The sequence below is a fragment of the Myxocyprinus asiaticus genome, chromosome 3, assembly GCF_019703515.2.
Source record: "Myxocyprinus asiaticus isolate MX2 ecotype Aquarium Trade chromosome 3, UBuf_Myxa_2, whole genome shotgun sequence".
Lineage (NCBI taxonomy): Eukaryota > Metazoa > Chordata > Actinopteri > Cypriniformes > Catostomidae > Myxocyprinus > Myxocyprinus asiaticus.
Genome location: NC_059346.1, coordinates 45700148 through 45975605, shown reverse-complemented (window position 1 = coordinate 45975605; position 275458 = coordinate 45700148). Strand labels below are relative to the sequence as shown.

Sequence of the window (275458 nt, the reverse complement as noted above, 5' to 3'; positions counted from 1 at the left end):
CTTTTGGCAAAAACCGAACAGATATGATTCCAAATCTCTTCTCTTACATAGCAGACAGAACTTCTGGTTTATTTTTGCACATTGTTTCCAGCAAGATAATTTGTTTGCAGAGCAAATCAGCTGGGAGTTTTGCACTTGTAAACCAGTAATCAGTTGTAACATTTTCTGCAGGGTTTGGAATTTGCTCAACCAATTTCTTCACTACATTGTCTGCCAATCCTTTTCATCGCAGATTGCCTTCATGACCAATGTAGGGTAGCCCGTTGAAAGTGTACGCTGTTGCAAAATGACACATCATAAACAGTTTCATGTTGTATTTGTTTGTTTTTTGGACTGCTGAAAGATCCTCTGAATGGGGTGAGCTGCTCACCAATAGTTACATATGCAACAATGATGTAGTTTTTCCTGCAATTTTCAATGAAGGTTTTCCAGAGAGATCTCAATGGAGCAAATTTGTTATTGGTTTTTCTCATCTGACATGTGTCACAATCATCAAATCTCATGAATGCTACAATCTGCTCAAACCAATTGATACTGAATGCAGCTATGAAAATTGGCCTCTCACTGTGACCGCTGGACCAGAGAGATCTCAGAGACTCATCCTGAGAGTGATAGACACCAAGGAGATAGAGTACTCCTATCACAGCTTTCATCTCAGTTTCATCAACTCATTGCCATGTGCTTGGGACACCATATACTGTACATTCTAGCATACTTGTTGGTATTTTCTATCACCATGTGCTGGATATTATCAATGAAACATGGGAATGCATCACTTTCAGTCTTCACCAGTTTCACCTTGCCACAAGGCCCTTCTTTAGTGTAATGAATATTTCAAGCTCTTGTCTTGCTTGAAAGAGGATGGGCTGATAACCAGACAAGTCCATTTTTGCTCGTGTATGACACTGTTTCAACCGTTGATATTGGGAAGGGCTTGTTTTGAGCCCTTCCCCACCACCTTCACCATCAACACTGTCATGGTCAGGGCTCATTTCTCCGGTACTTTCAGCTTATGGCTAATATAGGGATCTGAACTGTCCGATGCATCACTCTGAAACATATAATTTTCATCGTTGTCAATATTTTGTTAGTTGCTGTCAACTTCGTTATCAGATCTACTTAAGCAAAGCTAATATATGATAAAGCACTTGCTCTGCAATAAATTGGTGAGCCATGCCATGTTTTGCAGATGATACTTTTACTCTTTTGCTTTATGGGTGTGGTATTGGTTGTTACTTATCCATCACTTCCTCATTGTATATCTGGCAGTGCCACCATGAGGAACAAAGACGAATAACACTTATTGAGTGGGTTTCTAACACATAAGAGATTCAACATTGTTGTGCAGAAAATCTACTTACATTATTTCATACCTTGGTTCGCCAGCGAACCTATAACCTTATTACAATAAAGTAATTAGAAAACAGTTTTTAAAAAAAAAAACTTTTTTATTTTATTTTTATTATTAATAACAAATAGAGTAAGGAAAAAGATGTTGTGGATTTTATGGCAAAAAAATAATGAAGGGGAGGGTAGTGAATAAGGTCTGGGGTGGCTAACAACCCGAGGTATGACTTTAAGTGTTAAATTAATAGCTTGACTTGTTAAATAAGCTCAGGGCTTTATTGGTCCAGATACACACTGTAAGTCAGGTCACTAGTTGTTTTAGCCATTCGGTCAAGCTGTAGTGTTGGGTTCGAGCCCGAGTCAAGTCTGAGTCTTTAAACAATCGAGTCTGGGTTAAGTCCGAGTCTATAACAGGCCGAGTCCAAGTAGAGTCCTAGTCCGAATTAATCTAAAACTCAACATCAATATTTTAAGCTTATTTTAACCTTCACCTCTAAGAACAATTTGTCAATATAAATGCAAAAAACAAATGATTAGCATCCTGCAGAACAAATTTCAAAGTGGTTTCAGAATGAAAGCATATGCTTTATGTGTATGAAGACAAAACTGTCCTTCAACACACTTCTTATTGTGTTCTGTTGACATTTCAATTATTTGTTGTTTTTCCCCTCCACTCAGACATACACCAAAGAAAGTGAAAGCTGCATTAGTCATTACAGTTGAGTTATTATCATTTCTACTTCATTTTCAATTTGTCCATTCAATTTTGTTTAGTTTGATCTAAAATTATGTGTGAAATACATTTAATTTAATTAATTAAATACATTTAATGTGTTTAATACATTTAATAAATGGTAATATTAAAACATTTAATAATGTCCACGAAATTAAATACAACAACATAAAATAAAAACAGAAAAGATCAGATACCATTAAAAAATATTTATATACTACAGTACTACACTTCACACTTTTCAGTCCTCCTGCTGTGTCCAGGTGTAGCCAACTCCCCTAAAGTCAAGATCAAATTTTTGTCAAACTCACCTTGGGCTGACATTCCTTTTCACATTATATTTAGTATGGATAATAGGTGAATAGAGACTCACTTGTGTTCTTCATTGTATTTTCTGACTTTTTTGGCATTGAAATGCAAGTGCCAGCTTTACAGGTATCACACAGAGGTTGCGCTTCAAATATGTGACGGACTGAGTTGTACAATTTACATCATGGTCATCCGTCATATTAGTTAAAATTTCCCTGATACATAGTAAATTTGGCATTTGTCTGTGTTCCTCAATTGACAAATTGGGTCCTTGAACAATATAAAACATGCGAGGATGGGCAGCCTGTGGAGTTTCTGGTGCCCTCCTAGGGTAAGATGAAGACATTATTCTGTCACTCAAATATTTTTCCAGTTAATTGAGCTGTCTGGGGCTAATTGGAATTCATTGCCAGGAAATTGCAGATTAATTCACTTTTACCTGGAAAAGAAATTAAGCCACTTCATTTAAAAGTCAGATATATTTCTAGAAAACAGGTCAGTATAGCACTTTCTATTTCAGATAACTGAGTTAGCAGCCACTTGAACCTGTGCCAGTAACACCACACCAATAAATCTCACAGATAAACAGCCCATCTTCACCCAAGCCCATCTTGAACCCTGTCTGAGAGGTGTGTCTGTCAATAATTGTCTAATGTCATATTCTCTCTAGTGCTTCCAGAGAAATATTTGATACACAATGTTACCCATATAATGAGTTTAAAGAACAGACAATGATAAATTGCTATAAAATTAAATGCTTCTTTTTTTTCTTAATCTATTTTTTCATCATCCACATAACAATTTAAATGAAAAACTGAACTGAAAACATAACATGAATTTAACAGTTTCTTAGTGTTTGGTATTTCAGTACTGAAATCAGGGACAAAAAATTTCATTTCCGTTTGTTCTGAGCAGAAACGTAATTTTATTTGTTACAGTTCCAGTGTTCTGCAGCCACCTTTGCAAATGGTAACCGGTTAGAACAAAATCAAATAAAAGTTAAAAACATTCTTTTTAAAAATGACAGTGCTATGCCACTTGCAGTGTTGCAAGATCTCGCAATAAAACAATGGACAATCTAGAAAAGCAAGCTCAAAATAAGCAACTTGCCTCGCACAATTTTTTCTCATGTTGAAATTATCAACCTAGAAATCATAACAAGCATAGTATACAGTAGCCTATATAAATACATGTATTCTTAATTTTAAATATATTAAATATGATATATTTCAATATCAGAGTTTTGAATATAGCTACTTTAGATGCACTTGCCCCTGAACAAAAACACAGTTTATCAAATAGGCATTCCTCTGAGGTTTCAACTTGTTAAACAGTACTTCCTGGCTTGTTTGGACATATGTTAAGTCTTGCCCCAAATAACAAGTGTTTTGTTTGGATTTGGCTGCAGTCAACCCTGTTAACCACATACTTTAAAAATAAAGAATTGCAAAAAATTCACTTGCTTCAGTCAGTAGACTGGCCTGTGCATTTTAGCAAAGGGTTGCCACCCATCCCGTAAAATATGGGATCATCCTGTTTTTTAAGATTAAATGGTGCATCCCATATCGAATCAATACGGGATGCGATTTGTCCCATATTTAAACTGATCAGATGGTGCCACCGTGAAATCGTTCCAGATTGCTAATTTAACATTGATATAAATTGGAAAATGTGCCTATGGTGGGTAAAGGACCGTCCTTAATGTCCACACATTTTGCTAAAATGTGCTAATACTGTGGAGGGTGTGGTAAGGGACTGCCTGAAAAGTCCACAAATGGTGTTGAAACTGTGGAGTTTTTTTCTATAGAAATGTTCGATAAGACCAAACAATGTATGAATACAATCACTGAGTCATAAAGACAAGTAGAGGTGAAGGGAAAAAATATATATGTATATATAAATTATTTAAAATAAAATTTATAAACCAACCAAAATGTATACATAAATAAGATAAAAAATAAATAAAAAGAAATATATTTTTTACCATATAAAATATTTTTTTTTTTTATAAGTCATGGGTCAGGAAAGTTCTAATTTTTGCATATAAGAAAGGATATACAATTTTTATAAATAACGCATATTAACTCTTAATGCATTTATTGCGAATCCCCTTCCCATTTAAGTGTCCCTTATTTTAAAACTTCAAAAGTGGCAACCCTCGCAACATTTTCAAGAGTGAAAATGCTTAAAATAGCATTTAGACAGTGAGGAAATGCATGCTACTTGATACAGACCCTGAAGGACTGTGGCAGATGTTTGCAGTCAAAACATTTCAGAATATTGTGCATTTAAGAGACCAAACACCTATGGCAATAAGTTTGAATGAATGAATGAGTGAATGAATGAATAATTGTTACATTTATATAGCACTTTTTCTGACACTACACTCACAGCAATTTACACAGTGAACAGAGGACTCTCCTCAACCACCACCACCAGTGTGCAGCATCCACCTAGATGATGCAACAGTGGCTAAAGTGCACCAGTATGCTCACCACACACCAGCAATTGGTGGAGAGGAGAGTGATAGAGCCAATTCATGGATGGAGATTATTAGGAGACCATGATCGATAAGGGCCAATGGAATATAGCCAGGAAACAGGGGTTACACCCCTACTCTTTTCAAGAGGTGTTAGATAGACCACAGAAAGTCAGGACCTCAGTTTAACATCTTATCCAAAGGACTGTACCTTTTTACAGTTCAGTGTCCCCATCACTGTACTGGGGCAATAGGACCCACAAAGACCACAGGGTGAGCACCCCCTGCTGGCCTCCCTAATACCTCTTCCAGCAGCAACCTTAGTTTTCCCCAGGAGGTCTTCCATTCAGGTACTGACCAGGCCCAGGCACAGCCCCACTTAGCTTCAGTGGGTAACCAATCTTGAGCTACAGCGTGATATGGCTGCTGGTTGCAGGCAGTGCTGAATGTCCATCTGGTTAGGTTTCCTTTTTAATTTGGAAAAGTTTAACAATCACCCCTATGGCAGTAATCAAATGTTATTGTAAATACTGTAATAGATATTATTTATGTAATATGTCATTATTCCACACAAGTAATGCCAGAAAATAATGCCATATGCTTTTGCTGGAGATCTTCAATCTATTTTATTTTCTTTGCCAGCTCATTTCAGTAATACTTTAAAGTTTCTGAATTCTTGACAACCTTGTGTTCATTAAATGCTTTTATACAACAGATAGTTCCTGTTACTACTACTATAACTTATTAACAAATTAATCCCTAAATAGGGACCTTCTGTACATAGTTTATCACACATGCAAGACATTTATTTAAAGTTAAAAATAAGCACTGAATGACCTTTCAGAGCAAACGTCTGGCAGTGTGGTTAACAATTATCAGATAAAAGCAAATGAGAAAAACAGAGACTCTGATGTCTTGCACCTGACCCTTGTCTGAGCAAACAAAAACACACTGCCAGACTAAACTATACACAAACACACTCTTCTACACCACCTTGTTGCACTGTCACGATCCTGTCACTCTGTCAGTCTGGGTTTTTGTCTGTCTTGTGTTTTGTACTCTGTCTTTGTGTGAGCGAATGGTTTCAGTTGTATTCCCTACCGTTCGCTCTTCGGTCTGTCTTGTTTCATGTCTGGAGTATGGTGTCTGGGTCCATCCCTTTCCCACTGCCTTCTGCCCCAGCCCTGGATTACCTTTGTTTTTCAACTCTGTGCTTGGGTCCTGAGCCTCTGTCATTCTCTGCATTCCTGACATGCGTCCTATCATCTGATCACTGTTGTCTGCTACCATCCCAGAAATGTATTAATACTAGTCAGTTCACCTTGCTTTTCAGACAACTGTCCATTGACAGAAGTGGTGGATACATTATTTCCGTGTGCTCACACATAAAAAAAAATAAAAATAAAATAAAAACATTGGTTGACACTAATTTAAGTTGCAGAAAACAGAAAGACTTCTGTGCCATGTTGGACTTCCACCCAATTTATTCATAGATCCAAGAGAAGAAAAAAAAAAAGAAAAAAAAAAAATTGTTTTCAGAGAATGTGCTTCCCATATGTTTTGTTTTTGCTGTCAAAGGTTGTGTCTAATTTAAAAAAAAATATTTTGGGCAGCCTGGTTATCTCAGCAAGCAAAGGAGTCACGAGTTTAAATTCAGGGTGTGCTGAGTGACTCCAGGCAGGCTTTCAAAGCAAACAATTGGCCGGTTGCTAGGGTAGAGTCACGTGGGTTACCTTCCTCGTGATCGCTATCCACCTTTTTCCTGAGGGTCTTACTGGGGAAACGAATGTGGGTGGGACTTCCGCCGGAAGCCGTTCTATTGCATTCCCTAACTCTGACTGCAGTCATTTTAGACCCTGTTTACAGCTGGTAATAATACACGTTTCGGGTGATCCGATCACAAATGGTCAGTGCTAAATAAAGTTTAAAAAAAAAAAAAAAAAAGGTCAAAGGCGCCGGTGCACAGTTTCTCCCAGATGCAGTTGAGATTTAATCTAAGCACAAATGCAGTTGAGATTTAATCTAAACACATTTAGATTAATGTGCTTGATTAAATCTCAACTGCATCTGGGAGAAACAGCGCGCCGGTTTTGTTCACACTTTCTTTGTCTTTATGACTTTTTGCAGTTTTTGTCTTTATAACTTTTTGCAGTTTATTATCTTTCAGTAACACACTGATATAGTGATTGATGTATGTCCTCATGAAATCATACATGCTGTCCTCAAAATCTCAACACTGCAATGAAAGAATGAATGGTGGAATGCCGCAACAACAGCTGTGTTTACTTGACAACGGAAGTAATGCCCACATTTTGCGCTAAGCATCACGGGACGTAGGAAAAAGGTGGATAAGGTGGTTCTCCCTCTCAGTGGGGCGCATGGTGAGTTGTGCATGAATGCTGCGGTGAACAGCGTGAAGCCTCCACACGTGCTAATTCTCTGCGGTAAAGCACTCAGCAAGCCACGTGATAAGATGCATGGGCTGGCTGTCTCAGAAGGACGCAACAGTGATTTGTCCTCTGTCACCTGGATCGAGTTGAGTCACTGCCCCATCATGAGGAATTAGAGTGCATTGGGAATTGGGCATGCCAAATTGAGGAGAAAATGATTGAAAATGAAACAAAAAAATTTATTTTGGTAAGAAATGATCTCTATCACCTAATAAAACCTGCTAAATTAGGCAGATGTCAACAAGGAAAACCTCTGATCTAGAGGTCAGTTCTATGAATTTTTAAACAATCTTGAAACAATCTTTTGAAACAATGGAAAAAAGGAAAATTAGGTTTTGCATGATGGAACATAATAGAAATAACAGACTTGGACTCCACTGCAACACATTTAAAAGAGATCACGATGATCATAGACAAATGTTGATCAAGATATATTTCTGCTCTCCTGGTACAAATAATTTTACAAATCACACAATAAATTGTGTCTCAGACTCTCAACTATACCCTGAACTAAAATTAAAATCTCACCTTTCATTAGATGCACGGGCAATTTATTAACTTCAAAGACATGAGTGGGAGAATCTATTGGCTTGTGGTTTAAAGACTGCCCAAGCAAATATTTATCTGAAGTTTTGCCTCCACTGTTTAAAGTTATGCTGAACTCCCAAATAGATGGATCACTGAAAAAAGCAATTCTTTTGAAATTATTGGAAGCCACCCACATTCAGACCACAAAGTTTCTCTCCACCTTATAGTGCTGAAGACACAAAATGCCAGGCTCATTTACATTCTGCCAACTGTCAATGGGTTGTAAAGTACAAGCTAAAGGTGAAGTGTGTCATTTCAGCACCACTAGTGTCACCAAATGGAATGGCACAAATAATTACTGTTTTCAAAAAGGTTTCCCGAACACTCCCCCTGATTTCCATTGGTTTGCCAAACAGATAGTCCAATAGTCCTGCCCCAAACTCATGCTATTGATTGAGCTAATGTTGCAACCTGGTCTCACAGAATCATGTTACTATACCTATATTTTTGCTAAAAGATGTTTACGTGGCTTGCTGTACACATTGCACCAGTTTCCTGGTAATGTAAACACTAGATACGCCACAACTACAATGACTTTTATTCACTTTCACACAAATCATAAGTAAAACGACAGATTATCAGTTCATAGACACTTACTTTTCCCCTTGTTCCTCACACAATGCTCTCTTCTGACACTGAAACACATTTACTACAGCACATGCCTTGTAAGGTGATACATTTTAACATTTGCATTACATTTGCTTTTATGACACTATTGGTTAGGTTTAGGTTTAAGGTTTAGGGTAGGGAGGTAGGTTTTGTTGATCGGTTTGTGGGAGCATTTAGTTCAATTTTAGGCTCACACAGTGGACTTTTCACCTCAGAACTGATGTAATTACCCACATAATGTCGTTTTGAAAAAATGTTGCAGCAGTTATATAATTTTCATAAGATCAGGCTGCAATGCTTGTCAGGATGCTCAAAAAACAAAGTCATGTTTTGATAGTGCCACAGAGCTTAAAGGTGTCTCTGCATTAAACTGGAATAGCAGAACATATTTTAGAGTCCCTGTGAATAAGCTTCATTAGCGCAATTTTCTTTCCTGTGTTGACATACTTTCTATTGAAACAGGAAGTTGGGATGGGACATATCGAAGGACTCGTCCCCTTCTTTTCAATTAGTCAATAGACTTAAGTTTATGTCAAAGCCATGAACGATTATGTAGGTGGCATTAGGGAGAAGGACATTCTTGTTCTAGAGAGATTTTTTATTTTGATTGGACAAAATGAGTGAGCGCAGTCATAAATATTTTAAGTCCATATTTCTGAAAGAGAGAGACTGTACTGTAAATTTTAAGTGTGTTTACTGCTAAAAGTGAATTTTTGTCAACTTATACAGCAACTTGATGACCTCAAAGCTAACAGACAGGGATTAAAAGCTACAAGACTTGATTATATTTTGTGGAATTAAAATGAAAGAATTGTCACACTTAACCTTTGATTGTCAATGCATCTGAGTTTACATAGGAGCTGGTTTGTTAGATTCAACCTCCTGCTGTATTTTGGACATCAGAGCAGTGCTGATGTAGTTCCCCTCCAGGCTGAGATGCTCAATGGAACACTTTGTTCCAGAACTCAGAGTGTCCAGGAGATAATTTCCTCCAACCTAACCGAAACCATTATTGTCCAACTCCACCATCCTCAGGGTCTCATTTGATCTCAGTGCCTCAGCAAACAGTTTGATATCATTGTCCCCAAGGTTGTTTTCATCTGATTATGTGTGTCAATTTAGTGTTCACTTTCAGGCTTTCAAACAAGACCGTCCAAGCCTCCATGACTAAGCATGATGTCTGAGCCAGACCCAGATATTGAAGGTGGGAATGATACCTCAAGAAAATAGCCAGCACCCTCAGGCCATCACTGTCAACGCCATTTCCACCTAAATCTAACTCTTTGATCACAATGCTAACTGGAGAGAAGTGGAGCTGTTTAGAGTTTCCAAGCAGTGCTGCTGTTTTGTCTTGAAGTTCAGCCAATCCACTAAACAGGGTCTGCTCTCCAAGATCACCAAGCTGGTTTCCAAATAATCTAAAGAAGAAAGAAATTGACCACTATCATTCATAATTATTCATAGCAACCTCCAAGAGTTTCTTTACCAGAAGAGCAGTACTGTGAAGTCAGCTTGTTTTGAGACATATTTAGAATGTCCGATCCTTGGCATGAAATTTACAGTAGTCCTTTGATGTGTGGTTTGGCCTGTAGAAGGTCCAGTAAAACATGGACTCCAGGAGGTCTGATGTGGTTCAGATTAAGGTTAATTACCATGACCTCAGATGGGCTTTTCTTGAGTGCTGTTGCCAAACTCTCAAGCAGTTCATCAGTCAAAGCTATGTTTCTCAGTATTAATTGCTCCACCTTATCAGAATTGTTAAGTACCTCCATCATGTCATCCATCTGAAGCAGTCAGTCTTTGTAAACACTCAAAGTCAACAAATTCTCCTAATAATACATTCTCAAATTACAGAATAACTTTTGCGCAAGTTGTTTAGTGTTCCCACACTTTTTGTCCAATGACCTTTCTACGAACTTTACAGTTATTTATTGTTATAAGCATTTTTTTTAAATAATCTTTCAGAGATTGCTGGGGTGGATTTCCATTTGTATTTCAGATACCAGTATTTTGAATTAATCAATTTAAAGGTACACTCAGTAGTATTTCCCTCATTAAAAATGTTTTACCCCAAAAAGAATTAATTGAACTTTTGAAAAATATGTTTAAAATGATCTACACTCACACGAGATGAAGACTCTAGAGAAAAAGCTGCTTTATTATACATGGTGCTGGATGCACATTTATGTGCACTGCCATGTTAAGATTAAATGACCAGCCAAATCTGAATATTACTTGCTTTATCTCAAAAATCCCTTGTAATTGGATGCTTTCACTTGTGAAATAAATTATGAATCATGGCTGACTACGAATAGTGCATTGCTACAATGGCATCAGTACCTGAATTTTTACTTTTGTGTGAAGCTACATCTGTGCCACTAGGTGCCTGAGCAACATACCAATTACCGAGTACACCTTTAAACAATTCCACTTATTAGTGCACCAATCTCTTTTCAATATTTATCATGCTGGCTTACAGGCAATTTTACTCTACATAAGCACTTCCAAAAAACAATATCTAGCAAATGAAATATTTTAGCACAAGGTAAAACTAGAAAAATGTATATTTACTTTTTAAGATTTTACACTTTTCCATGACTTTTTCAGGGCTTGAAATGACCATTTTAAACTCCCTGACAATTCCAGGTGTTTCATGACTGTGGGAACACTGGCTGTTAGGCTTTTCTTTGAAAAAAATAAAATAAATAAATAAATAAATAGGTTGGTGAATGTGGTTCGGATGAGTATCTGCATAACAGCTCTGCAGTAATGTATACTTTAATTTGGGGCTTTGTAATATTTATAAAAAATACAGTATATGCTATTACATTTGTTGTGGCTATCTAATCATTAAGACACATTCAGTTTCACTCACAATGTCTAGATTTCTAAAATATGATGACAATTATTGAAATATAAATTTTATAACATAATCTTTTATTAAATCATCTTGGAATTTACTGACTATGAAGATATGATGTCTTATAGAAACACTCTAGGATACTGTTTAGCTATAGGAATGTTTTCAATCGTGAGTGAAGCCGGACTGTTGTAGTGTGACCGCATAAAATCATGGACTTCCTTTGCTAAACTGTGCAGAACAGAAGCAGAGGCCAGTAAGTGACGGCTTATGATATACAGTATTAGACCTGCAGCTGGTTACCTGAGATATATTTAGGATTATATGGTTTTCAAATGGTCTGAAACATTTTTAGCATTTATTTTTGTAGTTAAGCTTACCTGTATATGTAAGTCTTGTTCTTTCTCAGATGTGTCATTCTCTGGATAATAACTATATTACTATAATGACTTACATTTGAAAGAACTTTACATGAAACCAACATAATAATGTAGAGGATATTGATCGTAAAACTTTTCCACAGATTGTAGACTGGTTTTCTCGGTTGTGCCAACCTTGCCTGTTATTCATTTTTGGTTTCCTTGTGTCTGCATGAAGAACACTGCTGTCACTGTCCTCGCTAAGTTCCACCTCTGATGCCAAGTCATTTGCAGGGGGTCCTGAAGTAAGTTGCTCTTTGATTTTGTTTCTCTCAAGCTCTAGCAGATAACACACAACATACATCACATAGTGTATATGTTTCTTTTCATCTTAAAGGAATATTCCGGGTTCAATACAAGTTAAGCTCAATCGACAGCATTTGTGGCATAATACTGATTACCACAACAATTAATTTTGACTCGCCCCTCCTTTTCTTTAAAAAGCAAAAATCTGGGTTACAGTGAGGCACTTACAATGGAAGTCAATGGAGCCAATACGTAAATGTTAAAATACTCACTGTTTCAAAAGTATAGCCACAAGACATAAACAATATGTGTGTCAACATGATTTTAGTGAGAAAAAATCGCTTAGAAACCTTTTCTGTGTAAAGTTTATCCAATTTTACAACTTTGTTGCCATGGAGATGTAGTCAACAAACCCTAAAACCCTAAAATGACTAAAAATTGTGATTTAACAACTTTACAGCTCAAATAATACATACATTTAAACTGAAGAATTAATGTAAGCTTTTAGAACATTAAAAGCTTCACATTTCTGCCTTTAAACCCTCAAAAAAATCGGCCCCATTCACTTCTATTGTAAGTGCCTCAGGGATTTTTTTTATTTTTTATTTTTTTTTAAGAAAAGTAGGGACAAGTTGAAATTATTTTTTGTGGTAATCAACATTATGACACAAATGCTGTCATTTGAGCTTAACTTGTATTGAATCCAGAATATTCCTTTAAAAAGTAGCATCTAACCATGACATCACAAATCAGGTTTTGAGGACAATATAACTTCATGTCATTTTTTATTAAAAACTCAGAGGTACCATTTAAGTAAGTAAACTTTACTTCAGATGTATGCTGTAAAAGAATGGACAGTCACTTACAATTCTACACTTGCCTTTGTATATCTTAGCATTAGAAACTACTTTTTGTCATAAACTTTATGGTAAAATGATTGACTCCATCCAAATCAAGCTAAAAGACCCCGGGGAAACCCTGTCTGTGAGCAATGAGCCACAGTTCTTGACTCAATGTTTACTTTGAACCACCTCTGTTGGTCTAGGCCTGATTCCAGACCAGTGCTCATTTCAACACATTTTTCATAGAAGTCCCTCAGTTTTCCCTGGTTTCTGCTTTTCCCATTCAATTTTGAAGGATCCATCGTTTTCTCTGCATTGTGCTTACTCAGAGTTTTTCCTTCTTGCAATGAATCTTGAGTCTTGATAGTGCTCCTGTCTATAAAATAAAATAAAACCTAGTGATTTATAACCTTTCCATGGAGAAACTTCAAAGTGTTACACCGCTCACAGGCACGATAAAGAGTGATGAACCAAATTGCTGGAAAGATTTGCACTTACCTGGCACATTAGTTTCATTTTTAGTCACTGAATTCTCTTTGCCTTGTGCTTGTTCATATACTGATTTTTGCAGTTGTTGTCTAGGGATGTTGGAAGGCAAAAGGTTTGGCTTCAATTTCATTTGCTTTATGTGATTGTGATTCCTCCGAGCCTTTGCCCTCTACTCGCTGGCTGCATTGTTCTTTTTGGTGTTTGTGACGTCTTCTCTCTTTCACACTGCCATTCATGTCTTCACTGTCTATTGACAAAACACCTGCATCTTTAGAGAGCTTTCTAGTCCTTTGCACCGATCTTTCCATCCCAAGAGGGATGAACAATGGGGAAGAGGAGCACGACTCCACCACACCTGCACAGAATACTGTACATGATTATCATGAGGCAATCTGAATTCTGGAAAGAATTTGCCCTGTCCATTTCGTGGATCATCACTAGAATGAGGACAGGACTGTCTAAATGCAATAGAATTAACACCAACCTTCATTGGATTTGATGGCTCGTTGAAAGGTTGGAGCTGGACTAACGATCACTGGAGTGCCAATACCATGCCTTGAATTCACATATCTGTAAAAGGAGAAAAAGTATGTAAAGGAATCTCAGTTGGTCATGGTGAAAATTATTGCTTAAAATTAGTATTGCGTGTCATCATATCTCACTTAAAGCAGGGTTTCCCTCCATTCAGGCCATCTGAAGCAGCTACTATGACCTTGCTGAAATCCTGGGGCATATCTGTACTCACAGCAGGAACTGATTCTGGCTGCCATGATTCCATTCACAAAGATAGTAGCACTGAACGGGTAACCCAGATGTCTCTGTGATGTGAACTGAAACGGCTCTTTTAGGCAAAGTAAAAAATACTGATAATAATAAAACACATTTTTATATTTTTTTGCTTTATAATTCCTTATATATTTGTATTTATTTTATTATATCATTGTATTATGTGATGTCAAGACAGTTCTATTTGTAATGATTTTCACAGTACATATTGTTTTAAAGCAGCTTTACAAAAATAGTGCCTTAATTCCCAGAGTCCAGAGAGATTCTCAGTTCTGGGAACCCACCTCTTCTGACAAATAAATGTACACTTACCAAATATTAATTAATTAAATAATGCAATATCAGATCATCTGCTCTGTTGGCAAAGTGAAAATACAAATTATTTTAAGAAAGATTTATGGAAAAAAAAGTGGTTATTTAAAATGGGCATATAATATGATCTCCATTTTCTTAGCATACAATCTCAAGCTGTGTATTCAGTGTGGCAACAGGATCATGAGCTCTACCTCCAGGTTGGACAAATCCTTTAAACACACAGATGTTTTCTCCTCCACAGATCCGCTGAAGCACTTTAATCTCATCCTTAGAGTTCCCAGGGAGCCCTTGCCCCAAGTACATCAACATCACAATAACATTTGACTTCTTGGACTCCTTTTGTGCTTTGAGGTAACTCTGGAAACCATAATTCAAATTTGCTTGACATGTAACTAGTTCACATACCAACATTTTCCCTCCAATAAATGAATCTCAGAATTGTACTTTTTGTCTTCCCTTTCTTGAAAACTTGGTTTCATCCTTGTATTCACTTGACAGAAATCTAAAATCTGCCACAAAATGCATTAAGGCAGAGAGACTGTGAAAAGGCCCTTTCCCATTGCAGGAACTAAAGCCCGTTTTATGTACACGTATGATGCAAAAAGCAACGAGAAACGTGAAGAGTCGGTAGCCGCCATGAGTAAACAAACTTGTGGCTACTAGCCTGCTGCTCAAAGGATTGTGTTAATTTTCCAATTCCCTTAACAGAAATAACATAAAACCAACAAAGTATCCAAAGAGTATTGCCCGTTTCACATATTATGGGTGTGCGAAGGGTGAGCAGAGCTGTTGCGTGACTTTAACGGGAGAAGCGCTTTGAGTGTCATCTCATCTGTACTGTGACTGTGTATTGTGTGACTATACAGAAAATTAAGTGAATTATAGAGTAGGCTACAAATTTGAATTTTCTCTGGGATAACAAACATAAATAATAAGATGTTCAGGAGTGGGTCATTTAAATCTTTTATAAACTTAACCGTCATAAAATCTAATGTACATGAGGAAAGGGTTGTGTTCCTGTTACTGTATGGTTAATTTGCATCAAGATGTCTTTTTATAAGTCAATGGGTGAGTGGTTCAGTACAGTATTTTATGTTGAGTCATAAAAGCCTTTATTGTAAAAGATTGTGTTGATTAATATGTCCATTTTCAACAGGTTTTCTGCTGAGTTAAGTGTACAGTATGCTGCATGGTTAAAATAAGCTGAGTGCCTCATCACTACTCTCACTGCGGCTTAAGGGACACAGCACCATGCGGCTCACGCTACCAGTTTTAAGACTGTAACCTACTCCAGCCAGGTCTCCTAAGCAACCAAATTGGCCCGGTTGCTAGGGAGGGTAGAGTCACATGGGGTAACCTCCTCGTGGTCACGATTATTGGTTCTCGCTCTCAATGGGGAGCTTGGTAATTTGTGCATGGATCGTGGAGAGTAGCATGAGCCTCCACATGTGGAGTCTCCACGGTGTTATGCACAATGAGCCACGTGATAAGATGCGCAGATTGATTGTCTCAGAAGCTGAGGCAACTGAGACTTGTACTCCGCCACCTGGATTGAGGTGAGTAACCGCGCCACCATGGGGACCTACAAAGTAGTGGGAATTGGGCATTCCAAATTGGGAGAAAAGGGGATAAAAAAAAAAATTTAATAATAAAAAAAAGATGTAACCCAAAGACACAGTATGTGTAAAACAGCCCTAACAAAAGAGAAGCTCTGATCCTGGCATCCTCCAACTGTGTTTTTGATTTTGTTGTTGTTGTTGCTATTGAATTGCATGTGCAAACAAGAAGCAGGATATCTTTCATTGTTATCAATAGATATACACACAAAACAAGAAGATGTTCTCATCAAGAAATTTTCTAAGGGGAAAGTACCGGGACTGTATGTGGGAAAGGGGCTAATCAGACAGACTAACAGAAGCATGTAACTCATCACTGGTTCTTCAACAAAGCTCCTGGATAATCTCTGAACAGAGTCAAAGCCGACTGTCAGGCAGCTCACCTGCTTGCTGTTGAAGTCAGAAGCTCTTTGTGAGTTGATGGAGGAGGTGGAGCCGTGCCATCTGCTTGTGTAGAGATAAGGACATGAGTGACTCAGTTTGGCCCTTGCTGCCTGTGATTGCAGGAAGGTACATGTCACTCAACCGGTCTCTGATAGCTTTCTGGCTTGGCTTGGTAGGCTGCATGGATCAGCGCAAAGAATTTCACCAGTTACAGGAATATGGGAGAAAAAAGAAAGAATTCTTTTGTTTCAATTACTTACACGTTACTTGTCAAATGTAACCCTAACCCTAATTTCACCGCTGGTATGAATCAAAACATGAAAGCTGTTGTTGTACCTTGTATATTTCCACAGCATAGTTTCCATCCAGGAGAATGAGGCTGCCTTTACGGGTGATTATATTATACAGAGAGTGATGGCATGTGGGTGTCAGAGCTCTCTCACCTCTACGACCTGGAGTCTGCTATCAAATATTAGTAGTACAGTTTTAAAATGATATCCTGCTAAAAAAAACAAAAACAAAAACAAACAAACAATCAAGAAAAAACAAACAAACAAACAAACAAATAAACAAACAGCTAAAAACCAGCCTAAGGTAGTTTGTTAGTTTTAGTTAGTCTCCCTGGCCAGTCTGGCCCATTAAGTGCTTATAGACTGGTTCAGGGCACTTTTCAACTGATTAGGCTGCGAGACCAGCTAAGACCAACAAACCAGTGTAGGGAGGTTGATAAGCCTCAAACTCGTTTTCAGTTTTATGAATGCAAAAGAAAATAAATAAATAAAAAATAAACAAATCTTCCACAATAACTTATTTCCCTACTTGAAAAACAACAAAAAAAAACAAACAAAAAAAAAAACACTTAAACCATCCTAAGCTAGTTCGTTGGTCTTAGCTGGACTTACAGTCTGGCCAAGCTGGTGTTAAGCTAATTTAACTGGTCTGATCAGCTAACAAGTGGCTAAAACTCCTCTAAAACCATCAGAAAAGACCAGGCCAGGCTGCGAGACCAGCAAAAACAGTTTAGGCTTGTTTAAGCTATAGGTTTTCTTTTATTTTTTTATTTATTTATTTTTTCTCTCAGCAAGTTTGTTAACTGAAGTTTTCTTGATACTTACATTTAAGTCCTTGCTTTCATCTTTGAATCCTTTGTAGATCAGATCTTGAAGTACACTGTGACTGTGTGGATGTGTTTCATGGACTCTTTTTCATACGTCTCCATCATTGCTCTGTTATTAATGTAAATAATGCCAATTTTATATTAAATTAGCATTTTTATCATCCACGTTCTACAGTTGATCAGAAAGTAGAACATTTTAGAGGTTCAACTCCTGTTCTAAAATAAGACGATGTAATGCAATAGTACTCAGAATCTTGAGACATGCCATCTGGTGCTCACAGAGCATCAGCAGCAGAAGGTAGGAAAACAGCCAAAGTTCAGAGAAGTGCTTCAATTATGCATAAACCACTGGAATGCCCTGATGATAACTGTACATGTGTTTTGGAGAGATGACCGTAATCCACCAAGAAGGATGTTAAAATCTGTAGTCTGTGACTGTTGAATTAGGGTTAGCACCTGAGATTGCACAACTTTAAGCTTTTATTTCCAATGGTTGAATACTCAGAAATATATGTTGAAAATCACATTATGTTGCTCTTAAGACATTTGCATAAGATTTGTTTGGAAAACTAAGTCACTCATCCATCTCAAGTTAGCAAAGAACAAAACCAAGTACAAAGTACACCAGTCAACTGCCATCATATTGACATTGTGATTACCCATTAATCAGAATGAACTGAATTTGAAAGTTAGGTCAGTAAACTTACTTACAAGATATTTAACTTAAGTCAGCACAGCATCATCAGGGTAGAGGAGTGATATTGTAGTTTTTCATTTACTTGTTAATTCTTTGTTCCTCTCTCTTCTCTGTCATCAAGTAGAAATATGAAACACGGATGGCTTTGACGCCCAACCTTTACACTCTACACTAGTATCTCATGCATTTTTAATGGACTGTGACTTGCTGTCTTCGACTTGCTACAAGGGCCATGTGAATGACACAGAGGAAAGAATGCTATGCCTCATGTGTCTCACAACCTCTGAAAGGTTTACAACTTTGAGAGAAATTGTATTGCTCAAATGTTGCTCTTTCAAAGCTCTGGAAATTTGGAATAGAGTTCTCTGTTATATTTCATTTAAGTAGCAACTTTGTCTCACATAGTTCTCCTAAAATTCCTTGGGGAAAATAAAAGGTGCTGCAGTTTAGACAATTGTTAACAAAGAGGAAAAGTATAAATAATGTAGATAGCTCAAGTTGGTCTTGGAAGAATTTGATGAGAAATGCTTTTCATGACTTTTCATTGCAGACTTTGGTACTTTACCATGGCAGACCTACAGTAAGCATAGTTTGAGACATTGTTGAGATCCCATCTGAAATTCCAGTGGAGACACATGTGAGATTACTGGGGTCTTTTTCTCAATAGAAAAATCTATAGAAATGTAAGTAAAAGTCTCAATTTTCTCTCTTTTTAATCTCAATGCTGTTAGGATAATAAACTGGAGATATTAACAAGATCTCATTTTTGAATTTCACCATTTCAAAAATCATTATTGTGACTTTTGATCCCATGGGAGAGAAAGAAGATAAATTCTGATTTACACACTTAAAAAAAAAAAAAAAAAAAAAAAAACACAAAGCTTGACAGTTACCCACAAAATGACCTTTCACCTTGCAAATGGCCTTGAAAAAATTGGGGTGACAAAACAACAGGTGCTTGTTTTTAGCTATGGTTTCAACCCACAATATATGCCTCTCTTCTTTTCATGGTCCAGAATAAAGCAGCTTTATGGCCTGCTCCTTTAGATTCATTCATCTCTTCTCTTCCTTTACAGAAAGGAAGCTCTTTCACTGCAATGCTTCAGTTAAATATTGTTACTGTACACTGACCCCGGGCCCTCATATGCACTCTCTGTTTTTGTGGATGGATTGAATGGATATGCTCTATTACCTTCAGAGAGCCTCTGGAGCAGGCAGCTGCTGCCTGCCTGCTGTGCTCGTTATGTCCATAAACAGGCCTAGGTTTCTTATTATGCTTGGCAGGGCTTGTCTTGCTTTCTGCAAATCCCACTAAAGCAGCTTGTCAGTCACTGAAAGGAACTGTAAAGTCCTTTCTTACCATGAAAAGTTATGTATTTTGGTAATTAGTTTTAGAGTTGTGGGCATCTGATTTGCCCTGGAAGATTTAGGGAAAGAAATGTGCTGGAACTGTCAAAGGTTTCACTGTTATCAGTAGATATACACACAAACATTAGGGTGATCATATATGGAAGTCATTTTTTTTTAGAGTAGGGTGACCAGACATCCCCGTTTTCTGGGGACAGTCCCTGGTTTTTGACAGTCTGTCCCCGACTGGAGCTGTCCCCAGAAATGGCCCTGTTTTTACTGCACGTTCAAAAGAGTACGCAAAGTGAAAATACATGACAAGAAAGCCACTATTGAAGCCTACTGGCAACAAGGTTTACCATGTGCTGTTTATTTTGACCAACAGAGGGGGCAGCTTGCTATAGCAGCTTTAAGTCATTCCTCTTCCTTTACTGATTACTTGTTTGCACCAGTTTTGCCATTAAGAACTGGATCAGGGGGCAAGCACACTTGAAATGAATCATCATCATTATCATTATCAGCTTCGAGGTGAGGCACATACTAGCTATGTTATAAAAAAGTTATATTGTTATGTATTATATCAAATTAATGCATTTAAAATAAGAATACAACATTAATAACATGGAAATATAGTATCTTCAAAGAACAACAATAAATGTAAGTCAGCACATTACAGCATAGATTACATTGCGCTTTGCTGGGAAACAAGTGACTGAAAAGAAGCATCATAATGCATAAGAGTTGATCAAAATAAAAGGTATAATTAAGAAAAACAGGTTCATATAAGATAACTGATAGAAACAGTTATAATAATAATAGTGTAATAGTGTAATATAATAATAATTATTATTATTATACAATATTGAATATCTTTGTGTCATGACTACAAAGTGGAAAAAATCCTCAACAATATGAGGCATCTAAGGGGGGCAATCAGCCCTTCAGAAATGAATTTCAGGCCCTGATATAATACATAGTGTAAGTGCTTCATATGATTTCAGCTGAAATGCTGAGGGAAATGGTAGTCAAGTCAAATTATTTCTTTTGAAATTCCTCTGCCAGTTTGCCAGCATGCAAGTTAGCAGCCTACCGTCTTACTTTTAGGAAAGTGCCAGGTAAAGGTGATGTAAAAGAGGAGAAGAGAGGAATTTTAGAAGAGAGTAAGAAGAGTGATGTAAAGAGTGTGACCAAGGGCAAGGGACCCTGTTCTGTGGAGTCAGCTGCAATAGTTCCCATATTCAATCATTGTTTATATATGTTTGTTTAGTTCACTTTAATGCCACAATGTCATCTACTGTATACACTGTAGATAAGAATAGTCTTATGTAACAGAAGACAATTAAAAATGACCAGCTTTACCTCCGTAACAGAATTTCATTGAGACCTATTCAACAGAGTATGATATACTATAGTTCATGACATTACTACATTCACCATGGTCAAAATACACAACATCCGAATTGTCCCCCTTTTTTAATTAATAGATAAGTAACATGTGAAATTTCAATGACATATTTACCACTGAACTAGAAATGTCCCCGTTTTTCATTTCAGAAATCTGGTCACCTTATTTTATTGTGCCATCGGATAGGAAGAGGTGTTGGCCAGGATGGACCAGTGAGGAAGTCCTGCTTCTTATTTGTTTGGAATTATAGCAATAAGAAATTCAACCACTAGAGTCTGCTAGAGATTTGACATTTTATGGTCAAGATGGCTATTCCTCGCTCTTTTTGCTCATTTTTCTGGCCTAATAAGGGTGTATGAAATGTTTGTTTTTGTCAATGAATAAACTTTTACTACTGGGAACATCCCTTTCAAAACAGGAAGAGCTAAAAGGCTAAAAGGACATGCAATCCAGTCCTTTTCCCAACAACAGCTGCTGTTTTTTTAATTACTTTTCTTTCTGCCACTTTCATACTTTTCTTACTACCTTTCATTTTCTCTCTGTTGTCTCACAGTGTCTCACTTACATTTCTAGCTTGTACTATTCTGAGCTGTTTTGGAAATTCTTATGTTACTGTAAACCTACGAATAATCGCTTATGTTGTACTATTCCTCATATGTAAGTCGCTTTAATTAAAAGCACTTGCTAAAAGACTAAATGTGAATGTAAATATTTTCTATATTGACATAGAGAATCTTTTCATAAACCATCATAATGCAAAGCAGCTTGTACAGCTTACATATCTGACTAATGCAGCTCATTATGTGAATTGCCAGTGTACGTATGACGGAGATGGACCCCAGTAGAGAGTGCATTCAGAACAGGGATGAACCTGGCCGGCCTTCAGGCTCGCATATCTCCTGCTGCTTCGAACACATGGCACATAGCTTACCTTTCTCACTTACTGCACAGAGAAAGGTTGTAATGAATTATCCACATGTACATCCTGAGCTGAAATACTGGATTAGTTTCCCAGATTTTTTCCTGATGTAGCTCTTAATGTCATTACATAATGTTAAAGACCCTATAAAATTGCTTGACAAGCACAGCTTTCTGCACTCTGTGTGTTGACATATTCCTATTGAAACAGGAACATAGAACATTGACTTAAGGACTCGTCCCTTTTTTAAATAGCCAATAGGCTTTAGTTTGTCACAGCCACAAACTATGATTTACCAATTGATTAGACGAAAATATGTGTTGTGCAACATGAATCATCAATAGTTTTTAGTCATTTTCCCAGAACACTGTACATTCTGAATGCCTATTTCTGCTAAAAGGTGATCTTTTATGAGAATACTAGATGGCCTGAAAGCAAATATGGAGTAAATAACAACAAAACTCTAAAATTGATTTTTATGTGGTCTTAAATATCTGACGGCAAATAACTTGAAATGCAATAATCTGCTTCACTGACAACCACCATAATAGCACAGGTGGTACAATGGAAAGTCACGTTACAGTTTATCAAATGTGACCTTTCCAGCAGCCGTGGAGAATAATAGCATTTTGGAGATACTACATAGACATACAAAAGACAAAAACAGGGTTACACACAACATTTAAAGTATACACTCAGTAATTTTTTCCTCATTAAAAAGTTTAATTCCTATAGAAATTAATTGCAATTTTGAAACATACTGTATTTATAAAATCACGAGCCTGAGATGAAGACTCAGTTACCTTATAAAAGATGCTTTATTCTATATGAAGAGGGTCCCTTTCATGGGGACCGCCATATTATGGTCAATTGACCAGCCACACAACTTAATCAGGGTATATCTCCCTATGTCGTGAATCAGTATACCGCGAACACGAATTCAGGCACTGGCAAGGGTGCTGATCCACTGAGCTTTGAGATCACGCTTTTAAAAGCAGCTGGTATTAATCAGCAACATAGCTGTATAAATTACGGTGTACATATGAAAATGTACAATGTTTTTTATGAAGTTAAATGACATAAATGACTAAATAAATATACAAAGAGTGTATTTTTAATGTTTTTCTAAGAACTCTAATATTTTTTTTTTAAATTCCCTTTCATGAACATTATGGATGAAAGAGCATTCTCTTTTAAAGGGAAAATAAGGCTTTGACATTGTATATTTACACTTGCATTCATCGTCTAACAACTTGAGAGACTTCAGAAGACAAGTAGACGTTCCCGGTAAGGGAATATACTGTAGTGACCAATGATGGTTTTTATGGTGCATTGTGGGATTTTTTAGGTAGCGAAAGTTTCAGTGCACTGGAACGATTTTGCAATTTAAGACAGCCCAAAAAATGGCCACCTCCCTGACCAGTGCCCTGAATACTTAACTAGGGAGCAGATTAAGACACACCCAAAAAAGTTTTTATTTTAAAATGTATTTATTTTAAAGTATTTTACAATAAAATACTACATATATATATATATATATATATATATATATATATATATATATATATATATATATATATATATATATATATACAGTACTGTGTAAAAATCTTAGGCACATAAGATGTTTCACAAAAACATTTGTCTTAAGATGGTTATTTATATCTGCTACTTGAGTGTGTCAATAGGAAATATACATTTTATACTCCCAAATATTACTTTTGCAAATAAAATAGAATAGAATAGAAGAACAGGGAGCCCTGCAACAGATGGCATGGCCCTAACAGAGTCCCCCACTGAACATCAGGTCATTCTGGTATTACACAAAGAGACAGAAGCAATTGAGACAGCCTAAATAAATAAAAGAACTGTGATCCTATCTGCCAACAACCAAGAAAAACTGTGTCCAGGTGTAAGTAGGAGAATTGGGGCTGTTTTGAAGGCAAAAGTGTTCACACCAAATATTGATTTAGATATTTTTCTGTTTACTGGACTTTGTATGACGTTAATTGATTAATAAAAACTATTTATGTCATTATTTTTTTAAGAAATCCTCACTTTGAAAGTTTTTCACAAGTGCCTAAAACTTTTGCACAGTATTGTATGTATATGCACTGCCATTCAAAAGTTTGGGGTCACTTGACTGAAATGTTTCTCATGATCTTAAAAACCTTTTGATTTGGGGGCCTGGGTAGCTCAGTGGTAAAATACGCTGGCTACCACCCCTGGAGTTTGCTAGTTCACTAGTTTGAATCCCAGGGTGTGTTGAGTGACTCCAGCCAGGTCTCCTAAGCAACCAAATTGGCCCGGTTGCTAGGGAGTGTAGAGTCACAGGGGGTAACCTCCTCATGGTCGCTATAATGTGGTTCGTCCTCAGTGGGGCATGTGGTGAGTTGAGCGTGGATGCACGGTGGATGGCATGAAGCCGCCACATGCGCTATGTCTCCGTGGCAACACGTTCAACAAGCCACGTGATAAGATGCACGGGATTCGTCCTCCGCCACCTGGACTGAGGCAAATCACTACACGACCACGAGGACTTAAATAGCACATTGGGAATTGGGCATTCCAAATTGGGAGAAAATCACCTTTTGATTTGAAGGTGTATGCTTAAATGTTTGAAATTAGTTTTGTAGACATAAATATATTTGTGCCAGCATATTAATTTATTTCATTACAAAACTAAAATTTTATAAAAAAATAAGTAAATGGATGACTTGGACAGAAAAAATAAAATAAAAGCAGCTAATAAGTGTCCAGTATTCATGGGAACTCCTTCAATACTGTTTAAAAAGCATCCCATGGTGATACCTCAAGAAGTTGGTTGAGAAAATGTCAAGAGTACATGTCTGCAAAGTCTATGCAAAGGGTGACTACTTTGAAGATGCTAAAATATAACATAGTTTTGATTTATTTTTAATTTTTTTTAGTCACAACACAATTCCTATAGTCCCATTTCTGTTCTGTTTTGATGACTTTACTATTATTCTAAAATGTGAAAAATCATAATAATAAAGAATGAGTAAGTGACCCTAAACTTTTGACCGGTATTATATATATAAAACCAGTTTGTCTGTTTGACAGACCCTGGCAGAAATTGTGAAATTTTGGCATTGATTTTGAAAATATGACTGATCATGCAAAAAAACTGTCCTATATTTAAGGATAGTGATCATATGAAGTCATTTATTATCACATAGTTGTTTGGCTCCTTTTTAAATCATAATGATAACAGAAATCACCCAAATGGCCATGATCAAAAGTTTACATACCCTTGAATGTTTGGCCTTGTTACAGACACACAAGGTAACACGCATAGGCTTAAATGGCAATTAAAGGTTAATTTCCCACACCTGTGGCTTTTTAAATTGCAATTAGTGCCTGTGTATAAATAGTCATTGAGTTTGTTAGCTCTCATGTGAATGCACTGAGCAGGCTAGATACTGAGCCATGGGGAGCAGAAAAGAACTGTCAAAAGACCTGCGTAACAAGGTAATGGAAATTTATAAAGATGGAAAAGGATATAAAAAGATATCCAAAGCCTTGAAAATGCCAGTCAGTACTGTTCAATCACTTATTAAGAAGTGGAAAATTTGGGGATCTCTTGATACCAAGCCAAGGTCAGGTAGACCAAGAAAGATTTCAGCCACAACTACCAGAAGAATTGTTTGGGATACAAAGAAAAACCCACAGGTAACCTCAGGAGAAATACAGGCTGCTCTGGAAAAAGACAGTGTGGTTGTTTCAAGGAGCACAATATGACGATACTTGAACAAAAATGAGCTGCATGGTCGAGTTGCCAGAAAGAAGCCTTTACTGCGCCAATGCCACAAAAAAGCCCAGTTATAATATGCCCGACAACACCTTGACACGCTTCACAGCTTCTGGCACACTGTAATTTGGAATGACGAGACCAAAATAGAGCTTTATGGTCACAACCATAAGCGCTATGTTTGGAGAGGGGTCAACAAGGCCTATAGTGAAAAGAATACCATCCCCACTGTGAAGCATGGTGGTGGCTCACTGATGTTTTGGGGGTGTGTGAGCTCTAAAGGCATTGGGAATCATGTGAAAATTAATGGCAAGATGAATGCAGCATGTTATCAGAAAATACTGGCAGACAATTTGTATTCTTCTGCATGAAAGCTGCGCATGGGATGCTCTTGGACTTTCCAGCACGACAATGACCGTAAGCACAAGGCCAAGCTGACCCTCCAGTGGTTACAGCAGAAAAAGGTGAAGGTTCTGGAGTGGCTAGGGGGTCAGAGTAAAAGATTTGAGGAAAATAAAAAAAGGTACGAAAAACAAAAAGTACAAAAATTAACATTAAATGTTACATGTAAAAGGTATAATTTACCAGATCTGACATTTATTAGGGTTTCATTCTGTTTTAAAAGACATCATGAGAAATCATGAGATTAATCCTAATTGTTTTATTCTAATGCCACTGTTGGTATTTAGCTTGCTCATTGCTCATTGGGGTTGTCCGGTAATGTTTTTTTCAGTAAAAAAGGAATTGAAACAATATTTAATGTAACATTTTATGCTTCTGGCAGACACTTTTATCCAAAATAATTTAGAATACATTCAAGGTATACATTTTATCAATTTGTACCATGGGAAACAAACCCATGATTTTGGCATTGCTAGCATTATGCTTTACCAGTTAAGCTACAAGAACCTTATTTATTGCCCAAAACACTATACAAAAACATTTGTAAAAAAAAGCAAAAAAACAAAAAAAACAAAACAAAAAAACACTGTAAACTCAGTACAAAGTAAATATTTTCCATCTAATATTTTAATAATTTCTTTTATCTTTAGTACAGTGACAATATAAAAGGCCAATTATTTATATTGCAAACAAAATGTTGTCTTTATATCATGTTAACTGTACTATTTTTCTCACAGAATATAAATGGGTTTTTACACATGAAAATATATAGCTGCCTTTTACAGCAGAGGGTCCTCAAAAGGGGATCATCATATTTGGGGGTCCTTGGCATCAAAATCTCTGCTCTAGACCGTGTTACCAGTGATTGATTTCATCCACTAGCAGTAAAAAATTTTACATTTTCACTAGCTACTTTATTAGATGAACATCCAACTAATAGCACAAGAGTTAGGGGCCGATAACTGCTGCTCAGGGGCCCGGAATCCTATGCAGGGACTTTTGGTGCCTCTTGTGGCTTTCTCACATCTTCCTGAGCTATAAGAGTTGGAGACAGCTTTGCCTGCAATGCTTTGGTGCCTTATTATGTATGGGGCCGTGTCTGTGCAGCAAAGATAAAATGTATGAGCTGTACAAGCAGAATGCACAGTATCTCTCATGGTGATGCAGTTCACAGCAGTGGTTCTCAACAGGTGGATTATAACAATGCTGAATGCAAAACAATAAAATGCAAATAACCATATATAACAGTGCTTAAATAGCAAAATAAAGAAGCTTGTCAACTTTTTAAAACAGATGACAAAATAGTTCCCATATCTTTTGTTGTTAAATTCAAAGGCCTCAAAGTGACAAATTCGTTGGTCACTTGGTAGATGCTTGCCAAATTAGACGGACGCCAACATGGACAGGTTGCATAATATGCCCTTATTCTTAAAAATGGGCACCGCAAGGTTAAAGAAAATACAGCTCAGACTACATTTATAACGAGTTACATTTGGTATTATGTGGGTTTCCACTTGATGTCCAATTGGTTTTGCATCTGGGTTCCGATGCAAAACCAGTTGAGAACTAGACCTGCTTCACAATTTTGAACCACTTTGACCCAAAAAAATGTTTTTGCACTACAGCCATAAAAAACTATTTATTATTATGTTTCTACTCCAAACCATTTTCGAGATATAATCTTCTAAATATTGGAGAATATAGAGCTGTTCAGCCATGACGTCAATTTGTAGGTGAACCCTGAAGGATAATTCACCATGGGTTCCTTCTGGCTTTTCCAATGTTTTTTTTTTTTTTTTTTTTTTTTTTAATGAGTCAAATAAGGTCTGTGGTAAATATTACATGATGATACATGGCCAAGTAAAGTTTACCACAGACCTTATTTTACTTATAAGTAAAAACACAAAGGAAAATCCTAAGGGAAGCCATGGTGTAATTCTCTTCTGGGTTTTTGGACTACAACCTGAACAGCATTTAAATGCTTTCCTTTCTACTTTAGTGCATTAAGCTCATAATGTGTCTCTGGGACAAAGGGACTCAAAATTATAGAGCAAATCACTTACTGTACAAGACAAGGTCTCTGTGTAATGGATCTGCCTTAAGCAATATCAGCAAATCACCACAAAAAAGTCCACAGCCACAAAACAAGGGGCAAAGCGAGGGTGTATCGTGATTTTTTAGAACTTGCTTAGGCAAGTAAAAACGTGATCTCAAACATCACCATTGGTGAGAAGGTGGCAAAAACTGTAAAAACAAAAACAAAATATCAGCAAAATGCAGTTCAGCTCACATCATATAATTTGTGAAGAGAACAAAAAAAGTTTCAAATAACATACAGCTGCTCTGGCGTCTTACTCTCTCAGAGGACAAATCACAGCAAAACCTAACCACTACTAGACACTTCAAATAAATAACAAACTGACTGACTCACTAGACAAGACACTGAGGTGGCCAGCACCATATACATACAGAAGGGGGAATTAACAAACACAATATTACACAAACACTGAAAACACATGAAAACACTGGAAACAACCTTATATAAATTAACCAAAATCATAGCCAAGGATATAATTTTGGTTAACATAAACAACATTCTGCTATATTAAATCACATTTACTCAAGATCCCAACATCCCCAATGTTTCCTTCAGAAATTCACAGTTGGTCTATCCATCTACCCTTACAATTTCCAATAAAACAGTTCCATTTCCTGTTTGAAACTATTTGCTGCTAGACCAGTCCATCTGAACATAATGAAACAACCACAGCAGGTACCAAACATTAGTTATTTTAGTCAATATAAGTTAAAGTGTGTTAATCGGGTTTTAGTAACATTTTAGTCTAAAGAAAAAGCCCATGCACTGACTCAGTATAATGGCAAATAAAGATGGTAAACCAAACTAATGGTGTAGTGTCCTTTCATTTACTGACAAGTCCAGATATAAAAGTATAGATTCTATGTGTGGCCTAAATCATGGCCATCACACTCTGTGCTATTAATAAATTCTTAAAGGCTGAACAAAATATGAAAGGCAACATCATCATGATGGCGCCCCAGATGGCTGCCTCGGTGTGGAGCGCTTCTATTGTTTTGTTATTTTTGTTTGTTTGTTCTGTGTTTAGTAATCTTTTTTCAGTCCGTTTTACCAGAGACGAACTGCTGAACATTTGACAGCATACACCAGTCAATATTTTCCCGGATTTTGAATATTCAGACGTTTTGTTTGACATTCTAGTCGGAGATGTGGCTGTGTTGTTTAAACACGGTAGGAGACGCAGACGAGGGAGACGAGCAGGCACGCTGGTCAGGCTCCGTCAGCATGGCTTTCGAACAACGCTGCCGAGCATTCATCTAGCCCACAGATCTTCAATAGATCACTGGAGCAGTGTGAAGTCTCATGCTGCTTCAAACGTTCCACTATCATCCCCATCCCAAAGAAACCAAAAATCACAGGACTTAATGACCACAGACCTGTCGCCCCTGACGTCTGTGGTCATGAAATCATCTGAGAGACTGGTGTTGGCCCACCTGAAGAACATCACTGGACCCTTTCTTGATCCCCTTCAATTTGCTTATCGAGCAAACAGGTCTGTGGATGATGCAGTCAACATGGGATTGCATCATATCCTGCAGCATCTGGACAGACCAGGGACGTATGCAAGGATCCTTTTTGTGGACTTCAGTTCGGCTTTCAACACCATCACCCAGCTATACTCCAGAATAAATTACACCAACTCTCTGTTTCCTTGTCTATCTGTCAGTGGATTACCAGCTTGCTGACGGACAGGCAGCAGCTTGTGAGACAGGGGAAACTCACTTCCAGCACCTGTACAATCAGCACTGGTGCCCCCCAGGGTGTGTACTCTCCCCACTACTCTTCTCCCGCTACACCAATGACTGCATCGCCAAGGACCCCTCTGTCAAGCTCCTGAAGTTTGCAGATGACACCACTGTCATCGGCCTCATCCAAGATGATGATGAATCTGCATACAGAAGGGAGGTTGAAAAGCTGGCTGTCTGGTGCAGTCAAAACAACTTTGAGCTGAACACACTCAAAACGGTGGAGATGATTGTGGACACCCCAACACTGACCCCCCTCACCATTCTAAACAGCACTGTGGCAGCAGTGGAGTCATTCAGGTTCCTGGGCACTACCATCTCACAGGACCTGAAGTGGGAGACCCACACTGACTCCATTGTGAAAAAGGCCCAGCAGAGGTTGTACTTCCTTCGCCAGCTGAGGAAATTCAACCTGCCACAGGCACTGCTGATACAGTTCTACTCAGCAGTCATTGAGTCTGTCCTCTGCACTTCAATAACTGTCTGGTTTGGTTCAGCTATGAAATCAGACATCAGAAGACTACAAAGGACAGTTCGGACTACTGAGAGAATTATTGGTTGCCCCCTGCCTCCCCTTCAAGAACTATACACTTCCAGAGTGAGGAAAAAGGCTGGAAAAATCACTCTGGACCCCAGTCACCCTGCCCACTACCTTTTTGAACTGTTGCCTTCTGGCCGACGCTTCAGAGCTCTGAGCACCAGAACCATCAGGCACAGGAACAGTTTTTTCCCTCAGACTATCCATTTCATCAACAGTTAAATTGCCCCATTGAGCAATAACTATGTGCAATACACAGTTTAGTCTTTCTTATATTTATCCTACACATCCAACCTCTTCTGCCATTTCATTCCTCTGAAAAAAAAAAAAAAAAAAAAAAGAATTGCACTGTACATAACGGATTTGTATTTACACTGTACATAACAGATTGTATTAGATTTGCACTGGCCATGTGCATGTGTGTATGTATGTATGTGTGTGTCTGTACGTATGTGTATAATTCGTTTTTATTTTGTTATTATTATTATCTATGTCTTGCTGCTGTTTTGTATTGTTTTTGTATTGTTTGTACACTGGAGGCTCCTGTCACCAAGACAAATTCCTTGTATGTGTAAGCATATTTGGCAATAAAGCTCATTCTGATTCTGATTCTGATCTACTGTGGTCAGAGAAGGATAAGCCGCAGTAAAATTTAGAAACTCACATGAACACATTGCAGAAGGATTACCCAATAAATGCTGAGTCACATAATCTAACTAGCACATTATATATATGGCTGTCAACCCCTTGCTCTCTATAAATATGGCCTTCAGAAAATATCAGTTTCTCAAAAGTGAACATTTCTGCTGATTTGTTTTTTTTTTTTTGGCCTTTTGTAATTTTTATCTTAAAAAAAGGACCAAAAAAAAAAAAAATAATAAAATAAAATAAAAAAATCTCAAACCTATTACTAAAACTTGAAAGCTTCCTGCTGTGTACACAATATGGAAGATAACACATATTCCTTGGAAGATTTACTTAAAATTCTCCTTTGTCCCCTTTACACTGATTTTGGTTATCTCAGACTCAAACCAATAGTCCTTGTGAATCTTGATACACTTCTGATGTCCCCAAAACAGACATCAAACAAAAATTGACATGCTAGTGTACACTACATGTATTTGCAAGTAAAGCATTTATTGTATAAATCTCTTAAGAAAACCCCCACACAACAACAGAAGTGAGCTTGACAGAGATAATCGAAATTGCAGGTCACACTTCTCTTTATCTGCAGTCTTGTAAGAAAATGTAAAGCTTGATTTTAATTCATTTTTGGACATGATTTGTAATTATTTTGGCATTACAGTATTTCTGGTATATAAACACAATTAACATTACAGTATTTTATATGCAGCCCTTTTGGCCCAGTAGGCAGTGTTGGGCAAGTTACTCAAAGTAATCCACTATGAATTACCACTGTAATTACTTCTCTAAAAATTAGAATCAGATTACTTCTTTGAGAAAGTAATCACATTGCTAATTACCATACTTTTACATTACTTTCTAAAACACTTTTCTGTTCAACCAATTCAAAATTGTCTATACAGCATTTCCTCCTAGTTCATTGTTGCACACAAGTCATACACTCAGCACCACATATTTCTCCCTTACAAGAACTTGTTTGTGACTGCACACCCTTTAAATATCACAAACGCAAATACAGTAGATCTATGTATGAACAATTCATGTTTAAATGTATTTAACATAAATAATATTGTTTTAGAAATGCATTTCCCTTAGTACTGTTGTAACATTTGCAAGACAGAGGCTAGAGGAGGATCTATGTGCAGGCTTTTAATTAAAACTCAGAAATAAACATAAAATAACTCAAAACATGACAACAGAATAAACCGTTACATCCATGAAAGGTTAACAACTGACCAAGACAGAGAAGACGACACACACACACACACACACACACACACACACCAAGGGTTCAGGTGGGGGACCTGCCTAAGCTCAGGAGGTGGAGACTCCGGGGGCGGAGTCACTGGACAGGGGTCAGCAGACTGGACGATGTCCACTGGACAGGGGTCATACTGGAAGTGGGTGGCCACTGGACACTGAACAGACTCGTAACTTGTGTCTGACAGGTGCTGACTACTGAACTGAGCATGAGACTGGTCGACGGCTGCTGGGGACTGGACAGGATTGTTGACAGTCACAGGGGACTGAACAGGCTTGAAAGTCACTGGGAGTGGGATGGACTTGTCGACTGCCTCAGGGAACTGGACAGGCTCAAGGGGTACAGAGAACTGGACAGGCTCGTCAACAGCCTCAGGGAACTGGACAGGCTCGTCGACAGCTTCAGTGGCCGGGAATGCTGGCAGCGACTGGGGAACGGCCTCCGTGGCCAAGGGCGCTGACTCTGGGTCGGACGAGGCTTCAGGCACTGGCTCGTTGACCGTGGCAGGCATTGGCGCTGGCAGTGGCACGGGATTACTGCCATACCACACAGTGTAAGGGGAGAATGTGAGCCTCGAAGCATAGTCAATGAATTCGACCAAAGAAAGTTCACATCTGCCACATGGGAGACAGGATTTCACAGCCTCATTAAGTCCGAACCGATAGCAGTCTTCGAGACAAATATTTCCCCAATTGAAATCCTGGGCGAGACTGCAGAACTGCTCTGTATATTGCTCGATGGTATCACTTCCTTGTCTGAGAGACAAGCCGCTAGATCCATAGTCTGGTCAGTTGTTCTGCAACGTTTGCAGGAAAGAGGCGAGAGAAAGAGGATCTATGTGCATTCTTTTTAATTAAAACTCAGAGAAATAAACATAAAAGAATGCAAAACACAACAACAGAACAAACCACTACATCCATTAAAGGTTAACAACTGACCAAGGCAGAGAGAACACCAGGGCAATATATACACAAGAAATAACAAGGTTAACAAGACACAGCTGGGATCAATCAAGGGGAACACAGAGAACAGAGACACAACAAAAACCAAAACCAATCTTTAAACTAAGGGGGCTTTCACACTGGGTATGTTTGCTGCGGTCCGATTCCGAGTGCGATTGTTCCCGGTGCCCCCCACAGCATTGGTCTGGTTTCACACTCACTGCACCCCGGTCAATTTGCATTGATCTTACGCCATCACAAACACGCTTGGAGAACACATTGCGACTCATCATACTTTTTGTTTTTCCATTATTTTGGTGCCATTATGCACAGCAGAGTGAACGACAACTGCGTATATGTGCGCTTCATGGCGTAACTCATCAGATGTCATGGGGAAGGCTGCTTGCTGCTTCTTGCAAACTGTGTTTTTTGAGGAGACAGCTGATTGCAAGGAATTCATTTGCATCTTTGTTTACACTGCACGATTACTCACGCTCGTGTCCAAGGTGAAGTTATCACCACTGTCATCTCCTATTATACCCTATATTTATAACCTATAATAGTATTTATATATAGTATTTATAAGATAGATAGATAGACAGATAAATAGACAGACAGACAGTATTTATAGTATTGATTGTACTTGTATGTCATTGTGGTGTCATTACTTTTTTGGGACTTTCGGGAATGAAAAACGCATGCACAGGTTACTTTACTTCCTGAACGAGTGCACACCCGAGTCCGAGTTGCTTTCGCATTCACGCGCTACAGTTCCATTGCAACTGAACTCAGACCACCTCCTACAGGTAGTCTCAGGTTCGGTACTGTGGTGCGCTCCCCGGTCCGCACGACAGCTTTCACATTGCCAATTTTTCATGCAAACCGTGCTCTGTTTCAAACTAAACTGCCAGTGTGAAAGCACCCTGAAAGTCTTTATCCTTCTAGTGACCGCTAGGGAGAATGTCCCAAGTGTTACAACTGTAATGTACTTAGAAATAATTACATTTATTAAGAAGAAGCATTTATTTTTGTCTCACATTATACATTTGCACATATACAGTGAAATTCTTTTTTTTTTTCTTTTTTTTTGCATATCCCAGCTAAGCTGGGGTCAGAGCGCAGGGTCAGCCATGATATGGCACTGCTGGAGCAGATAGGGTCAAGGGCCTTGCTCAAGGGCCCAACAGTGGCATCTTGGCAGTGCTGGGGCATGAACCCCGACCTTCTGGTCAGTAACCCAGAGTCTTAACTGCTTAACCACCACTTTTTGTGTTTCCACTTTTAAAAGTAATTAGATTACAGTAACTAATTACATTGTAATTTACACCCAACACTGCCAATAGTCATGTGCCCAGTTTATAGGCAATCAAACATCCAAAGCAGGCCTACTAAATGTAGCACACAGGACAACATTAAAGTTAATAATGGCCATTTGGAGTATATACTCTGAAGACACACTTGCTAGCTAGTGAAGGCACAGAGTACAGATTAGTTTTGGAGGCCAAAATTTTCATAATCATATTCCTTTTCTCTCTCTCTCTCTCTCTCTCTCTCTCTCTCTTTTTTTTTTTTTTTTTGTGAATTTGGCAACATTGGGTGGAAATTTCTTAAGCTAAAATTGGTCTATGCTTACATAAATTCAAACCACTGCCCTCAGTGGCCGAAGATGGAAGTGTTAATGAACGTACATTATGAGAACATGTGAACTCCAGTTTCTGGGTGAAATGTCCACAGAGGGGCACCAAAAGGGAGTTGTAAAGTGAGCTTCTATTTAATCGTAAATTATGAATTTATTTTTAAGTCAACAGGGATGTATATTTTATTAACCATACACCCTAACCCAAACCCTAGTCTCAGCCTCAGACAGCACACCCACAGTCCATGCTCTAACCATCTGATGTACATACCACAAATCTTACTGGCTAGTTTGATGGAACTTCCACAAGTTGAAGCACACAGGAATTTTTTAAGTCCAACTGGAAACATAGTCGTGATCACAAAGTTCCACGTGAAAAAATGAATGCTTTTGAGGATGAAAAAAATTGCTGGATTTGTCCAAGTTTGCCAGGTTAGTCACATCGAATCTTTTAAATATATTCTGTTTCGTTGAAGGCATGTAGCAGAAAGTAAAGTGGAAATCCACAAGTAGAACTTTATATTCTGCTTTGTTTATTTAGCTATGTATGTGAAATTCACTGTGATTAGGTTTTCTGGGCTGTATTCTATACACATTGTCCCCAATTTTCCCATGTGTTTTCTGTGCAATCCATGGGACCAGAACCAATGCCTCTGTGGCTGCTTGTGCAGCACACTATCAGTAGCACCACAGGGAAAGGTAAACACGTGAACTGATGAAAAGATTTCTGATGGGAGATGCTGCTTGTCAGTAACTCGGCAGAATGGGGTAAATGTCAGAGGAAAATTCGTTAGCAACATGTCAATTTCCTGTGTAATCATGTTGGTTATATTGCCTCTACCTTTGGGATTTTGGGAACATCTCTTCTCTCTTAGCAATCTTCTAACAAACTGCATCCATCCAAGAAATAAACAATATTCTCTAAATAGAAAAATGTAAAAGCTGTCCAGTGTATTAAGGTGCAGTATGGCTTGGGAATCCAATCCAAATGCAATCCAAAGGCCATGAATTTTGAATACTACAGGCCATGATATTCTACTGTAAATCCTAGTAGTTCATCAGAAGAGTTACACTAGCAATATCATTAATGAGCAACGTCATAAGGGGTTTTCTAATGTTATTTCTCAGTGCATGGTGTGTCTTGCCTGACATGCCTGCATTGCTTATAGCTAACCCCTTATTTTTCTGACACAAGAAGCAGTAAATTGAATCTTATTAATGCAATTTTTGAGCAGACACATTGAGACAATGTTCAGGGTCTTGAAAATACAGCTCTAAGAAAAACTAGAAAGTTTAGTTTTTTAACTATATATACATACAGTAACCCAACGGAAAGAAGCATGTTCAAAAACACTCAAGGAAGATGTACAGAATGTGATGTAAACATGTGGTACTGCTCTCCGAAAAGAATAAATAAATAAATAAATAAATAAACCAGCAAATGGCCCAAGGCAAAACAAAACAATAACAACAAAAGTCAGCACAATGTGTGCCGTCACACATCATTTATTCATAGAAAGATACCATAAATGTTCTTTGGATTTGCAGGTAATGCCATAATACAGAAAAATAGTTTCCCCAAAAAGTATTTGGTCACACTTAAGTGAATGAAACATCATTGCATTAGATAACAAATTATAAAACCAAATGACATGTATTTAAAAGAAAAACAGTACAAGCAAACTTTTCCAGCAAATCATTTCACGAAACTGTAAAATTAAGGCACTTTCAGGTTAAGGGGAACTGACTTCATATACTGCATCTTCCAAAAATCATATTGAGATCAGTTGGTTAAAACTAATTCCAAAACAGCTAAAAAAAGTGAACTTAGTTTAGAGAAAAGTTCTAGCATCATTTATTTGCAGATGTGCCTTTTGATATATACATGTAATGCAAAGAAATTAGACTATTTTTGCACACAGTGTGCAATTACAATGTGTGCATACAGTGGCTTCATTTTTAGGGCATCTCTATCTAACTGAAAGGGCAAAACTTTCTTCTGTGGGGGATAAGAAAAGGACACCCCATCTTATCAGGATAACCACATACATGTATACACACCACGCTATAGAGACTGTAGCCAAATGTACTACTGCACAGATTACTCAGTCAAACATTCAGTGTTCATCAGTAAAATAGAAACACAGCAGATACACTACAGTGCTGTGGAAAAGTATTTGCCCCCATCCTGATTTCTTCTTATTTTGTGTATATCTCGTACAAAATTGTTCAAAAATTCAAACAAAATCTAACATAAAACAAAGGCAATCAGAGTAAACACAAAATACAGTTTTTAAATGATAATGTTATTTATTGAAGTAAAAAAGTTATCCAGTACCAACTGGGCCTGTGTGAGTTACTAAATCCCCAATTCTATTAAACTGCATTCATAATGGTGTTCAGCTGGACTCGACACACCCAGGCCTGATTACTGCCAGCCCTGTTCAATCAAATCAACACCTAAATAGAACTTTTTCAGCAGCATGAAATTTGCTAAAAGGTCTTGTCCAGTAGCACACAATCCCAAGGTCGTAAGAAATTCCAGAAATGATGAGGGAAAAGGTGATTGAAATACATCTGTCTGGGAAAGGTTACAAAGCTATTTCAATGGCTCTGGGACTCCAAAGAACCACAGTGAGAGCCATTATCTCAAAATGGAGAAAACTTGGCACAGTAGTGATTCTTCCCAGAAATGACCGACCTTCCAATATTCCTCCAAGAGCACAGCAATGATTCATCCAGGAAATCCCAAAAAATCCAAGGACAACATCCAAGGAACTGCAGGCCTCTCTCACATCAATAAAGGTTCCTGTTCATAACCCAACTATCAGAAAGACACAGGCCAAAAATGCCATCCATGGAGGCGAAAACCACTGTTAACCCAGAAGAACATTAAGGGTCATCTGAATTATGCTAAAACACACCTTGATGATCCTCAAACCTTTTGGGAGAATGTTCTGTGGACTGAGGAGTCAAACGTGGAACTGTTTGGAAGACAAGGGTCCTGTTACATCTGGCATTAACACAGAATTCTACAAAAAGAACATCATACCTACGATCAAGCATGGAAGTGGTAGTGTGATGTGTAGGGATGCTTTGCTGCTTCAGGGCCCGGACGACTTGCAATAATTGAGGGAAACATGAATTCTGCTCTCTACCAGAAAATTCTAAAGGAGAACGTCCGATCATCAGTCTGTGAGTTGAAGCTCAAGCGCAACTGGATTATGCAGCAAAACAATGATCCAAAGCATAGGAGTAAGTCCACCTCTGAATGGCTCAAAAGAAGCAAAATTATAGTTTTGGAGTAGCCTAGTCAAAGTCCTGACTTGAGCCCGATTGAGATGTTGTGGCAGGACTTTAAACAGGCAGTTCATGCTCGAAAACCCTCCAATGTGGCTGAACTAAAGCAGTTCTGCAAAGAAGATGGGCCGAAATTCCACCACAGTGTTGTGAAAGACTGATCTCCATTTATAGGAAGTGTTTGTGTAACGTCTGAATGAAGTCACGAGAGCAGGATCTAGATGCAGCTAATATTTAATAAGAATTATCCAAAGTACAAAACAGGGTAAACACTGGAACATGGCAAGACTAGGAAACTGGGAACTAAAACAAACGTTACATCAAACAGGAGCAAAACACACAACAACTGACAAAGACAGAGCAGACATCAGGGGGTTATATACACAAGGATAAATGAGGTAATGTTAGTTACTTTTTCACATGGGTGATATGAGTGTTTGATAACTTTTTTTGCTTTAATAAAAACAAAAAAATTAAAAATAAAAAATTATATATATATATATATATATATATATATATATATATATATATATATATATATATATATATATATATATATATATTTGAAAACTGTATTTTGCATTTACTCAGGTTGCCTTTGTTTTATGTTATATCTCGTTTGAAGATCTAAAACAATTTAGTATGAAATATACACAAAAACCGAAGAAATCAAGAGGGGGCAAATACATTTCCACAGCACTGTATGAACAAGGGTAAGTAAGTACTTCTGTTTATAAAAGCTGTGGTTGGTTATATAAAGGGACAACAATGATATTTCTCATGTGGTTGCCTTGAAAGTACCATCAATATTGTTTAATAATTATGCTGAATTGCTGCTAATGAGGAACAGAGATTCCTCTGACAATAATTGAAAAGATGATGTTATTAAAGGGAAATATTTTTATGGCTATGGATTATATTGTTATATAATTATATTGTTGTGGTAGTAAATTCTAATGACAAACTCAACTGGGGCTCATTTCCAGCATCAAAATATGATCTATATTACATAAGCTTTATTTAAATTTATACGAGAACTCTAATTATCAAAGTGCATCATGGTGGGGTTTTCTTTCAGGGCGGCTCACAGCGAGAATAGATCAGGTCAGAAAAGCCCCCAGCATTTAGGTCGCACCCTCAGCCCACATATTACCAGCAGCCTTTTCACCAGAAGGAAACGATGTTCATTGGTTTACAGTCAGACTTTCATTATAATTAGATTTGAGTCACTTATTTCGATATAGTACGACATCATGGAGGTGCCATGTGAAGGACTGAAATGTGTGAATGCAACTGGTTATTATGCATCTACAAACAGTTATTATTAGAAATTCAGCTATTTCGAAATCCAGGACAGTATTTTGTGAGCAGTCAGTGTTTGGTCCTAAATAGTGTTCATGTTATATAGCAGGTAACACTGATTAGCTGCATCTACTGTGCATTTATTTTACGGAGCTGCTGGTAAATAGTACTACGAATGTAATCAGTAATATTTGCATGTAATATGTGTAACAACATTGGCATTGTATAATAATGTGTTCTCCTAAATTATAACTTCAGTGGCACTGCATTGAGCCTTTTCTGTCTTAACAGCTGAACAATGCACCATTTTAAACTCAGTGGCTCTACTTGTTTATTATCTTTGAAGAAAATTTGAAGCAAACACTTTTTGAAGTAGCAATATATTCATTTGGGAGGTTGCTTATGCATTTAATTCACAGCATAGTTCTGAGCAAAGTATTTCTGAGTGCATAAGAAAATCTTCATTTCTATATTCAACTACAGATCAGTCACGACAGGTGGTGAAAAAATTACTCAATCGAAAGTTGCACTTTTTATTCAGAGAGTTGGCAAAGATTATTTTTCCACATAAACATTGATCCTTCCTGTGAAGAGAGTAAAGGACCAAAGCAAATTAAAATCCAGACCTCAACTCACACACCCAAGAGTCTCAATAAATAAACTTTTGTTTTTGCAATGAAATTATTTATACTGTAGTGTTTTATCTGATGTTTATTTCAACCAACCTCTAACAATAAGTATTTTTTGGCATTAAACTTGTCCTGCACCGCTTGTGCTATGGAAATTAAATAAATAAAAAATGAAAATTATGTCATAATTTACTCACCCTCATGTTGTTCCTGTATGACTTTCTCTATTCCTTAAAAATAGAGAAAGTGGGGGAAACTTTGGGGGTGTGGTGAAGCGGGATTTGCCCAAGGCACCATACAACCCAAAGTCAACAACTTTGGGGGCGTGTTGAAGCGGGTTTCGCCCAGGGCGCCATACAAGCTAGAACTGCCACTGAGTTAGAGACACGCATCTGAACACTAGTGGAGATCAGTGAGAAAGAGAAGCCGGTAGATACAGTTTCAGATGCGGGTAGTACAACGAGCAACACGCACACTTTGGTTCTGGCTGAAGAGCCCCTGCAGCAGGGTGTTTGGGTGCCGTCTCGGCGGCATACTCGCTCAACAAAGTGACACCACTCTCCCATTCCTGTTAGGGTTTCCAATCGATCGATTCCAATTAATCTTACAGTTCTTACAAAATCTTTGTTTAAACACTGACCCTTAACACTTACTTAGTTTAATCATTTTAAACCATGACTTGCACCTGTGGTGGGAGAGGTAGAGCGGTAAGGATCATCACCTGGTTTATGATTACTCTAACACCTGTCTCTAATTATAGTGATGGCAGAGGGTGACCTGAAAAGGCATGCCAGAGTGTCAGAGCGGGGAGAGAGCATCAGGTACGAGCCGAGATAAAAGACCGGCAAAACAAAGAGCCCTGATTTTTTAGTTGGCTATAAGCCGTAACTGTGAGCATAAAAATAATGACTAACCTTAACTGTTCACTGTCTCCTGACTCCTCCATTGCCCACAACCTTAGAACCTTTTTACAGTGGTGCCAAAAGCCCAGCTTTGGAGGAGAACGCTGTTATGGAGTCCTCACCGCTGGGCGAAGTCTTCAAGACCCTCACCAGAATCCAGCAGAGTCAACACCAGGCCCTCATGGACACACACCTGGAAGTCCTGCTCCAGGCACAAGTGGAGGACCGGCAGGTGCTTCGGAGCCTGATCGTCAGAGAGGGGGCTGGCACTGCAACCACCCCAGAACCTACCCCACCCACGGCCCTAATGAAGATGGGGCCAGATGATGACCTGGAGGCCTTCCTGGACCTCTTTGAAAAGACACCGGAGGTATGGAAGTGGCCTCCCGACCAGCATGCAGCCTGCCTATGGTTTCCGGGGAGGCGCAGCTTGCAGCACAACAACTTCCCACTGCCAGCCTCCTTAATTGCCAACACCTGAAGAAGGCCATCCAGCAATGGGTCGGTTGTAGCCCCGAACAGAGCCGTCAGCTCTTTAGGTCCTTGAGTTTCAGGAAGCACGGCCGCCCGTTCGCTTTTGCCCAAAAGCTCCAGGATGCCTGCCAGAAATGGTTGCTGGCGGAGGGAACCCGCGGTGCCGTGGATGTCGTCGACCTGGTGGTACTGGAGCAGTTCATCACCCAGCTTCCTCGAGGTATGTCTGAGTGGGTCCAGTGACACTGCCCGGCATTGCTGGAGGAGGCCATCTAGCTGGCAGAGGACTACATGGCGGTGTTTCCAGGAGGCAGCGATCCATTTTTTTTCTCTGTACTCTCTCCAACCCCTGTGTCTCATTTTCCTCCCCCTCCCCCCCCACCACTTCCCTCCCAGTCCCGCCCAGTTCCGGCTCCCCGGAAGTGGGGAGGAGACCCACCCAAACTCCATCCCCAGTCCAGGGGTCCCCTCCCCTTGTCTGTCCCTCCTACTCCCCCTGTCTCCCTCCGCTATCCCCCCCAGGTTGGCAAGACCGCCCCCACAAGTGCAGAAGGAAGGCCTGGGCTGGTCTGCTGGAGCTGTGGGGAAGCCGGATATAGTCAGGATTGTTGTTCAGTGATGGAGGTATGGACACTGGTCTGGATCCCTGACACTCCACAGGCCGCCCCCAGTCGGGAGGGGCATATCGGATACCGGTAAGGATAAAAGGGTATACACATCAAACTTTGGTGGATTCAGGTTGTTCTCAAACCTCTATCCACCAATGCTTGGTGCAAGGCGGGGCATTGGATAGGAATAAATGGGTGAGGGTGAGGTGTGTGCATGGTGATATTCACAAGTATCCAGTGGTTACCATTGAGATACGATTCAGGGGAAAAAGGCATAGAGTCGAGGCCATGGTTAATTCCCGCCTGACCCATTCGCGGACATGTTTTCACCCCTTCCCGGTCGCATGAACCTTATAGATCACCATATTGAGACCACCCCGGTGGTGGTGATGGTTCATAGCCACCCCTATCGTCTTCCTAAACACAAGAAAAAATTGTTCAGGAAGAATTAGAGGCAATGCTTTAAATGGTTGTAATACAGGAGTTACACAGCGATTGGGCCAGCCTGGTAGTTCTGGTACCGAAGAGTGACGGCTCAGTCCGGTTCTGTGTTGACTACCAGAAAGTGAATGCTGTGTCCAAATTTGACGCTTATCCAATGCCACAAATTAATGTGTTACTCAATCGGTTGGGCGCGGCTCAATTTTACTCAACACTGGACTTAAAAAAGGGTTATTGGCAGATCCCTTTAACTCCAGTATCCCGAGAAAAAAAATGTTTTCCCACACCGTTCGGATTACACCAATTCGTGATGCTTCCGTTCAGTTTGTTCGGAGCCCCGGCCATGTTTCAGTGCCTTATGGACAAGATCCTCAGACCGCACACGGCATATGCTGCCACATATCTAGATGATATAATCATTTATAGTAATGACTGGTGGAATTTAGGTATCTGGTCCACGTCCACAGGTTAACAAAACCGCAGCGATCGCAGCCTGCCCGGCGCCCAAGACCAAAAAGGAGGTAAGGCAGTTTTTGGGGTTGGCTGGCTACTACCGGAAGTTTGTGCCTAGTTATTCTGATGTCACCAGCCTGCTGACTGACCTTACTAAAAAGGGGGCTCCCAATTCTGTCCAGTGGACAGAGTCGTGCCAACAGGCTTTCCTGAAGGAAAAGTCTGCACTTTGTGGGAGGCCGCTTTTACATGCACCTGAATTCTCTCTCCCCTTTATTTTGCAGACTGATGCATCTGACAGGGGGCTGGGGGCGATGCTCTCGCAGGAGGTGGGAGGGGAGGAATGGCCAGTGCTATTTATAAGTCGCAAGCTCTCCTTCAGGGAGACAAAATACAGTACCATCGAGAAGGAGTGTCTTGCGATTAAGTGGGCTGTCCTTACCCTCTGCTACTACCTGCTGGGGCGGGCCTTCACCCTCTGTTCGATCACACTCCTCTGCAGTGGCTCCACCGCATGAAGGATACTAATGTGCAGATCACCCGTTGGTATCTGGATCCTTCAGCCCTATAAATTCGAGGTGGTCTACAGACCAGGGCGCAGATGGTTGTGGCTGACTTTCTCTCCAGAAATGGGATTATTATTTAATTACTTATTTTTAAACACAATTCAAAATCGTATTTTATCAAACTACATAATGATAACTCTAAGACATTATAGATATTACAGTTTCATTTTCTCTTAATGCATGATTTTCTGTAAAGCTGCTTTGAAACGATGTGTGTTGTGAAAGGCACTATACAAATAAAAATGACTTGACGACTTGAAAAGAAAAGAAAAAATGAGATATGATGTTTGAACAGAATGTTATTTGCTTTGGATTAAGTGTAGTGATAATCACACGACCACCCAATTATGCAGTGGACCTCACACAAGACACCAAAGTATGTGGTGATTTTTGATCACACATCACTTAAGATGTAAGTGTGTGTATGTGTGTGAATGTCAGATGGGCCCCTCCTTCCATTTACCTCAGGGCACCAGCTAAGGTATTTCACCTAACCATTCAAATGGACCATTCAATAAATGTTAAATATGTACATTGGATTGAGTTGGTCATTTGAATAATCTGAAGGATTTTGTGAAATCCCTAACCTTTGGAGCCTCCAAATGTATCATCAACACAAGAAAGACAAGGTTGTAATAAAATGTATTTTTTTTCCAAAAAGAAACAAGAATAACTAACAAGAAAAATGGTACTAATATGCTAAAGAATGCTACGCATGTATTAGAAAATAAAGTGCATAGGATGGGAAGATATTAGTGGTTGAGTTGGATGTAGCTGTGGTAGAGTACTGTATGTCTATTTTTATCCTCTGGAAAGTACTTTAATCCCTTTCTCATGAGGAGGAGATTGCAATTTGGCACCTTTCTGTTCCAGTGTTTTGATTGGCTTTTGCAATCAGATGGGACATACACTGTGTGGCCCACCCTCCCTTCTCAGTAGCCGCTTTTCCACTATCGGGCCAGTGCGAGCCAGGGCTATCAACTGGCCAGCCAGGGCCAATAGCCTCGGACCTCGAGCCGCAAGACCAAAATCGATCTGTGTTCTCACCATCAGGCCATTAACTCCGCAACATTGCCCGAAAACCCGCTCTCAATACGCCGCTGCGGTGCCAACGTCACACACCCCGCCCATTTCACACGAAAGAGGGAAGCTCAAGCTGAGGTGTTATTTTATCTAGTTATCTAGAATATCGAGTTTATATCAAATGTAAACAGCAGGATAAGTTAGCGTTCACAACTCACTGACTGTAACTGCCATGGTGTCCAGAGTGGTCTCTCTAATAACAGCGGGACGATGTCCCAGCACACCGTCTATGAAAGTTCACCGAACCACGGAAAGTAATTTTTTTTTGGGCACCGCTTTGTCCATTGGGCATTTTAAATTATTTGTTCTTTGTCCACATTTTTTTTATTAATTATTTTCCCGAACCTGTACCGTTGTGTGCTGACTACACAACCTGTGATGTTGGAAACTCCGCCTTTGACACTGAACCCGCCTCAATCATCGGTTGACTTTGTTTGGCCCAAGGCCGAGAGAGCCTGAGCAGGCACGATGAAGCCCCGGAATCGACAGTGGGAACACAACTGGCCCTGGCACGCACTAGCACGCCCTCATTTGGCCCGATAGTGGAAATGCGGCTAGTATGGAACTCATATGCATAGTCTAAAGTTCACAGTTAGAATATTGCATTTAAGGTTATACCAAATGCATAAATGCATTCCTCTGACTTGGGTTCATCCAAACCTCACTGTAAAGGGCAAAAGAATTGTGAATGCTGGGATTATGTAAATAAGGGCAGTCACCACACTTTAGGAATTAATTTCCATAAATGTTCCTCCATCATTTTAAGGATGGCAAAAAGCTGAATGTGCTGGTCATTATGCACTGTAACTAGGGTGTGTAAGTAAGGAATTTTTGCACTTTGATGCACCCATTTTGGTTGGTCTTGTCCTCAATCTAATTTAGTAGTGCTATTTAATTTAGTTTGAACTTAAACAGCAGTCTGCAAATCAACCTTCGCAGAGTATTGTCTTCACTGTGCTGCTTGAACTACTTTAATAATAGTTTCTAGAAGCATTTGTTTTGCTTTGAAATATTTGTTTTCAGTGACAAATTAGATTAATCTTCTATTAAGGACACAATGGACCATTGCTAAATATGCAAAATGATTGACGGTCTGTTATTTTAATCCAAAATAGATTTGTTTTCTTAAAAAACGCACACTTTCTGATTTCCATCAGCTTTAAGCATGATTTTGAACCACCACTGACAAAAAATAAAATAATAATAATAATAACAATTTAAAGACCCAATGAAATCAAAATAGAAGTTTTGTGGATTTTGGTCCATATTTGGTAGCTTTAAGGCCATTAAAATTATGTGACCATGGTGACATTTTTGCAAAATAATGTTACATGGATCATTACATGTACTGCAGTATTTCCAAGGTGAAATGTCCACTTTCTGGTGCTAAAAATGAGTCAAATTTTCTCCCAAAAAGAGGAGGTTTTAAGGTTAATGATCTATCAAGTTTTAAATCAACAAAACCAACTCCTTACTCTAAACCTTAAACCTAAATCAGACCAATAGTGTAATAAAAGGCAAATGTGACATAGAAAATTCATTTTCTGAAGCAACCATATCATATTTTTAGCTGGACTCCTACTCGAGATGCTGCACACCGGTTAAAGAGGTCCACCAAGAGCAGCGGTTACCAATTAGTGGATGGGTTCCATCCGGCCTACAGGACATCATGACAGCGGTTGCCCCATCTCACCATTTCTGAACTTTAAGTGAGCAGCATGACAAAACAACGGAGGGCTCAGGGGCGTATTGATCTTTTTGCACTGTATTCTTGAATATTTTTCTGTAGTTCCGAACACTCTTCATTTATACCCTTTCCTGCTCTGCGCACGTAGCCTCTCTCTTCCCTCGCCCCTCATGTGAGTAGACATGAGGCGCTGTGTAGAGCTGCAGACATGGTTATTTTAATGACAGTAGACTGTAGCAGAGTAATACAGTCAGCAGCAATATGGATGGATACCAGCATCTTTCGCTAAAACACACTGCAGAAAATGAGATTGAAGCAAAGTAAATGAATCTTTGTGTGTATGATATGACTCCATTGGTTCAACTGAGCCAAGTTTGTGACAGGACAATGTGCTTCTAGAGCACCTTTAGACTATAAAGTTTTTTTTTCCATCTACAGTTAGCTTTATTAATCTGCATGTTTCGAGCCTTTCATAATAAACAAACAGTTCCCTATCTGTCACTCACTCGACGTTGTGTCAATGTAGTGACGCTAGGGGTCACTCTTGGGAGCCCCAAACACCTCTGCTTTTTTGAAAAAAGGCCAATGAGAATTGGCGAGTGGAATTTGCATGCCACTCCCCCAGACATATGGGTATAAAAGGAGCTGGTATGCAACCACTCATTCAGATTTTCTCTTCGGAGCCGAGCGGTTCTATTCATTGAAGCTGAATTCATCCGCGAAGTTCATTCACCTCATCTGCTGAATTCTACGGTGCATTTCAGTGGCTTCTCCCCCTCTGCACCCGTGGAGAGCAGAGAACGCCCCTGGGCGCTTCGGCAGAAACAACTAAAAGAGTATATTCTAAAAAAAAAAAGGGTATATTTTCTTTCTAATAGAACGGCACACACGGAACGTCTTTTTAAAGATGCCTTTCCGTCTGTGTGTTATTCCTGGTTGCGGTCGATATCTCTATGCTTCTGACGGCCACGATCACCATCTTACGTGTCTGGGTGCTGCCCATGCGGAGACATCATTCGTGGATGGGTCTTGTCCTCATTGCGAGAACATGACCATGGCAATGTTGTGGTCGCGGCTTGCATTCGTAAGAAAGCAAGCCACCCCAGTGGCTCCCCGCCTCGGTCCTTCTACCTACGGGTATGAGGCCGTGCCGGTTAGCACTGGGGCCGATTTGGGGACCTCAATGGGACCACCTTCACCGGGTATCCCCCCACGGATCTCCCGTTCCCCAGCACGCTTGTTCTGCTTGTCGGGCGCTCAGACAAGATCGCGGCTCGTCTCAGGGCGAGTTTGACATCTCGTTCAGAGCCCAGGAAGAAGACGAGTTATCGAGCACAGCATCGGAGAGCGGGCTCGTCCGGATGCAGAGGCTTCGACTGGGCTTCCTCCTTCGGGAGTGGTCGCCCAGTCCCAGGCCGATGCGGAAATGACAGACATGCTTTCCCGGGGGCCGTGAGCGTCAGGCTAGAGTGGCACCCTCCGCTCTCCCCTGAACCCTCGTGACTCGACGATTGGTTCCTGGGCTCGGGGTGCCGCCCACGGCCACAGCCACGGCCATGCCCCGCCCCCGTTCCTTTCTTCCCGGAAGTGCATGAGGAGCTGACAAGATCATGAGAGACGCCTTTTACTGCCCGGTCTTTCAGCTCCCCCACGCTCGCTACCCTCGATGTCAGAGCGGCCAGGGGCTATTCGGTGATCCCCCAGGTGGATAAGGCGCTCGCGGTGCACTTGTGTCTGCAGAGTGCCACCACCTGGCGTGGGCACCTGAAACTCCCGTCCAGGACCTGTAGGTTTACATCGTCCCTGACGGCTAGAGGCTACGGTGCCGCTGGACAAGCCGCCTCCACCCTGCACGCCATGGCTCTCCTGCAAGTACACCAAGCCAAGGTGCTAAAAGAACTGCACGAGGGTAGTTCTGACCCGGGATTGATGCAGGAACTGCGCTCGGCGACTGACCTTGCTCTCCGGGCAACGGAGGTCACGGCGCGGTCTTTTGGGAAGGCGATGTCCACCCTAGTGGTCCAGGAGTGCCACCTTTGGCTCAACTTGGTTGAGATGCGCGAGGCTGACAAGGCACGGTTCCTTGACGCACCCATCTCCCAGGTTGGCCTATTCGGCGACACCGTTGAGGATTTTGCCCAGCAGTTCTCGGCGGTGAAGCAGCAGATGAAGGCCATACAGCACATCCTGCCCCGGTGCAGCTCAAGACTCCACACCCCGTCTGCTCATCGCCAAGGGCATCCTCCTGCAACTACAACATTGGCTCTGCTGCAGCCCACCCCCCTAGCACGGCCCCGGCGTGGAGCCCAGCGCAGGAAGCAGACGCCACCTGTCTCACGGCCAGCGGCCAAGAACCCGAGGAAGGCTTCAAAGCGCCCCTGAGATGGGCGACCCAGGGTCAAGGAGGCCCGCTTCTCCGGAGCTGGTGAGCAGACCACTCCATCCCCTGGTGGAGGGCTGGGAGGAGAATCTTTTGTTTCATTTTCATTTAATTTCGCCGCATGTCCAAGAGGCTGCGTTACCCCAAAATTAAATAAAAGAGCGGTTTTCTTGTTCCCTGGGTCTCATGATCGTGTGCACGGCTGTTGTCATGACCACCATCCACCATCCCATCTTTGCAGGTATGGTGCCCCAGCGGTGGTCCCCCTGCCCCTGTGCGCCCAGCTGTGGCACAAACACGCCCACATGAGATTGGGTCCAGTGGACTACAGGGATGAGACTCCTCCTCCCCCCTCCTCGGCCAATCTTATGGTGGGTGGCAGAAGCCAGGTAAGTGCTTCGATGTCCCTGGACTCAGCATGGCCACGGGGCTCGAATCCCCTCGATGTGGCACCTCGAGCTCTGGCCCGCCACGAGGCCCCACCCGCCAGTACGTCTGACGTGATCATTCCCTTGGTCCCACTTGCCCGGTGTTTGGATGCGTGGCTCGTGCTTTCCAACCCGTCGTGGTGGCTGACCCGGACCGTCCGACTCGGCTATTCGATTCAGTTCACCAGGTGCCCACCCAGGTTCAGCGGCATCTGCTTCACCTCGGTGAAGGGCGAGAACGGCGCTACCTTGCGTGCGGAGATCGCTACCCTTCTGCGCAAGGGCGCGATAGAGCCTGTCCCGCCAGCCGAGATGAAGAAAGGGTTCTATAGCCCTTTTAGGGTTGCGACCAATCGGACCTGCGAGTACTGAACCGGGCTTTGCACAGACTCCTGTTCAAGATGCTGAAGCAAAAACGCATTCTAGCGAGCATCCGGCATCAAGATTGGTTTGCGGCGGTAGACCTGAAGGAAGCGTACTTTCACGTCTCGGTCTTACCATGACACAGACCCTTCCTGCGGTTTGCCTTCGAAGGCAAGGCGTACCAGTACAAGGTCACAGAGGCTGCCCTTGCCCCGCTAAGGGAAGTGGGTGTCAGTATCCTCAACTATCTCGATGACTGGCTAATCCTAGCTCACTCTCGAGAGTTGCTGTGCGCACACAGGGACCTCGTGCTCCGGCACCTCAGCCAACTGGGGCTTTGGGTCAACTGGGAAAAGAGCAAGCTCTCCTCAGCTCAGAGCATCTCTTTTCTCGGTCTGGAGTTGGACTCAGTCTAATGACAGCGCGCCTCACGAACGAGCACACACAGTCAGTGCTGAACTGTCTGAATGCGTTCAGATGGAGAGCAGCGGTTCCACTGAAAACTTTTCAGAGGCTCCTGGGGCATATGGCATCCTCAGCGGTGGCCATACCGCTCGGGTTGATGCATATGAGACCGCTTCAGCACTGGCTTCAGACTTGAGTCCCGAGATGGGCATGGCACCGCGGGACACATCACGTGGCCATCACGCCAATCTGTCATCGCCTCTTCAGCCCTTGGACCGACCTTGCATTTCTACGGGCAGAGGTTCCCCTAGAGCAGGTCTCCAGACGTGTCGTGGTTACAACAGACACCTCCAAGACAGGCTGAGGCGCTGTATGCAACGGGCAAACAGCCACCGGCTCCTGGACTGACCCGCAGTTGCATTGGCACATCAACTGCCTAGAGTTGTTGGCAGTACTGCTCGCCCTGCGAAGGTTTCGGCCATTGATCCAGGACAAGCACGTGTTGGTCTGGGAGGACAACACAGCACTGGTAGCGTACATCAACCGCCAAGGCGGTCTACACTCCCATTGCATGTCACAATTCGCCCGCCATTTCCTCCTCTGGAGTCAGCAGCGCCTCAAGTCGCTACGAGCCACTCACATCCCGGGCGACCTCAACACCGCAGCGGAAGCACTGTCATGTCAGGTTACCCTCAGGGTAGAGTGGAGACTCCACCCTCAAGTGATCCAGCTAATTTGGAGTCGAATCGGTCGAGCACAGGTAGACCTGTTTGCTTCCTGGGAATCCTCCCACTTCCCGCTTTGGTACGCCCTGACCGAGGCACCCCTCTGTATAGATGCACTAGCACACAGCTGGCCCCCTGGACTATGCAAATACGTGTTTCCCCTAGTGAGCCTACTTGCACAGACCCTGTGCAAGGTCAGGTAGGACGAGGAGCAGATCATCCTAGAAGCACCCTACTGGCCCACCCAGACGTCTCGGATCTCACACTCCTCACGACAGCCCCCCGGTGAATTCCCCTGAGGAAGGACCTTCTTTCTCAGGGACGGGGCACCATCTGGCACCCGCAACCAGACCTCTGGAATCTCCATGTCTGGCCCCTGGACGGGACATGGAAGACCTAAGTGGCCAACCATCAGCGGTGGTAGACACGATCACTCAGGCTAGGGCTCCCTCTACGAGGCGCCTGTATGCCTTGAAGTGGTGTCTGTTCGCTAAGTGGTGTTCTTCCCAACGCGAAGACCCCCAGAGATGCGCAGTCAGATCAGTGCTTTCCACCCTGCAGGAGAGGCTGGTGGGGCAGCTGTCCCCCTCTACCCTGAAGATGTATGTAGCCGCTATTTCGGCGCATCACGATGCAGTAGATGGTAAGTATTTGGGGAAGCATGACTTGATCATCAGGTTCCTGAGAGGTGCTAGGAGGTTTAATCCCTCCAAACCGCACCTCGTCCCCTCATGGGACCTCTCCGTAGTCCTTCGGGGTCTACAAGGAGCTCCCTTTGAGCCCTTGGAGTCAGCTGAGCTTAAGGCAATCTCTTTGAAGACTGCCCTCCTGACTGCGCTCACTTCCATCAAAAGGGTAGGGGACTTGCAGGTGTTCTCTGTCAGCGAATCGTGCCTGGAGTTCGGTCCGGGTTACTTTCATGTGATTCTGAGACCCCGACCGGGCTATGTGCCCAAGGTTCCCACGACTCCTTTTAGGGTTCAGGTGGTGAACCTGCAAGCACTGCCCCAGGAGGAGGCAGACCCAGCCTTGGTGTTGCTGTGTCTGGCTTTATGCATCTATTTGGATTGCACACAGAGCCTTAGAAGCTCCAAGCAGCTCTTTGTTTGCTTTGGTGGATAGCGGAAAGGAAGCGCTGTCTCCAAACAGAGGATTTCCCACTGGGTCATCGACGCCATCACAATGGCATATCAGGCTCAGGACGTGCCACCCCCTGCGGGGTTACGAGCACACTCCACCAGGAATGTGGCGGCCTCCTGGGCCCTGGCCAGTGGCGCCTCTTTGGCAGACATCTGCAGAGCAGCGGGCTGGGCAACACCCAACAACTTTGTGAGGTTCTACAATCTCTGAGTTGAGCCGGTCTCGTCCCATGTATTGGCAGGCACGAGCAGGTAAGTTACGGGACAACTGGCTGGGTGTACCGCTTGTGCATAGTGATTTTCCCCACCACTGAGGTGAAAACGTGCACTCTTGACTCCCAGTCGTGTTCACAGACTGTGATCCCTGGATGACTTTCCTCCTTAGCCCTCTGGCAGCTGAGTTTACGGATAAACTCGCTGACCGGCCCAGTACTGAGGTAGGTGCTCCACATATGCTGGTTCCCCGAAGGCGACCCCATGTGATATCTTCCACAAAATTGTTTCCCTGATGGCAAACTGCGTCTTCCTAGGGCAGAGGCCCCCTGCCCCCGGTCGCCATGCTCTGTAGAAATTCCTCCTCCTTCGGGTAGGACCTACCATGGGACCTCTCCACATGACATACTTCCGACAAGACTCTGTAAGACCATGTGACGTATTCCACCCTTTTTGGGTGGGGTGTGGTCTCCACAGTGTCTTCCTCTTGGGAGGGACACCCCCCGACGCAGACACTTATGGCTCCCAGTCAGTTAGTCAGTTAACAAATTCCACTCTTTTTGGGGAGAAAAGAGAGGGAAAAGAGGCCTCGGCTGGGCAAGCCTGTCCCTATAGTTGAGAAGTTCGACGCTCATAAGACATTGTGTTCCTCTTGCCACATTGCTTAACTACCCGCTGAAATGGCCGGGACCTGGTCTCGGCTCCTCAGCACAAAACCTGAATGAGTGGTTGCATACCAGCTCCTTTTATACCCGTATGTCTGGGGGAGTGGCATGCAAATTCCACTCGCCAATTCTCATTGGCCTTTTTTCAAAAAAGCAGAGGTGTTTGGGGCTCCCAAGAGTGACCACTAGTGTCATCTACATCGACAAAATATCTCGTTCCCTCCATCAGGGAATGGAGGTTATGAAAGTAACCAGGACGATTTCATTTTGTGAAAATTAATCAAAGATTTAATCATCTCTGGCATGGATGGCAAGGAAAAACAACTAAAACATTTAAATTAATAGTTAGTAGCACTGTGGAGTTCTCATGAGAACGTTTTCATTATTTGATAGTCAGACCATTAGGCCTACTTAACTATAGCAGGCCTAAATTAGGTCTACTTACTTAACTGTAGGCCTACTTCACTATAGCAAATAGATTTTCACTTTAAGGAAAATATAAAAATGGTCCATCTAGACTTTTACAAAGTAATATCCGTATGTCCAGCTTTCAGCACAGCTGTGATTCAGGCCAAATGCCGCAGGTAATCATAACCATGCTGATAGAGGGAAAATACAGCATGATTTCGAGTGTGATATTGCTTTCATTCAACAGTTCAACAAACAAGTAAATAAGTAGGAAAAAACTGAAAAGGACTGTCCAAAAAAAAAAAAACGCTCTTCTATGTTTAACTACTTTCTAATGCCACAGGATCCGATTGGATATTTGCTAACCAATCATATTTTCCATTTCAGTAAGGGGTGGGATATTTCCAGCATCTAATGCTAATGCACAAGCATCCCTGGAGTAACCATAATTTGCACTGTACATTTATTTCTCTGCTAAACATGAATATAAACATTATATACATTTAAATTTAACTTATGCAATTTAAGTTTACTGCATGTTATCGTACTGTGCTAGTTTTTGATGCTCTTTGCAGATGCTGGACAGCTGTCCCGTAATTATATCAAATGTTTTTGTGTGTGTGTGTGCGTGTGTGTGTGTGTGTGCGTGCGTGCCTTTTATTGCTGTCAGTGGTGCCTTTTTCTTGTGATATCAAATCATTTAAATGTATATTTCTAAGTAGGAAATCAATTTCACTGTAGACAGAAAAGCACATTATAGTACACGAATAAAACAAATAACTATAAATTCTTACGTATGCTATACTGTATATGGTAATACAAGATAACGGGTTAATGTGAACATTACTACCCTCATATAAGCTATGCAATGCTTAACAGTTTATTGCATTTTATGTATGTATTAGTTTATTAATTTAAGTAATTTTTATATTAGCATAATGAAAGGAACATTATTAAGACCTATACATTTAAATACATATTTAACATTAAGTTACCAAACCATGGTTCTTATTTCTTCTGTACACCATGCCAGCAAGAAACGTATCATTGCAATCATTTTGCACGTTCTCACAGTATTGTAGTTTCAGCGAATTATTGAGGCATAATGCCTCTTTTATGCCATGCTGCTCATAACAGTTGTCAGTTGAGGCTGCAGTTTTGCTGCTGTTGTTTCCAGGGCCACTTTCTTTGTTAAAGTCCTAGTAATGTTTTAAGCAACCATTCATTAAAATGGATTTGGAGAGAAAATGCTTCACATGAAAATATGTATTTGTCCTTGGATCACAGTATCATTGTTTTGGCAGTACTGTACTGTTTATCACAAGGGGAATGTAAGAAAATCACATTACACATTTTAACTAAACCTGTACTGTACTAATCCTTAATACTAAAAGTTCTGCAGTTTTTCTCACCGTCTCTTTTCCAGAATGAACACTGACATGCAATTCAATGTAATGTCATGTCATGTCATGAACAGGTGTTTGGAAAATTAAAATTCTCTTGCTTCTGACAGAAAACACTGGTGTCCATGTATCGTATAACCGTATTTTATACGGAACACAATTTTGTGCCCTTAAATATGGGACAGTTCTATATTATATGGGACGGTTGGCAACCCTAAGTGCTTCTATGACACTTTTGGCTCATGTGTTGACTTGCATGCTCTTCAGGACTTTTTCCTTTGTCCTTTGCAACACAAGTGCAAAGCTCTGTCAGTTGAGCAACTCTGCAATTTAATTGCTTTACAAGAAGCTATGTAATGCAAACATTAAAATGTATTGCCTTGTAAATCATGCGCTATAGCATAAGATAGCATTGTGTGAGGTACAGTGCAAAAAGTAAGTGTTTATGAACTGATAGTCTGCCGTTTTGATAATCTGCAGTAACAAATCATGGTTCATGACTTTGACATATACTAAAGCCTATTAGCTATTTTTATTTTTTTTTTCATTGATAAGCCATACAAAATGTCCCTCACAAACTTCCTTTTAATGGGACATACATCACTTCAGGAAATTTGTTGTTAACCCCATTTTGTAAACCACTGCATCATTGAGCCCATTTACATGCACACCAATACGCTGATTACTCTCTAATATCAGCTTATTTAAAAAATCAGACATGGCAAGAAATTTGCATTTACATGACACATTTATGATGTTATTCTCTAGTTTTAACTAGATCTGAAGGCGTATGCTTAAATGATTGAAATTAGTTTTGTAGACAAAAATATAATTGTGCCACCATATTAATTTATTTCATTATAAAACTAAAATTTTACTTAAAAAAAAAAAAAAAGTTTTTGAAATTGATGACTTGGACCAAATAATAAAGAAAAGCAGCCAATAAGTGCCCAACATAGATGGGAACTCCTTCAATACTGTTTAAAAATCATCCCAGGGTGATACCTCAAGAAGTTGTTTGAGAAAATGTCAAGAGCACATGTCTGCAAATTCTAGGCAAAGGGTGACTACTTTGAAGATGCTAAAATATAACACAGTTTTGATTTATTTTGGATTTTGTTTAGTCACAACATAATTCCCAAAGTTCCATTTATGTTATTCCATAGTTTTGATGACTTTACTATTATTCTAAAATGTGAAGAAAAAAAAAATTATAATAAAGAATGAGTAAGTGTTTCAAAACTTTTGACCGGTAGTGTATATCCATCCAAAAGATCCATATAATTTGTACACAAATGATGATTATTCAGACAGCCACAGACACACACTCACACTCACACTCAGCAAGTGGTCTTCCCCACTGTGCAATTGGCTTGATGAGTAAGTGATCAAATTATGTGATAATGACATCCTGCACTGTTCCTGTATGAAGATCAGCTTCCTTTCTCTCTCACAGCATGGCAGATTCAACAGTTACAGCTTAATTTGGGAGATACAGCTTTTACGGTTAATTTGTATCATTATTGGAATCATTATTTCAGTGATGTCATTCAATCCATTTAGGATGCCTTGTTCTTTTTAATTAATGGGATTTTGCCTTTTAAAATAAATTAAAGTGTAGAGAGACAGAAAACAGGAAACAGAGAGGGACAGGGATCAAGACATGACACAGGCTGGATTCAAACCCATACTCACATAATCACAACTGACTTTGAGTATTTCTATTACTATTATTATTGCTTATACTTTAGAGTTAGAGATTTGAACAAACCTCAAACTAGGAATGTGCCCGAAGCCGAATACCTTATTCGGAAAGGCACAAATTATGACTTTAAAACAAATAGCGAATTCTTATGAATAGTAGAAAAAAATATTCGATTTTTATAACAGATTATCAAACGAGCACAGGGATAGAGCGGTATTTTAAATAAACATATCAAAAACGACAACGCAATGGTGAGTCTGTGAAGCCAGTATGACTAACGTATAAACGTTATGATTGAAAATGCGTAAGGTATGTGATTTGAAGTTTAAATCGGATGGCCAAGTTGCAGTCTCTGATTTTTCTGATTCAAACAGAATATTTTTGTATGACATTTTAAGCTTTGTTTGTTTGTTTGTTTGTTTGACAATATGGATGATGTGGGAGAGCAATCCATGGTAAACAACACATAATCAGCTTTACCTTGTCAGAAAAAAGAATACAAATATTATAATTAAATATAATAATAATAATAATAATAATAAGAAGAAGAAGAAGAAGAAGAAGAAGAAGAAGAAGAAGAAGAAAAAGAAGAAGAAGAAGAAGAAATAATTGTATAAATTATATAAGGCATGTTTGTTATATTGAAACTATAAATTGAATAGTCACATTTAAAATGGGCTTTTCATTTAGTTTTGATGCACTTCTGGATTAGACACGCCCACATCTGGTTATATCAGAAGATACAGATACAAATATAGATAATTTTGCCATTGTAACAGATACAGACAATGGCTTTACTGCACACCCCTACCCCAAACCCTAAGTATTAAACTTCAGGCTATAACTCGTTCTGCATTTTTTTGCTATGTGCATGAATGATAGCTCAGATCGTGGGGTTTGTTGAGGAGTAGTGCTCTATTACTATTACTTCTATCACGAACGATAGTGGAGAAAATAAATCTCATATATAGGAGCCATATATAGGAACTATAATATTATAGAGACTAGAAGTGGACTTTTAGCTTTGGCTGATAGGGCACAACAGTCAGGTTCCGAAAGTAAAAATCCCATTCATATTTCCCATAGGGGAATTCATTTTTAATGATAATTACTAAACCTTTAAAGACAGACTTACTGTGATTTCCGAGGTTGTTAATCAATGGAATATGCTTCTGTTGAAGCCATAAGCCAGCAAGATTTCAACGTATTTTTTTAGAAATCATGTTTAATCAAGAACTAAGCTACCCATTATTCTGAGGAGAAATGCTCCACCAATCAGAGAACTGCGGCCAACAAAGCACGCTAAACAAGCTCTTCAGCAGCTGCCTACTCGAATGACTTTCTGTGATGGATGCCATTGAGGTCTTCCTACACACTAAAGCTACTTATATATTTGTAAATCGCTGAATATTTTGCAATGTGTTTCTGTACTTATAATCAACTACTTTAAATCAACAAATTATTTTTCTACCATTTTTGATCTGATTACGTTATGCGCAATGTTTCATTGGATTGTACTTCATGCTCTCATGAAAAACAGTAAGTACAAAGTCTTTAATCTTTTTGTTCTTGTTCGATTTTCAAATAATTTTTTGCTTCAAATCAAATCTTTTAATGTTGTGATTCATCTCAACGCTGGTTGGTTTGGTTCATGGCTTAAAACTCTTATATAAAGAATTTTATGAAAACCCTATGAAAAAAATAAGGGGAAAAATATTTCTGGAACCAAGGCAACTGAAAAAGTGAGTGGGCACTGTTGCGCTTTATTAGCATCCATCCTTAACAACCATTAAGCAACATCCTGGCCACCACCCACAACATCCTAGCACTGTGGCAGTGATTTTTTTTTTTGTTTGTTTACAGACAAGCACCAAATATGTCACTTTCTTCAGAAAAAGTAAAAATCTAGTTTTTCACAAAGTTGTTTTCTTACTTCTTTCCAGCTTTAAAGACTATGAATAATAATAATGTACCTGTTAAGCTAAGACTTGAGGTCTTTACAAAACATCTACATAACGTCCCTTCCTTTTTTTTCTACAGTCTGACTCACCACACTCTCAGCAACAATAGAAACATTAAAATACAGGGAATTCAACTACATTATTGCATTCCAACCCTTTGCCAGGTATGTTCCAAACACAAACCTATGGAGCAGCGAAGTAACATCTCTCAGCAGCCCCCGCATTGGTGAGTGTGTTGAGGAGATTCCTGTGGGAATTTGTTGGAATGACCTGCGCCACCATGGTAGAGAGTTACTTTGCAGCTGCTACATGTAGACACCTGTCAGTAAGGTTCTGAATTGTTGTATATTATGTATTATCCAACATAATTACTGACCAGATTAATTGATAAGGACCTCGGGTTGGTGAATTGTGCATTATGAACTGTTTACAGACTAAATATTTTAGATAATAGAGAAACTGTATAATTGGCATTCAAAAAAGGCACTAATACTATCTTTTGTGTATAAGATCACCATATGGAACATGTGTATATTTCCCTAAGAAAATGTCAACCTCTCTATGCCAAGGTTAGGGGTTTGATTACCAGGGAACATACATACTAATAAATATGTATACATTGAATCCACTATAATTTTCTTTGGACAAAAGATTCTGCCAAATAAATCAATGCTACTAATGTCTGTAGACTAAAGACATTCAGCAATTATTTTATTTTGATTATGTCATGCTGCACTTATTTACTGGCTAGAGTACTTCAGCATGTTGATGTTTTTACATCAGAGGTGACATGAATGCCTCTCAAGCTCACCGACACACACACCATTATACAAAGACACAAACACTGGCCATAGCTATAAAAATATTGTCAGAGAACAGGGACAAATATGAGTACTATGCTCGGATGTATTATTGTCTATTTTTGTCTGTGAGAAATGAGGGTCGGAATAACTCCCACAACCTTTCACATTTATTTACTTATCAGTGTACATGCAGCAATGCTTACAAGAAGGCTTTTCAGAGATAAAAACGAAAAGGGTAAAAATAAAAAGGTCAGTCCTGTACAGAACAGACATAACATCAGCAAATGAACAAATTGAGGGTAAAAATGTTCATGTTGCACTATTAAATATACACTACATAAAATGAAATTTGAATAAATACTGGTTATTTTGCTTCACCTTCTTTAAAGTTTCAGTACGTTTTAAATAAAAGAAATATATATAGTGGGGCACAAACTAACACTTCTCTTTCCCTCAAGTTTGTGTAAATGCAGTTGGGGTTCAAAGTATTTCTTCTTTTTTTCACATTAACTTTACACATGTCTGGTACAAATATGTATACAGTGTATACTTTTATTTTGGGTTTTCAACCTGGAAAGAAGAGTTAAAAATCCCCCTTTAATGCCCCAATCCCCCCAATTTGATCTGATCTAGCACTCATTTAAAAAAAAAAAAAAAAAAAAAATACACTAAACTAAAAAGTAAAACTAAACTAAAACTAAACTAAAATATTATGTCAATAAAAGCCATGTATTAACTCTGTCATATAAAATAATGCCAATTTACATTCATTAACTGATTTTGGTGTTTGACAATGAAAACACAACAAAGCATAGTCAGCATAGGCCTAAACATTGCAGGCTAATAGGGATAGGTCTTTAGGGACTCTGGACCACATTCCACCCCCTGCACCTCATACATTTTTTGGAGCTGTGCCCAAACCTCTTTAGTATTTCTCAATCTATCTCTTATAAATAGCGTAACTCTAAAAAAAAGTCAAAATTGCAACCAATTTTTTTATAATGGTTTAAGTACCAAAAGTGTATAGGGTCTTTAGAGACCCGAGGTATGTAAGAGTGTCATTTTTCTTTTTTTCTTTTTTTTTTTTTGCATTTCCATAAATATTTTTTATGATTATTTAATATCTATTTAAGTTTACTATCATAGGATATCTGTTTCTTTGTTTATTACAAGAGAAATGAGTACTATATTCATACAGATAAACACTATATCACATTGATTTTCTGTGCAACAATGAATTATCAACAGTGGTGAATTATCAGTATCCCATATGCATGTACACATACATGGTATACTTATTTCTTACTGTAGGTGGCGCTGATGTTTCAGTGATTGATTTGATTTACATTTGACATTGCTAGCTGACGTAGAAACAACATTGAAGTAATCTATAGCAAGTATAACACATGAACAGTAGGATATGACTATTGCCATTTGGGTGTACTAGTGAAAAAAATTAAGTTGTTCATCTATTTAGACTCAATAAGTGCCTGAAAAAATAATTATGTGTAGCGTATGTGTAACTTAGGTGTAGCTGATGTGTATCTTATGTGTAGATTATGTGTTATGTGTAGCTCAATATGTGTTTGACAGTCAGTTGCATCTCTTGAAATTTCAGAGTGAAAATAATGAATCCTGTTCTTGATTTGTCCTGATTTGTTGCATTATCTCTTTGATTTATAGAAAATAAAACATCAAAATATACACTGGCAGCCAAAGGTTGGAATAATGTATAGATTTAGCTGTATCTGGAAGGAAATTGGTACTTTAATTCACCAAAGTGGCATTCATCTGATCACAAAGTATAGTCAGGACATTACTGATGTAAAAAACAGCACCATCACTATATGAAAAAAGTCATTTTTGATCAAATATAGACAGGCCCCATTTCCAGCAGCCATCACTCCAACACCTCATCCTTTTTGGGGGGGGGGGGGGTGAATCCCAGTTGCCTCTGCGTCTGAGACCATCAACCTGTGCATCTTATCACGTGGCTTGTTGAGTGCGTTGCCACGGAGACATAGTGTGTGTGGAGGCTTCATGCCATCCACTGCGGCATCTGTGCTCAACTCACCATGCACCCCACCGTGAATGAACCACATTATGGCGACCACGAGGAGGTTACCCCATGTGACTGTACCCTCCTTAGCAACCGGGCCAATTTGGTTGCTTAGGAGACCTGGCTGGAGTCACTCAGCATGCCCTGGGATTTGAACTAGCGAACTCCAGGGGTGGTAGACAGTGTCTTTTACCAGTGAGCTACACAGGCCCCCCAACACCTCATCCTTGAGTAATCATGATAAATTGCTAATTTGGTACAAGAAAATCACTTGCCACTACATCAAACACTGCTGAAAGCTATTTGGTTCGTAAAATGAAGCTTAACATTGTCTTTGTGTTTGTTTTTGAGTTGCCACAGAATGCAATAGACTGGCATGTCTTAAGGTCAATATTAGGTCAAAAATGGCTAAAAAAAGAAACCGCTTTCTCTAGAAACTCATCAGTCAATCATTGTTTTGAGGTATGAAGGCTATACAATGCTTGGAAGATTTCATACAAAGGTGTACACTACAGTCTTCAAAGACAAAGGACAACTGGCTCTAACAAGGACAGAAAGAGATGTAGAAGGCCCAGATGTACAACTAAACAAGAGGATAAGTACATCAGAGTCTCTAGTTTGAGAAATATACACCTCACATGTCCTCAGCTGACAGCTTCATTGAATTCTACCCGCTCAACACCAGTTTCATGTACAACAGTAAAGAGAAGACTCAGGGGTGCAGGCCTTATGGGAAGAATTGCAAAGAAAAAGCCACTTCTGAAACAGAAAAACAAAGAGTAAAGGTTAGAGTGGACAAAGAAACAGACATTGGACAACAGATAATTGGAAAAGAGTGTTATGGATCTTAACCCCATTGAGCTTTTGTGGGATCAGCTAGATTGTAAGGTGCATGAGAAGTGCCCGACAAGGCAGCCACATCTATGGCAAGTGCTACAGGAAGCGTGGGGTGAAATGTCACCTGAGTATCTGGACAAACTGACAGCTAGAATTCCAAGGATCTGCAAAGCTGTCATTGCTGCACGTGGAGGATTTTTGGATGAGAACTCTTTGAAGTAGTTTAAGTAGTAGTTTAGTTCAAATTGTAATAGTAATTTTTCATGTTATTAATGTCCTGACTACACATTGTGATCAGTTGAATGCCACTTTGGTGAATAAAAGTACCAATTTCATTCCATAAGAGCAATATCTGTACATTATTCCAAACGTTTGGCCACCAGTGTATCAAAATATATTTGATTATTTTCTAATCATCTTAAAATTGAACATTTGACACTATCTGGGCATTTTGTACATCCATTTTTGATAGATAAATGTGTGGGTCTCTAAAGACCAGAATATGTTAGAGTGTTTGGGAAAATTACCATGCATTTAAGGGTTAAACCTTCACCTTCCACAATATTACACGTGGCTATCAACTTTGCTACATCAGTCGTGAAGCCACATTTACATGATTCACACCACTTTGAACTCCACATGAAAAGCACTTGCAGAGAACATCTTGTTTGGCTTTTAGTGCTGGCACTGTCCATGCAATGATACTTCATCTGAATTGTCCGTTAAGACAGAAGCGCAATGTGACGCATGTAACAAATCAAGCGGAGGCCATTAAGTGCAGAGTTAAGACTTTACTTGAGAATTCAGGCAGTAATTAGGGGTATTTCAGAATCGTTGTCAGAAAACAGGCAAAAGTTCAAAACAAGTATACAAACAAGTCCAAACTTCTAGTCCAAAACAGCAGACAGGAACAAAGTTCCAAAAATACAGGCAAGGATCAAAAACATGAATAGCAACTCTATGAAAACAAGTAGAATACTGGCTCAGTAAAGAAAACATTCACTCAATACCTCACAAAGTAACCAACTGAACCCACAGTTCTTTATACTAATATTAATGGGCACTGTGATGAGCTACAGGTGCTGTCAATAAGCCGGGGATGGTGACTGTTGATTGGCTGGTTGGTAGGCTGGCGTCACAATGCAGAGGAAACGCTTTTTTATTATTTTTTTTTATTATTATTATTTTGTGATAAACATTTTTTATTGATTCACTCATCAATCAAAGAAAAGCAAAACATATATACACAGAATCAACATTTAAACCCCACTACCACCCCTCACAATCCCCAACCCCACCCCGACCCTCAATAAACACCCCTGTGGTCACACATGAGCACATACACACACACACACACACACACACACACACACACACAAATATATATATAATAATCACACACATTAATAACTACATCTCTCTCTCCAGTGCCCCACCCTGAGAGCCCTTCAAGAACACCAAATATTTGGCCCATTTCCCAACAAACAAAGCCAGATTCCACAGTCATCTAGATGACCCTCCCCATCTCCGAGCACCACTCTTGAAATGGGGGTACTCCAGCCAACTTCCATCCCCTTAAAACAACTTGTCTGGCAATCATGACACTGGTTAGGACCCAATTTTTTATGTGTTTATTCCCTATATTGATGACCGCCCCATCACCTAAAATACAGAGTCCAGGGCACAATTAAATTCGAGAACCCAGTACGACACACATAAAACTCTGAACCTTCAACCAAAATTCTTGGATCTTAACACACCACCAAAAAACATGGGTTATATTGACATCACCTGTAGGTGGGTGTGTCTTTAAGACCAAGCCTATACAATCTAGAGGGGGTCCAATAGAATTTTGAATTGCATAAGGCGCACCCTTGCATCTCTAGATGCAGACTTTAAGTTTTTTATAATCCTAGCCCACACTCCTTTCTCCAATATCAAGTTTAAATCTTTCTCCCATAATCTCTTGATAGAAGTTAAAACTCCATCCCCCAGACTCTGAATTAGCAATTAGTAATACACTGATGCCTCATGACCTTTTCCAAAAGCAGTAATCACCACTCCCAGAGTATCTTCCGCTTTAGGGGGGTGTATGCTACTCCCAAAAATAGTACAGAGCAGGTAGCGCAGCTGTAAATACCTAAAGAACTGAGATCTGGGAATCCCAAAATGTTGAACCAAATTTTCATAGGATCTCAACACTCCAATCTCATATAGGTCACCGAGTGTATTAACCTGCCTCACAATCCACTCTGACCAGCAGAAAAGGGACTTATTAATACATAATTTTGGGTTCAGCCATATGCTCGAGGCAACATTTAAATAAATGTCCGAATTAAACACTCTGGACACTTTTGTCCATATCGAGTGCAAATGCAAGATAATGGGGTGTAACTTAACTTCTCCGATTAGTTTGATAGAAAGGCTTTGCAATGGCGAAATATGGGCAAGAACTTCCTGTTCAATATAAAACCAGGGAGGGGCTCTCTCAAATGTCAGAGACCGAATGCATAATAATAAAACAAAATCTTGGGTAGGCCTAGCCCACCTTTGTTAATCGGCCTATGCAGCTTATTGAAATGCAATCTGGGATGTTTACCATTCTAAATGAAGGACTTCGCTATGCTATCAAATTTCTTGAAATAAGAGAGGGGGACATCTATATGGAGAGACTATAGCAGATAGTTGAATTTTGGAATACAATTCATTTTAATAACATTAACCTTCCCAATCATAGATAAATGAAATGAAGCCCACCTGCCCACATTGCTCAAAAATAATGAACTCTAACTAAATCACACAAATTTGCTGGGAATAAAATACCCAAATACTTAATGCCCTGTTTGGGCCACTGGAAGGCGCCCGGCTGAAAAGCCGTTACCGGGCAGTATGCTGTCAGAGCTTCGGATTTAGACCAATTCACATTGTATCCCAAGAATTTAGAAAAGGAATTAATAATACTGTGGAGGCAAGGCATAGATCTAATAGGGTCGGAGATGAATAATAAAACATCATCTGCGTAAAGCAAAAGCTTATGCACCACACCTCCCGCCACCACCCCTGGAAAATCATCCTCCTTCCTTATCGCGGCTGCTAGAGTTTCCAGGGCAAGACAGAACAATAATGGGGAAAGAGGGCAACCCTGACGGGTGCCCTTATCCAGAGTAAAATAATCAGAAATTAATCCATTCGTTTGTACCGCAGCTAAAGGGTGTATATAAAGTAACTTAATCCAACCAGTAAAAGTATTCCCGAACCTGTACATTTCCAAAATCTTAAAAAGATAATCCCATTCTACCATATCAAATGCCTTTTTGGCATCAAGTGAGATGGCAGTGACCGGAGTCTGATCATTCGCCACTGACCACACGATATTGATGAAACGCCTAATGTTATCAGAAGAGCTACGCCCCGAATAAACCCCACCTGTTCTATATGTATAAGAGATGTCATAACTTTACTTAATTTGTTAGCCAAAATTTTTGACAATATTTTAATGTTTAGCTGGATCAGGGAAATTGGATGGTAACTCTTAGACTCGTTTGGATCTTTGTTCTTTTTAAGAATCAGACTGATCAGGGCTTGTGTCACAGTTGGCGGAAGCTTTCCATTCTTTAATGATTCTGTATAAATTCTAGCAAAAGTGGAGCCAGTTCTGTAGCATAAGATCTAAAAAAACTCTGCGGCAAAGCCATCTGGCCCCGGAGCCTTGCCTGTAGGCAAGGCCTTATTTACCTTGCCAAACACCTCCAAGGTTATCTCAGAATCAAGAGAATTTTTTTGCTCAGCTGTCAGTTTAGAAAGTTGTAATAGTTCCACAAAGTTTCTAATACCCTCATCAGTAGACGAAGACATGGAACTATAGAGATCAAGATAGAATTCTTTAAAAGAATTATTAATATCGATGGCTGAGGTAAATATTTCACCACCAGCAGATTTCACTGAGGGAATGGTAGAAAAAAACACTCTCTGTTTTATATATCTAGCCAGAATTTTCCTGCTTTGTCCCCCGACTCAAAGTATGACTGTCTTGCCCTGAATAGGCAAAACTCCACCTTCCGCAACAAAATAGTATTACATCTGTATTTCAATTGGGTTAATTCTCTGAGGCCATCAGACGACATTCGGCGCTTCAGCTCTGTCTCTGCACTTTTAATATTCCCTTCCAACTCCAATAGTTCTCGTGCTTTGGATTTTTTGGTGAATGAGGCATACTGTATGATCTGGCCCCTAAGAACTGCCTTAAGTGCCTCCCAAGCCATGCCCACAGAGGATACTGAGGACCAGTTGGTCTCCAAATAAACATTGATTTCAGCCTTTAACATTTGTTGGAATTCAGGATTTTGCAAAAGGTATACATTAAAGCACCAACTATATGAATTCTTTTTCTCCATATATGGCAACGCCTCTAAACTCACCAGGGCATGATCTGAGACTAAAATGTTTCCAACTGAGCAATCAACAACAGATGAAATTAGGGACTTTTATATATATATATATAAAAATCTATTCTAGAACAAATCTTATGGACTGATGAATAAAATGTATAGTCCCTACAAGATGGGTTCCAAAGTCTCCAAATATCTGTAAGACCAAGATTTTTACATATCCTGTGAAGTGTCAGTGTTGCTCTAGGGGGCTTACACACTTTTGCTTTACTATGATCAAGGACTGAGTCAATTAAAGTCTAAAGGTTCAAAAGATTAAAGTCTCCTCCCAATATTATATCATGAGGGGTGCCAGCACCTTGCAACATCCCTTCAAGATCTATAAAAAAGCCCTGATCATCAACGTTAGGTGCATAAATATTAGCCAAAATAAGACTTTGCCCCTGAATTTCTTCTAAAACAATAATGACTCTTCCTAATTTATTTGAATTGTAGATGCTTACTTATCCATGTAATGACTCCCCTGCTCTTATTTGAGCCAGCACTAAAGAAAATATATCCACCCCAATTTGTCAGCTTCCTGCAGGGAAAGATGCATTTCTTGAAGAAACACTATATCATATTTCTTCAGCTTAAGAAGAGAAATAACCTTCCTTCTTTTTATGGGGTGCCCCAACCCATGCACATTCCACATGGAGAGAGACAATCCACTCATATTAACATTTGACATTTTGACATAATAGAAAAAATTGATTGTGTGTCAAAAGCAAAATTATAAAGACCACATTCCAACATAGTGCATCAGTCAAACCCCAAACTTCCTCCCAAACCAACCAAAAAAAAAGAAAAAAGAACCAACTGGCTTCCATCCCTCTAAACTCAAATAGTCCATGTATGCCTACGAGAGCCCCCGCAACAGCTTTGCCTTTGGATTGCTCAAGTCCGGTGTTTCTATACAAATTTGTGAGACAGAATTACACAACAAAAGTTGTTGCTAAAACAAACTCCAGCCAATAGGCGGAATAAAAACAAAGAACGTGTAGATTCATCCACATAACTGTCCCAAAGGTGTGTTCCTCCACAAAACATACTCCAGCCACTAGGCAGAACCAGCACAAAAACAATTAATAAAAAAAGGCACTGATTTTCCTCGGAGTGTCAAATGATTGTTTAGTGAGCCGGCCTATTTGGCTGCTACATGAGTGCAGCAAATGACCTAATCACTCCAATGACTTGCAAAAAATACTCCACAAAACAAACTCCAGCCAATAGGAGGTATAAGCACAAAGAATGTGCAGATTCACCCGCAAAACTGTCCCAAAAGAGTGTTACTTCACAAAACAAACTCCAGCTGCTAGGCGGAACCAGCACAAAAATAAACAAAATTTTGGACAATCAAGTGAATGTTCAGTGAGTACCACAAAATAACTTACTCCACTGACTTTATGAAGGACATCGCTTGCTGGGGACACGTAAATGTTTTACGGCCATCCTTAACATCTATTCTCAATTTGGCCGAGAACATCATTGCAAAAGTGATCTTCCGTTGATGTAAGAGTTTCTTGGATTCCTTGAATCAATCATGTTTCTCTCTTGTCGAATTCGCAAAGTCTGGGAACAAGAAAATGCTGTGGTTCTTCCAAGAAAGCCTTCCTTTATTCCTCGCCTCACGTAACACGATATCTTTATCGGATGATCTCAGAAATTTGGCCAGAATTGATCGGGGCCTGTCTCCTTGTGAGCTCGCTCAATTTCCATCTTATGGCCTGTTATGTGAGCAGACTCAGAGAGAGCCCGTCAAGGAATTTCACCATATCTTGACCCTCTTCGGCCTCAGGAATTCCAACAATTTGGACGTTATTCCGCTGGCTACGGTTCTCCAAGTCCTCCAACTTCTCCCAGACATGCTCCAAATCCACCGTGGTCGCTAGCGTATTAGCAGATAATTCCCTCTCCGATAACTCCAGATAATCGATCCGTTCTAGACATCCCTCACTCTTGTAACCACGTCAGTGAATTTCATCTCCATGGCAGTGATCGATCGACGTATTACAGCAAGATCCTCCAACTCAGCAACGACCTTCGTCAGCATTGCCGATTTGTTCAACATTTCTCGCCGCAATTCCCGCACTTCTACGACCAAATCGACTGGTGGGGGGGATCAGCTTGAGCACGTGAATGTCTTTTAATGTCTCCAGAGCCCGAGGATTTTGAATTCTTTGACATATTGTCCTAGAACAGTTATGGAACAGAGTGTATCGAATCTCACTGGTTTATGACATTAACAGTGTTAAAACTAGCAAAGTGTGCAGAGCTCGCCATTCACACGTCCGAACCTTGCATGACGCCACGCAACTCCGGAAATGCTTTTTTTAAATAAACACTAAAAAGAAAGATCATAATTAATTTCCATGTGAAATTGAATGGTAACACTTTACAATTAGTTAACATTAGTTAACAACATTAGTTAACATGAACTAACAATGAACAATACTTATTAAGCATGTACTAATATTAGTTAATGTTGATTTCAACATTTACTAATTCATTTTTAAAATCAAATGTTGTTTTAGTTAACATTAGTTAATGCACTATGAACTAACATGAACTAACAATGAACAATTGTATTTTTATTAACTAACATTAACAAAGATTAATAAATGATGTAACAAATATATTGTTAACTGTTTGTTCCTGATACCTAATGCATTAACTTATGTTAACAAATGGAATCTTATTGTAAAGTGTTACCAGTTTAAAAATTGCTATCATTAAATTACCTTTCTGCAATATATTCCAAAGGTTGTTGTTATTTTTTTTTTTTTTTTTTGCTATACACTGTGTTCGCTACACATTGTTGATATGGCAATGAGTAAACAAATGAAGTTTTGTCATACCAGTGGGTGTTGAAACTTTTAAATCATGTGTGTTACAACTAACCAACAAATACAGTATGTTGCAGTGTACAGTATGATTTGTACTCATCATCAGTGGCCTAAATAAATCTATTTTACTCAACATAATGTGGGTCACCCCTCATGGGGGCTGTCATGTTGAGATCCCATGACCAGCTGAATACTATACTAATTTTATCTTGGTAGCCTCATGGGTGACAAAACACCTGCAAATCAGGTATTTCTACAGTGGCATCTGATAACCAAAAATGTTTGTGTGATTCTACATTGATGCTGACAGAGGTGTGTTACAGTCCAAGATCATTGTTGTACTGTATATCAGCCAGAAAACAACAATTACTTGGTTCACCTTTAAATGTCTAGTATGCATAACAAACTGTATTTTTTCCTGACCAGTTGAGCACTTTAACACACTGGAAGCTACACTGCAGCTGTGCCCTCCAAAGCGCACTGCAAGTGAGAAGCCAGGGTGAGTGTTATATTTAAGATGGATATACATGGCAGGTGGCAGAGATGAATAGAGTTCAGGACTGCAAAGAAGTTTGACCCTGACACTCTCCAATGGACCACTGTCAAACGCTTAACACACAAACACTATCAAGTGACACCAATTTCCGCACACTGGTCTATCTGTTTTTCATTCTTGCAAAGCAAGTGTCATGGTACACACCTGTTGCCATATTTGACTTTCATCAAAGCAGTACACGCTCAGCAAAAACTCAAACGCTTGCAGTTTGTCTTCTATGATTTTGCCTCCTGGCAATAATGAGGTGAAATGAGGTAGTAGTTCTTAGTGCCTTTGCTTTGGCTGTTGTGTTGAGGTTTTACTGACTGTGTTTGTTGGGATGCTGTTGGCAGTGTGAGGCTCAGATGGGACATAGACTCTTAAAACAATGGAAGCTTATAAATCCCAACTCAAACACCTTAAAAACTTGCTGCTTTAAATTTACTTTCTGTCTATCAAGGCATCCATCCATTGTTCTGTTCAAAGCATTAGTACATTTATTACATGTCTCTTTTAAATACTTTTTAAATTCTGATTGGTCTATCACAGAATGTTGCAGTCAAATATTTTTGTATGAAGACCGTTAACTGTTTAATTAAACATTGTTGCAGGCAACCAGTTTCCATTATACAGTAGCTGTACTAGTTTTATGTCTCACTCCACACTCTCTTTCTTGTCACAAAATATAAAGTCCAGATTAGGGTGGCATGGTGGCTCAGTGGGTAGCACTGTTGGCTTACAGCAAGAAAGTCCTTGGTTCAAGTCCTGCCTCACCCAGGGACATTCTGTGTGGAGTTTCCATGTTCTTGTTTCCCTGTGTTTGTGTGGGTTTCCTCCAGGGGTCTGGTTTTCCCCATAGTCCAAGAACATGCAGGTTAAGTGAATTGGAAACTCTAAATTGCCCATAGGTGTGAATGTGTATGTCTGTGTGTTTGCTAGCCCTGTGGTGGACTGGCCTTCTGTCCTTCAGCCTGAGACAGCTGGGATAGGTGCTACCTGCTACCAGAACTACCTGTGACCCTACATAGGACAAGCAGCTATAGAAGATGGATGAATGGAAAGTCCAAATTCAGAATCAACTTAGCTGCTTTAAAAAAAAAATACTGGGGCTAGTTGGGATTTAATTTTCCATAAGACTTTACATATAGACTGCACTGTGGAGAAGCATTGAGAAATTCCCACTTTTATCGTTAATATTTTAAGTTGTACCTGTTCATGTGGTCATTATTGGTGTAAACGACTCACACAATTGTCAAAGTGGGCAAATGTACTGGTATGCTTTGGGATAGTTGTTCCACCCAACAAACAAGGTTGGGATGAAAAGCACAAATTCACACATAATCACGAGTGCCGAATGTCACATGTAATTCAGCTTTAAGATGCGAGCTACAATATCATAATAATATCATAGATCATCGTAAAAAAAAAAAAAGTTAACAGATACCATAAAACAACTTACATTACTTGATGCCACAGTAAAAACACGAGGGGGGTTGGGGTTATTTTTCCCGTGCTCAGTTCAGGTCATGTGTGAGTGTTGGGCCTCATGTATTCAGATAGAAGACAAAGGCAGGCCTAACACAGTCGTAAAAACATAACTTAAACCCCCACCTTCTAAGTCGTAAATCTTACTGATAAAAATCGCGCCAAAATCAAACAAAGGGAGTCCAAAACAGACTACAGATCCATGAAGCCTTGCCCTCTAAAGGATCGAGCTCTCAACTCCTATTGGATGAGGCACACAACAGAACGTCCCTCAAACATGACATCATCAGGACTTCAAATAATTCTGAAATGCTTCCAAAGTGGCTTCCGGCTACTTCGTTCACCGAATACGGACGTAGCTTTTTGCTGCTCTCCGGTGTAACCTCGTGGCATAAGGAAGTAATGTCCGACTTGAAACTGTAGCCATACAATCTCCATCTCACTGGACGAGTTGAGATTACTCTGTGTTCAACCGAACACTCTAACGGATCCGAAGGAGACCGCCGAGCAATTCGCATCTTGATCCATTGGCCTACAGAAGTGAAGAGATTAAAGATTTCTCTTCCATCTTCAATCAAGTCGACATTTCTGAGTTCTCCGCCAGCCCGCCGAGAATCAACAGCCGTACCGCCTTCTGAGAATCAACAGCCGTACCGGCCGCCGACAGCGCGAGGAAACGGCTCTCGTCATCACACGAGCCTCAAGAAACCGGGTCAGAGTTAAAGGACGGAGGAAAACACATTCTACATGTGTCCTCATGCGATTCAAGTAAGAGGTTACGTCTGGGCAGATATAGAATATTATAGCATGTTATTCTTGTGTTTCAAGGTTTTTGCTTGTACAGTTTATGGACCGCCATGTCCGCTCATTATTAATACTCAGGGTATTAATTATCACGAATTTGTTTTGCTGTATTGTGGTCCAACCAAATTGGACTGTTGTGCATTTTTGCCATCGCGGGTGAGACAGCAACTGAGTTCATCCATTAAAGAGTCAAATAACAAGGGACTTTTACGAGCCCCGCTCGTAAAACCGCGTCTCTGAGTGATGAACGCGGCTGCTTTATCTCCAGCTATCGCGAAATCAGCTTTCGTGCTGTCACTTAATAATCTCTCTCTCTCTCTCACTAACCACACTGACACACACACACACACACACACACACACACACACACACACCTTATGTGTTATAGGATTATTTTATTTCCATATCTAATCATATCACTGTTTAGTTTGTAGTTGTAAGTCGGAAGTTTATTGACTGCATTGTATTAATTATTAATTGATATTACTGCATAAATAAACTTTGTTTATATTACAAAGAGAAGTGTTTTGGTTTGTTTTGCATACGCCTGTGTCGTGCTGACGGGATGTCAGTGCTCGGATTCAAACCTTCATTCATTGTTTTTTTATTCGAAAATCGATATTCTTCGGATGTCGATTTTCCTAAGAAAACAATCTAATATTGAGACTGTTTTAATATTCGGTTATTAGTCCCTGATTTCAGGGTGGTGCCCCGTCAATGTTAATCCTTATTAATATTCTATTGATTTTTGATAATTGATAATTATCTTTGATTCAATTAGAATGATCAATAAGCTAGTGTTAATTTTAATGTTTCATCGATGTTAACAATTGATAAGTGTTGATTTTAAAGGATTAAAAAAAGCTAACATTGATTCTCATCAATGTTCTATTGATTTTAATAATGAATAATTATCTTTGATAATTATTAATTATTGCTAATAACCAAACTTGCTCCAAAACGTAGCACACTACATTTACTGGAGTCCCATATGAGGTTTTAATGAGTTAGATCCAATTAATTAATTTAAATATTGATTAATAACTACAGAAATAATTACCAATTATTTCTGATAGTAACACTGATCTAAACAACCAGTAAAGCCCTACAGTGAGTGACAGGTTCGCTATGGAAACGATGGTACATCATGAGCTACGTGGTTGAGCAGCTAATTTTCTCTTAAGAGATAGACCCATTGAATTTTAAAGTCTGCATAATACACTTTTGCTGTATGAAATACACACTGTGAACACATTTGCTCTGTGAAAAAGTGCAGACTTCGGTTTTATTGAAAGTGAGGGGGACACGTCCCCAACGTCCCCTGCATATTATACACCCTTGAGCAGGATACCCTCCACAGGGTGATCATGACACCAATATGAAGCGGACAGATATTGACTGTACATTTTATTACAAATAAATAACCCAATTTCTTTCTTTGGTAAATTGTTCTCTTTGTATGTCTGAAGATCCACACTGTAAGAATTGGTAACCTAATATTGTCACCTTAAGAAACTACAGTATTTCTTCCTGATACAATTCTTAAAAACTAGTTTTTGGTGTAATCTAATGTATTCAGTTTGATTCAGTGATGTTAAATAATATATAATTTTAGACTATTATGTTAACATTTTTTCATTGCAGAAAAGTGCAGAACGTTTTCTTAACCCCGAGAAGGAGATTTTTTACTGCATATAGCTGACAAGAAAGTGGGTGAAATACAGTATGCATGTTCGTCCCATTTGACATTTCTAATAATGTAGGCTACTGCTTTTACTGTAAACATATGACTTTTCTCTTTCAGAATTTGCAGTGAAATAAATATTCTATCCGTTGTCTTGATTTGTATTGCTCATTTTATGTGAATGCATTCTCAATGAGATCTGGTGAAAAACCCATTACTGTGAGTGAAAGATGGGCTTTGATTCTGCTTGAATGGTTTTTAATGGGAAATAGAATGAGTTTTGAACCTTGCCTTTTTTATCCACATACAGCTCAATTTAAACCAGGCAAAGAAATTAAACATAGTCAATGTCCAAATCAAGAGTTGAATTCTGATTGGTACTGTAGGCATTTTATTGTGTGGAGGATGCACACGGAATAAAAAAGACAGAATTTTATCTGAACCTGTTTTTTGGTGCAGGCATGATCATGCAGTTGTCTTCTTCAGTCATGTTCATGTTGTCGAGCATTTAAGGTGGTCCATGAGATGGCGATATAAGCTTTGAAGGAATGGAGGCTGTAAGGATGACTTAGTGGCTCTAAAAAAAAGATGCAGAGGTGATTACATGCATCTAGATGCAGAAGTATTACATATTTCCCAGCAAATCCAGCTGCTGCAGGTCTGCACCTCTTCTGTCGAGCTACAGTTGCCGCTTTCTTCTCGTGAATCACGTAGTGTTTCGTAGCTTGTCATGGATTTGAGGTCATTGATTGGACGCAGAGAGAATCTGAACATGTGAACTTCTTGATCGCATGATGAGGACAACATATTATCATGCTGAAATAACAACCACATTCCTCATTAAGTCATGGATGCAAAGTTGAATCGCAAGCGACAAAAGAAACAGAGATGCTGAAGGTCTTTGTGGGCTTCTCTAAGAGGAGGGTTTATTCAGGGTCGTAATCCACCCCTTTAACGCAACTGTCCATGGAGAACGGAGCTATCAGGAGGACAATACCACACTTCGCAGTGGCTTTCGCTTGGTTCGCCAGCAACACCGTTATTTACAATGATGGGACCGCGCGCCCAGTCTCAAGCAGGTGAGGACATCATGTCATGGATGAATGAATCGTGTTTTGTGGCGTTGTATTTGTACTTTTACCATGTGTTACAGGCTATTTCGAAGATTGCTTTGCTTATGGGCACAAGTATTCTTGATTTACTAGTAAAAGTTGTCATATTGAATACATTAACAGCTACACTAATAATAAGAATTCCTCCATATTTACTTGAAAACCTTGTTTTAAAGAGAATGGAAATACATCTCTGTAAAAAGTGCAGTTGTTAGCTTTGGGAACTACCTGACATGACCCTTAAAAATGACTTTGGTGTAACCTTATGTATTCAGGTTGATTCAGATATATTATTATTATTAATATTATTATTATTATTATTATTTTAACATTTTAAGTTATTTATATTAAGTTAATAAATCCAGGTAATGAAGATGTTACAGCATGAAACATAGTTTTAAGTTACCTGACAAAACAAGTGCAATACAAATGGGATTTTTGTGTCAATGCCATCTTTAGGGTTTCCCACTTACACTGTAAAAAGTAGTAACCTGCATTTTCTACCATAATAAGCTATTTCTATGTGATCTAACCCTTAAAATTATGTGTGTTGGTGTAACCTAATGTATTGAGGTTGATTTATTGATGTTGCAGTAACTGATATGGACAAATTTACATGTTACCACATGAAGCACAGTTTTTTTTAACAAATTTTTTTTTTTTCAGAGTAATACAATAATATTTTTTTACATTTTCAACACAGTCCTTTATATATGTCTGAGCACTGTATAACCCTTGAGCACAGGCACATTTAGTCAGAGCTTTGTGTTCTGTACTTCATTTTACTCCTTGGCCATTAAAATCACCCTTCACCCACTCAGAACCAATTTGCTCACTAATTCAGTCCTTACACACTCATGTACCCCTTAGAGCACTGATGCAAGCCGTGCAGTGAATATTCCAGATGATATAGTCATCATTGCATAATGTGAACAAGAATGGCATAAAAGGTGAACATCAATCTGTAGACTGTCACCCTGTGGGCTATAATTATAGCTCAGCATTATGACTGATGCATTATCTGTGAAAGATGTCTTGTTATTGAATAACTATTATAAACACTTTTGAAGATGCTGAAAAGACCAGGTTGAATGTATAAGTCAAAATGAAGTTATTCTCTCTTTATCCTTGAATAATATGGATATGTTAAAATGGTTAGCTCACATTATTGGTCTTTTTCATGCATGTGATCATAACATTCAGCACTAATGCTCACAGTTTTTCTTCATTTCTCTCCATACTGTCAGAGTCAAGCATGACTCCGCTACAACGATCATCCACTGCAGCAGACAGGTAAAGCAAATAAATCTGTTGGGCTTGAACACTGTATTTGGACTGGAAGTGTATACAGTGTATACAGTAGCCTACATTATAATAGGGCAAACATAATTTCTTTCATTCATTTGTAAATAGCAGCCTCTTAGTTGAATTTAGATTGAATTATGCTGATAATGGTATTACTGAAAGTCATTAAACAAACTAAATGCCCAGATGTGATGTGAAATTTCCTGAACAAAACATTATTACAGTGGGGGTCCAAAAGTCTGAAACCATTGTGAATATATTTCTATTTTAAAGTCTTTTCTAATTTATGTATTTATTTCTTTGCTAATTATATTATTGAGTGAAAAGAGGGAATTTATTCATTTATTTATTGGAATGTTTACCGTTGCTTTAAAGACAGCATGCATTTAAGCTGGCATGGTCTTCATAAGTTTGTGCAAAATATGATGATGAATGTTATTCCAGCATGATTTTAAAATGTACCAAAGAGCAACATGATTCAGTGGAAGCAAAGAAAATCTGGCCAGTTAACATGGTCAATGTCACACATTTTCTTTGATTAACATTTGATTAGTGGCCCAGAAATAGGGCCAAATCGTAAATATTTCCTCTTAATTTTATAACTACTTTTTTTTTCTTTCACTTAATTATTATTAATATTTATTATTATTTTATTTTTATTATTTTTTTATCTTAAAACTTTGTTTATTTCTACGTTTAAATGAAATAAATAATAAAATGTGGTCTTAGACTTTTGGATGGGAACAGTGATCACACCCTTTGCATTTAACCATTTTACATCAGATTGACAAACAAAGACATTTAATTACAATAAACATGTAAATGATGTTCTACTCCACACTCTTACAAGTGTGTATCTTTAGTCCACGATTAATGAAAAATGCATTATGTTTTTACATGTGTAATGTAAATACGATGTAATTATTTACCTCAAGATTTACCTCTGTTTCTTCAGGTTGTCTACACAGACAGTTCAGAAAAATAACAGCATTAATACTGGCGTTATTCTGGACATTTCCACTCTCAAAATGGCTGATTTGGACTCTGTGGTTCCTCCTCTACCTCCACGATACCGCTTTAGAGATCTGCTGCTTGGGGATCAATCATTTCAGAATGATGACAGGTAACGTCATACTGCGTGTCCTCAGTGGATCACTCTCAGTCTTATCTTATGCTAACTTAAAGCACTCATAAAGCATTCATAAGGCTTACATATACACTGGCACTGTGGTCTGGGGGCTTCACAGGGCCTTTATGGTATTGCTTTTTAAAGACATTACACAAGACACATTACTGCCATTTACTGTTACACTGTAAAAACTGATGGCAAGTAGTTGTTCCCCAAAAAGCTACAGTATTTTTATGTTACCTGACTTTCAAAATGTATTTTCTTTGTGTAAACTTGGAAAGTTCAGAGGCCATACTATATTGAGAATATAGTCACAGCTGAAAGATGTTGTTAGTCACGACATGAAGTGGAGTCAGCAACCCCTACAGCCGTGACTATATGCACAATATAGCACAGCCACGCTGGCCTTATTGCTTTTATAAAACGATTACCACATAATACAAATCTTAAGGACACAAATCATTAAAATGTTTTTTAAAAGTAAAAGTATTAAATAACATTCTACTGCTTGAAGATAGTCCCTGATAGTTAACAGTAAACAGAATGTTGCTATGCAACAAGAAGCACGGTGAGTTATGGGTGCGGTGCAGTGATAAAAATAGTAGCTTGTGCAGAGGTCATTGTTGTGCTTTATGTGAAAAAAGCACAGCTATTCACCAATTAGCATCTGGAACGATCAGTTTTATAATAAATAATATTTTTGACTTGAATAAAACCAATCAATTTAGATGTTAACATAAGAAGCATGTTTTACACATAAAAAAGTGCTAATCATAAAATAATGCTTCATGTGGAAACTTCTAAATTAATTGATTTTATTCAAGCCAAAATATTATTTAAAATCACTGAATCAACCTAAATACATTACACCAACAAAACCCATTTTTAGGGTTAGCTCAGGTAGAAAAAGCTCCTATGGTAACAGTTGCAAGTTACCAATTTTTACAGTGTAAGTTATCTGACTTTTTTTTATTAATTAATTAATTAATTTATTTATTTAATTTAATTTTTACCAGTGTACATTAAGAGGCTACACTTCAAGGGTTGTTATAATATCATATATATAGATATAATCCAACTCCACAAACTGTTTATACAGTATTATAGACTATATGTTGTATATGTTTGCTTTATGTACTTAAAGGTGCTGTTAGTATTTTTTATTTATTTATTTATTTATTAAATGACATGCAGAAAAAAATTCTATTACCTGTCAGCAGGGGTTAAATTGGGATTTTTGAGGAAGGGGAACCCTAACACCCACCGCTGCCACCACACATTTTTTCCCACTTGGACCACTGGTTGCATATTCATTTGTGATCTCACGGGAACAGAATTGGGGTACGGAGTATCCTGTTAAAAGAGTGTCGCTCAAGGCGAATATAGTGGACCAGGTTCTGACACAGACTAGGCGGCTTATGTTATTCAGCACACTCGCTGAATAGAGATGAAAAGCATCAAATAAACTGAACTGCATTCTGCCTGCAGGAAATAAAATGAAGTGATGAACAAACTGCCAATATTTTTTTGAATCGGAGGTGCCGGAACGCTGTTGGACCGTTCCATCCCAATTTAAAGGGATAGTTCACCCAAAAATGTCTCATCATACACTCATTATCAAGCCATCCCAGATGTGCGTAACTTTCTTTCTTCAGCTGAACACAAACGAAGATTTTTAGAAGAATATTTCAGCTCTGTAGGTCCTCACAATACAAGTGAATGGGTACCAAAATTTTGAAGCTCTAAAAATCATATAAAGGCATAAAGAAAGTCATTGTAATGTTGCTGGCTAAGACAGGCTGATGAAGACGATGATGAAGTTAGAATCCAGGTGCAGATTATTTACATAAGTGAAATCCAACAACCGTAAATCCAAACGTGAAACAAAACATAAACATAAACTTGACTTGACTTGACTTGACTAACCAATGACAAGACAGAACTGATAACAAGGTAACAAGACAATAAACCAATGAAAGCAAGACACATGAACATGGAGGGAAACACGAAATCACATGACCAGGGGACCACATGACATGAAACAGGGAATCACATGTCCTGGCAGGGAAACAGGAAATAACATGACATGGAACACATGACTATAAAACAGCAACTAAACTTCCAAAATAACACAAAAGCATGAACAAAAACACATAAAACCATGACAGTCATACACATCTGGGATGTCATGAGGGTGAGTAAATGATGACAGAATTTTCATTTTTGGGTGAATTATTCCAACTATTTAACCCCTGCATGTCAGTAAACAGGCTCAGTAAACAGCAGGGGAAAATATGGCCGCTGGCCGCTGTCAAATTGTTTGTTTAGCCAATCAGAAGAATGTCTGCCTGTCAATCACTGTGAGTGTTCACAGGGCAGCCCATATATGCTCATATAAGTGCTGGTACGGTGTCCTGCTCCTGCAAAATGCTCAGGGTGGGATGGAAAAATGCTCAGGTGCAAAATGCTCCTGCTCCATCTGTTTCAACACAACGGTCTTTTGTGTGTTTGTGTGTGTGTGTGCAGGGTTTTGGAAAGAGGGGGCGTGGTTAATCCAACAGCTGGTCTGGTGGTAGTTCCAAAACGGCTAAAATCGCTTTCAGCACCTTTAATTTACACATTTTGAATGTAGGCAATGTGCTTGTGGGAGCATAATATCAGAGTGTTGGGATATAAGGGAGCTGTCCACAGCCCTGGTGCTAAAGTCAGAGAGAGGTTGAGAAGCAGGGCTGAACAGAACACATTTGAATGTTTCTTTTGCGTCTTGCTCAATGATTCAATCCTTTGTTGCAGATTCAAGGCCATGGCTTTTAGTCAAGTTTCCTGGATATTAGAGAGTCATTGAAACATATTTAAATAGCTGGGCTGTTGTTTCAGATCATGTACACAGAAAAACACAGAGGTGAAATTCAAGTGAACCTTTATGTTTTTTTTTTTTTTTTTTTTTTTTTTTGCATTTACTTGAAGGATTTGTAGCGTTTAAAAACTTTATCAGCCTTGGACTTTGAGAGGGATTTTAGTTTCTCTGAATGCTATATGTTGAAAGATCATCACTGCATTGTAAACATTTAGTTAACATTTATGTAGACATCTTGACTACTTGCAGTACCTTTCTTGGTGTTTTCATTGTGGTCACAGTATCAGTTCTCCCTCTGGTGAGTGAAATTTGTGCTATATTATTTCACTGTGGCTTGAAAGCCACAAATTATTGATCTGTTTATTTCTGCTTTTGTTCTCATATTACTCGCTGTTTCTATTTCATAACTGGCGGAAGCAAGTATTCACATTATCTTTATACAATTTACTAGCTTGGTTTATTTACCCAACAATGCTTTTGGCAACTATTGCCCTCTATTACATGGGCTCTCTTTGACTCTCATGACAAACATTATATCTTGCACAATGTGGAGGTAGTAAGTAGTCCATGCTGTATGTCTCGGGGGGACGGCTAACCTCCAAACTTTTCTCTTTCAGGAGTTTGTCTTTTTTAGGTCACACTAGGCCAACTTAATGAGGACACTATATTATTTATCCATACTAAGTCATGTGACTAAAACTCTCTTTTAATGCCCTGCAAAAAGAGATTCCTAGCAAACATACTCCAGTGTGCATCCATATATGCTTATTAAAATAAGCAGTGAAGCAGTTTTATTTTAAAATCGTAATAAAAATTGAAGAACCCCTTTAGACCCTCAAGACTGTTTGTAAAGTTTTCAAATATATCTGATATTTTGACATTTTTATGAAAAGGCACATTGAGTTACCTTAAGAAAACTTCTTGATATTTTTTACTCAGGAATTCATGATTTTTGTAAAAAAAAAAATTAAATTAAAAAATAATAATAAATAAATAAAAAATGTACCTTGCAAAATATGTTTGAAAACTTTTTTGAAATTAAATATGAAGTTGTATACACTCTCATGTGTTTAAAGTGCAAGGAAAAGTTTAATACCTTTTACTTGATGGTTACACAACATGACATTTTTAAAATCATTAAACAAATGTTTCATAGAAAATGCTATAAATGTTTTTCAAAACTTTAAGGAACTTAATTGGAAATAAAGATAAAATTTCTATGAACTTCACACGTGTTTTGAACTAGATAATTTTTTATTTTTTTTTACGATTTATCTTTTTCTCGGACAACTTTATTTGTCATTGATTTATTTGTCTTTTAACTTGACACAGTGTCATATTACAGTAATTCAACGTTTATACTATGGAGGACAAGGTGCTGAAAACCAGCGAGACGCGATGCTACCAAAATAAGGCGTTCCAACAGCCTGCCTACATAGACAAACAATTAGATAAAAGTAGGGATGCCTTAACGTGTTTTGTAAGAGACTGATGAACTCACTTGCAAAATGGATTGCTGTGTGTGTTTGTGTTGGAGTCAAAGGCTAATGCTTTTTGCATGAGTGTGAAGATGGGAATCTCCACATGCTGCTGTTATTTCAGTTATGATTTTTTTTAATATGTGAGTGTGTGTTCTAAGGACAGAGATGAAGTGTTTTTGTGTGCATGTGCTTGTGTGTCCTGTGATTATCTCCAAGGTTACCCAGAGGTCCTTTCCTTTTACTGTTTCTCTCTCTCTCTCTCTCTCTCTCTCTCTCTCTCTCTCTCTCTCTCTAAACTGCATCACTGAATTCCTTTCTGTTTCTGTACATTCCATCTCCCCTCCCTGTGTTTTGACTGTTTATGTGTATATGTATGCATCTAGCTGTGTGGGAGAGGACAGAGGACATGTTCTTATGCAAAATCACAGTTTGTCCACTCAGGTTGGAGATGCTGCCGTCCTCACTAAAGTGGACCACGCCGAGGAAAAAGGCTACTCAAAGCTTCCCCCGGTGAAACAGGCAGTTGCAGCTCACCTCTGCCATAATACTGCCATGGGATGGAAATCCCACCCCGCCCACCCCGCCCACCCCTCCAAGCCGTGTCGACTGACATCTGCACTGGCTGGAAGAGCTTGTACAACAGTGGGCCAAGCTGGTCAATACTCCACATGCATGTCAGTGCTCCAGGTTTTTCAAGGTAAGCTCCTCAAACAAATGGATGAGCAAGGCCCAGATACAGAGCTGTTCAAAGAGCTCCACATCACTACAGATTTGGCGCTGCGAACCACGAAAGCTACCGCTCAGGCCAGTGGCAAAGCGATGAGCAGCCTGATGGTTCTGGACTGGCATATTTGGCTATCTCTCACGGAGATGTGTGCGCAGAGAAAGCTGCCCTCCTCGACACACTGGTGTCACCTCTTTGGCAACACAGTGGAAGGCTTTTTAGAGTGCTTCATCACGGCGCAAAAGCAGTCTCAAGCAATAAAATATTTTCTGCCAAAGAGAATTAGTACTTCCCGTCACGCTCCATTTCTCGCTGCCCCCGTGCAGCCGAAAGCTATTGCTGAGCTGTCTATAAAGCCATGCAAACCGTGGCCCAAGCGTAAACACCCGCCATTCAGCTCTCTCACTTGTTGCGTGCAGAGATTCACAGTCTCCTCACAAAAAATGTGATAGAGACTGTCCCAGACTGCGACACACACAGCGGGGTCTACAGCTGTTATTTTCTCATTCCGAAGAAAGACAGCAGGCTTCTGCCTATTCCAGATCTTAGCACACATCCGTCCTCAAGACTGATTTATATCAATGGATCTGAAGGACGCGTACTTTCAAGTTCCAATTGCACCACGTCACAGGTGGTTTTTGAGATTTGCGTTCGAGGGGACTGTATATCAATTAAAATCCTTCCTTTCGGTCTTTCTCTGGCACGTTCACAAAGTGTATTGATGTGGCACTCTCCCCACTGAAAATGAATGGTGTGCATGTTTTTAATTACCTCGATGAATGGCTATTACTAGCCCAATCAAAGGCACTATTGAACGAACACAGAGACTTGCTGCTTTGCAATATGAAATATCTGGGTCTGAATGTCAACTGGGCGAAAAGCACACTTTACCCCACCCAGAAAATCTCCTTTTTAGGGGTTCGTCTCGACTCCATGAGCATGAGCGTGCACCTCATGAACGAGCACGTACAGACCATTCTTTGTGTCTGTCTCAGTTCAAACTGGGGTAAACATTGCACCCACTGAAGTCATTTGAGGTTTTATGGCGGCAATATCCGCTGTCATACTGTTAGGTCTGTTACACATGAGAGCTCTCCAGTACTGGCTCAAGTGGCATGTTCCACATCACACCTGGAGCCACGGGAGCATGCGCATCATGGTCACTCGCTGCTGTCTGGCTGCTCTAGCACCATGGACAGTGCTGGCCTTCTACAAACAGGGTGTTATACTGGGTCAAATTTTCAGAAGAAAGGTGGTGACCACAGATGCATCCAACACAGGTTAGGGCACAGAGTGCGATGGACGCCCGACTTTCGGCACCTGGACATGTGCGAAACGGACATGGCACATCATCCGCCTAGAACTACTGGTTTTCTTTCTAGCTTTGAGAGCTTTTATTCCGACATTGTGAATCACCACATTCTGATTCATTCGGACAACACAATAGTAGTGCCGCACATAAATTGCCAGGGTGGACTCCTAATGCCACAATTAATGAGCATGACACAACACCTCCTCCAATGGAGCGGAACATCTCCTCTCGTTGCGTACAACACATGTCCCGGGCCGTCTGAATTTTGGAGCGGATCTGTTGTCATGCAAGAGAGTATTACCAGGAAAATAGAAACTTCATTCTCAAACAGTGATGAGGATTTGGGAAATATTCGGCAAAGCAGAAGTCCTATTCACCTCCATGGAGAACGCCCACTCTCCCCTCTGGTACTCCATGTTCCCGCTGGGCATGGACGCGCTGGTTCATAAATGGCCGGTGAAACGCAAGTATGCATTTTCCCCGGTGCACCTCCTTCATTCTGTTATTAGCAAAGTCTGAGAGGACATGGACACAGTTCTGTTAATTACACCAAAATGGCCCAATCAGTCCTGGTTTCTGGAAATGATAGAAATACTAGACAGCCCTCCGTGGGAAATGCCGCTGAGGAGAGAACTTCTCTCTCAAGCACAAGGCACGATTTGGCATGCCCAGCCTACATGTGTGGCCCCTGAACGGAGCACATCGGACGAGCCAGAATTGGCTCAGTCGGTGAGGAATACCATTTTACAGGCTAGACCACCATCCACGAGATGCCTCTATGCACTTAAATGGCACGTGTTTGCAAATTGGTGCTCTTCACTTGGTAAAAACCTGGTGAATTGCCCCATAGCTGAGATTTTGGCATTCCTTCAAGAGCGGCTGGACGCTGGTCTTACCCCGTCAATGCTCAAGGTTTATGTAGCAACTATCTCAGCATACCACGCCCTTGAGGCTGGCTCTAAACATAATCTAGTCATAAAGTTCCTTGGGGGAGCAAGGCATTTGAACCTCCCTTGCCCTGCTATGGTGCCGACTTGGGACTTGAATCTGGTGCTGAAGGCACTCACAAACTCCCCGTTCGAGCCACAGCATGTGGGACTATTCATATACACTTTAATATGACTTATAAGTCATCGGCCTGTGGCCTGAGATCAGAATATCTCTATTTAGTTTTATAACTCAGAGTGTAATGTCATGTAGTGTGGCGTGATGGGATATCGTTCCCCATAGTGCTTACGGAAATGTTGAGTGAACTGAATCGAAAGGGAACGTCTCCGGTTATACACGTAACCTCGGTTCCCTGAAATGAAGGGAACGAGATGCTGGCAGTACTACTACTTCAGAGTTTCATAATACGAGTGACTCACTCTTGTCCCTCAGTCAGAATATTCTGAAGAAATGGTGACTGAGCGCCCGCTTATATAGGCTAATTGTGTGCCTAAAGGGGCGGGGCTCAGACACCATTGGCAATCAGAAAATTGGTGTGATTAAAAAATGGTTGTCTAGAAGGACTTCCCCATAGTGCATACGACAATGTCTCATTCCCTTCATCTCAGAGAACTGAGGTTACATGTGTAACCGGAGACATTATACTGTATTTCAGTGGTTCTCAACCAGCGGGTCGGGACCCACTAGGGGGCCTCAGCACACTTCCAGGGGGTCCTCAAGATCTCTTAAAATTATTTAAAATATGATAGATTATTATAGTTTTTATATAATTATTATAATTCAACTTACTGAAAATGCTAAAAATTTAATAACTCCCTTCAAAAGCTTGCTTTTTATGAAGAATATACAGTTGTAGATATTTCTGGAATCACAAGTTTTGAGGAAATATCTTATAATAGACATATCTTATAATATAAATATCTAATAGCCTATATGGGGGACCTTCACATATTTTCTCCGACAATGGGGGGCCTTGGAGTCAAAAGTTTGAGAACCACTGCTGTATTTGATAATATTCTGTATATAGCTCATAACTGTATTTTAGTTGTGTAACAGCAGAATTAAAGACACCCAAATTGAATAGGAAATTAAATTATAGTGATGAGGCAGTATTGTTCTGTACAATTACATAACCCAATCCAAATTCTTACCAATTCCTAATTTGGAACCATGATTTTTAATGTTCATTTTCCCAATATACTTATCACAGCTTTTTACTGTAAAAACAGTCACTTCACAATTTGCTTAATCTCAATCTCCCAGAATCTAATATTTTAGGTACAATCCACTGTATTTCAACAGAGTTACAGTGTGGCAGAAACTAATGAGAGTAAATTCATGCTGCTGTTTATGTTTACATTCACTACTGTTTTGGTGTTCTTTCTGTTAACATTAAAGTGTTTCTTTTTAGTAAAATTTTCTATGTTGTTCAGTAAGAATGTCCGTCAGTATAAAGGTATAGCTATGACTGGTGTTTCATATATGATCATATGAAATCAGTATGGAGGCTTTTAAATAACCTCAGTCTTTCTGTATCAATGTGGAGGTGTTTTTCCTGTGTGCTAATCTGAGTCAGTGCTAGTGTGAGTATGAAAGGTGAGGGTGCTTTCAGGGCATTCCTTCAGCTGTTCTTTCCATGACGCAGTCTAGACCAGGGGTTCTCAACGGGGGCGTTCAAAGGATGCCAGGGGGCGTTGAGAGCAAATTAGTGGAGAGGGGGCCATTGGGTTACAAATGGGGGGCGTTTATCAGTCATTATAATAAAATATATCGTCAAGTTCCTCTTTGCATTAAACGTTTATCTAGACTTGGAGAATATCAGTTGGTTCTCAATTATATGGGTTGGTACGCATTTGTACCATGGTTCGTCTGATTCTGAAGTCTATGACACCTCTGAAGTATCTTGTTTAGCGGCATCGAATAGGCACACCCTCAGCTAATGCACCTGTATGGCTCTGTAGATGGATACGGCTCAATGGACAGAGCTGCGCGAGCGCAAAGCTCTTAACCTGTTGATGCTCATTGACCCCACCCATGGGTTTGACTTTACTTTGCTTAAATTAGTTCACATTTACCATATAGTGTGTTGTTCAAAATTGTTCATATTGTTGACAAATTATACATCTTTATAATACGTCAACATTATTAACTCTTTTTTATTGTCTGCTATATAGTTTATGTGAACTAATTTAAGCAAAGTGACATCAGTTCTGGGGGGTTGGGTGGGGGGGGGGCGACATGCACATCAACAGGTTAAAGCTCGAGCTCTTAAACTCACAGCTTTGTGAGAATCAGTGAGAAGCAAGGCACGAGAAGCGGAAACCATTTAAATTCGGCACAGAATTCTACATCACCACCCTTGACTTTACTATAGTAACACTAACTGTACTTTAGGCAGAAATAGATTGATAATAAATATTATTATATCACTACTTCAGCTCTATTAAATTTGTCATTGGCTAGATTAGTGTAGTAAGGGAATATATGTAATTTTTGTCACAACTTATAACAATTTATATTTTGTATTTATTGTTTGTACATGTGTTTAGAGTAGTCTACTGTTTATAATTACAAAATGCCATGGGGTATGGGAATTAAGCAGGGGGACATTCATCAAAATAAGGCTGTGAACCACTGGTCTAGACCCACGATTTTCAAACTGGGAGGTGCGCCTCCCCAGGGGGGCACCAGAGCATATCAGGGGAGGCGCAGAGAATGATGACAAATTCACCAAGTGAAATCAAAACAGACATAAATACTATAAAAATGTATTGTGAAGATAAATTAAAATTATTGGCTTAATAGACCATAGTCTGTCTTAATAGACCGTAGCTCTATGGCGTTATAACACTGTTAATGTCATGAACGCATGCATAGCACGTCCTTGGCTGTTGCGAAAAACTGGACGTGCGCTCTCTAATATATGCTGCTCTGTGAAATCTCCCTGCTCTCGCTCAGAGAGTGCATGTGCGTATCCTATGTGCTCACAAATACATTTTAAAGCCACACAGCTCTGACTTTGTTCATTCAAACAAATATTCTTCCTCCGTAGACGTGTTATTTCAGTGGAGAAAGGATACCGGAGTTTGAGTAATCAACTCGCCATTTGGCTGGTGGATGATGTAAGTGTCTAGGATGCAGAAAATCCTAAACAAAATCATGACGTATCCATTATAATGAGTTCAACATGATATCAGGTAGACATGTCTTCGTGTGTTTGAGACAGTGCAGTTTCATATTTGGACGGAGATTGGCTCATGTGATACAAGTTTATCACAGATAAAAGGCTAAAAGTAATCCCATTGTCATGACGACAAAACATATTTTTAATGAAAATAATGCAAAATATGGTTTCATATTAGCCTATTAATAGAAATATTTATAGCCGTTTATCAGGCATCAGTGTATAACCCATTGCCAAATGAGTCTGTGAGACTGAATCCAACACCTGAAATATGATACATTTTGATAATATTACACTCAAGGACATTACCTGAAACATCTTCAAATAAGTGGCCAGAATGTATCTGTTTTATATATATATATATATATATATAAAACAGATACATTTTTTTTTACATTTAGCATTGGCTATGTTATTTATTATTTACTTTGCTATTGTAAAGGACTATATGACATTACTGTATGTTTGTAAATATGAAGAAAAACAAATCAACAAAAATGGAGGGGTACTGTAGCCTCTGAATCATAGTGAGTGGTTAAGTTACAGATACTGTTAGAATATACATCTCACTGACTACTGCCACTGGCATGAGCTGTTTTCAGGGAAGTTCTTCCCAGTATCGATACTTCCGATACTGATGTGGTATCAAGAATATCGATCTTCATGCAAAAATATTGATTCTGAAGTTTTCTTTTAACTAGTGATCTTATTATTTTGATTACATGAATATTAATGCATAAGCTTTGAAGTGGAAAAAATAATTATATTAGCGAATAGTTGCATGGCACCGGAACTATTTTTTCTTCTGCTCATCTTGACACACAAAAGTGCTAAAATACACTAGCAGTCACAGACAGCACTCACCCTTTCAGTCACAGAACTCGTTCAAATAGGGAGCTGTGCTTTCCTAAGGTAATGACAGAAAACTGCATCTGGAGTTATTCACACTAAATAATGACAAACCTAGATGTGACATGTATTATAATGGGCTTGTGTTTAAATTCAGAGTTGTTAAAACATTGATAATGATGTGTAATCCTCGTTAATAAATGATATCTTTATGAAAACTTACCATGGATTTACTGTAGTAATAGTATATTAACTTTGACTGTAGTAACCACGACTGTAGTGACCATGTTTTTTTTGTTTTGGTTTTTTTTTTTGGCAGTAACCAAGGTTTTATACAATTAACCATGGTTTTACTACAGCATTAGTGTAGAATCCATATGGTAACTTGGTTTTAGTAATAGTAACCATATAATAATATCTATGGTTAATTTTGAGGTTTTACATGTGGCTTATCCTAACTAATTTTTAAAGGGTAAACAAAGCAGCCTAATAATTTTCTGTTTAGGTCTATAAATACACTGGTGGCCAAAACTTTGCGAAAATGTACAGATTTTGCTCTTATGGAAAGAAATTGGTACTTTTTTCACCAAAGTGGCATTCAACTGATCACAATATATAGTCAGGACATTAATAACGTGAAAGATTACTATTACAATTTGAAAAAAAAAATGTTCAGAACTTCTTAAACTACTTCAAAGTTTTCTCTTCAAAAAATCCTCCATGTGCAGCAATGACAGCTTTGCAGATCCTTATTCGAGCTGTCAGTTTGTCCAGATACTCAGGTGACATTTCGCCCCATGCTTCCTGTAGCACTTGCCATAAATGTGGCTGTCGGGCACTTCTCACGCACCTTACAGTCTAGCTGATCCCACAAAAGCTCAATGGGGTTAAGATCCATAACACTCTTTTCCAATTATCTGTTGTCCAGTGTCTGTGTTTCTTTGCCCACTCTAACCTTTTCTTTTTGTTTTTCTGTTTCAAAAGTGGCTTTTTCTTTGCAATTCTTCCTATAAGGCCTGCACCCCTGAGTCTTCTCTTTACTGTTGTACATGAAACTGGTGTTGAGCGGGTAGAATTAAATGAAGCTGTCAGCTGAGGACATGTGAGGCATCTATTTCTCAAACTAGAGACTCTGATGTACTTATCTTCTTGTTTAGTTGTACATCTGGCCTTCCACATCTCTTTCTGTCCTTGTTAGAGCCAGTTGTGCTTTGTCTTTGAAGACTGTAGTGTACACCTTTGTATGAAATCTTCAGTTTTTGGCAATTTCAAGCATTGTATAGCCTTCATTCCTCAAAACAATGATTGACTGATGAGTTTCTAGAGAAAGCTGTTTCTTTTTTGCCATTTTTGACCTAATATTGACCTTAAGACATGCCAGTCTATTGCATACTGTGGCAACTCGAAAGCAAACACAAAGACAATGTTAAGCTTCATTTAACGTACCAAATAGCTTTCAGCTGTGTTTGATGTAGTGGCAAGTGATTTTCTAGTACCAAATTTGCAATTTAGCATGATTACAAAGGTGTTGGAGTGATGGCTGCTGGAAATGGGGCCTGTCTAGATTTGATAAAAAATGACTTTTTTCAAATAGTGATGGTGCTGTTTTTTACATCAGTAATGTCCTGACTATACTTTATGATCAGCTGAATGCCACTTTGGTGAATTAAAGTACCAATTTCTTTCCGAAACAGCAAAATCTGTACATTATTCCAAACTTTTGGCCGCCAGTGTATATACAAAATGTAAGTAATAACGTCCTGGTTACTTTCGTAAGCTCCATTCCCTGATGGATGGAACGAGACGCTGTGTCGATGTAGTGACACTAGGGATCACTCTTGGGAGCCCCGAACACAATGGGAATTGGCGAGTGGAATTTGCATGCCACTCCCCCGGACATACGGTTATAAAAGGAGCTGGTATGCAACCACTCATTCAGGTTTTGTGCTGAGGAGCCGAGACAAGGTCCCGGCCATTTCAGCGCGTAGTTCAGCATTGTGGCAAGAGGGACACAATGTCTCGTTCCCTCCATCATGGAACGGAGGTTACGAAAGTAAACAGGATATTCCCTATCTGTCACTCACACGATGTTGTGTTGATGAAATGACATTAGGGGTCCCTACACAGAATATGCCACAACTAGCTGAACTGTGTTACGTGAACTGGCGGTGCGAGATGGGCAGACCGCTGTGTGCTTCGTAGACAGCGCACTAGGCCGTCACGTAACCTCCCTCAACGCTCTTATGAGTGTCAAATGGTCCTTCGGGAACAAGTCGACTGCCCAACAAATAGGGACAGGCTAGCCCAGCCGTGGCCTCTTTTCCTCTTTTTTTCTCCCCAAAAAGAGTGGAATTTTTTTAACTGACTGGGGGCCATAAATGTCTACGTTGGGGGGGTGTCACTCCCAAGGGGAAGACACCACGGAGACCACACCCAACCCAGAGAAGGGGGGGTGGGAGGGGGTATTTCGAGTGGAAATACATCACATGGTCTTACCGAGTCTTGTCGGAAGTATGTCATGTGGAGAAGTCGCATGGTAGATCCTACCCGAGGGGGGAGGAGTTTCTACAAGCATGGTGACCGGGGGCAGAGGGGCCTCTGCCCAAGGAAGATGCAGTTTACTGACAGGGAAACGATTTAGCAGAAGATATATCACATGGGGTCACCTATGGGGAACCAGCGCATGTGGAGCACCTACCCCAGTACAGGGCTTAGTTAGCACATGTACTGGGCCGGCAGCGAGTTTCTTCACAAATTCGTCTGCCACAGGGCTAAGGAGGAAAGTCATCCAGGGATCACAACTTGTGAACCCGATTGGGAGTCAAAGGCGCACGTCTTCACCTCATGGGAGGGGAAAGGCACTATACACAAGCAGAACACCTGGCCAGCTGTCCCAGAACTTACCTGTTCGGACCTGACAACACACGGGATGAAACCGGCTCAACCTGGAGATTATGGAACCTCGCAGAGGTGTTGGGTGTCGCCCAGCCCGCTGCTCTGCAGATGTCTGCCAAAGAGGCACCACTGGTCAGGGCCCAGGAGGCCGCTACATTCCTAGTAGAGTGGGCTCGTAGCGCCACAGGGGGTGGCACTTCCTGAGCGTGATATGCCATCACAATGGCATCAGTGACCCAGTGGGCGATCCTCTGTTTGGAGACAGCACTTCCTTTCCGCTGTCCACCAAAGCAGACAAAGAGCTGCTCTGAGCTTCTAAAGCTCTGCATGCGATCCAAATAGATGCGTAAAGCACGCACCGGACACAGCAACACCAAAGCTGAGACTGAGTCCAACTCCAAGCCGAGAAATGAGATGCTCTGAACCGGGGAGAGCTTTCTCTTTTCCCAGTTGACCCGAAGCCCTAGACGGCTGAGGTGTCTGAGCATCAGGTCCCTGTGTGCGCACAGTAACTCTTGAGAGTGAGCTAGGTTCAGCCAGTCATCGAGGTAGTTGAGTATGCGGACGCCCACTTCCCTTAGCGGGGCAAGGTCTGCCTCTGCGACCTTCATGAATATGCAAGGGGACAAGGACAGGCCGAAGGGGAGGACCTTGTACTGGTACACCCGGCCCTAGAAAGCAAACCGCAGTAAGGGTCTATGTCAAGGTAAAACGGAGACGTGGAAGTACGCGTCCTTCAGGTCTGCCGCCACGAATCAATCTTGATGCCGGACGCTCGCTAAAATGCGTTTTTGCGTCAGCATCTTGAACAGGAGTCTGTGCAAGGCCTGGATCAGAACTCGCAGGTCCAAGATTGGCCGCAACCCACCGCCTTTCTTCGATTCGATGAAGTAAGGGCTGTAAAACCCTTTCTTCATCTCGGCTGGAGGGACAGGCTCTATCGTGCCCATGCACAGAAGGTTCGCAATCTCCGCACGCAGGGTAGCGGCGCTCTCACCCTTCACCGAGGTGAAGCGGATGCCGCTGAACCTGGTTGGGCGCCTGGCGAACTGAATCGAGTAGCCGAGTCAGACAGTCCGGGTCAGCCATCGCTACGGGTTGAAAAGCGCAAGCCACGCATCCAAACTCTGGGCGAGGGGGACCAAGGGGATAAACACGTCGGACGTACCGGCGGGTGGGGCCTCGCGGCGGGGCGGAGCCTGAGGTGCCACATCGCAGGGGCTCGAGCCCCATGACTGTGCTGAGTCCAGGGACATCGAAGCACTTACCTGGCTCCTGATACCCACCATAAGATTGGTCGAGGGGGGGAGGAGGAACATCGTCCCCACAGTTCAACCCGGTGTGGGCGTGTTTGAGCCACAGCTGGGCGCACAGGGGCGGAGGGTCTGCCGCTGGAGCGCCAAACCTTTCACTTGGAGAACAAGGAAACCACTCTTTTGTTGAAGTTTTGGATACCGCAGCCTCTTGAGCATGCAGTGGAAAATGAAACAAAAGATTCTCCTCCTGGCCCTCCACCGGGGGTTGGAGTGGTCTGTCTACCAGCTCCGTAGAAGCGGATCTCCACGTCCCTGGGTCGGCCGTCTCAGGGATGCTTTGAAGCCTTCCTAGGGTTCTTGGCGGCCGGCCGTGAGATGGGTGGCGGCTGCTTCCAGTGAGAGTGGAGAATCTGTTCAGGGGAGAGTGGAGGGCCCGACGCTCGTGGCTGCCCGGGAAAGCATGTCCGTCATCTCCATATCGGCCTGAGACTGGGTGACCACACCCAAAGAGGGAAGCCCAGCCGAAGCCTCCGCATCAGAATGGATGCGCTCGATAGCTCATTGTCTTCCCGGGCCCCGAATAAGTGGTCAAACTCACCCTGAGACGAGCTGGTGGTCTCATCCGAGAGCCCGACCGGGGCAAGCGAGCGTGCTGAGGAATGGGAGGTCCGTGGGGGGTTACCCGGCGGAGTTGGTCCCATTGGAGTCCCCAAATCGCCCCCAGTGCTAACTGACGCGGCCTTATACCCGTAGGTAGAAGGACTGAGGCGGGGAGCTGCTGGGGTGGCTTGCTTTCTTACGAAGGCAAGCCGTGACCGCAATGTTGCCATGGTCATGTTCTCGCAATGAGGACAAGACCCATCCACGAACAAAGTCTCTGCGTGGGCAGCACCCAGACACGTAAGACAGCGATCGTGGCTGTCCAGAAGCGGAGAGATAATGACCGCAACCAGAAATAACACACAAGCGGAAAGTCATCTTTAAAAAGACGTTCCATGTGTGCTGCTCTTTTAGAATTGAAAATATACTCTTTTTAGAATATACTCTTTTGTTGTTCTGCCGAAGCGCCCAGGGGTGTTCTCTGCACTCCACAGGTGCAGAGGGGGAGAAGCCGCTGAAATGCGCCGTAAATCCAGCAGATAAGGTGAATGGACTCGGCGGATGTCCGGGGGAGTGGCATGCAAATCCCACTCGCCAATTCCCATTGGCCTTTTTTCAAAAAGCAGAGGTGTTCGGGGCTCCCAAGAGTGACCCATAGTGTCACTACATCAACACAATGTTGAGTGAGTGACAGATAGGGAACTTAAGTTACTCATTTTATCCAAATAATTTGTAAAAATTAAATTTAATAGAGGTAGCAGTATTGGTATATATCGGCATCATTGGCCTAGAGCCACTTGGTATTGGATCGAAAAGAAAATAAGTGGTATCGTCCATCCCTAGTCTGTGCTTTCCAAAATTTGAAGCACTGCCTCCAGTGGCAAAATCAGGAAGCATTTTTGAATGTAATGGCATGTGTGAGCTCCATTTTCTGGGTGAAATGTTTACTGAGGGGCACCTAAAGCAAGTTGTAAAGCTGTTTTTAGCTGTAATTGATGTAAATGTGAAAAGGAATGCATATTTTGTTAACTCTTCTTCCAAACCTCAACCCTAAACCTAACCTTCAGTGGACTAAAAATGTAATCTAAGAGGGAAAATGGAACCTCCGAATAACGCTTATCACTGTTTTTGCAAACACGATCACTTCCTGCTGTTTCCACACGTGATGAAAACCTGGATCTTTCACAATACTGGTGCAACACACTTTTTGTCACATCATAGGAGAAAGTAAACATTTGAACTAATGCAAAAATGTCTAATGGGACATAGTACTTGTCAGACTCTGCATAATGGGGCCAGTGTCAGGGTTTTGGAACATCTGGAAGCAACATGCTGACTTCCCGTGTGGTCATGTTGCAATCAAACCGATCACAGTTCTGTTTGGTGCTGCATGTGGCACAGAAATTAAATGACAGATTTATATTGAGCTACATTGTTCGACTGACATCAATCAAGGACCAGATGTGTCAAGCTTATTGTAGGACCACTTTAAATTGTTCAAGGTCTGTATATAGACAGAGCCTTTAAACACACCTCAACCTGAAAAAAGGTCAAGGACCTGTTGTTCTAAATGCTACCATTGCAAGCGTGTATAAAACAATCCATTCTGATGTTGAGACTGCTCTTCTCTAAATAAAAGATCTGGCAGTGCTGCAAATGAGGCCTCAAATTCTGCCTTGACAATTAAATTAGCTGACATTATTGAAGCCCTGGCTGTCGAATGTGATAAGCTGTGTAATGAAGGTAGTGAAAGAGAGAGCAAGAACGAGAATGTGTGTGTGTCACTGTGCTCAGCTAGTGTGAAGAGATGTCTCAAAGGTTAGCTAGAAGAGCCATTCAGTTAGACATGCTGGTTAGTAGAGGTGGAGATTTAATCCTTTTATTAGAGCTTGAGCAATTTCCCCAGGACCATAAAATAAAACAGATATCATTTAATCTAATATTATACTGACATCTCATTTTACACAGTGTTGTTGGTAGGTGATAAGCTTTTATTTTCCTAAATGTTTATGCTCATCTCCAATGTATACAATTCAGTTTCTGTGGAATAAAGGGATAGTTCACCCAAAAATTAAAATTTTGTCATTATTTACTCAACATTGTTGATCCAAACCCATAAGACTTTCTTTCTTCTGTGGAACACAAAAGGAGAATTTAGACTGTTATTAATCAGAATCAGAATGAGCTTTTATGCCAAGTGTGCTCACGTACGCAAGACTTTTTTTTTTTTTGGTGATAGAAAAAACAAGCAAGTGCACACAGAACATTACAGTGAGACACAGAATATAAAACAACGTAAGAGTATAAATAGACATACAAAAAAATAGGACATATAACATAGAATGGCGTATGTACATGTGCAAGGGGTAAAATATGTGCAAGGTAGGGGTATGTATAGTTATTGAATTAAATATGAGGGAATTTACATATGTACATGACATATTTATACATCATTGCACTATGGGAGTCCTGAAGGCAGTTTAATTGTTCATGTGGTAAATGGCCTGAGGGTAAAAACTGTTCTTGTGCCTGGTTGTCCTGGCACTGAATGCTCTGTAGCGCCGGCCAGAGGGCAACAGTTCAAAAAGGGAGTGGTCAGGGTGTGTTGGGTCCAGAGTGATTCTACCTGCACATTTCCTCACTCTGGAGATGTACAGGTCTTGTAGGGTGGGCAGGGGTTGCACCAATAATCCTCTCATCAGTCCTGACTGTCCGTTGAAGTTTCCTCCTGTCTGATTTGTTGGCTGAACCAGTGCTAATAGTGAGGGTCCCGGATGTGATTTTCCCCAGTTTCACTAGTTGCTGCCTATCTGTCAGAAAGCTGTTAATCCACTGACAGATTATGGTTGGCATGGAGAGCTGGGTCAATTTGGATGAGAAAAGATCAGGCATGATGGTATTGAAGGCTGAACTGAAGTCCACAAATAGGATCCTTGCATAAGTCCCAGGTCTGTCGAGGTGTTGCAGGATATAATGCAGTCCCATGTTGACAGCATCATCCACAGACCTGTTTGCTCAGTAAGCAAACTGAAGGGGGTATAGCAGGGGTCCAGTGATGTCCTTCAGGTAGGCCAAAACAAGTCTCTCAAATGACTTCATGACCACGTACGTGAGGGTGACAGATCTGTAGTCATTAAGTCCTGTGATTTTTTTTTTTTTTTTTTTTTTTTTTTGTGGGGGCCGGAATGATGATGGAGCATCTGAAGCGGCAGAGATCTTCACACTGCTCCAGTGATCTATTGAAGATCTGTGTGAAGATGGGGGCCAGTTGGTCAGCGCAGACTTTCAGACAGGCAGGTTAGACAACGTCTAGGCCTGAAGCTTTCCTAGTCTTTTGTTTCCAAAAGACCCGGCACACATCCTCCTCACAGACCATAAGTACAGGTTAAGTAGCAGGAGGGGGGAGGAGGGGGGTTCCAGGAGGTGTTGGTGTGTGAGTGAAGTGAAGTTCAGAACAGGGGTTGGGTGTAAGACTGGGATTTTCAAGCCTACAGTAAAACACATTCAGTTCATCAGCCATTTGTTGATTCTCTACAGAGCGAGGAGGAGTATCTTCACCTTAAAGATGAAACTGTTGTCTTTAAATATTTTGTCATCATTGCTGAAATATTGTGGGAATGAGATTGTAAGCACACAATTCAACGAGTTAAGGATGTTGTGCACCACACATTTCATGACTGAATAAACAGTGTCTTTGTCACCAAATGTGTGTGTGGCCATGACAACTTGTATTAGAAAGACCACTATGTTGCCAGTTATCTCAGTTTAAACTGTGCACTTGTGTTGTTTATCATTTGAATTATATAAAAAGACCAATGCAATCAATGTGTAAAATTGTGTAAAAATGTTTATTGCAAATGTAATTTTTTTTCTTAATACAAAGATGACAGTATATCACCTCCCTGATTAATTATTCAATCCCCATTACTGAAAAATGACAGCCTATTAAGGGATTAGCCAAGAAATCTCATACTGTAGGTATTTGTGGAATATTGTGATGATTGCATATCAATTACAGGCAAAAATATTCCTACTAAATAACAAGTTGTAATTACACTCCTATATAATACTCACTTTATGCTCCATTTGTATCCCTTCATACTCCTTGTGCAGTGCTGTTAAAAAAAATTGTTTCTGTTCATGGAATTAGAGTTTTCTTTTTAATACATAATAGTTGTAATAATACTATATTATTTTCAAATTAAACATTTGCATTTTCTGCCCATTTTGATCACTAAATAGAACTAATAGTACCTTCTTTTTAATTAAATTTGAAAGTTTTCTGCTCAGTTTCATTACAAAACAGAAAAATAATTATTTCTTGATAAAAAATTACATTTAGAGTTTTCTGCTAATGTTATATAAACATAATACAACAATTCCTCCTTTCTTTCTTTAAAATTCTGATTTTGAGTTTTCTGTTCAATTTGAATGCAAAATAGTACTAATACTTTTTTCTTTCTTTCTCTTCATTCTTTCTTTCTTTTGTTCTTTCTTTCTTTTATTCTTTCTTCAAAGTTAGTTTCCTTCCTATTTTGAATACAAAATAGAACTAATATAACTTTTTAAAATTCTAATTTCGAGTTTTTCTTTTTTAATTTTGAACAGTGCAAAAGTTCTTTCTTTCATATTTATTCTTTCTTTATTTATACATGCTTAGTTTTTGCACACTCTTTCTCTTGTGTTTAATACCCAATTATTGCATTGCCATTTTTTTTTTCATTCATGCATGCCTTTTTCTTTTGTAGTGCTTCTTTGCTCCCAGTGATTCTCAATTTCCATGTAAAATGTGGCATGACATCTTACAATTATAGCCAGCAATGCATTTTTTTTATTTATTTAGATGTCTTTTAGATTGTCTCTGTCTTGGTTTTTCTATCTCTGCTTCTCTTTAATGAAAAACAACAATGTGGAACTTGTGTGGTGCATAGAGTAATGTTCTGAATCATCCATCTGTGAATTTATGTGGCTTACACGTTGCATTCTCCCACCAGGCCCTCTGACAGTTTATCACTGAACATCTCACACATGGTTTATCAAGACTGGAAAAAAAAAAAAAAAAACATTATCATGAGAGCATGAAGAGACCAATATTTTGTTTTCTCCTTTTTTGTTATACTCAAGTTTTATTTATATATACTTATATGAAAATGTATTTTTGTGGTTAGTTATAATATACAATATCTAAGCTGTAGAACAGTGTGAAAGGATTACAGTATTCCCAGATGTGACATTCTGCTGTTGTTTTTGGTGTGTGCCTTGCTGGTGCCCTGAGTGCTCCAGCTATGATTCAGGCAGCTACTGTAGGAGCTCTCAGGCCTGTTGAAATGTGTAGTGACAGGATATCATCTCCACTTCCATCTGCTGTTCTGAACAGGAAAGTGATTTAGTGATTAGTGGTCTGCTCTGTCAGATGCTCTGCTGTGTATGAACTGAACTGGCTGTGATTAAAGTAGCTACTTTGAATTTGTGTAACATTTGTTTTCTTGCTTTTGAATAATGATGTGATTGTCAACAGAACAGAATGTATTTTACCACAGAAAGACACAGCCATAAGCCCAGCTACCACACTTAAAGCTTGTAGTTAATGTTGGTTAGCTTAGAAGCCATATACTATAGATGCTACTATACATCTAAAAAAAACTTTTAGCAGAAAAACACATTTAAAATGTACAGTTTTTCTCTTGGGAAAATACAGTAGATAAAAAATATTGATTGCTCATATACATTTTATCTAACGAAATGGACATCTTGACTGGAATGAGAATGTCCATCCCCCTAATACCACCTCCTCTGTCTAGTAATGGACCCTTTACACATTTCCAGGTTTGGAACAAGGCACTGGGGGTAATTTATTTAGGGAATAATTCACTGGAGGTAAAAAACTTTCTGATCATGCCATTTAATGGGTCTTTCATACCCACACATACACTGATGAGCCAAAACATTATGACCACCTGCCTAATATGCTGTTGGTCCTCTGCATGCTGCCAAAACAGCACCGTCCTGCCGAGGCATGGACTCTACAAGACCCCTGAAGGTGTCCTGTGATATCTGGCACCAAGACATTTGCAGCAGATCCTTCAAGTCCTGTAAGTTGGGAGGTGGAGCTGCCGTGGATCGGACTTGTTGGTCCAGCACATCCCACAGATGCTCAATCGGATTGAGATCTGGGGAATTTGGAGACCAGGGCAACACCTTCAACTCTTCATCATGTTCCTCAAACCATTCCCGAACAATGTGTGCAGTGTGGCAGGGCGCATTATCCTGCCTGTAGACCTCTTGTTGGTTCGGACCAGACGGGATAGCCTTCGTTGCCCTCGCGCATCGATGAGTCTTGGGCGCCCAACACCCTGACGCCATTTAGGGTTTGTCCCTCCTCGGACCACTGTAGGTAGGTATTCACCACTGCTGACCGGGAGCACCCCACAAGCCTTGCCGTTTCAGAGATGCTCTGACCCAGTCATCTGGCCATAACAATTTAGCTCTTGTCAAAGTCGCTCAGGTCTTTACTCCTGCCTATTTCTCCTGCATTCAACACACTGACTACGAGTACTGATTTTTCACTTACCATCTAATCTACCCAGACCTTGACTTGTGGCCTTGTTAGGAGATGATCAACGTTATTCGCTTCACCTGTGAGTGGTCTTAATGTTTTGGCTCATCTGTGTATATAGTACGTTATAAACATATAATATATATACAATTGCCACAGGGTGTCACTGTGTTTCATTGGTGGAATCCCCTGTCTGCTGTTCTCATTATCTAGTGTTACATAAAACACATCCTCGGTGCAGAGACTGTAAGAGAACAGAGATGTGATGTGTTCCTCCCACTCAGTGAAGACACTGGGCTGTACTCTCTATTCACGAAGACTCTGGTTACATTGTTATATTCATGTTTGTTTTCGTGGCATGTTCTGTTATGATTTGCATCACAGGTGTGTGATCTCTGGAGGTGTTTAAATATTTGAATATTAGCAAGCAAATAGACAATTCCTTAAAGGCATAGATCACCCACAAATGAAAATTCTGTCATGATTTACTCACCCTCATTTTGACAGGTTTTGAGCTTGTCACATAATATTTTGTATGGATTGTATGTGAATAGAGATGCAGGGCTTGTTTTTCCCCTCACATGGTCTGACCTGTGTTCTTGTTCAATGTCTTTTCTGTATTTTTTGCCATTGACACGAATGTGCCAGCTTTAGAGGTCACATAAAGAGGTTGCACTACAAATATCTGACAGACTAAGTTGTAAAATTTCCATCATGGTCTATTTTTATCCTTCATATTAGTTTAAATTTCCCTGATACAGAGTACATTTGATGATGTCTCGATATAGTCAAAATTACCATATAAAAATGACAATGCGCGGCAAGCGTGAGTCTGATGAAACAGGTGTTCTATTTAATAATTAGCAGTGTTGGGGAATATACTTTAACGTTATTGATGTTTCTGAATAAGAGCATCAGAGCACGTCTGGCCGAAGGAGTGCCCACTCCGCTGCTCTCAGCCAGAATAATCACATAAGGGCATGTTAACACATGAAAACTGATGTGCAGTATCAAATACACAGAATGTATTATAGTCCTATCTGTAGAGATCAAATCAATATGAAGATAAAGAAAAATCCCCCCCAAAATGTTTTGAAATCCCGGCCGGACGCATTTTTCAGGTCTGAAAAAGAGAACCTGTCCAGGAAAAAGAGGACATATTGTCACCATAGTGTCGGCCAAATGATAGGCAGAATGGCCGTCTAAGTTACCATTCACTTTCATTGCATCTCTTTTCCTTTCCATGAAAATGAATGGTGACTAAGGCTGTCATTTTGCATCTCCTTTTGTGTTCCATGGAAGATCAAAAGTCATACTATTTTGAAACAACATAAGGTTGAGTAAATAATGAAAGAATTTTCATATATGGGTGAACTATCATTTAAAGAAAATTGCTACATTTTGGGCTTTAAAGGGATAGTTCACCCAAAAATGAAAATTCTCTCATCATTTACTCACCCTCATGCCATCCCAGATGTGTATGGTTTCATTTCTTCAGCAGAACACATTTGAAGAAAAATAACTCAGCTCAGTAGGTCCTTATACTGGAAGTTTTTGGTAACAAAAGTTTTGATGCTCCAAAAAGCACAGACAATCAGCATTAACGACTCCAGTGGTTAAATGAATGTCTTATAAAGTGATACGATCGCTTTTGGTGCGAAAAAGATAAAATATTTAAGTACTTTTTAACTGTAAATAATTGCTTCCTTTAAGCAGCTTTATGCGCGTTCATGAGAGGGCTGAGGTCACTCTCTCTTTCCAGCGATGGCATGGCAATGTTCCATTCTTGCAGCAGTTGCCTGGCATTGCCTACATGTGCACCACCACGTCTCCTGAGCTCTCTGTCTCTCTGAGGCTTGTTGGTCCAGCCTCCTCCATCTCCCTGTGCTCCTGGTCAGAGTACTCAGGTTCAAATAAATATGGCTGTGCAAAAACTTGTATCTCCTCTCCTCTTCTTAAATCAAAATCTTCTGACATCTTTGTTTAAATTTTCTTCAATTTGTTTACGGCATTCGGTCTGTACAGCGTTCCTCCTACTCAGTTGTAAACAGCGCTGCTCTTCCGGCTGTGTCACGCAAGCATCACTTTTCGCGTGAACATGCCAATACGTCACACAAGAGACTGCGTGACCTCGTGAATGTGCATACCACTGCTTAACATAAGCGATGATTTATAGTTAAAAAGTACTTAAATATTTATCTTTTTCCACACCAAAAGTGATCGTATCGCTTCATAAGACATTCATTTCACCACTGGAGTCATATGGATGACGTTAATGCTGATTGTCTGTACTTTTTGGAGCATCAAATATCGTGTTACCATCCACATCCATTGTAAGGACCTACTGAGCTGAGATATTTTTCTATTTTTCTTCAAATGTGTTCTGCTTAAGAAAGGAAGTCATATACATCTGGGATGACATGAGGGTGAGTAAATGATGAGAGAATTTTCATTTTTGGGTGAACTATCCCTTTAAGCATGGTGAAAAAGAAAAAATACAGTTCACCAAATCAGTGTTAAATGCAGTGGTGCAGTTGGAACCATACGCACATATTTTTTCACTGTTTGCGTATAACGACTTCTAAGGATCAATATTTGCGTATACCCTTTGGTATACCCACTTGTTTTGCTTCTTCAGAAGTCCATAATCTACTGTCGTGTTAGTTTCTCTTTAACTGTTTACCATGCTGTTTTGTGAAACTTGCAATTCTTTGTTGTAATCGGTGCATTATCCCCTGACAACCGCTGTCATTGACTTGAGGGAATTCATGGCAGTGAGTGGAGAGACACTCACGCTGAAGCAGTATCAGGTAAAATTAATAAAAGGAAAATATATGTTGCGAACCGTCGCGTATAACAAGGAATCGTCCTGCATTTAAGGGGATGTCCTGTATTTTAGCATCACACCCAAACTGCTGAGAATCACAAATCGAGAGAAAAGGACCTTGTTGCCAGGGGTGGACTGGGAACAAAAACCGGCCGGGGGTGGGGGGTGCAATGTGAAGTTTTGGGGGGGGGGGGGGGGGTAGGTGGGGAGGTGGTTTGTTGTGCTCAATGTGTTTTGCTGTCCCCTTCTGCATATCGCGGCCCACTTTGGCATATCGCGAGCAGCTGGGGGAAAGATCAGTGACAATCAGCGCACATCTTCTGTCGTGTTTCCTGTCAGAAGCAGGAGAATTTTGTCAAAAATATAGAATTCGAGTGCATGGTAATTGTTTCCCACTTTTGTGATTTTTAAAACACCTGTAAATGCACCTATATTCATGGCATGGCATTACATTTTATTGCATATGTCAACGCTCTGTGTCAGTGATACAGGAGTGCCCCCTCACTTTGACCTCAGTATTTCTTTTTTGGGTGAACTATCCCTTTAAGTATTAAACTCTGGCATTGAACTCTTCTCCTCTCATGCTAAAAATATAAATGATAGCTCCAATTGTGCCGATTGTTGATGAGTGTGCAACTGCTTTTTTTAAGTGATCTGACTTAGAATTTGTGATGATGAAACAGGTGAAAAAATCCCATAGACTTACATCTAGTATCATAGACACATGGAGATGGGCTGTTTTTACTTGGGCCTGTACATAACTACCTAGCAACCTCCCAGATCACCCTAGCAACCACACAGCAATGCACTAACAACTACCAGAACACCTTAGCAACCACATAGCAACATTTTGGCTGCATCCCATCGCATTAAGGCAGTGAGGTTTTCACAGGCAAGCACCACTCAAATTTTCAGAAGAAAATGTAAAAATCTTGTTTATTATTGTCTAAACTTTAATTAATTGCACAACTGTCCTGCTGAAGTCACATTGGGAGTTTGACATTCACAGTTGCAAATGGCAGAAGTCATCTGAAAAAACAACAAGAAAGAAAAAGGCCCCTTGTCACTCTTTACTAAATTGTATAATTGTAAACCCAAATAAGTTATCAGTTAGACTGAGGTAATCAGTTACATCAAATTTTTTAAGTTAATAAATTACAAGTTTAAGTAAGCAGAACTGTCAGATATTGATTTTGTTCTACTCATGCGTGTTGATTTTTCTTAACTTACATTTATTCATTTGGCAACGCTTTTATCCAAAGCGACTTACAAAAGAGGAATACACTACAAGCGAATCACCTTAAGGAGACAGTGGTATGAAAAGTACTGTATTACAAAGTTTCACTAGCATCAGAATAGTAGTATTCAAGACAGATTAAAGTGCAACAAAAAAAATATATATATATTTAGTGACGGGTTAAGTGCTCATGGAAAAGATGTGTTTTTAGCCATTTTTTTGAAGACAGAAAGTGAGTCAGCTTCAGCTTTAGTTATGACAAGTGACTGAACAAGAAGTTGTGTGGCATGTTCAGAGAGGAAGGGTCTTATCTTTCTGATATTGAAGAGTGTAAATCTACATGATAGTGCTGTCTTTGAGATGTGGTCTGTGAAATTTAGTTTGTTATCGATGGTTACCCCTAGATTTCTGACCATTTTGGAAGGCGTTACTGTAGTTGAACCCAGCTGCATGGTGATGTTGTGTTCAACAGCAGGGTTGGCTGGAAAGACGAGGAGTTCAGTCTTGTCTGGGTTGAGGTGCAGGTGGTGTTCCTTCACCCAGGCTGAGATGTCTGCCAAAAAGGCAGAGATTCGAGCAGTCACCGAGGTGTCATTGGGCTGGAAAGACAAGTAGAGCTGTATGTCATCGGCATAGAAGTGGTAAGTAACTTGAAATATTGAGTAAGCAAACTCATGAATTTGAATGGTACTTAACTTTAAGTTAAACTCTTTGGGTGAAATTAAAATCACCATGTAGGCTCAACTTGAACATATCAAGTTGAGAGAACCTAGCTAGCTGGTACAAGCTAGTACAGTGAATGTTAGCATGCTGAATGCGTTGATTAGCATAGTGATTGTTCAACAAATATATCATTATAGTGTACAGAACTCTAATACTGTACCTGTCCTCAAGCTAATCTCAAGCTCAACTATTCATCATAATGGTAACCCCCCAAAACACTTTAACATGACAGAAACTCTTGTAAACAACACAACAAAACATTAAACATTAACAAGTATCTCCCTTTACATTCATCTCACACAAAGACACACTATATAACACTTCATTGTAACATTATCGAGTGCCATGTAAAGCATGCTGGGAAATAAAAATCCCCTTCCCAGTTTCAGTTAAATTTAAGTTCCTGTAAATTTAAAGAGGCAAGTTCATTAAACTCAAAACTAAAAGAAAGAGAAAGTTCTAAGTACTCAAGTTTCATTTATTTTAACTAATTTGTATAATTTAATTTTCCCCTACTCAAAACAATTAATTATTTTGAGCATTAGAGTTTACAGTTATTCTAAGGCAGTGTAGCTTTACTATCTAGTTAGTAGAATGTTTGAATTGTATGTACAATTTTTGGACATCTTGACTTTTATTATTAAATAGGCTATTTTTAAAGGCAGATAATGTTTTTATGCAACCCATTATCTACACCTTTCATCTAACTTATTCCATATTATTATCCTCTTGGTTTTGATAATGTGATTCGGTATACAGATAGTTCTGAGCTGGACATTTGCAAAGGATCATCATGTCAGCTGAGTCTGTAGGCTGGAGAATCTTGCAGTGCAAGACTATATCGAGCACAAATCAACGCGCCTCGGTTCTTCAGTCGTGAGTCTTCTCACCACCCGCAATCACACACATCAGCGTCGTGAGCGTGTTTGGCGCGACTCCAACAGCAGGTGCATTTAGCGTTCCACGGATGCGACCATGAGCTCGCGTTGGCAGCCCCTCTCCATCTCTTCTGGTGGTAACTTGTAAGTCTGAAGAATGGCAGGTGCCAAAAGAACGGAGTCGCCGTCCGAAATCGACCCGGACGTGAAGACCGAAGCGAGGAAATCCATCGAGCACATATGGCTTGATTCGGCGGTGCCGGTTCGGACGATGGGTTCTTTTGAGAGCGATGCTGGTCAAAGGTACCGCAGTCCCGTTTCAAGCAGCGTGTTTGGACACTGACACTGTTTGATAACAAAACTGCAGCATCCTCAAAGACGCGTCATACTCTGAAGATAAGTCAAAAATGAGCCGCCATAAATGAAACAATCAATAAACTATATGTTTAGTGTTTGAAACTTGCATGTGAATGGTAAGCGATTTTGTTTGAGGAATGTTGCGTAAATTGTCAATGCAACGATCTTTTCCCTCTTCGTTTTGATCGGTAGTTTTGGTCATTCGAAATGCAAACTAATACAGCATAGCCTACATAGATATCTAATCTGTAGCTTATATTGGTGATACACTTGAGTAGCCTACAACTGTTGTCAATATTAAGCTACCATAAATGTTACATAAAGCCTCGTAACATTTGTATAATCTATAATGACGAACGGGAAGGTGCTGCAGCTCTCTTTATCCATAAATGATGTACGTAAGGGGCCGTTCACACCGAACGCATTTTTACGTCAGTTCGCTCTGTTTTTAGTTCTATGTAAACATCCGCTAGACAGACGTCTTTGACCGTTGTGCCGTGTCTTTCAGACGCCGTGTCCAGTTAAAAATACCTTAAGTTGTTAAAAACGCGTCTCGAGACTCTAATGTGTTCTGTAATATGCATTGCTGTGTCTATCTTTTTAGCACAAGAACGTGTTCGGTCTGAACGGCCCCTAAGTCTTATACTTCTACTCATCCAATCACCTAATAGCTCTTAATTGGATTAATAAAGGAAACTAAGGTATGACACATGGTGCAGTTCTAGATCATTGATTTCATATTGGAGCCTAATGCAAACCACTGATGTTCCTCTTTTAAGCAATTCAGAAGGCCTGTAGAAGCCTCATTTTGTGTATTTGACAGTCAAATACGAGTTGTGCAAATCACATTGTGCCCTTAGAGACAGATGACTTGCCTGTGGCTTTTGAAAAGCTAGTAAGCTAGGAAATGTATTTTCATTGTCGCCCTTGCTCTGTGTGGCTTTTATATGATGTTCATTAAATATTTAATGTGTAGGCTATGTATTTCATCAGTTCACCTCAACCAACATTCATTTTGATGTTTTATCTCACATCTCATTTCAAATATTGCAGTATTGGTTCCAACTGGCAGCAGACTTTAACTCCCTTTGAATTATAAAATTTTAATAATGGGTTTAAACTAATATAACCTTGTGGTCATATGTCCTTTTGGTGCTATGATGTTTAACTAGCTCCTTTACCCAACAAACTCGTGAGGCAGTGAAATACTCTATCGCTTAAGAATGAATTAAGGCAGAATAAATCTATTTATACATTCACTGAGCGCTTTATTAGGAACACTATGGTCCTAATAAAGTTCCCAACGTGGTCTTCTCCTGTTGTAGCCCATTTGCCTCAAGGTTTGGCATTCTGAGATGCTATTCTGCTCACTACAATTGTACAGAGTGGCTATCTGAGTTACCGTAGCCTTTCTGTCAGCTCGAACCTGTCTGGCCATTTTCACTGCAGCCACATGATTGGCTGATTAAATAATCACATGAAGGTGTACAGGTGTACCTAATAAAGCGGTCGGTGAGTGTATATTTTGGTGAAGCAGGTTAATCATACACAGTGCTTTTCTCTATTCCAAGTCCACAACCAGCTTTCATCTCACTGTACAGCAGTTCTTTCAATTTGAACTGAAGCTCTGTGGACTTAATGCAACATTTTGCAGAGTCGGTTTCATATCTGTGTACTTTCTGATGTCCTTTAATGCAATCCACTCCAACTGTCCATTCATCCTATTGCCCTATTGTGTACTGCGATAATGGTGCACAAAGGCACTTGTATTCACAGCTGAGCTGAATATTAGAGATGAGCAATGGTAGAGCTGTGTAGAAATGTGTAAACATTGTCTTTTAATAATATTAGAAAGAGCGCAGGGAGAGAACTGTTTTTGGTTATGCCATTTTGATGCTCGGGATTTTCATGGCCTATAAATTTAAACGTTAGGTATTTCAACCCTGTTAGGGACATGCATATGACTCTATGTAAATGTAAAAACATACATAAATACATAAAACTTATTTTTATACTTTTTTTATTAAAATAATTTTAATAAGAAATAATGACTCTCTCTCTCTCTCTCTCTCTCTCTCTCTCTCTCTCTCTCTCTCTCTCTCTCTCTCCAGCATCTTTTTAACATTCTGTTCGTAAATAGTGGACATGGAGGCTTTTAATTTTAGACTTAGAGTTGTGGTGTCCAGATCCATTAACCTGTGAACCCCTAAAGGTAAAAGTGCATAGATTAAGATGGCCAGTGGAGTTTCATTAGCATTTAATGTCCATATAAATGAAATATGATGTGAATGTAACACCTTTTGAGTCCTTCTGGGCTTGAAAGGAAGAAGAATATCACTCCTTCTGTCTTTCTCTATTGATCTGCTCAATGTAGACACCTTTGCAGTATTACATATAGACAGTATTTTCTTGTCATTAGTTGCAAAGAGCAGACTATAAATAGGGCACAAGCTTACACAAGGATGTAAGGAATCTTAATTAACTGTCTTGCTTACAAAAATTATGTCCAGTAATTACAAGAAAACTATGAAGCTTGGTGAGCCATGCAGACAAAACTTTCACAGGTCTAATTATAATAAAAAAATGTTTAAAAAGAGTTGCTGTCTAGTCTTGCTCATAAAGTATACTTTAAAGACACATTCTCTGTATGCTCTGTAAATTATTTCATGTTGCATCCCCTATGTTAGTAGGTACTATTTTAAAGCTTATTTTTTGAAATTCTTTCATAAAAAAAAAAAAAATCATCCAGTTAATATGTTCAATTACAGTTTTAAAATGTTTACCTGTCTTTACATTCCTTTTCACTGTATAGTTTTATTTTAATGACATTTTAGTATACACATTCATAAAATAAAAAAAAATCTCTTTTAAATATGTAACATAAAGGTATTGAGCAGAAATTAGAGGTTAATCATCTGCATGCACGATATATCGGCAGCTGATATATTATTTTTAGAAAACCAGGAAAATCAAAATATTATTATCTCGCCGATAATGGAATTACTGACAATATTTTCGCCTATAATTTGTTACAGTTTATTTGCTTGCTGCTGAGAATCTCTGACTGCCTGTGGCATCTTGACTTTAGGCAAAGGCTCGGGCAGTCTCAAGCGACAGTGCACATGTGAGCCAAGCTAATGTCGCTCTGTGTGGATTATTTCAACATCTCTGCACCTTACGTTGTTTTGGGTCTGGTTTTAATTCGAGATCATCTGCTGTAAGTAACGACATGCCATTTTCCAAAAATATGTATATATGTTACTTGGGGGAGATCATTTTTGCTTATTACTTAATTAAACAAACAGAATGTGGGAAATTGCACATCGTTACTTGCAGCACAGCATTACGATTAAAACAAGCTCCAAAACAACCTAACACGGTTCATAGATCTTGAAAACATTTTCACAGAGTGACTCGAGATGGCTAAAAACGTCTCTGTCTCTGTAATGACCTTGTTGAAACCCTTATACAATCACGCCAATCCTCTGATTTGCAATGGTGTCTGAGCCCCGCCCCTTCAGGCACGCTGTTGGCCTACATAAGTGGGCAATCAGTCACTATTTCTTCAGAATTTTCTGATTAAGGGACAAGAGTGAGTCACTCGAATTATGAAACTCTGAAGTAGTAGTGCGGACAGCTTATGTCTAACACAATGTCTAGTTCCCTTCATCTCAGGGAACCGAGGTCACATTTGTAACCGGAGACGTTCCCTTTCGATTCAGTTTACTTGACATTGCTGTAAGCACTATGGGGAACGATATCCCATCATGCTGCACTACGTGACATTACACTCACAGAGTTAAAACACTAAACAGAGATATTCATAAGGAGTCACAGGCCGAATGCTGATGACTTATAAGTCATATTAAAGTGTATATGAATAGTCCCACATGGCAGATGCCAGATGGAAATTAATGTAGTCTGGGATCTATATAAACCATATAGATATACACAGTATGGTTTATTAACCCTCTCACAACATGGTTGGAAATGTAGGTTTTATTTCTTATGGGAGTACTTATGACTTTTGAAGGGGCAGTTACACAGCATATAATTAGGTGGCTGTGTTGATTATAGTCGGTAGCCCACCCATAATAAGGGCTTGGGCTCATCCGCTTGAATGAAAGAAGCACTCTATACAGAGAGGACTTGTGAGGAGATGAACGCCATGTACAGTTTATAAAATCTCAAGAACGTTTTTTGTGAGGACCATCCTCCTGCCAAACATATGTCCTGTAAGGACAAACCGTTTGTCCACGCCCATGAAGAGACTATGCCTCTGGTTGAATGCGCTTTGACACCAATAGAGCAATTTGAGCCCTGTGATTCATAAGCAAGGGCGATCGCATCAACGATCCAGTGGGAGAGACTTTGTTTGGAGATGGACATTCCTTTTGAGCATCCTCCATAACAAATAAAGAGCAAATCCAACAGCCTAAACTGACGGGTGAGATCAACATATGTATGCAGTGCCCTCACCGGGCATAACATATGCATAGATTGCTCTTCTTATGAATTAAAGTAAATGGTGGGGGAAAGAATGCTTGCAAACGAACCACCTGAGCTCTGAAGGGCATTGATAAAACCTTAGGCACATAGCCTTTTCTAGGTTTAATGGTGGCTTTTGACAGATCTGGACCAAACTCCAGGCATGAGCTGTCAGTCGACAGTGCCTGCATATCATCCACCCATTTAAACAAGGCCAAAGCCAATAGGGGTGTGGTCTTTAAGGAAAGCACCCGCAGCTCAACAGATTCCAATGGCTTGAATGGGGAGTTTGTGAGTACCTTCAGCACACAATTTAAGTCCCAAGTCGGCATCATAGCAGGGCAAGGGTGGGTTCAAACGCCTCTCTCACCTAAGGAACTTTATGACTAGATTCTGTTTGTCTATCTACGAGCCAGCCTCCAGGGCATGGTATGCTGAGATAGTCGCTACATAAACCTTGAGCGTTGATGGGGTAAGACCAGCGTCCAGCCGCTCTTGAAGGAATGCCAAAATCTCAGCTATGGGGCAATTCACCGGGTCTTTCCCACGTGAAGAGCACCGATTTGCAAACACGTGCCATTTAAGTGCATAGAGGCATCTCGTGGATGGCTCTAGCCTGTAAAATGGTGTTCATCACTGACATCCAATGTGCTCCGTTCAGAGGCCACATATGTAGGTTCCACAACTCTGGCTGGGGATGCCAAATCATGTCTTGTGCTTGAGAGAGAGAATGTCTCTCCTCAGCAGTATTTCACCTGGAGGGCCGCCTAGTATTTCTATCATCTCCGGAAACCAGGACTGATTGGGACATTTCAGCACAATTAACAGAACTGTTTCCATGTCCACACTTTGCTGATGACAGAATGAAAGAGGCGCACCGGGGGGAATGCATACTTCAAAGAACCTCCTCTAATTCTTCCAGCTCAACCTAACTGCCCTGCCATGCCTCCTCATGTGGTTCTTTGGGACTTAACACTGAAGAGGCGGGTGGGAGGGCACGAGATTCTGGATCTTCCCTCAGAACGAGGTCGATCCTAGAGATTCATGCCCTCGCAGTGAGGGCAGTCTGTCTCCATGAGAGTTGCTTGTGCATGGGCACGGCCCAGGCAGTGAGCACAGCTCTCATGCTCATCAGGCTGCGGGATGTGCCGTTCACATAGGAAACACTTGAGGAACGACATCTTTAAAAAAATGCGTATCATGCAAGTGGATCTTTAGTTAATATTGTATATATAAAAAGGATACAGTAACATCAGCTAGAGTGCTGTGGGAAGCAGGTAGGAGTTTTCGCTGAAGCGCCGCGTTAATCAACGACAAGAGTCTGAAGCAAAGAACCCATTCACCGAGAGCGTCTTCGACAGCGATGTGGAGAACTCTTCACTGGATTACACAGGTGACTGGAAAGCCTCTCAGTGCAGGTGCTGAGCACAGGTGACAAGTCGTCCTATTCACGTCTTGCTGACAAGTTCCGTCCACTGTAAGTGTATATCGATGGCAAAGCAGAAAGGGTTCCAAGACGAAGACGAAGTTTGCAGTCTTGAAGGAAGAAAATTCTGAAGAAATGGTGACTGAGAGCCCGCTTATATAGGTCAACTGTGTGTCTGAAGGGGTGGGGCTCAGACACCATTGCCAGTCAGAGGATTGGCGTGATTGTATAAGGGTTTCAACAAGGTCATCTAAGAAGGACTCCCCATAGTTCTTACAGCAAATTTGAGTGAGCTGAATCGAAAGGGAACATTAGTTTGTGAGTGAAACAAATGTGCTCATTGTATTTTACAAGTTGAGACATTTCTAACGTTATGACTCATGACTATGCGATCTGTATGATGCTACCTATTCCCATTATGATTGTTGTGTTCACATTTCATAAGTTATACAGTGGAACTGTCACAGATGAGCGCTGTAAGTGTCAGTGAATGAGACGTGCATAAGCACACATACACTACTGGTTAAAAGTTTTGAAACACTTACTCATTCTTTATTATAATTTTTTTTCACATTTTAGAATAATAGTAAAGTCATCAAAACTATGGAATAACATAAATGGAACTTTGGGAATTATGTTGTGACTAAACAAAATCCAAAATAAATCAAAACTGTGTTATATTTTAGCATCTTCAAAGTAGTCACCCTTTGCCTAGAATTTGCAGACATGTACTCTTGACATTTTCTCAACCAACTTCTTGAGGTATCACCCTGGGATGCTTTTTAAACAGTATTGAAGGAGTTCCCATCTATGTTGGGCAATTATTGGCTGCTTTTCTTTATTATTTGGTCGAAGTCATCAATTTCAAAAACTTTTTTTTTTTATTATTAAATTTTAGTTTTATAATGAAATAAATTAATATGTTGGCACAATTATATTTTTGTCTACAAAACTAATTTCAAACATTTAAGCATACGCCTTCAGATCAAAAGATTTTTAAGATCATGAGAAACATTTCAGTCAAGTGTTTCAAAACTTTTGACCAGTAGTGTATATAACACACACAAAACATCGCAGTCTGGCTGCTAGCATTCAGTAGCGATTTTAACCACTACGCAAGCCACGCAATTGCGTGGGGCCCCAGATATCAGGGGGCCCCATCCCGGTAGAAAAGCATTTGAGGGGTGACATGATGTTCTGGGTACATGCGCGAATGTGCTGTTGTCAGCGCACTTAGAGCGGTTCATGTTAGAGGTCCGCCGATTTTGGGTCAGTTTTTCACGTAGGACTTTGGGTTCGGGTTTGTAATTTATGAAAAAATATACAGGCCTTCCAAACTTGTTTCGCCCATGAGTTAGGTGCCGTCCACACCGAACACGTTTTTGTGTGCGTCTGCTCTGTTTTTCTATTGTTTTCCTATGTAAACATGCATTGGACGAACGTCCTTCACTACTGCACCATGTCTCGCTGTTTCTTCAGTATCTCAAGCAAGACCGGCACATTTTTTTCCCCTTCAGCTTTAGTGTGCTGAGGGGCTGCCATGATGCCTACGATGCTTACATAAAATACAGCCTTTTGCAACATGATGAACAATACACTGCAGCATTAGAATATAAGCTCCAGGTGAAAGTAAATAAGACAGAAATATATTACCCATACAACAAATCCTCAAAGTAATAATAATAATACTGTATCATACTGTATTATAATGAAAAACATCCTGGTTACTTGCGTAACCTCCGTTCCCTGATGGAGGGAACGAGACAACTCGTCGATGTAGTGACACTAGGGGTCACTCTTGGGAGCCCCAAACACCTCTGGTCTTTGATAAAAGGCCAATGAAAATTGGCGAGTTGTATTTGCATGCCACTCCCCCGGACATACGGGTATAAAAGGAGCTGGTATGCTACCACTCATTCAGGTTTTATGCTGAGGAGCCGAGACAAGGTCCAGCCATTTCAGCGGGTAGTTCAGCATTGTGGCAGGAGGGACACAACGTCTCTTTCACTCCATCAGGGAACGAAGGTTACACAAGTAACCAGGATGTTCCCTATCTATCACTCACTCAACGTTGTGTCGATGTAGTGACACTAGGGGTCCCTATACAAAACGCCGCAACTGGCTGAACTGTGTTACGTGAACTGGTGGTGTGTGACGGGCAGACGACTGTGTGCCTCGTAGCCAGCCCACCAGCCCGACACGTAACCTCCCCCAACATAGTCAGTGAGCCAGTGGGCGATCCTCTGCTTGGAGACAGTGCTTCCTTTCCGCTGTGCACCAAAGCAGACAAAGAGCTGCTGAGAGATCCTAAAGCTCTGCGTGCGATCCAAATAGATGCGTAAAGCACGCATCGGACACAGCAACGACAGGGCTGGGTCTGCCTCCTCCTGGGGCAGCACTTGCAGGTTCACCACCTGGTCCCTAAAAGGGGTCGTGGGAACCTTGGGCACAAAGACCCGGTCGGGGTCTCAAGATCACATGAGAGTAGCCCGGACCAAACTCCAGGCACGTTTCGCTGACAGAGAACACTTGCAGGTCTCCTACCCTCTTGATGGAAGTGAGTGCAGTCAGGAGGGCAGTCTTCAAGGAGAGTGCCTTAAGCTCAGCTGACTGCAAAGGCTCAAATAGGGCTCTCTGTAGACCCTGAAGAACTACAGAGGGGTCCCATGAGGGAACGAGGTGCGGTCCGGAGGGGTTCAGCCTCCTGGCGCCTCTCAGGAACCTGATGATCAGGTCGTGCTTCCCTAAGGACTTACCGTCCACTATGTCGTGGTGTGCTGCTATAGCAGCAACGTACACCTTCAAGGTGGAAGGGGATAGCCACCCTTCCAACCTCTCCTGCAGGAAGGAAAGCACCGACCCGACTGCACATCTCTGGGAATCTTCCCGTCTGGAAGAACACCATTTAGCGAACAGATGCCACTTAAAGGCATATAGACGCCTCGTAGAGGGGGCCCTAGACTGAGTGATCGTGTCTACCACTGTGGGTGGTAGACCTCTTAGGTCTTCCGTGTCCCGTCCAGGGGCCAGACATGGAGATTCCAGAGGTCTGGTCGTGGATGCCAGATGGTGCCCCATCCCTGAGAAAGAAGGTCCTTTAAGCCAGCACCGACTGTGCGCGCTCGTTCGTGAGGCGCGCTGTCAAAGAGACTGAGTCCAACTCCAACCCGAGAAAAGAGATGCTCTGAACCGGGAGGAGCTTGCTCTTTTCCCAGTTGACCCGAAGCCCTAGTCGGCTGAGGTGTTTAAGCACCAAGTCCCTGTGCCCACTTCCCTTAACGGGGCAAGGGCTGCCTCTGCGACCTTCGTGAAGACGCGAGGGGACAAGGACAGGCCGAAAGGGAGGACCTTGTACTGATACACCTGACCCTCGATTGCAAACCGCAGGAAGGGTCTGTGTCAATGTAGAATCGAGACGTGAAAGTACACGTCCTTCAGGTCTACCGCTGTGAACCAATCTTGATGCCGGACACTCTCCAGAATGCGTTTTTGCGTCAGCATCTTGAACGGGAGTCTGTGTAAAGCCTGGTTCAGTACTCACAGGTCCAAGATTGGCCACAACCCACCACCTTTTTCCGGTACGATGAAGTAGGGGCTGTAAAACTCCTTCTTAATCTCGGCCGGAGGGACAGGTTCTATCGCACCCTTCGGTAGGAGGGTAACGATCTCCGTGCGCAAGGTAGCAGCATTTTTGTCCCTCACCAAGGTGAAGTGGATACCGCTGATCCTGGGCGGATGCCTGGCGAACTGAATCACGAAGCCGAGTCGGATGGTCCGGACCAGCCATCGTGACGTATTGGAAAGCAACGTCGTCGGACGTACCGGCAGGTGGGGCCTCGTGGTGGGGCGGAGCTCAAGGTGTCACACCATGTCGTGGCTGTGCTGAGTCTAGGGACATCGAATCACTTACTTGGCTCCTTGTGACCACCCCCGGAACAGCCTGGGATGGGGGAGGAAGAGGCCTGTCCTCGCAACCCGTGGAGACTGTCACATCGGGGGCGTATGTGTGCCACAGCTTGGCACGCAGGGGCGGGGAGACCGCCGCTGGAGCGCCAATCCTGCAAGGAAAAACCCGTGGATGGTGGTCGTGATGACGACCGTGCACACTGGGTATTTGACCCAGGGAAGGAGGAAACCGCTCTTTTGCTGAACTGTTGGGTACCACAGCCACTTGGGCATGTGGCGAAATCAAATAAAAAGGCAACAAAAGATTCTCCACCCGGCCCTCCACCGGGGGATGGAGTGGTCTTACTACCAGCTCCAATGCTGTGGGTTTTGTCGACCCTGGGTCAACCGTCTCAGGGGCGCTTTGACGACCTGCGTGGATTCTTAACGGCTGGCCATGAGATGGGTGGCGTCTGCTTCCTGCGGTGGGCTCCATGAACCGTGTCTTGTCGGCCTCACCCTTCTCGACCAGGTTGAGCCAAAGGTGGCGCTCCTGGACCACTAATGTGGACATCGTCCGCCCGAGAGACCGCGCCGTGACTTTCGTCACTCGGAGAGCGAGGTCAGTCGCCGAGCGAAGTTCCTGCATCAGATCTGGGGCGGAACTACCCTCGTGCAGTTCTTTTAGCACCTTGGCTTGGTGGATCTGCATGAGAGCCATGGTGTTCAGGGCAGAGGCGGCTTGTCCAGCAGCGCTGTAGGCTTTGGCCGTCAGGGACGACGTGAACCTACAGGGCTTTGACGGGAGCTTTGGGCGTCCGCGCCAGGTAGCGGCACTCTGCGGGCATAGGTGCACCACGAGCGCCTTATCAACCGGGGGAATTGCCGTATAGCCCCTGGCTGCCCCGCCATCGAGGGTAGTGAGGGCAGGGGAACTGAGAAATGGGGACCGGGCAGTAAAAGGTGCCTCCCACGATTTTGTCAGCTCCTCGTGCACTTCCGGGAAGAAAGGCACTGGAGTGGGGCATGGCTGCTTTGAGCGGCGCTGCGAGCCCAGGAACCAGTCATCGAGCCGCGAGGGTTCAGGGGAGAGTGGAAGGTTCCACTCTAGCCCAACGCTCGCGGCCGCCCGGGAAAGCATATTCGTCATCTCTGCATCAGCCTGTGACTGGGCAATCGACCCCGAAGACGAGCGTGCTGGGGAATGGGAGGGCCACAGGGGAATACCCGGCAGAGGCGATCCCACTGGAGTCCCCAAATTGCCCCCAGTGCTAGCCGCTCTGGTCTCAAACCCGTAGGTAGAAGGACCGAGGTGGGGAGCCGCTGGTGTGGCTTGCTTTCTTACTAAAGCAAGCCACGACCACAACGTTGCCATGGTCATGTTCTCGCAGTGAGAACATGAACCATCCACAAACGCTGCCTCCGTGTGGGTCACGCCCAGACACGAAAGACAGCGATCGTGACCGTCTGAGTTGAGAGGTAACGACCGCAACCAGGAATAACACACAATCAGAAAGACATCTTTAAAAAGACGTGTCTTTAAAAAGATGTTCCGTGTGTGCCGCTCTTTTAGAGAAATATACTCTTTCAGGAAAATTTACTCTCTTTTTTCTGCCGAAGCGCCCAGGGGCTTTCTCTGCAGTGCACCAGTGCAGAGGAGGGAGAAGCTGCTGAAATGCACCGTCAGATCCAACAGAGGTGAATGAACAGTCGTGAGAATTCAGCTCAGTGAGCATGACCGTTCGGCTCCGAAGAGAAAATCTGAATGAGTGGTTGCATACCAGCTCCTTTTATACCCGTATGTCCGGGGGAGTGGCATGCAAATACCACTCGCCAATTTTCATTGGCCTTTTATCAAAGACCAGAGGTGTTTCGGGCTCCCAAGAGTAACGCCTAGTGTCACTACATCGACACAACGTCGAGTGAGTGACAGATAGGGAATTGGACTACAATGAATAATTGTTGGGTTATAATAATAAGAAATAACAGCTAAATTCCAAAATGTTAGTGAGTGAAGTAGTAGGTTTTGCACACCTTGTTCATAAAAAATAAAAAATAAAAATAAAAAAATAAAAGTGTTTTGTAAAAATATATGTAGGTAAATATTGCTTTTTTTATCACTGTATTGTTGAAAACATTCATTAATTATCTTGAACAAGAATTTTGAATGTACTTATAGGATGATAGGATGACTTTAAAATTATGATTTAAAATCAATTTTATGTCATTTTTTAAGCAAGATTTTCTAAATGAGGCCCAGGGTTGGTCGGTTGGTCAGTCGGTTGCTTGGGGCCTCAGAAATCATAAACCCTCCCTTGCTAGCATTAATATTACACCATGCATACAGAGATTAGGGTTTGCATTGTGTGTTGTTTAATGTTTTTTACATGCAGTTTATAGCCTCATTTTGGTTTAATGCATTATCACAGCTGTTAGAAGTTCATTATTCTCTTTCATTATTCTCATTTCTGATTCATGTTACATCTGCTAAACCTTAAATAGCAGCAAGTCTAAATTCCAAGCTTATAAATGACATATATTTTTCAAATGAAAAGCTTTTAATAAATTAGCTAGCAGTTCCAGGTTAAAGGATTAAAAATTAAAACTGCTTTTAAATATCGGTTATCGCTATAGGCCACAACGAGCTGTGAATTATCGTTATCGATATTGGCCCAGAAATTCCATATTGGTGCATCCCTTAAACTTCAGCTTGTCACAACATCACATAGTAACTGCTAATTTAGTCTTTAAAATGCCACCCTTTTAGTTCCATCCTGTCAGAATACGCTAAATAAAATAAAAGGGGTATAATAAAAGGATTTTTTTTAAAGGCAGAGGCTATTTGCACTAAGTGTAAATAGTAACAAAAAGCATCTAGTGTTAGACCAACCCCTAAACCTAACCTTCACTTACAAAAATGAACCATAGTTTTACTACAATGATCATAGTATCACCATAGTATTTTGCAGGAAAATCATATTAACCACAACATTAAACATGGTTACTATATTAACACCCTGTTACTGTAGTAAACACATGGTTAATTGCATTAAAACTAAGACTTCTGACAAAAAAAAAAAAAAAAAACATGTTACTATAATATTACTATAGTAAAACCATGGTCAGTTTTACCCAGATCAAACCTTTCTCTCAAATTTCGGACCTTCACAGTAACCAAATCACTGCGAGAAAAACAAACATTATATAATGTTTTTATTTACTATTATTATTAATATTTAAGGAAATATTAAGAGTGGAGACAGGAAACAGGATGGGAAAAAATGGGACAAAAGGCAGAATCGAACCCGGGTCGTCTGCACGAAACAAACCGTCGTTACACCTCACACCACTACAGCGCAATTAGTCTTTCATTTCTGTGTCCAACAGATTGTTGGTGTGCAAATATCCACCCTCTGATGGCACATTCTTCTCTGTTATGTAATGAAATTCATACAGATTTTTTTTTTAAAAAAAAGGAATAAGATACAGTATACCAAGGAGCACCCTGTCATTTGTAAAATAAAATAGAATAAGAAATAGGTATAAAAATAAGTTTTGTTGATACAGACCACTTTTTCCAAGGTGTCATGAGGTCAAAAGGGCACTGCGCATCAGAAAATTAACCAATCTCTAATTGCTGCACATAGTATCATGGTTTAAAACATAGCGCTAAATGGAGATAATATAGTTGCGCAGTGGGGTTTCACACATTAACAAAGATTGTGGATGATAGCCTGATGGATCTTATATCTGACAAACTGGCTAATATGTTTCAAACATCTCATAAGTAGGTGGATTTTATACATGCCATTTTAGAGATTACTCTGCTTTGATGGACCTTATAGTATGTTTTCCATAATTGTAGGTTATTTACTGTGGGATGTAAATTTATGTTAGTGCCAATAGTGTTACCTTGTCCATTGTCTGACATACTGAGTACAAGACTACTGCCTGGATCGGTTAATGACTGTTCAGTTCAAAATGATGTCTCAGAATTAGTAGTTTCAATAATTGTGCCTTTGCAAGTGACTGCTGCAAGAAATACCATAACAAAAATAGCCACCTTTACTTTCACAATTCTAAGGAACTCTTACAAATATATATACATATAATGTATAAACTGACATGACTTGCTTTCAAAGCTACATTGAGTCCACTTCTTGACATGCTGTGATTATACCCTATGGACATTTCTTTGTCCTGTCAACTCTTTCAATTCTTTCTCATTTCAAGGAGCAGGAATTTGTATGCGAATATAACCTCTCCTTAAATTATCACTTAGTTGCATAGGGTAATGTTTGCTCTTATCATACATTTTATAATATTGTAGATAATACATTTTTGGTGTTTCAGAATTGTAATATGTGTTTCATAAATTCCTGCCAAGTAGGGCTGGTATGATGGTACATACTGTCTGACAGTGGAAATATGTTAATCATCACAACTTTGAATTGAACTGATTTACGTTCATACCATTTCAGAGGCGCAACTGTGCATATATCAGCTGTTTTACACAGACATTGACATGCTTATCCCATTTTGTTTGGCGCATTGATTTGGTGCACTGAGTAAAAAAAGTATCTTTACAATGAATGTTACATAAGCACTGCACACAAGAGATCTTACTGTACTGTGAACCAAAATATAAGGGGATTTACTGTACACCAAATGCACACATTGCCTATATTTAAATGAAATATGTACTACTGTGCATCAGTATATCAACTCCCATCCTGAGCTTTACAGATCGGCTGGCTTGTATGGCCCTTTTTCACTAAAAGAAGTAGAGTGCATTTAGAAAACCTCACAGTCAGAGTGAAATGGTTGTGAGGGTGCAGTGAAATGCTGTGGTGGGCCAAAGGTGTAGGGTTTGTATTTGTACTGTATGTAGGTGTAGTTTTAGAACAGGGGAAAAACCATCTAGTCTGACAGTACACACTCAACAGTCAGTAAAATGAGGACACAAGTCACGACTGAGCGCCATGTTTACTTGTTGCACACATTTTACTCAGAAAAGATTATATTTTTGTTATTACATAGAAATAATAATGTAATTTTATATTACATAATGTTGTAGCTATTATCCGAGTCAAAGTAGAGTAATATTATCATTTGTGCTTCTTTTTTCTCACATTTTCATTTACTGTTTGGTCTAACATCATTTGCCCTTTGAAATCAGACAGATGATACCATAAATCAGGAGTGATCAATCCCTCTCGTGTAGAAATATCTTCCTTCTTAATGGCCACTTATTCATTTATTTTTATTTCATTTGTATTATAGAATTTAAATTGGTATAGATGAAATTACTCTTGACGTCACACTGCAGGAAACTGCGCGTCCGGGTTCTAAAGCCTAAGAAATGTGATATATAAAAATAAAAACTACCACTAGACATGCATTATGTGTCTTTACTGCTTAAATTAGTAACGCACATACAATAAATAATAATATTCTTACTTCAATATGATCATATTCCATATCAAAACTTAATAACAGCTGTTTTCAATTGAACAATATTATTTACTGCAATCAAAATAAATGCAAAGACAACATTTTAGCAGTATGACATTATTTTTATTCACTTATCCTTTCACAAACAGTAGTCCATGCGCTGCGGTGGTGGAGACGAGATCTGTTCCTGCTGTTATATCGTATATGGTGGTCTTAATCAGATAAGATCATCGTTAGATCATATTTGACCTCATATCTGTCACAGTGACAGCACTTTAAAAAAAACAAACAAAAAAAAAAACAGTTTGCAATCAGATTTGACGTAAATCCTTCGTAAAAAAAAGTTAATATCCAACAACAGCTGCTGCGGGTCAATTGGGTCTGATAGAGCAGATGCGATAACAATGTTGGTCACCCGTGAATTATCATCATTTATGGCAGTTTCAGCACAATTTGAGCGAAGCGCCCATAGACAGCAGTGCTTTTCTGGGCTACTAAAAGAACCCGGAAGGGGCGGGGTGGAGCGTTTGTTTGTAAACAGTAACTTCATCTATATGGACGGATAATTAAGCAAAAATACACTCGCAATCATGTAATTGCACTGAATATTAGCATGGCTGTGATCACAACCGCATGATTGTGATATTGCTTTTATACAACAGTTCAATAAAAAAGTTAATATCAAGTAATTTTCATTTTAGACACATTATGTCAATTGTTTTGTCTCCACAAATGAAAAAGTTCCAAACAAAGTCATAGCACCAAGCTTTGCGTGTTGCTGATCAGCACAAAGACTATAGCAGCCGTGAACACAGAAAAGCAGAGTGATTCAAATAGCAAAACGTCCTAGTGTTGTCCATTCAGATTAGAGGATCAGGACTAATTGTTGAATAAGATTGTTTATGACATTGTTAATTCCCAAATAAAAGTTGAAAAAACAGATTTGTCTTCCTGCAAAATTTAATTAGCCTATAACTTTAACACCACTGTCTGTAATTTTGTATACAAAGACCATGATTAGTTTGTTCAGATGTATTAGTTAATTTTACGGTGTGAATCAACAAAAAATGTCATTAATCGCACAGTTTTCTGTAATTAATTGCAGTTAATCATTGTACATCGTACATAAAAAAAACCATTTAAATATAATCAGAAATATATTTACTTTAAACGTTTTCTCAAAGAACTCTCAAGAAATTGGTTACTCATCATTTATTTTAATTATTTAAATATGTACGTGTTAATTATTATTTTTTAATTTTTTTAAGGCACATTTTTAGAGGTATAAATCTTTGATACAAGTGTATACATACATGCCATAAAATCAGTGGACTTGCTGTAATTAAAAGTTGGCAAAATCGTATTAAGTGAATTTTATTTTTTTTATTTTTTATTTTTTTTAATAGGATCAAATGGGCAGATTACATTTATATCAAGCTTCATTGCAATGCATTATTAGAAACTATACATAGAGATACAAAATAAATTGAATGCTGAAATTTAACACCCCTGCTGTACATCATGCAACTTAATTTTGAAATGGTTTTCCATTGTTTTAAAGAGATTGGCAGATTCTGAGAACAAGTATCTAAATTTACCTCTGTCAAAGCAAAAATAAATTTTGTCACACTTTGGAACAAAGTGCTACAGTTTCTTGTCGGATAAATGCTGTGTGAAAGTTTTAGATGTTATTAAGGTAACTGTGAATACTTAAAGTGATTTAGTGCTAAAAAAGCTTTACAATCTCTCATCTGGTCCGACTGTTCAGATCATTCATATACACCTATGTCTCTGACATATATACTGTAAAAGCTTCCTGTGTCACATACTTTGATCTGTAATTTGGCTTCTATCACTGAAACAGACTGATTGTCTGAGGATGTAAGTTGGAGTGATTACCTGCAGAATAAAGTGGTTGTTTTGAGGACCAGATTTCTGACACTTTCTTGGCTGGAGAAACTGCAAAAGGGTTTTTGGCTAATTATTTGGTCCCAGGATCCTCACAGCAGCAGAGTCTGCCTCTTTAACTTTCTCTGCCAATTTGCCAGAATGATGTATGGGTATTTCTACTTTCAAAACAGATCTTTAAATACATTTTCCATCCATTAACTACACATTTTTAATTCAACAGTACCTTATAGAAAAAAGCTCTTTGGCTGAATTTATTTCAATCATGGACAGTGGTTCCACATGTTTGAAATAAGTTCTTAACTTAAATTACTAAGTAATCTAATCACAAACATTATTTTCTCACCCTCATCTTGTTTAAACCTGTATGCTGTTGGAGACCTAAAGAAGAGATTGTGAAGATTCTTAATGCAGCTCTTTCCATACAACGACATATCATAATCACAATGTTGTCCATACAACTTGTGCTTGAATAACATCTTTAATTTTGGTCTGTTCCTCACACAGTTCTATCAGATGTCTTCAGAAGTCTTGGAATATAGAGCATAAATCATGTGGACGTATTTATAATACTTTAATGGTGCTTTTTAGTTGTTTCTGGAGCTTCACAGATGTAGTCACTATGAAAATTATGTCATATGCTTCATGAAAATGTTTTAACAGAATACGTGTTTGGAACAACAAGAGAGTGAGTAAATAATGACATAATTTTTTTCTTGTTTTCTTTCTTTTTTTTTTTTTTACTAATTTTGTGATCCCAATGGTCTTTCATGTATCTTTGCCATTGCAATAACTCTAAGAAGAAAAAAAGCATTTCATATAGCCTACAATTTACATAATTAAACATTATAAATTTATGAAGTTAATAAAATTAATAACACCACTTACTTTTCCTGAAACTTTCTCTTCACAGCTCTCTGATACTAAAATACTAATCCTTAATGGAATAGAGTGAATACATTTTTACAGACATATAGAGTGAAATAAATGACAGTGGGGAAGAGTACAATCTGTAATTTGATGGCGGCTGTCATTTGTCAAATGCTATTAAGCCTAATAAACTTCATAGTTAAGTATAGGGAAAAAAAGTTAGAAATTTATGTGGATTTGGGATTATTTGGGGTTGTGGACTCTTGCCTTTGGACTCTGTTAAAATAATTGGACTTACACTGTATAGTTTGTGCTAGTGGGTTGCTGCTACAGTGTAATCACACATAGCCCAGTGATACTTCACTTGTAATATGTACTGTGCTTCTCTACACAACAGAGAGAATATTTAGTGTTTTCCATTCACAGAGAATATCTGGCCCTTAAATTCAGAGAGAATATGCAGTTCAACAGTGCAAGTATATACTCACTCAGCCTATTCCTTCAGGTATGCCCATTGCCTTTGCTTATCATTATTTCAAGATTGAATTGCATTATTGTATGCATTGTAGTTGTTGTACAACTGTGCCCATTCGATATATTCCAACAGTTGTTAGAGTATAAAGTAAATAAAGAAAGATTCAGTTTACATTATGCATTAAAGGCAAATCACCATCAATTTATGATTTATGAAGTTGTTTGTGAAAATGCAGCCATCACCTTTTTGGTTCACATCATCATCATCCATTGTTATGTTAAGTGGTCACACAGAGCAACCCTGTAACCCTCCTGTAGGTTGCATCCAGATTGTGGGTCCAGTTATACATTGTAGTACAAATAAGTGCAATTTTTTTCAAAATGCCACAAGTTAAAACACATGGTGACTAAAATGTAATGTGTCATTGCACCATGACACATATTTCACCAAGCTGAGTGTTTACAGCAAATGTTCTTTGTGTTTGATCTTCAAAAGCACTGTGGTCAAACCAGACTTTTCCAGCATGTTTCTTGCATGTACTGTAGTTAATTTGCATGTGTCCTTAATTGAAAACTCTCTCTCCCCTTTACGTCACCCATCTCTGCTCTGTCCAGATACACAGAGGAGTACAGTATGGATTCCACCAACGCACAGTAAGTCAGAGCACTGTGGAAATGTGGGATCTATCCCTGTTCAGTGACCAGTGAAAACTGTCTTTATAGAGTAGGTGTCTGTCTAGTAGTAGTAGTAAATATAATGCACCATGTGACAAAATAAGATTTATTACCCTTTTTTATGACCGCAACTCTTTTTGGACCACCCATGCCACCCACACACCCTCCCTCTCACCCAGAGGAAGTGCTTATGACCACCAACATCCTCCATGTGGTTTATGGACATATGTTTAAATGATGCATCTTTAATGTTGTATAATGCTTAGTGGAAAACTGGGGTGACAAAATAAGGCATGGTATAAATCTATTTTTAACAAAGAAGGGTAAATATGTATTTAAAACAAAAATCAGAATCAGAATGAGCTTTATTGCCAAGTATGCTTACACATACAAGGAATTTTTCTTGGTGACAGAAGCTTCCAGAGCACAAACAATAAAGCAACAAGACAGAGATAATAATAAAAATAAAAATAATAATAAAAGCCAATAGAAAATATAAGTGTATATAGAAATACACAATAAGACAAAAAAGGTAAAGGTTGTGCAACAAACTTACATAATCCCTGTAAAAAAAGATGAACAAATGGTTTTACAAAGATAAAATGTAGCAATAGTTTAACAAACAGGGTATGTTACTAAAACACAATAATGCATTTAGTTCCTTATCTGTCACTCACTTGATGTTGTGTCGATGTAGTGACACTAGGGTTCACTCTTGGGAGCCCGAGACACCTCTGGTCTTTGATAAAAGGCCAATGAAAATTGGCGAGTGGTATTTGCATGCCACTCCCCCGGACATACGGGTATAAAAGGAGCTGGTATGCAACCACTCATTCAGATTTTCTCTTCGGAGCCGAACGATCATGCTCACTGAGCTGAATTTCTACTGTTCATTCACCTCTGCTGGATCTGACGGCGCATTTCAGCGGCTTCTCCCTCTTCTGCACTGGTGCACTGCAGAGAACGCTGCTGGGCGCTTCGGCAGAAAAAAAAAAGAGTATATTTTCTGAAAGAGCTTTTTCCTCTAAAAAAGTATATTTCTCTAAAAGAGCGGCACACACGGAACGTCTTTTTAAAGACACGTCTTTTTAAAGATGCCTTTCCGATTGTGTGTTATTCCTGGTTGCAGTCGTTATCTCTCAACTTCAGATGGTCATGATCGCTGTCTTTCGTGTCTGGGCGCGACCCACACGGAGGCAGCATTTGTGGATGGTTCATGTTCTCACTTCGAGAACATGACCATGGCAACGTTGTGGTCTCCCCGCCTTGGTCCTTCTACCTATGGGTATGAGGCCAGCACGGCTAGCACTGGGGGCATTTTGGGGACCCCAATGGGATCGCCTCCGCCGGGCATCCCCCCGCGGACCTCCCATTCCCCAGCACGCTCGCCTGCCCCAGTCGGGCTTCCGGATGAGTCCGCCGGCTCATCTTACTGTGAGTCTGGCCTCTTGTTCGGAGCCCGCGAAGATGATGAGCTCTCGAGCGCAGCATCGGAGAGCGGGCTTGTCCAGTCGGATGCAGAAGCCTCAGCTGGGCTCCCCCCCTCAGGGACGATTGCCCAGTCACAGGCTGATGCTGAAATGATGGACATGCTTTCCCGGGCGGCCGCGAGCGTCGGGTTAGAGTGGAACTCTCCGCTCTCCCCTGAGCCCTCGTGGCTTCATGATTGGTTCCTGGGCTCGCTGCGCCTCTCAAAGCAGCCTTTCTTCCCAGAAGTGCATGAGGAGCTGACTAAATCGTGGGAGGCACCTTTTACTGCCCGGCCCCGATTCCGCAATTCCCCCACCCTCACTACCCTCGATGGCGGGGCGGCCAGGGGCTAGACGGCGATTCCCCAGTGGATAAGGCGCTTGCAGTGCACCTATGCCCGCAGAGCGCTGCCACCTGGCGTGGACGCCCAAAGCTCCCGTCCAAGCCCTGTAGGTTTACGTTGTCCCTGACGGCTAAAGCCTACAGCGCTGATGGACAAGCCGCCTCTGCGGTAGCATATGTCAACAGCCAAGGCGGTCTGCGCTCTTGGCTGTTGAACACTACTGGGAGTCAGCAGCACTTCAAGTTGCTGCGGGCCACTCACATCCTGGGCAACCTCAACACTACAGCGGACGCGCTGTCATGGCAGGTTGCCCTTAGGGGAGAGTGGAGACTCCACCGTCAGGTGGTCCAGCTGATTTGGAGTTGATTCAGACGGGCATAGGTGGACCTGTTCGCCTCCCAAGAATCCTCCCACTGCCCGCTCTGGCCCCCCTCGGCATAGACGCGCTGGCACACAGCTGGCCCCCTGGCCTGTGCAAATATGCGTTTCCCCCAGTGAGCCTACATGCACAGACCCTGTGCAAGGTCAGGGAAGATGAGGAGCAGGTCGTCCTGGTAGCACCCTACTAGCCCACCCAGACGTGGTTCTCGGATAGCCCCCCCTGACGAATTCCCCTGAGGAAGGACCTTCTTTCTCAGGGGTGGGGCACCATCTGGCACCTGTGACCAGACCTCTGGAATCTCCATATCTGGCCCCTGGACGGGACGAGGAAGACCTAAGCGGTCTAACACCTGCGGTGGTAGACACGATCACTCAGGCTAAGGCCCCCTCTATGAGGCGCCTGTATGCCTTTAAGTGTCGTCTGTTCGATAAGTGGTGTTCTTCCCGACGGGAAGACCCCCAGAGATGTGCAGTTGGATCAGTGCTTTCCTTCCTGCAGGAGAGGTTGGAAGGGAGGCTGTCCCTTTCCACCTTGAAGGTGTACGTTGCTGCCATAGCAGCACACCATGACGCAGTTGACGGTAAGTCCTTAGGAAAGCACGATCTAATCATCAGGTTCCTAAGAGGCACCAGGAGGCTGAATCCCTCCAAACCACACCTCGTTCCCTCATGGGACCTCTCTGTAGTTCTTCGGGGTCTACAGAGAACCCCCTGTGAGCCTTTGCAGTCAGCCGAGCTTAAGGCACTCTCCTTGAAGACTGCCCTCCTGATTGTGTTCACTTCCATCAAGAGGGTAGGAGACCTGCAAGCGTTCTCTGTCAGTGAAATGTGCCTGGAGTTCAGTCCAGGCTACTCTCACGTGATCCTGAGACCCCGACTGGGCTATGTGCCCAAGGTTCCCACAACCCCTCTTAGGGACCAGGTGGTGAACCTGCAAGTGCTGCCCCAGGAGGAGGCAGACCCAGCCCTGCCGTTGCTGTGTCCGGTGCGCATTTTACGCATCTATTTGGATCGCACGCAGAGCTTTAGAATCTCTGAGCAGCTCTTTGTCTACTTTGGTGCACAGCAGAAAGGAAGCACTGTCTCCAAGCAGAGGATCACCCACTGGCTCATTGATGCCATAACTATGGCATATCACGCCCAGGACATGCCGCCCCCGGTAGGGCTACGATCCCATTCTACCAGGGGTGTAGTGGCCTCCTGGGCCCTAGCCAGGGGTGCCTCTCTAACAGACATTTGCAGAGCAGCAGGCTGGGCAACACCCAATACCTTTGCAAGGTTCTACAACCTCCTGGTGGAACTGGTTTCGTCGCAGGTAGTGGCACGCAATACAAGCGGATAAGCCCGGGATAGCCAACTGGGTGTATTGCTTGCACATAGCGCCTTCCACTTCCTTTTGAGCTGAAGACAATGCGCCATTAATTCCCAGTAGTGTTCACAAACTTTTTTCCCTGGTTGACTTCCTCCGAGCCCTGTGGCAGTCGAGTTTTCGGAGAGACTCGCTGCCGGCCCAGTACACATGCTAACTAAGAGTCCTGTTCTGGGGTAGGTGCTCCGCATGTGGCAGTTCCCTGTAAGGCTAACCCAATGCGATATATATCTTCCGCTAATTCGTTTCCCTGTTGGCAAACTGCGTCTTCCTTGGGCAGAGCCCCTCTGCCCCAGTCTCCATGTTTGTAGTAACTCCTCCCCCGTTGGGTAGAATCTACCTTGAAGACTCTCCACATGGTCGGAAAGACCATGTGATGTATTTTTCCACTTAAATATCCCCCCCTCTCTTTGGGCGAGGTGTGGTCTCCGTGGTGTCTTCCCCTTGGGAGGGACACCCCCTGACTAGACCTGGCGACCCAGTTGGATAATCCCCCTTCTTTTTTAGGGAGTGGAAAAAAAGAAGGGGAAAAGAGGCCACGACTGGTTTAGCCTGTCTCTAACTTTTGGGTAGTCGACTTGTCCCCAAAGGGCCGTTCGACACTCATAACTATGTTGGGGGAGGTTACTTGTCGACCTGGTGTCCTGGCTATGAGGCACACAGTGGTCTGCCCACCACATACACCGGCAGTTAACGTAACACAGTTCAGCCAGTTGTGGCGTTTCAAATAGGGACCCCTAGTGTCACTATATCGACACAGCGTCGAGTGAGTGACAGATAGGGATTGTCATGGTTACTTGCGTAACCTCCGTTCCCTGATGGAGGGAACGAGACATTGTGTCCCTCCTGCCACAATGCTGAACTACCCGCTGAAATGGCTGGACCTTGTCTCGGCTCCTCAGCATAAAACCTGAATAAGTGGTTGCATACCAGCTCCTTTTATACCTGTATGTCCGGGGGAGTGGCATGCAAATAACACTCGCCAATTTTCACTGGCCTTTTATCAAAGACCAGAGGTGTCTCGGGCTCCCAAGTGTGACCCCTAGTGTCACTACATCGACACAACGTCTCGTTCCCTCCATCGGGGAACGGAGGTTACGCAAGTAACCATGACATTTCATTTTGGTTGTAGCTTTAACACAAAGGTGTCTTACATTTTTTTCATTTAAAAACATTCTGTGTTTATAATTTACTACACTCATAACAGAGCAAACCCTAAGCATCTTAAGCACCCTGGGAATAGTTTGAACTGTATTGTGCAATTATATCATCACCTTAGAAGAGGCAAATTATCCATGAACCTCAATTTCTGCACTTGCTCCAAATGAACCTCAGTTTCTGCACTTGCTCCACACAGCAACATGAATGTCCCTGTCCTAACTTTATATGTTTTTGCCTAGGAATGCCCTATAAAGTAGGCTGACATGAGCACACATAGACTCTTCAATATTTATGCTCAATGCACTTAAAATAGAGCTAACACAGTATCTGTCGGTTGGAGAGCTAGCTTACGTGGGTGGGATGAAGGTATATATGGGGGCTGCTCAAATCAAAGGATAAAGATTTTTATAGAGACTGAATGACTACCAGCTCAGATATTATTGACCAGCTCTGTTGTTCCATGTTGGCACGAAGTCTTGGTGATTTGGATTTCCCTGCAATTATCATTTCAGTCCTTTCTAAATGTGAGAAGTCATTTGACAGTCAGGCAGAGCAATTATTTCTGGCACAGTGAAGGCTTGCAGACATGACGTTTTGACTGTATATGTATGTGTGAGTGTGTGCATTTGTTTCCAAGTAAGTCTGTGTTTGTCTGTAAGCACATCCACATATCCATAAAAATGTTGTAAGTGATATTCAGTCTGGTACTATTTTAGGAAACTGGTACAGTTTGGTTCTGCCAAATAACTTGCACAGGTTGCTGTATTTTGAAATTTTATGACTGTATACTTTGTCATTGGCAGAAGAGCTCTCAGCTCTGTAAACATCTACTATATATGTGTCACCATTGCCTGTGTTAAAGGCATCACCATGGAGACAGGGCAAAGGAAGCAGGAAACAATAGCTGACCTCTAGTATCTCTCTCTAGCTCTCTGCTACAGTTGAAGTCAGAAGTTTACATACACTTAGGTTTAAGTCATTAAAGCTAATTTTTTAACCACTCCACAGATTTCTAGCAAACTATAATTTTGGCAAGTCGTTTAGGACATCTACTTTGTGCATGACATGAGTAATTCTTCCAACAATTGTTTACAGACAGATTGTTTCACTTTTAATTGACTATTTCACAATTCCAGTGGGTCAGTAGTTTACATACACTAAGTTAACTGTGCCTTTAAGCAGCTTGGAAAAGTCAAGCCTTTAGACAATTAGCCAATTAGCTTCTGATAGGAGGTGTACTGAATTGGAGGTGTACCTGTGGATGTATTTTAAGGCCTACCTTGTGTGACATCATGGGAAAATCTAAAGAAATCAGCCAAGACCTCAGAAAACATATTGTGGACCTCCACATGTCTGGTTCATCCTTGGGAGCAATTTTGAAATGCCTGAAGGTACTATGCTCATCTGTACAAACAATAGTACGCAAGTATAAACACCACTGGACCACGCAGCCATCATACCCCTCAGGAAGGAGACGCATTCTGTCTCCTAGAGATGAACGTAGTTTGGTGCGAAAAGTGCAAATCAATCCCAGAACAACAGCAAAGGACCTTGTGAAGATGCTGGAGGAAACAGGTAGACAAGTATCTATATCCACAGTAAAACAAGTCCTATATCGACATAACCTGAAAGGCTGCTCAGCAAGAAAGAAGCCACTGCTCCAAAACCGCCATAAAAAGCCAGACTACAGTTTGCAAGTGCACATGGGGACAAAGATCTTACTTTTTAGAGAAATGTCCTCTGGTTTATTGAAACAAAAATTTAACTTTTTGGCCATAATGACCGTTGTTATGTTTGGAGGAAAAGGGGTGATGCTTGCAAGCCAAAGAACACCATCCCAACTGTGAAGCATGGGGGTGGCAGCATCATGTTGTGGGGGTACTTTGCTGCAGGAGGGACTGGTACACATCACAAAATAGATGGCTTCATGAGGAAGGAAAATTATGTGGATATATTGAAGCAACATCTCAAGACATTAGCCAGGAAGTTAGAGCTCGGTTGCAAATGAGTCTCCCAAATGGACAATGAGCCCAAGCATACCTCCAAAATTGTGGTAAAATGGCTATGGCAAGGAGGAGGGTGGGGCCAGGCCATAATGACACACACCCGGCCCCTGATCGGGCTAGTCGGTAGGGATCCCCTCCTCCCCTTGCGGTCGGCGGTCGTTCCTCCGCTTTCAGGCAGCCGAGCTCCTCAGTCCCCTGGCGGATGGCCGCGGCTGCTCCTTTGGGGTGGATGGTAGTGGTGAGTACTCCACTACGGCGCATCCCTCCTCCTTCCCAGATTTCGGCACCAATGTAACAGGGTAACAGGGAAAGGAGGAGGCAAGAACCGGCTTGACAATATAAATAATAATTTAATGATTAACTTAAAGCAAAAGACATACAACACAAACGCATACAGGGCAGCTGCCTGTAGTTCTCTCTCTGCTGAACTGCCGCCTCCGGCCACCTTTATCCCTCTCGTCGGCTTGATTAGCCTTCTAATCCTACTTGCCACAATGGCTTAAGGACAACAAAGTCAAGGTATTGGAGTGGCCATCACAAAGCCCTGACCTCAATCCAATAGAAAATTTGTGGGCAGAACTGAAAAAGCGCGTGCGAGCATGGAGGCCAACGAACCTGACTCCGTTACACCAGTTCTGTCTGGAGGAATGGGCCAAAATTCACTTATTGTGAGAAGCTTGTGGAAGGCTACCCAAAATGTCTGACCCAAGTTAAACAATTTAAAGGTAATGCTACCTAATACTAACAAAGTGTATGTAAAATTCTGACCCACTGGGAATGTGATGAAAGAAATAAAAGCTGAAATAAATAATTCTCTCTACTATTATTCTGACATTTCACATTCTTAAAATAAAGTAGTGATCCTAACTGACCTAAGACAGGGAATGTTTTCTACGATTAAATTTCAGGTATTGTGCAAAGCTGAGTTTAAATATATTTGGCTAAGGTATATGTAAACTTCTCACTTCAACTGTAGATATGGTGCCTACAATTAGTGCTGGCAATGTACATCATGTCATGCACTAGACAAGTGTAAAGGGCTTTGGGGAGCTCTAGCCTGCCATTAGTATGATGCCTGGGGCATCACAAATAGCAAACCTCCAAATAATAATTCCCATAGTGAACTCGTACACCAATGATTTGAGTTTGTAAGGAAAATTGAAAGTGTTACTGTCAAAATCTTGCATTATTCATGTTTTATGCTCTAATATGCCTATAACTTTGAGTCTGAACTGGGAATTAGTGGAATAATTAGGTGCAATGGCTGAATATATCCATCCATCTTCTATAGCCGCTTGTCCTATGGAGGGTCACAGGTACTGCTGGAGCCTATCTCAGCTGTTTCGGGCGGAAGGCAGTGAAACACCCTGGACAGGTGGCCAGTCCATCAGAGGGCTAACACAGACATACACATTCAAACTCTCACTCTCATCAATGGGCAATTTAGAATTTCCAGTTTACTTAACCTGCATGTTTTTTTGTTTTTTTCTCTTCTTCACTGTGTGGGAAACTAGAGCGCCCGGAGGAAACCCACTCAAAATTTGAAAGATTCACCCAATTTTATTATTATTATTTTATTTTTATTTTTTTGTTACAAATGTGCATTCTGCACCAACATGATTAATAATTGTACAGCATTGTGTGTGGTTACACTGCAGATTTTGTTTTGTGATGCTACTGTTTGTGTTATGTGTTTTAAATAAATTTAAATCTGCGGTATATTTGAGCAACCGCGGGGCGTGCATTTTAAGTCTAGGCCTTCAGTGCGATTCATGCCATTAAGAAAACACAGTTTCACAACGAATAAGATGCCGTACGCCTATCATACATTACGTGGCAGTCAACTAGTAATACCAACTGACATTTTAAAAACATGTCCATGTACGAAAGACAGAACTTGAAATGACACTTAATGCTCAAGTAAGCCTAATTTTAACTGCAGCATGACTGTTTTGTGAAATGAACATAAAAATCATAATTTTTCATATGAATCTACCTATAATACCTGGAAAAAGATATCTAATAAAATTTCGTTTCGTCAGGGTACACGGTTATGCCATTCAGTTTGGATGAGGGATATTCCTACTTGATATCTCCGACCATAAATGCATTCCATTCCCTGATATTTGGAACTGCAACGCTCCCGTTAGCTTAGCAGGGGTTTGACTCTCCTTAGCGATGTCTCCTAGCAACCCAACTGATAAACAGTGCTGCAGCGCTAGCATTTGTGCTTCAGGTGTACGATTATCAAAAGAGATTATAATGTTTTATACACCTGTTTCTGCAGGCGTGTTTTAAACAAGCTTTAATATCATGTAATGTGGAAACAAACTCATTTATCGATATTACTTAATAAAGTGAATGTTTATCACTTACTTTTTATATCTCCCTGACTGTCGACATGTTTGTGTGACATCATGCCCCTGCATCTCGGCAAAATTGGAGTTGAGAATTTCTGCACGAACCTACAAGTTGTAATTCTGACTTTAAGATGCATTCCATTGTACTTTTCCTAGTAGGAAGTTGTAAAATCCGACTTTCTGAGTTGAATGGAACACAGCACTACTTTTCAAAACTTGACACTGACTGCTTAAGCAGCCTAATTTACATTTAGAAAACTCCTGATGTTGCTATAACAATGCAAAAAGCACTTACCAATTTACCTGAAGTGAGAATCAGTCCTCCTTTCCTGTTTAATAAATTAAGCAATCACACGGTCATGCAGAACATCTCGTGTTTTTAAATCCATAAGGATATCTTTCTCAATGGCGACAGCAGCAGTGATGATGATCTTACGCTTTTCGCTCTTGAATTACGTACATCACTTGCACATGATTGCGTCACTCAAGGCCAGCTAGAAGGCCTCGACCGGGACATATCCTAAAGATTGATCACACCATCAATCTGATTGGCTGATGAATCTGACAGTCTGACTTTAGTTGCCCATTCATTTGCACTGTTGAGGGATTCTGAAGAAATTCTGAAGGCCTGAGGGGGTGGAGCTCAAACTCATTGTTGCTTCTGCTTCGGGCATGCGATTTGTGAAACAGTTGTCACACTTTGCTTGTAAGCATCAAGGAATAAATTCTGACTGCATAAACTTTTTGTTTTTCTCTGTTTGTTTGTAGATTAATTAAGAGTGGAAAGCAATTAAAAATACATAGGCAAAAAGGTGATTGAGAAAATTATTTATTTGGCATGTTAGGCCAGCAGAGAAGGCTTTGCTGGCCCTGAGAATTTGCCACTGTTTGAGCATTAATGGATGTTGTCATAGTGTGACAATGCAGTGGATGTAAGGGGGCAGTGGTGGCTTGGAGGTTCAGGCTCTGGGTTACTGACTAGATGTTCAGGGGTTCAAGCCCCAACACCGCCATGATGCCACCATTGGGCCCTTGAGCAAGGCCCCTGACCCCATCTGCTCCAAGGGCGCTGTGTCATGGCTGACCCTGCGCTCTGACCCCAGCTTGGCTGGGATATGCAAAAATAGGGGCAGTGGTGGCTCAGCGGTTAAGGCTCTGGGTTACTAATCAGAAGGTTGGGGGTTCAAGCCCCAGCACTGACAAGATGCCACTGTTTGTCCCTTGAGCAAGGCCCTGGGGTGCTGTATCATGGCTGATTCTGATATGTGGGAAAAAAAGAATTTCACTGTATATGTGCAAATGTGTGATAAATAAATAAAATTAATTAAAAGTGCATCTATGAAATTAGAAATTAAGAAAGTGTAGATTTACCTTGCTTCATACACAGATGGAAGGAGTTGAGGTCTACTGAGAGTTTATATGAACAGTCACTGTTGCAACATGATCATATTGACCATTTCTAATGTCCCCTGTCAGATGTCTGGATATATTTGAAACACTTTCTTGCATCTAAAGATGGAGATTGAAAGACGTTATTAACACTAAGCACAGTTTTAGCTGCTTGAAGATTTACAAGCTTCTCATAAACAAAACAGTTTTTCCCAAAGAAATTTAGTGTGAACATGTTCTAGATAATTTACAAGTGAAGGACCATTACACATGTTCAACAGAGATTATAGGTGCTGGCTAAGGCATTTTTGAGGTTGACATCCATTTTAGGAATGCTGTTGTCATAAAAGGAATGCTCTATGGGATTGAATTGCTGTGTGTGTGTTTATGCAATGCAAATATCATTTTGAATCATCACCTATAAAATACTATACATATATTATACATACATTGACCCTAAAAGTATTTGGAAACTTAGCCTCACTTTAAATGTATGAATGTCATGCTACTAGATAAAATATCAACGCAAGTGGCGTGAACTTAAAGAAAGATTGCACAAGCACAGATTTCAATTAAAAAATTTCACAAAAATTGTTTAGTTTTAAATTAAAAAACAATAGATAGGACACTTTGTCAAACTTAGTGGAACATGTTTGTAATTGATGTTATTAAAAACACACTTGGTTACTCTGCTAGGACACCTACTGTATGTGAATTTGAGGGTAACTGATCTCCTACATCCACTAAAATGACGTTCGGATGTAGTTTCACAAAAATTAAATGAATTCACAAATAAAAAGAACGAGATTTATAAATATATGTTAGGAGTTTCACAAAAATAAAGTGAATTCACAAATAAATAAAATTAGGTTTGAAAATAAAACAATTATTTACAAATATATTGTATATATTATACAGCCCAGCATTCATTTGTGAATCACATGCATTTATTTGTGGTTCGCTTCCTGTGCATTTGTGGATCGCTACACGCATTTGTCGATTTTGAAACAAATCTAGCATCAAGATGTGCACACAAATCTAAAAATAGGTGGACTCCACCCATCGTCTACTCAAGCCAATCAGATAACAGCCACATTACTCGGGCCAATCGTAGCACGTTCTATCTTCAACCAGTCATGCTTCGTTTTACTATCAGGGTGGGACCAGAGTCACAGAGCTCTCATGAGCATGGAATCGAAGCAGATACAGATAAGCTCCAAGGCTGCAAACTTTTAAAGAAACGGACATCATCAGAGGAATACTGACTTAAGGTTCTTATCATTTTCTCTCAGTTATAAACATGTGTAGTGTCTTGTTAAATGTCGACAGCTGAAAATTGCCCATTTATAGAGTGTCCTGATCATTAGCTTTATAGCTAACCTGGCTGACTGTATGAGTCTGCTATTTGAATTTTAACCAAGTTTCTTGACTGAAATGTGTTGTCAAAACCTTAACTCTTAATGTTGCATGGCAGATCCAAACAGACACATTACTAGACACTACAAAAGATCAGTAGTACAGATAGTGTCTTTATAAAACATGAATCATATTAGATGATCTTAGGAGCACAAACCATAAATTAATACCCTATAGTACACAGTGTACAAGATCTGCTATGACATTAATTTGGTTTCACATTATGTTAATGTATTTAATAAAAGCAGTTGTAAGGTAATATTTATTCGAATTTTGCCTTTTAGCATTTTGTGTGAATGTTTTAGGAGGTACTATTACAGGTCCTTTTCTAAAATACAGCATCATGTTCTGATAGTGATAATTGACTCATTAGTTATTGCCATCTATGTGTACTGCGTACTGCCCATTAACTTTGAGCACTTGACTCACCTGCTCCAAAACTCAGTGGTTCCAGCTCCAATACAGGACACCTTTTAAAATGTCTAATATGAGATTGTTTATTTTTCTGTTATGTCAGATTTCTTTTAAGTTACAATGTCATGTCTTGAAATGAAAGTGCAATACAAAATTTAAATAAACCGTAACATTGTCTTTGGGTTGACTAACTTAAAAATGAAAATTCTGTCATTTACTCACCCTCATGTTTTTTTTTGTTTTTTTGTTTTTTTTTAAACCTGTACTATTTAGTTTCTTCTGTGGAATATGAGAATACATTGTAAAATGTAAATTCTGCTAATGAGGCTGAAATGAAAGTGAGGCTGTCAGTCCCTATAATAATTCCCTACAATTCCTTTTAAGTTCCTCTTACAGAAGAAAGTCAGTCGTCTGGGTTTGGAACAACATAAATATGAGTATAAATGATGACTCGTTTGGAACAACATGAATATGAGTATAAACTCATCTCATTTGACAAAATACTTTTTTGTCATTTAGTTAACAAATATTTTATTGAGTTCTATCAAGGCATTTTAAGGTTAGTAGGTTTTAAAGAGTGTCTGTTTTTTTAAAAAATACTTTAAAGCAAGTCTTTTGGTTACAAATTACAGGTTATCATGCATGTAACTTCAAAAGACAATAAATTGCCACGTCATGGTGTTGTATCAGTTGTCTGGGACGGATACTCCTAGTCAGGGTAAGAGCATTCTGCACAAATGATTGGAAAAAATAACAGTTACACATTAAAAACAAGTCCATTACTATATAGAAAAGAACATGTTACACAAACAAGATTGGTCCATGGAGCTTTGTGATGTCTTACCACCAGTAGCACAAATGTCCCATAACTGTTTCCATCTTTTTGTGATGTGGACTGGAGCAGAGAGCACCAGTTCTCCAGTATCCTCGCAACTCTTTTATATTATTATTATTATTATTGTCCTTCTGTATCTCACAACCCATATACTTCCTGAGTAAATAAGTGACACACACATTGTTTTACAGGGTTAACATAATTATTTCTTGTGAGTAACAGTGGACTGGTCTGCCATAACACTAAGTGCTAAAAATATAAATCCTTTGAAATGAAGTGTTTCTTTAAAAGTTTGCGGCCTTGGAGCTTATCTGTATTTGCTCGATTCCATGCCCATGAGAGCGCTGTGACTCTGGTCCCGCCCTGATAGTAAAACGAAGCGTGATTGGTTAAAGATAGAATGTGCTACGATTGGTCCTTTTAATGTGGCCATTATCTGATTGGCCTGAGTAGACGATGGGTGTAGTCCATCTATTTGTAGATTTGTGTGCACGTCTTGATGCTAGATTTGTTTCAAAATTGAAAAATGTGTGTAGCAATCTGTAAATGCACAGGAAGCGATCCACAAATATATGCGTGTGATTCACAAATGAATGCTGGACAGTGTTGTGTTTGTGAGTTAAAAAATATATTTGTAAATATTTTTATTATTTGTGAATTCATTTCTTTTTTGTGAAACTCCTTACATTTATTTCTGGATCTCAATCAATTTATTTGTGAACCCACTTTCTATTTGTGAATCTCTTTCCATTTGCATGTTAATATGAAACAATTCCAAATCCATATTGGGATCCGTTGATTAAAATTAATTACAAAAACAGCTACAGTAAGTGCAGTTAGTTCTGAGAAAAATCTAGCTTAATTTATGTAAAGATGCCACTTGGTTGATATTTTGTTATTTAATGAAATCCATAGATTTTGAAGTATGACTTTAAGTTTCTAAATAATTGTTGGGGCCATTGTCCCATACCACTACTAATCATTAACAATGAATTCAAAGAATTTTATTAAACATTGTTTTTATTTATTTCTTCTAGGGTGCAGGTGGAATTTTATGTAAATGAAAATACATTTAAGGAGAGGTTGAAGCTCTTCTTCATCAAAAACCAAAGGTCAAGTAAGTAAAAGCTTTTGACCCTCTGTACAATTTACAATCACTGATGGTCCAGCAAAGAAAAATCCATTACCACAAATATAAACAATATTCAACATTTTTATATATTTCAATTTCACTGTACACATTTCACTGTGTACATTAAAAAGACTTCCATATCTTTGTTGTTTGTGTCTTCCATCACATGGTAAATCACCTTAACAACAAGGGTTACATTGCTGCTTGTTTGTGGCTATTTATGATGTCAAATTTGCTGGCTTGCTAGAACTGAATTATCTATTTTTTTCCATGTGGGTTTTATGTGTAACTTTCATAATTTACTGTATTTTAGGTCTTAGAATACGCCTCTTCAACCTCTCCTTGAAGTTGTTAACATGCCTTCTTTATATAATCAGAGTCTCGTTGGATGACCCGACAAACCAGGTCGCATGTGTACGGTAAGTAAACGTGATGTACTCTTTTTTTTTCTTCAGTTCTTCTGCGTAGTGATGTGCATCTATCTATCCATCCATACATCCATCCATCCATCCATCCATCCATCCCTACATTATCTATCTGTCTGTCTGTCTGTCTGTCTATCTAAAATTGGGAAATAGTGCAAGTTTAATCCTTATGCTATAATTATAAAAGGACTGCATCATTAACATCTATAGGCCATTACCCTTTTTGCAATCAACACATCCTTGTACTAAATTAAGAGTCTACAAGCATTTATGATCAAAAGTTTGTTTCATACAACACGTTACATTTTATGTAACAGTTAATTAATGCACAGATAAATAGAAATTCATATTCATGGCATACTTTTTTTGTGAACAGTTGTTTTGTTGAATAATCAATTAAATACAAAAAGTGCATATAAGATTATTCATAACAACATATGTACATCTGCACATTATGTGCGTAGGATTCCAACAATTAACTAGTTCAGTAGTTCATATGTTAATGTAATCTTGTGTTGAAGTGGTAAGCGTCTTTGGCTTGCTGTCCGTATACTGGAGGGCTCGGAGCTCGAGACTCGACTTGAGTCGAGTCCTGATTACCCCCCGGACTTTACTTGTTTAGATAAATAATGGATCTAGAGAATAGGTGAAGGTGGGGTGGAAGTGGGATGTCAGGAGAGTTGTCACAGGAAGCAGGTAAGCAGCAGTTTATATACTCCTACTCACGGGCTGTGATTTGTCAGATTAAAATTAACATGCTCCTCCCAAACCTCTGTTAATTAACTCCATTTCAGTAGTTTGTATGTTAATGTAATATTGTGTTGAAGTTGTAAGCGTCTTTGACTTGCTGTCTGTATACTGGAGGGCTTGGAGCTCGAGACTCCACTCGAGTCCTGATTACCCCCCAAAAAGGAGTTAGGTGAAAGATCAGTACAATGACTATGGCAGGAAGTATTTAGGACACCAAGCCAGCAACAATTCTATTTGGTAATTGGCTTGGCGGATACTTCTGAATGGTTCTCTCCCAACCCCCCCCCCCCCCCCCCCCAAAAAAAAAGCTGTATAGAGGGAGCGCGTTACGCGTTTGTTTGAAGGTGCGTTCTTGTACAATTGCTGGTCGAGAGGGGCTACACTGCGATTCAACGGGAGACCTCCACTCATCATGGAAGTGGATGGGGTCACGGCATTCGCACAGGGAAGGTGAGAACGAGAGCTGGCTGGCACTGCGTTCAAAAGGGAGGGCTCATGCTGTGATTCGAACAGGAGACTGCGCTAACGAGAGAGTGGTTTAGCTCACGGCATTCGAACGGTTAAGCCCAGCATGCATTCGAACAAGGTCCGCTCTGTGTCTGAAACGGAAAGCCCATCAATCGCCTTGGAAGGAAGAGCCCGTAATACGAGGACGTGGATGAGCTTGTGCGGCATTTGATCGAGGGGGCTATGCTGCGATTCGAACAGGAAGCCTCCACTAATGGTGGATAGGATCACAGCATTAGAATGGGGAATGAGAGAGAGTTGGCTCATGCTGCGTTCGAACTGGAGGGCTCACACGGCGATTAGAACGGGAGACTGCTCTATTTTGGCTCGCAGCAATCGAATGGGTAAGCCCAGCATGCATGCGAACGTGGGTCTACTCTGCATTCGAACGGAAAAGCCCACTCATTTCTTCAAAAGGGAGAGCCCACTATACGTGTGAACAAGGGTGGGCTCATGCATCATTCGAATGGGAGGGCTCTTACTGCGATTCGAATGGGAGGACTTTAGGTTTAAATATATATACACATATATGCACACACGTACATATAATAATGCACACCCACGCACATAGGTACTTGTACACATATGTGTGTGTGCATGTAGGATGTATCGAGACGACGGCAGGTGGTGACATGAGGGATAGAGACAGGTGATACTGATAGGGGAATTAGCTGATTAGTGATTTATGAGCTTTCCTGATGTGGAAACAATTGGATCTGGTGTAGCTATGATATGCATCTGAGGACCATCGACAGAGAGATTGAATTTGTTGTTTGGCCGGAATGCCAGATTGGAGGAGGACTGATTTGAGGAGTATTTGGAATCAGAATCTTGAAGCTGCATGGTTATTATCATCAGCGAATAGCTGATCAAGAGGGGACTTAGATTGGTAAGGTTGGATGGGGGTGGACAAGTTGAAAATGAAATCGAATGCCCCTTTTAACTTAATCTGTTTGCTTGTTTAATGAAGAGTCTGATGTTTCGTTTATCTATAATTTGCAGGTCTGAGAAGGTGGGATGAATGTTGGGATCAAACTGTGTATAGACAGTGATTCCTGAGCAACGCAGAAAACCAAAAGGCTAGGATAAACATAGCGTCAAACGTCCAAGCTGTGTTTACTGAATGGTAACCAAGGCGGAGGGTGGTTAGTCATTTTTTAAGATATGGATGTGTGCCCGAGCGTTTAATGAGCAGAAACAATTTGGGGTTATCGATTGCTGGGGCGGACTTGCCGAAGGACGCTGGGCAGATAGCCTTTGGTGGTTTCTGGTTAAATGTCTTTGTATTGGTTTAGGAAAGGAATGAAATGAAATGGTGAAATGGATAATATGCTGTAGTAAAATATATACATATATAGATCGTGGTAAACTGCATTAGAACAGCTTTCGGAGGCAGCCTCATGTGAGGGCCTGCTCTGGGTTGAAAGTTGGACGAAGGACCTTGATTCTATAGGGGGCTGTAATGTTCATATTTGCATCTAATTAGCCAGTTTACAGGGGCAGCCTTACATAAGGGCCCGATCCAGATGGAAGATTTCAATTAAAGGACCTGTGTATGGCCATAGGGAGTTGTACCATAGGTATACTGTCAGATCAGCTGGCTTGCAGAGGTAGCCTCACTCAATAGACTACCCATAGATGGGGAAATATGGTGCTTTGAGAAGAACAGGAAGAGGTGGTGACCGCCATCTCCTGTAATGCTCGCTGCAGCTGCTGAGAAGCGAAGACAAAGGGCTTCAGCGGAAGCATGGTAAAACACTGCTGCAGCAATACAGTAAGTGGCCTCCTGCAGGAGCAGAGTATTTGGGGGCATGGTAAAGGGGCTCTTGTGGGAGCACTCAGTGTTTTCATTGCTGTAGATGTACACCTATAAATTACGGAACTTAAGAATTGAAAGTGCCTGTGTAGAAAATATTAATAATCGTGTACACACATTTGGCATGGGTGGGGCACTGTTGCTGTGGAATCAAGTAGGGCACAAATGACTTTATTAGATTTATCAACACCTGTAAGGGAAGCAAAGGTTAGTTTGTACTTACCTGTAGGAGGAGCAAATGGTTAGTTAGGAATATGTAAATGTATTACCTTTATATACGTCTGTAAGGGAAGCAAAAGGTTAGTTATGGAAAAGGTGTCAATTACGTTTATATGCAACTTTAAGGGAAGCAAAAGGTTAGTTTAGAAAACAACTTTATTACGTTTGTCATGGCAGGGCACTGCTGCGGCAGTATCAAAATGCAAAAGGGGTGCTGCTGTGGCATAATCGAGAGTATGTGGGTAATGCTGCAGCAGTATTGAGCGTGGGCGGGCCCTGCGACCTAAATTGCGTAGGTTCACACTGCGTCCGAACGGAAGAGCCCACACTGCATTCGAATGGCAGGTGGCACCGAGTACAGAACTTTGCAGGGTTGTGGTTTGCAATGTGTATATATATATTTATGAGCTATGCCCCAAGACTTTGATAAGAGGAAAAGAAGCCCATGAATGCAGTGCTTGGACAGTGCATTTGCACCGTTTGCAGGAATGACGCCGCAGTTGTGGCACCTGTACAGCATGTTTGCTCTAATTCCATTTGTGCTGCTTAGGGATGTTTTGAGCCAATGGAAGAAGCACCATGGTTGTGTTTTCTAGCAACTTAAATGTTTGCCATCTTTGGTTCCTTGGAAGGTAACGGTGAAGTCTTGGAGTGATACCTAGATAGTGAAAGCAAGAGGAAAACCTGTGAACAATCCCGTTGAAAGGATTTTAGATGGGCTCTCGTAGAAACCTACTGGAAGTAATATTGGTGAAATCCTGGCGGATGGATTGAATAGTTCATTTTTGTTTCTCTCGCTTTCAAAAAATAAAAATGGAACTCTAATGGCATGAAGCCGGAACGGCGCCTGTAAGCGGAGGCAAAGTTTAGATAAGAGAACATATGAGCAGTCGTAGAGAGCTGTTTCACATGTATAAAGAGCCAGAGCAGCCATTTTGCAGAAGCAACTTCATGTTGCTCCGGCAAATGGAGCATAGAAAGAAAGACAGAGTAAAAAATATAACACATAACATGGTAGTCAAGTCAAGTTATTCTCTCTTTAATCGTTATGTTTTTTTTATTTTTTTGTAGTGCTCATTTAGTTTTAGATTTGTTTTTGCTTTTTGCAATCTGACGTATTTTTATTATTTAAGGAAAATATTTTTGTCAGCTAGTTTATGTCTTAAAGTGTTTATAGTTAGTGTTAATAATCTTTTGATGCAAATTGGTGTCCCCAATCTAACCAGTCAGACCGAAGGGGAATGCCACCAAAATTGCATTGAAAAAAATTAGGCCCCATTTAGTTTAGTTCCTCTCAATAACAGCCACAAAAACCATTCAGGGACAGTGGAGCAGTGTGTGTGTGTGTGTGTGGGGGGGGGGGGGTGTACATGTTTAACCTCCATTGTGGGGACCAACTGTCCCCAAAAGGATAGTTAAAACTGAGATCACCTATGGTTGGTGCTTAACAAGGAAATGTTGTTATGTTACAAACTGGTAATTACAATGGTATTATGCTATAAATGTGGTTTATGAGGACATTTCTAGTGTACCATAATTCAAATCGCTTAAAAACATACTAAACGATGTTTTATTGAAAATGTAAAAATGCAGAAAGTTTTTTGTGAGGGTTAGGTTTAGGGGTAGGGTTAGGGGATAGAATCTATAGCTCGTACAGTATAAAAATCATTATGTCTATGGAGAGTCCTCATAAGGATAGCCGCACCAACATTTGTGTGTGTGTTTGTGTGCGTGCGTGCGTGTGTGTGTGTGTGTGTGTGTGTGTGCATGCGTGTGTGTGGGCAGGTTTAAGTGGTTTACGAGGACTTTTTTTTAGGTTACAAACTGGTAATTACAAGGGTATTATGCTATAAATGTGGTTATGAGGACATTTCTAGTGTCCCATAATTCAAATCGCTTAAAAATCATACTAAACAATGTTTTTTTTTTAAATGTAAAAATGCAGAACGTTTTTGGTGAGGGTTAGGTTTAGGGGTAGGGTTAGGGTTAGGGGATAGAATCTATAGTTTGTACAGTATAAATTCGTACATTATGTCTATGGAGAGTCCTCATAAGGATAGCCGCACCAACATATAGTGTGTGTGTGTGTGTGTGTGCATGTATGGTGTGTGGAAGCATGCTGGGAAAGGAGAGGCCGCCCTGCTAGCAGCAATCAAAAGATAGAGGCCATTTCATGCTGTCATTTATGTCAGTGCCAGCAGTCATGTTTCTTCAGCATTTCAACCCTGATGTCTTTCACTTTTATGTCTGTTTGTATTAAGTGCCTGTTATCATGATTATAGGAAACACTGCACAAACATCACAGATGCCCTTTGCAGCAAATCCTGTGCCAACTACACAACAAACCTGACTTCAGATCCCTCACAAATAAACTGGTGAGACACAAAGTGTTTTAACCCCTCTGAGTTACCTGTTGAACTTTTACTGATAGATCACATATCTAACTTATGCACTAGTATTCACTCAGCAGGGTTGGGAAGTAACGGAATACATGTAACGGGAATATGTATTTAAAATACAAAATATAAGTAACTGTATTCCACTACAGTTACAATTTAAATCATTGGTAATTAGAATACAGTTACATACAAAAAGTATTTTGATTACTGAAGAGATTACTTTGCATTTTATTGTCATTTGTTTCATTTAATATTTAGTCCTTTCAGATGGAAAACATTTATACATATAAATGATGCGATCCAAAGTGCATTTGAACAGCGGTGAAACACTTTCTTATGATGTTTTACATTCATACGAGCAGACAGAAAAGTAAGTTTGGAGCAGAAGAAATAGAAATAAACCATGTGTAAATTGTCAGCTTTACGCTAAGCTAAAATGCTATTTCTAGCCATTTTACATGCACGTTACCAGGCACGATCATATTTTTTATCAAGAAAATTCATGTTAGATACTTAATTTCTTTTTTTCCAGTAAGATCTTTGATATTAGGGCAAAAATCATATTTTTGATAATAATTTTTGTATTGTTTTCCTGTAAAAAATATCTAAAAATCCTTAAAACAAGGTCAGTTAGATTTATCTTGTTTTAGAAACAACACTGCATAAGATACTTAGGTTTTTCAGGGAATGTATTTTTAACGTGTGTATTTTGTCTTACTGTACTGGCAGAGTTTTTATAGTCAAAACAAGTGAAACAATCTGCCAGTGCTGAAGAAGTAATCCAAAGTATTTAGATTACAATACTGACTTTGAATAATCTAACGGAATATGTTACAAATTACATTTTACAGCATGTAATCTGAGTGGAATACATTTCAAAAGTATCCCTCCCAGCCCTGTCACCCAGTAAAGTGTTTGATCTTAAATATTGTCGACAAGTGAATTTTTTTTCCTGTGTTAACTTATTTCCTATTAAAACAGGAATTTTAGGGTGGGACGTATTTTTAAATAGCAAATTGCCTTTATTTACATCACAGCCATGGACCATGATTTGCTACTTGCTACAGCTTGCCAGAAAAGGTGATTTTAGTGGGAGGGGCATTTTCATTCTCTAGACCATTTGATTGGACAAAAATTTGAATATGCCTCTGAGTGCAAGATCATTTTTCAATATATTTGGGTCTGTTTTCCTGGAAGATAAAGACTGTACATTTTAAATGTGTATATCTACTGAAAGTAAATTTTTCAACATTCAAATGTACACTAGTTGACCTCAGAGCTAACATACATTGACAATAGCCACAGAACGTCATGGTTACTTTCGTAACCTCCGTTCCCTGATGGAGGGAACGAGACGTTGTGTCAATGTAGTGACACTAGGGGTCACTCTTGGGAGCCCCAAACACTGCTGATCTTTTTTTTTTAAAGGCCAATGAGAATTGGCGAGTGGAATTTGCATGCCACTCCCCCGGACATACGGGTATAAAAGGAGCTGGTATGCAACCACTCATTAATTTTTTGTGCTGAGATAAGGTCCTGGCCATTTCAGCAGGTATTTCAGCGTTGTGACAAGAGGGACTCAACGTCTCATTCCCTCCATCAGGGAACGGAGGTTACGAAAGTAACCATGACGTTCCCTATCTGTCACTCACTCGACGTTGTGTCGATGTAGTGACACTAGGGGTCCCTATAAAAAATGGCACAACTAACTGAACTGTGTTACGTGAAGTGGCGGTGTGTGATGGGCAGACTGCTGTGTGCCTCGTAGCCAGCGCACCAGGCCATCACGTAACCTCCCCCAACGTTCTTTATGAGCTTTGAACAGTCCTTAAGGAACAAGTCGACTGCCCAGCGAATAGGTGGACAGACTAGCCCAGTCGAGGCCTCTTTTCCTTCTCTTTTCTCCCCAAAAAGAGTGGAATTTATTAACTGACTGGGAGCCCTAAGTGTCTACGTCGGGGGGGTCACTCCCAAGGGGAAGACACCGCGGAGACCACACCCAGCCCAAAAGGGGGGGGGGATATTTTTAGTGGAAATACATCACATGGTCTTTACTGAGCCTTGTCGGAAGTATGTCATGTGGAGAGGTCCCATGGTAGGTCCTACCCAAAGGAGGAGGAGTTTCTACAAAGCATGGCGACCGGGGGCAGAGGGGCCCCTGCCCAAGGAAGACGCAATTTACCGACAGGGAAACGATTTTGTGGAAAATATCACATGGGGTTGCCTTCGGGGGAACCAGCACATGCGGAGCACCTACCTCAGTACAGGGCCTCATTAGCGCATTACTGAGCCGGCAGAGAGTTTCTCCGCAAACTCAACTGTCACAGGGCTAAGGAGGAAAGTCATCCAGGGAACACAGTCTGTGAACACTACTGGGAGTCAAGAGTGCACGTCTTCCCCTCAAGGGAGGGGAAAGGCACTATGTGCAAGCGGTACACCGGGCCAGTTGTCCCAGAACTTACCTGCTTGTGCCTGCCACTACTCAGGATGAGACCGGCTCAACCCGGAGATTTTAGAACCTCGCAAAGGTGTTGGGTGCTGCACAGCCCGCTGCTCTGCAGATGTCTGCCAAAGAGGCGCCACTGGCCAGGGCCCAGGAGGCCACCACACTCCTGGTAGAGTGGGCTCATAACCTTGCAAGGGGTGGCACGTCCTGAGCCTGATATGCCATCGTGATGGCGTCAATGACTCAGTGGGCAATCCTCTGTTTAGAGACAGCGCTTCCTTTCCGCTGTCCACCAAAGCAGACAAAGAGCTGCTCGGAGCTTCTAAAGCTCTGCGTGCGATCCAAATAGATGCGTAAAGCTTGCACTGGACACAGCAACGCCAAGGCTGGAACTGCTTCCTCCTGGGGCAGCACTTGCAGGTTTACCACCTGATCCCTAAAAGGTGTCGTGGGAACTTTGGGCACATAGCTCGGTCGTGGTCTCAGGATCATGTGAGAGTAACCTGGACCGAACTCCAGGCACGATTCACTAACAGAGAATGCCTGCAGAGTCCCCTACCCTCTTGATGGAAGTGAGCGCAGTCAGGAGGGCAGTCTTCAAAGAGAGTGCCTTAAGCTCAGCTGACTCCAAGGGCTCAAAGGGAGCTCCCCATAGACCCTGAAGGACTACAGAGAGGTCCCACGGGGGGACGAGGCGTGGACTAGAGGGGTTCAACCTCCTAGCGCCTCTCAGGAACCTGATGATCAAGTCAGGCTTCCCCAAGTACTTACCATCTACCGCATTGTGATGAGCCGAAATAGCAGCTACATACACCTTCAAGGTGGAGGGGGACAGCCGCCCCTCCAACCTCTCCTGCAGAAAGGAAAGCACCGATCTGACTGCGCATCTCTGGGGTCTTCGCGTCGGGAAGAACACCACTTAGTGAACAGATGCCACTTCAAGGCATACAGGTGCCTCGTAGAGGGAGCCCTAGCCTGAGTGATCGTGTCTACCACTGTGGGTGGTAGGCCACTTAAGTCCTCCATGTCCCGTACAAGGGCCAGACATGGAGATTCCAGAGGTCTGGTCGTGGGTGCCAGATGGTGCCCCGTCCCTGAGAAAGAAGGCCCTTCGTCAGGGGAATTTGCCGGGGGGGGGGGCTGTCACGAGGAGCGTGAGATGCGAGAACCATGTCTGGGTGGGCCAGTAGGGTGCTACTAGGATGGCTTGTTCCCCAGTAGGCTCACTGGGGGAAACACATACTTGCATAGTCCAGGGGGCCAGCTGTGTGCCAACGCGTCTATACCTAGAGGTGCCTTGGTCAGGGCGTACCAAAGCGGGCAGTGGGAGGATTCCCGGGAAGCAAACAGGTCTACCTGTGCTCGACCGAATCGACTCCAAATCAGCTGGACCACCTGAGGGTGGAGTCTCCACTCTCCCCTGAGGGTAACCTGACGTGACAGCACGTCTGCTGCGGTGTTGAGGTCGCCCCGGGATGTGAGTGGCTCGTAGCGACTTGAGGCACTGCTGACTCCAGAGGAGGAGATGGCGGGTGAGTTGTGACATGCAGTGGGAGCGTAGACCGCCTTGGCGGTCCAAGGGCTGAAGAGGCGGCGACAGACCGGTGTGATGGTCACGCGATGTGTCCCGCGACGCCATGCCCATCTCGGGACTCGAGTCTGAAGCCAGTGCTGAAGCGGTCTCATATGCATCAACCCGAGCGGTGTGGCCGCCGCTGAGGACCTGCCATATGCCCCAGGAGGCTCTGAAAGTGTTTCAGTGGAACCGCTGTTCTCCATCTGAACGCCTTCAGACAGTTCAGCACCGACTGTGCGTGCTCGTTCATGAGGCGCGCTGTCATCGAGACTGAGTCCAACTCCAAACAGAGAAAAGAGATGCTTTGAACCGGGGAGAGCTTGCTCTTTTCCCAGTTGACCCGAAGCCCCAGTCAGCTGAGGTGCCGAAGCACGCGACCCCTGTGTGCACACAGTAACTCTCAAGAGTGAGCTAGGATCAGCCAGTCATCGAGATAGTTGAGGATGCGGATGCCCACTTCCCTTAGCGGGGCAAGGGCTGCCTCTGCGACCTTCGTGAAGATGCGAGGGGACAGGGACAGGCCGAAGGGGAGGACCTTGTACTGGTACGCCTGGCCTTCGGAGGCAAACCGCAGGAAGGGTTTATGTCAAGGTAAGACCGAGACGTGGAAGTACACATCCTTCAGGTCTACCGCTGCGAACCAATCTTGATGCCGGACGCTTGCTAGAATGTGCTTTTTCGTCAGCATCTTGATCTGGAGTCTGTGCAAAGCCCGTTTTAGTACTCGTAGGTCCAGGATTGGTCGCAACCCACCGCCTTTCTTTGGTACGATGAAGTAAGGGCTGTAGAACCCTTTCTTCATCTCGGCTGGAGGGACAGGCTCTATCGCGCCCTTGCGCAGAAGGGTAGTGATCTCCGCCGGCAAGGTAGCGGTGTTCTCGCCCTTCACCGAGGTGAAGCGGACGCCGCTGAAGCGGACGGTCCGGACCAGCCATCATGACGGGTTGGAAAACACGAGCCACACGCCCAAACTTCGGGCGAGGGGGACCAAGGGAATGATCACGTCGGACGTACCGGCGGGTGGGGCCTTGCAGCAAGGTGGAGCTCGAGGTGCCACGTCAAGGGGATCCGAGCCCCATGACCGTGCTGAATCCAGGGACATCGAAGCACTCACCTGGCTCCTGCAGCCCACCATAAGATTGGCAGAAGGGGGGTGAGGAGGAGTCTCGTCCCCATAGTCAACCAGACCCAATCTCGTGTGGGCGTGTTTGTGCCACAGCTGGGCGCATAGGGGCAGGGGACCACCGCTGGAGCGCCATACCTGTAAAGATGAGACGGTGAACGGTAGTTGTGAAGACGGCCGTGCACACCAGACATGTGACCCAGGGAACAAGGAAACTGCCTTTTTGCTGAACTTTTGGGTACCGCAGCCTCTTGGGCATGCGGCGCAATTAAATGAAAATGAAACAAAAGATTCTCCTCCCGGCCCTCCACATGGGGATGGAGTGGTCTGCTTACCAGCTCCAGTGTAGCAGGTCTCCTTGCCCCTGGGTCGCCCATCTCGGGTGCTTCGAAGCCTTCCTCGGGTTCTTAGTGGCCGGCCGTGAGATGGGTGGCGTCTGCTTACTGCACTATGCTCTACGCTGGGGCCGGGCCATGGGAGCGGGCTGCAGCAGAGCCGATGTCGTTGCAGCAGGAGGATGCCCTTGGCGATGAGCAGATTGGGTGTGGGGTCTTGCGCCGCGCCGGGGCAGGATGTGACGTATGGCCTCCGTCTGCTGCTTCACCGCTGAGAACTGCTGGGCAAAGTCCTCGACGGTGTCGCCGAATAGGCCAACCTGGGAGATGGGGGCATCAAGGCACCGTGCCTTGTCAGCCTCTCGCATCTCAACGAAGTTGAGGTGGCGCTCCTGGACCATGAGGGCGGACATCATCTGCCAGAGTGACCACGCCGTGACTTCCGTCGCCCGGGGAGCGAGGTCGGTCGCCGAGCACAGTTCCTGCATCAATCCCGGGTTAGAACTACCCTCGTGCAGTTCTTTTAGCGCCTTGGCTTGGTATACTTGCAGGAGAGCCATGGCATGCAGGGCGGAGGCGGCTTGTCCAGAGGCGCTGTAGGCCTTAGCCATCAGGGACGATGTAAACCTACAGGCCCTGGATGGGAGTTTCGGGTGCCCAAGCCAGGTGGCGGTGCTCTGCAGACATAAGTGCACTGCGAGCACTTTATCCACCTGGGGGATCACCGAATACCCCCGGCCGCTCTGCCATTGAGGGTAGCGAGAGCGGGGGATCTTGTCAGCTCCTCATGCACTTCCGGGAAGAAAGGAATGGGGGTGGGGTGCGGCTGTGAGCAGCGCCTTGAGCCCAGGAACCAATCATCGAGCCGCGAGGTTTCCGAGGAGAATGGAGGGTTCCGCCCGGGAAAGCATGTCCATCATTTCCGCATCAGCCTGGGACTGGGCGACCATTCCCGGAGGAGGAAGCCCAGTCGAAGCCTATGCATCTGACTGGACGAGCCCACTCTCCGATGCAGCGCTCAATTACTCATCCTCTTCCCGGGCTCTGAACGAGGGGTCTAACTTGCCCTGAGACGAGCCGGCGATCTCGTCCGAGTGCGCGATTGGGGCAAGCAAGCGTGCTGGGGAATGGGAGGTCCATGGGGGGATACCCGACGGAGGTGGTCCCATTGAGGTCCCCAAATCGCCCCCAGTGCTAACCGGCACGGCCTCATACCGTAGGTAGAAGGATCGAGGCGGGGAGCCGCTGGGGTGGCTTGCTTTCTTACGAATGCAAGCCGCGACCGCAACATTTCCATGGTCATGTTCTCGCAATAAGGACATGATCCATCCACGAATGATGTCTCCACGTGGGCAGTGCCCAGACACGTAAGACAGCAATCGTGGCCGTCAGAAGCGGAGAGATAACGACCACAACCAGGAATAACACACAAACAGAAAGGCATCTTTAAAAAGACACGTCTTTAAAAAGACGTTCCGTGTTTGCCGCTCTTTCAGAAAGAAAATATACTCTATTAGAATATATTCTTTTAAATGTTCTGCCGAAGCGTCCAGGGGCATTCTCTGCAAACCACAGATGCAGAGGGGGAGAAGCCGCTGAAATGCGCCGTAAGATCCAGCAGAGAGAGGTGAATGAATTCGGCGGATGAATTCAGCTCAATGAATAGAACTGCTCGGCTCCGAAGAGAAAATCTGAATGAGTGGTTGCATACCAGCTCGTTTTATACCCGTATGTCCGGGGGAGTGGCATGCAAATTCCACTCGCCAATTCTCATTGGCCTTTTAAAAAAAAGATCAGAGGTGTTTGGGGCTTCCAAGAGTGACCCCTAGTGTCACTACATTGACACAATATCGAGCGAGTGACAGAGAGGGAACTCCAGTTTTGATTTCATGACATCTTTAATCTGGATATTTTATCTACTTTCTTGTGTGTTTCTTGTGCTGTATTTCTTGAAGGGAGTTAATATTTTGGGTAAATAGAAGGGTTCCTGTATGGGCAATACAGGTAGATATACTATCACATTTCACATTTGTTAATGACAGGATTTAAACATATTTTCTGAAATTACATTATTACTGCTGTTAATCTGTCAAATTATGATTATGTGTGCTGTATTTTCCTGCACTTCAGGTGACAGTGGCCTTAATTAGCTTCTTGCAAGCAATGCTCCTGGTGTATCTGAGCTACAAAGTAAGATTGCTGTCATTCTTTTACTGCCCTTGTGAGCATTTTAACAATTTATCCCAATTAAATTTGACCATTTCAGTTGTTTTGGGATTACTAAGGCATTACTTTGCATTTAGATCACCCTTTAATGGGAGGTGGTAGTCACCCCTGAGATAATAAAATAACCTTAAAATGTCTGTCTTTTGGAGATCATTAATCTTTACTGTAAACAAAGGCGGCATCCAATTTGCATACAGTAGGCTACTTAAACTACATACTTAACATATGTATTTTGCTGGTGATGGTAAAGAACATACTTTTGGGTGTATAAGTATGCCAGTATCGGCACATACTACTTAGCCATAAAACTGTGACAAGATACCACAGATTCCCTTGTCATGTACATCTTGTGTTTGTATATAATAATCATGAAAATCTACCTAAATTCATTACCTCACTAATCATTTTTACTTAACCTTAGGTTTAAAAGCTATTGTGAAACAGGAAGATATTTAGAACAACTTGAAAAAGCATGCACGGATGCACACTTCAAAAATCCATTGGCAACAGTATGCCATCTGGGCACCTTTAGCATACTACTGTATTTTCAGTCTACTGTGTTTTTGGACGCACAAAATCTAATCTTGCATATGTACTAAGTGAATTGGGATGCAGCCAGAGAGTTTTTTTTTTTTTTTGTTCTTACATTGTGATAGGACTAAAATTGGAATTGTGGGAGTTTATAATGACAGTGCTATGCTTCTGTAGCATAATTTGTATTTTTTATATCGGTTTAGGGGAACATTTGGGAGCAGATTTTCCAAATCTCCTTTATCATTGAGATGATCAATACAGTGCCATTCATTATTACAGTAAGTGATCATAATATCTGGTGAATGCAGAAGCACATATGCATTTGTTGTATCCATACAACTGTTTATTTACAATTTATAGTAATTACTGCATATTATTGTGATTGATAATTATATGAGTGGCCATTGACATGTGAAAGCTAATTGTGAGAGGAAATGATTATGTAACAATTAGTCAATCAACTAATAGCCATTTTTCGACCAGCCATCTGTTTAAGTGGAAACAAATTAAACGGTTTTAATTCCTTTTGTGCCAATGGCTTCACAAATGCCATAGCTATTGATTGAACACAACACAACATTTTTTTTAATTACATGTTTATAAATGCTGCCATTACTTTTATAGGGAAGTTTAGTGTCTTGTACTAGTTTGTTGAGGAGATAGAAACCCTATCATTTTTTGACTCTTGCTGGTTATGTGGAACATGCATGTTTCCTCAAAAGGTTAATAGTTTTCACAGACTGGATGCACAATATACAGTACAGATGCAATCATCCAGTCTGAACACAGTGTTTCTTTGCAGATATTCTGGTCTTCACTGAGGAACATATTTGTTCCTGTGTTCCTTAACTGTTGGCTTGCCAAATCAGCACTGGAAAACATGATTGTAAGTAGTCTGTGCATTACATTCCAGATTTAATGATATTAAGATAAATAGTCTAAAATATTATTGTTGAATATCTATTAAATTAACATGTTATCACATTTTTGGGAAGCTGTTCATCTTATATACTTCATTATGCACTTAACACAAATGAGAACGAATCAAAAATGAGCAGAAAAGAATAGTGTGCCAGCCCCCCCGCCCCCCCACCAGATGGTTGTGTCAAATGGCCAGGGAGAACCTGGCAGGGTTACACCAAAATGTAACTTCAAACTGTTTTTTATATTATAATAATTTTTTTTATGGTAATTTTATTTATTCTTTTTTTTTATCGCTTAAAATCATAAATATTTTCTGTCCATATTCCTGAAAGAGAAAGACTACATGTAAAATGGTTTTATATGCTAAAAGGGAATGTTTTCAACATTTAGGAGTAAATAGTATATAGATGACAAAACTCATGGAGTCCTTAAGATTTCTTGTTAACCCTATTACACCTTAAAGTTACTTTAATAGATTATTATTCAGAAACATATTAAAGAAATTAGTAAAATTGAGGACTGATTCCTTGGGCTTTACACAGTAATGAGTATCTCACATGCAGCTGAGCAGTAAAACTATTGAGTAATCACGTTTCCTTGTTTTTGCTCCATTAAGGTCAGAACAATAGATTAATTAGTTATTTGCAGAATACTAGACCTTCATTTTACAATGAATTGAAGATAGTGAAGGTTAAGTTCACTTTATTTTGTGTTATTTGCTCTATGCAACTTCTATGCATTTCAGAATTTTACAGTTTTGGTAATAAATTAAGCAGGTTTACGCATCATTAACGTGAAACCAAACCTTGAGTTTCTTGAATTCAAGCAGATGGATGGAGGGCTCCAGACTAACATTTGTGTGCAGTAGCACCGGTGCAACCAAGTTCTGCAGTGTGTGCATCAGCACCTGATTTGGTAGCACCAGTGAATTTTATTTTGTTTTTTTTTTTGTTTTTTGTTTGTAATAAGGGACAGATACTAATAACAAAAATTAATATTATTTTGATTAATATTATTTTATATATAAGTGCATTTACTAATAGTATTGCATATTTTGTCACTATGAAATGCACATTTGACAGTAAACATTAATTTTGAGTTGGGATGCAGATGTAACTGTAAAAATGTAAAATGTAAAAAAGTTCATTATTATATATACCTAGTTTATATATGGCAAAATTTAAATATTCTGAGTCTTACTAAGACTGTGATTCCTACTGGACCTGGTTAAGTACTCTCTTCACGTGATTGAGTAATCTCTTGTAATTTCTGAAGGCAAACCACACCAGTTACTTTTTCCTACAATAAAAGAGAATTAGAACAGATTTGACTGAAGGGAAACTCATAGCTTGGTCCATAAAAATTATGAAAAATTATATGGTTCTTCCATACATAGTTCCTCCATAATACAGTGGTATTTGTAATTATACCACAAATATACGATAAGACCATATATGGCTCATAACAACCATAGTAACTCCTATAAAACAAGCTAATCCATTTTTGTTATGTAAATACATACAAAACTATAGATTTAGAAACTATAAATACAAAATATTAAATGTTTGAAACTGCCATAGTAACAGAAATAAATTAGCCTATATTCCCTCACTCTTTAATGAAGCTATTTACAAAATATAATTAGAATGACCACATGCTTGCAAAATACAGAGGGATGAAGAGAGAGAGCAGACAACAATGCAGGGAAGTTGAATGGATTCTCAAGAAGAATATTAGGCTATTTTACGAAGCCTTCGGTGCACAGCATTGATACTGTTAAGAATGGTACCAGTGGTGTAGTCCTACCAAAAAAAAGTGGTTTACTATTGCTCTGTTCCTGTTTGTTATGGGGGTGTCTGTTACAACAGACTGTACTTTACTGTTACTGTAGACTGCGTAATCTGCGTATAGAGAGTTGCGGAACTGCAACTCTGTACATATCATGAATGGGTCATCCCTAAAATTTGGTGACATTCCGGCTTTGAAACTTTTGAAACATAAAACATACTGTAGTTTTATAAGTTTCTTCATGTTTTATCATTACAGGGACATATTAAAGATTGTATTAGTCATACTGGTTAAGCTAAATAAAAAAATAAAAAATCAGATGTCCATACAGTTAAATGGGCAGCATCAGGGTGGACAATAACAGGGTGGACATTCAGTGGATAAATGAGCCATTACATGGTCTGTGATTGATATCTAGGAAACATATTTGTAAACTAATATTTATGATTTTATTTCTGTTAACATAAATACTGTATATTGAAATTGTAGAATTATATTAATTTCCCATATACAGTTGTGCTCAAAAGTTTGCATACCCTGGCAGAAATTTTGAAATTTTGGCATTGATTTTGAAAACATGACTGATCATGCAAAAAACTAATAAACTATCTAAGGATAGTGATCATATGAAGCCATTTATTATCACATAGTTGTTTGGCTCCTTTTTAAATCATAATGATAACAGAAATCACCTTAATGGCCCTGATCAAAAGTTTACATACCCTTGAATGTTTGGCCTTGTTACAGACACACAAGGTGACACACACAGGTTTAAATGGCAAAAGGTTAGTTTCCCACACCTGTGGCTTTTTAAATTGCAATTAGTGTCTGTGTATAAATAGTCAATGAGTTTGTTAGCTCTCATGTGAATGCACTGAGCAGGCTAGATACTGAGCCATGGGGAGCAGAAAAGAACTGTCAAAAGACCTGCGTAACAAGGTAAAGAAACTTTATAAAGATGGGAAAAGGATATAAAAAGATATCCAAAGCCTTGAAAATGCCAGTCAGTACTGTTCAATCACTTATTAAGAAGTGGAAAATTCAGGGATCTCCTGATACCAAGCCAAGGTCAGGTAGACCAAGAAAGATTTCAGCCACAACTGGCAGAAGAATTGTTCGGGATACAAAGAAAAACCCACAGGTAACCTCAGGAGAAATACAGGCTGCTCTGGAAAAAGACGGTGTTGTTGTTTCAAGGAGCACAATATGACGATACTTGAAAAAAATGAGCTGCATGGTCGAGTTGCCAGAAAGAAGCCTTTACTGTGCCAATGCCATAAAAAAGCACAGTTAAAATATGCCCGACAACACCTTGACACGCCTCACAGCAGTGACGAGACCAAAATAGAGCTTTATGGTCACAACCATGAGAGGGGTCAACAAGGCCTATAGTGAAAAGAATACCATCCCCACTGTGAAGCATGGTGGTGGCTCACTGATGTTTTGGAAGTGTATGAGCTCTAAAGGCACGGGGAATCTTGTGAAAATTGATGGCAAGATGAATGCAGCATGTTATCAGAAAATACTGGCAGACAATTTGCATTCTTCTGCACGAAAGCTGCGCATAGGACACTCTTGGACTTTGTAGCATGACAATGACCCTAAGCACAAGGCTAAGTTGACCCTCCAGTGGTTACAGCAGATAAAGGTGAAGGATCTGGAGTGGCCATCACAGTCTCCTGACCTTAATATCATCGAGCCACTCTGGGGAGATCTCAAACGTGCAGTTCATGCAAGATGACCAAATACTTTGCAACCTGGAGGCATTTTGCCAAGACTAATGGGCAGCTATACCACCTGCAAGAATTTGGGGCCTCATAGACAACTATTACAAAAGACTGCACGCTGTCATTGATGCTAAAGTGGGCAATACACAGTATGAAGAACTAAGGGTATGCAGACTTTTGAACAGGGGTCATTTCATTTTTTTCATTGTTGCCGTGTTTTGTTTTATGATTGTGCCATTCTGTTATAACCTACAGTTGAATATGAATCCCATAAGAAATAAAAGAAATGTGTTTTGCCTGCTCGCTCATGTTTTCTTTAAAAATGGTACATATATTACCAATTCTCCAAGGGTATGCAAACTTTTGAGCACAGCTGTATCTTCCCATAATAGGGTGGACATGTTATGCTTGACCACATATGACTAACACCACAAAATAAAGCAAAAATGCGTGCAGTGTGAACGTCCCCTACTTAACTTAAAATGAAAAATGCTTTAATACAACGACCAGGAAGAAGAGAGAAAGGGAGAGAAAAGGCTTAACATGAAAATAGTGTATTTCTCATTGGATTAGTCTCATTGTTTTGGCAGTAAATAGTGTGTATCATAAGGGAAATGTAATAAAATCATGTTAAGTGTTTTAACTAAACCTACTGTACTTCAATTAATGCAGTAATGCAGTTTTTCTTACCTCTCTCTCTCTCTTCCAGAACGAGCTCTGAAATATGCAATAAAATGTAATGGCATGTCATGAATAGGTGCGTTTACTGGTGTTTTAAAATCCCAGTGGTGGGAAACAATTAACATGCATTCGAATGCTATATGATTTTGACAAAATTATCTTGCTTCTGACAGAAAGCATGCGCTGGTTGTCACTGATTTTTCCCCCAGTCTGTCAAGTGAAGCATCCATGTAAAGCAACAACCGTTATCTCACACAACTCATGCGAAATGATGTGTGTGTTTCAGGTCCATTTCTCTCAATTTGTGAAACATTCTCAGCAGTTTGGGTGTGATGTGCTAAAATACGGGACGCGTATGGATTTAATTCAGAATGCAATTTTGTCCCTTAATTACGGGATGATTCCTTATTTTACTGGACGTTTGGCATATTTCGTTAATTAATTTTACCTGATACTGCTTCAGCGTGAGGGTGACTCTCTCTCTCCACTCACTGTCATAAATTCCCTCAGTGGATGATGGCGGTGACAGCAGTTTTCAGGGGTGGGGAATGGTAGAATTCAAGTGATAATGCACCAGTAACAACAAAGAATAACAACAGCATCCAATACAGTTAAAGGGAAAATAACACGACAGTAGATTATGGACTTCTGAAGCAGCTAAACAAGTGGGTATACCGAGGGTATTTTCAAATATTGATCCATAGAAGTCGTTATAAGCAAACAGCCCTGGGAAAAAAGTGAGTATACGGTGTATACGTGCGTATGGCACCCGACTACACCACTGGGTTGGACTGTTAAATAATTTTTTTAACTAGATTAATTGTGAGACATTTCCATAACGGGTTGCAACGGTGTGCAGAATTCAAATGGTTTCCGCGACCCATGCTGCGCTTTTGATGATCAGAGCTGTGCGGAAAGCTTGAGTTCGTCCGCAAGGCGCGAGTACATGCCCCACATGTGCGCTCTGCTCTGTTCTCTCTGACCAGGTCCAGGTATGTTTAGTTTCACTTTTGGAGTGCATGCCTTTTGATGTTTCTCCTACACAACAGAAAACTATTAATATGACTGATAAACGCCCCTCATTTGTGACCTAATGCCCCCCTCTCTACTGATTTGCTCTCAGCGCCCCCTGGCATCCTTTGAACGCACCCGTTGAGAAACCCTACTTTAAAACATACACTTACATGGCCAATCTTTCTTTTAGAAATGGCCTTTTACTTTTACCCCAAGTTGCTACATTGTACTTGTCTCAGCATATTCTCAGAAGGAAGATACTGTATGTCTCTGTTTCTGTCCCCTTCTAGAATGATCTCCATCGTGCCATTCAGCGCACACACTCTGCCATGTTCAACCAGGTCCTCATTCTGATCTGTACTCTGCTCTGTCTGGTCTTCACTGGGTAAGCCCTTTGATCTCTTGTCGTCCTGACTGGGCTTTACAGGCCTATATTTAATACAGCAAATTTAACACAGTCAGTCAGCAGAATTAACCATTCCGATCAAAAGTACACAATCAGTTCAGTCCAAAATTTTAGTTTTAAACTGGAGACACTTTCCAAACTAGAAAAGAATATCATTCTTAGATAACAATATACAGGTTTGGGGAGTAACGGATACTATGTAAATAGTTGGTAATCAGAATATAGTTACATTAAAAACGTATTTTTATTACTGAAGAGATTACTTTGCATTTTATTGTCATTAGTTTCATAAAATGTTTTGTTTGTTTTGATGGAATACATCCATATAAATAATGCCATTCGAGGAGTGTTTGAACAGCCTTGAAACATTTTCTCATGTTGTTTTACATTCATGCGAGCAGACAGAGGGTTCTTTCACTCTGTTATTAAAAAAAGGTGGATGTGACTTTATATGATCAGAAGATGATGTCATTGTGTACCCTCTTAGAGCAGCAGAAATAGTTAATCTTGTGTAAATTCATGCGTGAACATTTAGCTTTATGCTAAGTTAAAATGCTATTTCTAGCCCATTCCTTCTAAAAATCCAGGGGGAGGTTCAGAGAATTTATTTTTAACATAAGTGTATTTTGCCTCAGGGATGGGGCACCATCTGGCACCCATGACCAGACCTCTGGAATCTCCATGTCTGGCCCTTGGATGGGACGTGGAAGACCTAAGCGGTCTACCACCCGCGGTGGTAGACATGATCATTCAGGCTAGGGCCCCCTCTACGAGGCGCCTGTATGCCTTTAAGTGGCATCTGTTCGCTAAGTGGTGTTCTTCCCGACGGGAAGACCCCCAGAGATGCGCAGTCAGATCTTGCTTTTTCTTTTTGCGGGAGAGGTTGGAAGGGCGGCTGTCCCCTTCCACCTTGAAGTTGTACGTTGCTGCTATAGCAGCACACCACGACACAGTGGACGGTAAGTCCTTAGGGAAGCACGACCTGATCATCAGGTTCCTAAGAGGCGCCAGGAGGCTGAACCCCTCCAGACTGCGCCTCGTTCCCTCATGGGACCCCTCTGTAGTTCTTCAGGGTCTACAGAGAGCCCCATTTGAGCCTTTGCAGTCAGCTGATCTTAAGACACTCTCCTTGAAGACTGCCCTCCTGACTGCGCTCACTTCCATCAAGATGGTAGGAGACCTGCAAGTGTTCTCTGTCAGTGAGTTTGGTCCAGGCTACTCTCAAGTGATCTTGAGACCCCGACTGGGCTATGTGCCCAAGGTTCCCATGACCCCTTTAAGGGACCAGGTGGTGAAGTTGTGAGCGCCGCCCCAGGAGGAGGCAGACCCAGCCCTGTCGTTGCTGTGTCCGGTGCGCGCTTTATGCATCTATTTGGATCGCACACAGAGCTTTAGAATCTCTGAGCAGCTCTTTGTCTGCTTTGGTGCACAGCGGAAAGGAAGCACTGTCTCCAAGCAGAGGATCACCCACTGGCTCATTGACGCCATAGCTATGGCATATCACACTCAGGACATGCCGCCCCCGGTAGGGCTATAAGCTCATTCTACCAGGGGTGTAGCGGCCTCCTGGGCCCTGGCCAGGGGTGTCTCTCTAACAGACATTTGCAGAGCAGCGGGCTGGGCAACACCCAACACCTTTGCAAGGTTCTACAACCTCCGGGTGGAACCGGTTTCGTCCCAGGTAGTGGCACGCAATACAAGCGGATAAGCCTGGGAAAGCTGGCCAGGTGTATCGCTTGCACATAGCGCCTTTCACCTCCTCTGTGCTGAAGACGTGCGCCATTAATTCCCAGTAGTGTTCACAATCTATGTTCCCTGGTTGACTTCCTCCGAGCTCTGTGGCAGTCGAGTTTTTGGAGAGACTTGCTGCCAGCCCAGTACACGTGCTAACAAAGAGCCCTGTTATGGGGTAGGTGCTCCGCATGTGGCAGTTCCCTGTAAGGTAACCCCATGTGATATATATCTTCCACTAATTTGTTTTCCTGTTGGCAATCTGCATCTTCCTTGGGCAGATTCCCCTCTGCCACAGTCTCCATGTTTGTAGTAACTCCTCCCCCATTGGGTAGGATCTACCATGAGACTCTCCACATGGTCGGCAAGATGTATTTTCCACTTAAATATCCCCCCTCTCTTTGGGCGAGGTGTGGTCTCCGCAGTGTCCTCCCCTTGGGAGGGACACCCCCCGAATAGACCTGGTGGCTCAGTCGGATAATCCCCCTTTTTTTTAGGGAGTGGAAAAAAAGAAGGGGAAAAGAGGCCACGACTGGGTTAGCCTGTCTCTATCTTTTGGGTAGTCGACTTGTCCCCAAAGGGTCATTCGGCACTCATAACTATGTTGGGGGAGGTTACGTGTCAGCCTGGTGCGCTGGCTACGAGGCACACAGTTGTCTGCCCGTCACACACCGCCAGTTCACGTAACACAGTTCAGCCAGTTGCGGCGTTTTGTATAGGGACCCCTAGTGTCACTACATCAACACAACGTTGAGTGAGTGACAGATAGGGAACGTCCTGGTTACTTGTGTAACCTCCGTTCCCTGATGGAGGGAACGAGACATTGTGTCCCTCCTGCCACAACGCTGAACTACCCGCCGAAATGGCCGGACCTTGTCTCGGCTCCTCAGCATAAAACCTGAATGAGTGGTTGCATACCAGCTCCTTTTATACCCGTATGTCCAGGGGAGTGGCATGCAAATACCACTCGCCAATTTTCATTGGTCTTTTATCAAAGACCAGAGGTGTCTCGGGCTCCCAAAAGTGACCCCTAGTGTCACTACATCGACACAACGTCTCGTTCCCTCCATCAGGGAACGGAGGTTACGCAAGTAACCAGGACGTTTGCATGTTTTCGTTATTTTCCAGCAGTACACATTAAATAATAATTTAAGAAACATATTAATAAAATCATAGGTTTAAAAAAATAAAGTTTTATATATATATATATATATATATATATATATATATATATATATATATATATATATATACCGATGCAGCCACAACTTTTAAACCACCTGCCTAATATCGTGTAGGTCCCCCTCATGCCACCAAAACAGCTCTGACTCATCGAGGCATGGACTCCACAAGACTTCTGAAGGTGTCCTGTGGTATCTGGCACCAAGACATTAGCAGCAGATCCTTTAAGTCCTGTTAGTTGTGAAGTGGGGCCTCCATGGATCGGATTTGTTGGTCCAGCACATCCCATAAATGCTCAATCAGATTGAGATCTGGGAAATTTGGAGGCCATGTCAACACCTTGAACTCTTTGTCATGTTCCTTAAACCATTCTTGAACAATTTTTTGCAGTGTGGCAGGGCACATTATCCTGCTGAAAGAGGCCACTGCCATCAGGGTATACCGTTGCCATGAAGGGGTGTACATTGTCTGCAACAATCTTTAGGTAGGTGGTATGTGTCAAAGTAACATCAACATTAATGCCAGGACCCAAGGTTTCCCAGCAGAACATTGCGCTGAGCATCACACTGCCTCCGCCGGCCTGCCTTCTTCCATGGTGCATACTGTTGCCATCTATTCCCCAGATAAAGGATGCACACGCACCCGGCTACCCACATGATCTAAAAGAAAATGTGATTCATCAGACCAGGCCACCTTCTTCCATCGCTCCAGTTCTGATGCTCACGTGCCCATTGTAGGTGCTTTCGGCAGTGGACAGGGTTCAGCATGGGCACTCTGACCAGTCTGCAGCTACGCAGCCCCATATGCAGCAAGCTGCGATGGACTGTGTGTTCTGACACCTTTCTATCATGGCCAGCATTAAGTTTTTCAGCAATTTGTGCTACAGTAGCTCTTCTGTGGGATCAGACCAGACGGGCTTGCCTTTGCTCCCCACGCACATCAATGAGCCTTGGGCGCCCATGACCCTGTCACTGGTTCACCGGTTGTCCTTTCTTGGGCCACTTTTGGTAGGTACTAACCACTGCATACCAGGAACACCCCACAAGACCTGCCGTTTTGGAGGTGCTCTGACCCAGTCGTCTAGCCATCACAATTTGGCCCTTGTCATAGTTGCTCAGATCCTTACGCTTGCCCATTTTCCTGCTTCCAACACATGAAATTCAAGAGCTGACTGTTCAGGGGCCTGGGTAGTTCAGCGAGTACCGACGGTGACTACCACCCCTGGAGTCGTGAGTTCGAATCCAGGGCGTGCAGAGTGACTCCAGCCAGGTCTCCTAAGCAACCAAATTGGCACATGGTGAGTTGTACGTGGATGCCACAGAGAATAGTGTGGGTCTCCACACGCACTACGTCGCTGCGGTAACGCACTCAACAAGACACGTGATAAGATGCGTGGATTGACAGTCTCAGACGCGGAGGCAACTGAGATTCGTCTTCCGCCACCCAGATTGAGGCGAGTCACTACGCCACCACGAGGACTTAGAGCGCATTGGGAATTGGGCATTCCAAATTGGGGAGAAAAGGGGAGAAAAAAAAAGAGCTGACTGTCTACTTCATGCCAAATATATCCCACCCCTTGACAGGTGCCATTGTAACAAGATAATCAATGTTATTCACTTCACCTGTCAGTGGTTTTAATGTTGTGGCTGATCATTGTATATAGTCTAGTTCTTTCTCCAAGAACAGGGGTTTTGAGCCTTTAAAAAAGTTATGTGACTCCCGTTGAACCCTGTTTGTGGAAAGAACCTTGAAATGTTTTTCAAATGGAACTACAAAAAAATATAATGATGCTCAAATATATTTCCAAAATTGTTTCCTCAAGTTATTTTGTAATACTTCTTAGGGCTTGTGGGATTCAGCACCTTGAGCGGGCAGGGAAGAATCTCTCCCTGTTTGACTCTTTGTATTTCTGCATCGTCACATTCTCAACTGTTGGTTATGGAGACGTCACACCCAGAATCTGGCCTTCTAAGCTACTGGTGGTCATCATGATCTGTGTGGCACTAGTGGTGCTGCCATTACAGGTGTCAATTATCACAATTAGACAAACAAACATCACAAAAAAGAACTTATATAATATTTCTTTTGATTGATTATTGGAAAACCAGTCTTTAGACCTCATAGACAGTACTGTGATTGTATTTGTTGTTATTTAGTGTTTTGAGAGAAAGAAAAGAAATGACCATTTGCCACTGTTCTACCCACTCACTCTCTATCTGTCATCTTGACATCCAGTTTGAGGAGTTGGCATACCTTTGGATGGAGAGGCAGAAGTCAGGTGGAAACTACAGCAGACACCGTGCTCAGACAGAGAAACATGTGGTTCTCTGTGTCACTTCTCTCAAAATAGACCTGCTTATGGACTTTCTCAATGAGTTTTATGCCCACCCAAGACTACAGGTACTACATTATCCCATTTATTTCAGATGAGATTACTAGTCTGTAATCTGTAATTAATGGTCCAGTAATCTAAACATATTTATGATAACCTAGCTCTGCATGTGATGGTGGTGTCATAATATCTCAAATGTCTTGTAGGATTATTATGTGGTAATACTCTGTCCCACGGAGATGGACATTCAGGTGCGCCGTATACTGCAGATCCCTCTGTGGTCTCAAAGGGTGATCTACCTCCAAGGCTCTGCACTGAAGGACCAAGACCTGATGAGGGCCAAGCAAGTCTTTTTTTATATCTTATTTGTGCCTAAAATGTCTCTTGACTTTATGTTGATGATTTATTCATGATTAAACTGAGAATACAATTGAGAAAGTAAACAGCTTAAGGTTCTGACTTTGGAGTCATCAGTTTATGAGAGTGCCATTAGGGATATAGGAAGATAAGGCCAATGTATCTGCAAATTTATCAGCTGCAAGGTACTTTATCAAGCCCCTTTTAAATGCTTTATCCAAACCATTCTAAATACATTCAATTTATCTGTAGAGTACTAAGATTGTTTGAGAATTGATAGCGCCAGGGATCTTCTCATTTGTCATTTAGCCTGCCTGCAAGAGCTCTTGTGTATTTATCAGTGCATAGCATATTGAGTTACACTCATGGAAAATATTTAAAGCCAAAGTGTATAATTTCTACACCACTAGCTTCACCAAATGGACTGCTTGCACTGAGCCTCATGACGCACTTCTGCTTTGAAATAAAGGGGCTCACTAGTTTCCTGTTATATGTGTTTACGATGTGCCGTAGTTGCCTAGTTCCCGAAATTCCACTTAAAATGAGTGTTGGGAAGAAGATTTTAAAGTACAGAAATTTTCAGAGACAGAAGAAGAAATATTCTGACGACGTCTTAAAAATTCAGTGGAAGAACAGTTTTCAGAGCTTTAATTCTGCCCAAGCCGATCTGAGAAAGCAATGGCTGGTAAACACTTCAAGTGCTTCAAATTCACCGTTTCTCCTCACACAGAAGTCTGTAGTAGACATTTAACCACAGATCAGCTTGAAGCGCAAATGTAAAGGTTGTCAGTACCAGCGCTCTTTGAATGAAACAACTACACGCTTCGAACACTGCTCCATGTGAGGGAGGAGAGAGAGAGAGCATTATGAACGCATGTATCACCATTTTTATTAAATGTACGTTTTAATATTTATTTTGTGTCTTTGTTTCATTAACTAAATTTCCATCCACGTTTTGTGCTGTTCTGTTATCGACAAAGTCAAAATGTGTGAAAAAAAATTTTTCTGTCTCCTGCTCATTTCCATTCAAATGGCCTTTCACCGATAAAATGGTATGCATGATGACGTCATTCTTAAAAAAAAAAAACACACACACACACATTGTCACATAACATAGTGTTAGAGTGAAAGTGAACCTTCTGTAATAGTAAACTTGAGGGACAACCACTTTTGAAACCTAACATGGATGATAAACAACATTGTGGCATTTTAATGCTTTAAAATGCAAACAGTGGCTTTGATTAGCTCTTTGCAAAAGGAAGTTCTGGACTAGCTCCCAAAACACAAATTACTCCGTGTGAAAATTCTAAGAGTTCACAAGCAAGCTCCACCACCAGCACCAAACCTGACGCCTAGTCAGAACCCCATCTGTTCCTTATTAAAGTAGCCCTGAATTTGAAGGATAAGAGAGGCTTATGTACTTCCTCTTGAAATGTCACTTCTTTTAAAATTCTTCTATATTCCCCTATTTTAAATGCAGCAAATTTATCTCAATATGCCTAGTTAATATTCTAGTGTGTAATCTAGAATTTCCTTGCCAAACATGTCATTTGTGATTGTAATTGGAAGGCTAAAATGTAAATGAATTCATGAGCGAATTACATTTGTTTGTAAAAGTCTCAGTATTTTCGAAACTTCTTCCAAGTCCTGTCTAGTTCAAGAAGTGTTCACTGCTGCTGCATATCAAGAATTAAGCTCAGTCAGTGCTTTAATTTTTTCGTCCACACTTTTGTTCCTCACAGTACACTGTATCTTTGGGTCTTAAATTAATGTTCTTGGTTTAAAGCAAGTTAAGCTCTATAGAAATCATCTGTGGCATGATGCTGATTTGTTGTTTACAGTAATGCACTATCAATGGAAGCCTATGCTTTGGGGCAAGGCATTCCGGTGGGTTAAAAGCAGAAATGATCACCTCATATTTTGTCACTTATATTAAGTCTTCCATAGAAAAAAGTGTTTTATTTCAGCTGTACAGTTTGAGTCGTCCTTTTAGCAGTGGGACTACTGTTCTAGGCAGATAAACTTCTGGTTATGCTTACCATAACCACATTTTTTTCTCTCTCTCTATGTAAACATTCTCTTTCTGATTTCATGATCATGACACGAGTTGAAAAATTGTATACAACTTTGCACAGACAAGGATAGTGAGCAATTTTATCACACTAGTCTTATGCTAACATGTATAATGTTGAAGTCTTGTGGCTACACTTTTTCAAACAGTGTGTATTTTAAAGTTTATCCTGATGCAATGCCTTACTCCATTAACTTACTTTGTAAGTGCATTACTGTATAAGTGATTTTTGCTTGTCTTTACAAACTGAGGGATGAGTAGAAATCATTTTCTGTAGTAATCAGCAGCATGTCACAGATTTTTGTAGATACACAGATTCAATACACAGATTGAACTTGTATTGAAACCCAGAACATTCTTTAAAAAATTTTTTGAAAACATTCAGAATAGGAAAACCTACGGGTTAACATGAATGTTAAGTTTTCTATAACATTCAGGTGATTTGGCTTTCAGTTGGAGAGGCAGTAGCTTTATTGAGCATTGCCGTTATGGTTACGCTAGTGGCTGCACTTAACTGCTGGACCTGATGCTAGTATACCGTGAAATTGACCCTCACTACTGATTATGTCCGTCTCAGAAACACTGCAATAATTACCTGCCACCACATACATATCCAACTCCAGAAGGAATTCACTTCCTGGGTAGTGGTTTAAAGCTGCAAGGGTTTTGCAGAAGCATTGTTAAGGGTCCTGTTTGTGTGAAGCTGAGTAATTATTTTGTTTGGTCTGTAGGATGGACGATGCAGAGGCATGTTTTATCCTCAGCAGTAGAAATGAAGTGGACCGCACCGCAGCTGTAAATACAGACATCATGCTTTTCTTTTCATGACAGTTTTGTAATATAGTTCTGAACTTATCAAAATAAGATGTTATTGGTAATATCATAGTGTTGTTGTTAATTTATTGTAGTTATCATACTGTTATTACATAGTAATTAGCTACTACTTATTACATTTTACTCTTATTAGTCTTATTTTCTGAAGGGTTACTATCATGTATCAATTTATTGAACTTAATCTACCATTAATGGCAAGATAAAAAAGGGGGAAAAAAAGTTTAACTATAAAAAAGGTTATAAAAATGTCTCCGCATTGTAAGGATGATGCCTGTTCTTTTGATAGGATCATCAAACTATTTTAAGAGCATGGGCTGTGAAGGACTTTGCCCCAAACTGCCCTCTTTACGTCCAGATTCTCAAACCCGAGAACAAATTTCATGTTAAATTTGCAGGTGAGTCTATGGTCTCTCTTAAGTCTAATTTAATTTGCAGTTAGTTAACATTTACAGAATATGTCCTTAACAACTTATATTCAAGCTCAGACTTCAACTGATTTAAGGTGTCTTACAACAGGTTCAATTTCATATATACAAGCCATCCTAAAATTTGCTGGCTGTAATACACCTTACCCCCTAGTATCAGAGGTGTCTTTATTTATTTTTATTATTATTTTGGGAAAAGTTGGTGGCAACCATTTACAGAGAATAAACTTAACAAACCTAGGCTACATTCACATAGTCAGTATAGGATTGACTTTACAGGTGTAAGTCTTTAAATGTCCTGTTCATTCAACATCTTACAGTAGCGGCTTGAATACTGTCTGTATGAACAAACAAACGAAGTCAAGCCCTACCATAGTGTCAGTGGCTTTGAATGCTTTTTAACCAAGTTAGGAGTGAAGCATTTGTCACGTGGCTCGCAATGACGAGCAGCTTCGGTGAAAGACAGCGGTTGGATCTTCTGATTTTAGACTGACTGTTTAAACTAAGATATACTGTATGTGGTCAGATCAGATTTTTTCTGTTCACACCGCCATCAATTTTGTGAGCAGGTTCACATTGATTTTCATAATGATGAAGTAAAGTTTTGTAGTTTCACCATTCGCTAGACTTTAACAATGAAGTTTTCGCCATTGATTATGTTTTTCCGTATCCAAATTGAAACACATTCTTCGCAAAAAAAAGCATAGAAAGGCAAAAAATGGCATACTGTATGCAATTTGTTGCTGCTGTCATTGTGTGTACCACAGTTAAGCGAGGGATATGGACTCATGAAAAAAACATGCAATAGGAAACATTTAACTTGCTCTGTGATTCGGATGACACGCAGCTCAAATCTCAGTCTCTGTGAATTAACGAAACCCTTTATGATTAACAAGGGGCACATGCATGTACAGTGCAGCATGGCTTTCACATTATATGACTTGACAGACAACTAGTTGTCCAGTACGGTTGCGTTCACGCAGCACATGTTTGCTGAGAATGCGGTTGTCAGTTCGGTTATAGATTGCGGTTGTCACACTCATAAATAACTGTCCTGTGTGTGAACGCAACCGTATTAAGCACTCAAAACAGGTCTGACAACCGTATTCTACTGCTGTGTGAACGTGGTCCTATTGATCTGTCACAGCAAAGAAGATCATCTCATTTCAAGAACAAGAATAACCAGCAGTGTAAAGTTGGCTTTAAATACATTGAAGTTTAATTACTTTAATGACACTGTAAACAATGTATTCTCAGATAACCTGTTTGTGGATACACAAACAAAAGTAATTTTTAGGGTTAGATCATGTATGTTGCTTTTTAACACTGTTTACAGTGTGGATTCTATTGATGGTTGGGATTTATTTTTGCAACATCAATCACAGGTTGTGTAAATTTCATATCACAAATATGTGTGTTTTGTTTGCTAGATCATGTGGTGTGTGAAGAGGAGTTCAAGTATGCCATGCTGGCCCTGAACTGTGTGTGTCCAGCCACCTCTACACTGGTCACCCTCCTGGTTCACACGTCTCGTGGACAGTGAGTACAAACACACTCATCAGGCCAAATTTTCAAGAATTTTATCCTTTTCCCTGAACCATATAATACTGGATGAATTGGTGGTTCATTGCACATCATCGCATTAATCCTAATTGACTATTGTGAGTTTCCCTACCCTGTTATTCTCAGTCGTCTCTTTTGTAGCATTATAAAAGTTCTAAAGATTAGTATTCAGCCGAAGAAAACCCATTATCTCTATCTTTTTTAATGCAGATTATATGTAGGTTTTCATGTTGTTCCATTGTGTTGTAGAAGAAGCATTTCCTGAAGGACTATTCAGTATATTAAAAGTTTTGATTAAATAGTACCTAACCTTTATGATTCAAATAAATTTATTCAATGAGTGAAAGTGCCAAATAACAGGATGGTTACTGAGATTAAGCGAGTAGTCTTCATTATTATGAGAGTGGTCATGATTTCCTACATATATTGCAAAATTACAGTTCATGTCTTAAGGAGTTAAAAAATTTTAATGAGGAAAAAATTACTGAGTGCACCTTTATATCTGATTTTAGACTGACTGTTTAAACTAAGATATACTGTATGTGGTCAGATCAGATTTTTTCTGTTCACACTGCCATCACTTTTGCGAGCACATTCATTGATTTTCACAGTAACGGCGTAAAGTTTTGTAGTTTCACCATTCACTAGACTTTAACAATTAAGTTTTCGCCATTGATTATGTTTTTCCGTATCCAAATTTGAACACATTCTTTGCAAAAAATGGTTATTGTGGGTACCACAGTTAAGCGAGGGATATGGACTCGTGAAAAAAAACATGCAAAGGGAAACATTTAACATGCTCTGTGATCTTTTACACCCTAGACTTACCCATAAAGACATGCATGTAAGACATTGAATACATGTTGAGAAGTCCATCAGGTTGTAGTGGCTGGTAAAAATGTGGTTTACCCCACCTTAGCGCATCTCTTGAATAATGCTGGATGAAGAAATAAACCACATGAAATCTGATCTGACCGTTCAGACTGAGAACATTAACAGTAATCTGATTTCAATTAGATTGCTTCAAGGACTAAGAAAGAAGGAATAGGCTATTAGAAAAAAGCCTAAGGTGGAATGATCCTACATAAACAGTAACAGTACAATTGCTGAAGTTATGAGACTCTTCTTTGTATCTGCATTAACACTGTCTGGCTGGGGTTTCAGGGAGGGACAGATGTCTCCAGAACAGTGGCAGAGAACTTATGGCCGTTGCTCTGGGAATGAAGTTTATCACATACGTCTAATGGACAGCAAGTTTTTTGGTGAATATGATGGGAAGAGCTTCACTTACGCTTCCTTTCATGCACATAAAAAGTGAGTAGATGTGGTAAATGCGAACCAATTACTTTCAGATCTGACAGATTCACCAAGTGATTCATTTATAATCCCTTCCCTTAAATACTTTCTCTTGATCAAATGTGTCAAATTCCCAAAACAGGTTTATACTGTAGTGATGTACAGTATAAACTCTCAAATATTGAGAATTTGTTTTTTTTTGTTTTTGTTTTTTTTGTAGTTTGAAGTTTAAAATCAGATAAAATCACAAAATAAGTACAAATACAGATATCCATTTTTAACAATACTCTAAAATACAACCCACCACAATAAAGATATTTAAATATCTTGGTACATTAAAGGGATTGCTTATACAAAAATTAAAATTATTGCTTCATTTATCATCCTTTTTTCCCTTAAAACACAATAATCATCTTCCTTTTAGATATGGTGTCTGCTTAATCGGCACAAAGAGAGAAGACAATAAGAGCATCCTTCTGAACCCTGGTCCACGCCACATCATGGCTGCCACAGACACCTGTTACTACATCAACATAACAAAGGAAGAGAACTCTGCCTTTATCTTCAAACAGGAGGAGAAGCACAGCAAAGGACTGTCGGTCACCGGCGTGTATGACGCCCCCTCTCGTCTGCCAGTGCAGAGCATCATCGCAAGCATGGGTGAGATGACAGACTATAAAACGTTTACCTGTTAAAGTGGAATTCTAAGAGATAATCAGACATATTAACTAATGTGGAATCCAAAAAGCTGCAGTGTGTAATTTCTGGGCCACTAGTGGCAGCAAGTGGAATTGCAAAAATAGTGATTGTTTGCAAATAGGTTACCTAAACAGTCTAGTCTTTCATGTGTGTAGACTAACAGGAAGTCTTTCCACAACACTGCAAACCCTAATAACTGAGCAGAACTCAAAACTGTCACGTTCTGTCTCCCTCGTGTTCTCCATGGACTCTTATTTTGAAGTTTCCCCCTGGACTCCATTTCCCACAGTGCACTGCCCTCATCACCTCCAGCTGTTCCACATCATCCTCACCTGTCTTCAATCCCCTCATTAGTTCTTGTGTATATATATACCCTCCAATTTTGTTCATTGTTTGTCAGTTCTTGTCTGTGTAAGCTTGTGTTAGTTTGTTGATTATGTTTATGGCATGCCACGTTGTTTTGTATCGTCTTCTTCATTAAAGCCTGCATATAGATACATCGCAGCTCTTGCCTCTCCTCCATCATCCTCTCCAACGCAACTTGTGACAAAAACTAATTTCATTAAAATTTTAAGTTAATAAACTCCAAGCTTCAGATTTTGATTTTGTTCTACACATGCATGTTAATTGCTCTAAAGTTCAAATGTTTAGTAAGCTACATACATTTTGATGGCACTGACTCGGGCAGAAGGAGTAGTGTCAGAGTGATTCGTTCATTTTGTCGTGGCCGCATATGCGCAAAATTGATAATTTGTGCTTCGTTCATTTGACACGTTAGGGTTGGGGACAGCCACATAGGAAACAGAAATAATTAGTTCACCTCCCGACTGGGTCTTCGGGTACAAGTCTTTCGTTCATTTTTCATGTGATAGCCGCATAGGATCTGCAGAGGAAACAAATTATTAGTTCACCTTCCGACTGGGTCTTCGGGTACGAGTCTTTGGTTCATTTGACATGTGACAGCCACATAGGCTCTGTATTGGAAACAGAAAGTAGCTCATACTCCCTACCAGTGTTGGGTAAGTTACTTAAAAATTGTAATCCATTACAAGTGACTTATTATTTCTCAAAACATTTTAATCCTATTACTTTTTTCTATTAAGTAATTAGTAATCACATTACTTAACGTTTAAGTTACTTTCTAAAACACTTTTCTGCTCAACAAATTCAAAATAATGTCTATATTTCTTTTTTGTTCATTGTTACACACAAGTCATACACAGTACCTTACATTTCTCCTTCACAATGACTCTTAACGGGGCCATAATTCATGTATTCTACATAAATAATACATTAGAAATAAGCATAATACTATAATGTACTTTAAAGTAATAAAATTAATTGAAAGTCAGTAACTGTAATCTTATTACAAGAATTTAAAATGCAATGCACTACACTACTATTTTTGACTAAAAATGTATTAATTGGATTACACCCAACACTGCTCCCAACCTTCCTTAAACACAAGCGGTTAGTTAGGTTTTATTTTTGCCCTTACAGTTAAAGAAGCGTTTATGGTCTCAGATTTTAGCTTCTTTACTTCTTGCAATTTATAACTTTGAGAATATTTCTGTCGTGTTTTTTTGTTTGTTTTTGTTTTTTTCCTAATATTAAATCTGGTAATAAAGAGTTATTTAATGCTTTAAACTTTATCTATATGATGGGAAAAATCACATTAATAAAGCAAGATGCCTTAAATTGAAGCCCAGTCCTAAACTGTTTATAATACATTTTCTCTTCTTTTCAGACAATATGTTGCTATGAGGAAACCCCATATTATTTACTTAACTACTGAACTGATTTTGAATAAATTTTATTTTTCCTTCATGATGTATTGCCTTGTTGATTTATGTCCTTCGTATGCCCTTATTGTGAACTGAAGACCCAAATCAAGTATACCTTACAGATTTTCCCTTTGAATTTACTGATAGTTATCTTAGACCATTTTACTTAAACATTACACTTGGCAGAAAATATCTTGCAAACATTTCCTGCACTAAATACATGAAAATAATTCATCATGATAGTTCTTCTGATTTTAAAATGTAATTTACTGTCATACTGACATTTGTTGATCACATTTCAGATAACTGCAACACAATGAACTGTAAGCTGTAAAAAGACAGATTTATGAGAGACCAGTATTTGTCACTCGTGAACGAATCGTCTGTCTTCTATGCGGAGCCAAGTAGCAGTCACGAGAAAGATGAACAAAAGACTCAGATCCGAAGACCCAGTTGGGAGGTGAACCAATCACTTCTGTTTCCTGTAGACCCTATACAGCTGTCACGTGACAAATGAACGAAATGACTCAAATAAAGATTTGTTCATTTTGCTTAACAAGATTCAAAGATCCAAACTATCCGATCTTCCCATCACTATTAGACATGTTAATTTTAACGTATAAAGTAGCTAGTTCTGTGAATACTAGCATGCTAAATGCATGCTAATTGGAAACACTTGGCTTTAATTACCACAGCGATTGCCCAATAAAGCAATTTAAAAGATTAATAATTTGTACCTGTCCTGAACCTTAGCTCAAGCTCCATTGTTCACCGTAATGGTAACCCCCCAAAACACAAACATAACTGAAACTCTTCTAAATAACACAACAAAACATTAAACACTAACAAGTCTCCACCCTTATACATTCATCTTGCACAAAGACACACTATATAACACTTCATTTTAACATTTACTTTCTCTATCGAGTGCCATGAAAAGCATGCTGGGAATTAGAAATCCCCTGCCTGGTTTCAGTTAAAGGTGCACTCAGTAATTTTTTCCTCATTAAAAAAGTTTAACTCCTAAAGACATTAATTGTATTTTTGTAATATATGTTGGAAATCATGAGCACTCACATTAAAATGAAGACTCCAGTCATATCAGTAACCTTATAAAAGCTGTTTTATTCTACATGGAGAGGGTCCGCACATGGGGGCTGCCATGTTAGAATCACATGACCAGCTGAATACTGTGTACGGGGCTGTGTACAAATACTAGATTTCTTTTCAGCCCACACACAGAACAGACAGCTAGCAGACTGTGAGGAGATATTTGCAGAATTTGACAAAGTGTATTGGATTAGAATTACTGAGTGTACCTTTAAAGGTGTCAGTTTCGTGAACTCAAAAGAAAGAGAAAGTTCTAAATACTCATCAAGGTCAATTTATTTAAACTAATTTGTAATTTGTATTAATACACTTAATTACTTTGAGCATTAGAGTTTACCATGAATTTCACACCATTATTTGAGAAAAGTTGGGCCTTAAACAAACAGAGTTAATGCTGATAGCGCCACAGTCAGTGTTTACACCTTTCAGAAAAATTAACACACAAATGGCTTACTTATAATTGTTTCTGCTAGGGGTGTCAATCTGTATTTGTATCTGTATCTGTTCATATGACAAAATTATCTGTATCTGTCTCTGTATTTGGATAGAACCAGGTGTGGGCGGGGCTTAAACTGGAAGTGCGTCAAAACTAAAAGAAATGCCCATATTTAAAATGTCACTCTTACATTTAGTTTCTATTAGTATAATATGACATGTATATGCCTTTTCATAATTATAGCCTAATAATAATAATAATTATTATTATTATTATTATTATTATTATACAATTATTTAAAAAATATTATTATTATTATTATTTCTTACCAGATGAAGCTGAATTTGTAAGCCAAATTAACTGTGTAATATGTTGTTAATTGTGGTTTCTCCTGGTATTTCTGATATTAATATCTGAATGAATCAGAATTTTTCATTATTCTGGAGGCAGGAGGTGTCATTTTGCAATGAATAATAAATACAAATTCAAACATTAAAAGAAATGAAAATAAAATCAATATAGCCTACAAACAGTCCCATATAAGATTATCAGGAATTTGTACAATAGGACACCATTATTTAGTCATACAATAATAATAATGTTTCATTTATGTAGCGCCTTTCCAGAGTTCAAGAACACTTAACGTTCTCAAATTTACCACAATTTATAGAAGAAGAAGAAGAAAAAAAAAGACGGAACATGTTTCAGTTTTTTCGTTTTACATAAGGAGGAATGTTCCTAATAGATGAACAAGCTACTCTATGGAGCATTTAAACCTTTGTGCAGCATTTTAACTTTTTTTCGGAACAAAGTCTTAACTAGATAATTTTCTTAATCGCTGATGTAGATATAAATATGGTCAACTTTAAGAGATGGATACATGTAGACGAGCTCCAACGTGAAATCATCACTTCAGGTCAGGAATTTAACATCGCGCTCAGGTTTAGGCTATAAATGAATACATAAGAATCACGTGTGAATCGTGTGATACATTATTATAGACATTTTAAGAAGTGGAAAGTGTACATGGTGCCGTATCTTAGTTAATGTTACACTTGACAAGCTCCTGACGTGTACAATTAAAGAGACCACAAATGGACTCGAGACCGTGCCCATCCGATCTGAAATCACACCTTGCACATTTTCATTCATAAGGTTTACACTTTAGAAATATTGGCTGCACAGATTCATAAATATTGGATATGTTTATTTAAAGCATTGCTTCATCCTTGAGCTTCTTGGATAATCAGTCATACGAATATCTGTTATGTTATTCGGATGAATCCGTTATTTGTTTTGAAGTTATTATTCGTGCCTTTCCGAATAAGGTATTCGGCTTCAGGCACATCCCTAGTCTCATTAAAGGGACAGTTCACCCAAAAATGAAAATCATGATCATTTACTCACCCTCATGCCATTCCAGATGTGTATGAGTTTCTTTCTTCTGCTGAACACAAACAAAGATTTTTAGAAGAATATCTCAGCTCTGTTGGTCCATACAATGCTAGTGAATGGTGACCAGACCTTTGAAGCTCTGAAAATCAGATAAAGGCAGCATAAAAGTAATCCATACGACTCCAGTGATTTAATCCATGTCTTCTGAAGGATGCAATCACTTTGAGTGAGAAACAGATCAATATTTAAGTCCTTTTTTACCCTAAATCTCCACTTTCACTTTTACTTTAAGAATGTAAAAGTGAAAGTGGAGATTTATGGTAAAAAAAGGACTTAAATATTGATCTGAATCTCACCTAAACCTATCATATCGCTTCTGAAGATTATTTTTGATTACTTTTATGCTGCCTTTATCTGATTTTCGGAGCAGATTTTCAGTGAGTAAATTATGAGAGAATTTAAATTTTTAGGTGAACTATCCCTTTAAATGGCATTAGAGAAAATATTTTAACTTTTGAAAAATTACACACCAGCTTTAAAATTTTGTTGGTTTTAAAGATTAGCGGTGTTGTCATTTTGAAAAACATAACACTAATTAAGCACAAGTTTAATTTGTTTACATCAGTGCAGATGCAGGGCTGGTTTAACGCTGTGTTGCCATATGGTGGGTGTCCACTTTTAGTTATAATGTTGTTATAATAACATATTGAATATTTAGAAGCAGTAGTGGAAACAGTTTTCAAAATATAGAAGGATATTAAAGTCATGCTAATGATAAAATTCACATACTTTCTTTCATTGTTTTTCCTTTGTTGAAGTTGATCAGTCTACATCATATGGTAAGTCTGAGCATATGGTTTCCCTAGCAACAGAGACAGGGTGTAATTATAAGACATCATTAGACGATGTCTGTGTAAATGTGAACATTTACAGTAATCTTTCTCTGTATCCCATTCATTCCCGTTACTTTAAAGAACTCACGAGTCAAGTCTCTTTTCCTGCAAGCTGTTTTACCCAGAGAAGGAGGATATTTTTACCCAATTTGGCTTGGAAACTGCACTTGCATGTCTTAAAATATCCCTTGTTACTTTTTCAACATAAGGAGCAGTTATTCCAATTTTAGTTTCACTCTTTTTTCTTTTCTTTTTTTTTTACACATTGCAGAGATACTCAGATTTGTGCATACAGTAACTCAATATTTCTCTTCAGAACTTTTTCTTGCAGTATTTTTAAATTAAACCATGCTGTGCTTAACCATTTTTGGTTGCAAAGCTCTGATTTGAAATGTATTCAAATCAGTGTTCATCCACAAAAAGCAATAAATCAGGTTTAAGGTCAATTTCAGTCAGGTTTAAGAGATGTGCTGAAAAAAAGAGATGTGTAAATTATGCATTCATCTTTATCTCTCTGCCAATTTCCTAGTAATTTACAGTAATTTTTCATTCCATTTATCGAGCTGAACTGGAATTGACCTAAATTCTGAGTCATGTTGGCAAAAACTGATTTCATATTTTGCCGTTTCCACTGCACTGAAAATAACACAGAAGCTATTGAGATTTCAGATCTGGAAACAGTTCAGATTTGATACACTTTTTTTCACTTGTTACTCGTGGATCTCTATAAATGTCCTGATAAAGTGTCCTGATAAAGGGATAGTTCACCCAAATAAAATTTCTGTCATCATTTACTCACTCTCATATTGCTGTAAACACATGTGACCTTCTTTCTTCTGAAGAGCACAGTAGATGTAAGGCAGAATGTTAGCCTCAGTCACCATTCATTTTCATTGTATGGAAAAAAGAACAGCATCATCATTCGTAAAAATGTATCCTTTTGTGTTCCACGGAAGGAAGAAAGTCACTCAGATTCAGAATAACAAGAGGGTGAGTAAATGATGACAGGATTTTCATTTTTGAGTGAATTATCCCATTAGGCAATCCCTAACCTCAGCCCAGGAAAATAAAACCTCCACTCTCATGGCTCATTTGTCTTGCATTGCAGGAACTGTGGCCATAGACCTGCAGAATCCAGGTCCTCCAGTGGACAACAGTAAACTGGCACTGCCCGCAGAGAATGGAGCAGGCAGTCGCAGACCTAGCATTGCTCCTGTTCTGGAGATTGCAGACTCCTCTGCTATCCTGCCTTGTGACCTTATTAGTGACCCCTCTGAAGATGAGACAAACCAATCAGATGAGGAGGGAGAACCTGCTTTAGAGTAAATACAGTAATGTTTTTTTTTTTTTTTTTTTTTTTTTTAAAGGAATATTCTGGGTTCAATACAAGTTAAGCTCAATCGACAGCATTTGTGCCATAATGTTGATTTCTAAAAAAAATAAAAATATTTAGACTCGCCCGTTGTTTATAAAAAAAAATTTCTTTTTTTTTTTTTAAATACTCTTACTGTAAAGCACATACAATAGAAGAGAATGGGGTTATATCCAATGCCGGAATTATAGGGTTTCATTGTAATATTGGATATAACTTCACACAATTAAGGTTAGTAAGTGATTTTATCACACTTAAAAGTGTCCTGATAACAACCCCAAAATGAAAATTATCTCATCATCTGCTCACCCTCATGCCATCCCAGATGTGTATGTATTTCTATCTTCTGCAGAACACAAAGATTTTTAGAAGAATATTTCAGCTCTGCAGGTACATATGATGCAAGTGAATGGTGACCAGAACTTTGAAGGTCCAAAAAGCACATAAAGGCAGTATAAAATTAATCAGTACGACTGCAGTGGTTAAATCCATATCATCAGAAGTGATATGATAGGTGTGGGTGAGAAACAGATCAATATTTAAGTCCTTTTTTATTATAAATCTCCACTTTCACATGCTTCTTCTTTTGTTTTTGCCGATTCACATTATTCATGTATATTGCCACCTACTAAGCAGGGAGGAGAATTTATTGCAAAAAAGGACTTAATTATTTATTTGTTTCTCACCCACACTTATATCACTTCAAAAGACATGGATTTAACCACTGTAGTCTTATGGATTACTTTTATGCAACCTTTATGTGCTTTTTGGAGCTTTCAAGTTTTGGTCGCCATTCACTTGCATTGTATGGACCTACAGAGCTGAGATATTCTTCTAAAAATCTTTGTTTGTGTTCAGCAGAATCAAGAAAGTCATATACATCTGGGATGGCATGATGGTGAGAGAATTTTATTTTTTGGGTGAATGTTCCCTTAAATCCTGTTAAAGCTAAAGTGTGTAATTTCTTTGACACTAGCTCCACTGAATGGATTTTAAAAAATAAACAATGTTTTCAAAACATCTTACATTGTTGTGTAGGGTCTAGGCTCGCTCAAAACAAACAGGGAACTTTTCATAGCACCACAGAGACACAGTGTTTACAGTTTTAGAGAAAATTAACATATGAATGGCTTATGCATATTAAGCTGGGATAGATTAAAAGTATTTTAACACCAAAATCAGCTTTAACACATATAATGTTTACATCTTGTGGTTATACTTTTGAAACAGCATTTGTGGCATAATGTTGTTTACCACCAAAATTGATTTCGTCTCATCCCTCATTTTCTTAAAAAAAAAAGCACATATCTGGGTTACAGGGCCAATCCGTAAACGTTAAAAAACTCACTGTTTCAGAAGTATAGCCACAAGATGTAAACAAAGTGCTTGTTAACATGATTTTAGTGTGATAAAATTGCTTGCTAACCTTTTCTGTGTAACATTTTATCCTATTTTACAGCTTTGTTGCCATGATGACATAATGCTGTAAACCTTGGTAAACAGCAATTTAAATAACTTTACAGCTCAAACAATACATGAGTTTTAACAGAAGAATTAATGTTAGTGTTTTTATAAAATTATAAGCTTCACATTTCTGCCTTTAAGCCCTCCAAAAATTGACCTCACTGTAACCTTGATTTTTGCTTTTATTAAAGAAAAGTAGGGATGAGTAGAAATTATTTTTTGTTGTAATCAGCATTATGCAACAAATGGTGTCAGTTGAGATTAACTTGTATGGAACCTGGAATATTCCTTTAAGAGAAAAAGATTCAAAAACAAAGTCTTGTTTTTTGCTGGCTGTTTAAAAAAAAAATAGTCGAAGTTGCATGCATCACTATTATTATTGCCAACACTCACGGTCAAGATTTTTCAAATCCCTTAACCACAAAATTTGGTGCATTTCTCACTCCACACTGTGCTAAGGACACAAATGATACCTTAAATCATATATCTTGTTGAGGAGATCGGTGGTATTACTTTTCTAAATGATCTTACATGTCTTACTTTAAAAAATCCAGTACACTTAGATTAAAGGAGGGACCCAATCAACATGCAGGGACCAGAATATCCTGGGGTGAGCTCTTTTGACTTTGAGTAATAAGCCAAGAAGCGAGTGAGAAAAATGTTGAAATGTGGTTTTAAATTATTAAATAGGCAAGCATCACTCTTATTATTGCCAATACTCACAGTCAAGATTTTTCAAATCCCTTAACCACAAAATTTGGTGCATTTCTCACTCCACACTGTGCTAAGGACACGAATGATACCTTAAATCATATTTCTTGTTGAGGAGAGCTATGGTATTACTTTTCTAAATGATCTTACATATCTTACTTTAAAAAATCCAGTACACTTAGATTGAAGGAGGGACCCGATCAACATGCAGGGACCAGAATATCCTGGGGTGAGCTCTTTTGACTTTGAGCAGTATGCAACCACCTAGCAACCAACCTGAGCACCTTAGCAACCACATAGCAACGCCCTGGCAACTTCCCAGAAAATCCTAGCATCATTGTGATGAGTTTTGTACAAGCAGATGCCACTCACATTTTCAAGTTTATTTAATTACATTGCATAGCATTTAAAGTTTCATCAAAGACAGATCAGATGAAACTTAACCATATTAGAGGCAACCTGTCTGTCTGCAGTCATGTTTCACAATATACAGCATTTGCTAATGTCAGTCAAAGCAAGAGGAGACATGCACTCTCCCTCACTCTCACTCCCTCATGTGTTCAGTATGACAACAATGCCCTCTACTGATCTTCAACATATAATGCTCTCAGGGGGAAAAGCCTTTGTTGATTAATTGTTATAGAAGGGGTTCATTTTTGTGCTGAGCATTAAATCTAGATATTTGTTTAATTTGTAAGACATTGTGTGTGTATCCTTTTGTTTTCAAGGTGCATTAAAGGCTATCCTCCTAACTCTCCTTATATTGGAAGCTCCCCAACACTTTGTCACCTTTTGCAGCAAAAGGCACCATTTTGTTGCCTGCGACTTGACAAGGTGAGTGTAGAACTCGTTTAATTCATCTTGAAATACTAGAGAGAGTTAGACCATTCCATTGTCAGCCATGTCATATTTAATATGAATGAGGAATGTGTTCAAGAAGCACCCTAAAGGTGAAGTGTGTAATTTCGGAGCCACTAGTGGCACTAAGCGGAATTGCAAAAATAATGATTGAAGAATGACAACAGGTTTCCCAAACACTCTTACTGCATCTTCCACCCGGTTCGCCATCGTCCATTGTTCGTTTAGTTTACATATACAGGGCCTGGGTAGCTCAGCAAGTAAAGACGCTGACTATCACCCCTGGAGTCATGAGTTCAAATCCAGGGTTTGCTGAGTGACTCCAGCCAGGTCTCCTAAGCCAGTGTTTCTCAACTGGTGGGTCGCGACCCAAAAGTGGGTCGCAGGTCTATTCGGACTGGGTCGCAGACAGCAGGGAAAGAACAATGCCATGGTTCTCTCATTGAAGATTTTTTGGTGGCCGCACAAGTGATAGCCTATTTAGGACTGCTAAAGGCTTCTCATCTGCACTTTCGCACGAGTGTAATGGAACCAGCTCACAATCATGATCTGCTCTTCTCTTTGGCGCCCGCATGCAACAACCGGACTTCCCTCGATACTGCGGAGCGCAGACCTCAAAACTGACGTGACCAATTTAAATTTTAGTGAGACTTTTCTAATTTAAAGCATTACAGATGAAGTCAAGTCGAATCTCTCAAACAGTAGGCAAGTGTTTCAGCTAGTATTTATTTTTTCATAAATACTATAATTTGTTATTATTATTACTATTATTTAAGACTAGCTACACTGACCTAACCATGGTAATGAGGAGCCTTTCCTCTTGTGTAATATGTATGTTCTGTTTGAATTATGTTTGAAATTAGGAAACAAACGGGATAAGAATGGGTTCATATAAGTAAATATGCTCTTCAGTTTGTAAAAGGGGGGAGAGAAAACTTCCTGTCGCTTTTGTTGTTGACGTCAACAACAAAAATAATGTCACTTGATGCATGTCCTTGTACTTTAAAACCATGAACAAAACTATACAACATAAAGGAAATGCAACCCAGGATACATTAAATAAAGGTTATGTTTTTACTATGGTGAGTCGCCACTTGATTTCCAATGTAAAATCTGGGTCCTGAAGCAAAAGAAGTTGAGAACCTCTGTCCTAAGCAACCAAACTGGCCCGGTTGCTATGGAGGGTAGAGTCATATGGGGTAACCTCCTCGTGGTCGCTATAATGTGGTTCTCACTCTCAGTGGGGCGCATGGTGAGTTGTGCGTGGATGCCATGGAGAATAGCGTGAAGCCTCCACACACGCTATGTCTCCGCGGACTATAAGATGCGCGGACTGACTGTCTCAGACACAGAGGCAACTGAGATTCACCCTCCTCCACCCGGATTGAGGCGAGTCACTACGCCACCACGAGGACTTAGAGCGCATTGGGTATTGGGCATTCCAAATTGGGGAGAAAAGGGGAGAAAATCAAAACAAAAACAAAAAAAGTCTCCATATTCATATAATAAGGCATTTGAGGTATCATTTGAAAGCTTAGAATCTGAACTTTTCAGAGATAACCATCACTTCTGCATTTATGTTACTTAAAATAACAAAATAAGGCCTCAAATCATTCACGTTGAAAATTAGCACCCTCTAGATGTAATGGGTATAAATATTATATGATAATAAATGTCCTTCACATAGCACCTATATGGAAAAGTCATATATCAAATGAATTTCTGTCATTCTCAGAAATGTGACTGTATAGTTAATTTTGTTGCCCTAATACCACAGTTTGAGAGATTTTCAAAAGAATGAAAGTGGAATATGTTTTCTGTAAGTCATCAAATACTTTTATGCTCCAATAACTGCAGCTTTAAGCCCCGTGTACCCAAAAATGTTATATCTGCTTTTTCTTTAGTGAGTTTTCTAAAATATTAGCCATTCTTTACTTCTCTGTGAGCTTGCTTGGCTGAATAATCCGATGTTATATCTTAGATGTCCAGAACAAAATGTGCAACCCAGCAGGAAAAGCATGCAAAACAAATCATCAGAAAAAATGTTTCGATTATTGATGTTACAATGTTATATCATCGCAAAGGGGTGGATCTCAGCTTTCTAATGACATCTAGATTGAGCTTCTAGTCCACTCAGAGGCCAAGATATTCAATGAAACAAGGGTGGTGCTTGAACTGAAAATTAGACTGAAAGTCTATGGACGAGCACATATGTGAGGGGTAAAATGCATTAGAGTGCCACCTACATTTCAGATCTGTATACTGTGATGGAATGTGAGAGAGAAAACAAATTTTTTCTAGTGCTTGCTGCTGTCTAGTGGAATAAAATGAGACTTTTCAAAGTGAGGTAAAGTGAACAGAACCAGAATTACATGTTTACAAAGTTAGGACAAAAAAAAAAAAAAATTCTGTTTATCATAAGATTATAAACACATACAATATTATTTATTAATAATAAATTGTATTTGGGGGGGGGGGGGTTCTCTGAAAATGATATTGCAGTTAGTCCACAGTATGTGTGAATGTATGTGTGAATTATGCTTTTAAATTTGAGTTTGAAAAATTGTGGGCGGCAGCCCAAAAATGCACCAGCTACTTTTAGTTCATTTAAAGCTGATATGTGTATAATATTTTACAGTCCTTCAAGAGTTTTACTCTGTAAAATTATTATTTTGATCCAGGGTTGTCACCATAATAGTTTTGAAGATGCCAAGGCATATGGCTTCAAGAACAAGTTGATCATTGTTTCTGCTGAGACAGCGGGGAATGGCTTGTACAACTTCATAGTGCCGCTGCGTGCCTATTACCGACCCAGGAAAGAACTGAATCCCATTGTGCTGCTGTTGGATAATCCGTGAGTGAGCTGCCTCATCCTATTTTTGCGGCATGTTACTGTTAATAATTATGAGTAAGGCTCATAATTTAACAAAATTAGCTGCCATTGCATGTTTTCACTCTTTTGACTTCAATAGTCAGTAGGATTTCTTGCTAACATGACTTTACTACTGAACTTGACATCACGACTAGCTTTAAAATTTGTCTAGAGGCTTATCTTCATAATAATAACAAAATTAACTTTTTACACATTTTGTACAATACATGAAAATCGTATGTGTTTTCTTACAGCTGTAAATGCTTTCAAAATGATATTATTTTGTTCATTATGCTCCAGATGTGCTTTGTTTCAGTAATGGTGGATTATTTAAACAATTCTTCACATTGTAGATTGTTGCCTCAGTGTTTCCATGGCAACTCTGAGGTGTTTTAAAAGCCAATTTGCAATTACCTGAATATACATTTTGTAGAAGCACTAGGTGGATATTTCCATACTTCAATCATTATTTTTGCATTTCCAGGCCTGATAATCATTTTCTAGAGGCCATCTGCTGTTTCCCTATGGTGTACTACATGGCTGGTACCATAGACAAGTAGGTGTCTTTAAATATTTAAATCTGTAGTAAGACAATGGGTCTCATTCACCAATAACTGCATACAAGTGCACTTGTGTGCGCAGAAAATGTTAATGAAACATGATTTTATTAAACAATTGCATGCAGGTTTTATGTACAAATACGTGTTTACGAGTGCATGATTAATGTGAATGTGACCAAAAGATATACATTTTGCGTCTGAATGAAATGGTCCCTTGTTTTAAGGCCAGTCTGAGCTCTTAGTTTGTGTTGGTTTCTATCATAGTTTGGATAACCTGCTACAGTGTGGGATCATCTATGCTGATAACCTAGTAGTTGTGGATAAGGAGAGCACTATGAGTGCAGAGGAAGACTACATGGCAGATGCTAAAACCATAGTCAACGTGCAGACCATGTTCAGGTACATTTACCCTCAAACATCAATTAACTCAAGCATATTGGTTCTATTTCTCTTCAGACTGATGTCTTTTTCAGCACTAGCTGGAAAAAATATAATTCCTTTGGGAATTAATTATATTGTTGGCTTGATTCTGTGTGGTTTCCCCCCTAACCTCATTTTTCTTCATTGTTCTCCTGTTATTCTATCCTCTGCTAGGTTGTTCCCTAGTCTCAGCATAATCACTGAGCTAACCCATCCTTCTAATATGAGATTTATGCAGTTTCGTGCCAAAGACTGCTACTCCCTGGCTCTCTCCAAGCTTGAAAAGGTCTCATATCTTAACAACCTTGTTTGTTTTAGCTATTTGACCTACATATAATTATCTTGCCAGTGAACAGTTTAACTACTTTAACCAACATGCCTAATCATAACACTGTTTCAAAAAATTTGGAGTTTATGTCATTTTGCTTGGATGCTAAAAATTAATTACTGTAAGATATGGTCCATTAAATCTCTTCGAGTGATGCATAAATGTGATGTATTTGTGGAGGAATGCTTCAACTAGATGAAAATACTCCACAAATTGCCAGATGGTTCTATTTCAGATAATGAAACAGTGGAAAGACACATAAATCTTTTTTTTGTGATCTTTTTCCCCTTTTTTCAGATAGAGAGAGATAAGGGCTCTAATCTGGCATTCATGTTCCGGCTCCCATTTGCTGCAGGCAGAGTATTCAGTATTAGTATGCTGGATACTCTCCTTTACCAGGTAGGTACAGATGAAGATCAGATACCAGTACAAATTCTACAAATTTCCAAAGTTGTGCGCCTTCTTGTGGTACTTAAAATATAGGCATAAGTATTATACAGTATATTTGTGCACTTTATGTGGGTTTTTGACATGACATGTATAATACTTGTAAATGCAGCTATTAACTGAGAGACTACAGGGAATATTCATACTATTAAAAATTAATTTGTCACACCGCTGGACCATTTAAAAGTGTACTACTAAATTTTGCACTCTTTAAAAAATGTTTTACACAGAGTAATGAATAGCAGTTTTGAAATATATGTTTAAAATCATGCACACTCCAGGCATATCAGTAGTCTAATAAAAGCTTTAATTTTACATGGAGTGGGTCACCTCATGGGGGCCAACATGTTAAGACCACATGACCAACTGCATAATATCAGTGTTGGAGAGTACATGTAATCTAGATTACATAACCAGATGCACAAATTAAGTACATTTAATTAGATTACATTTAAATGTGTGTGATCATAGTAGTTACTTCAGAGATTACATGATTGCATTTAGATTACATTATCATCGGTCTTAATTAGATTTTTATCAAAACATGCAATAGGTTATCCAAAAGTAATCAGATTAGATTACCTAAAAAGTGTTATTTAAAAGATTGCGTTACTGTTTGCAGTTTTTTGTTGTGTAATTTGTAATCAATAAATTTCAGAAGAAGTCTACCCAACACTGCATACTATTCATTCATTTCACCAACCTCTCCTGTTATTGGACACTTTAAAATGCATAGTAAATTAATCATAACTGACTGTGAATAGCGCATTTCTACAATGACATGGTAACTGAAAACTTCTGTGGGATGCTGCATCCACACTGATAGGTATCAGTATAAGTCCAAGAAAAACTGCCAAAAAAAAAATGACTAAGTTCGCCTTATACTGTAGTGAACTGCAGAAAAAGCTAAAAGATGGCGAAAAGAAATGTCGAACTGTTACAGCATCTACTGTAAATACTTTCTCTAAATACTTTCTTCCACTTTCATACATATTCTATATCAAGGGTCTTCAACAGGGGGTCCGCGGTGGTTCCGCAGGGGGTCTGCAAATGATTGTTTGATCCACCTTGGTGGCATTTGTAATAATCACTCAATCGCACGCGAGCGACAGCTAGAGGCAGGAGTATGAATTATCGACATGTTGAAGTCCTTCTCAGCTGCATGCCAAATCTTAGTGTGACTAAACAGCGCTAGTCAGCAGAAGCGTGCAGCCCGGACAAATCCTTTGCGCGCCCACCACTCATCACGAGCTGCTCAATGCCTGACAGACATCAGGTTAAGCAGTGCTGCAGTGGAGGGTCGTGTGAGTAGAATGAGTCTGCTTTGCGATGGTCGCGCTGTACGGTTGAGCAGATGACAGCCTGCTTTCACAACAATAGCTTACTTGACTGGTGTAAATAATTAGTTACCGCTGAGATTATCAAGCTGGCATACAGGGTCCTTGATGTTCCACACACATAAGATGGTGTCAAATCAACATAATTAAAGGTGCACTCAGTCATTGTTTTCCTCATTACAAATGTTTACTCAATGAAATCAACAGACATTTTAAAATATATGTATAAATTCGATCACTCACATGAGATCTCCATTTTAGTAACCTTATAAAAGTTGTTTTATTCTGCATGGACAGGGTCTGTCTGTTTTTCTGTCTGTCTGTCTATCTATCAGTCTGTCTTTTTCTTTCTTTTTGGAGGAAATGTTGCAGATCCCTGCTGGTCAGTTAGCTGGTTTCAGAAGGGGTTTGAACACTTTTTAGCTGGTCAGGCTTGGAGACTAGCTAAGACCACCCTGACCAGCTAAGACCAGCCTGACCAGCCTGACTAGCTAAAACCAGCCAACCAGCTTATACTGGTTTTAGCTGGTCTTTACAGCAGGGCAGCATTTAATGATTATTTCAATGGCTTTGCAATGTAAACATCATGAAGTATGTACATACAATAATATGATAGCCTACCATCCATATTTTTATAGGCATAAAACACAACACTCAATTTTATACAATATGTAACGGGGTCCCGTCTCCATCTGTCTACACACCAAGGGGTCCTTGGCCTGAAAATGGTTGAAGACCCCTGCTCTATATATAAATATAACGTTTTAACATCAAATGTTGAAGTTGAAAAAATTTAATGTCCATGTAATTTGTCAACTACCCATGTATAGAAAGTGAATACAAAAACAGTGCTATTTTTTTTTTTTTATCTTGATTCTGTAAGCATTTAATACTTACAATAAAGGAAGATACCTGAGGTAGATAAAAACAGAGGACCTTACTAGTGGCATTTGCAGTAGGTTGTGATTCTGTACTGCTGCCCTCAGGCACTGAGTCTCTGCTGAGTCTTTATTGATTATTTGAGGTCTGGAGATCATCTGACGTGTGCTTTCTCGAGACTGTTCTTGTTTTTATATCTCTTGTATTTCTCCTCTAGTCTTTTGTGAAGGACTATATGATTCTCATTGCAAGACTCTTGTTAGGTCTAGACACCACCCCAGGCTCTGGCTACCTCTGTGCTGTAAGTATACCACAAACAAAAGCACACCCACACACAATCACCAGCCACTATATCTGGTGAACCACACAATTGTGGTGTCATTTCACATACATTATGCAAGCCATTGTTTCAGTAAAAGCACATAAAGCTGGTTATTTGACCTCCACCACCACAAATCTGTTTGGTGCTATCAGTAGTGTTGAATTGAGGCAGAGGGTGTAAAGATATAATCATATGCTTCAAAAGCACCATAATATGTCACATTTCACCTTAAATTCAAAGGGGAAAAATATAAATAATATTTGCATAAAGAATATGAAGCCTATTTTTTCATTAAGATATAACAGTATATATCTTGATAATCATTGTAGTAATTATTGTATTGAATTTAATTTATAAATATGTTAAAATAAAAGTTTTGTTTCCAGACAGGATAATGTTTTACAGTAATAAGAGTTTTTTTTTTCTCTCATAACAGAACAGTTTATATATACACTATATTGCCAAAAGTATTCGCTCATCTGCCTTTAGACGCATATGAACTTAAGTGACATCGCATTCTTAATCCATAGGGTTTAATATGACGTCGGCCCACCCTTTGCAGCTATAACAGCTTCAACTCTTCTGGGAAGGCTTTCCACAAGGTTTAGGAGTGTGTTTATGGGAATTTTTGACCATTCTTCCAGAAGCGCATTTGTGAGGTCAGACACTGATGTTGGACGAGAAGGCTTGGCTCGCAGTCTTCGCTCTAATTCATCCCAAAGGTGCTCTATTGGGTTGAGGTCAGGACTCTGTGCAGGCCAATCAAGTTCTTCCACACCAAACTCGCTCATCCATGTCTTTACGGACCTTGCTTTGTGCACTGGTGCGCAGTCATGTTGGAACAGGAAGGGGCCATCCCCAAACTGTTCCCACAAAGTTGGGAGCATGGAATTGTCCAAAATCTCTTGGTATGCTGAAGCATTCAGAGTTCCTTTCACTGGAACTAAGGGGCCAAGCCCAGTTCCTGAAAAACAACCCCACACCATAATCCCCCCTCCACCAAACTTCACAGTTGGCACAATGCAGTCAGACAAGTACCGTTCTCCTGGCAACCGCCAAACCCAGACTCGTCCATCAGATTGCCAGATGGAGAAGCGTGATTCGTCACTCCAGAGAACGCGTCTCCACTGCTCTAGAGTCCAGTGGCGGCGTGCTTTACACCACTGCATCCGACGCTTTGCATTGCACTTGGTGATGTATGGCTTGGATGCAGCTGCTCGGCCATGGAAACCCATTCCATGAAGCTCTCTACGCACTGTTCTTGAGCTAATCTGAAGGCCACATGAACTTTGGAGGTCTGTAGCGACTGACTCTGCAGAAAGTTGGCGACCTCTGCGCACTATGCGCCTCAGCATCCGCTGACCCCGCTTTGTCATTTTACGTGGCCTACCACTTCATGGCTGAGTTGCTGTCATTCCCAATCGATTCCACTTTGTTATAATACCACTGACAGTTGTCTGTGGAATATTTAGTAGCGAGGAAATATCATGACTGGACTTGTTGCACAGGTGGCATCCTATCACAGTACCACGCTGGAATTCACTGAGCTCCTGAGAGCAGCCCATTCTTTCACAAATGTTTGTAGAAGCAGTCTGCATGCCTAGGTGCTTCATTTTATACACCTGTGGCCATGGAAGTGATTGGAACACCTGAATTCAATTATTTGGATGGGTGAGCGAATACTTTTGGCAATATAGTGTATATATGAGCTAGTTGGGGAAAATATGCTTAATTTTCTTAATGCAAAATATAATTTCTTATTGTTTGGAATATGACCCGAACATTTCTTTATAATATTCGCCCTACTAGTAGTCACCCTCAATTAATGAACTCTTTTGAAACAGATGAAGGTTACAGAAGAGGACTTATGGATCCGGACATATGGAAGACTATTCCAGAAACTGTGCTCATCCAGTGCAGAAATTCCCATTGGGATATATCGCACTGAATCTCACATGTTCTCCTCCTCAGAGGTAAGACCATATTAGAGAGGAAAGACATTAGGAAGTTTATACACAGCTGAGTGCATTCATTTTATACGGTCCATCCAACACCAGACACTTGCACAGGATATACGATTTGTCAATGTGCCTTTACTTCATATTGTTTAGTATTGAAGATTTATAGCTTTATTTTGTGGCTAAATCATGGCTTTTCTGGCTGCCTTATTACAGGTGTTTTGTGACTTTTAGCTTGTGCAGTCCTTGTGCTAATAATTTTTCATTTTGATCATTCACGACAATTGCTTTTGCCAGTCTAAGGAGGTTTGCCAACAGGTAAGAATATGAATTTTGCCCTATTTATCAGCCATATTCTTTGCAATGGTGGTGCATTATTTGAAAGTTCTGTATTTTTAAAATTTCCAGAAAATTCAGTTTTAATTGTGATTTCATAGCATTTTGCAATATTTCCCCAGCAACTCCATTATTCTTTCTGCCTATCATTACATGTCTTGCAATGATACCTAAGTTATACACTGTTTTTATGGATTGAACTCTTTTATGTTAAAAGATTCAGTTTCAAGATTCAGACCCCTTTAAATAACACTTTTGTCAAACTACTTATAAACTGGTACCAAAAAAAAAAAAAAAGAATATATATATATATATATATATATATATATATATATATATATATATATATATAATTACATTACTTGAGCTGTTAGAAAATAAAATAATTGAACTTAATTTTAAACCAGCTGACAACCTGTTGCCATGCCGATCAGTCTCAGGTGTCTATGGAAGACTGTGAGGACACGCGGAACCGAAGGGAATCCTGGAAAGAGAAAACCGCCCACAGAAACTCCACTGGGAGCGACCAATCAGAGCACCTGCTCCTGCGTAAGAAAAGCATGCAGTGGGCGAGACGACTGAGCAGGAGAAACACTAAACCGCCCAGTCGAGCTGAACGCATCAATCAGCAGCGACTGAACCTGTACAGGCGCTCTGAGAGGCAGGAGCTGTCTGAGCTGGTGAAGAACCGCATGAAGCACCTGGGGCTGCCCACTGTAGGATACGGTGAGTCTGACATGTACAAGTGAGTATTTACATTCATGCCTTCAAATGTGAAAGAAAAATTTTTTTGGAATTAAAAACCTTACTACCCTTAGTACCTTCTCCACCAGTCAAAAAGTTTGAAAACACTTAAAGGGATAGTTTACCCAAAAATGAAAATTCACTCATCATTTACTCACACTCATGCCATCCCAGATGTGTATGACTTTCTTTGTTCTAAAATTCTTTGTGTTCTGCAGAAGAATATTTCAGCTCTGTAGGTCCTCACAATACAAGTGAATGGTGACCAGGCCTTTCAAGCTCCAAAATTTACAAAAAGGCAGCATAAAAGTAATCCATATGACTCCAGTGGTTTAATATATGTCTTTGCAAGTGATGCATTCGCTTTGGGTAAGAAACAGATCAATATTTAAATCCTTTTTTACTATAAATCTCCACTTTCACTTTCAGAATGTGAATGTAAAAAAGGATTTAAATATTGATCTGTTTCTCACCTACACTTATCATATCATTTCAGAAGACATAGATTAAACCACTGGATTACTTTTATTTTGCCTTCATGTGATTTTTGGAGCTTAAAAGGTCTGGTCACCATTCAGTTGGATTATATGGACCTACAAAGCAAAAATATTCTTCTAAACATCTTTGTTTGTGTTCAGCAGAAGAAAGAAAGTCATACACATCTGGGATGGCATGAGGGTGAGTAAATAATGAGAATTTTCATTCTTGGATGAACTATTCCTTTAACTGAATTTATGTTTCTCATGATCCTAAAACACTTTAGATTTAAAGGTGTATGCCTAAATTACTGAAATTAGTTATGTAAATAAATATAAATTGTTCATATGCATGAATTTTTTCACAAAACTAAAATGTAGCTTTTTCTTTTTTCTTTTTAATGGTTGTGTCAGCCGGATAGTAGAGAAAAAGCAGGCAACAAGTGCCCAGCATACATGGGATCTCCTTTAATACTGTTTAAAAAGCAAAAAGTGTGCAGAGCTGTAATTTAGCTAAAGGGTGGCAACTTTGAAAAAGTTAAATGTAAGATAGTTTTGTTAATATTTTTGGTCACTACATATTTTCATATGTCAGATCGCGTTATTTCATAGTTTTGATGCCTTAAACATATTGAAAATACAAATTAGTAGGTGTGTCCAAACTTTAAACTGATAGTGTAAATTTATATACTGCTAGTTAGTAAATTTAATCTATTGCTTCATTGTAAATGTTGCACTATGGCAGAGATCTACCTTCACAGTGTTTGTCTAAGTAAATCTATGCAAAGATGCCCACTTGTATCTCTTTTATCATTCAAAACTCCCTTTATCAGGGATTTAAGGTAAAAAGACAGAAGAGAAATATAATCTATATGCCTCCATGTAAAGCAATGTACTGTATAAGGAAATACTTAAAGTTCATTTTTCCATAGGACACAGTTTGCTTATAGCAGGAATATCATGCATTGTTGAAGGATAGCTGGTATTTAGCTGGTGTTTTTCTTCCTGGGCAGTATTTTGAATTGCAAGTGCCAACCATCATACTGTATACTTTATTCAACACTCACTTTTGTAGTAACTTTACTATCTTCTGTCCTCTTTTTTGCAAAATCATTCTCTAACAGTGTTGGGTAAGTTACTCTAAAAAAGTAGTTAATTACTAACTACTAATTACATCTTCTACAGTGTAATTAGATTACTGTACTAACTACTCTGTCTGAAAAGCAATTGCATTACTTATTACTAATTACTTTCTAAAACCCTTATCAACCTCGACCAGATGAAAAATACAAGGATAGACATGAAACTGTTCTTTTAAATCTTTCAAATAAATCATATAAAATCAAATAAATTATTCATGAACTGGCCAAAGAAGTTGAGGAGGCAGTGTTAAATTAGAAAACATATATTTTAACATTAGATGTTACATTTCGATTTTAAATTCGCTATTGTTTTATATAGAATTGTTATATAGTCTATACAGTATTTAACGTAATTACATCAGAAGTAACTGTAATTAAATTACTGAAAAAATTAAGAGTAATACCTTTACTTTTTTCAATGAAAAGTAATTTAAATACAGTAATTAATTACTTAGTAATGCATTACACCCAACACTGTTCTCTAATAATGCTGTTTCACCAATATTGTTAACATTTCTTTAACAAGTTGTTAACAAGTTTAAAATGAATGTATAGATGTAAACCACAGTGTTTTTTTACTAATGAAATCTTAGAAAGGCCAATGATTAGCTCAGCGATTAAAGACGCTGACTACCACCCCTGGAGACACGAGTTCGAATCCAGGGCATGCAGGTCTCCTAAGCAACCAAATTGGCCTGGTTGTTAGGGAGGGTCGAGTCACATGGGGTAACCTCCTCGTGGTCACTATAATGTGGTTCTTGCTCTCGGTGGGGCACGTGGCGAGTTGTGCGTGGATGCCACGGAGAATAGCGTGAGCCTCCGCACACGCTATGTCTCCGTGGTAACGCGCTCAACAAGCCATGTGATAAGATGCACGGATTGACTGTTTCAGATGCGGAGGCACCTGAGATTTGTCCTCCGCCACCCGGATTGAATCACTACGCCACCACGAGGACCTAGAGCACATTGAGAATTGGACATTCCAAATTGGGGAGAAAAGGGAAGAAAAAAAAAAGAAAGAAAGGCCAATGACTGATGTAAAGCAGCAGTCATAACCTCTAATATTAATGATATCTTGAAAAAAAAAATGTGCATGGTAAATTGCTCTTGCTCTTTCTGTTCAAACAATGCTGCTTTCTCTGCTGCTTGCTTGACTTTGCTTGACCTTTTCTTCTCTTTCTTCATTGGCCTTTTTCCTGCACACTCTAGAGGATGTAGCTAATTTAACAGCAAGTGATGTGATGAACCGAGTAAATCTAGGATATTTGCAAGGTAAATCCACTCAACAACACTGTTCCTGTAGTATAGAATTGTTCCCATAGTACAGTTCACTCCATGTCCAAAGATTAATTGGCTGAATGAAAGTGTACCCATAATCATGTTATTCTGGGATATAAAAAGGAACCCCCACTGTTCAGTTTGTCCAGTGACATTAACTGGAACAGCGTCAGCAGTCTGTAATTAGAAGAATCAGTAAAAGTCAGATGAAAACACTCTTTATTTTTTTATTTATTACATTTTCTTTTAGATGCACATGGGATCATTCCTCTTCCAATACAGTGTTAAATTTTCTGGCAGACAGTTTTTACCAAAGCTACATATAAATGTCTGAAGTGTGCTTCATGCAGTCCTCCTTTTTTCTGCATTTTTTTTCCAGATAACATGATCAGTAGGCTAGTCTATGTCCCACAAGCCTGGCTCTTATCTTATTAAAAACAGACCACTGCTGGCTATTGACATTATAATGATGCTGGACAAAATGAATATGATTTGGAAATATGGGTGAATGGCCCTTTTTGTTATCTGCAAAAACAAATTGTGTCATTATATTCGAAATTTGCATTTATGTACAATAAAACTCATTATTACACAGCTCTCTCAAATGATTGATACCGATAGGTCAACTGCAGCATTTTATGGTCAAATATTTGCGCATACTGACCGCAAATTGTATAACTGACTGTACAGGCAACATGATTTCCTTGTTTCATGTCTCTCATAGCCCTTTGTGGTCTCTTTCTATTCACAAAAGAAAATAATTTGAACTCAAATCAGTATTTTATGTCCATTTATGTATGCATTTGGTAAGTAGCCGTGTAATAACAGGATAATGTACAGTACATTATCCCTTATTAGTATTGTACATAAATGTAAAAAAAATATGTACAGTATTTTACTATGAATAATGTAAATTTATTTATTAAAGGGATAGTTCACCCAAAAATGAAAATTCTCTCATCATTTACTCACCCTCATGCCATCCCAGATGTATATGACTTCCTTTCTTCAGCAGAACACATTTGAAGAAAAATAGAAAAATATCTCAGCTCAGTAGGTCCTTACAATGGATGTGGATGGTAACACGATTTTTGATGCTCCAAAAAGCACAGACAATCAGCATTAACGTCATCCATATGACTCCAGTGGTTAAATTAATGTCTTATGAAGCGATACGATCACTTTTGGTATGAAAAAGATCAATATTTAAGTACTTTTTAACTATAAATCATTGCCTTCCATTAAGCAGCGGTATGCACGTTCATGAGAGGGCTGAGGTCACGTGGACTCATGTGTGATGTATTGGCATTGGCATGTTCACGCGAAAAGTAACGCTTGCGCGACAGCCGGAAGAGCAGCGCTGTTTACAACTCCGGATGAGTAGGAGGAACGCTGTACAGACCGAACGCCGTAAACAAATTGAAGCAAATTTAAACAAAGTTGTCAGAAGATTTTGATTTAAGAAGAGGAGAGGAGATACAAGTTTTTGCACTGCCATATTTATTTGAACCCGAGTACTCTGACCAGGAGCACAGGGAGATGGAGGTGGCTGGACCAACAAGCCTCAGAGAGACAGAGAGCTCAGGAGACGTGGTGGTGCACATGTAGGCAATGCCAGGCAATGCCAACAGAAGTAGAGATGAATGGAACACTGCCATGTCATCGCTGGAAAGACCACTTGACCTCAGCCCTCTCATGAACGCGCATAACGCTGCTTAACGGACGCAATTAATTATAGTTAAAAAGTACTTAAATATTTATCTTTTTCGCACCAAAAGCGATAGTTTCGCTTTATAAGACATTCTTTTAACCACTTGAGTCATATGGATTACGTTAATGCTGATTGTCTGTGTTTTTTGGAGCATCAAAAATCATGTTACCATCCACATCCATTATAAGGCCCTAAAATAAATGACATAATGAGTAAATGACGAGAGAATTTAAATTTTTGGGTGAACTAACCCTTTAAGTCTGTTTAACTTAATTCTGCACCGACTGTGTCAGGGTAATACTGTATATCTATACAAGCTCTCTGAATGTAACTTATGAAGGACTTTTTATTTTTGAAATGGCTAGTAGCCACAAACCCTTTGTATGCGAATACAGGTTTTTTTTCCACCCCACTCAACGGTACAGCGAATAATTGGAAACATATATTACACATAACATTTTGTCTCATTACTTTTGTAAAAACATTGTTACTGCAAACGGAAAACAGTCAATGTATGTTTACATGTACAATAAAACGCTGATGTCTGTAAAAAAAAAAAAAAAACTAATTATAACAACCCGACTATGCAAGAAAACCGTGTTCACACGTGACATGCGCATAAGATATTCTTTGAGTAATTCGGCAAAATGCCAGTGAAATAGCGAAATCAGGGTAATGGGTAAAAATATAGGTGTACCAAACTGTTTTGCTTTAACCGTTTATGACCTTTCCTTGAAAAACCTAACCAGATGCAATTTGATAAGATTCCAGTGACAAGCAATCGATTTGCCCACACTGAACACGAAACTGGTTCATGATGCGGCACATTCAGAACATATTTGATGTTTAATGTACTATTTTGAGAAGCTGGATTTTGGACCAATGAGAGTGCACAGTGGGCAGGCTACCTACCGGGAATTTTTTTTATGCATAATCAGCATCATCACTGTCATTAGGGTCAAATCTAAACCTGATTGGCACAGCTACATTTTTGCCCATTACTTGATTTCTTGCGTTTTGATATTAAACCAAAGAAATTTTCATGTAAACATGGTTTTCTTGCATTGTCAGATTTCTAGAATAAGCTTCTTTTTTTATAGTTATCAGCATGATGTTGTGCATATAAATGCACTCAATTATGACAACAGTGCTATCTGTTTAAGAAATAATGAAATCTGATCTGATAGTTAAATTAGTGATGTAGTTGTCTTTTTCTCCTTTGGTACGAACTGAAGAGGGTACTTACATGACAGAGGGTACTACAGGTACTCACTGGCATATGAGCATTGATATAAGACATGATGAGTGAGGGCTTTTGATTCCAGGATGTTTGGACAGAGTGGAGTAGAAAGCATTCAGTCTTTGTTGAAAGGGTTTACTGAGCTGAGCTATTTAGCTATACACTTATAAAGGCACGTATCTTTCACATGACTTGCATCAATGTTGCTTAATGCATTGCACTCTAAGTAGGGAAGCGTCAGCTATAGCTTTAGGGGTCGTTCAGAATGAACACATTTTTGCATTGTGCTACGTCTTGCTATTTTTATCAGCGTCTTGCGTAGGAGTGCTGAGTTTTTAAGGTGCCGTGTCAAGTTAAAAGAACTTCAGCTTTTGAAAAGACATCTCGAGACACTTTTAAGTTCACCAAGAGCAACCTGAGACTGCCTATTTAATGAACCTACATTTAACGAGTCCTTTTTTTTAACTTTCTGCAATTTCAATGTAATTGCCACAACTTTTTCTTTTCTAAGCTCAAATACTTGATTTCACTTTTTTCTGTGCACACATGCCACTTTCCTGCTTCCCAGTTGCACCGAAAAATTGCACTTTTTGTGACGATAAAAGTGGCATACAGCGCTTGTGTTGAGTTTTGCGTCAAAGCCCTTAAGTCATGTGAAAGTGGCTTAGGTTTGCTTTAATGAATTTATAACATTGTTTTTCAGCTTGATAACTCTTTATTTTATGGGGTGGTACTGGGAGTATTGGGAAAGGGCTTTATTTCAATGGTTAATTCGAATTGGGTATTGACTCCTCCCGATCCCACACTACTAATGTTTTTTGCTTCACTCTGATTGGTTGAGCTTTGGCTTGGTGGGCCTGACAGATACTCTAAGCATGCCTGTTTGCTTGACGTGTTTGTCAGTCTTACTGTTTGCTGACTTTTGGCTGTGTGTTGGCATGGCAACCTAGCAATGTTCTTGGGGTAAACTGTGACTATTATGCAACAGACAGATGGACGAATGGATGGATTGAAAGACTGAATGCGTGGGTGGATGCGGACCCTGTCTGCATGCGTTCGCGCATGGGGAGCACTTGCGGTTGCATGGGCATTCCGTAAATGCAGCCATGCCCTGTCAGTAACGGTTAGCCCTTCTCTCTCTTTTACCTGGCTTGGCACTATAAGTGGCTCAAACAGGTGGGTTTGGAGAAGCAGAGGCACTTTGTCCTAATCTTGAGTCCCTTATTCCCTCAACTGCCAAAGGTTCACACGGCTCAGTCATTTACAAGCAGGTAAAATACAACAAAGCCTTAGAAACGCAGCCAGCAAAAATCATAACACTGTGGGGATACACAAGATCTACTTCACATACTTCTTTTGATTATAAGTTCATATATTTTTCCCACTTGGCTGTTATTTTTTGACTACTCAAATTGCAAAAACAATATAGAGTACCTTTATGGATAATTTGTCGAAACTTTTTTATGTTTCATGTATGTTTATGATTATTAAGAACTGATATAGGTTAAGCATGACATTAACATTGTGTTTTGTTTCTCTTACAGATGAAATGAATGATAATCAGAACACATTGTCATATGTGCTGATAAACCCTCCTCCGGATACTATTCTGGAGCTCAATGATATTGTGTAAGTCCCAGACATTAAAGGTGAAGTACTGTATGTAATGTTGATGTGAAAAAACTCTATAATGTGCAAAGACAAATGTTTAAGTTAGTCATGCGTAGGTTGGCTTTCCAAAGATTGTAAAAACTGGCTCCCTGGTGGTTTCAAAACATTGCCTTGTTTGTTTAAGAGATCCAACATATATTCTTCTTACTCATCCAATGGCATGACTTTTAGGGCAGAACTGACTGTTTGAACAAACCACTAACCCTAAATATGAAACTTTGTAACTTTGCTCACTAACATGAATAATACCTCAAATTGTGGGGCTTGTTGAGGGGAGGTTGCTATTACTTTGCTGAGTGATTTCCATAGACTTACATTAAAGGAAGGACCAGAATATCATAGAGGCTTTGAGGTGGGCTCTTTTGACTTCAGTAAGCAATCACCTAGCTATCACCCAGGAACACCCTAGCACCCACCTAGTAACCACCCAGGATCACCCTGACACTGAGCAACCACCCAGAAACACCATAGCAACCACCCAGGAACACCCTAGCATCCACTTAGCAACCATCCAAGAACACCCTAGCAAACACCCAGGAAACACCCTAGCAACCACCCAGAATACCACAGCAACCACCCTAGAACACCCACCCGAGAGAGCACCTAGGAACAGCCTAACAACCATCCGGGAATACCCTGACACCAACCGAGCAACCACACAGAACACCCTACCAACCACCTAGTAACCACCAAGGAACACTCTAACAACCACCGAGCAACCACCTAGAAACACCTTAGTAACCACCCAGAAACACCCTAGCAATCACCAAGGAACACCCTAGCAACAACCCATTAACCTAACAACCACCCAGGAACATCCTAGCAACCACCCATTAACACCCTAGCAATCATCAAGGAACACCCTAGCAACAACCCTAGAACTCCCTGGCAACCTCGAAATAACACCCTAGCAACCACCAAGGAACACCCTAGCATCCACCTAACAACCACCCTAGCAACCACCCAGAACACCCGAGCAACCACCCATGAACACACTAGCAACCACCCAGAATAAACAAGCAACCATCTAGAACAACCTAGCAACCACTCAAGAACATTGTTGCAAGCACCCAAAACACCCTAGCAATCACCCACAACACACTAGCACCCACTTAGCAACCACCCAGGAACACCCTAGCAACCGCCCAGAACATCCTAGCAATCGCATAGCAATGTACTAAAAAAATAAAAAAATAAAAATAAAAACTACAAATCCAGTTACTTCTGTCATTTCCGTTTGTTGCCACTACTGGCAAAGAAATTACACACTTTACTTTTCTATACTGTTTATGTACAGTATATACCATATACTGTATATTACATAGTGTTTTTTTATTTTTTTTATTTACACCCTTTGAATTAATTCATTATGGACTCAGCTTCTTCTTAGAACAGTTAAACAGCTTTGTTTATATGCTTGGTTTTTAACTGCACTGTCTAATATTTCACTTTTTCTCTAGCTACATAATTCGCTCAGACCCACTGGCACATGTTCCTGAGAATCTCCCAGGGGCCCCGGCTGGAGCTAAGCTACGGCAGGACTATGGATCTGAGACAAGGGATGAGACCCATCTGTAAGAACTAGATGGTCTCTTGTCGCCCTCCCCCTCCTCCACCTCGAGCTGCTACAGTGACACAGTCTGCATGAAGGGTGTCAGGACACACAGCCAACCAAACACAGACATGACCCATGTGCCAACACAAGCTGCTCAACCAAGCCCAAAGGCCATAACTGTACCACTGAAACACACACTGATTCTTCTTTTTGTACAACACAGATGTAGAATCTAGGAATACATTTCAGACTTCTCTGAATGTAGCTGGTTATTACATTTTTGTATTTAAGACTTGGCTTTGAGACTTAAAGCTGACAGTGCGAGTGTGAAGTATAATATTGAATCACTATGGACCAAACATGCTGTCCAAGCACTTTGTGCTTATAGGGCAGTATATATCACAGAACATCATGTAAAGCAGTATTCAAGTGAGCAGCTAAAGACAGATGGGAAGCAAACAACAATTAATGTCGAGCGAGGCTGGATAGTGCCCTGTGATAAATATAAGGTGTTATTGAACAGAATTAGTTTACATCAGTGCTATATTGTTCTGTGTATATATAGCACAAAAAATAGTACATATTAATATATAACTGTACACATACATAAATTAGCCACATATTATGCTTAGTGACCTCTAAGTATTCACAGTATTTTGTTGTTATTTTGTCCTTAAAGCACAAAGTGTTTTATGTTTGATTTATTAATTGCTGATCCCTAATTGCAAGGTTTTACATGTAAACCCTTTGTTGATAATTTTTTTTTATGTAAATCACTGTCTGTTTAAAATTGCAAGTGTGATTCAAACTGTTCACAGTTTACATAGTGCACCAAGATCAAGTCCTTTGCCATACAATTTAATATTTATAGCAACAACAAAAAAATAGAACAAATATTCTACAGCAAACACATCATCCTTTTGAAATTACTGTTTGTTAATGCAAGTAAATCAGAAGTATTTTATGGATCTTGTGTAGGTATTATTGAAGAGCTGCCAAATGGTATTATCTCACACAAAATCAGCATTGGAACAGGTTTGTTTTGAAACATAATTTATACAATAGAAGATATTACTATACATTATATAGGTAACTATTAGTATCCATTATTTTTCAGTGACATCTTGCCTAATTGCTTTCCAAATGTGTTTGTATTTGTTTTCTCTTTCTTATACACTCTATCTTAAAACGGTGTTTAAAACAGCACGTGTTTATAAGTATAGTGAGTTTTTTTTGTTTTGCTTTGCATTTTGTCACAATTTAAATGTTATGTTTCCACTCATTTAAGAAATGAATCAAATATATATATATATATATACATACATACAGTATATATTTAAAAATATATAGTATATAATTTGAATTTGCCAGTTTATTGCACTAAGCTCTGTTAGTAGAGCAGTACACCCTTTAACAGGCACATTTAAAATTTTACATTTAACATACACATTACATAAACTAAACATCCTTTATTTCATGTGTGCTTTTAGAGCCATGTTAAAATGTGACATGAAAAATGGTTGAAAAGAGTTTTGTGACTTCAAGGGACTTTCTGATATCTGATACTGAGATTGAAAATCATGACATTTTTGTTCTGATTAAATTCTTTTATAATCTTTTTTTTTTTTTTTTTTTTGCCTGCTGTATCAATATTCTATCTATTTACAGAATGTAATTTATTTCTACAAGTCACATGTAAGGAGCTGGCATTTAAAGTTATCATGAAGAACTGCTTTTTAATGTTTTATTAGAAATTACATTTTTCTCATAACAGGTAAAGTTGAATACCTCTCATATCTTACTTTACCTGTCAAACTCCAGTTTGCAGTGACAGTATAAGGGAATGTGAAAGATGACAATAAAAAGGGGAAAAATCCATGTAGCTATTGTTATGTTAAAGAATATTTATTTCAGAATTGTGTATTCTGCCTAGAAAGCATTTTGTAAATTATGTAAGCAAATATTATTTTGCTTCTGTTGATCTTACATGTCATTATTACATATTTATTATTATTTTTTAACAGTACTTCTTTCAGCTCTATTATAAGACAGCTAATCATCACCAATATATGGGGGTGTTAAAAAGGGTCAGTTTTTACCAGCCTTGGACATCATATCAGCCCATTATAAAGTTTTTAGATCACATAAATCTATTGTAACTATATATTTTCCACCAGTTATGTCAGTTACTATTTGCTCATACAAACTACATCGGGAATGCGTTTAGTTTGATAATTTTCTCTGAATTTTTCTGTCATCATTTGAAAAGGATATAACTTGCATGTTAAAATTACAGCCTGTAGATGTCTTCTATTTTTACTAGTTCCCCACTGAAATCAGACCACTGATATCTCTGTCAGATGATCACAGCTGTTGTAACTTATTAAATTTATTTAAATGTTATAAATATTTTATATATATTTTCTTCCAATAGTTAAAGAAAAACATGGACCATGCATGTCCTAATCTTGCCAAATGTGTCAGAGACCCATGTTTACATTTGCTGGCTCCTGTTTTTTGGATTGTCCTGAAAAATAAACAAACTTCTGTATTTTGTACAATTTCTTAAATGAAGTCTGTACTTATAATATGTAAGAATGAATCAATAAATGCTGCATGCAGCCAGAGACAGTGTGGCAGTATTTTCTTATCAATGGATACTACAAAACTGCTGATACATATTCATGGTTTGGTATCCTGTTTTTTCTGTCCCAGTAAATGAACTACAAACCAGATATTGCACATTTTTTATTTACAAATTTTTAAATCAACTTTTATCATTTTGATAATATAATGTAGTAAGTGGTCATATTTCCAAAAGTCTGCATTTTGGAAATTGTGTAAAGGTCTAGTTCATTATCAGTGTTGGGTGTAATCTGATTATACTTTTATATCATTACTTTTAATGTAAAAAAAAAAAACAGGTTAACCTAAACCTAATCGATAGTGTTCAAAAAGATAAATGAGAGGTGAACAAAACAGATATCCTTACCCTTTACCAACACCTAAACCTAACCAATAGTGTTCAAAAAGATAAATGAAAGGTGAACAAAACAGATATCCTTACCCTTTACCAACACCTAAACCTAACCAATAGTGTTCAAAAAGATAAATGAAAGGTGAACAAAACAGATATCCTTACCCTTTACCAACACCTAAACCTAATCGATAGTGTTCAAAAAGATAAATGAGAGGTGAACAAAACAGATATCCTTACCCTTTACCAACACCTAAACCTAACCAATAGTGTTCAAAAAGATAAATGAAAGGTGAACAAAACAGATATCCTTACCCTTTACCAACACCTAAACCTAACCAATAGTGTTCAAAAAGATAAATGAAAGGTGAACAAAACAGATATCCTTACCCTTTACCAACACCTAAACCTAACCAATAGTGTTCAAAAAGATAAATGAAAGGTGAACAAAACAGATATCCTTACCCTTTACCAACACCTAAACCTAACCAATAGTGTTCAAAAAGATAAATGAAAGGTGAACAAAACAGATATCCTTACCCTTTACCAACACCTAAACCTAACCAATAGTGTTCAAAAAGATAAATGAAAGGTGAACAAAACAGATATCCTTACCCTTTACCAACACCTAAACCTAACCAATAGTGTTCAAAAAGATAAATGAGAGGTGAACAAAACAGATATCCTTACCCTTTACCAACACCTAAACCTAATCGATAGTGTTCAAAAAGTTAAATGAGAGGTGAACAAAACAGATATCCTTACCCTAAACCAACACCTAAACCTAACCAATAGTGTTCAAAAAGATAAAAGAGGGGTGAACAAAACAGACATCCTTACCCTAAACCAACACCTAAACCTAACCAATAGTGTTCAAAAAGATAAATGAGAGGTGAACAAAACAGATATCCTTACCCTTTACCAACACCTAAACCTAATCGATAGTGTTCAAAAAGATAAATGAGAGGTGAACAAAACAGATATCCTTACCCTTTACCAACATCTAAACCTAACCAATAGTGTTCAAAAAGATAAATGAGAGGTGAACAAAACAGATATCCTTACCCTTTACCAACATCTAAACCTAACCAATAGTGTTCAAAAAGATAAATGAGAGGTGAACAAAACAGATATCCTTACCCTTAACCAACACCTAAACCTAATTGATAGTGTTTTAAAAACAAATTTGACATGAAACGCACATTTACTGAAGTAACCATGTCATTTTGTGTCGCTTTTATGACACTCTCGTCTCACGTGTCAGCTTGTGTGCTTGACTGGTCTTGAAACCGCAGTCTTCTGAGTCCAAATTCCAACACTCTTTTAGGTGAGCTTCCACAGAAGTAAATCATATTGGATTAAGTATGTAAATGTAGGCAGGTCCTGTGACACAAATTAAATTATTTAAATTAAAATGTATCGATTTTCAAATGGTGTTCTATTAAAAGTGTTTTGGTACAGTATAACAACATAACAGGGTGAGAGTAATAAAGCAAAAAATAAGTGTTTATAGTCACAAACAGCCATAGTACTCGTGATTTGTGTCAAAGTAAAACACACAGTTTTTGTAGTGCCTCTAGTGTTAATTTCACCAGGAAACTGCAGCAAAACGTAGAAAGTGGCACGTAAAACTCAGTTTTAAAAATATTTGATATAGTAACGTTCATTCTATGAAATATTCTATGTGACAAGTATTTTAGAAAGCAACTTAAAAGTAAAATAATTAGTAATGTGATTAGTTTTTCCATAAATTAAACAGTAAAGTATTCTGATTGCAATTTTAGAAAAGTAATCATTAAACTGTAGTGGATTACCTTTTTGAGTAACTTACTCAACACTGTTCATTATAGAAAATACTATACTTACAGATGTTACCAGTCCAGAATGGCCTTTTTTACTGCCGCGGATGCTACACTAAATTTGCACTTGCTGCTCTAAACCACAAAGTGGTGCTATAACATTATGACATTGTATAACATACCATAACAAAAAATTATTAAATAAGTACTTTTACATTATGCTTATGAGCGGGGTTTCAGCTAAATAAAGCTACATTGCATTGTTGTTGTTGTTGTTTTTTCAGTAAAACTTACAAATGAAATTATGATACATGATGGTAGTCACATGGTAGTTTCATTTTGATTTTTAGGAAGGTGGTATGATTAACCAGTACCTATCAAGCAACAGTTTACATATTTTGAAAGAGAAACATTCTAGCATTTTTTTTAAATTATCGCTACAATGTCCATATTAAATTCATGACCTGTAACTTTAGTGCTACCATTAATTAATTGCATTGTTTGATCTCCACTTGCAAATCAAAATGTAAAAAAATAATAATATTAAGAATGTTAATAATAGTAACAACTCTCACTTTCATCGCACTCAACAAAGGGACAAAAAGTGTCCCTTTGCCCCCTCTGGTGGTGATATGAAAATTAGTCTAACATGTGACTTGAATTTACAGATTTACCGCGGCCGTACACGCCATACCTTAGGTTTGGTACCTACATACCAAATCAAATACAATTAAATAAAATGTTGCATTATTTAATGTTTTGCAAGTTTTGCCAACAGATCTGAAAACTGATTGAGGAAAGACAACTATATATACAATTAAATTGGGAAAAAAAACTCACATCTCTTTTTTGTTCTAAGTTAACCTACTGCTACTACCACCTAACGATGTCCTTGTTGTTTGAGTTTGTGCTTGTTTATTTGTGTTTGTCTCCACCTCCCTCGGGTCCAGCGTCCATGATTCTCCACCACCTCATGTAGAAGGTCTATGTAAGTGTATTCATTCCCCAGCAACAGACTGTCATCGTTTGGAGAACCTCCAGAAGGGGGAGCTCTTGAGTCTGAGTCATTAAACACCTGACCCTGTTGCCCATCCTTAGGAACTCTCTTTGCTGGCTTCTCTGCTCTCCTGGACTCCTTTTGCAATTCTGATGCAATTTGCTTACTTTTGTGAACTTGCTGTCTCGTTTTTTTCATGCTTTGCATTTTCTCCACATTATCTTTGATGTTTATCTCCTCGCTAACATTAGCTTTTGACTTGCTGCCACCAGATGATGAATGAATAACACTGAACAATTTCGAGCAGACCTCAGTTTTGTCAATAGGCGAGTTCTTGGTAGAAAACTCTTGAAAGTCAGACAGGATGGTCGGCTCAAGGCCCGATCTCCACATTTCCCCATTCTTAAGAAGTCTGGCATCCTCCCTTGGTGATATATTAACAGACGAGGATTCTTGTGCACTGAAATCCAGAACTTTTTTAGGAATGGATGACTCAAGACCTGCTCTGTAAGGTTCCTCATCAATAGCAACTCTGACATCATCTCTAGGGGATGAGTTTTCTGGCAAACACTCAAATGCATTGAACTGTAGACCTGTTGGGAAGGTTGTAGGAGAATTGTTGGGCTGAAATGATCTGATGCCATGCCTGCATTCAGTTACAAATATTAGTTGGGGGAAGATATTGACAGTTTGTTGATTTTGAGCCCATTGCTTCTTCCATTGGACCGCAGTTGGAGGCCAGGTCAGCACACGCCGAATGGGCCTTAAAAGTCCAGATTTGGTTCTACCTTCAGCACTTCTCTTTTCAACCGCAGAGGTCTGGTTTTCGGGATCAGCCCCGATGGTGAGGTAAGGCAAGTTCTCAGCACCCTCCACAGAAAGGGAAATGTCATCTTTTGCCTGCAAAACAGCTTGACTGCTTCCTGCACCAGTAGTCATCTCATTATTGAGGTGTTCCCCAAAGGTAGTCATGTCATTCTCCACATCTTGGTGAGGAACTTCTTGGTTTATACTTGTTCCAGCTTCAGCACTCTCATCAGTCCCTTCATTTTTATCTGTGAGCCCATCTTCCCACAACTCCTGTGTGTCTGTGGAGTTACTCAATTCATCATTTATTCTTTCATTCTCCTCATTCTCCTCTTCTGCTCTCTTTTCTCCATCCTCATGGTGCACCATTTCCTTGCAAACTTCCTCGGTATTTGCACTCTCATTTTCCTTATGTTTATCTGATGTCATGCATCCATTGTAATACTCATCATTGCTCATGGCTTCAGCATAAACTTCTGTTTCCATCTGTTTAGCAAATAAACCTGTCCTGCAGAGAACTGGCCCTGCTGACCTGACCCGTTTAATTGGTTCTCTGCTTTGATATATTCCTGAAGAATAAATATGGTAGATCTGCGATATCTTCTCTTCTCCAACCAATGTCTGGCCTGTCTTCAGTAACACCTTTGTTTTAACAGGGATTTCAGATTTTCCTTTTCTGTTTTCTTCTCTGTTGTTCTTTTCCATCATTTCCCTGGTCCTCATGCCCTCTGTCATCTCCAGAGAAGGTTTTACAGTCTGTGGGTGTCTTCTCTCTCGTTTCCTATGATACAGTACTGAAAGGACACAGATGACAAGTACCAGGGCACACAGTACCACTGGTTAAATTAAAGGTTAGTCATTGACAATATAAGCAACATGAAAGTTGCCCTGCTCAAGGGGGAAAAAATACGGCAATAAATCAACAGTCCTACTTACCAGTTAAAATGAATAAAGTGGGGTGTTGAATAGGTTTGGTTGTTATTATACTGCCATGACCTTCAGTGCCAGGGCTCTTAGTTGGACGGCTCTCAGTGGCAGTGGTCATGGTAGTTGGGCTTGCAGTGGTAGGGCTCATGGTTGTTAGGATTTTACAGTCTGGTACTTGCCACACTGGCAAACCTCTCAACTCAGGAGGGCCACTGCAGCATACCTGAATCGCATTCTCCAGCTGAGAGGCATTATGCAGACCTGAATGTAATAATGACCTTCACTAATATGCATTCAAAGTCATTTAATATGCACAAAGCTTGTTCATTGTTGAGGGGAAAGTTTACCCAAAAATGAAAAATTATGTCATCATCAACTCAATCTCATGTCATAAGAAAACCGTATGATTTATTTTTTTACCGGCCAAACTTCATATCGGAAGATAAAAGCAACTATATGCATATGTTGGGCATGGACATTTGGAGCTGGGCCAATCAGGGTCAGTTATTTTCTGTCAAAAGTGGGCGGACAAATTTATTGGACAGGTAGCCTACAACTTGTGCTGTGTGTGAATTGTGTGGAATTACTTTGAATTTGGTGACAGTAACAGCTGAATTACAATTTTAAGTTTTGCACTGCTAGAATTTCAAGAGATGGAACTTAATATAAAACTTTTAACAACCTATTTGATTACTCACCTGGCAGGAAGCAGTTTTTAAAAGTTAATAACGTTTTCATTATCGATTTATTTTTTACACAAACGTATTTGCTTCAGAAGACATTCATTGATCAACTGGAGTCGTGTGGATTACTTTATTGCTGCCTAAATATTATAAGGACCTGACAGAGCTCTATCTTCTTCAAAAAATCTTAATTTGTGTTCTGCTGAAGAAATACAATCATCTGGGATGGCATCAGGGTAAGTGAATAATGAGAGAATTTTCATTTTTGGGTGAACTAATCCTTTAAAGCTCGACACAGGAAGGAATATGCTGAGTTTCATAAAGCTAAAGCGGAGCCTGCTTCAGCTAAAAAGGAACAGGCGTCATCATTCAGAACAGTTAATGTGAGTTAAGAACATATCGATATTGGCAAGAGGTAGAACGATATATCTGTTTTACCGATTAATCGGTTCTGATAGATGCTTTTTGGAACTATCGGTTATCTGTAGAAATCAATGCTGATAGTTGCCGATAGTTTTTTTTTTTTTATTATCCCTTTGATTTCCTCTGTGGCCGTTGCTGGAGGATTCTGCTGTTAGAACGGCTTAGTTCTACAACCAAGCGAGGGGATGCAAAGAAAATTGCTTTGGGATTTTGGTTGAACAATAAACTGCATCTGGGATTTTATTTATTTTGGACTCTTGTAGTCTCTTTGTCTGTGCCCGTCATAGTAAGGAAAGACAAAGATTTTTTTAACATTCTATAAATCTATTTTAAAAACTACTGGCCGATTAATCCGTTATTTGCCTTTTTCACCACCTTAATTATCGTATCTACATAATCCACTATCAGTCGACCTCTAGTACCGACACACAAATTGTGTTTCGGTCCATCCCTATATTCAAGAAGTGGATAGTGCCAGAGGCTGTCAAGCTATTAATGTCAACATACACCCATTGAAGACGTTCAAACTTCCTTGGTATCGTGAACATGCCAGGTTGAACATGCAGAAGTGTGCACAAAATGTCCTCTATTCTTCACACTAAGCCATCTCATGGTTTGAGAAGATTTAAATTAAAAAGTGCACAATTCACATTGACAACTTTTATGGACAGTTTTCCTGTCCTTTTTGGAGCTTGACAGCCTTAGTTAAGCATTCACTTTTTTGAATAGAAAAGAACAGCTTAGATTTTACTCTAAATGACTCATTTTGTGTTCCATGGGGAAGAAAAGTAAGATCTTACGGGTTTCAAAAGATATGAGGGTATATGACGACAGAGTTTTCACATTTGGGTGAACTATCCTTTTAAGGCTTTTGATAATTTGCTGATTATTGTGAAAGTAATACATTATTGTATCACAGTAAATCAGAGTAGAGTCAGTCTAAAACATTTGCTGCATCAGATAAAAAGTATGAGATAAAAATGTATGTAAACCTCTCAGATATTTTGCAAAGTCCTTTACAGAGCAGGAGCAGTCCCAGGGGTTTCCATCCAAATGGATCTTCGTGGCATTAAACAGACTAAACACATCCACACTCAGATGCCTCAGGTTATTGTTGGACAGGTCTAACTGCCTAAGTTTACCGAGACTGAAAAAACTGCTCAGGGTTATTGTGTTAATGTGGTTCTGAGACATGTTAAGAGTGAGCAGGTTTGATAGCCCAGAAAAAGAATTATGATCTAATGTAGTTATTTTATTATTTGACAATCTGAGGGTCTCAAGGGCACCATGAGGGCTGAACCAGTCTGACGAAACTTGGGAAAGATCATTATTGTCCAGAATGAGAGTTTTGAGGTTTTGGAACTTATCAAATGTTTGTGGTCTCACTGCTGTGACCCCAGTTTGTTTCATAGTTAGACTGGTCACAGAGGTCAGATTTGTGCTGTTAAACATGGACAAGTTGATTTCTCCTAAAGAACTCACAAAGAGGATCACAGAGGTCAAGCCAGCAGGATAATCTAGGAAAAAGTAAATGACACATGAAAGAAATTTGTTAAAGGAATGTTACTGGTTCAGTGGAAGTTAAGCTCTATCGACAGTATCTGTGGTGTGCTGTCAGTTACTACAGACAAATAATCTTGTCTTGGTACTCAATATGTAAAAACAAAAATTGTGTTTACAGCATTTACTTACAATGGAGGTCTAAGGGGCAAGGCATTGCATCAGGATACACACGATACAAAGATACACACTGTTTTTGTAGTATAGCAACAAAACTTAAAACATTATGCGCCCTATTTTAAGAGTGCTAGTGCTAAGCACTGCAAAATGCTTTATGTCATGCACGTAAAGGCATGGCCATGAAGTTTTGGCATTTTCGTGCAAGCATGCGCTAAGTCTAGGCGCAAGTGGGTTTGGCGAAAATTGTGTGCGAAAAGTGCTAAAGGGTCAAGTGCATTTTATTCCTGAAGTTCTTCTTCAGTTATTCCACCATCTGCATCCTATTATATAGCCCATTCCCTGTCAAGCACCAGCGATATAAACAAAGACAGCAGTTGGTAGTATAAATGGACTGTATGCAATGAATTAGAAGAAATATGAACTTATGTTCTTTTTTGCATTAGCTGCGTCCTTGTTGAATGTCAGGGATATTCCTATGACAGTGACACACTCCTTTTATATGCATGGAAAATGTGGTTCTCGTCACAATTTGGATTTACTCTCCGTTAAATTATAGAGAACATAAGTATTATTCATCATTTTAATCTACTCACAATCGAATCATGGCTAGCATTAACATCGATTGTATTGGAACGCATGTCACTTCGGTCGATTTTGATTTTCAAAAATTAAATTCATTTATTGAAAAATATTTAATTCAAATTACACTTCCAATGAAATGAAAATATAATCAAAATAATGAAGTGGTAAAAAGATCATACTAAGTCCAAACATTTCACTCTCTTCAATTTCTTACACCAGCCTCTTTTGCAGCAACTTAAAAATCCCTCAAAGACAACAGGTGGAAAAACACAATTGTAAATATAAACAATAATAATAGAAGAAAAAAAAAAACATGACCTGTAGTAGTTTAACACAAATATCATACATTTTTGTTTCATTAAATGGCTACAACAGTGATTTTCAGGGACATTATTTGATGTTCTGCATTTTCAGAGTTTGGACATGAACTTGCTGGTGGAATCTCCAAACTGCAAATGCAGGAACTGAATTTAGACTTTGCACTCAAAACAGATGTGCTTCTGAAACTTCTTAGTGCAATCACCTATTTGTCAGGAAAATAGCAAATTGCGGCACTTCATTAACATACAATACACCCACAGTTTGCGTTCATACGTAGCGCAAGTAGCGCAAACACTTCCACCCAAGCCTTTGGGTGGCAAGAAAATTTAGCGAAGATTAGCACTCTCACGAAAACTGGATAAGACGTAGCGCACGGTCGATGCGCATAGTGCTGCGGTTTGCCCGCTCACGAAAATAGAGCCCTATACATGTTAACGTGAGATGAATATGATAAAATTAGTTACCAACCTTGTCTCTGCAAAGCTATATCCAATCTTTCAACTCCTGTCATGACCTTGTAAATTTAAACAAAATGCAACAGGATACCAGAAATTGGTACGGCATGATGTAACAATCTGCATGCTGTTTATATGTAACAAACTCCATCCATAGGTATTATGTTGGTAAAATTTAACTAGAAGTTCATCCACCAAAAATGTAGCCCTAATGCTGAAAGGCCAATTTAAACTACTGTACAGTTCAAATAACATATTTGCATAGAAGAATAAAAAGTGCTTTACCGACCAAAAAAACAAAAAACAATTTCTTGGATACAATACACATTTCTGCATTTAACCCCTCTGGGATGCCTTGTCACAAAGACTTCCACTGTGAGTGCACAGTTTTAAAAACTGAGAAAGTTGTACAAATTGAAACAGTTGTAATCGACATTATGCCACATAATCTGCTGATAGAGCTTAACTTGTATTGAATCCAGAACTTTCCTTTTATCTAAAAAAAAAAAAAAATGTTAACTGTAGTAAAATTATCCACCATAAAATTTAGCTACCTATTAACTATGTAATTTTTATAAAGTTAGCTTAAATGCAACTCTACATTTGCAGCAAAGATAGATTTAATTAAATATTATATGAACTACTTGCATTCTATTACATGCGACAAGCACACAATATACTTTATATTTTATAACTATAAAATAAACTTTATAATCAGACCATCCTACCTCTCGGTATCTCCTTGCAAACATAGTCAGTGTTTGTATAGATACAGGACTGAAACCATGCCACATGGATGCACTGGAGCACAACAAATATATGTAGAGCTAGGTTGGAAACAAAAAAATAAAAAAAAAAGTAATAATAATGTCATTTAACATTATTTAGTGTCATTAAATTCATAATTTAACATAATTGTGAGGACAACATTAAATCAAAATAACACTTACCATGCATACTGAAAAACATCAAATATCAATGTCTTCAAGGTTCCTAATCTAATGACAATCCACACACCGAATACTTGAACTGTAGATCCACCCGCTGAGGATAAACTGCCAGTTACCTGGATACAAATGTGTCTAGAGTAGACTGTCAAGGATACAGATGAGGAATGGCCTGTGGTGTTTCAGTTGGGCGACGCTGGGATGCAATTACGAGACTAGCAGTAATTAAACTTTCAGAAAATGCAACCTGCTAGACATGGCTTACAACTGGTCACCACCATTAAAGGTATTAATATAAAATTTGTTTCTACTGATGCGAAAATTTAGCTTTGAACAAATTCAATTTTGTACAGCACTTGGTCATTCACTTTCAGATTACAAAGTCGGCAATGTACATAATTGTTTTAAAACATTTTTAAATTGGTATAGTATAAAAAGAATAATATTAACAATGAAAGACATTTAAAAAGTAGAAAGTGGCAAAAATCAAATGACATCAATTAAATAGAAAATAGTCAAATATTTAATATTTTACATAAAAACAGTTGTTATTAATATCAGTGGTGTTACCGCAAAATATAAACACCAAAGACTTCATTAGGCTAAAGGTCATGTGTGATGAAGGGGTCAGCACTGACCAAACATTTGAGTTAATAAAGGTCATATATTTGGTGAAAAATATCCATCATAAAAAACCCCACAAATGAATCATAATGTTTGCCAGTGGTGTTACTGCTTCTTATTACATTTTATTAGGTGTAACACCATTGACAAAACAGCATACCAGCAAATACCTTTGTGTGACCCTTTTATGGAGTAGAAGATATAGCAACTGTAGGTTGAATGTACGATTTATGAGTTTGGTATTTAAAAATAAATGGCATTGCAATTTCAGAATGACCCTTCCAAAGCTCGCATAATAAAAGAGGTACATTATAAAACTTAGTGGAAAAGAGATGAGAAACAAATGAAACAGATAAATGAGAATGAATTTATTGACTTGAAATATTTATTAATTCTCAGTCTTATTAAAAATAAATAATGGTAAGGTAAAGGAAGCAAAAATGACCAAGAATGTGTAGTTAAAAAAAAAAAAAAAAAAAAAAAAAAAAAAGTGACCAACAGCAATACAATCATTTAGTTTATATAAAAACACACATCATATACAAAACTGCCATTTAAAATTAAACAAAATGCAGCAAATTATAGACTAAACATCTACTATTTGGAAACAGTAGTTTAAGAGCTATTTAGGGACTGTCAGTTTGCTCTATATGGTGTTAATAGTGTTTGCTAAAAGATTTTTCTCAGTGCAACATTTTAACAACAAACCTTCAACAAAATAAGGAGCTAAATGGATTAGTAAAGCCCTTAAAAATTACTACCCCCAGCTAAACACCTTAATGAGCAAAATAATAAAGTGCATGTGCAACGCTGAATTGATCTTGACATCAAACACGAGGCTTCTGTGAGTGTTATGGAACATGTAGAAACAAGAATGTTGGCAGTGTTGACACTTCTTTCATTTGAGGAATGTTTTCAACCTTGGTAAATAATTAGACAGCGACTGCAAAGGAAGTAACCAATTATGAATATATTAAATACTGTCATTCAAATAATTTACAGCGACACTCTTCATAACAGAGCATGCTGATGTTCTGCATGAGAGAAAGCTCCATGGATACATTGCATGATAATAAAAAGCCCTAAAACATGATTGCAAGTGCACCATAGTACAGACTGTCCAGAGGTCACTACTGTTAACAGCAGAACAGAAGAGAACTGCATATGACATGAATCAAGGTATGTTTGATTACCTATTAAAGATCACCAATGTTTCAAAAACTGGGCTACAGCTGATTTGCTTTTTTTTAAAGCGCTGAATAAATAGACGTACGCATGAAGGCCAAAAGCACGCATACTAGGGATTGTCCCAGTGACAACAAAGACAGTTCAGAGCAGCATGTTTCGGAGGCAAAAACAAAAAGAAAGTTTGGAGGCAAGTCAGCTATATTTTTTGAGTTCTGGCACTCCTCAGAGGCAGCAGACATTTTTTAAGACAGTAAGAGGAAGAAAATGTGTATCCCTCACTAAAAAAACAAACAAATAAAACAGTCAGGGGAAGCTCTTCGGTTAAATCAGTGCCTAACCAATAAATACTTCAAGTAAAAAAAAATGAATCATGTAAAAATACCACAGATTGTGGGTAAAGGACTACTTCAACCCAAAACACATTCAACTTAATTGTCTGCTAGTCCAGACGGTCTCTTCGATCACCAGTCTGATGGAAGTAGGCCTCATTGCAAGGTTTTTTGTGTTCACTGTACTCAGAACTCACAAGTGCCACCTGACTTCACTTTCCACTCTTCTTTGGCACTAGGGGTCTTTTGGCTTGCCACAGGTGATTATGGATAGTCAGCGCATCTACACTGACAGACACAGTCTTGGCGGGGATTACAGTGAACTGCTTGCGGTCCGAGCTGTACTTATAGAGTTTGTCAATCATCTTCTTAGTGATGCTCTTGGGCCCTGTACCGGTGAGCTTGTGGAGCTCCTCCATGTCAGGGAAGTAGGAGTAAAGGGCTCTGAACATGCAGCCGCTGTCACGGAACAGAATCATCAAGTGGTTGGATTCACACTTCTCCAGCTCCTACAGGAAAAACAAAGGAGGCAATGATTTTTAAGAGTTTTTCCAAAATATTAATAACAAGATTTATTTGTCATCTGTAATTAAATAAAGCTGGCAAACTGGTCACAAACCTCAAGAACGGAGTTCTTCTGTGGTTCATTTACTTTCCCTGCCAAGCAGCAATGAGCAATGGCATTGTGGATTATCGGCTTGTTGGATTTTGCACTTGGCTCCTTGAAAAGCTTAGGTCCTACAGAGACAAAAATATCAAAATAAATGATCAAAAATAATACATTAAAAAAACTGAGGGGGAGGACAATGGTCTCATGATTTTCACTGTATTATCACAAAAATACATGAAAATCTATGATATAATCTATTTTGAATTATCCAGAGCAGTCTTATGGGGAATTCACAACAAGTTTCCTGCAGAAAGTCATTTTTGTATCCACACTGAAAGTGAAAACTGCTCCACAATAGGCCTGCAACTAACGATTATTTTGATAATCGATTAATCTAACGATTATTAGAACGATTATTGCAACGATTAATCATCAACTGTTTACCGATTATTCAGCTTGTGCCCCGACTTAAAAGGTTGTATTAAACGTGCTTACTAGCAATAAAGAGGACAAAATTATCTTTTAAAAATACCTCTAAATGACATTCACTGAATTAAAGGGGAAAAATACTTTTTATTATGTTTAATTCAATAAAGAAATTCTCTGCAAAAAAATCCTATTGTTACCAAGTGTTTTTGTCTTGTTTTCCATTTAAAATGGTCTAAAAATCCTTAAAACAAGATACATTTACATGAGAAGCAACATAAGATATTTAGACTTTCTTTAAGAGAATGTATCTTAAATATACAGTGTGCATTTTGTATATAAGTGTATTTTTTCACTTGTTATACTTCTGCGAGTGCAGTTAAGACAAAATATACTTGTATTCAAGATCTATTCTCTTAAAGCAAATCTAAACATATTATATGCTGCTTCTCAGGTGAATGCATCTTTTTTAAAGGATTTTTAGATATTTTAAAATATTTGTAATTTTAATATTATATTCAACATTCTCAGATTAAAAAAATGTTTCTTCTGCAGTATAGCTGCTAAAGTAAATGTACGTTGTTTTAAAGGAGTTTTAGATATTTATATTGGAAAACAAGCCAAAACAAAAACAAATCAAAAACGTATTTGTTGCAGTGTATAATGGGGCGAAGACAACAAAAAAATAAACTCTCTCTTATTAATAAAGCTGCGTATTGCTAATTTTCTTCACAATAAGAAATGCACAGTGACATATATTATGATTCAGTAAGTTGCGAGCCATCATGTTATAATCTAGCTGTATTAAGCGTGCGCGCTCGAGGGTCGAGCGTCCCCATGACAGAGTGTGCCTCAGCCGGGTGTAGTTTCAATCTCTCCCCCTTAGATCGGGACATTCGTGCAACTCATAGAAGAGGCGCTGACCGCATAGAAAAATTCCAGTTTAGGAGCTTGTAGTCATTTACGTGATCTGCTTCCGTATTATTTGAACTTTAATAAAGCTATAATGCATTAAATATAACTGCATTTAAGATGTAACGCTGGGGTGTTTCCTTTAAAGAGCTCCAGCTCCACTTATTCTACAATGAGAGAGCTCCTGTACTTACTTATTTTGTATTTTTGTATAATAATTCCCTCATATTTTGCATATCTACAATCACCTGAAGCTGTTTGGAAAGTTTAGAGTGCATCTTGACTGTGAGCTGTGTAATTCTTCCTCTCCTCAGTCAGGCGCAAACTGCAGTGCTGCTCTCGCGCATCATCATTAGAGTTTAATGTGATCTCATGTTGCGTTAAATGAGATCAAACGACTATTCGACAACGAAACAATTTTGTTTATTGTCGACGTTGTCGATAACGTTGACAAATCGTTTCAGCCCTACTCCACAACATGACAAAAATCAGCTAAGAATGGCTAATAACAAGAACATATTTGATGTTTAACATATGGATAAGTGAAGCAGGGCTGTGAATAGGTCAAAACTATACTCAAATTTAAAAAATATATATTTTAGGTAGTGGAAAAAAGCCACATGACATCAGTATTTACCACAGCTGCCTTTCCCAAAAGCATCGAAAGTCTAAGTAGATCGTAGAAACTATTGGCACCAATGGTCTCCACGATCAGCTTAAGCTTGCAATTCTTTTGGGAAACGCAGCCCAGGTTTTTAAACCAACATTGTCTCCTAAGTTCACAAGAGGGCACAACAAATCAATATAAACCAGCCACGTGTCATAGCTCTTGATTATTGCAATGAAAACACCTGGCTGTTAAATAAAAAATAAAAAAAATAAAAAAAAAATTTATTCCATTTTAAGTGCATAAAATGACGATATCAGAAGATTTGGCCAATTTATATTCTCAAATATTACGTAAAAAAGTAGAAATGCTTCAATAGACAGTTCTATGTTAACTTGTGCTGTATGGTAGCCTATATCGATGCCACGGTACTACCACAGACTCAATCTTGGTAATACCAGCGATACCTCAAGTGTTTTTCATTAATTACAATTTTATGTAAGAAGATAATATTCCCAGACAGTAGTGGGATTCAGGTGAACTTGCGGAACGGCATTTGCTGCGGCTTAGACTGTACCTCACCTTGGTAACAGCATGTATCTGAGTTCAGTGAGGCAGAGCGCTAGATGGAGCACAACAAAATGAAACAGAATGCAGAGGTCTTGAGACTCCTTGAACCTGACACAGTGTTTTAAAATGCATTAGAGATGCTGATAAGAGAGCAAGACATAACAGCCAAAGGCTTCCACCTTAGGGGCCATTCACTCTGAACGCGTTTTTGCGTCTGTCTTTTCTATATAAACATGCTAGACGGACGTCATAAACAGTTGGCCATATTACTGTATTTTAGCATTTCATGCAGGTGCGCTGCAATTTTTAGACATTGTGTTGATTTAAAAGGAAATTCTACCTTTAAAAAGCATCTCAAGACACCGGTGTTCTGTTATATTCGATGCGCTGTGTCTGTTTTTTAGTCCATGAACTTGAGTTCTGAACAAGTCATCGTCAGTGCTTGGCACGCATCAATTTGAATGCACGTTTTAGCATTCGAATGTGCATTTTTATCTTAAATTTGATTCAAATCTTCAAATTTTAACATCTTAAAGTGAAGCAGGATTTTGCACCAATAAGATTTCACCGTGGGCGGCGCTACTCTTATAAAAGTTAACTGCAATGAAAAAATAAAGAAAGAAAATGAAATAAAAAAAAAACTACTAAACTGAAATACATTTTCATGACATTTTCATGAAATACATTTACATTTCAAACAAAATAAAAATGATCACAAATTACATTTTTTGATACACAATTTGAAACCTTTTTATATCACCTTCATTAAACATGAAAATGCAGCTACACAGCGATAACATTAGATGGCCCTGAGAAATTCAACATTGTTAGCCACATTTAAATGATATCAGTTCACTCATTAACTTTAAAATAAAAACAAAATACACTGAAAAACTAAAGCTAAACTAAAACTAACAGAGAAAACTAACAAAAACAAAACAAAAAGGAAAGGACAACTTGAAAATAAATAGAAATTTAAAAACTAGTGTGATGGCAGTTCAAATAGTTTTTGTGGTAATTAATATTATGCCAAAATGCTGTCGATTGAGCTTAACTTGTTTTGAACCCAGGATATTCCTTTAATTCTTTGGAAGCACATATTTGCCCTGTAAAAGTATTAGTGGTCAATAAACAACTGAAATTGACCTTTAAGCCTGAACTCTTAAACTCCACAAAGACATCCAATACTGTCTGCCTAGAAAAGAATTGATGTGTGCTTTTATATATCCGTGCACACTGACAAACATATCAGCTCATACATGGTCAATATAAAATCATCAGCTTTTTTTAACACAGGATGTTGTCCTGGTGCAGAGGAATCTTAAACAGGGTAAATAATTTAGTTTACAGGTTTAAATCCTTCCTACAGAATGAAAAGTGAAAGAACTCACCCGTATATTCAGCCATTGATGTTGATGTAATAGAAGAAGCAGTGGAACCGTTGTCCCAGTCTCTCTCTGTAGTCCGACTGGAATTGCGACTGAGGCCTGGAAATGAATCTACAGAATCCCCTCTGTTCATGGAAAGAATAAGCAGCGACAAATAAGTGCAGTGACACCTTTGGAGTTCACAGTCTGAGCAGAGTCAATTGATTCTGTTAGAGAAATCAATTAAATGCACACATACAAACATCTGCACATACCCTGACAGTGAAAGGGACTTACCGCGGAGATCCCGCCCCTCCTGAGTTGACACTGTCTGGATCAGTGGTGGCTACAGAGGCCAGTGACAGACTTGAGCCAGACTGGGCACTGATGAGGTTCTCATCTAGTGAGGATCATAGAATGAACATAAGTTGTGGGGCAAAAATGGCAATTAAAGCAACAAAAATGCGCTTAAAATGTGGGGCCAATATTGCCTCGGTAGTGCTAACATTTAAGTATTATTTCATAATATTCCATTATAGGCCTATCTAGTTATTACTTAAGTTTGGGTTAAGTGCCTTTGTAGAAACTGTAGCTGTTAGCCATCGGCATTTGCTGTTTCATAGGTGAATGTTGAGCATGTCCCACGTTACTTCTTTAAACTCAGCAATAACTAAATCACAGAAGACACAGTTGAAACACTTACTGGCAGAGGGGCACTTGGGAAGTGTGTCAATTGAGGGCTCCTCCTTCAGCACAGACTTCGGCCTTAGCTTTTTGGGCTTGGTGATCTTAGGCCTGGGCTGTTCTTGCTCCTCAAACATCTCCTGCTGTTTCCGTCTAAGATATTCCTGCTTTATCAACTCTCTCCTGGCTTTCTCCTCTTCTTTTCTCATTCTTTCCTCTTCAGCTTTCCGTCTAGAATTGGGCAAGAAGAGAGGCTCTAAGAAGGCTCTCAAAATTCAAAGGCAATGGGGAGCATCTCTTGTTCATATCTATATCTCTGTATCTATATCTCAAATACCTGGTCTCATCTCTCTTCTGCTCACTTTCAGCCTCCAGCTGTTGTTTGCGGAGCCGAGCCTCCTCTGCCTTCTTTTGTTGTTTCAGCAGAAATGCTGCTCGCTTTTTGGCCAATTCATCCTCTGCTTTTTGCTCATCCTGCAGACATATCAGGATAAGCAGTAGAAAAAGTGTAATTACATTTATATGAGTAAACAAATGTTTTACATTTTCTAAAGGAAATGTGAGTGGTAGTTGCAGCATTTAAAACTTGCCGCCACAATGCTAGGGTGTCGTGGGTGTTTGCCATAGCGGTGTTACGCAGTTGCTAAGTTGTCCTGAGTGGTTCTCAGCATGAGATTAATGTGTTGATAGGGTGTTCTGGGTGGTTGCTTACTTGCCCAAATCTCAGTAAGTGCATTTCCATCATAAGCCCAAAGGAGTTCTGAGCACAGTGAGTAACAACCCACTTTCAAATATGCATACTTTTTTCACCACGTTAGAAAAACACGTCTCTTCTACAAACCACATGATTTGAGATATCATTCATGTCCATAGCAAAAACAATGCAGTACATGTTCCGGTTAGGGATTATTTGCTTAATTTGCTCGATGCAACTTCGATGCATTGGATGATTTTAAAGTTTTTTTTAATAAATTCAGCAGGCTTATGCTTCATGAATGTGAGACCAAACCTTGCATTCCTTAAATTTAAGCAGATGGAGGGCTATATCTGGGGCCTATAAAATGAAAATGCGAATACAGAAACTAATAATGAAAGTGCTATTATTATTATATTTCAAAAATAAGTGAAAAGACAGATAATATTGCATATTTTGTCCCACTGAAATGCTAGTTCTACATTACAGCATTGATTTTGAGTTGGATGTAGATGTAAATTTACTGGTATCAACAACAGTAAGGTTATCTAGAATATCTATAAAAAGTAAAAAGTTAACACCTAATTTATGTGACAAAATGATTCCAACAGTGTGACTGAGTTGGAACTCCTTTCATCAGGTTCTTATTGATTCAAATGAGTCATCTCTTGGAATTTCTGAAGGCAAATCAATTATATTTTCTTAAAAATATTTTAGCCTATTTTTTAGGATTTACGCATTTCTATTTAATTTAAAACAAAGTGTATTTTGAATTTGCCCTTATGAAAATGTAAAGTATTTATTTATAAATGTATTTATAGTTTCAACAATGGTATTTGTAACAAGACCATAGTAAGCACAAGGAAGCATGGATCTTCTTCACAACCGTGGTTAGATGTAACATGATTTCTGTAAAACACACTATGGCATTTTTGTAATTACAAACAGTAGGCCTGATCTAAACACATGTAAAACAATAAATACAAAATATAAACATTTAAATAGTTGTAACAAAAATGTATTATATTCCCTCACTCCCGTATTGTAGCCTATGCCAAATTTAATAGAGCTGAAGTAGTGATATGATAATATGTATTATGAATCTATTTCTGCCTAAAGTAGAGTTAGTGTTACTATAGTAAATTCAAGGGTGGTCATGTAGAATTCTGTGCTGAATTCAAATGGTTTCCGGGTTTCGTGCCGTGCTTCTCACTGATTCTCGCAGTGCTGCAATGATCAGAGGTGTGCATTTAAGAGCTTGAGACCAGTCTGTGAGTAAAAACGCACCTGCTTTGCGCTCACGCTGCTTTGTCTATTGAGCCGTATCCATCTACAGAGCCATACAGGTGCATTAGCGGAGGTTGTGACTTTGCCTGTCTATTTGACACTGCTGAACCAGATACTTCAGATGCATCGCTAAAATTCAGAATCAGATGACGCGCGGTACAAATGCATACCAACCCGTATAATGGAGTCTAGATAAACATTTTAATGCAAACAGGAACTTGATGATAAGATTTGATTCATATGATTAATAAACGCCCCCCCATTTGTAACCTAACACCCCCCCTCTACTAATTTGCTCTCAGCGCCCCGTGGCATCCTTTGAGCACCCACTGGGGGGCGGTATCACCCCCGTTAAGAACCCCTGCACTAACCCAAAGTATGAGCAATAGTAATAGAGAAACTATTAACAAAATGTAGGTACAGTTGAAGTCAGAAGTTTACATACACTTAGGCTGAAGTCATTAAAACTAATTTGTTAACCACTGCACATATTTCATATTAGCAAACAATAGTTTTGGCAAGTCGTTAGGACATCTACTTTGTGCATGACATGAATCATTTTTCCAACAATTGTTTCACTTTTAATTGACTATATCACAATTCCAGAGGGTCAGAAGTTTACATACACTGAGTTAACTGTGCCTTTAAGCAGCTTGGAAAATTCCAGAAAATGATGTCAAGCCTTTAGGCAATTAGACAATTAGCTTCTGATAGGCTAATTGGCGTCAACTGGAGGTGTACCTGTGGATGTATTTTAAGGCCTACATTCAAACTCAGTGCCTCTTTGCTTGACATCATGGGAAAATCAAAAGAAATCAGCCAAGACCTCAGAAAACAAATTGTGGACCTCCACAAGTCTGGTTCATCCTTGGGAGCAACTTCCAAACACATGAAGGTACCACGTTCATCTGTACAAACAACAGTATACAAGTATAAAAACCATGGGACCATGCAGCCATCATACAGCTCAGGAAGGAGACACATTCAGTCTCCTAAAGATGAATGTAGTTTGGTGCAAAAAGTACAAATCAATCCCAGAACAACAGCAAAGGACCATATGAAGATGTTGGAGGAAACACATAAGTATCTATATCCACAGTAAAACGAGTCCTATATTGACATAACCTGAAAGGCTGCTCAGCAACGAAGAAGCCACTGCTCCAAAACCACCATAAAAAAGCCAGACTACAGTTTGCAAGTGCAAAGATCTTACTTTTTGGAGAAATGTCCTCTGGTCTGATGAAACAAAAACTGAACTGTTTGGCCATAATGACCATCGTTATGTTTGGAGGAATAATGGTGAGGCTTGCAAGCCGAAGAACACCATCCCAACCATGAAGCATGGGGGTGGCAGCATCATGTTATGGGGGTTCTTAACTGCAGTAGGGACTAGTGCTTCACAAAATAGATGGCATCATGAGTAAGGAAAATGATGTGGATATATTGAAGCAACATCTCAAGACATCAGCCAGGAAGTTAAAGCTCGGTCGCAAATGGGTCTTCCAAATGGACAATGACCCCACGCATACCTCCAAAGTTGTGGCAAAACAGCTTCAGGACAACAAAGTCAAGGTATCTGAATGGCCATCACAAAGCCCTGACCTCAATCCGAGTTGTGGGCAGAACTGAAAAAGCCTGTGCAAGCAAGGAGGCCTACAAACCTGACTCAGTTACACCAGTTCTGTCTGAAAGCATAGGCCAAAATTCCAGCAATTTATTGTGAGAAGCTTGTGGAAGGCTACCCAAAACATTTGACTCAAGTTAAATAATTTAAAGGCAATGCTAGCAAATACTAACAAAGTGTATGTAAACTTCTGACCCAATGGGAATGTGATGAAAGAAATAAAAGCTGAAATAAATCATTCTCTCTACTATTATTCTGACATTTCACATTCTTAAAATAAAGGAGTGATCCTAACTGACCTAAGACAGGGAATGTTTTCTATGATTAAATGTCAGGAATTGTGAAAAACTGAGTTTAAATGTATTTGGCTAAGGTGTATGTAAACTTCTGACTTCAACTTTAAATAAAAGAAAAACTGGTGGTTGCCAGAACATTACAATCCCTTTTTCTGAGAGATAAAAGCTTTTCTAATGTCTCATCAATTGCGCCCACATTACCTTGAAAAAGAAGCCCATGCCAGATTTCTTTTCCCCATCAGCTCCATCACTAGTGACATCCAATACATTGGAACTTTCATCATCTGGGTTGGCAGCCAAGTCAGACAAGTCTACTTCAACAAGATTGACCTGTCCTCTAGAAATATCTTCTGAGGAGACATTATCCTTCCCTGGCCCATCTTCAAATGTAGCTTCAGTGTCCCGTAAGGTACCAGACATAGATTCATCAAAAGTGACACCAAGGGCTGCTGAACTTGGTTCCCTTGACACCATCCTCAAATTAGCTTCATCATTAAGGTGGAATGAAGTGCTTTTCTGATTCCCTTTGTCCTTGTTGAGTGTGTCCAATTTTACAGAGTTTTGCACAAAGTCCTCAGGCTCTGCTTTAGGGGTCCTGCCCCCTTGACTAGGCCAGGCCTGGCCATCAGTAGGTGTAGGAGTGGAGCTCTTCTGTCCTTTGCCTTGTTCCTTAACTAGCAATAGCTCAGAAGGTTTGGAATGGGACCGTGCTGAACTCAGTTTGGGTGGCTTTCGCACCATAGGGCTGCCACTTGGCTCAACGTAATGTATAGAAGCTCTGACTCTGGGTTCAGATGCATTACTTTGGTCACTACTAGGTGGTGGAGCAGCACCTGTTGGAGACTGGAGATTCTGCTTCATAAGCAGTTCCTGCTGGAGTGAAAGTTGCATCATCTGCTGCTGAATGCTACCTATGGCCTCGTTCAGCAACTCAATGGAGCGATTGCACTCATTTAGATCCATCTCCTCGTCCATATCTAAGGCACTAGGGGACACAGTCCCCCCACTTGCCCACTCAATAGAAGCCTTCTCTGGCTCTTTAAACTCTTTTGCCCCATTTCTCATAGCACTAACACAGGAGTCTTCTTTTGACAACTTCTCTTTCTCTTGATTGATTTTTTGGCCATCTTTCAAGTAGTACTCAGATTTTGAAGGTTGAGGGAGAGTGTCACTCTTCCCTTTCTTCACTATTTGCAGAAAGGCAGCTTTCCCAAGCTTAAGCCTTTGTCTGGCTGTCAAGACCTCCATCTTTTTCTTTTGGCTTTCAATTGTACGACGCTTTTCTTCAAGCTGCATATGGAGTTGGACAAGTTCAGAGGCCAACATGTTGACACTCTCCTTGTTTTGTTGATTGGGACTCTGGTCTCGCTTAATTCTCCAGGAAGTAAAAGAAAAGGGGCAACTCTCCGAGCCATCTGGTGTTGTCCGCTGTGAGCTGCTGGTGCTGGAGCGGATGTCCTGGTTGCTACCAAACTTTTGCATCTTTCGCTCTGCAAAACTGGTCATACGTATGCTACCGCTGGCAACGCTACTGACCTGGGACTGTTGACCTGGGCTTGAACACCTGCTTCCACCATCCTTTTCCTCATGTTCTTTTACATTAATGTCCTCTCGTAGTTTGACAGACTCTTCATCCTCCTCATAGAATAGTTTCTTGTTTGGGTGGAGCTCTTTAGTAAGCTCTGCATCCTGTTCTTCAATCGTCTCCCCCGTCTCTATGTCAGATCCTGGCTGTATATCCCAAGCTTGGACAGTCCTCTTGTCCTCAGGTACAGATGAATGAAGGTAAAATCCAGGTGACCGCTCAGCAGAAGACGGCTCAACACTACTCGTCGCCAATGGTCTGAAAGCTTGTGTCTGCGCAGAGTCTGGAGGCATAAATTCACTAGATTTGGGCTCAATAGTTGACTCAAACTCACAGCTGGTGTTGGGGGTAAAGGTCCGGTTAAGGGTGTGCAGAGGTCTCCGTCTGGAAAATGAGTTGATGCTATCTCCTCCCACAGCTCTCTGTGCTGACCCTTTCTGTGGTCCCTCTCCAGACTCTTCTTCCTTATTCAGGCATCTGGACTTCTCTTTAGCTGGTCTGAGAACTGCAGGCATCAGAGGTTCCAGGTAGTAACTGTCTGTTCGGGATTCGGAGGATGCTTCCTCCTGCCTTCCCCAAGTGCCTGTTTTAGCACCAGGGGTAGCACTTTGGCACTGTGCATCCTCAGAGTTTGACAGGGTGATGTCATTCTTAGATGAATCTGCCCTGGCAATGGTTACCAGCTCATCCTCCTCATCCATATTAACGTTGCCCAGCAGACCATGACCATTGACCCATCTAGCAGTGCTCTGATTTGGATGGCTCTGGTGTTTGGGTGTGACAGTGGAGGCCAGGCTGTCCTCACTAATAGAGCAGGTCAGACTAACGCTGTCGCCCAAGGCCAAGTCTGCATCGCTGTCCGTGAGAACATACCGATTCAGCTGAGACAGTGGCCTGATTACAGAAACATTACCAAGCAAATATAAATTTTAATTTCGAATAGGAAAACAAAGCAAAATATTTTAACCATATGTTTTTTGTGCGTGTGTTCACATTTATTAATGGTGTTGTACCTCTGCCTTTTCTCTGACCAAGCCACAGATCCTCTCGAGTGGCCTTCTTGTGTCAAAGAATTGGAGCGATTTCTACAGGCTGTAAAGAAAAGAACATGACAAGAGAATTTTATTACCTGTTTCTAACGGTAGAAACTCTTAACGGCTTAATACATCACTTCTAACTGGGTGAATCTCATGAAAATGCATCTGGGTCACATATTTTACCCCCAAATAAAAAAAATAAAAAATAAGAACTTATTATTTATTTATATGAATCTTAATTAAGCACTATTAACATTTTATGCATTGTGACATTATTTTATGACATTTAAATATCTCATTACTGTAATGCAGACACTTTATTTATTGTAATTCTCATTATTCTCAATGGTGATTCTCATTATTAATAATAGTTGGGGGGGAAAGTTTAATTATCATACAAATAATCTCACAATGCAAAAAATCGTATTCTATAAACACAGTATTTCTTATTTTTGATTTTAGGATTAAATCTGACATGGTCATGGATCTTGACAGGTTTCATTAGATTCACCCAACTCATGGTCTCGGACAACAGGAGCTGTCACATGAAAATGCAGAAATGACTATATTTGGTTATTTGGAATTTGTAATACTATTGACAGCAGAATCTTGGTGCATTACCTGTGCTTTCCTCTCCTGACTGAACCTTCTTCTGTCTTTGCCTCAGAGGCAGGAGTGGATGAGATGGGCTGAAGCTGGAACTCCCCTTATTACTGAAACAGCAAGCAGAGGGCATGGTTGGTAAACCACAGCACACCAAAATAGGACGAATGATCTCCAGGGCCCTGGAGGTCAATCCAGGCAAAATCTAATCGTAACTGACACTAAGCATTATCCATGTGGTTGGACAAATATAGACAAGCAGCACTGCTCTGTTTAGCACAATAATAAAAAAGAAAACATTTTCAACCTAAAACATTTTGAATGCTACAATCATAGAGCAGTGTTCATGGCACAAGCATGATGCTGAATTGTCTTTTAAGTCTGAATAGTTTGTTTATCTTTGCATGTGAAAAAAGATTTAGCAAAATGAATCTTTGACATCACCCATTTCTTTATTAAATAAACCAAACCAGTGCAGTTTTGTCTGATTGTGTGGAAAAGACACAAATACAACATGAAAAGGCAAAAATATTATGAGATGATATGACTTAAAAGTGAATCACAGTCATATTAAGGCCTTTTTGGAGTCCAAAAGCTGAAGAACAGAACATCATCATTGTTATTTGTTACTACTTTTGTCTCTGTTGTATGTTTACTTACTTTGCAGAGAGAATAATCTAATAATTTCCAAAAACAAATTCACATGTACAAACAGACAAATCTTATGGATGATAAAATAAGAGATGGGTGATATAAACTGAGCAAGTATATGTAATATTTTTGAGCAAGCTTATGAGCTTTTCAATGTCTGATTATAATACATTTGCCCCAAAAAGTACACTTAAACCACACTGCATTAGATACAAAATATTAAATCAAGTGTCATCTGCAAACAAATTATGCTAAAACTAACTTTATCTATTGTTTAATTTTCCAACCTAGGAACCTATTTTTTTTTTTTTTTTTTTTTTTTTTGTTGAATATTTTGCATGGTGTACTTAAAAAAATAAATAAATAAATAAAAAATAAATAAATAAATAAATAAAAAAAAAGACATTTGCATTGATATTGTGTTATTTAATGCAATGTCACTCAGGCATTAAGTGTGACATAAGTTTCCAAATACTTTATGGGGCCACTGCATATAATGCTAATAGAAGAGTATCTGATTATCAACACAATTTGATGAAATTCCTGTCAATTGCATTCAAAGCCACAAAGACAATGGTTTTCCACTTGAAAGAGACATAACCATGAAGCACTTACAGAGGCTCAGATTCTTCAGGGTGCAGGAAGTACCTGCTACAAACTTCCGGGCTGTTCTGGACAGAAAGAGCTGGATCAGACACACCAGGAGACACCAGGAAGCTCCGTTTCGTGGCATTGGAGATGGGCACAGTCAGCCTGGCACTCTTGTGCTGAGTCATTGCTCGTGCTGTAATTAGAGTATTAATTATTAACTCATTTTTAATACAGGCTTCTTGCAAATTTAACATTACCTGGTTGAAGAAACCAGATCTGGTATTGCTTAACAAGGTTGCATATGTTTACATTATTATCATAATAGTAAACTAACTAAACTAAGAATACTTTTAAAGCATTTATCAGTTTTGGTTAATGTTAATTATTTATTTAGCTTAATCAGATATTTATAAATTAACATTAGCCAAGATTAATACATGCATTTATTTATTGCATGATAGTTTTATTTTTTAAATGTTAATGTATAGAACCTTATTGTGAACTTATTAACCCAGATCTTATCAGTTAAAAGTTTTTAGCAGAAAAACAATACTATAACAAAAAAAACAAAAAACAAAAAAAAAGACAGCAAAAACATTTCTCACCATCTTTAAATTCCTGAACATCCCTTGGCTGGACAAATTCCGGTTTGACTATCTCAAACCACCAAAAGAGCTCTGCTATAAACACCATGACATTGAGCTGTAGGAATAATTGAACAGTGGGAAAATCAAGAATAGTCACATATGGATACAAACGAACCTGATAATGATGAGATTTATAATACATGACTGAACAGCTTACCTTGAGCACAGGAGGTGCATATAACATGTCCTCCAAAGTCAAATAGAAGCTTTTGTTAAGGTACTCATTGGCAAACTCTTTTAGCAGCTGGATATTATAAAGGCTGTCTGCTATTGAGGTCACCTCTTTCAAGCAGATATCTGCAGATAAAATAAAAGACTATGTTAGCAAACAAGCTATCCTAAGACACGCCTTTTCTGACATTAATGAACCGTTAAAGGGCTGAAACATTGCCAATATTTGCTAAGGGCTAAAATAGCGGGAAAAAACGTTTCACGGAGCCTTTATTTAGCTCGAGAGGCAATCCGAGGTGAAGCACCAGGGGTGTGAATCTACAGCACCAGAAAGCAAAAACAACAAATCTCTAAAAATTAACATTATAGCATCACACTTCAATCAGAAGAATGTAACACTATTCTTCACATTAGGAATTACATTAGCAACTTGACCTTGAAGGAGACAGTTTAAGAGACACAGTGCTTTGTTACGGTTTGTTTTTTATAGGGATGTCCTGATACCATTTATTTTTTAATTTTTTTTATTGAGTACGAGTACCAATACTTCCATTTTGGTATTCGCCAATACCATGTCCGATACCTGTTTTTTTTGTTTGTTTGTTTTTTTCTGAATTCCATAATCAACAGTTTTTTAATTTTATCTTCAAAATGGTGTTTAAATAAATGAATTCATTAAAACTTTAATCAAATGAAAATAATTAATTTTCAACATATTGTATTTTTATCAAATGAAGTGCTTTTATATACAGAACCTAAAAACACAATACGAAATAAAACACTGGAGTTATATTTTGTCAAATAAAGTGCTGCATCGCATCACATTTGTGAAATATTGGTAGGTCTGATCACTGATAATGATGAATCAGCCTACAGAGAGGAAGTGCACACTCTGACACACTGGTGTCAGGAGCACAACCTCTCCCTCAACATCAGTAAGACCAAGGAGCTTGTGGTGGACTTCAGGAGAAAAGATAGAGAACACAGCCCCATCACCATCAATGGAGCACCGGTGGAGAGAGTCAGCAGCTTCAAGTTCCTCGGTGTCCACATCACAGAGGAACTCACAAGGTCCGTCCACACTGAGGCCGTTGTGTAGAAGGCTCACCAGCGCCTCTTCTTCCTGAGATGGCTGAGGAAGTTTGGAATGAACCACCACATCCTCACACAGTTCTACACCTGCACTGTAGAGAGCATTCTGACTGGCTGCATCTCTGCCTGGTAAGGCAATAGCACCGCCCTCAACTGCAAAGCCCTGCAAAGGGTGGTGCGAACAGCCAGACACATCATCAGAGGTGAGCTTCCCTCCCTCCAGGACATATATACCAGGCGGTGTGTGAAAAAAGCTCAGAGGATCAGAGACTCCAGCCAACCGAGTCATGGGCTGCTCTCACTGCTACCATCAGGCAGGCTGTATCGCAGCATCAGGACCCGCACCAGCCGACTCCATGACAGCTTCTTCCCCCAAGCAATCAGACTTTTGAACTCTTGATCTCTTACGATCAATTTACATCAGCACTGCACTTTATTAATCTTATTATCTTATATCTCACACTGGACTGTTATAAATATATTCTCTCTTAACAACACACTGGCAACTGACTACCAACCTACAGCCTGAATGTCAATACAGTACAATACAACCTACTGTATATTTTTCTATTTTTATTGTATACTGTGTATGCTATATTGTGTGTACTGTATACTGTACATTGAATATAATTATTTGTATATTATGTTGTGTGTAATTATGTGTATATTAGACATGTAAACTGTGTTGTATAAATCTGATGTCTCATCACTGTCATGACTGCTATGTTGCTCGGAACTGCACCCAAGACATTCACCCACTGTAGCACTTGTGTGTATGGTTGTGTGAAAAGTGATTTGATATTGCTTAAATGTAATACAATTACTATTGATTTATTATTAGTAGCATTAGTAGTATTATAGTGAAAATTTCATAACACTACAGTAGTGATCTATTTCCATCATACTTTTTAATTTAAATTGAGCTTTTAAATTGAAGTGTTTCTTTGTTGTTATGATGGTCAATCCGGAAAAGCTAGTCGCTACGTCACTCAAAGTGATTATTAAACTGCAAAAGGCTGCTATTTAATTAAATAAATATGTTGTTTAAATCTTTTTTATTGAGGAATCTAGCAATTCAACAGTCATTATTGCATAACTCTCATGATTCCAGATTAATGGGAGATATGATAAAAATAAATAAATAAATAAATAAAATAAAATAAAAAAAAAAGGGCAAAAACAAAACAGAACAACTAACCCCATACCACCCTCCCCACCCTAGGGGCTTAAATCATGCCACACTAATTGGGTGGTCAGCGCCACACAATTACTCAACCTACACCATCAAGATAATGGAGAAGGGGAAACCAAATCTCATCAAAACGATTCAGTTTGTTTAATAAACAGAAATGCATTTTTTCCCCAGATGTAATAACTTTACATTTCTTCTAGCCACAGTTTGACCGATGGGATCTCAGTATTTTTCCAAAACCTTAATACAAGTTTCTTTGCCACAATAAGCCCATAGGATAGCAAGTGTTGTTGACATTCGACTTCATTACGCTAAAACAAACCTACATAGATTTTTTCCAGATGTTTCCCCATTATGTGATAAGTGTCAGATTGAGGAAGCTACTCTTCTGTCCTAAGTTAACTCCATTTTGGACTAATATATTTCAAATTCTATCAGAGTGAAGTGAAACGAAGCCCGATCCACTTCTGGTGATATTAGGAATCTCAGATAAACTCATCCCACTTCAAAAATGTCAACAACACTTGCTATCCTATGGGCTTATTGTGGCAAAGAAACTTATATTAAGGTTTTGGAAAAATACTGAGATCTCATCTGTCAAACTGTGGCTAGAAGAAATGGTAAAGTTATTACATCTTATTTTGATAAGATTTGGTTTCCCCTTCTCCATTATCTTGATGGTGTAGGTTGAGTAATTGTGTGGCGCTGACTGCCCAATTAGTGTGGCATGATTTAAGCCCCTAGGGTGGGGAGGGTGGTATGGGGTTAGTTGTTCTGTTTTTGCCCTTTTTTTTATTTTTTATTTTGATCATATCTCCCATTAATCTGGAATCATGAGAGTTATGCAATAATGACTGTTGAATTGCTAGATTCCTCAATAAAAAAAGATTTAAACAACATATTTAATTAAGTAGCAGCCTTGATTATTGCGGATTAATAATCACTTTGAGTCACGTCGCGACTAGCTTTCCGGATTGACCATCATAACAACAAAGAAACACTTCAAAATAATTTTTATTTTTTTGATCTTATTTTATTTAATCGTATCTTGTATTTCTGAAATTGAGAGTTCTGTATTTACGAAGTCATGATCTTCCTGAGCTAAAGTAGGAAGATCACAACTATCCAAAAAGTTCTCTAAGGCTAAGTCATCTTTAAGGCCCTGGAGGAATATAATACTTCATAAAAAAAATGTACATTGGCGATTGATGTCTTTATGAAACGTTAATATCTCTTCATTCTCTGACTTGACTTTGCTTATAGTATGGTTGCTTTCTAATTTCCTAAGTTGTCCAGCCAATAATTTGTGAGGTTTTTCACCAATTTTATATTATATATATTTATATATATATATATATATATATATATATATATATATATATATATATCAAAAGAGAGCATCTTCTTATAAATCAATATGGATGGGTGCACAGAACTTCATCCAAATGATTAATTTGTTGTTCCAGATCTGCCAATTCAGCCCTTTTCCTTTTCTTTCTTGCAGCCTGAAAAGAAATAATACAACCCCTGATGTAAGCTTTCAAAATTTCCCCACAGTACTGAAGGGGATGTTTCAGGAAGATCAATCATCTCAAGAAAAAAGGAAATCTGATCTCTTAGAAAGTCACAGAATTTTGTTTCCTTTAAAAGCTGTGGGTCAAGTTTCCATAACTTATCACAATGAGGTAAATTAGCTAAGTTTAGAGAGAATGAAAGAGGAGAGTGATCTCAAATCACTATATCATGATACTTGACCGTATTTGCAAGTGACACTAATTTAGCATCCATCAAAAAATAATCGACATGAGTATATACATTATGAACATTAGAATGGAAAGAGTAGGCTCTTTCCTGTGGGTTAAAAATTATACAAATATCAAACAAATTAGAATTATTACAAAATTCTTTCAGGAATGTGCTAGAATTTGAGGGAGGTGCTCTACGAGACGATGAGCGGTCTAGATATGGGTCCAATACTAAGAGTCTGTGAGATGTCAGGGATCTGAGCAAAAACGTGTTTATAAAATGAAGGTGAGTCTGAATTAGGTCCATAAATAGTAACCAGAGTTATGGGTAATGAATACAGTTCCCCAATCACTCAGATACATGCCCTCCTTATCTGCAATAGTTGTCTTGTGAATGAATGGTGTGCCCTTTCTGAATAGTATGGCCACCCCTCTTGATCTGACTGTGCACGTGGCATGCTAAGTTTGACCAATCCACCTACATCTTAGCTTAATATATAAATGTTTATTCAGATGTGTTTCTTGGAGAAAAATGATGTCACTTGCTAATGTCTTTTAATGTGAGAGTACCTTTCCCCTTTTAACTGGTTGATTTAATCCTTTAACATTCCGAGTAACCACAGTAAGTTGTCTCCACTTCTCCAGTTGCGCTATATTATCCTGCATAATGTAGGCTTGTACCAGGCTATTATGAACCCCATCATTGTGAAAGAAATGGTCACATAATGAGTATAAAAGTCCAAGAGCTGCCCTCCCCTTAACATTTTCAATGTCTTGCCTATACTAAGAGAAACCTGCAAAGTAAGGCGCAACCCCACTAAGGAAGTTAAAAATAATCTGTCTCAAATGCTAATAGAGGAGATTATTTCATTACACAAGAAAGGTCATGGCAAAAAGTACATTTCCAAGGCACTTCAATTTCCAATAGACAAAGTTGGCAGCACCATTCATAATTTTTTTTAATATGGTACAACAGCAACCTTCTTGGGGTGTGGAAGAAAGCAAAACTTCACCAAGGGAAATGTTGACTTGAATATTCAAGAAGAAATTAGGAAAGAACTGTGGAGTGCTGGAAGAAGGTTTTATAGACGTATGACACTAAACTGAAAATGAATTTTAGACCCATGGGTCAGCAGTACATCTGGAGTAAGATGACAAGGTGATGACAAGAACAACACCATCCCCACAGTCTAGCATGGAGGTGGGTCATTCCTGTTATGGGGGTGTTTTGTGGCTGCAGGAAACGGCTATCCTGACAATGTGACTGACACCATGGATTCTTTCAGGTATCAGGCCATTTTGGCATGAAAAATGTGATGCCTTCAGTGTGTAAATTGAAGCTCGTGATCACTGGACTTTCCAACAAGACAATAACACCAAGGATACATCTAAGTTGTCCAAAATCTGGTTCAGGGATAGGTCGTGAAATGTCATTAAATGGCCCTTTCAGTCCATCATTAAATCCCATTGCAAACCTTTGTTGGGATTTCAAGGAAGCAGTGGCAGCAGAGAAACAAAAGAATGTCAATGAGCACATGAGAAATGTGTAAAAATTCTAATAGAGAGGTGTCCGAAGCCTGAGAACACTTACCTGAAACATTTATTAAGGATAAGGAGGCTCCACAAATGACTGACTTTGGGGGTTGAATATTTTTGACATGACATTTGTGGAGAGAATTAGTTATTTTTTATTTTAAAATTTGGGTAAACTGAACTCTTTGTTCTCAAAATCACTCAAATGTGTATTAAAAACTTATTTGACTGGTTACTGAGGTTTTAGTTGATGTGTTTTAATTCACATCACCATAATGTATTGCTGGTCAGGGGGGTTGAATAATTTCAATTGCAACTGTATATATAAATAAAATAAAAAAACTGAACTAAATCCAAGAACAATAGCAAACATGCACATGAACGGTCACTATGCTAACTTCCCTCACTAAAGACTTCTAATAATAAAAGCTTAAGACAGCACCACATACATTCTGAACTCAATAACTAATATTTTGAAAATCAATAATTGTTGAAAAAATAAATTAAGGAAAAATAAGAAAAAAGGGGGGTGGAGGCGGTGACCCTGGGAGAAAGAACCTACCCCACTGGCTATTTGTTAAATTGTCTAGTAAACAGTCTCTATAGAACCGAACATGTATTCATCAAAGAAAAATAGTCTTTAAACCTGAACATTTAACCACTCTCCTGTTATTCATCACCCAAGAACAGCTATCTGCAATCACCAGGTCCTCAGCATCCTTTCGGCCAGTGCCAAAGTGGAGCACAGCAAACTCTTCAGCTTTTCTTGCGTACGTGAACACAGTCTCTGTGCCACTGAAAGTCAATTGTAGTATCTGTTGACCAGTGTGAAACTTCGCCCGGAGGAACAGCATCATCAGGAGAGGTTGGTGCGATAGGGCCTGCCTCGCTCTGCTTTTTGCCATTCGAGGATTGTATCATCGAACTTGCTTTCATCTTGTCGCCAATGAGTGTAAATGAAACTTGGGCTAACCCGAGTTGTCAATAAATACTTCTTATATAGATAAATGTAATCAAAATGTCAATTTAGATATGATTTTGTGGGAGCTGCAGGGGAGTGCGACCTACTGACCCATGGCTCACTAGTGCCCTCCCAATTAAATAAATATGTTGACTGTATGTGCCTCACGCTACAAAGTGAATTTGCGCTCTGTTCACTTTCATCTGCTACAAACAGAGCACTCGATGCTCATGATAGTGTTGTCCATGTATGAGTCAAGGAGGAGCTTTAAAAGGTAAATGCAGCCGACGTCGGCACAACGGTCTCCACACAATCACAAGCACTCACATTTGAAGCGCGCAGCACAGTCAAACTACAGTATATATTTATCTCATTAAATCACAGCTTTTGCGGCTGAATAATCTCACATAACGTGGACATAACGTGATTTAAATTTGTGTGCTGAATGTTTACACAATGACATCCATACATCATATGGTATCAGCTTTTTGTATCGGTTCATTTTTACAAGCACGAGTAAAAGTACATGAGTGCAGTATCGGACATGATTCCGATACCAGTATCGGTATGGGGACATCACTAGTTTATCAGCCGCAGCATGCCAAAACCCTCTGGGAGAAGTTGCATCTATAAATTCACACCACTTTCGAAGCAAATTTATTCATCACCTTTAACAAAATACAGGACAAATTCCAACGAACTTCAAAATCACTTGTGCGTACTATGGTAGATTTGTGCACTAAAAGGTTTTATTACATGGCTCACCGGAATACTTGATTCTGATTGTTCAATCATGGCATTCAGTGCTGAAGTATTTATGAATAATGACTGTTGTCCATAGCAATGCAGTATAACTGACTTTCTATCATAGCTTTATAACTACTGTTTCTTACATAGCTTTGATCAAGTTCTACTAAATCAATATTTAGTAGCAGTGTAATTAGTGGAATAGCTCTAAATAAAATAATTCCAATCGTTTTTTAAGTAGTGAATTGAAAAATAAAAGCCTTTCAGGGTGAAACAAGATCCCTCTGCTTTGTTTTGGGGTCCTGATCACTCTGTCAGGGTTTATTTTGTGATAATGACAAGCTGGTTGTACATTAACCCCTTACATATTTTAGACTGTTTGTTTCATTTCTGTCAGTTACCCGATTAAAGGGCTGTACTTGTATACTCTGTGTCTGTATATTGCTAAGAAATGCATATGATTGGCATCTGGTGAACAAGCCCATAAACCAGTTATACAGGGATTCCTTAAGGCTGTCTTTTCAACTAGTCACTCAGACAACCCTCCGACTAGTTGATTTTGAAAATATGTAGTTGTGCACAGCCCTTCTTTTTATATCACACCGTGATACAATTACAGGTTGCTGCAATGTTATTCAACAAAACAATAGCAAATGGTGTCCATTTACCATCAAGCTTCATCAGGTCTGGGCAGTAGTAATGGACCACAGTCAGCAGTGCAGCGCCATCACACACGTCCCTGATCAGGTCCTCCAGCAGGGGGAAATACGGCAGCTGTCTACCTGAGGCATAATCCCGCCGATACCGTACCTGTGGGTGACAGACGGGAGGAAGACATGCTGTCACAACCACCTACTACACTATGCCACAATACAAAAAGTAACTTTTTAGCTTATGACACATGGGAAAAGGTATCCTCTATGTCACTGCCATTTTTGCAGGAAGGTTTTTTTTTTTTTTTTGCCCTGACGCTGAATATAACGTTTTTTTCTGGTCTAATAAAACTAGATCTTAAAAGAGGGTTATGCATAAAACTAAACACAAATTGAAGGGTAAGCCTAGTTCACCTAAAAATGTAAATTCTGTCACCCTTGTACAGTTCCAAAGGGATATGATTTTACTTTTCCATGGGACACAAATAAATAAATAAATTAATAAATATTATTTTTTGAAGAATGTCCAGATTGATCTTGTTCATACTATGAAAGTGAATGGGGACTGGGACTGTTGAGTTCCAAAAATGTATCAAAAGTAGTCCTCGACTCCGCACCAAAGTTTCCATTAGCCGGTAAATCCTGTTTTTTGACTGTTAAAACATCCCAATGCCCAACAAATTCCAATATTATCAGACATGATGTCTGGTAAAAAAATATTAACACAAAACTGCCCAAATTCCACCATGTTAAAGCTCAAAATGAACAATGAGATGACCAGATTTTTCCCCAACACCAAGAATTTTATTAGAATTCTCAGAAATGTTGACTGGTACCAAATCTTCTTGGTGGAAACTCTGTCATGTGCTAAATTTCCAAGTCTTCTTAAGTCATATGCTAGATTATGCTAGGAACAGACTGAAATTTAAATCATTAGTTGCTTAAAAGCTTCCCATCCACCATAACTAGGGTTAGGATAGAGTTAAGTTACCTAACCCTAGCCCTAAAATCTCATTCACACTTGCTCATCCTCAAACCTGGCCTAACCCTAGCCCCTATTCATTTTTGTTGCATGGAAAAGAGCAGCTTGGACATTCTTCTATACTTCTCCTTCTGTGTTCCACAAATAAAAGAAAATTATACATGTTTGGAAAGACATGAGAGTAAATTATGACAGAATTTTCATTGCACTGCAGTGACTGGTAACAACATACACAACTCAAGACATTGTCAACAGCAACTAATACCATGAATCACAGTAATAGTGCAATAAACGCTGACTAACATAGTGTTGATACACATAGGATTACAATTTTACATTGCTGTGAGTCTATGCAACATGGTTGCATAATACAACAGTATAAACAGACACAAAACAAAGAATCTAAAAACACAGACTATACACAAAAGCCCTCCACATGTCTGGATTCAAGGTTGTCCGTTCCATTGTGTACAGTTACTTTTTAAATAGGGGGGAAAAAGCAATTCCACATTGGCTAACGAATGACACAGAATAGACCAACAAAATTCAGACCTTGAACGACCACCTATTTCCTACACAGACACTGAAGGCCCCGAAATCCTTCATACGAAATCAAAGAACTTATAATGTCATTCAGAACTAAATCTGGCCAAAAAGAAGGTGCTTTTGAGTTCGTTTTGGTGGTTTGTAACAGCTCACCTGGGCGAACTTTTAGGAAAACGTCTTATTATAACTGCATATTATGGCTGCGTAAAGTGTTTGCGCATTAGCGTCATGAATTCAGAATGTAAACAAGACAAATTAAACATTTTCTACTGCATATATTACTTTAAAGCATTTTTTTTCTGATCTGGTGTGAATTCTACTCAGGCATAAATTCATGGATAACTATTTTTTTTTTTTTAAGTTTTACATGTAGCGTGCTCATATTTAAATGCTCCTCTAAAACCCTCCCACAGCAGTGTGACGGGTGTCTGAATGTTCGCAAACAGTATACCGTTGCTCAGCTGTTTAGAACTTATTTTTACCCCTAAACAAAGTATGAACTAGAACTTCTCCGGAAGTATATCGGGGCCTTAAGCTTATCTGCATACAGGACAAAGTGAGGGCTAGAAAACAGATCTAAAGTTAAACAGGGGGCAGAATGGAGACAGATTTTGTCAGTACTACTAATGAATACTCCACAGTAGAGTTGGGAATCAAGAAATGGTATTTACTCTGTAAAAAAATAAAATAAAAAATAAAATACTGGAACCGAATGAACTTCTGACATTGTTACATTAACGGTTCCGCATTGTTCTGTAGATGGTATACCATAATAAAAAGTGAGCCATCTTGCAGTTGTCGTGACAATCAGCATGCTTCTTATTTTCTGCTGGTTGTCCTCAAGAATCAACTATATCAACTTTCCAGTGATTTACTGTGCCACACAATTTAAAAGTCTGTGTATATGCACCTTTTAGAGTGCAACGGTGTAATTCAGCCATCTATGTTCTATCTATGAAGTATTTTACCCATTAATGTTTCCCATAGACTTTTCATAAAATCCTTCATAAAAGAGTTGTAAGCCATGAACCAAACCAACCACCTACGGGGTGAATCACAACATCACAAATTTGGTTTGAGACAAAAAAGTATTTGAAAATCAGACAAAAAGACAAAAGTACAAGACTGACTATGTTTACATGGACACCAGAAAGCGGGTAATTGCGAAAGCAGCGTTTCGGTTTACATGCACTGTTTAAGTGGCGTACTCTTTACTCCCGTATACATGTGGTTCGGTAAGCAGCTTTCTCCACAGCACCGTAATTTCGCCGTGACGCTTCTGTAAATAAACATGGCATCCAAGGAAGACATCGCTAATTTATTCTCCGTTGCTTTGCTTTATTTCCAGATTTTCCAGAGTTGTTGCCGTTTTAGTTTCCTTAACGTTCTATCACGATCTGCAGTGGAATTGCTATTTAATAGTTGAGTTTCCTTTTTATGTAAAATTCCAGGATTCCCTCAGTGTACGAGCATATACTGTAAACAAATGGGAGGGACCGTTGATATTTTATATTGGTGTGTATAAATGGGTATAGTTTACAGTGTATGTGCTTTTCCCACTGTACTTTCCACTGTTTTGACTTGTTGTTGGGCTCCATCCTATGACTTTAGTTATTCGGTCTGTTTACGCACATGCACACTCTTCAAACACCCATCATGCCTTTACATGACCACATTGAGTTGCGTTCTCGAGCAGAAAACTAGGTGTTAAACTGCTTTCTCTTAATCCCTTAAGTGGCATAAGGAAATCATCATTCTCGTTTACATGACATTTCATAATGCCACTTTATGCAAAAGCCATGGAATAAACAGTTTTCTTATGTGAATGTACACGTGGTCACTGTTAACTTATCTTTTATGCGGGCATGGACTACAATCCCATGAAGCATTGCGAATGATGTCACTGAATACAAAAGATGGGAATATATAAAACTATTAATTTTAGGTTGTTGATTATAAGTATAGAAACAATACAGTTAACATTTACTGCTAAATATTCTGATATGTACAAATAGATAAGTACTTTACCGACTCTCTTATGTCATTCACAGTGCGTCATGGGTAGAGGTGGGAAAAAATATTGATATGTTAAAGTATAGTGATATTTTTCCTTGTGATGTTGTATCAATATCTGCACGCCAAATATCGATATTATTTAGCCAACATTTTTTCCACAATATTGTGGTGATTGGAAAAAATTCTCTGCCAAATTGATCTAGGAATTCAACAACTGTCCCTTAGGTGCACACATAATCACCCTCCCTTACTAAAATGTATCATTATTTTACAGTAGTAACATTATGTATTTTGACAAAAATGTTAGTATCATATAAAAAAGGTTTACTTTTTAGGTGAAATCAATTATACTTTTGTGTATTGAAACTGTGTTGTAATAAAGCTTTTGAAGTGTTAAGGCTACTACTGTATTCATAAATACTATAATTTATTTTTCAGAAAGACTAGCCACATTGACCTAACCACAGAAATAGGGAGCCAGTATGGTCTTATATGCTTATGGCTTTGCATTGTAAATAGATATTAGCAAATAAACTGGCCTTGTTTTGTAAACTAGCACTTTTATATTAATTTAACAATGCATTTGGTGATTTGGAAACAGTTCTCTTTAGTCCAATGAAGACAAATGAGAAACATTGAGTGAAAAATCGCAATATATTGTAGTTTTTATTCGCAATAAACCAAAAATAAAGAATCGCAATAATATCGTATCATGACCTAAATATCGATATTATATTGTATTACTAGTTACCTTGTGATTCCCACCCCTAGTCATGGGAGTGGATGGTCGCTCCATTTCGCGGGTTTCATTGGCCGCGGTTCTCTGATTGGTAGATCTTTCTATGCTGTACTGTAATGTAATTGTTTATCAGGAATTCCCATATCAAACACTATTTTTAAACAAGTTGAAATAATGCAAACGTATGGCTTCAACGGAAGGATATACCATCGATGAACAACTTCGAGCTCACGGTAGGTCTGTCTTTAAAGGTTTACAAGTTATCATTGAAAATCAATTAGTCTATGGAGAAAACTAATGGGATTTTTACTTCCGGAACCAGACTGCTGCACTCTAGTGTAGTAACACTTCGCTTTACAGACAGGACATGCTTAAAAAAAAAAATCAAAAGTATGGGTTAAAGAGAAATAAAGACTTTTAGATTTTTTGCATGAATTGAATAATACAATTTATTCTGATTTTGAATTACTGCTCTGTTGAAATCTGAAATAATCTCTTCATTTGACAACAGGTTGCCAAGGGTAAATGCAATAAGAAATGTTTTCCAAACATTGTAATGATTCTTTTAGTAATTTTGATGAAGAAAGAATGGACAAAGTCATTAAGGAACCTGTATCGATAAGTGGAATGAGTTAAATTCCTTCCAATTCCCATCTCCACTCCACAGGCTCCTGCATGCAATGGGCCGGTACAAACATAAGATCAAGCTGAGGGATAGACACAGCCAAGAGAGACAGAAAAAAAAAATGAGAAATAGACAAATGGAAGTGATTGCCATAGATGATTCAGCACAGATATGAGTGACAAAAGCTGAGGTTAAACAACAGTGACTCAAACAGACACATAAGCTCAGTGGCATGTGTTAGCTCATAAATGCATGGGTTTAAAGGGTGAAAGGCAGATCATTTTGTGCGATTACAGAGCAGCGTGAGCCACTGGACAGAAACATCTCCCAGTGTGCATTGATCAGATAAAAGCGTGGCCTGAGTGGTGATGGTGTGCGCTCAGACTGACACATACTATGCGTGCAGTGGTGGAGAGGAAGCACTCACAGCCAACTTACAGGTACTAGTTTCCAATACCATTTTGAGGGAGACTATCCAAGTAGCGAGGGAGGAGGTTAGAGGCAAAGAGACGGGAAGAGCAGAAGAAAGGATGTAAAGTCAGGGAAGAAAATAGCAGACATATCTGGCCCTGCTATGATGTTAGGGGAGAAAGAAAAGGAGTGATGCCACTGAAGATATTAGACAAATGCCATAAGGTGTATCTGTTGATTCTTGTTAAATACATATAAATCTAATGAGATGAGAGTCTCGCCATTTCAGTTCACACCTGTATTTGCACCTGACGTCCTGTTTACACCTGGGATCTGCCGATAATGCGTCTCAAATGTGTTCTCCAAGGAACACTTGTGATCAGATTTCATCTATGGAAGAATATCTAATTTTACAGCAACGTACTAAATTTTATCACAGTGCATGCAGTGTGTCTGCGTATGTTGATGTAAAGCATCCCCAAAGTGTTCAGTGAATTCATGAAAGCATGCAAAGACTTTCCCAAATGTTCCAACTGTACACTTGTTTTCTTAAAACCAGCAAGTTTAAGATTCTTGCTTTGGAGGAATGATGACGCATTATGCTAGTAGGAAGTTCTTCAAAGTTTACACTTTGCGTTTACACTGCAAATCAGTTTTTTTCTTTTATTTTAGTCATAATTATGTATTTTGATGAAAATGTCCTGTAATTAACATTGTTAGTGCATTGTTAATATCTTGTAGTCTCTTTATCTTTATAAGCAGTATGTTTTAATTAAAATCATTTATTTATCATGATGGATCTTTTTCAACTTGTCCTTGTCATTAACAAAATCAAAAAACCTTTTGTCAACTAACGTTCTCGCCAGCAGTTTTGTTGACGAGATCAGAAATCGGTTATCGGATCACCAAAATATTTGGACCCCATTTTCAACTGTATTTAGCACTGTCCACCTGAATTTGGATTCACGGAGATGGATGTTAATACCAGGTGTAAACGGAGTCTGAGTTTTACAATAGCCGCTTTTCCACTAACGGGCCAGTGCGAGCCAGGGCTATCAACTTGCCAGCCGGGGGCCAATAGCCTTGGACCTCGAGCCGCGAAATCAAAATCGATCTGTGTTCCCACCATCGGGCAAATAACCCTGTAGCGTTGCCCTAAAACCCTCCCTGGTGCCATCGTCACAGACCCTGCCAATTTCACAAGCAAGAAGGTAGCTCAAGCTGAGATATCATGTTATCTAGAATATCGAGTTTATACTGAATGCAAACATAAGATAGCTAGCAAGATAAGTTAACTATGACAACTCACTGACTGTGTTTTTTTTATTTTTCCCTAACCTGTACAGTTGTGCGCTGTACACACAATCTGGCAAGTTTGCCGATCTTGGTGCTGACTCTCTGAACTGACTCAGCAAACTCCGCATTTGTCCCCGCCTCAATCCTCATTTGGTCTTGTTTGGCCAAAGTGTAATTGCCAGGCCAAAGGCCATTGGCCCCAAGAAAGCCCCGCGGAGGCATGACAGTGGGAATGCAACTGGCCCTGGCATGCACTAGTATGCCCTCACATGGCCAGATAGTGGAAACGCTATTCTATGTCAGAAATATGTGGGCTGCAATGTGTGGTACCTTCTGATGACTGGGAGATTCTAGTAGATGCTGCTTTGATTTGTGTTCCTTCTCTGTGAACTCCCTCATTTTTAGGTTCACCTGCAGTCACATTGAGGGTATTGTTATGATAGTCATGAAAAAAATCTAATAATTTATTATGAACAGTTTTGAAAGCCTTCTTTTAAAAAGTACTTGCAGAAGGCTTCATGCTAGACTGAATGGACATAAACTGGATAACCACTAAAAGGCAAACCATGCCCCTACATGGAATGAAAAAACACGACTAGACAGATGAAGGTAAGCTAGGAGGATTTCTGTATTACATTGTGCCAAATATCCAACACAAACTGGCTTATGTAATACACACAATTCTAACTAACATTCAAACTTAATCTTCACCATGCTTTTCAAGCCTTCTAACTGTATATTCAGTTCAAAGGCAAATTAAGCAGTTAGCAATAGTGATACACTAAAGACAGTTCCAAAATAAACACAGTAATATGTGTTTACAGTAATTGATGGCTTGACTAAGAGCCACACCCTTCAAAACACACCTTATTGATCCAGAAGACCATTGCATCCTCAAGGTCAAAGGGGAGCTCCTTAGAGGCACTGAATGTGGAGAAACGCTTCACGCAGGTCACAACCTTCTCAATGCTGATCATCTCAACGGTGTAGGCCATCATCAAAGCATTGATCATCGGGATGTGGGAACTCTGTGCCGCAAAACAGAAGACAGGGCAACGTCACTCCATAGTGTTAAAATACAGCATAAAATTGACAGTAGAGAAATGAGGCTCGAAATCTTATCAAATGACTATTTCAGCAGCTTTCACCCATAAAAAAGCAGAAATATTGTTTTCATTGTGTTAAGAGAACACCCTTTCATATTTAAGAAATATTCTGGGTTAAATACAAGTTAAGCTCAATCAACAGCATTTGTGGGATAATATTACCACAAAAAATTTTTTACTCATCCCTCCTTTTCTATTATTTAAAAAAAAAAAACAAACAAACACAAAAACACAAATCTGGGTTACATTGAGGCAGTTACAATGGAAGCGAATGGGGCCAATCCGTAAACATTAAAATACTCAAAGTATAGCCACACAATGTGTGTTAACATGATTTTAGTGTGATACAAATTTGAAGTTATAGCCAATTTTAAAACTTGACAATGCAATGTCAACAAACCTTAAAACCCTAAAATGACAGTAAAAATGATTTAAACACCTTTACAGCTCAAATAATACACGAGTTTTAACAGAAAAGTTTATGTAAGTGCTTTTACATAATTATAAGCTTCACATTTCTGCCTTTAAACCCTACAAAAATTGGTCCCATTCACTTCCATTGTAAGTGCCTCACTGTAACTAATATTCTGCAAAGGCTTGAATGGGGGTGAGCACAAATGAAGGAAGTCAAGCACAAGTGACAAATCCCACACCAGTAAATGGGGATTGCAGGCTGGTCTTAAGCATCTTGCACCCTTTAAAAAACTGCCAACAAGAGTATGGGAACCAAAGGGAAGAACCACTAACAGGAACATAATGAGCAGAAATGCCTGACATACAGTTGTGCTCAAAAGTTTGCATACCCTGGCAGAAATTGTGAAATTTTGGCATTGATTTCTTGTCTTGATGTCTTTTATTTAAGGATAGTGATCATATGAAGCCATTTATTATCACATAGTTGTTTGGCTCCTTTTTAAATCATAATGATAACAGAAATCACCCAAATGGCCTTGATCAAAAGCTTACATACCCTTGAATGTTTGGCCTTGTTACAGACACACAAGGTGACACACACAGGTTTAAATGGCAATTAAAGGTTAATTTCCCACACCTGTGGCTTTATAAATTGCAATTAGTGTCTGTGTATAAAGAGTCAATGAGTTTGTTAGCTCTCACGTGGATGCACTGAGCAGGCTAGATACTGAGCCATGGGGAGCAGAAAAGAACTGTCAAAAGACCTGCGTAACAAGGTAATGGAACTTTATAAAGACGAAAAAGGATATAAAAAGATATCCAAAGCCTTGAAAATGCCAGTCAGTACTGTTCAATCACTTATTAAGAAGTTGAAATACGGGGATCTCTTGATACCAAGCCAAGGTCAGGTAGACCAAGAAAGATTTCAGCCACAACTGCCAGAAGAATTGTTCGGGATACAAAGAAAAACCCACAGGTAACCACAGGAGAAATACAGGCTGCTCTGGAAAAAGACGGTGTGGTTGTTTCAAGGAGCACAATACTTGTTGACCCCTCTCCAAACATAGCGCTTATGGTTGTGACCATAAAGCTCTATTTTGGTCTCGTCTCTCCAAATTACAGTGTGCCAGAAACTGTGAGGCGTGTCAAGGTGTTGTCGGGCATATTGTAACCGGGCTTTTTTGTGGCATTGGCTTCTTCCTGGCAACTCGACCATGCAGCTCATTTTTGTTCAAGTATCGTCATATTGTGCTCCTTGAAACAGAAGACTATAAGGCACAAGGAAAGAGGTAGAGGGTTTGCTGAGCAGTAACAGGCAGACACAGGATTTATATGTGAAGGATGAAATTTCTTTTTACCCAAAGTATTTAAGGTATTAAGTCTTTTGAAAATGAAGAAATTTACTCAAGATTGATTCCAGATTCAGAAATTTAAGATTGAATTTACTGGTTATGATGTTTGAGGTCTAAATCTACAAAAAATAATAAAAATTGAGGTGTTCATTTAGTAAAATGTGAAGCATTTACATTTTTTTTTAAAGCATAGTGGGTTTATTAATAACACATGTGGGCTTAAATGGACACGTTCCTCATAAGCCCTCTCCACACTTTTCATGTATGCAGTTAAATAAAGTAACTTAATTTTGTCAGTTAATCACAAAACATAACGTGTTTAGACGAGAGATTAATCTTTGATTTAATGCTAATTTTATTGGAAAGCTGTTAACATTTATATAAGAAAACATGTAAAACTTAGATTTGGGAGGGCTTAATTGGGCCACTCCCCCTTACTCTAAAAACTTTTGAAGAGTTTCGGATAAAAATAACAGGACTATTTCAAAGTCTGTTTTAAGTGCCACACTTCCTGCTGCCAGGTGGTGGCGCTAAGACCGCGACCCACAATAGCCAAAACCATGTGATTAGCACCCAAGACTAAAAATACATCTCAATTTTGATCTAAATCACACATTGCAGACAGAAGATATAAGACACTTCCTGTTTCACATTTTTTGCCATTCCTTTAATGCCTCGCCATGGCAACACTGTTCAATATATCAAAAATCCACTCGCAATTTAGCATCTTCAATGTCTTGGCATGATGTTGCCTACATTTGGTGACAGTCCCATGAATCCCCTAGGAGTATTTAAAAGATCAGAGCCTGCATTTAAAAAAAAAAAAATCCTAAATGGCCGACTTCCTGTTGGGTGGAGCTAATGATTGTAATTTTGAAAGTTGTCTGGCTTGATGAGAACAATTGAATGTACCAGTATGGTGACTGTAGGTGAAACTGACCCCACTACTACAGAGCCACCATTGATCAGAAATGGAGGCACCTTAGACTTGTCCTCTGCCACCCGGATTGAGGCGAGTAACCACGCCACCATGAGGACCTACTATATAGTGGGAATTAGGCATTCCAAATTGGGAGAAAAGTGGATAAAAAAAAAATCAAGAATCCCTTCACAATTTTACATCAGCTGTGTCCTGACATTATTCTAAACAATTTTGAAGCAATTCAGGTAAGAGGACTATTTTAAAGTCTGTTGTAAGAGCCACACTTCCTGCTGCCAGTTGGTGGTGCTATGACCGTGATGCAAAACAGTCACACGTGTGATTAGCCCAAGACCAAACATACAGCTCAATTTTGATCTAAATCACACAATACACGCAGAAGATATGAGACACTTCCTGTTTTCTATTTTATGCCATTCATTTATTGCCTTGCCATGGCAACACCGTTCAATATATCAAAAATCAGCTTACAATTTAGCATATTCAATGTCTTGGCATAAAGTTGCCTAAATTTGGTGACAGTCACATGAAACCCTTAGGACAGCGGTCACCAATTAGCAAACCGCAGCCCAGGACAGGACCCCGGCTTGAATTCATCCGGACCGTGAGGCATCACGACAATGGTTGCCCCATCTTACCGTTTCTACAGTTTATGTGAACAACGTGTCAAAACTATGGAGCTGTGCACACCACGCTAATTAATATTTTTCACTACCGCCAAACACGCTTCATTCCCGCTCCCTGCTCCACATGCATTGCCTCTCTCTCCCTGCTATAGACATAAGGTGCCAAATAAACCCTGATAAGTAGAGTTGCAGGCGCGGTTATTTTAACAACAGTAGCGGAGACACGGTGAGCAACAATATAGACGGATACTAGCATCTTTCGCCTAAACACATTGCAGAAAACAAGAATGAAGCAAAGTGAAACTATCTTCATCTGTCTGATATATGACTCAGATGGTTCAGCTAAGGCAGGTTTGTGACAGGACAAGTTAACATGGCACCTATAACCTTTTCCCCTGTCTAAATTTAGCTTTATTAATCAGCATGTTATGAACCTTTCATAATAAACAAAATGTTTTTGTTCTAATTTTTTAAAAATGAATCAAAGATGTCATCTCTGGCATGGATGACAAACAAAGACAACCTGAAATTACTAGTTATCCTAGTTCCCTTCTGTTGAGAATGTTTCCATTATTTCATAGTCAGCCTATTTATACCTACAGCCTATAAATCTATATATAGCAAACTGTAGTTTTATGCTGCACTGTTATGTAAAGTGTTTGTTTGTGTTAGTAGCTTGTCACTTTAAGTAATATATAAAAATGGTACATTCACTTACATTTTATACATTTTCTTTCAGGGGACACCCCTGAACCTCCATAGTGTACTTTTTGATCTATCAAAAGGCATCCTATGTCCCATACATGGGTATGCATTCGGAATGTAAAAAATATATTCAAAACGAAAACTGGACTGCTGTCATTCAGCTTAAAAACAAGCTGTTGATCTTATCTTTTAATATTCATATCCAATTGCCCTCGACTGATAAACTATGAAATATTTTTGTAGAAAAGATCCCTCAGACCCAAACACTTTGGCTGCTCTGCCCTCTGACTCCCAAACATTACTTCTGCAAATAGGAAAGATTAGAATAGAAGAACAGGGCAAGAGATGGAATTGCCCCACAGAGCCCCCCCACTGAACATTAAGTCAGTCTGGGATTACACGAAGAGACAGAAGCAATTGAGACAGCCTAAATAGTCAGAAGAACTGTGGTGAATTCTCCAAGAAGCTTGGTACATCCTGTATCTGCCAACAACCAAGAAAAACTGTGTCCAGGCTGTGTTGTTTTAAAGGCAAAGGTGGCCACACCAAACTTTTGCACAGTAATGTGTGTGTGTGTGTGTGTGTGTGTGTATATACATATATATATATATATTTCATAGCCATACTGACTACTGACACCGATTAAGTTATTATTATCCAGACCATTGCTGGGAAGGAAATGGAGAGATCAGCCTTTTGGAACTTTAATTGAATACCCCTACCATAGGAGGAGTATTTAAAAGTTCAGAGCCGGCAATTAAAAAAAAATCCAAAATGGCTGACTTCCTGTTGGGCGGAGCTAATGACTGTAATTATGAAAGTTGTCTGGCTTGATGAGAATTATATCTGTACCAATTTTGGTGACTGTAGGTGAAAATGGGGGTGCTACAGAGCCCCCATTACATGCCCATGTTCAAGGGGGTGATAAAAGCCCCCCCCACACCCCCACTACAACTTTTGCCCAGCCCTGATGGCCAACAACTCTGATGTTTGTGCAAAATTTCATGAGGTTTTAAGGATGTTAAGTGCCATAAAAGCACTCAAAACCTTGAAAAGAATAATAATACATATAGCTGCAAGCAGCGATGACGGGCCTAAGCACAACTGGTCCATTTCCACTTGGTGGCTTTTGGAAAACAATGCAAGGTGGAAACATGCATTTGGCATTATTCTAAACAATTTTGAAGCAAATTGGGTAAATATAAGGAGGACTATTTGAAAGTCGCCATAAATTTATTGCTTTGCTATAAAAAAAAATCCATTCGCAATTTAGCATCTACAACGTCTTGGCATGATGTTGCACAAACTTGGTGCCAGTCACATGAATCCCCTAGGAGGATTACTTAAAAGTTCAAAGCCTGCGACTTTCAGAAAATCGACTTCCTGTTGGGCAGAACTAATGACTGCGAGCATGAAAGTTGTTTGGCTTTATGATAACTATATTTGAACCAATTTTGGTGACTGTAGGTGAAAATGGGGGTGCTACAGTGTCCCCATTACATGCCCATTTTCAAGGGGGTGCTACCCCCCCCCCCCGCACACCCCCCACCCCGAAAAGTGTGTGAAAATTTCAAGAGTTTTCATGCATGTTAAGTACCCCAAAAGTACCGAAAACCCTGAAAAAAGAATAATAATCCTTAGAAGAACAATAGCGCCTTCGCACGTTCAGTGCTTGGGCCCTAACAATAGAAAATCCTTAGAAGAACAATTGTCATGGTCTCGTTGAGTCCACCGGTTTATTCCTTCTGGGTTTACTTTATGTTTGTCAGGTGCCGCTGGCTCGTGGAATCAGCGTTTCTATGGGAACCCTGATTGTTTCCATGGGAACGCTGATCATGCCAACTTTCAGCAGACAAGCAGCACCTGATCGTGATTTGTTCTCTGCCTATATTTACCCCACTCTGTTTGAGTTCATTGCTAGATCGTTGTTGTGTGTTTAGTGACTCAGCACTCTCTTTCTGCCCTAGTCGGTCCTGTTGCGTATTTTCAATATTGGTTGTTCGGGTTGTGTTACCATCTTGTTGGTTGCATCGCTTGATGCTTCACCGGAGTATTCCTCATTGGACATCTCCACACTGGATTTGCTCTTCACAATACCACGACGCACAGAAACCTACGAACACACTATCCTCCAGAGGATTCCTCGCGGATCTGCTCTTCACACTAACACGACACATACAGACCTACGAACACACTATCCTCCAGAGGATTCCTCATGGATCTGCACTCCACACTACCACTACGCACACAAGCCTACGAACTAGAGCCCGACCCATATAGATTTTTGAGATGATACCGATTTTAGAGGGGGAAAATTCACCAATTACCTATATGGTGGCAAATATAGTTAATTTTTTAGCTGGAATGAAAACAGACCTTTTCTATGTGGATTGTGCACAGCTTTTGCACTGATATGACTATGCAAATGTACTCAGAAGGCTGCTTTATTAAATATTTTTATCAAAGAATATTTGACATTATTATTATACAATGTCAACAAATTCTAGAAATGAACACTGAGAAAATAAATAAAAAATAAATAGCTAAATAAACATCAGTACTGTATGTTCAGTATCAGTCAATGGCTGACCATTTAAAGAAAAATTAAAATTATAGCTAAATAAAAATCAGTACTGTATGTTCAGTATCAGTCAATGGCTGACCATTTAAATAAAGAATAAATTAAAATAACATGAATAGCTAAATAAACATCAGTACACTTTAGTAACAGTTAATTGCAGACCATTTAAATAAAGAAAAAAATAAATAGCTAAATAACATTAGTAGTACTGTTTAGTATCAGTCAAATGATGATTATTTTAATACTGACAGTCAATTAGGGGCAGGTTGTGAAACAAGAAGCATTTATACCTGCTAAGTCAAGAGATAAACAGCGGCAGCAGTGTTTCACCGTATTCTGCTATACAAGTTCAGGGGAAACTTTCAACAGTGGAAAACCAGACTTTTAAATATTACATTTTGTAAATGCAATGACTGGAATTGTTCGGCTGAAGGGGGTACCAAACTGCGAATCCTGAACAAAACAGATTGGTAAATACATGTTTACACATTAGCTTCCACTCAGTTGACAATCTATGAAAGTAGCTACATGCTTAGCTAGTTAGCTATAAGCTCGTTGTCACAGAGAGTAAAAGATGGACATTGTTTATTTACTTTCCAGCATTGCGTCTCACCAACTAGGTAACAATGTAGCGTGAAATCAACACTCAACAGACACAATCCACCACTAAACCGTTGTCTGCTGAGCTGCAAAAAGATGCTCTGATGTTTACCTTTCAATCTGCTATGTTACTGACTGCATTGACAAACAGCAAACAGATGTGATAAACATGAATAACATGGTTATCAGGGACAGGGTTAACATTATATTAGTTATACTGAAAAGGGAAAATGATGGGGTCATTGTTTATTAACTTTCCCATATGTATTTCACAAACTAGTTAGCAACATACCATGAAGACACCGCTTAACGCTGCACTGTCTGCAGAACCACCATCAGCTCTGTAAACAATGGAGTCGGAGTGCGCTCTGTTGGACAAACTACTTTATGACACCAATTCTAAATCACCCCAAGCATTGTTTTCTGCATTATATGTTCTGAAAAAAGTTTTCATATCTGCACATATACGCTGATACCAATATATCTGTGAAAGGCTAATATCGGCACTACTATGAACACACCCTTCATCTCCAAGCTGCAGTTGGTGCCAGGTGCCCCTCACGCTTCGCCAGCTCTGCTGTATAATTGTTAATATATTGTTTCTTTGCCTCCGCATTTGGATCTCTGGCCTCATCTTTTGACAACAATAGGGCCTTCGAACTTTCAGTGCTTGGTCCCTAACAATTCACCACGCACTTTAACCCTCAGCTCCTGCATTCAGTCTTAGTGTGAAACTATGAGCTGCTATACAAATCCCATCCAGTTACCATAGCAATGGCAACACCAGTCAACCACTGGCTAGTTCATACTAAACGTCAGCAAAATCTCAGCAGATTGTTCCCATTCTCAAAGCAATTAGCCTATGTCATTTAACTTTCACAGAGTCTTTTTGTTTCTCGGATGATTAGTTTGCATGCTTGACGTCTGACAAGAAAAAAAAAACAGACAAATGGAGTGTGATGGGCCACAGAGGGCCCTTCTTGCCTAAGAAAAAACACTGGGCTTGGGACACAGTGGATAAACATGGTGCTATATATAGACACTGACATAAACATTCAGATTTCAGAACCCTTTTGTACAAAAGTAAAAAAAAAAATTAAAAAAAATTTTTAAAAAAAATAATACACTGTGCCGTTACATAATCACATAATGGTTTTCCAAGCACTAGACTAGACAGACCAGACTGAGGCACATGCTCAGTATGCATGAAATACCCAGATGTGCAGGACACAACAATAGTATACTTCATGAAATCACATCATGACAATGTTTGTGGCACCACAACAAACAATGCACACAATCCCAAGATTACATAATCTTAAACTGACATCAAAGGCAGCAAACAGGGAGAAATATAAATCCATTTCACACTATTGAGTCCACCAAATATAATCTGTCAGTGGTAAAATATCTATTCTTATTTGAGAGAAATACTTGAGCTTTACATGTTTGTTGCTTGCAAAACAAAAACAAAAACAATGTAGACAGAATACACCATGACTTTTGAATGGCTGTCAATGGAGAAAGATGCTATTTGCCAGCAGAGGTTAACTCATACAAGATAACCACCCAAACCTTGACCCTTTGGTCACATTTTACAGCACAGTTACTCCATTCTGACAGCTTCATGTCAATTATGGAACACCAATGCGCCAACACACTGTCTCCAAAGCAAACAAAAGAGTTTTCTCTCTCATTAAGCTGCACCTACACCTCATAAAGCCATTTTGTTCGTTCTAACAGGTTTGTGTGGTTCAGACTGTAATAATCCCTGTACAGGGTGTGGCCTCATCCACAAACATTTGCATCTGTAGTGATAAAAGCACAAATGGACAATGCTGATTCACCAACATAATTGATTGCCATTCACTGGGGAAAGTACATCTCTAAAAATAAATGCTGTGGATCAATGAAATCCTCTCTGCCCTGTGCCGCTTTAGCACAAACACTGAGCTAACTGATTGTTTGGACAGGTGATTGTAGTGCCTATACGTACTCTTTATTATAATTGTTTTTTCACATTTTAGAATAATAGTAAAGTCATCAAAACTATGGAATAACATAAATGGAACTATGGGAATTATGTTGTGACTAAACAAAATCCAAAATAAATCAAAACTGTGTTATATTTTAGCATCTTTAGAGTAGTCACCCTTTGCCTAGAATTTGCAGACATGTACTCTTGACATTTTCTCAAACAACTTCTTGTGGTATCACCCTGGGATGATTTTTAAACAGTATTGAAGGAGTTCCCATCTATGTTGGGCACTTATTGGCTGCTTTTCTTTATTATTTGGTCGAAGTCATCAATTTCAAAAACTTTTTTTTTTTTTAAGTAAAATTTTAGTTTTATAATGAAATAAATTAATATGTTGGCACAATTATATTTTTGTCTACAAAACTAATTTCAAACATTTAAGCATACGCCTTCAGATCAAAAGATTTTTAAGATCATGAGAAATGTTTCAGTCAAACTTTTGACCGGTAGTGTATATACTGCTTATACACTGGATATGCCTTCCCATGCTCGACATAAACCCAACAATTGAAGCTTTCTCCTGTCAGTGAATGGAGATATCTACAACAGGAAGATCTCAACAAACCACAGCTTCCATGTCAAATTTGCTTTTTCTTTCTATCTTGTTTTGAATAGTAATTGGGGGTGGTTAAAACTGAAATGAAAAAAGGTTTATAGGCTATACTGCCTACTATTTAAAAAAAAAAAAAAAAAAAAAAATTGTATGTGAAACAGTATGCAACAAATGTTTCAAACAGTAGTAATGCAGTACAGACGCATACTGCCTACAATTTTTTTTAATTGTTTGTGAAACAATATGCAACAACAGTCAGTAGTAGTATGCTACATCATTGTTGCATGACCCCATTACATTGCATGCTTAAATCACAGACTATTTAGCATGAGACGGGGGACTTGTATTAAAATGAATGGGAGAAATTGGAACGCCCAATATGGCAGATGTAGAAAAGGAAGTCCCACCTTACAGATAAAAAAAAAGCCAATCAAGTTTTAAATAGAGACAATGCCTGTTAACTCGGGAACGAGCATGCGCATTAGCTGGACCAGCCTGAACAAAAGTGTTTTTTCCCTTGATCTGAGCCAACGAAGCACAATTTAAGATACCATTGTTGTCAGATTTTACTGATAAATTGAAATACGTTATTTGATCGTAATCTTGACCAACCATTTTGTTCAGTAGATAGGAGCCGTACTTTTATGCCGGTTGTATCCATAGAAAAAAAAAAGCACACATACTGCAAAATTAGTATTAGCAGTATTTCAAACCTATCCAAATAAATAAGCACAATAAGCTTGAATGCAACTCTCGCTCACACACCATTTTGATTGGCTGGCATGTCAGATCTAAGTCTGAGACAGGCGTGTCGTCACCCTCCATGACGTAGATGCCTTTGCGAGACAAGGCGTGGATGACTGACTGGTGAGACTGCAGAGAAGCCACCTGGTCTCCTTTAAGAATGAGGGCACACACACGACAGTACAGCTCACAGGACAGCAGTAACTGGATCACTGGGGGTTTAATGTGCTCCTGGTCATACTGGTCCGTGTAGAAAGGGTCTCGTAGGTCCTCTGGGATGTAATCTGACAAGGGAAGAAAACAATCAATTAGCATATACAAGAAATTTTGAATTCTGACAATATACTAAGGATGTTATTGTCATTACAATTATTGCTTCAATTACTAAAAAAAGGTACCACTGTTTAGTACAGGAAGCATCAGGTAAAACGTGCAGAAATGGCAAAATAAAGAAAAGGTAAACACAAACAAAACTTTCAAAAGCAGGGCTGCAGGAAATTTGTTGTTATTATTATTTCAACTATTATTATTGCAATGATAAACATTACATTGCTACAGCTTAGCTATAGAAAACAAAAGGCACAAAATCACATTAAAACAGCAGTTCTCATGCTGAAATGGGTGTGCAAACTAAAAACTTTCAAGCGACGCTTTTTGTCTCCAAATTAAGTTGTGATGTTCCCACACCCTGTTGCCTGCATACATAGTTATTCATTAAGGGCGTATCCACTCCTGGCTCAATTAAGCATTTGCTTCAGAAACAGGTACATTTTTTCCCTTAGTTCGGTTTGAGGCAAACAGTGGCAAGAAAAAGTATGTGAACCCTTTGGAATTATGTGCATTTATGTATAAATTTGTCTTAAAATTTGTTTTGATCTTCATTTAAGTTACAATAATAAATAAACAATCTGTTTTAACTAATAACACACAAATTATTGTATTGTTCTTTAACATACTGAATACATCATTCAAACATTCACAGTGTAGGTTGAGAAAGTATGTGGACCACTAAGCTAATAACGTCAACAAAAGCTAATTTGAGTCAGGAGTTGGCAAACCTGGCATCCAATTAATGTAAAGAAATTGGAGCTACTTTGACTTATAAAAAAAAAAAGCACTCAAACATTTTACGTTTTCTATTCACAAGAAGCATCTGCTGATGTGGACTGCGAGCCAGCTGAAACTCAGTAAAAGTTGGGTGATACAACAGGACAATGACCCTAAACATCAAAGTAAATCCACTATAACTTTTGGAGTGGCCCAGTCAGAGCCCAGACCTTAATCCAGTAGAGATGCTGTGGAATGACTTCAAGAGAGCCGTTCACACCAGACATCTTTAGAAAATGGCTGAGCTGAAGCAGTTCTGTAAGAAGGAATGGTCCAAAATTCCTTCTGAACATTGTGCAGGTCTAATCCGCAGCTACGGGAAAGGCTTGGTTGAGGTTATTGCTGCCAAAGGACCAGTTATTAAATTCAAGGGTTCGCTTACTTTTCCACAGCACTGTTAATGTTTAATGGGATGTGTTCAATGAAGTCATGAAAGATTATAATTGTTTGTGAGTTGTTAGCTTAAGCACATTGTATTTGTCTATACTTGTGACTTTGATGAAGATGAGATCACATTTTATGACTGATTAATGCAGAAAACCAGCTAATTCCAAAGGGTTCACACACTTTTTCTTGCTACTGTATACAGTATATGAACATGACAACTGCACTCGGCTCTGCATCAAAACAATTGGTCCAATTTCAAACTAACTCGCTTGTGGTGAGAATGCAAATCGACCCAACGGACCAACATAAACCTATTATAAAACATGAGCATGTGAGCATGTGTGCGCATGTGTGTGTGTGTGTGTGTGTGTATATAAGAGAGAGAGAGATCTGTGACCATGGGAACCAAGGTTATTATTGTAAACTAAAACTAAATGTAAAAAAAACATTTGCATAAACTGAAATAAAAATAAAAAATAACAATTGGAAAAACTAAAACTAAAAAAAATAATTCATGGCTCTGAAATGAACTGAAATAAGATAAAAAAATTCTCAAATAAGATTGTTTTCATTTTTGTATGTTTTTAAACCTTTAAACCCGCCATCACCGTAACATGAAGACGCTACTAGACGGCGATAATAGACTGCCTAAAACCTCAATGCATCAGCAACAGAGTGAAAATCACTACCAGAGAGGCAAAGCAGGTAGGATAGATAAAAGTATTTTCACTCATTCTGTCTTACCCTGTCAATCTGTGATTTGTTTAATATTTAATTTGGAACTGGTAAAGAGTTTGGTTTGAAGTTCAGCAGGGCTCGACATTAACGCTTGTCCAGGAAAAGTGGATTTTTGATGGGGCAAATAAAAGAGAAGAGCAACCTGAATGTCAATACTGAAAAAATAGGGGGCCTGGGTAGCTCAGCAAGTAAAGACGCTGACTACCACACCTGGAGTCGCAAGTTCGAATCCAGGGCATGCTGAGTGACTCCAGTCAAGCTTCCTAAGCAACCAATTGGCCTGGTTGCTAGGGTGGGTAGAGTCACGTTGGGTTAACCTCCTCGTGATTGCTATAATGTGGTTCTCGCTCTTGATGGGGTGCGTGGCGAGTTGTGCGTGGATGCCGCGGAGAATAGTGCGAGCATCCACACACGCTAGGTCTCCGCGGTAACGTGCTCAGCAAGCCACGTGATAAGATGCGCGGATTCACGGTCTCAGACGTGGAGGCAACTGAGATTCGTCCTCCGCCACCCAGATTGAGGTGACCACCACCATGAGGACCTAGAGCAAATTGTAAATTGGGCATGCCAAATTGGACAGAAAAGGGGAGAAGATCCAAAAAAAAATAATAATAAATAAATAACCTGCTATATTTGTTATACAGCCAAGGCCTTATTACAAAGTTCTTGTTCTTATACTGATGTAAAAAATAATCCAGAGCACGTAAATAACTTGCTAGTGATCTAATAATTGCTGCGTGCTTTCACTGACAGGCGGGTTTTTGTGCGCTTACATGCACGTGTGATCTGAGAACAACTGTAATGCGAAAATGCGCCTGAAATACATTTCAAAATTCTGCCAAAATGCCCGTCTTGGTGAGGTATTCATGCATGTCTAAAGAGAATGTAAACAGTGTGGAAAAAGCTGATTTGTATCAAAGCATCAAACTTGTGTTAATGTAACCTAATAGACCTGCTGCTGTCTGTGTGTTGTTAATTTCAAATAACCATAACAAGAAAACCACTCATTGATCTTGGCTGGATAACTTTATTAGCTTTAAAAATGTATTAAACATTCATACAGTGACGACCAGAAGTAGTTTTATTTAGCCTTTCATTCTGAACGTTTACTTGAACACGATACTGCCGTTAAAAAACATTTTAAGTTGTTAACAAAAGCACTGTTTTCACATTTTTTGTTCTATTACATTTTATTTATTTCTATTCATTGCTATATTGTTATTTTATTACAGTTAAGTAGCCTTGAATAATTATTTGAGTACAATTCTTACATAACAAAAGAGTTAATGTTATTATTTGTTGTGATAAGCTGGTATCAAGAATTGTAAAATTTCAGTAACAACTACAGAAATTTTGGTATTGTGACAATGTTAGTGCCCGACCGATATATCGGTCAGCCGATATTAGCCTTTCACCGATATATCGGTATTGGTATATTTTACCGATATGCGCCGATATGAAATTTATTTTTTTCAGAACATATAATGCAGAAAACAATGCTTTAGAATTGGTGTCATAGCGTAGTTTGTCCAGCAGAGCGCGCTCCAACTCCGTTGTTTACAGAGCTGACTCTGAGCTGACAGTGACTCTGCAGACAGGGCGGAGTTGAGCGGTGTCTCAGTAAGTTAACTAGTTTGTGAAATACATACTGGAAACTTAAACAATGGACCTGGAAACATCATTTTCCCTTTTCAATATTACTAATATAACGTTAACCCTGTCCCTAACAACCATGTAACTCATGTCTGTTTGCTGTTAGCCAGCTATAGTTTGTCAGTGCAGTCAGTAATGTAGCAGATTGAAAGGTAAACATCAGAGCATCTTTTTGCAGCTGAGCAGACAATGGTGCGGTGGTGGATTGTGTCTATTGAGTGTTGATTTCACGCTACATTATTACCTAACTGGTGAGAAACAATGCTGGAAAGTAAATAAACAACGTCTGTCTTTTACTCTCCATGACAACAAGCTTATAGCTAACTAGCTAATCATGTAGCTACTTTCATTGTTGTCAGCTGAGTGGAAGCTAATGAGTAAACATGTATTCACCAAACTGTTTTGTTCAAGATTCACAGTTTGGTACCCCCTTCAACTGAACAATTCCAGTTGTTGCATTTACAAAATGTAATATTTAAAAGTCTGGTTTTCCACTGCTGAAAGTTTCCCCTGAACTTGCATAGCAGAATACAGTGTAACACCGCTGCTGCTGTTAATCTTGACCCGGCAGTATTAATATGGTCAGCATTTGACTGATACTAAACAGTAATACTGATGTTTATTTAGCTATTTATTTTATTTTTATTTATTCTTCATTTTAATGGTCAGCAATTGACATACTAAACATACAGTACTGATGTTTATTAAGCTATTTATTGTATTTTTATTTATTCTTTATTTTCTCAGTGTTCATTTCTAGAATTTGTTGACAATGTATAATAATAATGTCAAATATTCTTTGATAAAAATATTTAAGAAAGCAGCCTTCGGAGTACCTTTGCAAAGTCATATCAGTGAAAAATCTGTGAAAAATCCACATAGAAAAGGTCTTTTCATTCTAGCTCAAAAATTAACTATATTAGCCACCATATCTGTAATCTGTGAATTTTCCCTCTCTAAAATCGGTATCGGTCGGGCTCTAGACAATGTATATATAGTGCATGGTAGATCTTGCTGCAATAACATGAAAAAGTAGATCTCATTCCATAGAAGTGTGAGCATCCCTGCTGTAGATAATGGAATTAACTACATGGAGATGGAGGCTTTTCTTTCTTTGACTACCGTACATTACATAATATAACTACCATATGACAATAGTCTCCTCCCCTACCCAGCGCAGTTTACATGTATGTCGCAGAGAATTGAGTTGATTGCATAAGTGTACTTTCAGCAGGGCCGTTTCTAAGCGAATGCCTGTTTTCCCCATTCTCCAATATCCCTTAATATAAATACTAAAACTGCAATAAAAACTAAATGTACTGAAAAACTAAAACTAAACTAAAACTAACAGAACTAAATTGGAGTGAAAAATTGAAAATGAAATATAAGTAAAAACTAAATACAGGCACTTTTCAATGCAGAAATATCACACAATTAACTAATGATAGATAAAAATAACCATGACAGGAATTTAACAACGGCGTCGTTTTGCATAACTATGATATACACAATACTCTAAAATTTGTACTGGACACATTTATAGAGGTATATCTGAGCTAAATCCTGGAACAGCGCACAAACATTCTGACCAATAAATGAACAGTTTGCTCACATGTGACTTATATTAAAAAAAATTGTCCTTGTTTTGGAACAAATTAAACGAGCAACTGGTTTGAAAATGCCCTGAAAAGTTGTTGACACGTTTTCTCTAGAAATAAACTCAAACTTCTTTCACTGTTGATCCAAGTGAACAGATTTAAAAAGAACCAAGTTCTCACAGCCTTCACAAAGTGGACTTGAAAGTGGACACAAAACGAGATCAGAGAACCTGGAGTGCTCTGCTCCATTAAATTGCAGCATTTGCGGTTTAATAACTACATCAAAATTTAAATTACAATTAACTGTGCAACCCTACTCAAAAGTGAGGAGATAATGCTGGGTAATTATGCTAGCCAATGCTACGGCCAGGCCTCCAAAGTGGGATCGGACAATTCCCAAGATGATTTCTCACTAGACTAAATGCGACATCTGGGAGAGACCTCAATGAGATGCGATCTGATTGTGAGGCCTTGCTTTTTTCACAAAACTACTGCAACATGTGCCAGACAATAGAGCTCTTCACCTAAGATCTTATGTGCAGACACAGATGAGCTTTGGCAGCAGGGGCCTGGCTGCAATCATGAGGCTCAAACAGAGGGGAAAGAGGCCAGACATGCCCATATTCTTGGCAGTCACTGCTCTATCCACACCCAAAAAACATACATCTACACCCTGTGCACCGTTATGGCCAAGGAGGATCATAACATTACATGTGAAGGCACTGAGTCCAATCATCCATCATGCATTCACACACCTGCCTCCTCGGGTACACCACGTGGAACTGTCTGCTTTGTTCCAAATCTGGCCATCTGCCACATGCACAGGTTGTTTAAAGGCTGATGAGCAAAGTGTTTTCTATTAATACAGCAGATTTAAAGCATGAATTTTGATATACAATTAAGACATCAGGTGATGATCATCGATTTCGGCCAGACATGACTAAGCTAACTAACTAAATAAAGCAATAGAATTGCATTAATTTGTAAACTTATAGCTACAGTATTATAATGAATGAACAAGCCACAAAATTCAGTTAATGCACTAATAATATACAAATAAAAAACTAACATAAGGACAGAGGAAGAATATGACTGGTTGAATGCAAACTTAATATAATGTCTTTAAGTAAGGGCTCCAGCTGCAATCATTTGCATTTATTCTAAAATAATTTGGATATTCAAGGCAGTGATTAGCAGAATACAAAGTTAAAGAGACCCTCAAAATCTGGACCATTTCTGAAGGTAAAGAGGCACATGGCCTTCATCTCCATTCAAGCCAATTACTGGGCCAAAAAAAAAAAGAAAACAACTCCTACTACAGTTTTACTAAAGGGCATCCTGAATATCCTGGATAATATAGGGGCCAGGATGGAAAAATGACAAAAACTCCATGCCTATGGTGGTAAATTGTACTTTAACCTCAAATCAAAGTTTCACTTTGTTTTACAGCAGATTTGATTTATACAAAAAATATATCATTTGTACTATATGTTATTGCAATAAAAGCAGTACTGATATTAAACATTTAAAAGCAGAGAGACAGTTTCTTCAGGTTTAAAATGAGGTCAAGAAGAGTCCTACATGCCACAGTTGTTTTTCATCCAGTGATGATGGCAGACTGGGGTGCGGCCTATGTACTGTATCAGAGCATGCTTGAACAGATCCTCTAATAGGATCCTGCCCTCATGCCAGACTTGCAAGGTGCTAAACCAGAACTGTGTGCTCAGAAGACACTTTTGTTTTACTCTTATGAATCAGTACTATAATGGCAGTTGCATAAAGTAGAAACTGAATTAAGGTACATTTCAAGATGACCATCCAAGATGACACAAAGACAAAAGTTACTGAGTGCACCTTTAATGGCAGTTATCAATCAATGTGGATAATCTCAAAATGGCCAAATGACGGCCAATTAATTTACCGGGTTGATATATCAACTATATTGTCTATTGTTAGTACTCTAATAAAACCTTAATAGATTTTTCAATATGCATGTTTTTCTCATATCACAAATGCATAAAATGAAAGGGACAGAAACGCTTATTAATGTGTTCTCATGTTTATTTTTGCACACTTTAACAGGCATATAAATGCTTGATTTAAGTACTCAAGACAACATACATGTTGAATGGTAAAATATAACATAGCTTTCACACATAACACACTATCAGCAAACAAACGCTCCCAGTGGCCATGCATGTAGCAAGCACTCCATATAACTGCTGACAGTGAGTCGGTGGCATTAGGAAATCCCCGCTTCCTGTTCATCCACAACATTTCAATTGTGCCAGCTTTGCAGATGGAACAAATGCTTATAACCTTGTCTGTCAAAGACACCACATTAGTGGATTCAATCTGATGCCCTCCGACCCAAAACATCAACACTCAGCCAGGGGCGTGTTTACGATTTCTGAGAACCCAAGCAACCGACCAGCCCGGGGCCCCAATTTCAAAAATGTTTGCATAAAAAATTACATAAAACAGATTTTAAATAATAATTTTAAATTCATCCTATCAGCCGTTGTAGCAAAGTACATTCAAAATGTTTAATGAAATAAAAATCTAGTTAAAGATAATTAATACATGTTTTCCAGTTTTTCCACAACATAATGATAAAAAAAAAAGCAATACATATTTTTACAAAACACTTTTTTTTTTTTTTTTTATGAACAGGGTGTGCAAAACCTCCTAACATTTTGGAATTCAGCTGTCATTTATTATTATAACCCAACAATTATTTAGTGTTGTCCAGTTAGTAATTATAATATGATACAGTATTATTTGTATAACTTTGAGGATTTGTTGTATACAATAGTAATAGATTTCTGTCTTATTTACTTTTTCACCTGGAGGCTGCAGTGTATTGTTTAACATGTTGCAAAAGGCTGTATTTTATGTAAGCATCGTAGGCAACATTCATAACAGTATTGTAACAGTAAGCATACAAGGCACTGTGGCCCCTCAGCACACTAGAGCAGAAGGAAGAAATAAAAAAACATTGCCATTTATCAAGTGCTGAAACTTTGCTTGGTGCAGAACAATCTGGAATAATGTTAAACATTGTAACAGTCACCTTTTTGCAACCTGAACATATTCAGAACGTTAAATCTTTGTGACACCTGTACTAAAAACAATCTAGACACATCGCAATGACTGAAACAGAACGCAGGTGTCTCGACATGCATTTGAGACCTGACGTTCTTTTAAAATAGACACAGTGCCTAAAAATGTGCCGGTCCTGCGTGAGACACTGAAGAAATAGCAAAACGTGGTGCAGCAGCTATGGACGTTCGTCCAGTGTGTGTTTACAAAGGAAAACAATGGAAAAACAGAGCAGACGCACGGAAAAATACGTTCGGTGTGAATGGCCCCTAACACATCCGTTTGCACGTATGTGAGTGAGAGCGCGTGGGCAAAACAAGTTCGAAAGGACTCAAAGTCCTACTTGAAAAACTGTCCCGAACCTGGCAGACCTCTAACGTGACCGCTCTGGGAGCGCTGCCAACAGCGTATTTGCGCGTGTACCCAGAACAACATGTCACTCTTCAAGCGTTGTTTGCTGAGCTTTCCTACCGGGGCGGGGGCCCCCCAATGTGCGGGGCCCCACGCAAATGCGTGGTGGTTAAAACCGCTACTGCACTCAGCCCCATAAACCCCACAGATGTGCTTCTCCTGTAGTTATTTACATAATTCAATTGTACAAACAAATGTAGGCCTACATAACAAAACAATGTTTGTAGGCGGTAAATAAGGGTTGAATATGTATTATTTTTGGACTCTGCACTCTGACCTCTCATGTTTTTTTAACACGGCACCATGGAAATACCATGTGTTTTGGACCACATGCATCAAGGCAATACCATGTTATTCCATGTGTGTGTGTAGGCTATATGTGTGTGTGTGTGTAGGCTATATGTGTGTGTGTAAGGAGAGCAGCAACTATCTTCTCTGGTTGACTAGCCAAATGTCTTTGATTACATGATTCGGTTAGTGATTAAAGCGGCTCACACTTCTGTCCTGTATCATTCATCCAAACAAATCCAGTCAACTCACCGATACCAAAGGCTTTGGCGAACAGCCATCGTAGATTCGCCGCTATTTTCGCTCGGGCTGAATCGTACATCTCCAGCGGCACGATCTCCAGCGCCTCGCCCGGCGCCTCCATCTTTCTGCGGGCGCTGTCAGCACCCAGCACCGCGTCCATCCTGCTACCACCGTCTGCAAACACACAAAGCACGCCATTACTTCTCAAATGGTTTCAACATCTCTCTTATGAGGGAATGTACCGTTTCAGGAGCAGCATGTCAAGCATTAGCGTGTCAGGAGGTTTGGATGAGACATCAGCAGTTACTCATATCGATTAGCGTCCAAGCTAACTTGATAGTGACCATCATGAGTAGATTATGTCCCAATACAATTTGCCCACATTTGTGGTTACCACACTAGTTAACATAAACTACGTTTGTTACAAACAGCAACTGAACAAAACAAACCTGGCCGCCTGAATCCTGACAAAATGAGATAAGCTAGTGATTAGTTTCTATGCAAAGTAACTATATAGCAATCGCCCAAGTAGCTAATAAAGAGCACACGTTTTAATAAATGACCAAACACTAGCAATCAGGTGTATTTAAACCCATTTGGGAGATTTGTACTGTTGACCGTACTGTGGTTTGCATGTTTTGACTGAAACAGTTTCCAGAGGCTAACAGCTAATGCTGCCTTACTGGGATCAGCGCTAGCAAACCGCAGCTAAACAACAATCCACTTTGTCACCAATTAATGAAATAGCAACATTTACCGCCACATACCTTTCAGATAACGAACTATCAACAATCCACTCAGTCAAATCTGTAGGTAAGACGAGAGAGGAGCAAGTAAAAGGCTCCGGTGGAAATCATGAGGCCACGTTTAGTCCGAACAGATCCGAGTGTGGCGGTGGATGAATGACAAACCCCTGTAGTGTGAATGAGTCTCTGCCTTCAATATGCACTTCAAAAGATCACTGTATGAAGTCGAGAAGACTCGAGGAAATCCTGTTGAGGATATAGTTATTCACACAGTTACTGTTTCTCATGGTTAACTGTTCTGTGTTAAATGAATATTCCAGGTTCAATACAAGTTAAGCTCAATCGACAACATTCGTGACAGTGTTGATTAAGCAAAAAAAAAAAAAAAAAAAGATGTCGACTTGTCCGCCCTTTTCTTAAAAAAATAAAAAAATAAATATGGGTTACAGTGAAGCACTTACAATGGAAGGGCCAATCCATAAACGTTACAAACGTACACTGTTCTAAAAGTATGGTCACAAAAAGGAAACAATATGCGTGTTGACATGATTAGTACGAACTTTTTCTGTGTAACGTTATATTCAATTTCACCACTCCGTTGCCATGGCGATGTAACACCGTAAACCTTAAAAGCAACGGTTTAAACAACTTTACAGCTCAAATAATGCACAAGTTTTCATGGAACAATTAATGTAAGCGCTTTTATACAATTAGACGTTTCACATTTCTGTTTTTAAAGGTGCACTCAGTAGTTTGTTCCTCATTAAAAATGTTTAACTCCTAAAGACATGAATTGTAATTTTACAATATATGTAGAAAATCATGATCTCGTACATTATAATGAAGACTCCAGTCATATTAGTAACCTTATAAAATCTGTTTTATTCTACATGGAGAGGGTCCGCACATGGGGGCTGCCATGTTAGAATCACATGATCAGACGAATACTACTCGCTTAATCTCAGTAAACATCCTGTTATTTGACATTTTCACTAATTGATTAAAGTAATCATGCCTGACTGTGAAAACTAAATTTCTACAATGGCATCTGAAACTGTAAACTACTGATTTTAAATGATGCTGCATCCAAGCCGCTAGCTGTCAGCAAAGTCACTCTAGCAAGTCAGTCCACTATCGGCTATGTTTGGAACACTCTCGGGAGAATATTTCCAGTCATGCCAGTGCAGCTCCTGTCTTTGAATGGAGAAAGACCAAAATCTCAAAAAGATTATGGACAAGATTACGATCAAAGAACATATTTCAAATCAGCAATAAAATCTGACAATACTGGAATCATAAATTGTGATTATTTACCTCATATTACGCTTAAATAAAATCACTATTTTCACGGCTTGTATAGCTAATGCGCATGCCCTTTCTAGAGTTGATTGACAGGTGATGTCTATATCTAAAAGGTGATTGGCTCTTTTACGTGTAAGGCGGGACTTCCTTTCTACTTCCGTTGACCGTTGGGCGCTCAGAGCTCCTTGGGTGAGCGTTCCAATTTCTCCCATTCATTTTAATAGAAGTGGCCCGTCTCTGCTAAATAATCTCTGGTGTCAGTGTAAATCCAAGATGACACAAAGACAAATGTTACTGAGTGCACCTTTAAACCCTCCAAAATATGTGGTCTGTGGTAAACATTACTTGATGATACGTGGACGTTTTGTTATAAAACATAAATTGCACACTTTCATTCTTCAAACGTGGATTTTGAAGATTTTGTTTTTAAATGTAGTATGTAGTAGAACAAAACATCCACGAATCGTCAAGTAATGTTTACCACAGACCATATTTTACTCAAAAACCCCATTATAAAAACCCATAGGAAAATACTGAACAGCTCTATTAACTTCCATTTTAAGTGCCTCACTGTATTTATTTATTTATTTAATGTATTTATTATTATTTATTTATTTAAGAATAGGAGGTACGATTCTTATTTTGTGGTAATCAACATAAGGCTATGCCACGAAAGCTGTTGATTGGTCTTAAAGGGATAGTTCACCCAAAAATGAAAGTTCTCATTTACTCACCCTCATGCCATCCCAGATGTGTATGACTTTCTTTCTTCTGCAGAACACAAAGTAATATTTTTAGAAGAATATCTCAGCTCTGTAGGTCCATACAATGCAAGTGAATGGTGGCCAGAACTTTGAAGCTCCAAAAGCACATAAAGGCAGCATAAATTAATTCATATGACCCCAGTCTTCTGAAGCGATCCAATCGGTTTTTGGGGAAAACAGACCAAAAGTGTAACTCCTTTTTCACTATAAATCTTGACATCAGCAGTCTCCTTGGTTATCATGATTTCAAGCTCGATTACACTTCCTAGTGCCATCTAGCACTCTGAGCATGCATCAAGCACTAGGAAGTGTAATCGAGCTTAACATCGTGATCGTGCCTAGAGACTGCTATGGCATGATGTACAGTGAAATATGTGTTATATTCTGGTCTGTTCTCACCCAAAATCGATTAGATTGCTTAAGAAGACATGGATTAAAACACTTGAGTCTTATCGATGTCAAAGGTAGCTGAACACCAGGACTTTTGGCACATACAGTTTCAAGCTGGGAACCTCTGCCTCTGAAACGACTTTCCTTTTCAGCTGAAATTACCAATCCCTTTTATTTTTCCACCCTTCCCCTCCAAGCACCTGTCATACAACTTACCAATTAATAAATTAATGAATAATAATAATTTTAAAAAAATACAGCCCTAGAGTTTTTATTTTGGAATATCCGGCAATATGCAGTATGTCGGAAATATGTCACAGTACGTTTTGTTTATTTGTGAATGTGGTTTCATGTTGACTTTAAATATGTTAAAAAAAATTACAATATGTGACAGTGGTAAGTTTAATAATAATAATAGTAATAATAATAATAATAATAATAATAATAATAACAATATTATATATATATACACTATATTGCCAAAAGTATTCGCTCACCCATCCAAATAATTGAATTCAGGTGTTCCAATCACTTCCATGGCCACAGGTGTATAAAATGAAGCACCTAGGCATGCAGACTGCTTCTACAAACATTTGTGAAAGAATGGGCCGCTCTCAGGAGCTCAGTGAATTCCGGCGTGGTACTGTGATAGGATGCCACCTGTGCAACAAGTCCAGTTGTGAAATTTCCTCGCTACTAAATATTCCACAGTCAACTGTCAGTTGTATTATGTGGAAGTGATTGGGAATGACAGCAACTCAGCCACGAAGTGGTAGGCCACGTAAAATGACAGAGCGGGGTCAGCGGATGCTGAGGCGCATAGTGCGCAGAGGTCACCAACTTTCTGCAGAGTCAATCGCTACAGACCTCCAAAGTTCATGTGGCCTTCAGATTAGCTCAAGAACAGTGCGTAGAGAGCTTCATGGAATGGGTTTCCATGGCCGAGCAGCTGCATCCAAGCCATACATCACCAAGTGCAATGCAGAGCGTCGGATGCAGTGGTGTAAAGCACGCCGCCACTGGACTCTAGAGCAGTGGAGATGCGTTCTCTGGAGTGACGAATCACGCTTCTCCATCTGGCAATCTGATGGACGAGTCTGGGTTTGGCGGTTGCCAGGAGAACGTTACTTGTCTGACTGCATTGTGCCAACTGTGAAGTTTGGTGGAGGGGGGATTATGGTGTGGGGTTGTTTTTCAGGAGCTGGGCTTGGCCCCTTAGTTCCAGTGAAAGGAACTCTGAATGCTTCAGCATACCAAGAGATTTTGGACAATTCCATGCTCCCAACTTTGTGGGAACAGTTTGGGGATGGCCCCTTCCTGTTCCAACATGACTGCGCACCAGTGCACAAAGCAAGGTCCGTAAAGACATGGATGAGCGAGTTTGGTGTGGAAGAACTTGACTGGCCTTCACAGAGTCCTGACCTCAACCCGATAGAGCACCTTTGGGATGAATTTGAGCGAAGACTGTGAGCCAGGCCTTCTCGTCCAACATCAGTGTCTGACCTCACAAATGCGCTTCTGGAAGAATGGTCAAAAATTCCCATAAACACACTCCTAAACCTTGTGGAAAGCCTTCCCAGAATAGCTGAAGCTGTTATAGCTGCAAAGGGTGGGCCAATGTCATATTAAACCCTATGGATTAAGAATGGGATGTCACTTAAGTTCATATGCGTCTAAAGGCAGGTGAGCGAATACTTTTGGCAATATAGTGTATGTACACCGATCAGCCACAACATTAAAACCACCTGCCTTAAATTGTGTAGGTCCCCCTAGTGCCGCCAAAACAGCGCCAACCTGTGGCAGTTCTCTGTGACACACACATTGGCGGCCAAAAGTTTGGAATAATGTACAGATTTTGCTCTTATGGAAAGAAATTGGTACTTTTTTCACCAAAGTGGCATTCAACTGATCACAATGTATAATCAGGACATTAATAACATGAAAAATTACTATTACAATTTGACATTTTTTTTACTACTTCAAAGAGTTCTAATCAAAAAATCCTCCACGTGCAGCAATGACAGCTTTGCAGATCCTTGACATTCTAGCTGTCAGTTTGTCCAGATACTCAGGTGACATTTCACCCCACACTTCCAGTAGCACTTGCCATAGATGTGGCTGTCTTGTCGGGCACTTCTCACGCACCTTACAGTCTAGCTGATCCCACAAAAGCTCAATGGGGTTAAGATCCATAACACTCTTTTCCAATTATCTGTTGTCCAATGTCTGTGTTTCTTTGCCCACTCTAACCTTTTATTTTTGTTTTTCTGTTTCAAAAGTGGCTTTTTCTTTGCAATTCTTCCCATAAGGCCTGCACCCCAGAGTCTTCTCTTTACTGTTGTACATGAAACTGGTGTTGAGCGGGTAGAATTCAATGAAGCTGTCAGCTGAGGACATGTGAGGCGTCTATTTCTCAAACTAGAGTCACTGATGAACTTATCCTCTTGTTTAGTTGTACATCTGGCCTTCCACATCTCTTTCTGTCCTTGTTAGAGTCAGTTGTCCTTTGTCTTTGAAGACTGTAGTGTACACCTTTGTATGAAATCTTCAGTTTTTTGGCAATTTCAAGCATTGTATATCCTTCATTCCTCAAAACAATGATTGACTGAGTTTCTAGAGAAAGCTGTTTCTTTTTTCCCATTTTTGACCTAATATTGACCTTAAGACATGCCAGTCTATTGCATACTGTGACAACTCAAAAACAAACACAAAGACAATGTTAAGCTTCATTTAATGAACCAAATAGCTTTCAACTGTGTTTGATATAATGGCAAGTGATTTTCTTGTATCAAATTATCAATTTAGCATGATTACTCAAGGATAAGGTGTTGAGTGATGGCTGCTGGAAATGGGGCCTGTCTAGATTTGATAAAAAATTACTTTTTTCAAATAGTGATGGTGCTGTTTTTTACATCAGTAATGTCCTGACTATACTTTGTGATCAGTACCAATTTCCTTCCGAAACAGCAAAATCTGTACATTATTCCAAACTTTGGCTGCCAGTATATATATTTATAGCACACCACTCTTTAACAAGTGCGAGCACTTTGAGTAAGAAGGGAACAAAGTCTCTTTAGAAGGGAATGTATGAGGTACATTTTAGGAGAGTTATAATGATGTAAAGAGAAAAGACAATAGATTTTACAGGTGTTCTTTTAGTCTAATACTTTATTTTAATTATATATTAATATAATTATACATATTATATACTCTGCACTCATCTACTGAGGTACTTCAACTTGGGAATTAACATTACTTGCGTTTGAACATCATATTTATGGGCAAATTGGCGTCATTTTTTTTTAGACATTTCCGTTGAAGCAAAGAATTGTGGGTTATGAGTGCCCACGAAGGATTCACCTCATGCATCCTCCGAATTCCCATGAAAGAAGGTTGCATTCGAAGGCTGCATTTGAAGTGTCCTACTCGCTTTTATGAAATGAGACAGCCTCGATGACGTATGCAGCCAACAAATGCGACCTCCGGAGAACGCAGCCTTCCAAACGAGACACAGCCATTGATGTGTTGTTGTGGAGGTCAGATGCAAGTGTCTACCACAGTGTGATGTCACAATGTGGAGGAAGTAGAGAATGAGTCATTTGGCAGCTTGGCTTCAACAAATGTTCTTTTTGCAGAGAGGAGGAAGTTCTGAGTTCTGAAACGTACAGTTTGTTTTTATAGTACAATTACCTCTTATACGTCAAAAGATCAAGGAAAATGTTATTCTTCATGTCATGGCCCCTTTTTATTTTATTTTATTTTTTTATTTGGAATGCCCAATTCCCACTACTTAGTAGGTCCTCGTGGTGGTGCGGTTACTCACCTCAATCCGGGTGGCGGAGGACAAGTCTCAGTTGGCTCCGCTTCAATCCGCACATCTTATCATGTGGCTCATTGTGCATGACACCGCGGAGACTCCCAGCATGTGGAGGCTCATGCTACTCTCCATGAGCCACGCACAACTTACAACGCGCCCATTGAGAGCGAGAACCACTAATTGTGACCACGAGGAGGTTACCCCATGTGACTCTACCCTCCCTAGCAACCGGGCCAATTTGGTTGCTTAGGAGACCTGGCTGGAGTCGCTGATCACGCCCTGGATTCCAACTCGTGACTCCAGGGGTGGTAGTCAGCATCAATACTTGCTGAGCTACCCAGGCCCCCCATGTCATCGTCCCTTTAAACAATTGTAAGCATAGCACTTACCTGCCACAGCTCACCCACGGACCGCCCACAGTCCATGCTAATTTTAAGTCAAAGGTCTGACTATGCGAAACTACCTGCCAGCCTGCCACCCAAAAACCTGATAAACCACTAGCCTGAAAAATCAAAACAGATCTGTCCAGTCATTTGCATTGCATTGGCCTGTTTTGTTTAACACTTACGTCATCCCTGATGTCAAGTCAAGCTTCATTATTGTTCAGTCGTGTGCATACACGTTCTTCCAACAGATCTGGAATAATGCAATGCAGAATGGCTGTGATTTTAAGCAAATTGACACACTGCTTATCGTAGTTTGACTCCAAAGTGTAGTTACAGTGACTTTTGCTGTGTGCATATTCTTTTACATCAGTTGAAAGTAAGCTTCGTTTAGTCACTGTTCAGTTAAATTATCTGCTCTAGTACTTAAATGTAGTGTATCGATTACTAAATAAAGTGTCACAAACTTCACAGCGTACACTGTACATTAAGGCCTGCGTTTGATAATGCATCACATTTATTCCTGTTCTCAGCAGCAGATGTCGCTGTTGATACAGTTAAACGAAGTACATGCACGTCAGCAGATGGCGCTGCTGGTCAATACATTGAAAGGACAAGTAGTACGCGTGAAAATACTTATAGTATTTATAATTTTTAAAATATAATGCATAAAAACTTGAACCTAGATCTACCCTTTTGTGTTGCGAGGCTTTTCTTTGTTTTTTTAATGTAAAGTGGTGTCACATTCAAAGAATTAATGAAGGGAAGAGACAGCACTTTTTGTCTGTTTTGGTTCGCTATCTAAAGAGTTGCAAACGTTTTAGGCACTTGTGAGAAAGTGAGGATGTTTTCAAAAATAATGCTTTTAAAGTTTTGATTAACTTTATATAAAGTGCAGTAAACATAAAAAACAAAAACAAAAAAAAAAAAAAACAATTCTCGTAGGTACAATTACACTCTGTTTTTCAAGGTTATTGGCAGATAGGTTGTTCCAAGTATCTTGAGAACTTAACACAGTTCTTCTATGGATTACGTTGTCTCAATTGCTTCTGTCTCTTCATGTAATACCAGACTGACTCAGTGCTTGTGAGATCAGGGCCTAGTTGCAAGAAACCCCCTAGATACAATTGTAACTGGATTGGCAA

At 39.5% G+C, this 275458-nt stretch overlaps 3 protein-coding genes and 1 long non-coding RNA gene across 13 annotated transcripts; 1 reads left to right on the top strand and 3 right to left on the bottom strand.

The window, feature by feature from the left end:
- Nucleotides 1–12842: 12842 nt before the first annotated feature.
- On the bottom strand, nucleotides 12843–14351 carry LOC127419363 (uncharacterized). 2 transcript variants are annotated; one of them, XM_051660720.1, is made up of 4 exons: nucleotides 14034–14351; nucleotides 13856–13941; nucleotides 13381–13738; nucleotides 12843–13258 (listed from the first exon to the last, which is right to left on the bottom strand). In XM_051660720.1, the coding sequence occupies exons 1-3, from the start codon at nucleotides 14147–14149 to the stop codon at nucleotides 13461–13463; spliced, it is 480 nt and encodes a 159-aa protein (XP_051516680.1). In that variant the 5' UTR covers nucleotides 14150–14351; the 3' UTR covers nucleotides 12843–13258; nucleotides 13381–13460. The 2 variants fall into 2 exon arrangements, with proteins under 2 accessions (XP_051516680.1, XP_051516684.1); XM_051660724.1 differs by having other exon boundaries at nucleotides 13381–13726.
- A 59965-nt stretch (nucleotides 14352–74316) lies between these two features.
- On the top strand, nucleotides 74317–204713 carry kcnt1b (potassium sodium-activated channel subfamily T member 1b). 5 transcript variants are annotated; one of them, XR_007893654.1, is made up of 34 exons: nucleotides 74317–74794; nucleotides 76075–76120; nucleotides 77088–77255; nucleotides 139307–139386; nucleotides 139715–139820; nucleotides 145401–145493; nucleotides 152953–153001; nucleotides 153128–153187; nucleotides 153961–154035; nucleotides 154560–154643; nucleotides 160182–160276; nucleotides 165054–165234; nucleotides 165446–165610; nucleotides 165749–165885; nucleotides 168702–168765; nucleotides 169091–169199; nucleotides 170660–170768; nucleotides 171957–172106; nucleotides 172513–172748; nucleotides 179514–179727; nucleotides 182681–182786; nucleotides 185492–185664; nucleotides 186167–186238; nucleotides 186507–186641; nucleotides 186837–186948; nucleotides 187288–187389; nucleotides 189871–189954; nucleotides 191820–191948; nucleotides 192231–192251; nucleotides 192677–192995; nucleotides 195841–195903; nucleotides 200025–200131; nucleotides 200405–200489; nucleotides 201992–202035. XR_007893654.1 is itself a non-coding variant. In XM_051660709.1 (33 exons), exons 1-33 carry the CDS (start codon nucleotides 74764–74766, stop codon nucleotides 202107–202109), a joined length of 3771 nt encoding a protein of 1256 aa, XP_051516669.1. In that variant the 5' UTR covers nucleotides 74317–74763; the 3' UTR covers nucleotides 202110–204713. The 5 variants fall into 5 exon arrangements, 1 of the variants encoding a protein (XP_051516669.1); XR_007893651.1 differs by having other exon boundaries at nucleotides 192704–192995; nucleotides 200025–200489; nucleotides 201992–202051; XR_007893650.1 differs by having other exon boundaries at nucleotides 200025–200489; nucleotides 201992–202051.
- Nucleotides 204714–204821: 108 nt separating this feature from the next.
- LOC127425858 (uncharacterized) lies at nucleotides 204822–206322 on the bottom strand. 2 transcript variants are annotated; one of them, XR_007894704.1, is made up of 3 exons: nucleotides 205998–206321; nucleotides 205323–205697; nucleotides 204822–205247 (listed from the first exon to the last, which is right to left on the bottom strand). It is a non-coding gene; the product is annotated as an uncharacterized LOC127425858 (long non-coding RNA). The 2 variants fall into 2 exon arrangements; XR_007894703.1 differs by having other exon boundaries at nucleotides 204822–205697; nucleotides 205998–206322.
- A 9262-nt stretch (nucleotides 206323–215584) lies between these two features.
- On the bottom strand, nucleotides 215585–268006 carry camsap1b (calmodulin regulated spectrin-associated protein 1b). 4 transcript variants are annotated; one of them, XM_051672185.1, is made up of 19 exons: nucleotides 267679–268006; nucleotides 266921–267085; nucleotides 257406–257668; nucleotides 246592–246753; nucleotides 246056–246136; nucleotides 244457–244489; nucleotides 239126–239267; nucleotides 231174–231313; nucleotides 230975–231071; nucleotides 230394–230562; nucleotides 229146–229237; nucleotides 228501–228579; nucleotides 226104–228381; nucleotides 222339–222475; nucleotides 222021–222232; nucleotides 221615–221717; nucleotides 221342–221463; nucleotides 217445–217563; nucleotides 215586–217334 (listed from the first exon to the last, which is right to left on the bottom strand). In XM_051672185.1, exons 2-19 carry the CDS (start codon nucleotides 267069–267071, stop codon nucleotides 217038–217040), a joined length of 4677 nt encoding a protein of 1558 aa, XP_051528145.1. In that variant the 5' UTR covers nucleotides 267072–267085; nucleotides 267679–268006; the 3' UTR covers nucleotides 215586–217037. The 4 variants fall into 4 exon arrangements, with proteins under 4 accessions (XP_051528164.1, XP_051528145.1, XP_051528154.1 ...); XM_051672204.1 differs by lacking the exon at nucleotides 267679–268006 and having other exon boundaries at nucleotides 215585–217334; nucleotides 266921–267082; XM_051672194.1 differs by lacking the exon at nucleotides 244457–244489.
- Nucleotides 268007–275458: the final 7452 nt, after the last annotated feature.

Coding starts and splice junctions, on each gene's coding strand:
- LOC127419363 (XM_051660720.1), bottom strand. CDS start 14,149: ATGGAATCATGGCAGCCAGAATCAGTTCCTGCTGTGAGTACAGATATG. Junction 13,942..14,033: donor GGAGGGAAACCCTGCTTTAA/GTGAGATATGAT, acceptor CTCCTTTTACAG/ATATGTGAATTCAAGGCATG. Junction 13,739..13,855: donor AGCCATCAAATCCAATGAAG/GTTGGTGTTAAT, acceptor AATCATGTACAG/TATTCTGTGCAGGTGTGGTG.
- kcnt1b (XM_051660709.1), top strand. CDS start 74,764: ATGATGGGACCGCGCGCCCAGTCTCAAGCAG. Junction 154,644..160,181: donor CAGCACTGGAAAACATGATT/GTAAGTAGTCTG, acceptor GTCCCCTTCTAG/AATGATCTCCATCGTGCCAT. Junction 195,904..200,404: donor AAATCTAGGATATTTGCAAG/GTAAATCCACTC, acceptor TTTCTCTTACAG/ATGAAATGAATGATAATCAG.
- camsap1b (XM_051672185.1), bottom strand. CDS start 267,071: ATGGACGCGGTGCTGGGTGCTGACAGCGCCCGCAGAAAGATGGAGGCG. Junction 230,563..230,974: donor TGTTCAGGAATTTAAAGATG/GTGAGAAATGTT, acceptor CTCTAATTACAG/CACGAGCAATGACTCAGCAC. Junction 229,238..230,393: donor CCTGAAGAATCTGAGCCTCT/GTAAGTGCTTCA, acceptor TTGCTGTTTCAG/TAATAAGGGGAGTTCCAGCT.